At 28.0% G+C, this 288,358-nt stretch overlaps 25 protein-coding genes across 27 annotated transcripts; 8 read left to right on the top strand and 17 right to left on the bottom strand.

Annotated features, from left to right (window-relative positions):
* Window positions 1–62,339: 62,339 nt before the first annotated feature.
* On the bottom strand, window positions 62,340–67,674 carry LOC145749571 (uncharacterized). Its single transcript, XM_082565372.1, has 15 exons — window positions 67,199–67,674; window positions 67,066–67,126; window positions 66,834–66,880; window positions 66,663–66,708; window positions 66,419–66,489; window positions 66,174–66,222; window positions 66,040–66,116; window positions 65,838–65,883; window positions 65,530–65,690; window positions 65,317–65,448; window positions 65,043–65,155; window positions 64,309–64,455; window positions 63,835–64,103; window positions 63,617–63,685; window positions 62,340–63,466 (listed from the first exon to the last, which is right to left on the bottom strand). Exons 1-15 carry the CDS (start codon window positions 67,250–67,252, stop codon window positions 63,357–63,359), a joined length of 1,452 nt encoding a protein of 483 aa, XP_082421498.1. The 5' UTR covers window positions 67,253–67,674; the 3' UTR covers window positions 62,340–63,356.
* Window positions 67,647–69,041, bottom strand: LOC145749572 (uncharacterized). Its single transcript, XM_082565373.1, has 3 exons — window positions 68,376–69,041; window positions 68,100–68,178; window positions 67,647–67,909 (listed from the first exon to the last, which is right to left on the bottom strand). Exons 1-3 carry the CDS (start codon window positions 69,039–69,041, stop codon window positions 67,680–67,682), a joined length of 975 nt encoding a protein of 324 aa, XP_082421499.1. The 3' UTR covers window positions 67,647–67,679.
* Window positions 69,042–69,689: 648 nt separating this feature from the next.
* Window positions 69,690–72,192, bottom strand: LOC145749573 (uncharacterized). The gene is made up of 5 exons (XM_082565374.1): window positions 72,072–72,192; window positions 71,093–71,133; window positions 70,859–70,925; window positions 70,593–70,724; window positions 69,690–70,210 (listed from the first exon to the last, which is right to left on the bottom strand). The coding sequence occupies exons 1-5, from the start codon at window positions 72,136–72,138 to the stop codon at window positions 69,711–69,713; spliced, it is 807 nt and encodes a 268-aa protein (XP_082421500.1). The 5' UTR covers window positions 72,139–72,192; the 3' UTR covers window positions 69,690–69,710.
* A 542-nt stretch (window positions 72,193–72,734) lies between these two features.
* Window positions 72,735–79,800, bottom strand: LOC145749738 (complement receptor type 2-like). Its single transcript, XM_082565589.1, has 20 exons — window positions 79,568–79,800; window positions 79,238–79,388; window positions 78,952–79,134; window positions 78,530–78,724; window positions 78,234–78,434; window positions 77,933–78,148; window positions 77,682–77,855; window positions 77,203–77,421; window positions 77,048–77,113; window positions 76,823–76,919; window positions 76,434–76,606; window positions 76,179–76,354; window positions 75,806–75,968; window positions 75,334–75,456; window positions 75,065–75,256; window positions 74,550–74,729; window positions 74,256–74,359; window positions 73,876–74,041; window positions 73,438–73,548; window positions 72,735–73,108 (listed from the first exon to the last, which is right to left on the bottom strand). The coding sequence occupies exons 1-20, from the start codon at window positions 79,793–79,795 to the stop codon at window positions 72,933–72,935; spliced, it is 3,294 nt and encodes a 1,097-aa protein (XP_082421715.1). The 5' UTR covers window positions 79,796–79,800; the 3' UTR covers window positions 72,735–72,932.
* A 1,031-nt stretch (window positions 79,801–80,831) lies between these two features.
* LOC145751513 (laminin subunit gamma-1-like) lies at window positions 80,832–106,418 on the bottom strand. The gene is made up of 29 exons (XM_082567685.1): window positions 105,850–106,418; window positions 98,045–98,199; window positions 97,198–97,344; window positions 95,457–95,587; window positions 94,469–94,635; window positions 91,040–91,225; window positions 90,777–90,894; window positions 90,587–90,691; window positions 90,305–90,441; window positions 89,804–89,920; window positions 89,530–89,726; window positions 89,111–89,261; window positions 88,664–88,885; window positions 88,218–88,412; window positions 87,725–87,958; window positions 87,449–87,535; window positions 87,069–87,275; window positions 86,560–86,697; window positions 86,211–86,408; window positions 85,515–85,717; window positions 85,137–85,240; window positions 84,769–84,909; window positions 84,297–84,501; window positions 83,811–83,912; window positions 83,586–83,700; window positions 83,066–83,265; window positions 82,798–82,956; window positions 82,567–82,666; window positions 80,832–82,454 (listed from the first exon to the last, which is right to left on the bottom strand). Exons 1-29 carry the CDS (start codon window positions 106,253–106,255, stop codon window positions 82,198–82,200), a joined length of 4,884 nt encoding a protein of 1,627 aa, XP_082423811.1. The 5' UTR covers window positions 106,256–106,418; the 3' UTR covers window positions 80,832–82,197.
* A 2,371-nt stretch (window positions 106,419–108,789) lies between these two features.
* On the bottom strand, window positions 108,790–126,732 carry LOC145751243 (intraflagellar transport protein 172 homolog). Its single transcript, XM_082567347.1, has 44 exons — window positions 126,601–126,732; window positions 126,172–126,315; window positions 125,732–125,884; window positions 125,296–125,441; window positions 124,755–124,898; window positions 124,285–124,443; window positions 123,961–124,084; window positions 123,663–123,758; window positions 123,309–123,371; window positions 122,993–123,167; window positions 122,318–122,491; window positions 121,831–121,908; window positions 121,625–121,725; window positions 121,188–121,331; window positions 120,874–120,968; window positions 120,557–120,664; window positions 120,312–120,396; window positions 120,131–120,208; window positions 119,855–119,947; window positions 119,443–119,619; window positions 119,160–119,231; window positions 118,970–119,043; window positions 118,637–118,737; window positions 118,056–118,225; window positions 117,470–117,657; window positions 116,917–117,052; window positions 116,529–116,621; window positions 116,382–116,444; window positions 115,996–116,099; window positions 115,720–115,814; window positions 115,555–115,618; window positions 115,133–115,244; window positions 114,563–114,744; window positions 114,030–114,140; window positions 113,570–113,693; window positions 113,009–113,182; window positions 112,546–112,632; window positions 112,180–112,276; window positions 111,666–111,787; window positions 111,144–111,263; window positions 110,677–110,813; window positions 110,435–110,552; window positions 109,807–109,960; window positions 108,790–109,155 (listed from the first exon to the last, which is right to left on the bottom strand). The coding sequence occupies exons 1-44, from the start codon at window positions 126,637–126,639 to the stop codon at window positions 108,977–108,979; spliced, it is 5,253 nt and encodes a 1,750-aa protein (XP_082423473.1). The 5' UTR covers window positions 126,640–126,732; the 3' UTR covers window positions 108,790–108,976.
* A 1,216-nt stretch (window positions 126,733–127,948) lies between these two features.
* Window positions 127,949–134,918, bottom strand: LOC145749737 (uncharacterized). The gene is made up of 18 exons (XM_082565588.1): window positions 134,763–134,918; window positions 134,538–134,621; window positions 134,234–134,331; window positions 133,897–134,051; window positions 133,503–133,677; window positions 133,231–133,355; window positions 133,024–133,108; window positions 132,717–132,844; window positions 132,279–132,387; window positions 131,754–131,860; window positions 131,449–131,552; window positions 131,072–131,238; window positions 130,555–130,675; window positions 130,288–130,477; window positions 129,819–129,979; window positions 128,843–128,974; window positions 128,338–128,479; window positions 127,949–128,232 (listed from the first exon to the last, which is right to left on the bottom strand). Exons 1-18 carry the CDS (start codon window positions 134,916–134,918, stop codon window positions 127,949–127,951), a joined length of 2,523 nt encoding a protein of 840 aa, XP_082421714.1.
* A 2,408-nt stretch (window positions 134,919–137,326) lies between these two features.
* Window positions 137,327–146,588, top strand: LOC145749618 (CUB and sushi domain-containing protein 3-like). Its single transcript, XM_082565439.1, has 19 exons — window positions 137,327–137,584; window positions 138,542–138,661; window positions 138,884–139,066; window positions 139,301–139,492; window positions 139,794–139,973; window positions 140,254–140,436; window positions 140,692–140,871; window positions 141,195–141,374; window positions 141,802–141,981; window positions 142,363–142,542; window positions 142,792–142,971; window positions 143,211–143,390; window positions 143,601–143,780; window positions 143,976–144,155; window positions 144,363–144,539; window positions 144,737–144,916; window positions 145,325–145,513; window positions 145,688–145,946; window positions 146,435–146,588. Exons 1-18 carry the CDS (start codon window positions 137,353–137,355, stop codon window positions 145,942–145,944), a joined length of 3,333 nt encoding a protein of 1,110 aa, XP_082421565.1. The 5' UTR covers window positions 137,327–137,352; the 3' UTR covers window positions 145,945–145,946; window positions 146,435–146,588.
* On the bottom strand, window positions 146,507–155,862 carry LOC145749619 (uncharacterized). The gene is made up of 18 exons (XM_082565441.1): window positions 155,761–155,862; window positions 155,390–155,520; window positions 155,079–155,174; window positions 154,576–154,772; window positions 153,139–153,332; window positions 152,588–152,673; window positions 152,357–152,450; window positions 152,118–152,223; window positions 151,735–151,824; window positions 150,957–151,086; window positions 150,121–150,219; window positions 149,777–149,916; window positions 149,281–149,406; window positions 149,106–149,192; window positions 148,924–149,021; window positions 148,244–148,431; window positions 147,736–147,804; window positions 146,507–147,586 (listed from the first exon to the last, which is right to left on the bottom strand). Exons 2-18 carry the CDS (start codon window positions 155,487–155,489, stop codon window positions 147,132–147,134), a joined length of 2,355 nt encoding a protein of 784 aa, XP_082421567.1. The 5' UTR covers window positions 155,490–155,520; window positions 155,761–155,862; the 3' UTR covers window positions 146,507–147,131.
* A 2,648-nt stretch (window positions 155,863–158,510) lies between these two features.
* Window positions 158,511–171,826, top strand: LOC145750591 (ephrin type-A receptor 4-like). Its single transcript, XM_082566661.1, has 20 exons — window positions 158,511–158,953; window positions 159,133–159,194; window positions 160,565–160,722; window positions 160,877–160,997; window positions 161,325–161,438; window positions 161,624–161,798; window positions 162,329–162,433; window positions 166,567–166,722; window positions 167,468–167,576; window positions 167,651–167,795; window positions 167,918–167,999; window positions 168,124–168,329; window positions 168,411–168,732; window positions 169,066–169,191; window positions 169,274–169,512; window positions 169,681–169,899; window positions 170,001–170,150; window positions 170,335–170,522; window positions 170,951–171,103; window positions 171,256–171,826. The coding sequence occupies exons 1-20, from the start codon at window positions 158,878–158,880 to the stop codon at window positions 171,368–171,370; spliced, it is 3,021 nt and encodes a 1,006-aa protein (XP_082422787.1). The 5' UTR covers window positions 158,511–158,877; the 3' UTR covers window positions 171,371–171,826.
* A 2,332-nt stretch (window positions 171,827–174,158) lies between these two features.
* Window positions 174,159–201,838, top strand: LOC145750589 (ephrin type-A receptor 4-like). The gene is made up of 20 exons (XM_082566658.1): window positions 174,159–174,392; window positions 178,263–178,327; window positions 179,784–179,941; window positions 181,193–181,316; window positions 182,085–182,204; window positions 182,789–182,947; window positions 183,548–183,674; window positions 187,693–187,851; window positions 189,895–190,003; window positions 190,601–190,748; window positions 192,231–192,324; window positions 192,976–193,184; window positions 193,961–194,151; window positions 195,169–195,371; window positions 196,273–196,520; window positions 198,257–198,466; window positions 198,784–198,933; window positions 199,137–199,324; window positions 199,753–200,010; window positions 201,046–201,838. The coding sequence occupies exons 1-20, from the start codon at window positions 174,308–174,310 to the stop codon at window positions 201,188–201,190; spliced, it is 3,150 nt and encodes a 1,049-aa protein (XP_082422784.1). The 5' UTR covers window positions 174,159–174,307; the 3' UTR covers window positions 201,191–201,838.
* Window positions 201,839–202,911: 1,073 nt separating this feature from the next.
* Window positions 202,912–222,528, bottom strand: LOC145750590 (ephrin type-B receptor 3-like). Its single transcript, XM_082566659.1, has 20 exons — window positions 222,392–222,528; window positions 218,275–218,339; window positions 216,774–216,931; window positions 216,354–216,477; window positions 215,545–215,655; window positions 215,224–215,382; window positions 214,747–214,864; window positions 210,659–210,814; window positions 210,070–210,178; window positions 209,816–209,960; window positions 209,115–209,205; window positions 208,470–208,684; window positions 207,869–208,062; window positions 207,478–207,683; window positions 206,753–207,003; window positions 205,457–205,666; window positions 204,665–204,814; window positions 204,239–204,426; window positions 203,907–204,092; window positions 202,912–203,710 (listed from the first exon to the last, which is right to left on the bottom strand). Exons 1-20 carry the CDS (start codon window positions 222,453–222,455, stop codon window positions 203,566–203,568), a joined length of 3,045 nt encoding a protein of 1,014 aa, XP_082422785.1. The 5' UTR covers window positions 222,456–222,528; the 3' UTR covers window positions 202,912–203,565.
* Window positions 222,529–223,092: 564 nt separating this feature from the next.
* On the bottom strand, window positions 223,093–225,334 carry LOC145750614 (uncharacterized). The gene has a single exon (XM_082566685.1). The coding sequence runs from the start codon at window positions 225,322–225,324 to the stop codon at window positions 223,852–223,854; it is 1,473 nt and encodes a 490-aa protein (XP_082422811.1). The 5' UTR covers window positions 225,325–225,334; the 3' UTR covers window positions 223,093–223,851.
* Window positions 225,335–228,543: 3,209 nt separating this feature from the next.
* Window positions 228,544–238,451, bottom strand: LOC145751305 (uncharacterized). The gene is made up of 3 exons (XM_082567419.1): window positions 237,333–238,451; window positions 234,993–235,209; window positions 228,544–229,356 (listed from the first exon to the last, which is right to left on the bottom strand). The coding sequence occupies exons 1-3, from the start codon at window positions 238,339–238,341 to the stop codon at window positions 229,182–229,184; spliced, it is 1,401 nt and encodes a 466-aa protein (XP_082423545.1). The 5' UTR covers window positions 238,342–238,451; the 3' UTR covers window positions 228,544–229,181.
* Window positions 238,452–241,426: 2,975 nt separating this feature from the next.
* On the top strand, window positions 241,427–246,323 carry LOC145749731 (uncharacterized). The gene is made up of 7 exons (XM_082565575.1): window positions 241,427–241,479; window positions 242,365–242,574; window positions 242,645–242,812; window positions 242,883–242,999; window positions 243,059–243,249; window positions 243,445–243,564; window positions 246,259–246,323. The coding sequence occupies exons 1-7, from the start codon at window positions 241,427–241,429 to the stop codon at window positions 246,321–246,323; spliced, it is 924 nt and encodes a 307-aa protein (XP_082421701.1).
* Window positions 243,984–246,128, bottom strand: LOC145751306 (COMM domain-containing protein 4-like). The gene is made up of 7 exons (XM_082567420.1): window positions 246,038–246,128; window positions 245,585–245,722; window positions 245,458–245,497; window positions 245,262–245,381; window positions 245,033–245,193; window positions 244,592–244,670; window positions 243,984–244,344 (listed from the first exon to the last, which is right to left on the bottom strand). Exons 1-7 carry the CDS (start codon window positions 246,038–246,040, stop codon window positions 244,301–244,303), a joined length of 585 nt encoding a protein of 194 aa, XP_082423546.1. The 5' UTR covers window positions 246,041–246,128; the 3' UTR covers window positions 243,984–244,300.
* A 310-nt stretch (window positions 246,324–246,633) lies between the features above and the next one.
* Window positions 246,634–254,154, bottom strand: LOC145751304 (sodium/hydrogen exchanger 9-like). 2 transcript variants are annotated; one of them, XM_082567417.1, is made up of 14 exons: window positions 253,975–254,154; window positions 253,490–253,692; window positions 252,553–252,630; window positions 252,338–252,414; window positions 251,782–251,997; window positions 251,070–251,346; window positions 250,486–250,653; window positions 249,708–249,819; window positions 249,145–249,298; window positions 248,804–248,888; window positions 248,058–248,108; window positions 247,761–247,840; window positions 247,538–247,643; window positions 246,634–247,357 (listed from the first exon to the last, which is right to left on the bottom strand). In XM_082567417.1, exons 1-14 carry the CDS (start codon window positions 254,120–254,122, stop codon window positions 246,968–246,970), a joined length of 2,145 nt encoding a protein of 714 aa, XP_082423543.1. In that variant the 5' UTR covers window positions 254,123–254,154; the 3' UTR covers window positions 246,634–246,967. The 2 variants fall into 2 exon arrangements, with proteins under 2 accessions (XP_082423543.1, XP_082423544.1); XM_082567418.1 differs by lacking the exon at window positions 248,058–248,108.
* An 81-nt stretch (window positions 254,155–254,235) lies between these two features.
* LOC145750585 (uncharacterized) lies at window positions 254,236–255,513 on the bottom strand. Its single transcript, XM_082566656.1, has 2 exons — window positions 255,284–255,513; window positions 254,236–255,157 (listed from the first exon to the last, which is right to left on the bottom strand). Exons 1-2 carry the CDS (start codon window positions 255,364–255,366, stop codon window positions 254,506–254,508), a joined length of 735 nt encoding a protein of 244 aa, XP_082422782.1. The 5' UTR covers window positions 255,367–255,513; the 3' UTR covers window positions 254,236–254,505.
* A 1,439-nt stretch (window positions 255,514–256,952) lies between these two features.
* Window positions 256,953–259,108, top strand: LOC145749730 (beta-1,3-galactosyltransferase 5-like). Its single transcript, XM_082565574.1, has 4 exons — window positions 256,953–257,138; window positions 258,051–258,196; window positions 258,257–258,479; window positions 258,547–259,108. The coding sequence occupies exons 1-4, from the start codon at window positions 256,975–256,977 to the stop codon at window positions 259,106–259,108; spliced, it is 1,095 nt and encodes a 364-aa protein (XP_082421700.1). The 5' UTR covers window positions 256,953–256,974.
* A 1,393-nt stretch (window positions 259,109–260,501) lies between these two features.
* LOC145749729 (beta-1,3-galactosyltransferase 5-like) lies at window positions 260,502–262,138 on the top strand. Its single transcript, XM_082565573.1, has 5 exons — window positions 260,502–260,608; window positions 260,797–260,951; window positions 261,059–261,281; window positions 261,350–261,831; window positions 262,110–262,138. The coding sequence occupies exons 1-5, from the start codon at window positions 260,508–260,510 to the stop codon at window positions 262,136–262,138; spliced, it is 990 nt and encodes a 329-aa protein (XP_082421699.1). The 5' UTR covers window positions 260,502–260,507.
* Window positions 262,139–266,406: 4,268 nt separating this feature from the next.
* Window positions 266,407–269,002, bottom strand: LOC145750393 (beta-1,3-galactosyltransferase 5-like). Its single transcript, XM_082566421.1, has 4 exons — window positions 267,844–269,002; window positions 267,496–267,746; window positions 267,154–267,376; window positions 266,407–267,085 (listed from the first exon to the last, which is right to left on the bottom strand). The coding sequence occupies exons 1-4, from the start codon at window positions 267,939–267,941 to the stop codon at window positions 266,521–266,523; spliced, it is 1,137 nt and encodes a 378-aa protein (XP_082422547.1). The 5' UTR covers window positions 267,942–269,002; the 3' UTR covers window positions 266,407–266,520.
* A 181-nt stretch (window positions 269,003–269,183) lies between these two features.
* LOC145750606 (F-box only protein 42-like) lies at window positions 269,184–271,482 on the bottom strand. Its single transcript, XM_082566677.1, has one exon. It carries the CDS (start codon window positions 271,045–271,047, stop codon window positions 269,905–269,907), a length of 1,143 nt encoding a protein of 380 aa, XP_082422803.1. The 5' UTR covers window positions 271,048–271,482; the 3' UTR covers window positions 269,184–269,904.
* A 495-nt stretch (window positions 271,483–271,977) lies between these two features.
* Window positions 271,978–273,617, top strand: LOC145750593 (SH3 domain-binding protein 5-like). Its single transcript, XM_082566663.1, has one exon. The coding sequence runs from the start codon at window positions 272,078–272,080 to the stop codon at window positions 273,179–273,181; it is 1,104 nt and encodes a 367-aa protein (XP_082422789.1). The 5' UTR covers window positions 271,978–272,077; the 3' UTR covers window positions 273,182–273,617.
* On the top strand, window positions 273,571–278,089 carry LOC145750592 (protein fuzzy homolog). The gene is made up of 9 exons (XM_082566662.1): window positions 273,571–273,707; window positions 274,021–274,149; window positions 274,437–274,604; window positions 274,958–275,050; window positions 275,656–275,750; window positions 276,119–276,247; window positions 276,489–276,691; window positions 277,062–277,310; window positions 277,686–278,089. The coding sequence occupies exons 1-9, from the start codon at window positions 273,641–273,643 to the stop codon at window positions 277,954–277,956; spliced, it is 1,404 nt and encodes a 467-aa protein (XP_082422788.1). The 5' UTR covers window positions 273,571–273,640; the 3' UTR covers window positions 277,957–278,089.
* Window positions 278,090–278,277: 188 nt separating this feature from the next.
* Window positions 278,278–281,125, bottom strand: LOC145750560 (ciliary microtubule inner protein 2C-like). 2 transcript variants are annotated; one of them, XM_082566626.1, is made up of 5 exons: window positions 280,978–281,122; window positions 280,448–280,583; window positions 279,947–280,087; window positions 279,482–279,588; window positions 278,278–278,698 (listed from the first exon to the last, which is right to left on the bottom strand). In XM_082566626.1, exons 1-5 carry the CDS (start codon window positions 281,049–281,051, stop codon window positions 278,542–278,544), a joined length of 615 nt encoding a protein of 204 aa, XP_082422752.1. In that variant the 5' UTR covers window positions 281,052–281,122; the 3' UTR covers window positions 278,278–278,541. The 2 variants fall into 2 exon arrangements, with proteins under 2 accessions (XP_082422752.1, XP_082422753.1); XM_082566627.1 differs by lacking the exon at window positions 278,278–278,698 and adding an exon at window positions 279,045–279,312 and having other exon boundaries at window positions 280,978–281,125.
* Between the last annotated feature and the right edge of the window lie 7,233 nt (window positions 281,126–288,358).

Raw genomic sequence — 288,358 nt, 5'->3', positions numbered from 1 at the left:
ATATTTTATTAGATGCGCATTGACCTAACTAACATTCAAGATAAAACATTTCGCAAAAATTTTCTGTAAAACAAAAGTTACAGCAAATTTTTATTCTGGGTTTAATTAGGTCACGTGATATTTTTGGCCAATGCTATTGAATACAAATTTAAAAAAAAAAATTAAAAAATTTTAAATCAAAAATTAATTGTTCTGTTGGAACTGCACGGGTCCAATAAACGTGTTTACAAAATATTTTTTAAAAATTTTAATATTCATAAAAGTTATGACACTTTTTTTAAAAATTGTTGAAGTCTAAAACCTAAAATTTTATATTTTATTAGATGCGCATTGACCTAACTAACATTCAAGATAAAACATTTCGCAAAAATTTTCAGTAAAACAAAAGTTACAGCAAATTTTTATTCTGGGTTTAATTAGGTCACGTGATATTTTTGGCCAATGCTATTGAATATAAATTTTTTGAAAAAAATTAAAAAATTTTAAATCAAAAAATAAATGTTCTGTTGGAACTGCACGGTTCCAATAAACGTGTTTACAAAATATTTTTTGAAAATATTAATATTCATAAAAGTTATGACACTTTTATTAAAAATTGATGAAGTCTAAAACCTAAAATTTTATATTTTATTAGATGCGCATTGACCTAACTAACATTCAAGATAAAACATTTCGCAAAAATTTTCAGTAAAACAAAAGTTACAGCAAATTTTTATTCTGGGTTTAATTAGGTCACGTGATATTTTTGGCCAATGCTATTGAATACAAATTTAAAAAAAAAAATTAAAAAATTTTAAATCAAAAATTAATTGTTCTGTTGGAACTGCACGAGTCCAATAAACGTGTTTACAAAATACTTTTTAAAAATTTTAATATTCATAAAAGTTATGACACTTTTTTTAAAAATTGTTGAAGTCTAAAACCTAAAATTTGATATTTTATTAGATGCGCATTGACCTAACTAACATTCAAGATAAAACATTTCGCAAAAATTTTCAGTAAAACAAAAGTTACAGCAAATTTTTATTCTCAAAAGTTACAGCAAATTTTTATTCTAGGTTTAATTAGGTCACGTGATATTTTTGGCCAATGCTATTGAATACAAATTTTTTGAAAAAAATTAAAAAATTTTAAATCAAAAATTAATTGTTCTGTTGGAACTGCACGAGACCAATAAACGTGTTTACAAAATATTTTTTGAAAATATTAATATTCATAAAAGTATGACACTTTTATTAAAAATTGATGAAGTCTCAAAACCTAAAATTTTATATTTTATTAGATGCGCATTGACCTAACTAACATTAAAGATAAAACATTTCGCAAAAATTTTCAGTAAAACAAAAGTTACAGCAAATTTTTATTCTGGGTTTAATTAGGTCACGTGATATTTTTGGCCAATGCTATTGAATACAAATTTTAAAAAAAAAATTAAAAAATTTTAAATCAAAAATTAATTGTTCTGTTGGAACTGCACGGGTCCAATAAACGTGTTTACAAAATATTTTTTAAAAATTTTAATATTCATAAAAGTTATGACACTTTTATTAAAAATTGATGAAGTCTAAAACCTAAAATTTTATATTTTATTACATGCGCATTACCCTAACTAACATTAAAGATAAAACATTTCGCAAAAATTTTCTGTAAAACAAAAGTTACAGCAAATTTTTATTCTGGGTTTAATTAGGTCACGTGATATTTTTGGCCAATGCTATTGAATACAAATTTAAAAAAAAAAATTAAAAAATTTTAAATCAAAAATTAATTGTTCTGTTGGAACTGCACGGGTCCAATAAACGTGTTTACAAAATATTTTTTAAAAATTTTAATATTCATAAAAGTTATGACACTTTTTTTAAAAATTGATGAAGTCTAAAACCTAAAATTTTATATTTTATTAGATGCGCATTGACCTAACTAACATTCAAGATAAAACATTTCGCAAAAATTTTCAGTAAAACAAAAGTTACAGCAAATTTTTATTCTGGGTTTAATTAGGTCACGTGATATTTTTGGCCAATGCTATTGAATATAAATTTTTTGAAAAAAATTAAAAAATTTTAAATCAAAAAATAATTGTTCTGTTGGAACTGCACGGTTCCAATAAACGTGTTTACAAAATATTTTTTGAAAATATTAATATTCATAAAAGTTATGACACTTTTATTAAAAATTGATGAAGTCTAAAACCTAAAATTTTATATTTTATTAGATGCGCATTGACCTAATTAACATTCAAGATAAAACATTTCGCAAAAATTTTTAGTAAAACAAAAGTTACAGCAAATTTTTATTCTGGGTTTAATTAGGTCACGTGATATTTTTGGCCAATGCTAATTGAATACAAGTTTTTTTAAAAAAATTAAAAAATTTTAAATCAAAAAATAATTGTTCTGTTGGAACTGCACGGGTCCAATAAACGTGTTTACAAAATATTTTTTGAAAATATTAATATTCATAAAAGTTATGACACTTTTATTAAAAATTGATGAAGTCTCAAAACCTAAAATTTTATATTTTATTAGATGCGCATTGACCTAATTAACATTCAAGATAAAACATTTCGCAAAAATTTTTAGTAAAACAAAAGTTACAGCAAATTTTTATTCTGGGTTTAATTAGGTCACGTGATATTTTTGGCCAATGCTAATTGAATACAAGTTTTTTTAAAAAAATTAAAAAATTTTAAATCAAAAAATAATTGTTCTGTTGGAACTGCACGGGTCCAATAAACGTGTTTACAAAATATTTTTTGAAAATATTAATATTCATAAAAGTTATGACACTTTTTTTAAAAATTGTTGAAGTCTCAAAACCTAAAATTTTATATTTTATTAGATGCGCATTGACCTAACTAACATTCAAAATAAAACATTTCGCAAAAATTTTCAGTAAAACAAAAGTTACAGCAAATTTTTATTCTAGGTTTAATTAGGTCACGTGATATTTTTGGCCAATGCTATTGAATACAAATTTTTTGAAAAAAATTAAAAAATTTTAAATCGAAAATTAATTGTTCTGTTGGAACTGCACGAGACCAATAAACGTGTTTACAAAGTATTTTTTGAAAATATTAATATTCATAAAAGTATGACACTTTTATTAAAAATTGATGAAGTCTCAAAACCTAAAATTTTATATTTTATTAGATGCGCATTGACCTAACTAACATTAAAGATAAAACATTTCGCAAAAATTTTCAGTAAAACAAAAGTTACAGCAAATTTTTATTCTGGGTTTAATTAGGTCACGTGATATTTTTGGCCAATGCTATTGAATACAAATTTAAAAAAAAAAATTAAAAAATTTTAAATCAAAAATTAATTGTTCTGTTGGAACTGCACGGGTCCAATAAACGTGTTTACAAAATATTTTTTAAAAATTTTAATATTCATAAAAGTTATGACACTTTTTTTAAAAATTGTTGAAGTCTAAAACCTAAAATTTTATATTTTATTAGATGCGCATTGACCTAACTAACATTCAAGATAAAACATTTCGCAAAAATTTTCAGTAAAACAAAAGTTACAGCAAATTTTTATTCTGGGTTTAATTAGGTCACGTGATATTTTTGGCCAATGCTATTGAATATAAATTTTTTGAAAAAAATTAAAAAATTTTAAATCAAAAAATAATTGTTCTGTTGGAACTGCACGGGTCCAATAAACGTGTTTACAAAATATTTTTTGAAAATATTAATATTCATAAAAGTTATGACACTTTTATTAAAAATTGATGAAGACTCAAAACCTAAAATTTTATATTTTATTAGATGCGCATTGACCTAACTAACATTCAAGATAAAACATTTCGCAAAAATTTTCAGTAAAACAAAAAGTTACAGCAAATTTTTATTCTGGGTTTAATTAGGTCACGTGATATTTTTAGCCAATGCTATTGAATACAAATTTTTTGAAAAAAATTAAAAAATTTTAAATCAAAAAATAATTGTTCTGTTGGAACTGCACGGGTCCAATAAACGTGTTTACAAAATATTTTTTGAAAATATTAATATTCATAAAAGTTATGACACTTTTTTTAAAAATTGTTGAAGTCTAAAACCTAAAATTTTATATTTTATTAGATGCGCATTGACCTAACTAACATTCAAGATAAAACATTTTGCAAAAATTTTCAGTAAAACAAAAGTTACAGCAAATTTTTATTCTGGGTTTAATTAGGTCACGTGATATTTTTGGCCAATGCTATTGAATATAAATTTTTTGAAAAAAATTAAAAAATTTTAAATCAAAAAATAATTGTTTTGTTGGAACTGCACGAGTCCAATAAACGTGTTTACAAAATATTTTTTGAAAATATTAATATTCATAAAAGTTATGACACTTTTATTAAAAATTGATGAAGTCTCAAAACCTAAAATTTTATATTTTATTAGATGCGCATTGACCTAACTAACATTCAAGATAAAACATTTCGCAAAAATTTTTAGTAAAACAAAAGTTACAGCAAATTTTTATTCTGGGTTTAATTAGGCCACGTGATATTTTTGGCCAATGCTATTGAATACAAATTTTTTGAAAAAAATTAAAAAATTTTAAATCAAAAATTAATTGTTCTGTTGGAACTGCACGAGACCAATAAACGTGTTTACAAAATATTTTTTGAAAATATTAATATTCATAAAAGTATGACACTTTTATTAAAAATTGATGAAGTCTCAAAACCTAAAATTTTATATTTTATTAGATGCGCATTGACCTAACTAACATTCAAGATAAAACATTTCGCAAAAATTTTCAGTAAAACAAAAGTTACAGCAAATTTTTATTCTGGGTTTAATTAGGTCACGTGATATTTTTGGCCAATGCTATTGAATACAAATTTAAAAAAAAAAATTAAAAAATTTTAAATCAAAAATTAATTGTTCTGTTGGAACTGCACGGGTCCAATAAACGTGTTTACAAAATATTTTTTAAAAATTTTAATATTCATAAAAGTTATGACACTTTTTTTAAAAATTGTTGAAGTCTAAAACCTAAAATTTTATATTTTATTAGATGCGCATTGACCTAACTAACATTCAAGATAAAACATTTCGCAAAAATTTTCAGTAAAACAAAAGTTACAGCAAATTTTTATTCTGGGTTTAATTAGGTCACGTGATATTTTTGGCCAATGCTATTGAATATAAATTTTTTGAAAAAAATTAAAAAATTTTAAATCAAAAAATAATTGTTCTGTTGGAACTGCACGGGTCCAATAAACGTGTTTACAAAATATTTTTTGAAAATATTAATATTCATAAAAGTTATGACACTTTTATTAAAAATTGATGAAGACTCAAAACCTAAAATTTTATATTTTATTAGATGCGCATTGACCTAACTAACATTCAAGATAAAACATTTCGCAAAAATTTTCAGTAAAACAAAAAGTTACAGCAAATTTTTATTCTGGGTTTAATTAGGTCACGTGATATTTTTAGCCAATGCTATTGAATACAAATTTTTTGAAAAAAATTAAAAAATTTTAAATCAAAAAATAATTGTTCTGTTGGAACTGCACGGGTCCAATAAACGTGTTTACAAAATATTTTTTGAAAATATTAATATTCATAAAAGTTATGACACTTTTTTTAAAAATTGTTGAAGTCTAAAACCTAAAATTTTATATTTTATTAGATGCGCATTGACCTAACTAACATTCAAGATAAAACATTTTGCAAAAATTTTCAGTAAAACAAAAGTTACAGCAAATTTTTATTCTGGGTTTAATTAGGTCACGTGATATTTTTGGCCAATGCTATTGAATATAAATTTTTTGAAAAAAATTAAAAAATTTTAAATCAAAAAATAATTGTTCTGTTGGAACTGCACGAGTCCAATAAACGTGTTTACAAAATATTTTTTGAAAATATTAATATTCATAAAAGTTATGACACTTTTATTAAAAATTGATGAAGTCTCAAAACCTAAAATTTTATATTTTATTAGATGCGCATTGACCTAACTAACATTCAAGATAACACATTTCGCAAAAATTTTCAGTAAAACAAAAATTACAGCAAATTTTTATTCTGGGTTTAATTAAGTCACGTGATATTTTTGGCCAATGCTATTGAATACAAATTTTTTGAAAAAAATTAAAAAATTTTAAATCAAAAATTAATTGTTCTGTTGGAACTGCACGAGACCAATAAACGTGTTTACGAAATATTTTTTGAAAATATTAATATTCATAAAAGTTATGACACTTTTATTAAAAATTGATGAAGTCTAAAACCTAAAATTTTATATTTTATTAGATGCGCATTATTGACCTAACTAACATTCAAGATAAAACATTTCGCAAAAATTTTCAGTAAAACAAAAGTTACAGCAAATTTTTATTCTGGGTTTAATTAGGTCACGTGATATTTTTGGCCAATGCTATTGAATATAAATTTTTTGAAAAAAATTAAAAAATTTTAAATCAAAAAATAATTGTTCTGTTGGAACTGCACGGGTCCAATAAACGTGTTTACAAAATATTTTTTGAAAATATTAATATTCATAAAAGTTATGACACTTTTATTAAAAATTGATGAAGACTCAAAACCTAAAGTTTTATATTTTATTAGATGCGCATTGACCTAACTAACATTCAAGATAAAACATTTCGCAAAAATTTTCAGTAAAACAAAAAGTTACAGCAAATTTTTATTCTGGGTTTAATTAGGTCACGTGATATTTTTAGCCAATGCTATTGAATACAAATTTTTTGAAAAAAATTAAAAAATTTTAAATCAAAAAATAATTGTTCTGTTGGAACTGCACGGGTCCAATAAACGTGTTTACAAAATATTTTTTGAAAATATTAATATTCATAAAAGTTATGACACTTTTTTTAAAAATTGTTGAAGTCTAAAACCTAAAATTTTATATTTTATTAGATGCGCATTGACCTAACTAACATTCAAGATAAAACATTTTGCAAAAATTTTCAGTAAAACAAAAGTTACAGCAAATTTTTATTCTGGGTTTAATTAGGTCACGTGATATTTTTGGCCAATGCTATTGAATATAAATTTTTTGAAAAAAATTAAAAAATTTTAAATCAAAAAATAATTGTTCTGTTGGAACTGCACGAGTCCAATAAACGTGTTTACAAAATATTTTTTGAAAATATTAATATTCATAAAAGTTATGACACTTTTATTAAAAATTGATGAAGTCTCAAAACCTAAAATTTTATATTTTATTAGATGCGCATTGACCTAACTAACATTCAAGATAACACATTTCGCAAAAATTTTCAGTAAAACAAAAGTTACAGCAAATTTTTATTCTGGGTTTAATTAGGTCACGTGATATTTTTGGCCAATGCTATTGAATACAAATTTTTTGAAAAAAATTAAAAAATTTTAAATCAAAAATTAATTGTTCTGTTGGAACTGCACGAGACCAATAAACGTGTTTACGAAATATTTTTTGAAAATATTAATATTCATAAAAGTTATGACACTTTTATTAAAAATTGATGAAGTCTAAAACCTAAAATTTTATATTTTATTAGATGCGCATTATTGACCTAACTAACATTCAAGATAAAACATTTCGCAAAAATTTTCAGTAAAACAAAAGTTACAGCAAATTTTTATTCTGGGTTTAATTAGGTCACGTGATATTTTTGGCCAATGCTATTGAATATAAATTTTTTGAAAAAAATTAAAAAATTTTAAATCAAAAAATAATTGTTCTGTTGGAACTGCACGGGTCCAATAAACGTGTTTACAAAATATTTTTTGAAAATATTAATATTCATAAAAGTTATGACACTTTTATTAAAAATTGATGAAGTCTCAAAACCTAAAATTTTATATTTTATTAGATGCGCATTGACCTAACTAACATTCAAGATAAAACATTTCGCAAAAATTTTCAGTAAAACAAAAAGTTACAGCAAATTTTTATTCTGGGTTTAATTAGGTCACGTGTTATTTTTAGCCAATGCTATTGAATACAAATTTTTGGAAAAAAATTAAAAAATTTTAAATCGAAAAATAATTGTTCTGTTGGAACTGCACGAGACCAATAAACGTGTTTACAAAATATTTTTTGAAAATATTAATATTCATAAAAGTATGACACTTTTATTAAAAATTGATGAAGTCTCAAAACCTAAAATTTTATATTTTATTAGATGCGCATTGACCTAACTAACATTCAAGATAAAACATTTCGCAAAAATTTTCAGTAAAACAAAAGTTACAGCAAATTTTTATTCTGGGTTTAATTAGGTCACGTGATATTTTTGGCCAATGCTATTGAATACAAATTTAAAAAAAAAAATTAAAAAATTTTAAATCAAAAATTAATTGTTCTGTTGGAACTGCACGGGTCCAATAAACGTGTTTACAAAATATTTTTTAAAAATTTTAATATTCATAAAAGTTATGACACTTTTTTTAAAAATTGTTGAAGTCTAAAACCTAAAATTTTATATTTTATTAGATGCGCATTGACCTAACTAACATTCAAGATAAAACATTTCGCAAAAATTTTCAGTAAAACAAAAGTTACAGCAAATTTTTATTCTGGGTTTAATTAGGTCACGTGATATTTTTGGCCAATGCTATTGAATATAAATTTTTTGAAAAAAATTAAAAAATTTTAAATCAAAAAATAATTGTTCTGTTGGAACTGCACGGGTCCAATAAACGTGTTTACAAAATATTTTTTGAAAATATTAATATTCATAAAAGTTATGACACTTTTATTAAAAATTGATGAAGACTCAAAACCTAAAATTTTATATTTTATTAGATGCGCATTGACCTAACTAACATTCAAGATAAAACATTTCGCAAAAATTTTCAGTAAAACAAAAAGTTTTAGCAAATTTTTATTCTGGGTTTAATTAGGTCACGTGATATTTTTAGCCAATGCTATTGAATACAAATTTTTTGAAAAAAATTAAAAAATTTTAAATCAAAAAATAATTGTTCTGTTGGAACTGCACGGGTCCAATAAACGTGTTTACAAAATATTTTTTGAAAATATTAATATTCATAAAAGTTATGACACTTTTTTTAAAAATTGTTGAAGTCTAAAACCTAAAATTTTATATTTTATTAGATGCGCATTGACCTAACTAACATTCAAGATAAAACATTTTGCAAAAATTTTCAGTAAAACAAAAGTTACAGCAAATTTTTATTCTGGGTTTAATTAGGTCACGTGATATTTTTGGCCAATGCTATTGAATATAAATTTTTTGAAAAAAATTAAAAAATTTTAAATCAAAAAATAATTGTTCTGTTGGAACTGCACGGGTCCAATAAACGTGTTTACAAAATATTTTTTGAAAATATTAATATTCATAAAAGTTATGACACTTTTATTAAAAATTGATGAAGACTCAAAACCTAAAATTTTATATTTTATTAGATGCGCATTGACCTAACTAACATTCAAGATAAAACATTTCGCAAAAATTTTCAGTAAAACAAAAAGTTACAGCAAATTTTTATTCTGGGTTTAATTAGGTCACGTGATATTTTTAGCCAATGCTATTGAATACAAATTTTTTGAAAAAAATTAAAAAATTTTAAATCAAAAAATAATTGTTCTGTTGGAACTGCACGGGTCCAATAAACGTGTTTACAAAATATTTTTTGAAAATATTAATATTCATAAAAGTTATGACACTTTTTTTAAAAATTGTTGAAGTCTAAAACCTAAAATTTTATATTTTATTAGATGCGCATTGACCTAACTAACATTCAAGATAAAACATTTTGCAAAAATTTTCAGTAAAACAAAAGTTACAGCAAATTTTTATTCTGGGTTTAATTAGGTCACGTGATATTTTTGGCCAATGCTATTGAATATAAATTTTTTGAAAAAAATTAAAAAATTTTAAATCAAAAAATAATTGTTCTGTTGGAACTGCACGAGTCCAATAAACGTGTTTACAAAATATTTTTTGAAAATATTAATATTCATAAAAGTTATGACACTTTTATTAAAAATTGATGAAGTCTCAAAACCTAAAGTTTTATATTTTATTAGATGCGCATTGACCTAACTAACATTCAAGATAACACATTTCGCAAAAATTTTCAGTAAAACAAAAGTTACAGCAAATTTTTATTCTGGGTTTAATTAGGTCACGTGATATTTTTGGCCAATGCTATTGAATACAAATTTTTTGAAAAAAATTAAAAAATTTTAAATCAAAAATTAATTGTTCTGTTGGAACTGCACGAGACCAATAAACGTGTTTACGAAATATTTTTTGAAAATATTAATATTCATAAAAGTTATGACACTTTTATTAAAAATTGATGAAGTCTAAAACCTAAAATTTTATATTTTATTAGATGCGCATTATTGACCTAACTAACATTCAAGATAAAACATTTCGCAAAAATTTTCAGTAAAACAAAAGTTACAGCAAATTTTTATTCTGGGTTTAATTAGGTCACGTGATATTTTTGGCCAATGCTATTGAATATAAATTTTTTGAAAAAAATTAAAAAATTTTAAATCAAAAAATAATTGTTCTGTTGGAACTGCACGGGTCCAATAAACGTGTTTACAAAATATTTTTTGAAAATATTAATATTCATAAAAGTTATGACACTTTTATTAAAAATTGATGAAGTCTCAAAACCTAAAATTTTATATTTTATTAGATGCGCATTGACCTAACTAACATTCAAGATAAAACATTTCGCAAAAATTTTCAGTAAAACAAAAAGTTACAGCAAATTTTTATTCTGGGTTTAATTAGGTCACGTGATATTTTTAGCCAATGCTATTGAATACAAATTTTTTGAAAAAAATTAAAAAATTTTAAATCAAAAAATAATTGTTCTGTTGGAACTGCACGGGTCCAATAAACGTGTTTACGAAATATTTTTTGAAAATATTAATATTCATAAAAGTTATGACACTTTTATTAAAAATTGATGAAGTCTAAAACCTAAAATTTTATATTTTATTAGATGCGCATTATTGACCTAACTAACATTCAAGATAAAACATTTTGCAAAAATTTTTAGTAAAACAAAAGTTACAGCAAATTTTTATTCTGGGTTTAATTAGGTCACGTGATATTTTTGGCCAATGCTAATTGAATACAAGTTTTTTTAAAAAAATTAAAAAATTTTAAATCAAAAATTAATTGTTCTGTTGGAACTGCACGAGACCAATAAACGTGTTTACAAAATATTTTTTGAAAATATTAATATTCATAAAAGTATGACACTTTTATTAAAAATTGATGAAGTCTCAAAACCTAAAATTTTATATTTTATTAGATGCGCATTGACCTAACTAACATTCAAGATAAAACATTTCGCAAAAATTTTCAGTAAAACAAAAGTTACAGCAAATTTTTATTCTGGGTTTAATTAGGTCACGTGATATTTTTAGCCAATGCTATTGAATACAAATTTTTTGAAAAAAATTAAAAAATTTTAAATCGAAAAATAATTGTTCTGTTAGAACTGCACGGGTCCAATAAACGTGTTTACAAAATATTTTTTGAAAATATTAATATTCATAAAAGTTATGACACTTTTATTAAAAATTGATGAAGTCTAAAACCTAAAATTTTATAATTTATTAGATGCGCATTGACCTAACTAACATTCAAGATAAAACATTTTGCAAAAATTTTCAGTAAAACAAAAGTTACAGCAAATTTTTATTCTGGGTTTAATTAGGTCACGTGATATTTTTGGCCAATGCTATTGAATACAAATTTAAAAAAAAAAATTAAAAAATTTCAAATCGAAAAATAATTGTTCTGTTGGAACTGCACGGGTCCAATAAACGTGTTTACAAAATATTTTTTAAAAATTTTAATATTCATAAAAGTTATGACACTTTTTTTAAAAATTGTTGAAGTCTAAAACCTAAAATTTTATATTTTATTAGATGCGCATTGACCTAACTAACATTCAAGATAAAACATTTCGCAAAAATTTTCAGTAAAACAAAAGTTACAGCAAATTTTTATTCTGGGTTTAATTAGGTCACGTGATATTTTTGGCCAATGCTATTGAATATAAATTTTTTGAAAAAAATTAAAAAATTTTAAATCAAAAAATAATTGTTCTGTTGGAATTGCACGGGTCCAATAAACGTGTTTACAAAATATTTTTTGAAAATATTAATATTCATAAAAGTTATGACACTTTTATTAAAAATTGATGAAGTCTCAAAACCTAAAATTTTATATTTTATTAGATGCGCATTGACCTAACTAACATTCAAGATAAAACATTTCGCAAAAATTTTTAGTAAAACAAAAGTTACAGCAAATTTTTATTCTGGGTTTAATTAGGCCACGTGATATTTTTGGCCAATGCTATTGAATACAAATTTTTTGAAAAAAATTAAAAAATTTTAAATCAAAAATTAATTGTTCTGTTGGAACTGCACGAGACCAATAAACGTGTTTACAAAATATTTTTTGAAAATATTAATATTCATAAAAGTATGACACTTTTATTAAAAATTGATGAAGTCTCAAAACCTAAAATTTTATATTTTATTAGATGCGCATTGACCTAACTAACATTCAAGATAAAACATTTCGCAAAAATTTTCAGTAAAACAAAAGTTACAGCAAATTTTTATTCTGGGTTTAATTAGGTCACGTGATATTTTTGGCCAATGCTATTGAATACAAATTTAAAAAAAAAATTAAAAAATTTTAAATCAAAAATTAATTGTTCTGTTGGAACTGCACGGGTCCAATAAACGTGTTTACAAAATATTTTTTAAAAATTTTAATATTCATAAAAGTTATGACACTTTTTTTAAAAATTGATGAAGTCTCAAAACCTAAAATTTTATATTTTATTAGATGCGCATTGACCTAACTAACATTCAAGATAAAACATTTCGCAAAAATTTTCAGTAAAACAAAAAGTTACAGCAAATTTTTATTCTGGGTTTAATTAGGTCACGTGATATTTTTAGCCAATGCTATTGAATACAAATTTTTTGAAAAAAATTAAAAAATTTTAAATCGAAAAATAATTGTTCTGTTGGAACTGCACGGGTCCAATAAACGTGTTTACAAAATATTTTTTGAAAATATTAATATTCATAAAAGTTATGACACTTTTATTAAAAATTGATGAAGTCTAAAACCTAAAATTTTATATTTTATTAGATGCGCATTATTGACCTAACTAACATTCAAGATAAAACATTTTGCAAAAATTTTTAGTAAAACAAAAGTTACAGCAAATTTTTATTCTGGGTTTAATTAGGTCACGTGATATTTTTGGCCAATGCTAATTGAATACAAGTTTTTTTAAAAAAATTAAAAAATTTTAAATCAAAAATTAATTGTTCTGTTGGAACTGCACGAGACCAATAAACGTGTTTACAAAATATTTTTTGAAAATATTAATATTCATAAAAGTATGACACTTTTATTAAAAATTGATGAAGTCTCAAAACCTAAAATTTTATATTTTATTAGATGCGCATTGACCTAACTAACATTCAAGATAAAACATTTCGCAAAAATTTTCAGTAAAACAAAAGTTACAGCAAATTTTTATTCTGGGTTTAATTAGGTCACGTGATATTTTTAGCCAATGCTATTGAATACAAATTTTTTGAAAAAAATTAAAAAATTTTAAATCGAAAAATAATTGTTCTGTTAGAACTGCACGGGTCCAATAAACGTGTTTACAAAATATTTTTTGAAAATATTAATATTCATAAAAGTTATGACACTTTTATTAAAAATTGATGAAGTCTAAAACCTAAAATTTTATATTTTATTAGATGCGCATTGACCTAACTAACATTCAAGATAAAACATTTTGCAAAAATTTTCAGTAAAACAAAAGTTACAGCAAATTTTTATTCTGGGTTTAATTAGGTCACGTGATATTTTTGGCCAATGCTATTGAATACAAATTTAAAAAAAAAAATTAAAAAATTTCAAATCGAAAAATAATTGTTCTGTTGGAACTGCACGGGTCCAATAAACGTGTTTACAAAATATTTTTTAAAAATTTTAATATTCATAAAAGTTATGACACTTTTTTTAAAAATTGTTGAAGTCTAAAACCTAAAATTTTATATTTTATTAGATGCGCATTGACCTAACTAACATTCAAGATAAAACATTTCGCAAAAATTTTCAGTAAAACAAAAGTTACAGCAAATTTTTATTCTGGGTTTAATTAGGTCACGTGATATTTTTGGCCAATGCTATTGAATATAAATTTTTTGAAAAAAATTAAAAAATTTTAAATCAAAAAATAATTGTTCTGTTGGAATTGCACGGGTCCAATAAACGTGTTTACAAAATATTTTTTGAAAATATTAATATTCATAAAAGTTATGACACTTTTATTAAAAATTGATGAAGTCTCAAAACCTAAAATTTTATATTTTATTAGATGCGCATTGACCTAACTAACATTCAAGATAAAACATTTCGCAAAAATTTTTAGTAAAACAAAAGTTACAGCAAATTTTTATTCTGGGTTTAATTAGGCCACGTGATATTTTTGGCCAATGCTATTGAATACAAATTTTTTGAAAAAAATTAAAAAATTTTAAATCAAAAATTAATTGTTCTGTTGGAACTGCACGAGACCAATAAACGTGTTTACAAAATATTTTTTGAAAATATTAATATTCATAAAAGTATGACACTTTTATTAAAAATTGATGAAGTCTCAAAACCTAAAATTTTATATTTTATTAGATGCGCATTGACCTAACTAACATTCAAGATAAAACATTTCGCAAAAATTTTCAGTAAAACAAAAGTTACAGCAAATTTTTATTCTGGGTTTAATTAGGTCACGTAATATTTTTGGCCAATGCTATTGAATACAAATTTAAAAAAAAAATTAAAAAATTTTAAATCAAAAATTAATTGTTCTGTTGGAACTGCACGGGTCCAATAAACGTGTTTACAAAATATTTTTTAAAAATTTTAATATTCATAAAAGTTATGACACTTTTTTTAAAAATTGTTGAAGTCTAAAACCTAAAATTTTATATTTTATTAGATGCGCATTGACCTAACTAACATTCAAGATAAAACATTTCGCAAAAATTTTCAGTAAAACAAAAGTTACAGCAAATTTTTATTCTGGGTTTAATTAGGTCACGTGATATTTTTGGCCAATGCTATTGAATACAAATTTTTTGAAAAAAATTAAAAAATTTTAAATCAAAAAATAATTGTTCTGTTGAAACTGCACGGGTCCAATAAACGTGTTTACAAAATATTTTTTGAAAATATTAATATTCATAAAAGTTATGACACTTTTATTAAAAATTGATGAAGACTCAAAACCTAAAATTTTATATTTTATTAGATGCGCATTGACCTAACTAACATTCAAGATAAAACATTTCGCAAAAATTTTCAGTAAAACAAAAAGTTACAGCAAATTTTTATTCTGGGTTTAATTAGGTCACGTGATATTTTTAGCCAATGCTATTGAATACAAATTTTTTGAAAAAAATTAAAAAATTTTAAATCAAAAAATAATTGTTCTGTTGGAACTGCACGGGTCCAATAAACGTGTTTACAAAATATTTTTTGAAAATATTAATATTCATAAAAGTTATGACACTTTTTTTAAAAATTGTTGAAGTCTAAAACCTAAAATTTTATATTTTATTAGATGCGCATTGACCTAACTAACATTCAAGATAAAACATTTTGCAAAAATTTTCAGTAAAACAAAAGTTACAGCAAATTTTTATTCTGGGTTTAATTAGGTCACGTGATATTTTTGGCCAATGCTATTGAATATAAATTTTTTGAAAAAAATTAAAAAATTTTAAATCAAAAATTAATTGTTCTGTTGGAACTGCACGAGTCCAATAAACGTGTTTACAAAATATTTTTTGAAAATATTAATATTCATAAAAGTTATGACACTTTTATTAAAAATTGATGAAGTCTCAAAACCTAAAATTTTATATTTTATTAGATGCGCATTGACCTAACTAACATTCAAGATAACACATTTCGCAAAAATTTTCAGTAAAACAAAAGTTACAGCAAATTTTTATTCTGGGTTTAATTAGGTCACGTGATATTTTTGGCCAATGCTATTGAATACAAATTTTTTGAAAAAAATTAAAAAATTTTAAATCAAAAATTAATTGTTCTGTTGGAACTGCACGAGACCAATAAACGTGTTTACGAAATATTTTTTGAAAATATTAATATTCATAAAAGTTATGACACTTTTATTAAAAATTGATGAAGTCTAAAACCTAAAATTTTATATTTTATTAGATGCGCATTATTGACCTAACTAACATTCAAGATAAAACATTTCGCAAAAATTTTCAGTAAAACAAAAATTACAGCAAATTTTTATTCTGGGTTTAATTAGGTCACGTGATATTTTTGGCCAATGCTATTGAATATAAATTTTTTGAAAAAAATTAAAAAATTTTAAATCAAAAAATAATTGTTCTGTTGGAACTGCACGGGTCCAATAAACGTGTTTACAAAATATTTTTTGAAAATATTAATATTCATAAAAGTATGACACTTTTATTAAAAATTGATGAAGTCTCAAAACCTAAAATTTTATATTTTATTAGATGCGCATTGACCTAACTAACATTCAAGATAAAACATTTCGCAAAAATTTTCAGTAAAACAAAAGTTACAGCAAATTTTTATTCTGGGTTTAATTAGGTCACGTGATATTTTTGGCCAATGCTATTGAATACAAATTTAAAAAAAAAAATTAAAAAATTTTAAATCAAAAATTAATTGTTCTGTTGGAACTGCACGGGTCCAATAAACGTGTTTACAAAATATTTTTTAAAAATTTTAATATTCATAAAAGTTATGACACTTTTTTTAAAAATTGTTGAAGTCTAAAACCTAAAATTTTATATTTTATTAGATGCGCATTGACCTAACTAACATTCAAGATAAAACATTTCGCAAAAATTTTCAGTAAAACAAAAGTTACAGCAAATTTTTATTCTGGGTTTAATTAGGTCACGTGATATTTTTGGCCAATGCTATTGAATATAAATTTTTTGAAAAAAATTAAAAAATTTTAAATCAAAAAATAATTGTTCTGTTGGAACTGCACGGGTCCAATAAACGTGTTTACAAAATATTTTTTGAAAATATTAATATTCATAAAAGTTATGACACTTTTATTAAAAATTGATGAAGACTCAAAACCTAAAATTTTATATTTTATTAGATGCGCATTGACCTAACTAACATTCAAGATAAAACATTTCGCAAAAATTTTCAGTAAAACAAAAAGTTACAGCAAATTTTTATTCTGGGTTTAATTAGGTCACGTGATATTTTTAGCCAATGCTATTGAATACAAATTTTTTGAAAAAAATTAAAAAATTTTAAATCAAAAAATAATTGTTCTGTTGGAACTGCACGGGTCCAATAAACGTGTTTACAAAATATTTTTTGAAAATATTAATATTCATAAAAGTTATGACACTTTTTTTAAAAATTGTTGAAGTCTAAAACCTAAAATTTTATATTTTATTAGATGCGCATTGACCTAACTAACATTCAAGATAAAACATTTTGCAAAAATTTTCAGTAAAACAAAAGTTACAGCAAATTTTTATTCTGGGTTTAATTAGGTCACGTGATATTTTTGGCCAATGCTATTGAATATAAATTTTTTGAAAAAAATTAAAAAATTTTAAATCAAAAAATAATTGTTCTGTTGGAACTGCACGAGTCCAATAAACGTGTTTACAAAATATTTTTTGAAAATATTAATATTCATAAAAATTATGACACTTTTATTAAAAATTGATGAAGTCTCAAAACCTAAAATTTTATATTTTATTAGATGCGCATTGACCTAACTAACATTCAAGATAACACATTTCGCAAAAATTTTCAGTAAAACAAAAGTTACAGCAAATTTTTATTCTGGGTTTAATTAGGTCACGTGATATTTTTGGCCAATGCTATTGAATACAAATTTTTTGAAAAAAATTAAAAAATTTTAAATCAAAAATTAATTGTTCTGTTGGAACTGCACGAGACCAATAAACGTGTTTACGAAATATTTTTTGAAAATATTAATATTCATAAAAGTTATGACACTTTTATTAAAAATTGATGAAGTCTAAAACCTAAAATTTTATATTTTATTAGATGCGCATTATTGACCTAACTAACATTCAAGATAAAACATTTCGCAAAAATTTTCAGTAAAACAAAAGTTACAGCAAATTTTTATTCTGGGTTTAATTAGGTCACGTGATATTTTTGGCCAATGCTATTGAATATAAATTTTTTGAAAAAAATTAAAAAATTTTAAATCAAAAAATAATTGTTTTGTTGGAACTGCACGGGTCCAATAAACGTGTTTACAAAATATTTTTTGAAAATATTAATATTCATAAAAGTTATGACACTTTTATTAAAAATTGATGAAGTCTCAAAACCTAAAATTTTATATTTTATTAGATGCGCATTGACCTAACTAACATTCAAGATAAAACATTTCGCAAAAATTTTCAGTAAAACAAAAAGTTACAGCAAATTTTTATTCTGGGTTTAATTAGGTCACGTGATATTTTTAGCCAATGCTATTGAATACAAATTTTTTGAAAAAAATTAAAAAATTTTAAATCGAAAAATAATTGTTCTGTTGGAACTGCACGGGTCCAATAAACGTGTTTACGAAATATTTTTTGAAAATATTAATATTCATAAAAGTTATGACACTTTTATTAAAAATTGATGAAGTCTAAAACCTAAAATTTTATATTTTATTAGATGCGCATTATTGACCTAACTAACATTCAAGATAAAACATTTCGCAAAAATTTTTAGTAAAACAAAAGTTACAGCAAATTTTTATTCTGGGTTTAATTAGGTCACGTGATATTTTTGGCCAATGCTAATTGAATACAAGTTTTTTTAAAAAAATTAAAAAATTTTAAATCAAAAATTAATTGTTCTGTTGGAACTGCACGAGACCAATAAACGTGTTTACAAAATATTTTTTGAAAATATTAATATTCATAAAAGTATGACACTTTTATTAAAAATTGATGAAGTCTCAAAACCTAAAATTTTATATTTTATTAGATGCGCATTGACCTAACTAACATTCAAGATAAAACATTTCGCAAAAATTTTCAGTAAAACAAAAGTTACAGCAAATTTTTATTCTGGGTTTAATTAGGTCACGTGATATTTTTAGCCAATGCTATTGAATACAAATTTTTTGAAAAAAATTAAAAAATTTTAAATCGAAAAATAATTGTTCTGTTAGAACTGCACGGGTCCAATAAACGTGTTTACAAAATATTTTTTGAAAATATTAATATTCATAAAAGTTATGACACTTTTATTAAAAATTGATGAAGTCTAAAACCTAAAATTTTATATTTTATTAGATGCGCATTGACCTAACTAACATTCAAGATAAAACATTTTGCAAAAATTTTCAGTAAAACAAAAGTTACAGCAAATTTTTATTCTGGGTTTAATTAGGTCACGTGATATTTTTGGCCAATGCTATTGAATACAAATTTAAAAAAAAAAATTAAAAAATTTTAAATCGAAAAATAATTGTTCTGTTGGAACTGCACGGGTCCAATAAACGTGTTTACAAAATATTTTTTAAAAATTTTAATATTCATAAAAGTTATGACACTTTTTTTAAAAATTGTTGAAGTCTAAAACCTAAAATTTTATATTTTATTAGATGCGCATTGACCTAACTAACATTCAAGATAAAACATTTCGCAAAAATTTTCAGTAAAACAAAAGTTACAGCAAATTTTTATTCTGGGTTTAATTAGGTCACGTGATATTTTTGGCCAATGCTATTGAATATAAATTTTTTGAAAAAAATTAAAAAATTTTAAATCAAAAAATAATTGTTCTGTTGGAATTGCACGGGTCCAATAAACGTGTTTACAAAATATTTTTTGAAAATATTAATATTCATAAAAGTTATGACACTTTTATTAAAAATTGATGAAGTCTCAAAACCTAAAATTTTATATTTTATTAGATGCGCATTGACCTAACTAACATTCAAGATAAAACATTTCGCAAAAATTTTTAGTAAAACAAAAGTTACAGCAAATTTTTATTCTGGGTTTAATTAGGCCACGTGATATTTTTGGCCAATGCTATTGAATACAAATTTTTTGAAAAAAATTAAAAAATTTTAAATCAAAAATTAATTGTTCTGTTGGAACTGCACGAGACCAATAAACGTGTTTACAAAATATTTTTTGAAAATATTAATATTCATAAAAGTATGACACTTTTATTAAAAATTGATGAAGTCTCAAAACCTAAAATTTTATATTTTATTAGATGCGCATTGACCTAACTAACATTCAAGATAAAACATTTCGCAAAAATTTTCAGTAAAACAAAAGTTACAGCAAATTTTTATTCTGGGTTTAATTAGGTCACGTGATATTTTTAGCCAATGCTATTGAATACAAATTTTTTGAAAAAAATTAAAAAATTTTAAATCAAAAAATAATTGTTTTGTTGGAACTGCACGGGTCCAATAAACGTGTTTACAAAATATTTTTTGAAAATATTAATATTCATAAAAGTTATGACACTTTTTTTAAAAATTGTTGAAGTCTAAAACCTAAAATTTTATATTTTATTAGATGCGCATTGACCTAACTAACATTCAAGATAAAACATTTTGCAAAAATTTTCAGTAAAACAAAAGTTACAGCAAATTTTTATTCTGGGTTTAATTAGGTCACGTGATATTTTTGGCCAATGCTATTGAATATAAATTTTTTGAAAAAAATTAAAAAATTTTAAATCAAAAAATAATTGTTCTGTTGGAACTGCACGAGTCCAATAAACGTGTTTACAAAATATTTTTTGAAAATATTAATATTCATAAAAGTTATGACACTTTTATTAAAAATTGATGAAGTCTCAAAACCTAAAATTTTATATTTTATTAGATGCGCATTGACCTAACTAACATTCAAGATAACACATTTTGCAAAAATTTTCAGTAAAACAAAAGTTACAGCAAATTTTTATTCTGGGTTTAATTAGGTCACGTGATATTTTTGGCCAATGCTATTGAATACAAATTTTTTGAAAAAAATTAAAAAATTTTAAATCAAAAATTAATTGTTCTGTTGGAACTGCACGAGACCAATAAACGTGTTTACGAAATATTTTTTGAAAATATTAATATTCATAAAAGTTATGACACTTTTATTAAAAATTGATGAAGTCTAAAACCTAAAATTTTATATTTTATTAGATGCGCATTATTGACCTAACTAACATTCAAGATAAAACATTTCGCAAAAATTTTCAGTAAAACAAAAGTTACAGCAAATTTTTATTCTGGGTTTAATTAGGTCACGTGATATTTTTGGCCAATGCTATTGAATATAAATTTTTTGAAAAAAATTAAAAAATTTTAAATCAAAAAATAATTGTTCTGTTGGAACTGCACGGGTCCAATAAACGTGTTTACAAAATATTTTTTGAAAATATTAATATTCATAAAAGTTATGACACTTTTATTAAAAATTGATGAAGACTCAAAACCTAAAGTTTTATATTTTATTAGATGCGCATTGACCTAACTAACATTCAAGATAAAACATTTCGCAAAAATTTTCAGTAAAACAAAAAGTTACAGCAAATTTTTATTCTGGGTTTAATTAGGTCACGTGATATTTTTAGCCAATGCTATTGAATACAAATTTTTTGAAAAAAATTAAAAAATTTTAAATCAAAAAATAATTGTTCTGTTGGAACTGCACGGGTCCAATAAACGTGTTTACAAAATATTTTTTGAAAATATTAATATTCATAAAAGTTATGACACTTTTTTTAAAAATTGTTGAAGTCTAAAACCTAAAATTTTATATTTTATTAGATGCGCATTGACCTAACTAACATTCAAGATAAAACATTTTGCAAAAATTTTCAGTAAAACAAAAGTTACAGCAAATTTTTATTCTGGGTTTAATTAGGTCACGTGATATTTTTGGCCAATGCTATTGAATATAAATTTTTTGAAAAAAATTAAAAAATTTTAAATCAAAAAATAATTGTTCTGTTGGAACTGCACGAGTCCAATAAACGTGTTTACAAAATATTTTTTGAAAATATTAATATTCATAAAAGTTATGACACTTTTATTAAAAATTGATGAAGTCTCAAAACCTAAAATTTTATATTTTATTAGATGCGCATTGACCTAACTAACATTCAAGATAACACATTTCGCAAAAATTTTCAGTAAAACAAAAGTTACAGCAAATTTTTATTCTGGGTTTAATTAGGTCACGTGATATTTTTGGCCAATGCTATTGAATACAAATTTTTTGAAAAAAATTAAAAAATTTTAAATCAAAAATTAATTGTTCTGTTGGAACTGCACGAGACCAATAAACGTGTTTACGAAATATTTTTTGAAAATATTAATATTCATAAAAGTTATGACACTTTTATTAAAAATTGATGAAGTCTAAAACCTAAAATTTTATATTTTATTAGATGCGCATTATTGACCTAACTAACATTCAAGATAAAACATTTCGCAAAAATTTTCAGTAAAACAAAAGTTACAGCAAATTTTTATTCTGGGTTTAATTAGGTCACGTGATATTTTTGGCCAATGCTATTGAATATAAATTTTTTGAAAAAAAGTAAAAAATTTTAAATCAAAAAATAATTGTTCTGTTGGAACTGCACGGGTCCAATAAACGTGTTTACAAAATATTTTTTGAAAATATTAATATTCATAAAAGTTATGACACTTTTATTAAAAATTGATGAAGTCTCAAAACCTAAAATTTTATATTTTATTAGATGCGCATTGACCTAACTAACATTCAAGATAAAACATTTCGCAAAAATTTTCAGTAAAACAAAAAGTTACAGCAAATTTTTATTCTGGGTTTAATTAGGTCACGTGTTATTTTTAGCCAATGCTATTGAATACAAATTTTTTGAAAAAAATTAAAAAATTTTAAATCAAAAATTAATTGTTCTGTTGGAACTGCACGAGACCAATAAACGTGTTTACAAAATATTTTTTGAAAATATTAATATTCATAAAAGTATGACACTTTTATTAAAAATTGATGAAGTCTCAAAACCTAAAATTTTATATTTTATTAGATGCGCATTGACCTAACTAACATTCAAGATAAAACATTTCGCAAAAATTTTCAGTAAAACAAAAGTTACAGCAAAATTTTATTCTGGGTTTAATTAGGTCACGTGATATTTTTGGCCAATGCTATTGAATACAAATTTAAAAAAAAAAATTAAAAAATTTTAAATCAAAAATTAATTGTTCTGTTGGAACTGCACGGGTCCAATAAACGTGTTTACAAAATATTTTTTAAAAATTTTAATATTCATAAAAGTTATGACACTTTTTTTAAAAATTGTTGAAGTCTAAAACCTAAAATTTTATATTTTATTAGATGCGCATTGACCTAACTAACATTCAAGATAAAACATTTCGCAAAAATTTTCAGTAAAACAAAAGTTACAGCAAATTTTTATTCTGGGTTTAATTAGGTCACGTGATATTTTTGGCCAATGCTATTGAATATAAATTTTTTGAAAAAAATTAAAAAATTTTAAATCAAAAAATAATTGTTCTGTTGGAACTGCACGGGTCCAATAAACGTGTTTACAAAATATTTTTTGAAAATATTAATATTCATAAAAGTTATGACACTTTTATTAAAAATTGATGAAGACTCAAAACCTAAAATTTTATATTTTATTAGATGCGCATTGACCTAACTAACATTCAAGATAAAACATTTCGCAAAAATTTTCAGTAAAACAAAAAGTTACAGCAAATTTTTATTCTGGGTTTAATTAGGTCACGTGATATTTTTAGCCAATGCTATTGAATACAAATTTTTTGAAAAAAATTAAAAAATTTTAAATCAAAAAATAATTGTTCTGTTGGAACTGCACGGGTCCAATAAACGTGTTTACAAAATATTTTTTGAAAATATTAATATTCATAAAAGTTATGACACTTTTTTTAAAAATTGTTGAAGTCTAAAACCTAAAATTTTATATTTTATTAGATGCGCATTGACCTAACTAACATTCAAGATAAAACATTTCGCAAAAATTTTCAGTAAAACAAAAGTTACAGCAAATTTTTATTCTGGGTTTAATTAGGTCACGTGATATTTTTGGCCAATGCTATTGAATATAAATTTTTTGAAAAAAATTAAAAAATTTTAAATCAAAAAATAATTGTTCTGTTGGAACTGCACGAGTCCAATAAACGTGTTTACAAAATATTTTTTGAAAATATTAATATTCATAAAAGTTATGACACTTTTATTAAAAATTGATGAAGTCTCAAAACCTAAAATTTTATATTTTATTAGATGCGCATTGACCTAACTAACATTCAAGATAACACATTTCGCAAAAATTTTCAGTAAAACAAAAGTTACAGCAAATTTTTATTCTGGGTTTAATTAGGTCACGTGATATTTTTGGCCAATGCTATTGAATACAAATTTTTTGAAAAAAATTAAAAAATTTTAAATCAAAAATTAATTGTTCTGTTGGAACTGCACGAGACCAATAAACGTGTTTACGAAATATTTTTTGAAAATATTAATATTCATAAAAGTTATGACACTTTTATTAAAAATTGATGAAGTCTAAAACCTAAAATTTTATATTTTATTAGATGCGCATTATTGACCTAACTAACATTCAAGATAAAACATTTCGCAAAAATTTTCAGTAAAACAAAAGTTACAGCAAATTTTTATTCTGGGTTTAATTAGGTCACGTGATATTTTTGGCCAATGCTATTGAATATAAATTTTTTGAAAAAAATTAAAAAATTTTAAATCGAAAAATAATTGTTCTGTTGGAACTGCACGGGTCCAATAAACGTGTTTACGAAATATTTTTTGAAAATATTAATATTCATAAAAGTTATGACACTTTTATTAAAAATTGATGAAGTCTAAAACCTAAAATTTTATATTTTATTAGATGCGCATTATTGACCTAACTAACATTCAAGATAAAACATTTCGCAAAAATTTTTAGTAAAACAAAAGTTACAGCAAATTTTTATTCTGGGTTTAATTAGGTCACGTGATATTTTTGGCCAATGCTATTGAATACAAATTTTTTGAAAAAAATTAAAAAATTTTAAATCAAAAAATAATTGTTCTGTTGGAACTGCACGGGTCCAATAAACGTGTTTACAAAATATTTTTTGAAAATATTAATATTCATAAAAGTTATGACACTTTTATTAAAAATTGATGAAGTCTCAAAACCTAAAATTTTATATTTTATTAGATGCGCATTGACCTAACTAACATTCAAGATAAAACATTTCGCAAAAATTTTCAGTAAAACAAAAAGTTACAGCAAATTTTTATTCTGGGTTTAATTAGGTCACGTGATATTTTAAGCCAATGCTATTGAATACAAATTTTTTGAAAAAAATTAAAAAATTTTAAATCGAAAAATAATTGTTCTGTTGGAACTGCACGGGTCCAATAAACGTGTTTACGAAATATTTTTTGAAAATATTAATATTCATAAAAGTTATGACACTTTTATTAAAAATTGATGAAGTCTAAAACCTAAAATTTTATATTTTATTACATGCGCATTATTGACCTAACTAACATTCAAGATAAAACATTTCGCAAAAATTTTTAGTAAAACAAAAGTTACAGCAAATTTTTATTCTGGGTTTAATTAGGTCACGTGATATTTTTGGCCAATGCTATTGAATACAAATTTTTAAAAAAAAATTAAAAAATTTTAAATCAAAAAATAATTGTTCTGTTGGAACTGCACGGGTCCAATAAACGTGTTTACGAAATATTTTTTGAAAATATTAATATTCATAAAAGTTATGACACTTTTATTAAAAATTGATGAAGTTTCAAAACCTAAAATTTTATATTTTATTAGATGCGCATTCCCTAACTAACAGTCAAGATAAAACATTTCGCAAAAATTTTCAGTAAAACAAAAGTTACAGCAAATTTTTATTCTGGGTTTAATTAGGTCACGTGATATTTTTGGCCAATGCTATTGAATACAAATTTTTTAAAAAAAATTAAAAACATTTAAATTGAAAAATAATTGTTCTGTTGGAACTGCACGGGTTCAATAAACGTGATTACAAAATATTTTTTGAAAATATTAATATTCATAAAAGTTATGACACTTTTATTAAAAATTGATGAAGTCTAAAACCTAAAATTTTATATTTTATTAGATGCGCATTGACCTAACTAACATTCAAGATAAAACATTTCGCAAAAATTTTCAGTAAAACAAAAGTTACAGCAAAATTTTATTCTGGGTTTAATTAGGTCACGTGATATTTTTGGCCAATGCTATTGAATACAAATTTTTTGAAAAAAATTAAAAAATTTTAAATCGAAAAATAATTGTTCTGTTAGAACTGCACGGGTCCAATAAACGTGTTTACAAAATATTTTTTGAAAATATTAATATTCATAAAAGTTATGACACTTTTATTAAAAATTGATGAAGTCTAAAACCTAAAATTTTATATTTTATTAGATGCGCATTGACCTAACTAACATTCAAGATAAAACATTTCGCAAAAATTTTCTGTAAAACAAAAGTTACAGCAAATTTTTATTCTGGGTTTAATTAGGTCACGTGATATTTTTGGCCAATGCTATTGAATACAAATTTAAAAAAAAAAATTAAAAAATTTTAAATCAAAAATTAATTGTTCTGTTGGAACTGCACGGGTCCAATAAACGTGTTTACAAAATATTTTTTAAAAATTTTAATATTCATAAAAGTTATGACACTTTTTTTAAAAATTGTTGAAGTCTAAAACCTAAAATTTTATATTTTATTAGATGCGCATTGACCTAACTAACATTCAAGATAAAACACTTCGCAAAAATTTTTAGTAAAACAAAAGTTACAGCAAATTTTTATTCTGGGTTTAATTAGGTCACGTGATATTTTTGGCCAATGCTATTGAATATAAATTTTTTGAAAAAAATTAAAAAATTTTAAATCAAAAAATAATTGTTCTGTTGGAACTGCACGGGTCCAATAAACGTGTTTACAAAATATTTTTTGAAAATATTAATATTCATAAAAGTTATGACACTTTTATTAAAAATTGATGAAGTCTCAAAACCTAAAATTTTATATTTTATTAGATGCGCATTGACCTAACTAACATTCAAGATAAAACATTTCGCAAAAATTTTCAGTAAAACAAAAAGTTACAGCAAATTTTTATTCTGGGTTTAATTAGGTCACGTGATATTTTTAGCCAATGCTATTGAATACAAATTTTTTGAAAAAAATTAAAAAATTTTAATTCGAAAAATAATTGTTCTGTTGGAACTGCACGGGTCCAATAAACGTGTTTACGAAATATTTTTTGAAAATATTAATATTCATAAAAGTTATGACACTTTTATTAAAAATTGATGAAGTCTAAAACCTAAAATTTTATATTTTATTAGATGCGCATTATTGACCTAACTAACATTCAAGATAAAACATTTCGCAAAAATTTTTAGTAAAACAAAAGTTACAGCAAATTTTTATTCTGGGTTTAATTAGGTCACGTGATATTTTTGGCCAATGCTATTGAATACAAATTTTTTGAAAAAAATTAAAAAATTTTAAATCAAAAAATAATTGTTCTGTTGGAACTGCACGGGTCCAATAAACGTGTTTACAAAATATTTTTTGAAAATATTAATATTCATAAAAGTTATGACACTTTTATTAAAAATTGATGAAGTCTCAAAACCTAAAATTTTATATTTTATTAGATGCGCATTGACCTAACTAACATTCAAGATAAAACATTTCGCAAAAATTTTCAGTAAAACAAAAAGTTACAGCAAATTTTTATTCTGGGTTTAATTAGGTCACGTGATATTTTGAACCAATGCTATTGAATACAAATTTTTTGAAAAAAATTAAAAAATTTTAAATCGAAAAATAATTGTTCTGTTGGAACTGCACGGGTCCAATAAACGTGTTTACGAAATATTTTTTGAAAATATTAATATTCATAAAAGTTATGACACTTTTATTAAAAATTGATGAAGTCTAAAACCTAAAATTTTATATTTTATTACATGCGCATTATTGACCTAACTAACATTCAAGATAAAACATTTCGCAAAAATTTTTAGTAAAACAAAAGTTACAGCAAATTTTTATTCTGGGTTTAATTAGGTCACGTGATATTTTTGGCCAATGCTATTGAATACAAATTTTTTGAAAAAAATTAAAAAATTTTAAATCGAAAAATAATTGTTCTGTTGGAACTGCACGGGTCCAATAAACGTGTTTACGAAATATTTTTTGAAAATATTAATATTCATAAAAGTTATGACACTTTTATTAAAAATTGATGAAGTCTAAAACCTAAAATTTTATATTTTATTAGATGCGCATTATTGACCTAACTAACATTCAAGATAACACATTTCGCAAAAATTTTTAGTAAAACAAAAGTTACAGCAAATTTTTATTCTGGGTTTAATTAGGTCACGTAATATTTTTGGCCAATGCTATTGAATACAAATTTTTTGAAAAAAATTAAAAAATTTTAAATCAAAAAATAATTGTTCTGTTGGAACTGCACGGGTCCAATAAACGTGTTTACAAAATATTTTTTGAAAATATTAATATTCATAAAAGTTATGACACTTTTATTAAAAATTGATGAAGTCTCAAAACCTAAAATTTTATATTTTATTAGATGCGCATTGACCTAACTAACATTCAAGATAAAACATTTCGCAAAAATTTTCAGTAAAATAAAAAGTTACAGCAAATTTTTATTCTGGGTTTAATTAGGTCACGTGATATTTTGAGCCAATGCTATTGAATACAAATTTTTTGAAAAAAATTAAAAAATTTTAAATCGAAAAATAATTGTTCTGTTGGAACTGCACGGGTCCAATAAACGTGTTTACGAAATATTTTTTGAAAATATTAATATTCATAAAAGTTATGACACTTTTATTAAAAATTGATGAAGTCTAAAACCTAAAATTTTATATTTTATTACATGCGCATTATTGACCTAACTAACATTCAAGATAAAACATTTCGCAAAAATTTTTAGTAAAACAAAAGTTACAGCAAATTTTTATTCTGGGTTTAATTAGGTCACGTGATATTTTTGGCCAATGCTATTGAATACAAATTTTTTGAAAAAAATTAAAAAATTTTAAATCGAAAAATAATTGTTCTGTTGGAACTGCACGGGTCCAATAAACGTGTTTACGAAATATTTTTTGAAAATATTAATATTCATAAAAGTTATGACACTTTTATTAAAAATTGATGAAGTCTAAAACCTAAAATTTTATATTTTATTAGATGCGCATTATTGACCTAACTAACATTCAAGATAAAACATTTCGCAAAAATTTTTAGTAAAACAAAAGTTACAGCAAATTTTTATTCTGGGTTTAATTAGGTCACGTGATATTTTTGGCCAATGCTATTGAATACAAATTTTTAAAAAAAAATTAAAAAATTTTAAATCAAAAAATAATTGTTCTGTTGGAACTGCACGGGTCCAATAAACGTGTTTACAAAATATTTTTTGAAAATATTAATATTCATAAAAGTTATGACACTTTTATTAAAAATTGATGAAGTTTCAAAACCTAAAATTTTATATTTTATTAGATGCGCATTCCCTAACTAACAGTCAAGATAAAACATTTCGCAAAAATTTTCAGTAAAACAAAAGTTACAGCAAATTTTTATTCTGGGTTTAATTAGGTCACGTGATATTTTTGGCCAATGCTATTGAATACAAATTTTTTAAAAAAAATTAAAAACATTTAAATCGAAAAATAATTGTTCTGTTGGAACTGCACGGGTTCAATAAACGTGATTACAAAATATTTTTTGAAACTATTAATATTCATAAAAGTTATGACACTTTTATTAAAAATTGATGAAGTCTAAAACCTAAAATTTTATATTTTATTAGATGCGCATTGACCTAACTAACATTCAAGATAAAACATTTCGCAAAAATTTTCAGTAAAACAAAAGTTACAGCAAAATTTTATTCTGGGTTTAATTAGGTCACGTGATATTTTTGGCCAATGCTATTAAATACAAATTTTTTGAAAAAAATTAAAAAATTTTAAATCGAAAAATAACTGTTCTGTTAGAACTGCACGGGTCCAATAAACGTGTTTACAAAATATTTTTTGAAAATATTAATATTCATAAAAGTTATGACACTTTTATTAAAAATTGATGAAGTCTAAAACCTAAAATTTTATATTTTATTAGATGCGCATTGACCTAACTAACATTCAAGATAAAACATTTCGCAAAAATTTTCTGTAAAACAAAAGTTACAGCAAATTTTTATTCTGGGTTTAATTAGGTCACGTGATATTTTTGGCCAATGCTATTGAATACAAATTTAAAAAAAAAAATTAAAAAATTTTAAATCAAAAATTAATTGTTCTGTTGGAACTGCACGGGTCCAATAAACGTGTTTACAAAATATTTTTTGAAAATATTAATATTCATAAAAGTTATGACACTTTTATTAAAAATTGATGAAGTCTAAAACCTAAAATTTTATATTTTATTAGATGCGCATTGACCTAACTAACATTCAAGATAAAACATTTCGCAAAAATTTTCAGTAAAACAAAAGTTACAGCAAATTTTTATTCTGGGTTTAATTAGGTCACGTGATATTTTTGGCCAATGCTATTGAATACAAATTTTTTGAAAAAAATTAAAAAATTTTAAATCAAAAATTAATTGTTCTGTTGGAACTGCACGAGACCAATAAACGTGTTTACAAAATATTTTTTGAAAATATTAATATTCATAAAAGTTATGACACTTTTATTAAAAATTGATGAAGTCTCAAAACCTAAAATTTTATATTTTATTAGATGCGCATTGACCTAACTAACATTAAAGATAAAACATTTCGCAAAAATTTTCAGTAAAACAAAAGTTACAGCAAATTTTTATTCTGGGTTTAATTAGGTCACGTGATATTTTTGGCCAATGCTATTGAATACAAATTTTTTGAAAAAAATTAAAAAATTTTAAATCAAAAATTAATTGTTCTGTTGGAACTGCACGGGTCCAATAAACGTGTTTACAAAATATTTTTTAAAAATTTTAATATTCATAAAAGTTATGACACTTTTTTTAAAAATTGTTGAAGTCTAAAACCTAAAATTTTATATTTTATTAGATGCGCATTGACCTAACTAACATTCAAGATAAAACATTTCGCAAAAATTTTCAGTAAAACAAAAGTTACAGCAAATTTTTATTCTGGGTTTAATTAGGTCACGTGATATTTTTGGCCAATGCTATTGAATACAAATTTTTTGAAAAAAATTAAAAAATTTTAAATCAAAAAATAATTGTTCTGTTAGAACTGCACGGGTCTAATAAACGTGTTTACAAAATATTTTTTGAAAATATTAATATTCATAAATGTTATGACACTTTTATTAAAAATTGATGAAGTCTAAAACCTAAAATTTTATATTTTATTAGATGCGCATTGACCTAACTAACATTCAAGATAAAACATTTCGCAAAAATTTTCAGTAAAACAAAAGTTACAGCAAATTTTTATTCTGGGTTTAATTAGGTCACGTGATATTTTTGGCCAATGCTATTGAATACAAATTTTTTAAAAAAAATTAAAAACATTTAAATCGAAAAATAATTGTTCTGTTGGAACTGCACGGGTTCAATAAACGTGATTACAAAATATTTTTTGAAAATATTAATATTCATAAAAGTTATGACACTTTTATTAAAAATTGATGAAGTCTAAAACCTAAAATTTTATATTTTATTAGATGCGCATTGACCTAACTAACATTCAAGATAAAACATTTCGCAAAAATTTTCAGTAAAACAAAAGTTACAGCAAAATTTTATTCTGGGTTTAATTAGGTCACGTGATATTTTTGGCCAATGCTATTAAATACAAATTTTTTGAAAAAAATTAAAAAATTTTAAATCGAAAAATAATTGTTCTGTTAGAACTGCACGGGTCCAATAAACGTGTTTACAAAATATTTTTTGAAAATATTAATATTCATAAAAGTTATGACACTTTTATTAAAAATTGATGAAGTCTAAAACCTAAAATTTTATATTTTATTAGATGCGCATTGACCTAACTAACATTCAAGATAAAACATTTCGCAAAAATTTTCTGTAAAACAAAAGTTACAGCAAATTTTTATTCTGGGTTTAATTAGGTCACGTGATATTTTTGGCCAATGCTATTGAATACAAATTTAAAAAAAAAAATTAAAAAATTTTAAATCAAAAATTAATTGTTCTGTTGGAACTGCACGGGTCCAATAAACGTGTTTACAAAATATTTTTTAAAAATTTTAATATTCATAAAAGTTATGACACTTTTTTTAAAAATTGTTGAAGTCTAAAACCTAAAATTTTATATTTTATTAGATGCGCATTGACCTAACTAACATTCAAGATAAAACATTTCGCAAAAATTTTTAGTAAAACAAAAGTTACAGCAAATTTTTATTCTGGGTTTAATTAGGTCACGTGATATTTTTGGCCAATGCTATTGAATATAAATTTTTTGAAAAAAATTAAAAAATTTTAAATCGAAAAATAATTGTTCTGTTGGAACTGCACGGTTCCAATAAACGTGTTTACAAAATATTTTTTGAAAATATTAATATTCATAAAAGTTATGACACTTTTATTAAAAATTGATGAAGTCTAAAACCTAAAATTTTATATTTTATTAGATGCGCATTGACCTAACTAACATTCAAGATAAAACATTTCGCAAAAATTTTCAGTAAAACAAAAGTTACAGCAAATTTTTATTCTGGGTTTAATTAGGTCACGTGATATTTTTGGCCAATGCTATTGAATACAAATTTTTTGAAAAAAATTAAAAAATTTTAAATCGAAAAATAATTGTTCTGTTGGAACTGCACGGGTCCAATAAACGTGTTTACAAAATATTTTTTGAAAATATTAATATTCATAAATGTTATGACACTTTTATTAAAAATTGATGAAGTCTAAAACCTAAAATTTTATATTTTATTAGATGCGCATTGACCTAACTAACATTCAAGATAAAACATTTCGCAAAAATTTTCAGTAAAACAAAAGTTACAGCAAATTTTTATTCTGGGTTTAATTAGGTCACGTGATATTTTTGGCCAATGCTATTGAATACAAATTTTTTAAAAAAAATTAAAAACATTTAAATCAAAAAATAATTGTTCTGTTGGAACTGCACGGGTCCAATAAACGTGTTTACAAAATATTTTTTGAAAATATTAATATTCATAAAAGTTATGACACTTTTATTAAAAATTGATGAAGTCTAAAACCTAAAATTTTATATTTTATTAGATGCGCATTGACCTAACTAACATTCAAGATAAAACATTTCGCAAACATTTTCAGTAAAACAAAAGTTACAGCAAATTTTTATTCTGGGTTTAATTAGGTCACGTGATATTTTTGGCCAAGGCTATTAAATACAAATTTTTTGAAAAAAATTAAAAAATTTTAAATCAAAAAATAATTGTTCTGTTAGAACTGCACGGGTCCAATAAACGTGTTTACAAAATATTTTTTAAAAATATTAATATTCATAAAAGTTATGACACTTTTATTAAAAATTGATGAAGTCTAAAACCTAAAATTTTATATTTTATTAGATGCGCATTGACCTAACTAACATTCAAGATAAAACATTTCGCAAAAATTTTCAGTAAAACAAAAGTTACAGCAAATTTTTATTCTGGGTTTAATTAGGTCACGTGATATTTTTGGCCAAGGCTATTAAATACAAATTTTTTGAAAAAAATTAAAAAATTTTAAATCAAAAAATAATTGTTCTGTTAGAACTGCACGGATCCAATAAACGTGTTTACAAAATATTTTTTAAAAATATTAATATTCATAAAAGTTATGACACTTTTATTAAAAATTGATGAAGTCTAAAACCTAAAATTTTATATTTTATTAGATGCGCATTGACCTAACTAACATTCAAGATAAAACATTTCGCAAAAATTTTCAGTAAAACAAAAGTTACAGCAAATTTTTATTCTGGGTTTAATTAGGTCACGTGATATTTTTAGCCAATGCTATTGAATACAAATTTTTTGAAAAAAATTAAAAAATTTTAAATCGAAAAATAATTGTTCTGTTAGAACTGCACGGGTCCAATAAACGTGTTTACAAAATATTTTTTGAAAATATTAATATTCATAAAAGTTATGACACTTTTATTAAAAATTGATGAAGTCTAAAACCTAAAATTTTATATTTTATTAGATGCGCATTGACCTAACTAACATTCAAGATAAAACATTTCGCAAAAATTTTCAGTAAAACAAAAGTTACAGCAAATTTTTATTCTGGGTTTAATTAGGTCACGTGATATTTTTGGCCAATGCTATTGAATACAAATTTTTTGAAAAAAATTAAAAAATTTTAAATCGAAAAATAATTGTTCTGTTAGAACTGCACGGGTCCAATAAACGTGTTTACAAAATATTTTTTGAAAATATTAATATTCATAAAAGTTATGACACTTTTATTAAAAATTGATGAAGTCTAAAACCTAAAATTTTATATTTTATTAGATGCGCATTATTGACCTAACTAACATTCAAGATAAAACATTTCGCAAAAATTTTTAGTAAAACAAAAGTTACAGCAAATTTTTATTCTGGGTTTAATTAGGTCACGTGATATTTTTGGCCAATGCTATTGAATACAAATTTTTAAAAAAAAATTAAAAAATTTTAAATCAAAAAATAATTGTTCTGTTGGAACTGCACGGGTCCAATAAACGTGTTTACAAAATATTTTTTGAAAATATTAATATTCATAAAAGTTATGACACTTTTATTAAAAATTGATGAAGTTTCAAAACCTAAAATTTTATATTTTATTAGATGCGCATTCCCTAACTAACAGTCAAGATAAAACATTTCGCAAAAATTTTCAGTAAAACAAAAGTTACAGCAAATTTTTATTCTGGGTTTAATTAGGTCACGTGATATTTTTGGCCAATGCTATTGAATACAAATTTTTTAAAAAAAATTAAAAACATTTAAATCGAAAAATAATTGTTCTGTTGGAACTGCACGGGTTCAATAAACGTGATTACAAAATATTTTTTGAAAATATTAATATTCATAAAAGTTATGACACTTTTATTAAAAATTGATGAAGTCTAAAACCTAAAATTTTATATTTTATTAGATGCGCATTGACCTAACTAACATTCAAGATAAAACATTTCGCAAAAATTTTCAGTAAAACAAAAGTTACAGCAAAATTTTATTCTGGGTTTAATTAGGTCACGTGATATTTTTGGCCAATGCTATTAAATACAAATTTTTTGAAAAAAATTAAAAAATTTTAAATCGAAAAATAATTGTTCTGTTAGAACTGCACGGGTCCAATAAACGTGTTTACAAAATATTTTTTGAAAATATTAATATTCATAAAAGTTATGACACTTTTATTAAAAATTGATGAAGTCTAAAACCTAAAATTTTATATTTTATTAGATGCGCATTGACCTAACTAACATTCAAGATAAAACATTTCGCAAAAATTTTCTGTAAAACAAAAGTTACAGCAAATTTTTATTCTGGGTTTAATTAGGTCACGTGATATTTTTGGCCAATGCTATTGAATACAAATTTAAAAAAAAAAATTAAAAAATTTTAAATCAAAAATTAATTGTTCTGTTGGAACTGCACGGGTCCAATAAACGTGTTTACAAAATATTTTTTAAAATTTTTAATATTCATAAAAGTTATGACACTTTTTTTAAAAATTGTTGAAGTCTAAAACCTAAAATTTTATATTTTATTAGATGCGCATTGACCTAACTAACATTCAAGATAAAACACTTCGCAAAAATTTTTAGTAAAACAAAAGTTACAGCAAATTTTTATTCTGGGTTTAATTAGGTCACGTGATATTTTTGGCCAATGCTATTGAATATAAATTTTTTGAAAAAAATTAAAAAATTTTAAATCAAAAAATAATTGTTCTGTTGGAACTGCACGGTTCCAATAAACGTGTTTACAAAATATTTTTTGAAAATATTAATATTCATAAAAGTTATGACACTTTTATTAAAAATTGATGAAGTCTCAAAACCTAAAATTTTATATTTTATTAGATGCGCATTGACCTAACTAACATTCAAGATAAAACACTTCGCAAAAATTTTTAGTAAAACAAAAGTTACAGCAAATTTTTATTCTGGGTTTAATTAGGTCACGTGATATTTTTGGCCAATGCTATTGAATATAAATTTTTTGAAAAAAATTAAAAAATTTTAAATCAAAAAATAATTGTTCTGTTGGAACTGCACGGTTCCAATAAACGTGTTTACAAAATATTTTTTGAAAATATTAATATTCATAAAAGTTATGACACTTTTATTAAAAATTGATGAAGTCTAAAACCTAAAATTTTATATTTTATTAGATGCGCATTGACCTAACTAACATTCAAGATAAAACATTTCGCAAAAATTTTCAGTAAAACAAAAGTTACAGCAAATTTTTATTCTGGGTTTAATTAGGTCACGTGATATTTTTGGCCAATGCTATTGAATACAAATTTTTTGAAAAAAATTAAAAAATTTTAAATCAAAAATTAATTGTTCTGTTGGAACTGCACGAGACCAATAAACGTGTTTACAAAATATTTTTTGAAAATATTAATATTCATAAAAGTTATGACACTTTTATTAAAAATTGATGAAGTCTCAAAACCTAAAATTTTATATTTTATTAGATGCGCATTGACCTAACTAACATTAAAGATAAAACATTTCGCAAAAATTTTCAGTAAAACAAAAGTTACAGCAAATTTTTATTCTGGGTTTAATTAGGTCACGTGATATTTTTGGCCAATGCTATTGAATACAAATTTTTTGAAAAAAATTAAAAAATTTTAAATCAAAAATTAATTGTTCTGTTGGAACTGCACGGGTCCAATAAACGTGTTTACAAAATATTTTTTAAAAATTTTAATATTCATAAAAGTTATGACACTTTTTTTAAAAATTGTTGAAGTCTAAAACCTAAAATTTTATATTTTATTAGATGCGCATTGACCTAACTAACATTCAAGATAAAACATTTCGCAAAAATTTTCAGTAAAACAAAAGTTACAGCAAATTTTTATTCTGGGTTTAATTAGGTCACGTGATATTTTTGGCCAATGCTATTGAATACAAATTTTTTGAAAAAAATTAAAAAATTTTAAATCAAAAAATAATTGTTCTGTTAGAACTGCACGGGTCTAATAAACGTGTTTACAAAATATTTTTTGAAAATATTAATATTCATAAATGTTATGACACTTTTATTAAAAATTGATGAAGTCTAAAACCTAAAATTTTATATTTTATTAGATGCGCATTGACCTAACTAACATTCAAGATAAAACATTTCGCAAAAATTTTCAGTAAAACAAAAGTTACAGCAAATTTTTATTCTGGGTTTAATTAGGTCACGTGATATTTTTGGCCAATGCTATTGAATACAAATTTTTTAAAAAAAATTAAAAACATTTAAATCGAAAAATAATTGTTCTGTTGGAACTGCACGGGTTCAATAAACGTGATTACAAAATATTTTTTGAAAATATTAATATTCATAAAAGTTATGACACTTTTATTAAAAATTGATGAAGTCTAAAACCTAAAATTTTATATTTTATTAGATGCGCATTGACCTAACTAACATTCAAGATAAAACATTTCGCAAAAATTTTCAGTAAAACAAAAGTTACAGCAAAATTTTATTCTGGGTTTAATTAGGTCACGTGATATTTTTGGCCAATGCTATTAAATACAAATTTTTTGAAAAAAATTAAAAAATTTTAAATCGAAAAATAATTGTTCTGTTAGAACTGCACGGGTCCAATAAACGTGTTTACAAAATATTTTTTGAAAATATTAATATTCATAAAAGTTATGACACTTTTATTAAAAATTGATGAAGTCTAAAACCTAAAATTTTATATTTTATTAGATGCGCATTGACCTAACTAACATTCAAGATAAAACATTTCGCAAAAATTTTCTGTAAAACAAAAGTTACAGCAAATTTTTATTCTGGGTTTAATTAGGTCACGTGATATTTTTGGCCAATGCTATTGAATACAAATTTAAAAAAAAAAATTAAAAAATTTTAAATCAAAAATTAATTGTTCTGTTGGAACTGCACGGGTCCAATAAACGTGTTTACAAAATATTTTTTAAAAATTTTAATATTCATAAAAGTTATGACACTTTTTTTAAAAATTGTTGAAGTCTAAAACCTAAAATTTTATATTTTATTAGATGCGCATTGACCTAACTAACATTCAAGATAAAACACTTCGCAAAAATTTTTAGTAAAACAAAAGTTACAGCAAATTTTTATTCTGGGTTTAATTAGGTCACGTGATATTTTTGGCCAATGCTATTGAATATAAATTTTTTGAAAAAAATTAAAAAATTTTAAATCGAAAAATAATTGTTCTGTTGGAACTGCACGGTTCCAATAAACGTGTTTACAAAATATTTTTTGAAAATATTAATATTCATAAAAGTTATGACACTTTTATTAAAAATTGATGAAGTCTAAAACCTAAAATTTTATATTTTATTAGATGCGCATTGACCTAACTAACATTCAAGATAAAACATTTCGCAAAAATTTTCAGTAAAACAAAAGTTACAGCAAATTTTTATTCTGGGTTTAATTAGGTCACGTGATATTTTTGGCCAATGCTATTGAATACAAATTTTTTGAAAAAAATTAAAAAATTTTAAATCGAAAAATAATTGTTCTGTTGGAACTGCACGGGTCCAATAAACGTGTTTACAAAATATTTTTTGAAAATATTAATATTCATAAATGTTATGACGCTTTTATTAAAAATTGATGAAGTCTAAAACCTAAAATTTTATATTTTATTAGATGCGCATTGACCTAACTAACATTCAAGATAAAACATTTCGCAAAAATTTTCAGTAAAACAAAAGTTACAGCAAATTTTTATTCTGGGTTTAATTAGGTCACGTGATATTTTTGGCCAATGCTATTGAATACAAATTTTTTAAAAAAAATTAAAAACATTTAAATCGAAAAATAATTGTTCTGTTGGAACTGCACGGGTCCAATAAACGTGTTTACAAAATATTTTTTGAAAATATTAATATTCATAAAAGTTATGACACTTTTATTAAAAATTGATGAAGTCTAAAACCTAAAATTTTATAATTTATTAGATGCGCATTGACCTAACTAACATTCAAAATAAAACATTTCGCAAACATTTTCAGTAAAACAAAAGTTACAGCAAATTTTTATTCTGGGTTTAATTAGGTCACGTGATATTTTTGGCCAATGCTATTAAATACAAATTTTTTGAAAAAAATTAAAAAATTTTAAATCAAAAAATAATTGTTCTGTTAGAACTGCACGGGTCCAATAAACGTGTTTACAAAATATTTTTTGAAAATATTAATATTCATAAAAGTTATGACACTTTTATTAAAAATTGATGAAGTCTAAAACCTAAAATTTTATATTTTATTAGATGCGCATTGACCTAACTAACATTCAAGATAAAACATTTCGCAAAAATTTTCAGTAAAACAAAAGTTACAGCAAATTTTTATTCTGGGTTTAATTAGGTCACGTGATATTTTTAGCCAATGCTATTGAATACAAATTTTTTGAAAAAAATTAAAAAATTTTAAATCGAAAATTAATTGTTCTGTTAGAACTGCACGGGTCCAATAAACGTGTTTACAAAATATTTTTTGAAAATATTAATATTCATAAAAGTTATGACACTTTTATTAAAAATTGATGAAGTCTAAAACCTAAAATTTTATATTTTATTAGATGCGCATTGACCTAACTAACATTCAAGATAAAACATTTCGCAAAAATTTTCAGTAAAACAAAAGTTACAGCAAATTTTTATTCTGGGTTTAATTAGGTCACGTGATATTTTTAGCCAATGCTATTGAATACAAATTTTTTGAAAAAAATTAAAAAATTTTAAATCGAAAAATAATTGTTCTGTTAGAACTGCACGGGTCCAATAAACGTGTTTACAAAATATTTTTTGAAAATATTAATATTCATAAAAGTTATGACACTTCTATTAAAAATTGATGAAGTCTAAAACCTAAAATTTTATATTTTATTAGATGCGCATTGACCTAACTAACATTCAAGATAAAACATTTTGCAAAAATTTTCAGTAAAACAAAAGTTACAGCAAATTTTTATTCTGGGTTTAATTAGGTCACGTGATATTTTTGGCCAATGCTATTGAATACAAATTTAAAAAAAAAAATTAAAAAATTTTAAATCGAAAAATAATTGTTCTGTTGAAACTGCACGGGTCCAATAAACGTGTTTACAAAATATTTTTTAAAAATTTTAATATTCATAAAAGTTATGACACTTTTTTTAAAAATTGTTGAAGTCTAAAACCTAAAATTTTATATTTTATTAGATGCGCATTGACCTAACTAACATTAAAGATAAAACATTTCGCAAAAATTTTCAGTAAAACAAAAGTTACAGCAAATTTTTATTCTGGGTTTAATTAGGTCACGTGATATTTTTGGCCAATGCTATTGAATATAAATTTTTTGAAAAAAATTAAAAAATTTTAAATCAAAAAATAATTGTTCTGTTGGAACTGCACGGGTCCAATAAACGTGTTTACAAAATATTTTTTGAAAATATTAATATTCATAAAAGTTATGACACTTTTATTAAAAATTGATGAAGTCTAAAACCTAAAATTTTATATTTTATTAGATGCGCATTGACCTAACTAACATTCAAGATAAAACATTTCGCAAAAATTTTCAGTAAAACAAAAGTTACAGCAAATTTTTATTCTGGGTTTAATTAGGTCACGTGATATTTTTAGCCAATGCTATTGAATACAAATTTTTTGAAAAAAATTAAAAAATTTTAAATCGAAAAATAATTGTTCTGTTAGAACTGCACGGGTCCAATAAACGTGTTTACAAAATATTTTTTGAAAATATTAATATTCATAAAAGTTATGACACTTCTATTAAAAATTGATGAAGTCTAAAACCTAAAATTTTATATTTTATTAGATGCGCATTGACCTAACTAACATTCAAGATAAAACATTTTGCAAAAATTTTCAGTAAAACAAAAGTTACAGCAAATTTTTATTCTGGGTTTAATTAGGTCACGTGATATTTTTGGCCAATGCTATTGAATACAAATTTAAAAAAAAAAATTAAAAAATTTTAAATCAAAAAATAATTGTTCTGTTGAAACTGCACGGGTCCAATAAACGTGTTTACAAAATATTTTTTAAAAATTTTAATATTCATAAAAGTTATGACACTTTTTTTAAAAATTGTTGAAGTCTAAAACCTAAAATTTTATATTTTATTAGATGCGCATTGACCTAACTAACATTCAAGATAAAACATTTCGCAAAAATTTTCAGTAAAACAAAAGTTACAGCAAATTTTTATTCTGGGTTTAATTAGGTCACGTGATATTTTTGGCCAATGCTATTGAATATAAATTTTTTGAAAAAAATTAAAAAATTTTAAATCAAAAAATAATTGTTCTGTTGGAACTGCACGGGTCCAATAAACGTGTTTACAAAATATTTTTTGAAAATATTAATATTCATAAAAGTTATGACACTTTTATTAAAAATTGATGAAGTCTCAAAACCTAAAATTTTATATTTTATTAGATGCGCATTGACCTAACTAACATTCAAGATAAAACATTTCGCAAAAATTTTCAGTAAAACAAAAGTTACAGCAAATTTTTATTCTGGGTTTAATTAGGCCACGTGATATTTTTGGCCAATGCTATTGAATACAAATTTTTTGAAAAAAATTAAAAAATTTTAAATCAAAAATTAATTGTTCTGTTGGAACTGCACGAGACCAATAAACGTGTTTACAAAATATTTTTTGAAAATATTAATATTCATAAAAGTATGACACTTTTATTAAAAATTGATAAAGTCTCAAAACCTAAAATTTTATATTTTATTAGATGCGCTTTGACCTAACTAACATTAAAGATAAAACATTTCGCAAAAATTTTCAGTAAAACAAAAGTTACAGCAAATTTTTATTCTGGGTTTAATTAGGTCACGTGATATTTTTGGCCAATGCTATTGAATATAATTTTTTTGAAAAAAATTAAAAAATTTTAAATCAAAAAATAATTGTTCTGTTGGAACTGCACGGGTCCAATAAACGTGTTTACAAAATATTTTTTGAAAATATTAATATTCATAAAAGTTATGACACTTTTATTAAAAATTGATGAAGACTCAAAACCTAAAATTTTATATTTTATTAGATGCGCATTGACCTAACTAACATTCAAGATAAAACATTTCGCAAAAATTTTCAGTAAAACAAAAAGTTACAGCAAATTTTTATTCTGGGTTTAATTAGGTCACGTGATATTTTTAGCCAATGCTATTGAATACAAATTTTTTGAAAAAAATTAAAAAATTTTAAATCAAAAAATAATTGTTCTGTTGGAACTGCACGGGTCCAATAAACGTGTTTACAAAATATTTTTTGAAAATATTAATATTCATAAAAGTTATGACACTTTTTTTAAAAATTGTTGAAGTCTAAAACCTAAAATTTTATATTTTATTAGATGCGCATTGACCTAACTAACATTCAAGATAAAACATTTTGCAAAAATTTTCAGTAAAACAAAAGTTACAGCAAATTTTTATTCTGGGTTTAATTAGGTCACGTGATATTTTTGGCCAATGCTATTGAATATAAATTTTTTGAAAAAAATTAAAAAATTTTAAATCAAAAAATAATTGTTCTGTTGGAACTGCACGAGTCCAATAAACGTGTTTACAAAATATTTTTTGAAAATATTAATATTCATAAAAGTTATGACACTTTTATTAAAAATTGATGAAGTCTCAAAACCTAAAATTTTATATTTTATTAGATGCGCATTGACCTAACTAACATTCAAGATAACACATTTCGCAAAAATTTTCAGTAAAACAAAAGTTACAGCAAATTTTTATTCTGGGTTTAATTAGGTCACGTGATATTTTTGGCCAATGCTATTGAATACAAATTTTTTGAAAAAAATTAAAAAATTTTAAATCAAAAATTAATTGTTCTGTTGGAACTGCACGAGACCAATAAACGTGTTTACGAAATATTTTTTGAAAATATTAATATTCATAAAAGTTATGACACTTTTATTAAAAATTGATGAAGTCTAAAACCTAAAATTTTATATTTTATTAGATGCGCATTATTGACCTAACTAACATTCAAGATAAAACATTTCGCAAAAATTTTCAGTAAAACAAAAGTTACAGCAAATTTTTATTCTGGGTTTAATTAAGTCACGTGATATTTTTGGCCAATGCTATTGAATATAAATTTTTTGAAAAAAATTAAAAAATTTTAAATCAAAAAATAATTGTTCTGTTGGAACTGCACGGGTCCAATAAACGTGTTTACAAAATATTTTTTGAAAATATTAATATTCATAAAAGTTATGACACTTTTATTAAAAATTGATGAAGTCTCAAAACCTAAAATTTTATATTTTATTAGATGCGCATTGACCTAACTAACATTCAAGATAAAACATTTCGCAAAAATTTTCAGTAAAACAAAAAGTTACAGCAAATTTTTATTCTGGGTTTAATTAGGTCACGTGATATTTTTAGCCAATGCTATTGAATACAAATTTTTTGAAAAAAATTAAAAAATTTTAAATCGAAAAATAATTGTTCTGTTGGAACTGCACGGGTCCAATAAACGTGTTTACGAAATATTTTTTGAAAATATTAATATTCATAAAAGTTATGACACTTTTATTAAAAATTGATGAAGTCTAAAACCTAAAATTTTATATTTTATTAGATGCGCATTATTGACCTAACTAACATTCAAGATAAAACATTTCGCAAAAATTTTTAGTAAAACAAAAGTTACAGCAAATTTTTATTCTGGGTTTAATTAGGTCACGTGATATTTTTGGCCAATGCTATTGAATACAAATTTTTTGAAAAAAATTAAAAAATTTTAAATCAAAAAATAATTGTTCTGTTGGAACTGCACGGGTCCAATAAACGTGTTTACAAAATATTTTTTGAAAATATTAATATTCATAAAAGTTATGACACTTTTATTAAAAATTGATGAAGTCTCAAAACCTAAAATTTTATATTTTATTAGATGCGCATTGACCTAACTAACATTCAAGATAAAACATTTCGCAAAAATTTTCAGTAAAACAAAAAGTTACAGCAAATTTTTATTCTGGGTTTAATTAGGTCACGTGATATTTTGAGCCAATGCTATTGAATACAAATTTTTTGAAAAAAATTAAAAAATTTTAAATCGAAAAATAATTGTTCTGTTGGAACTGCACGGGTCCAATAAACGTGTTTACAAAATATTTTTTGAAAATATTAATATTCATAAAAGTTATGACACTTTTATTAAAAATTGATGAAGTCTAAAACCTAAAATTTTATATTTTATTACATGCGCATTATTGACCTAACTAACATTCAAGATAAAACATTTCGCAAAAATTTTTAGTAAAACAAAAGTTACAGCAAATTTTTATTCTGGGTTTAATTAGGTCACGTGATATTTTTGGCCAATGCTATTGAATACAAATTTTTTGAAAAAAATTAAAAAATTTTAAATCGAAAAATAATTGTTCTGTTGGAACTGCACGGGTCCAATAAACGTGTTTACAAAATATTTTTTGAAAATATTAATATTCATAAAAGTTATGACACTTTTATTAAAAATTGATGAAGTCTAAAACCTAAAATTTTATATTTTATTAGATGCGCATTATTGACCTAACTAACATTCAAGATAAAACATTTCGCAAAAATTTTTAGTAAAACAAAAGTTACAGCAAATTTTTATTCTGGGTTTAATTAGGTCACGTGATATTTTTGGCCAATGCTATTGAATACAAATTTTTAAAAAAAAATTAAAAAATTTTAAATCAAAAAATAATTGTTCTGTTGGAACTGCACGGGTCCAATAAACGTGTTTACAAAATATTTTTTGAAAATATTAATATTCATAAAAGTTATGACACTTTTATTAAAAATTGATGAAGTTTCAAAACCTAAAATTTTATATTTTATTAGATGCGCATTCCCTAACTAACAGTCAAGATAAAACATTTCGCAAAAATTTTCAGTAAAACAAAAGTTACAGCAAATTTTTATTCTGGGTTTAATTAGGTCACGTGATATTTTTGGCCAATGCTATTTAAATACAAATTTTTTTTAAAAAATTAAAAAATTTTAAATCAAAAAATAATTGTTCTGTTGGAACTGCACGGGTCCAATTAACGTGTTTACAAAATATTTTTTGAAAATATTAATATTCATAAAAGTTATGACACTTTTATTAAAAATTGTTGAAGTCTCAAAACCTAAAATTTTATATTTTATTAGATGCGCATTGACCTAACTAACATTCAAGATAAAACATTTCGCAAAAATTTTCAGTAAAACAAAAGTTACAGCAAATTTTTATTCTGGGTTTAATTAGGTCACGTAATATTTTTGGCCAATGCTATTGAATACAAATTTTTTTAAAAAAAATTAAAAAATTTTAAATCAAAAATTAATTGTTCTGTTGGAACTGCACGGGTCCAATAAACGTGTTTACAAAATATTTTTTGAAAATATTAATATTCATAAAAGTATGACACTTTTATTAAAAATTGATGAAGTCTCAAAACCTAAAATTTCATATTTTATTAGATGCGCATTGACCTAACTAACATTCAAGATAAAACATTTCGCAAAAATTTTCAGTAAAACAAAAGTTACAGCAAATTTTTATTCTGGGTTTAATTAGGTCACGTGATATTTTTGGCCAATGCTATTGAATACAAATTTAAAAAAAAAAATTAAAAAATTTTAAATCAAAAATTAATTGTTCTGTTGGAACTGCACGGGTCCAATAAACGTGTTTACAAAATATTTTTTTTAAATTTTAATATTCATAAAAGTTATGACACTTTTATTAAAAATTGATGAAGTTTCAAAACCTAAAATTTTATATTTTATTAGATGCGCATTGACCTAACTAACATTCAAGATAAAACATTTCGTAAAAATTTTCAGTAAAACAAAAGTTACAGCAAATTTTTATTCTGGGTTTAATTAGGTCACGTGATATTTTTGGCCAATGCTATTTAAATACAAATTTTTTTTAAAAAATTAAAAAATTTTAAATCAAAAAATAATTGTTCTGTTGGAACTGCACGGGTCCAATTAACGTGTTTACAAAATATTTTTTGAAAATATTAATATTCATAAAAGTTATGACACTTTTATTAAAAATTGTTGAAGTCTCAAAACCTAAAATTTTATATTTTATTAGATGCGCATTGACCTAACTAACATTCAAGATAAAACATTTCGCAAAAATTTTCAGTAAAACAAAAGTTACAGCAAATTTTTATTCTGGGTTTAATTAGGTCACGTAATATTTTTGGCCAATGCTATTGAATACAAATTTTTTTAAAAAAAATTAAAAAATTTTAAATCAAAAATTAATTGTTCTGTTGGAACTGCACGGGTCCAATAAACGTGTTTACAAAATATTTTTTGAAAATATTAATATTCATAAAAGTATGACACTTTTATTAAAAATTGATGAAGTCTCAAAACCTAAAATTTCATATTTTATTAGATGCGCATTGACCTAACTAACATTCAAGATAAAACATTTCGCAAAAATTTTCAGTAAAACAAAAGTTACAGCAAATTTTTATTCTGGGTTTAATTAGGTCACGTGATATTTTTGGCCAATGCTATTGAATACAAATTTAAAAAAAAAAATTAAAAAATTTTAAATCAAAAATTAATTGTTCTGTTGGAACTGCACGGGTCCAATAAACGTGTTTACAAAATTTTTTTTTTAAATTTTAATATTCATAAAAGTTATGACACTTTTTTTAAAAAGTGTTGAAGTCTAAAACCTAAAATTTGATATTTTATTAGATGCGCATTGACCTAACTAACATTCAAGATAAAACATTTCGCAAAAATTTTCAGTAAAACAAAAGTTACAGCAAATTTTTATTCTGGGTTTAATTAGGTCACGTGATATTTTTGGCCAATGCTATTGAATATAAATTTTTTGAAAAAAATTAAAAAATTTTAAATCAAAAAATAATTGTTCTGTTGGAACTGCACGGGTCCAATAAACGTGTTTACAAAATATTTTTTGAAAATATTAATATTCATAAAAGTTATGACACTTTTATTAAAAATTGATGAAGTCTCAAAACCTAAAATTTTATATTTTATTAGATGCGCATTGACCTAATTAACATTCAAGATAAAACATTTCGCAAAAATTTTCAGTAAAACAAAAAGTTACAGCAAATTTTTATTCTGGGTTTAATTAGGTCACGTGATATTTTTAGCCAATGCTATTGAATACAAATTTTTTGAAAAAAATTAAAAAATTTTAAATCGAAAAATAATTGTTCTGTTGGAACTGCACGGGTCCAATAAACGTGTTTACAAAATATTTTTTGAAAATATTAATATTCATAAAAGTATGACACTTTTATTAAAAATTGATGAAGTCTCAAAACCTAAAATTTCATATTTTATTAGATGCGCATTGACCTAACTAACATTCAAGATAAAACATTTCGCAAAAATTTTCAGTAAAACAAAAGTTACAGCAAATTTTTATTCTGGGTTTAATTAGGTCACGTGATATTTTTGGCCAATGCTATTGAATACAAATTTAAAAAAAAAAATTAAAAAATTTTAAATCAAAAATTAATTGTTCTGTTGGAACTGCACGGGTCCAATAAACGTGTTTACAAAATATTTTTTTTAAATTTTAATATTCATAAAAGTTATGACACTTTTTTTAAAAAGTGTTGAAGTCTAAAACCTAAAATTTGATATTTTATTAGATGCGCATTGACCTAACTAACATTCAAGATAAAACATTTCGCAAAAATTTTCAGTAAAACAAAAGTTACAGCAAATTTTTATTCTGGGTTTAATTAGGTCACGTGATATTTTTGGCCAATGCTATTGAATATAAATTTTTTGAAAAAAATTAAAAAATTTTAAATCAAAAAATAATTGTTCTGTTGGAACTGCACGGGTCCAATAAACGTGTTTACAAAATATTTTTTGAAAATATTAATATTCATAAAAGTTATGACACTTTTATTAAAAATTGATGAAGTCTCAAAACCTAAAATTTTATATTTTATTAGATGCGCATTGACCTAATTAACATTCAAGATAAAACATTTCGCAAAAATTTTCAGTAAAACAAAAAGTTACAGCAAATTTTTATTCTGGGTTTAATTAGGTCACGTGATATTTTTAGCCAATGCTATTGAATACAAATTTTTTGAAAAAAATTAAAAAATTTTAAATCGAAAAATAATTGTTCTGTTGGAACTGCACGGGTCCAATAAACGTGTTTACGAAATATTTTTTGAAAATATTAATATTCATAAAAGTTATGACACTTTTATTAAAAATTGATGAAGTCTAAAACCTAAAATTTTATATTTTATTAGATGCGCATTATTGACCTAACTAACATTCAAGATAAAACATTTCGCAAAAATTTTCAGTAAAACAAAAGTTACAGCAAATTTTTATTCTGGGTTTAATTAGGTCACGTGATATTTTTGGCCAATGCTATTGAATACAAATTTAAAAAAAAAAATTAAAAAATTTTAAATCAAAAATTAATTGTTCTGTTGGAACTGCACGGGTCCAATAAACGTGTTTACAAAATATTTTTTTTAAATTTTAATATTCATAAAAGTTATGACACTTTTATTAAAAATTGATGAAGTTTCAAAACCTAAAATTTTATATTTTATTAGATGCGCATTGACCTAACTAACATTCAAGATAAAACATTTCGTAAAAATTTTCAGTAAAACAAAAGTTACAGCAAATTTTTATTCTGGGTTTAATTAGGTCACGTGATATTTTTGGCCAATGCTATTTAAATACAAATTTTTTTTAAAAAATTAAAAAATTTTAAATCAAAAAATAATTGTTCTGTTGGAACTGCACGGGTCCAATTAACGTGTTTACAAAATATTTTTTGAAAATATTAATATTCATAAAAGTTATGACACTTTTATTAAAAATTGTTGAAGTCTCAAAACCTAAAATTTTATATTTTATTAGATGCGCATTGACCTAACTAACATTCAAGATAAAACATTTCGCAAAAATTTTCAGTAAAACAAAAGTTACAGCAAATTTTTATTCTGGGTTTAATTAGGTCACGTAATATTTTTGGCCAATGCTATTGAATACAAATTTTTTTAAAAAAAATTAAAAAATTTTAAATCAAAAATTAATTGTTCTGTTGGAACTGCACGGGTCCAATAAACGTGTTTACAAAATATTTTTTGAAAATATTAATATTCATAAAAGTATGACACTTTTATTAAAAATTGATGAAGTCTCAAAACCTAAAATTTCATATTTTATTAGATGCGCATTGACCTAACTAACATTCAAGATAAAACATTTCGCAAAAATTTTCAGTAAAACAAAAGTTACAGCAAATTTTTATTCTGGGTTTAATTAGGTCACGTGATATTTTTGGCCAATGCTATTGAATACAAATTTAAAAAAAAAAATTAAAAAATTTTAAATCAAAAATTAATTGTTCTGTTGGAACTGCACGGGTCCAATAAACGTGTTTACAAAATATTTTTTTTAAATTTTAATATTCATAAAAGTTATGACACTTTTTTTAAAAAGTGTTGAAGTCTAAAACCTAAAATTTGATATTTTATTAGATGCGCATTGACCTAACTAACATTCAAGATAAAACATTTCGCAAAAATTTTCAGTAAAACAAAAGTTACAGCAAATTTTTATTCTGGGTTTAATTAGGTCACGTGATATTTTTGGCCAATGCTATTGAATATAAATTTTTTGAAAAAAATTAAAAAATTTTAAATCAAAAAATAATTGTTCTGTTGGAACTGCACGGGTCCAATAAACGTGTTTACAAAATATTTTTTGAAAATATTAATATTCATAAAAGTTATGACACTTTTATTAAAAATTGATGAAGTCTCAAAACCTAAAATTTTATATTTTATTAGATGCGCATTGACCTAATTAACATTCAAGATAAAACATTTCGCAAAAATTTTCAGTAAAACAAAAAGTTACAGCAAATTTTTATTCTGGGTTTAATTAGGTCACGTGATATTTTTAGCCAATGCTATTGAATACAAATTTTTTGAAAAAAATTAAAAAATTTTAAATCGAAAAATAATTGTTCTGTTGGAACTGCACGGGTCCAATAAACGTGTTTACGAAATATTTTTTGAAAATATTAATATTCATAAAAGTTATGACACTTTTATTAAAAATTGATGAAGTCTAAAACCTAAAATTTTATATTTTATTAGATGCGCATTATTGACCTAACTAACATTCAAGATAAAACATTTCGCAAAAATTTTTAGTAAAACAAAAGTTACAGCAAATTTTTATTCTGGGTTTAATTAGGTCACGTGATATTTTTGGCCAATGCTATTGAATACAAATTTTAAAAAAAAATTAAAAAATTTTAAATCAAAAATTAATTGTTCTGTTGGAACTGCACGGGTCCAATAAACGTATTTACAAAATATTTTTTGAAAATATTAATATTCATAAAAGTTATGACACTTTTATTAAAAATTGATGAAGTCTAAAACCTAAAATTTTATATTTTATTAGATGCGCATTATTGACCTAACTAACATTCAAGATAAAACATTTCGCAAAAATTTTTAGTAAAACAAAAGTTACAGCAAATTTTTATTCTGGGTTTAATTAGGTCACGTGATATTTTTGGCCAATGCTATTGAATACAAATTTTTTGAAAAAAATTAAGAAATTTTAAATCAAAAAATAATTGTTCTGTTGGAACTGCACAGGTCCAATAAACGTGTTTACAAAATATTTTTTGAAAATATTAATATTTATAAAAGTTATGACACTTTTATTAAAAATTGATGAAGTCTCAAAACCTAAAATTTTATATTTTATTAGATGCGCATTGACCTAACTAACATTCAAGATAAAACATTTCGCAAAAATTTTCAGTAAAACAAAAAGTTACAGCAAATTTTTATTCTGGGTTTAATTAGGTCACGTGATATTTTTAGCCAATGCTATTGAATACAAATTTTTTGAAAAAAATTAAAAAATTTTAAATCGAAAAATAATTGTTCTGTTGGAACTGCACGGGTCCAATAAACGTGTTTACGAAATATTTTTTGAAAATATTAATATTCATAAAAGTTATGACACTTTTATTAAAAATTGTTGAAGTCTAAAACCTAAAATTTTATATTTTATTAGATGCGCATTGACCTAACTAACATTCAAGATAAAACATTTTGCAAAAATTTTCAGTAAAACAAAAGTTACAACAAATTTTTATTCTGGGTTTAATTAGGTCACGTGATATTTTTGGCCAATGCTATTGAATACAAATTTAAAAAAAAAAATTAAAAAATTTTAAATCAAAAAATAATTGTTCTGTTGGAACTGCACGGGTCCAATAAACGTGTTTACAAAATATTTTTTGAAAATATTAATATTCATAAAAGTTATGACACTTTTATTAAAAATTGATGAAATCTCAAAACCTAAAATTTTATATTTTATTAGATGCGCATTGACCTAACTAACATTCAAGATAAAACATTTCGCAAAAATTTTCAGTAAAACAAAAGTTACAGCAAATTTTTATTCTGGGTTTAATTAGGTCACGTGATATTTTTGGCCAATGCTATTTGAATACAAATTTTTTTAAAAAAATTAAAAAATTTTAAATCAAAAAATAATTGTTCTGTTGGAACTGCACTGGTCCAATAAACGTGTTTACAAAATATTTTTTGAAAATATTAATATTCATAAAAGTTATGACACTTTAATTAAAAATTAATGAAGTCTCAAAACCTAAAATTTTACATTTTATTAGACGCGCATTGGCCTAACTAACATTCAAGATAAAACATTTCGCAAAAATTTTCAGTAAAACAAAAGTTACAGCAAATTTTTATTCTGGGTTTAATTAGGTCACGTGATATTTTTGGCCAATGCTATTGAATACAAATTTTTTGAAAAAAATTAAAAAATTTTAAATCGAAAAGTAATTGTTCTGTTGGTACTGCACGAGTCCAATAAACGTGTTTACAAAATATTTTTTTGAAAATATTAATATTCATAAAAGTTATGACACTTTTAATAAAAATTGATGAAGTCTAAAACCTAAAATTTTATTAGATGCGCATTGACCTAACTAACATTCAAGATAAAACATTTTGCAAAAATTTTCAGTAAAACAAAAGTTACGGCAAATTTTTATTCTGGGTTTAATTTAAAAACAAAAAAGTTAGATCAAATTTTTAGTTATACTAATTCTGACGTCAGGTGAGTTTGTGACGTCATATACATATATAGTTTTAAATAAAAAAATAAAAAATTTTTTTAAATTTTAATTTAACTTTACCAAAATATCTGCAGGGGCCTAATAAACGTATTTTAAAAATATTATTTCAAAATATTAATATTCACAAAAATTATGAGCATATTTCATAAAAATCGCCAAATATCAAAATTCAAAATTTATGGTCTGATTATAAGCGCATTGGTTAAACTTAAATACGTATAAAAGAAATTTGCAAAAACATTCAAAAAAAAAAAGTTAGATCGAATTTTTTGTTTCACTAATTCTGACGTCAGGTGAGTCTGTGACGTCATATACATATATAATTTTAAATAAAAATAAAAAAAAAATTTTTTAAATTTTATTTTAACTTTACCAAAATGCCTGCAGGGGCCTAATAAATGTATTTTAAAAATATTATTTCAAAATATTAATATTTACAAAAGGTATGAGCATATTTCATAAAAATCGCCAAATATCAAAATTCAAAATTTATGGTCTGATTACAAGCGCATTGGTTAAACTTAAATACGTATAAAAGAAATTTGAAAAAACATTTAAAAACAAAAAAGTTAGATCGAATTTTTAGTTTTACTAATTCTGACGTCATGTGACCCTGTGACGTCATATACATATATAATTTTAAATAAAAATAAAAAATTTTTTTTTTTCAAAGTTTAATTTAAATTTACCAAAATACATGCAGCGGCCTAATAAACGTATTTTAAAAATATTATTTCAAAATATTAATATTCACAAAAGTTATGAGCATATTTCATAAAAATCTCCAAATCTCAAAATTCAAAATTTATGGTCTGATTACAAGCGCATTGGGGAAACTTAAATACGTATAAAAGAAATTTGCAAAAATATTCAAAAACGAAAAAGTTAGATCGAATTTTTAGTTTTACTAATTCTGACGTCATGTGACCCTGTGACGTCATATACATATATAGTTTTAAATAAAAATTTTTTTTTTTCAAATTTTAATTTAAATTTACTAAAATACCTGCAGCGGCCTAATAAACGTATTTTAAAAATATTATTTCAAAATAATAATATTCACAAAAGTTATGAGCATATTTCATAAAAATCGCCAAATCTCAAAATTCAAAATTCATGATCTGATTACAAGCGCATTGGTTAAACTTAAATACGTATAAAAGAAATTTGCAAAAATATTCAAAAACAAAAAAGTTAGATCGAATTTTTAGTTTCACTAATTCTGACGTCAGGTGAGTCTGTGACGTCATATACATATATAGTTTTGAATAAAAATAAAATTTTTTTTTTTCAAATTTTAATTTAACTTTACCAAAATACCTGCAGGGGCCTAATAAACGTATTTTAAAAATATTATTTCAAAATATTAATATCCATAAAAGTTATGAACATATTTCATAAAAATCGCCAAATCCTAAAAATCAAAATTAATGGTTTTGTTAAAAGCGCATTGGTTAAACTTAAATACGTATAAAAGAAATTTGCAAAAATATTCAAAAACAAAAAAGTTAGGTCGAATTTTTAGTTTCATCAATTCTGACGTCAGGTGAATCTGTGACGTCATATACATATATAGTTTTGAATAAAAATAAATTTTTTTTTTTTTAATTTTAATTTAACTTTACCAAAATACCTGCAGGGGCCTAATAAACGTATTTTAAAAATATTATTTCAAAATATTAATATCCATAAAAGTTATGAACATATTTCATAAAAATCGCCAAATCCTAAAAATCAAAATTAATGGCTTTGTTAAAAGCGTATTGGTTAAACTTAAATACGTATAAAAAAAATTTGCAAAAATATTCAAAAACAAAAAAGTTAGATCGAATTTTTAGTTTCATCAATTCTAACGTCAGGTGAGTCTGTGACGTCATATACAAATATAGTTTTGAATAAAAATAAATTTTTTTTTTTTTAATTTTAATTTAACTTTACCAAAATACCTGCAGGGGCCTAATAAACGTATTTTAAAAATATTATTTCAAAATATTAATATCCATAAAAGTTATGAGCATATTTTATAGAAATCGCCAAATCTCAAAATTCAAAATTTATGGTCTGATTACAAGCGCATTGGTTAAACTTAAATACGTATAAAAGAAATTTGCAAAAATATTCAAAAACAAAAAAGTTAGATCGAATTTTTAGTTTCACTAATTCTGACGTCATGTGACCCCGTGTCGTCATATACATATATAGTTTTAAATAAAAATAAAATTTTTTTTTTTTCAAATTTTAATTTAAATTTACCAAAATACCTGCAGCGGCCTAATAAACGTATTTTAAAAATATTATTTCAAAATATTAATATTCACAAAAGTTATGAGCATATTTCATAAAAATTGCCAAATCTTAAAATTTATGGTCTCATTACAAATGCATTGGTTAAACTTAAATACGTATAAAAAAAATTTGCAAAAATATTTAAAAACAAAAAAGTTAGATCGAATTTTTAGTTTCACTAATTCTGACGTCATGTGACCCTATGTCGTCATATACATATATAATTTTAAATAAAAATAAAAAATTTTTTTTTTCAAATTTTAATTTAAATTTACCAAAATACCTGCAGCGGCCTAATAAACGTATTTTAAAAATATTATTTCAAAATATTAATATTCACAAAAGTTATGAGCATATTTCATAAAAATCGCCAAATCTCAAAATTCGAAATTCATGATCTGATTACAAGCGTATTGGTTACACTTAAATACGTATAAACAAAATTTGCAAAAATATTCAAAAACAAAAAAGTTAGATCGAATTTTTAGTTTCACTAATTCTGACGTCAAGTGAGTCTGTGACGTCATATACATATATAGTTTTAAATAAATATAAAAATTTTTTTTTCAAATTTTAATTTAAATTTACCAAAATACCTGCAGCGGCTTAATAAACGTATTTTAAAAATATTATTTCAAAATATTAATATTCACAAAAGTTATGAGCATATTTCATAAAAATCGCCAAATCTCAAAATTCGAAATTCATGATCTGATTACAAGCGTATTGGTTACACTTAAATACGTATAAACAAAATTTGCAAAAATATTCAAAAACAAAAAAGTTAGATCGAATTTTTAGTTTCACTAATTCTGACGTCATGTGACCCTGTGTCGTCATATACATATATAGTTTTAAATAAAAATAAATTTTTTTTTTTTTAATTTTAATTTAAATTTACCAAAATACCTGCAGCGGCCTAATAAACGTATTTTAAAAATATTATTTCAAAATATTAATATTCACAAAAGTTATAAGCATATTTCATAAAAATCGCCAAATCTCAAAATTCGAAATTTATGGTCTGATTACAAGCGCATTGGGGAAACTTAAATACGTATAAAAGAAATTTGCAAAAATATTCAAAAACAAAAAAGTTAGATCGAATTTTTAGTTTCACTAATTCTGACGTCATGTGACCCTATGTCGTCATATACATATATAATTTTAAATAAAAATAAAAAATTTTTTTTTTTTAAATTTTAATTTAAATTTACCAAAATACCTGCAGCGGCCTAATAAACGTATTTTAAAAATATTATTTCAAAATATTAATATTCACAAAAGTTATGAGCATATTTCATAAAAATCTCTGAATCTCAAAATTCAAAATTTATGGTCTAATTACAAGCGCATTGGGGAAACTTAAATACGTATAAATGAAATTTGCAAAAAGATACAAAAACAAAAAAGTTAAATCGAATTTTTAGTTTTACTAATTCTGACGTCATGTGACCCTGTGTCGTCATATACATATATAGTTTTAAATAAAAATAAAAAAATTTTTTTTTCAAATTTTAATTTAAATTTACTAAAATACCTGCAGCGGCCTAATAAACGTATTTTAAAAATATTATTTCAAAATATTAATATTCACAAAAGTTATGAGCATATTTCATAAAAATCGCCAAATCTCAAAATTCGAAATTCATGATCTGATTACAAGCGTATTGGTTACACTTAAATACGTATAAAAGAAATTTGCAAAAATATTCAAAAACAAAAAAGTTGGATCGAATTTTTAGTTTCACTAATTCTGACGTCAAGTGAGTCTGTGACGTCATATACATATATAGTTTTAAATAAAAATAAATTTTTTTTTTTTTTCAAATTTTAATTTAAATTCACCAAAATACCTTCATCGGCCTAATAAACGTATTTTAAAAATATTATTTCAAAATATTAATATCCAAAAAAGTTATGAACATATTTCATAAAAATCGCCAAATCCTAAAAATCAAAATTAATGGCTTTGTTAAAAGCGCATTGGTTAAACTTAAATACGTATAAAAGAAATTTGCAAAAATATTCAAAAATAAAAAAGTTAGATCAAATTTTTAGTTTCACTAATTCTGACGTCAGGTGAGTCTGTGACGTCATATACATATATAGTTTTAAATAAAAATAAAAATTTTTTTTTTCAAATTTTAATTTAACTTTACCAAAATACCTGCAGGGGCCTAATAAACGTATTTTAAAAATATTATTTCAAAATATTAATATTCACAAAGGTTTTGGGCATATTTCATAAAAATCGCTAAATCTCAAAATTCAAAATTTATGGTCTGATTACAAGCGCATTGGTTAAACTTATAAATACGTATAAAAAAATTTGCAAAAATATTCAAAAACAAAAAAGTTAGATCGAATTTTTAGTTTCACTAATTCTGACGTCATGTGACCCTGTGTCGTCATATACATATATAGTTTTAAATAAAAATAAAATTTTTTTTTTTTTCAAATTTTAATTTAAATTCACCAAAATACCTGCAGCGGCCTAATAAACGTATTTTAAAAATATTATTTCAAAATATTAATATTCACAAAAGTTATAAGCATATTTCATAAAAATCGCCAAATCTCAAAATTCAAAATTTATGGTCTGATTACAAGCGCATTGGGGAAACTTAAATACGTATAAAAGAAATTTGCAAAAATATTCAAAAACAAAAAAGTTAGATCGAATTTTTAGTTTCACTAATTCTGACGTCATGTGACCCTATGTCGTCATATACATATATAATTTTAAATAAAAATAAAAAATTTTTTTTTTTTAAATTTTAATTTAAATTTACCAAAATACCTGCAGCGGCCTAATAAACGTATTTTAAAAATATTATTTCAAAATATTAATATTCACAAAAGTTATGAGCATATTTCATAAAAATCTCTGAATCTCAAAATTCAAAATTTATGGTCTGATTACAAGCGCATTGGGGAAACTTAAATACGTATAAATGAAATTTGCAAAAAGATACAAAAACAAAAAAGTTAGATCGAATTTTTAGTTTTACTAATTCTGACGTCATGTGACCCTGTGTCGTCATATACAAATATAGTTTTAAATAAAAATAAAAAAATTTTTTTTTCAAATTTTAATTTAAATTTACTAAAATACCTGCAGCGGCCTAATAAACGTATTTTAAAAATATTATTTCAAAATATTAATATTCACAAAAGTTATGAGCATATTTCATAAAAATCGCCAAATCTCAAAATTCGAAATTCATGATCTGATTACAAGCGTATTGGTTACACTTAAATACGTATAAAAGAAATTTGCAAAAATATTCAAAAACAAAAAAGTTGGATCGAATTTTTAGTTTCACTAATTCTGACGTCAAGTGAGTCTGTGACGTCATATACATATATAGTTTTAAATAAAAATAAATTTTTTTTTTTTTTCAAATTTTAATTTAAATTCACCAAAATACCTTCATCGGCCTAATAAACGTATTTTAAAAATATTATTTCAAAATATTAATATCCATAAAAGTTATGAACATATTTCATAAAAATCGCCAAATCCTAAAAATCAAAATTAATGGCTTTGTTAAAAGCGCATTGGTTAAACTTAAATACGTATAAAAGAAATTTGCAAAAATATTCAAAAATAAAAAAGTTAGATCAAATTTTTAGTTTCACTAATTCTGACGTCAGGTGAGTCTGTGACGTCATATACATATATAGTTTTAAATAAAAATAAAAATTTTTTTTTTCAAATTTTAATTTAACTTTACCAAAATACCTGCAGGGGCCTAATAAACGTATTTTAAAAATATTATTTCAAAATATTAATATTCACAAAGGTTTTGGGCATATTTCATAAAAATCGCCAAATCTCAAAATTCAAAATTTATGGTCTGATTACAAGCGCATTGGTTAAACTTATAAATACGTATAAAAAAATTTGCAAAAATATTCAAAAACAAAAAAGTTAGATCGAATTTTTAGTTTCACTAATTCTGACGTCATGTGACCCTGTGTCGTCATATACATATATAGTTTTAAATAAAAATAAAATTTTTTTTTTTCAAATTTTAATTTAAATTTACTAAAATACCTGCAGCGGCCTAATAAACGTATTTTAAAAATATTATTTCAAAATATTAATATTCACGAAAGTTATGAACATATTTCATAAAAATCGCCAAATCTCAAAATTCAAAATTTATGGTCTGATTACAAGCGCTTTGGTTAAACTTAAATACGTATAAAAGAAATTTGCAAAAATATTCAAAAACAAAAAAGTTAGATCGAATTTGTAGTTTCACTAATTCTGACGTCAGGTGAGTCTGTGACGTCATATACATATATAATTTTGAATAAAAATAAAAATTTTTTTTGTTCAAATTTTAATTTAACTTTACCAAAATACCTGCAGGGGCCTAATAAACGTATTTTAAAAATATTATTTCAAAATATTAATATCCATAAAAGTTATGAACATATTTCATAAAAATCGCCAAATCCTAAAAATCAAAATTAATGGCTTTGTTAAAAGCGCATTGGTTAAACTTAAATACGTATAAAAGAAATTTGCAAAAATATTCAAAAATAAAAAAGTTAGATCAAATTTTTAGTTTCACTAATTCTGACGTCAGGTGAGTCTGTGACGTCATATACATATATAGTTTTAAATAAAAATAAAAAATTTTTTTTTCAAATTTTAATTTAAATTTACCAAAATACCTGCAGGGGCCTAATAAACGTATTTTAAAAATATTATTTCAAAATATTAATATTCACAAAGGTTTTGGGCATATTTCATAAAAATCGCCAAATCTCAAAATTCAAAATTTATGGTCTGATTACAAGCGCATTGGTTAAACTTATAAATACGTATTAAAAAATTTGCAAAAATATTCAAAAACAAAAAAGTTAGATCGAATTTTTAGTTTTACTAATTCTGACGTCATGTGACCCTGTGTCGTCATATACATATATAGTTTTAAATAAAAATAAATTTTTTTTTTTTTAATTTTAATTTAAATTTACCAAAATACCTGCAGCGGCCTAATAAACGTATTTTAAAAATATTATTTCAAAATATTAATATTCACAAAAGTTATGAGCATATTTCATAAAAATCGCCAAATCTCAAAATTCGAAATTCATGATCTGATTACAAGCGCATTGGGGAAACTTAAATACGTATAAAAGAAATTTGCAAAAATATTCAAAAACAAAAAAGTTAGATCGAATTTTTAGTTATACTAATTCTGACGTTATGTGACCCTGTGACGTCATATACATATATAGTTTTAAATAAAAATAAAAATTTTTTTTTTCAAATTTTAACTTAAATTTACTAAAATACCTGCAGCGGCCTAATAAACGTATTTTAAAAATATTATTTCAAAATATTAATATTCACAAAAGTTATGAGCATATTTCATAAAAATCGCCAAATCTCAAAATTCAAAATTCATGATCTGATTACAAGCGCATTGGTTAAACTTAAATACGTATAAAAGAAATTTGCAAAAATATTCAAAAACAAAAAAGTTAGATCGAATTTTTAGTTTCACTAATTCTGACGTCAGGTGAGTCTGTGACGTCATATACATATATAGTTTTGAATAAAAATAAAATTTTTTTTTTTTCAACTTTTGATTTAAATTTACCAAAATACCTGCAGCGGCCTAATAAACGTATTTTAAAAATATTATTTCAAAATATTAATATTCACAAAAGTTATGAGCATATTTCATAAAAATCTCCAAATCTTAAAAATCAAAATACATGGTCTGATTAAAAGCGCATTGGTTAAACTTAAATACGTATAAAAGAAATTTGCAAAAATATTCAAAAACAAAAAAGTTAGATCGAATTTGTAGTTTCACTAATTCTGACGTCAGGTGAGTCTGTGACGTCATATACATATATAGTTTTAAATAAAAATAAAAAATTTTTTTTTCATATTTTAATTTAACTTTACCAAAATACCTGCAGGGGCCTAATAAACGTATTTTAAAAATATTATTTCAAAATGTTAATATTCACAAAGGTTTTGGGCATATTTCATAAAAATCGCCAAATCTCAAAATTCAAAATTTATGGTCTGATTACAAGCGCATTGGTTAATCTTATAAATACGTATAAAAAAATTTGCAAAAATATTCAAAAACAAAAAAGTTAGATCGAATTTTTAGTTTCACTAATTCTGACGTCATGTGACCCTGTGTCGTCATATACGTATATAGTTTTGAATAAAAATTAAAAAAAAAAATTTTCAAATTTTAATTGAACTTTACCAAAATACCTGCAAGGGCCTAATAAACGTATTTTAAAAATATTATTTCAAAATATTAATATCCATAAAAGTTATGAACATATTTCATAAAAATCGCCAAATCTTAAAAATCAAAATACATGGTCTGATTAAAAGCGCATTGGTATGAATTTAATACGTATTAAAGAAATTTGCAAAAATATTCAAAAACAAAAAAGTTAGATCGAATTTTTAGTTTCACTATTTCTGACGTCATGTGACCCTGTGTCGACATATACGTATATAGTTTTGAATAAAAATTAAAAAAAAAAATTTTCAAATTTTAATTGAACTTTACCAAAATACCTGCAGGGGCCTAATAAACGTATTTTAAAAATATTATTTTAAAATATTAATATTCATAAAAGTTATGAGCATATTTCATAAAAATCGCCAAATCTTAAAAATTAAAATTTATGGTCTGATTAAAAGCCCATTAAATTTGCAAAAATATGTAAAAACAAAAAAGTTAGATCGAATTTTTAGTTTCACTAATTCTAACGTCATGTGACCCTGTGTCGTCATATTGAAGTAAAGTTTTTATTTTAATGTAAGTCTTGAATGGGAATTGTTATAACATGGTGGAACATTTGTAGTAGTAAGTAAAGTTATTCAATTTCAATGTGCTATATTCAATGTTTTTATTTAAAGCAAAAAAAAAATTTTTTATCGTACTGTTTTTAAAAATAAAAAACTAGTTAAAAAATCTAAACCTTTCACTTTTGTTTTATCTTTAAGATTTGTTTTAATTTGGTATTACTGACAACAAATGTAGAAATAATCTATTATAAAAACAGAATAGAAAAATCAAATCTATAGAACTATCGCGCTTTTAGTAATTTAACTTCTTTTTAATTATGAAAAAAAAACGTTTTGGTTATTTTATATACTATTTTCCTATACCAACCTATAGGTCAATAAGTTACACTATACGCGAGATATAAAAATGCTGTAACTTTTGATCTATTACATTTTTTTGAAAAATGATTTATTTTGCATCTTCGTTATGACAATATGCATTAATACAAGATTTTAACTTCTTAAGCCTTTATATAATTTTATTCACCCAAACCCTTTTTCTATGTTTAAAATGAAGATTGATTGGCTATATCCAAATCTTTTTATTTCTATATAATTCATTATTGTTTCTAGAAATATAAGGATGTTATTTATCTTTATGAACCCAAAATTATAAAAGGTGTATGATTATGAATGGTGTACAAATGTAAAATTTAAACTACACAGAATTCTTAAAATAATAGATTTTGAAATATTTTAGCAAATTAACTAAAAAGTCCTTGCAATTTACACAAAACAAAATATAAAATTAACTTTTATAACTTTGATCGGTTATAGTTTATCATTTTTTAAATTATATATTAGAACAGTAAGAACTAAGAAACAACCAAATAAATGCATTGCCATTAATACAATGAGTCAAAACATTATATATTCAGCAGGGCCAATGATATTAAATTTAAAGAAACCAAAAATTTGGGCTTCACTTTTCGTTTTTATTTTTTTTATCAAATTTTTTTATTAGGCTTTCATGTTATACAAATGGGCTTGTTATAACAATTTTATGTTAGATAATTTACTTGCTCACCAAATTCATATATCAATATTGTCTTTATATAGGCCTAATTAACGATAAACCCCCCTCCCCCCCATCATATTATGTGAAAACGTGGCTTTTATAAACGGGCTCTTTCCTGTTTTACCTCCAAAAAAACTAAGCAGAATTTAATATTTATGTAACAAACAACAAATTAGAACAATACGAATTGATAACATTTGCTTCAGTTACTAAGAAGGCTTCACAAGCCAGTATAACAATATTTTTAAAGCCAAATATATTAGCTAATGATCAAAATTTAAAAATTTGTGATAAAAAAATTAGGATTAAGCATTTTTATATGTGGTCATTCAGAATATGTGTAGTTTTTAAGATTAACATTAAATGTTAAAACAGTGCATATTTAAGATAAGAAGCAAGATTACGAATGAAAACTTGAAGTTGCATAAAAATATTAAAAAAAAATAAAATGCATAAAAATTTGACAAGTGCAATAGAATAAAGCGTTTAAACTTCCTTCTTAAAGTTTTTTTAACATGAAAAAAATTGTTACAGTGATAAACATTAAAAGTTATATAAAAAAATTAAAGCTAACCTAATAATACAATAATTTACAGCATGTTTACCATATCTTTAACATCAGTGGACCCTTGTTGTCCATTAACTTCATTGATCTTTTTACCCAAAAATTTGGTATTTTTTAAATCACTGCCACTTATATCTATGAGAAAATATTTATTTAAATAAAAAAAAATTATTTTATTTTGGTACAGTTTAATTTAAAGAACTACCTTTAATAAATTTATTAAATAAAATATTTATAAACATTTAACTTCATATTATTTAGTACAAAAAAGATATAAAATGGTACCACATGATGTTGATTTAATCTTAGCATCACCTCCAACATGAACAGTCATAGAAGGTTGATTAGTTTTCTCTAAACAGTCATTAAGAGGTATTTATTGTAAAAAAATTATTTTTTCCAATATTATAATAGGTTTTTAAATATTATCAAATTTTTTTTAAATGTGTTTTTAGATGTTTTAAGTAAATGCATTAAAAATGTTTTTATCCTACCAAAATCACCTTTTATAGTTTTATGCATGGTTAATAAAGAAGGACCACTGGGAAGATGATATCTAAATTTTCCCTTTATTACCTTGCAAGTAAACAAGTTTTTAAACAAAAACTTAAAAAATTTTCCAGCAGGGGAAGTATTAACAACACCTTTTTTTGGTACTAGTTCAATTTCATTAGTTTTAATGCTTTGGTAGTCGTGGATTTCAGAATAAGTTTCAAAATCATCATGAGTGATTGTTAGTCTAACCATTTCTACAACTCCATGAATGTGTGAACTAAAATTAAAATTTTAAGTTAAAAAAATATTTAGTTTAATTAATTTACTAATATACATTTTCACAAATAAAAACGTTAAGTGTAACTTGTTTCTGTAAATGGAATATAGTTTAAAAATAAACTTTTAAAAAACAAATAATTGTATCTAAATTTTACATACCAACACATATCTCTATTAAAGTTTTTTTTAGGTAAAACGTTTACCTAAATGCTACAAGTAACGCTGATTCTTCCATATTATTTTCCCTGATCACTAACTTTAAATGTGATTCTTTCCTTTCCAAGTAATAATTTTGGGTTTTTTTAGCTTCTCCAGTTTTTAGATCCTTGGATTTCGATATAGCATGAAACCTACAAAAAAATTTAATTTTAACCAAAATTACCAAGTTTGATTGCGTTCTCAGGGAACGAAATAACGGGTCGCTATTCGCTAAACGCGAATCGTTTTTTTTAAATTAGCGAATCGTTTTTTACAAATATATTAGAATTAGCGAATCAACCAAAAAAGTTCAAGCCATAATAATACTTTCGTGTATATTTGTGTATTGTTACGATCTATTTTTAACCGGTTTAACACATTTATAATTACACCAATATAATCCTGCGTGAATGTAGTACTATAGGGCATTTAATAACAAAAACTTTTCATGTTTGGCAATGCGTAAATTTCACCTCCGGGTTCGTTTAGTTATTGCGCAATTTTTTAAATACATAACACAGCTTTAAAGTAATCAAAAATGTCTCGTTTTTTGTGCGAAAAATTATTAACGATTGTTTAACAAGACGTTACATTTTAAAACGCCACGCAACGCGTCAAGTGTTATCAAAAAACGAAGATTATGATTTGGACCTAATTATTGCTCTAAAAATTCAACCTCATTTTTAGCGAATCGTTTTTTAAACGTTAATTCGTACCCTGGTTCTGAAAGCCAACTTACCAATTCAATGTGTCAGTGGAAAACCGAATCCAGTTGGAACTACGATCGCCAACACAATCATTATAATCAGAATCTAATTCAACCCACTCTTGACCATCCTCACTACTTTCAATCTTCAAAACAATCATAGTTTTTAAAAAAACATGAATGCTGACTTTAATCAAAATAATAACATTAAAATATATAACATAATAAATATAATTTAATAAATTAAAATATTAACTTAGTAGTTGGATTAAATCCAGTAATTAAAACAACAATTAACTGTATTTACATAGAAGTAACATTCTCCAGTTTCAGTTGTTGAATAAAACGGGGTGTAAAGAGATATCTCCACTGGTTTTTTAAATTTCAATCCAACAGGCAAGCATTCAAATTGTTTAGTTATTAAAAATTTATCATCTCCCTAAAATGTATTTGACACTAAAATTTACATTTAACAATTAGGGTAAAAATAACAAACCATAGCCAAGTTTTATTTGCAAACCTTATTCTCATGAAATTCAACATTATCATTCCATAGAATAGAATTAACAGTGATATTAACATCCTTGTCAAGTGCACCTTCAGGAATATTTATAATAATACCCTTTGCTCTTTTTCCTAGTTGCCTGCCCTTTGGTCCCACCATTTTTTTACGACCTTCATCTAATTAACAAAAGTTTTTGTAATTTTTAAACTACTGACAACTCTAAAAAGCAAATACAACCACAAAAATTTAAAAAATGGTTGTTGCCAAATAATATTAGTAGCAACAAGAAATACAATTATTGAAAAAATATGTTAAATATAAACCTTTTTTAATTAATTGAATTTGGTTTTCTTGAATAGTTGTAGTGATCTATAAAATAAAAAACAGACACTTTAACCCAAAAATAAGAATAGGATTGCAAATAAAAATCAGATTAGTTTTAAATATCTGCCAATTCCAATCAAGTTGTAATAGTTATAGGAAATATGTTGTTTAACAAAATTAAATTTATTCTATTAAACCAACTTTTGCTCCATGTTCATGTTGTTTAGGAGAAGGTATATTAAGTGAAGGGTTCTGTAAAGGTTTTCCATTATTTGCATCTGCACAGTTTATTAACATTAATTTAACATATTTAATAAAGTGTAAACAAAGAATACCTTGTTCAGGATTAGTATTAGGCTCTTCAAGTGTCAACTGGGCATCAGCCTTTTTAAAAAATTAATAAATTTATAAAATTATTTCGTAATTATGAATATAAGTAAATAAGCCCCATTATTTTCCGTTTAATGTCATTTAATGTTTACTATTCAAAAGGAAAAAATGCATTTATATTACAATATAACATTAATGAGCATTCAGAAAATTAACTATTTTATTTTTGCAAAATTTAAAATAATTTTACCGTTGTTTCAAGTCTTTGTTGCTTAGGAAGAATTAAATTATCAGAACCGTCTTTATGATGTTTTCTTTTAACTATAAAATTTAATCTAACCATTATTCTGGTTGTACCGTTGCATATTAAATAAAAATAAAAAAGCTATGTTAAATATTAATAATAAATATAAAAATCAGCCTTAATTAAACAAAAAATAAAATTGTAAGAAGCACAAAATGTATAGTTTTAAATTTAAATTCATTTTCAAAACCTTGTTGATGCCTGCTTGCTTGTTTTTCTGGTATGGAAGGAATTTTCTAAACAAATAGAGCAAAACATATTTTAAATAAAAGTAAAAGTGAAAAATGACATAAAATATTGGTTACTTTTTCGGATATGATAGCATAACATTTACAAAAATACAAAATATATTAAAACTTACTATTGGTTCAGGTTCATATTCTTTAGTGGTTAAATTCTTTAAAGATCCTAAAAAAGTTGGCAAGTGTTATAATAACATAACAATACAAAGTTTATTTTATTACATCAAATTTTACATCAAACAAATAAATGTAAAAATGAATCTAGTCAAATATTTAAAAATGTTAGGCTAAAACCGTTAAATTTTCCACAAATTTTATTTTTAACTTATTTCCTAGAAAAACAAAAAATACCTTGTTCAGAGCAAGTAACATTCTTCTCAGTTATAAGACAAGCAGCATCAGATTCTATAAACTAGTTAATAGAAAATAAATTTAAAATCACAAGATATACATAATATTTAAAATTGAACTTAAAAAAATTTACATTCTCTGATGATTCATCAAATTTTTTAATATCTGATGATGCTGCTGGTGGCATATTATCTAATGGTCCAGCTGTTTCATTCGTATCTGCTGGTTTGACTGTTTTATATGTATCTGCTGGTCCGGGTGTTTTATTTGTATGTAGTGGTCCAGCTAGTTCTTTCTTTTCAGGTGATCCAGCTGGTTCATTTTTATTTGGTGGTTTGTCTGGTTCCTTCTTATCTGGTGGTCCAGCTGGTTCCTTCTTATCTGGTGGTCCAGCTGGTTCCTTTTTATCTGGTGGTTTAACTGTTTTATATGTATCCGCTAGTCCAGCTAGTTTTTTCTTATTTGGTGGTCCAGCTGGTTCCTTCCTATCTGGTGGTCCAGCTGGTTCCTTCTTATCTGGTGGTCCAGCTGGTTCCTTTTTATCTGGTGGTCCAGCTGGTTCCTTCTTATTTGGTGGTCCAGTTGGTTTTTTCTTATCTGCTTGTCCGGGTGTTTTATCCAGCCAGTTTATTTAGATCTGCTGGTCCAGCAGGTTTTTTTTTCTGTGGTTCACGAGCTTGTTTCTCCTTGCCTGATGGTCCAGCAGGTTCCTTCTTATCTGATGGTTCAGCTCTTTTATTTGTGTCTAATGGTTCAGCTTGTTCATTTGTATCTTGTGGTCCAGCTAGTGTTTTAGGATCTAATGACTCATTTAGGTTTTTTTGAGCTGATATTACAGGAAATACTAAAACAGTAAAATATTTTTGTAGTTTTTCGAGCAAAGTAAAATACCTAATAAAATTATTTAAAAAAGCCCTTTTTATAGGTGTTGAAAATAATGCAATTATATGTTTAAATAAGATTAATACATCTTTTTAATTACCAAAATATATTATAACAAAAATAATTTAAAAATAATATAAATACAACTTTACCAATATTTTGCCTTGCATTTAGTTGTGGAAACACATTTTCGTATATCTTTAAATGAGTTTGTAATACATCAATTTGTTTCTGTGAATAAAATAGAAATATAAGTTACAACAGTACATAATTATGTACAACATATTGGATATTTAGAATTAAGCATGAATTTAAAAATAATTAACACAGGAGCATAATAGCGGTTATAGTTCACATCTACTTTATTTTACTATTGTCATATAATTTAAATAGGGCTATAATTATGTATATATATCCAAATTTTATACCTTTGTCCTTAAAGAATTAATAAAGTCTGAAAGTGGCGAGTTGACATCTACTGCATTGTTAGAAATCCGTAGAGAAAGAGGCTTAGTCACTTGGTCGAAGAAGTAGCCAAGATGAATGTAGTCACTCGGCAACAAAGTCTCTTTAAACTCAAGATTTGCCTGGTCAGGTAGGAGTCTGATGACAGATTGGTTGAGGTTATCATTGCCAGATTCGTGCAAATAACTGCTGAGTTCAACCAGGGTTGCAGTATTTGTTGAAGAAGAAGAATTTACTTTCTGACATAAATCTCTAGCATATGTTTTTAACACCATTCGTTTTCCATCACAAACTGTTGTAGAACAAGATTGAAACATAGACAAATCCTTGGAACTGTAAAACCCAAACAGAAATTTTGTGACTACTTCCCATCGACTAGTGGAAAACTTTGGAACACATTTTTGAAATTCATCCAGACTTGCCCATAAAAATAAATACATGGCAGCAAACAGTTCCTGCCAGATGAGATGACTGAAGTTGCTTCGTTTGTCTCCTTCTAATATCTTGACTTTCATGTTTGAAGAATCATAAACAAAAGTGTCAAGAAAAGTTTTATGCATTTTTTCAGTAATTCCAGCCTTTTTAATGTCTTTTTGATCAAAAATAATTTTTTTTCTGCTCAAACCCATTCCAGGCAAGATAAGCTAGACATTTAATTTCGTTCTCAGGAACTTCTGTGTTGTCAGGAAAATGATCTGACCTCATATAATGCTTTAAAGAAGCAAGCATAACATTTGTCATAGTTTTTAGATTAACTTCAGAGCCAGACAAAATTGCTTGATTGATGCAGTGCATAGATAGAATACAGTTGACAGGAACATAATTGTAAGCATCAATATCTGGATGATCTTGTAAGAAGGTTAAGACTTTAGATGAATTTTCGCCACATATTTGCCTGCACATGTTTTCTTGTGCTTCCTTATTAAAACCAAGTAGTTTTAACACTAAGATAGGTCTGCAAGAAGGATGCCACTCATACATTTGCCTTGGTCGAGAAGTGATAAACTTATAAGCATTGGGAAAAAACTTTCCATTAAAAATGTTTTTTAGAAAATCTTCAGCAGAGCCATTTGTAGATACCAAGTTTCTGGGTGCTTTCCCTAAAGTAGTACTATCAGCTTCATCCAGTCCATCAAAGATAAGGATAGTATCAGAACTGTTTTTAATGCAATTAAATGATTCTATATCAGTAGATTCTGGCTTATCCCAATCAATGGATGAATTTGTAACAAGAAACCTGGAAATCGACATTTTTTCATGAAAATTAACTGATCGTAAAATAATGCAGAATATAAATTTTATATTCTGAAGAAAGAAAGTTGGTTGCTATTTTTAGAAAAAATTTCTTGAATCAGAATTTTAATAAAAGTTGATTTGCCAGTCCCTGTGTGCCCAACAAGAGCCACAACTTTAGAATGTATTTTAATGAAGTCTCTTTTATTCTTGTCTAATTGAAGTCGTTTAGCCTCATTTTTAGTCGTTTTATTGAATTTCCGTTCAGCTGCTGCTTCAGCATTTCTTTTTGCTAATTCAAATACTTCATTTACCTTAATTTTTGTACCAGGGTGATAGCCAGGTTGAGTTAACTTGGACATTCTTTCAAATTGTTCTTTTCTGGTATGAAAGTGATCAACTGAATCTAAATCTTTAATATCAGTGGAAGAATATTTAGCAAGTTCTAACTCAACAAATTCTAATTGTTTGTCTAACTGGATAGGAGAGCAGAATTCATCGGCAAAATGTCTAGCTTGCTCAAAACATTTTTCAGAAAGTTGTTCACATAAGGAATCACCTAAAACTAAAATATAGTGCACAATAAGGCGTTTATTTTTTAGGTTTAATTTAATTGACTATTCTTTAAGTCATGATGAAAAAAACTCTAATGAGACACAGCTAAAACCGAAAATAAATTTTGTTAACTGTCAATTTTTGACTAACTAATAAGTGAGTTAATAATTTAACAATTTTTATAAAGTTTGGTCAAATACAATAATATTTATAAATTACTGAAAAAGTTCACCAATGTTTTAAAACTTTTTGCTAGTTTAAGTTGTTGAAAAATAAAAATAATATAAATAGTTTTTGCTAACCAAAGCCTTACCACATTTTTTATAGCAACTAAAAAAAAATCAAAAATATACTGAATCTATTTTATTTTTTATTAAAATTATTTTTTTTACCGGGGGCAATTTCTTTTTCATATTTGTCACCCAGATGTTGAATAGTGGAATCAGTGATGTTGTGTACATTTTGTACCTCAGTAATTTGTTCGACATTGGTGTGATGTAAATTAACTTGAAATGAAACAGGCACTACAAAAACATAAAAAAAATATTTAGACAAAGATACAAATATTATTACTTAATAAACCGTAAATTTTTTAACCATAATTAACCAAAATAGATTAAAAGACAAATTTATAAAAACATAAAACATTTATAACTACCTTGAGCACCAGCTACAAGTTCCCTCAAAGCTACAAATTGTGGAGAATTTTCATCAGCTATTCTTTCCTTAATTTGATTTAGATTTAGTAATAGTTATAACTTTAAAAAATAAAATATAAAGTGGTTTTTACCAGTATATTTAATCCTTGGTTTAAAAATCAAATTAAAATTAAAACAACAATCATTATTTTTTAAAAATAAATATTTTTTTTAATTTTTAAAGAAAAACTCACATTTTTATTAGAGTCCTGGTTTTTCTCTTTATAAGACAAATCTAAAAGCACAAGTAAAAATTAAACAGTTTTCATAAAAAAAATTGGAATTAATTATACATTGAAATTTAGAAAACACTTTCTCTTTAAATATTTAAAGATTACATAATTAATTATTACAATTTTTTTTGTAACCTAATAAAAGTTAAAAAAAAGTAAGTTTAAAAGCAAGCGAAACAAAAGCAAATAGGAATGATATAACATGGTTTGTGGAATTCCAAAAAATCTTTAAAAATCTGTCTATGAATATGCAAAAAAAAATTTCAGTGATAATTAAAATGTGACTTGCCACAGTTTAAAATAAAAAGTTACTAATTATTATTATTGGTAACCAGACACTTCGGCCAAAATTTTTTTTTCAAAACAGCAGGGATTTTGCCTTTTAATTACCGCGAGAAATTTTATTTTCGCGTAGTTATATACAGTTTTTAGACAGTATTTGAAACAAAATAAGCAGTAAATTAATAATTTTTTTAATAATAATGTGCAAGAACATGTTATCTTTATTTTGGCGTGTCAATTTTCTTTTCCTCAGTGTAAAAAATGATTAATTAATGATATATTTTCTTCAAATATCGTTTACAAAAACGGCCCTCATTTCGCAAAATCTGTGATATCATAACGCATTGTCTTGTGTCACCTTAAAGCGCGCGCTTTCAAAATTAGTTTTTTATAGGTTTTAGTTTGTAAAATTAAAAAATTGACACGGGAAAAGAAAGATAACATGTTCTTGCACATTATTATTTAAAAAAAATATTAATTTACTGCTTATTTTGTTTTAAATACTGTCTAAAAAACTGTATATAACTACGCAAAAATAAAATTTCTCGCGGTAATTAAAATGCAAAATCTCCGCTGTTTTGAAAAAAAAATTTTGGCAGAAGTGTCCGGGGGCCGAAGTGTCTGGGGGCTGAAGTGTCTGGCATTCATTATTATTTACCTGGCGAATCAGTATCACTTGTGCCTGACATCTCTGAGTCACTTTTGGATTCATTTTCTTCTTCCATTATCAAATTTAGAAAATAAAATTAAGATTAGTAAGACAACATGTAAAGTCTTCTAAAAAACAAATTAACCTTGCTTTTAAATACTAAACACCCAATAGAAAAACACTTAATCTAGTAATACTGGAAATTTTAATGAAAAGCTTATAAATATTGTTACCATTTTCAATGTATAAAAGGTAAATGTTACGTTTGAATAACTAAAAACAATCATTCAGTTACATAGTTCCTCTTTATGACGTTGTTAAAATTTCTTTTTTTGGCATTGGGAATATAACTTATAACCGATTTGTGACACAAGTCAAAATCTCTTTTTTTAACTAAAAACATTTTTTTAACAATTAAAAACAATTTTTTAATAATTAATAAGCTTTTTTTGCAATTTCTTTAACCTAGCCTCTGAGTAATATTGATTTGCACTTAACAAAACCATGAGAAAATTTATATTTTTCTATTATTTAAAACAAAAATATAATTTTATGAATTTTAATTGTAAAACTAAAAAAATGACAAAACACCATTTAAACACACAAAAAGCACAAAATATATACTTTTAACAACAGAAGAACACAAAAATAAAATTTAGAGATATCCAATTGTAATTAAACCGGTAAAAATTGACTAAAATAGTGTTTTACAAGTTAAGTCCTTATTAAAGTAGTTAAAAAAGTTTTGTATAGTGTTTTTAATTAAAGATACACTTATTGTTAACAGCAAGAAGAGTTAGTATAGCTAATTGTCATAGATAACAATGTAGTGATTGTTACACAACCCATTGTTACGTTCAATGCCGATTGTTAGCATTGAATATTACAAACACGTTCTCCGATCGTGGGCAAAACTTCTGTTGTATCAAGCAAACTAAAAACATTGTCCTCAGCAGGTTTCGATGCTAAGACCTCGAGATCACGAACCATTGAACCTGTTATTCCAACTACAATAACGTGGACCCCTTCTTTGCGAAGTTTTGAGGCTGAAAGTTAAAAACAAAGATTTAAAAACAATTTAATTTTATCATCAGAAATTAAATAATAAACAAATAGAGGCATACATTTAAATTCCATTTACGTAGACACTTATTTAAACTCCTTACATTTCAAGCCCTTTTTATTTAACCCTTTATCTGAATTCCTTACATTTGAATACAGTCACATTTCAACCCTTTACACTTGACCCCTTCATCTAAACCCCCTTACATTTAAACCCCATAAAAATTATGCGTTAACCATTTTGACTGGCAAACCAGAAACCTTAATAAATTTAAAGAAAGACATTCTAAATAGATTACATTCTAATACTTACACTCAAGTTTTGCGTTGTCCTTCGCATTTCCATCAGTAAGAATAATCACGACAGTGGTCGCACCGTGGCGCTGTCCTAATAGGTTTTCACGAACGTATTTCATCGCCAAACCTTGAAAATTAACATAATTAAGATTTTAGAAATCAACTCAAGTTAAAACAATAAAAAAAAATTATTATAACATATGTTATATCTACATATTATAATGCCATGAAGAAAATGCAACGTCAATTTTAAAAAAATGTCCCAGATAATACTAATTTATATGTAGCTAGTATCTTAAATTAATAACATTGTAACCGGTGCTCAAGACTTAAAAACAAATTGCTGATTTTTTAAATACTATTTGTCTTTTAAATAGACTGTGTGGTCAAATTTCTTTACATCGATATATATCAGAAAATATTTTATGCGAAATTTCTAACTTGTAGCTCTTACCTGCTCTTGTACCAGTACCAGCAAACTGTACAGCCTCGATAGCTTCGTTAAGTTGTTGTTTAGACGAGAACCACGTGTTATTAAGATGAGGAGTGTCTATTGCTGAGTGAAACGAAATAAAACTAACTCGTGTGTAAGTGGATGAAATATATAAACCATCGTGAATCTGAAAAAAAATGCAAGATTTTAATAACTTGATAAGGTTTTCATTGAGCTTAAGTGTATATCAACCACCTATGACATCACTTGGTAAATTTAAGTGTTCATTTTTAGTGAGATTAGAGTATATATAGATCCCGTTTTTTAGCATCTTAACATTAAGTTTACCATTAAAAATTTACATACAGGTTTAAAAAATTAAAATCTTTGACACAACTTACCCCTTCAACGAAACTCTTCATTTTTTCGAAGTTTTTATGTCCAATACTGCTCGAGCTATCAAGAACATAAATCAGATCCATGTGAGCTTTTGGTGGACATTCGTCTAATAAAAAATAACAAGTTTAAATACAGTATGGTAAAGCACGATATATAAAAAGCAGATAACAATATCACCAATCTTACTTGGGTTAAAAAAGGAAGTCAACTTAAGCAAGCAATTATACCACAAAAAGTGCAAAAGTTTATGGTAAAAGTATGTCCCTGAAAAAATATAAATAAATTTTAACACTTACCAATACAACAAGATTTTCTGTCGCTCCACTTCATATTTTCCATACAAGTGACGTCACTTTCCCCATTCATGACGTAACCGTCTTTACATTCGAACGTGCACTTAGAACCTACTCTGTTGTGGTCCGAACACGTGACTGAACCACCATTAGGGGCGCTAAAGGCAGCGGCGCAAACAGATTCTGTAATTAAAATAAAAAATTTTAAAAAATTAGTGCGATTGAGTTAAAAAAAAAGATTTATTCTCGATGTAGGGGGTCGATTTCACGAACTAAATATAGAGTAACATCAGTTACTCCGACCCAGTCTTGAGTTTTCTTTGTCAGTTTGATACATTACAGATTATATTGACCCAATAAATACAGAATAAGGGCAATGGGGATTAGCCCAGGATCTCATACAGTGAAGTCAATAGTTCTTACCACTACACTACGCTGCCACTGCATTTTAAGTAGATATATAACATAAGTTACTGAGTACACAGAGATAAATAAATAAAAGGGAAGTGGAAACTTGCCTGCACAGATAGGAATAATATTATCCCAACCCAACAATGGTTGTCGACAAACTAAAGTATCAGTGGAACCAACTAGGTGGAACCCAGGATCGCACGAGAAAACGCAACTCGAGTCTTTATTCCATCCATCTGAACACGTGACTTGTCCGTTAGGGATGACTGACAATGGCGGGTGACACAATGTTAATTGTTCTAAAACAATAGAAAGATATTAAACAATGAAAAATTTAAAAACAGCGTAAATTTCGGTAAAATGACGAAATACAAACCATAAGTCTTTTCGGTGTTGCAGACGTATCGTGCAAATTCGTTACAGCGATATTGGACCCATTTAAAATCCCGGGTTCCAAATATAAGAGAATCCGAGACCAAGTGGACGCACCGGGCAGCTCCTGGAGTAAAAAAATATTTTAAAAATTTAAAATACAAGAAAAAATATTAAGTAAATAAGAACGTGATAGTGTTAAGAATTGCACCACACGTTATTCTAGATAAAAAATTTATTTGTCTTATTCTAAAAAATTTATTAAAATTTATTCTAAAAAATTTATTAAAATTTATTCTAAAAAATTTATTAAAATTTATTTAAAATTTATTTGTATATTCTAGAAAAAAATTTTTTTTGTCTGTTAATGATATTTAAAATTAATTCATGATTTAGTTTTTAACTTCAAATCATATGCTTATAAATGAACAATGCTTCGCATGCTTTATTTCGTACAACTTTAACGCATATTTTACCTGGAATAAGTCGCTCAACTTGCTCGGGCCAAACTTGAAAGTTGTCCTCAGTTAAAGAGGCACCATCTCTCCATCTGTACACTCCAGGTTGGTTCCGGTCACTAAGTCCAATGTAGGGACCCAAAATTGTGGTGGTGACGTCACCGGTTGGGATTAACTCGCTCTGTGGCAAATATAAACACAAGTGTTATTATATATAAATAAAGTAGTTTAAAAAAAAATTTAAAGTTTAAAATCAAGTAATGGATACCGAAGACTTGGTTGTTAATAAAGGTTTTGAAAGTATCAATACAAACTTCAGTAATTAACTAAGCAAACGAAATTTACTTTATTTACAATCGGTATTACCGACATAAAGCAATAAACAACGTACCAGTAGTTTAGCATTCAGAATTTCGTAAGCCTTCCTTGTTCTTATTATAGCAGGATGTCCAGCATTGATATTCATACATGCGTCCGAAGCCGTAAAGCTCACGTGATCAGGGTTCACCAGAGTGTAACAATATTTCCCGCCATCTAGCTCGTTACCCTGACAACCACCTTCATTTTCTGCAAAAAAATATTTAAAAAAAATAATTTTGAATGATTATATCTGATAATGACGTCATAATTAGAAACAATGATTTACTTGTGCACGTGATCCCATCGCCCTGATATTCTGCCGCGCATGTGCAGTAAAAACTTCCAGGTTCGTTGACGCAGATTCCATTGTTGACGTCACAATTATGAGTTCCGACAAGACACTCGTCGATGTCGATGCAGGACATCCCATCACCAGTGTAACCAGAGATACAATCACATCTATACAAGGTAATTTGAATATTTAAAAAAACAAAAAATTTTAATTAAGTAAAAAAACGTTTTAAAAGCTTAACTTGAAGATTTTTAAAAGCAACAGCATCTGATACGCTACTAATCTTTTTTTACCCGCTTTGTGAACAGATTACGTCATAAACTCCCTTTTTTAATAGCCTTAACGTTGCAATTGTAAAATTGTGAATTTAGAATAATTCTTACCTATAAGATCCATCTGTGTTTGTGCAAGTTGCTTTCTTATGACATTCGTTCATTGATGAACATTCATTTATTTCAGAGCAAGTTGTATAACCATCACCTATGTAAAGTAGAATTTAATTATCACTATTATAATCAAGGGATTATTGTTTAAAATTTTTTTTTACGAATTTATAGGGCATGAAATAAAAATAATTTGACATTGTTTTATAACTTAGTGTTTCCCACCTTTAAATCCTCTTCTACATTCACATTTACTTCCATCAATAGAAGGTACGGCGAGTTCGTGGCAAGCTAAAATAATTTGGAAACACTGGGTTAGTGACTAGTTTTTAGACAACAAATAAAAAGATATTTTTAGATAAAAAAAATTAATTAAATACCTCTTTGACAAACTGGGATTCTGACGTCACTCCAAACCCCACTCATGACGTCACAATGAACTTCATCAGCCCCATATAAGGCAAACCCAAGGTTACAACTAAACGAACACGTGGAACCCAATCGAGTCCCATTAGTGCAGTCAACGACCCCGTTTTCGATTGGTTCTGCGGTCCCAAGATAACAATAACCTGCGGGGCAGTTTGGGTCGTTTATAGGGTCTAAAAAATAACAAAAAAATTAAAGTTTAAATGATATTAAAATGTTAAATTTAGTGTTAAATTTGTATTATTTGCATTTATGTTTGTTAATATTTGCCTAATTTGACAAGCTTAATAGCATTTATTTTTTAAATTGTTAATTTTTGCCAAGCTTAAGATTGTTAATTTTTTTTTTCAAACTATATATTATGACTATGTTTAGATATAATTGTTGAATATTTAATCTGAATATATTCTCATATTAAAAACAACCAACTCACCATATTCACAAGTTGCTTCACTACCCGACCAAGTTCCATAACAAGATCTAAACTTTGATCCAACTAGAGTGAAACATACGTCACAATCGAATGTACACTCAGTTCGCTGTATCATCTCTTCAGTGTCACATTTCTGCGTCCCGTTAGAGGGCGTTGGTAAGTCGTCGCATACAACTAAACAAAACAAGTTGAATATTAGTTATATTTATGACATCATAACTACATTTTTTTGTTATGACGTCGTAACTTACTGTATTTACAGAACGGCTTCTTTTTATCCCATTCTCCAGTTTCCGGATCACATTTGATATTCATCCGCCCTTTTCTAGTATATCCGTCATCGCAGAAGAAAGAGCAAGTAGATCCCCATCGAGCACCGTCCGTACATTCTACCAATCCATTGTTTGGTGCATCTAACATTGTGACGTCACAGAACGAATCGGGACACAATGGGTCGGAAATTGGGTCTGTAAATTAATGAAAAAAAATAAAATTTAATTTTGCAAAAAATTGACTAAAACAAATATTGAGGATAAACTATCATCAACCAACCGTAAACACATTGTGCTGGCGTTCCACTCCACTGCGCGTTTGATTGACAGGTTCTAACATGTGACCCATTAACCTTGTAACAAGGATCACATTCATAAATACAAACTGAGCCTTCTGATTGGTCGTCCGGTAAACAGCTCGCGACTCCTTGTTCGATGACGGAGACTACGTCACAATTGACGATCGGAGCATCAAAAGATTCTGTAAAGAATAAAAATTGTAATTCGATTAATCTTTTTTTTTCTTTGATTAATTTGTGTAAATAGTTAAATTTTAAACCGATTTGGGACTCATACCCTCGCATCTTGGTTTAGGTTGATCCCATTGTTTGTTTAACCCTTGACACGTGACGTCACTTGACCCCAGGAGGTCAAAATCTTCGTCACAAAAGAAGGAACATTTTGAGCCAACTTGGCGACCGTTAGTGCAAACCACACCACCGTCAGTGGGCGCTATTGTCATCTCTTCGCTGCATCTATCACACCGATTGTCTAAAAACAAATAAGGATTAAAATATTCGAAAGTTTAAGTTAACAAAAACAATTTAATATGTGCCGTTGTGAAGTGATTTTAAGCTATTCGTAAACGCCAGGCTTAAGTGCAAATAGTGTGGCATTAGTAAGGCTCGAACCCGAAACCTTTAGGCTCGCAAACCGACGCCACGGCCGGCATATTAGAATATTGGATTCATGCAAATATTGAAAACTTGTAAACTTACCGTAAGTACAAACAGCGTCCTCTCCCGACCAAACATTATCTTCCATGCACATCCTCTGACTCGATCCTCCGTTGCTATGACAATCGTTACACTTGAACGAGCACACCTCCGACATCGTGTCGTTGTTGAACGAGCAACTCATCTCGCCGTTAGTGGGCGCTTGTAGGGGGGTACATGATCGTTCTGGGGAGAAACAAAATTTAAAAAGTTAATAATATTCTTAAATTCGTACAAAAAGTATTAAACACAGCTGATGACGTAACACTAGATGACGTCACAATCTTACCTTGCATTTCCCCGTTACACCTAGGAGTGTTACAACAGAATCGACAAACAGAAAGTGGGGAGTCGGGGAGGTTATTGCATTGTGTCACCGGCCATGCCACCTTGTCGTTCTGGTTCATATTGTTGGTACAAGCCAGACTCTGTTTGCATCGCTGGAAAAATATTTAAATATTTATGACGTCATTATTAGGTTTAAATTTAAACTTTTAAATTTGAAAAAAAATTAGTATTATGACGTCAATTTCAGCGTTGCAGTAACTTTAATTGTGACGAAGGCAACCACAAACTGTAAAAATTTTTTATCGATTTTCTTATGATGTCATAAACTTACTTTATCAATTCTGATCGAGAATTCAGTCTTGGTGTTGAAAACTCGAATCTCGGTTTGACAAGAACCTTGTGAGGCTTCACACGTGACCACATTTCTGTTACATTCCTCGTTTGATTTCGCGTTCACACAAGAAAAACAAGTTTGCCTACTCTCTGTCGCAACCCTTTGGGGAACCAACGTTTTGCTGGCCACTAGGAGTGGTAGAGAGAACGCAAGAGCAAGCAGCATATAGCCTATAAAAAATAAAAATATTTAAGAAGTCTTATTTTTAATTAATAGAAATTATTTATTGAAATAAGTGACAATACCTTTTATTTGCTGAATTATTGACGTCTCCTAAAACGAGCAGTCAAAGCGCAAACAGTAAGATTTTAACAAACGCTTCATTCGTATTTCCTAATAAAATATAATGCGACATTGAATTACGATTTATAACCAACTTATATCGAAAGCTTTAAATCATTATTCACTGCTTAGCTAAACCAAGTTAAACTTAGAATGCAAACAACTGAATGATGATTTGTAGCTGGACACAGAAGCTTATATACTAAAACATTGCCCGTAAAATACATAAGAATCACATAATTTGTTTTAGAAATACCAGTAGCTTAATTTCTAATCAATTTATATTAGTGATTTCACAATAATAGCTTAATCGAGTCGAGGTCGTAAGCCTAGTGTAAGTAAGTTAGTTTTTATAAGAGTTAAGTGCTAATAAAATTGTAAGTACTGCATAGAAATCTTATTGCAAGTTTAACGACGCTATAATTTTATGTATAGAGTATTTATATCTTATATACAGTGTTGTTTTTATGTTAAATTTTATGATATAGAGAACTGACATACTTGACAATATTAAAGTTTATTATTTACGAGTTAAAATTAGGGTTATAAATCTTTAAAAATCGTTTTAGATGTTCGTTATTTTTTATATCAAGTATATAGAATAATTAGCACTTTTGAATTTGTTGTCTTGTCTAGAGAAAATTAAGGACAAATTATAAAATAGTTTATATACAAAACTATTTAAAATTTTTTTGTCTATTTAAAATTATATTAAAATTAATAAAGTATCGAACATTTCTACCTTAAAATACTCTTCAAGTAAAAATTCAATTTCATTTCATTCTTGTATGACTTGCTCAGTAAAAGAACTCATAATTGAATATTTAATAAACATTCTTTTTAATCACAGTTCTTATTTAAAGTTAAACTATTTAAATTTTTTGTATTTAAAAAAAAAATAAAAACTCCAAATTTTATTTCGTTTCGTGGATTATATTTTTCGTAAGATATGACGTTTACAGCACATCAGTAAAATCTTTAAAAAGTGACGTCACAGAAGAAATATCACGTGACAAATGACGTAGGTGAGAATAAAATCAAAGACTAGAGCTGATAAAAGTTTTTTTCTTGGTTAAAAAAATTGAGGATAAAAAATATTTTGCAACAATAAAAAGCGACACGGTTGGGTGGTTTTCAAGGCACGTGCTTGCGCGATCATGCGTAAAATATAATAGTGCAAGAAAAAAAAACAAGAAAAAATGAAAATAAAATTTCTGCTTCATATTTGGTTAGCATTCTACAAATAAGCAACTACTACAACCCTTTAACAAATCAAAGTCATTTTAAAGCATCCAAAAACATGCCCCAAATAACATCAAATTTGTTAAAGGGTTTAAGAAAATGTTAGTTTAAGAAAAGCTAACGATTGTCAAAAAAATATGAGATTTGATTAAAAATTTGACACACACGCGCGCAATACTAGCTAATAGATTATGACGTCACAAAAAGAACACTATAAGAAGAGTGAGTAGCGAGAAAGGCATCTACAATTAAGTTGCCGAAGCTCGTATGCTGTATAGAAGGCATTTAAGGCAAAAACTTTGCCAGCGACAAACAAAAAAACTAAAAATAATAAAAACGCAATAGTCGAATAACAGAATGTAAAAATGGGTGTGTGACGTCATAACGAAGCCAATGACACCACTGCGGTGACGTCATCATAATGGCGATGACGTCATAGCCAAAGCACTCGCGAAGCGGATGAATATTTACAAAATAAGTTACAGAAAAGCGTGAGTGAGCTACACAATACCCGATTGTATGACAGCTGTGCGATCAAGCGTGATAATCCTGCTTTGTTACGTCACCATAGGCGCATTGTTACGTCATAAGGCCGGATAGTTTAATGAGGTAGCTAGTGGGCGCAATATACGGCGGCAAAAAAGCACCCACATGTGAGTAATTCTTGTGGTCTCGATTTAAATATTCTTGGCAGCCCTGTGTGAGTTTTGTTAGAATTGGCGACTTTTGTGTAAGTGAAAAAAAAGAAAAATTAATAACAAGAGTAATATGCTGCAATGCGATAGAATACAAGATAAAAAAATTCGACTAAAAAAAAGAAAAACGCACGAGAGAGAGAAACCACCTTTTTCCCGCGCTATCTTACGTCACGTGACGTCATAAATGGGTTTAACAATAGAATGAGGTGACGTGAGATGAAATTGTTACGTCATCATGCAAAGTGGTTAAAATCAAGTCTCGATTTAAATAGGATAAAAATGACCTCTGTACTGTCATCTCGCGGTCAAAAATAATCAAGTTTTTTTTATCATTTTCCCCCAACTTTAAGGTTGTTCAACTGGCTTATTTGTAGAACACTCGGCCGGGATTGCTTCATATATTTCCTGCAGATTATCAACCGCTTCAGTTAATTTTGTAATCTCTTCATCATACCTCTTTAAAGTCTCAGCATTCGTTGAAACATCATTCCCCAGCGAAGTAATGGTTTGCTGAATGTTGGAAGCATCAACTTGAGCTTTTAACCTCGCGTATTCTGCCTCCATTGCTGCTATTTCACTATCATCAACATCAACCATTGAATCTGTGCAACAAATAACAATTAAAGTTAAATTATTTAACGTCTTTTACTAAAGAGAAGTTTTAATTAAAGATTTTTAACAAAAAAAAACAGATTTGTTTAAATTTTAACTTACTCAGTCGATCGAGTAAATCTTGGAGCTGCTCCAGAACCGAATCCACTCTTTGTTTCGCTTCATCGGCTTTCGTTTTCGCTCTTGACGCGTCGATGGTAGCCTACGTCACAATTAAAAAGGTTATTAGATGATTACATCACACAGTCATACATTATGACGTATCAAAATAAAAGTTAACACAAGGAATATATAACTGAATTTAATTTTAATTGTTTGTGACGTCATACTCACATTGCCGACGGCAAGTCTGTTTGATTCAGCTTTGGCTTCTGCGGCTTGAAGATCCGACTCAATTCCATCCAAATCTCCGTTTATTTTGTCGACGTCTCCACCGATCTCAGCTGCTCGGTCGTAAGAGTTTCCAGCATCGGTTTTAATCTGCTGAGCACTCTGTAAAAATATTGATCGGTTAGTTAGGGGTTCGAATCTCAGTCAAAGCAGTCTCCATTGTAAATTTTATTTTTCACCAATTTACATTTTTAACAAAACAATGAATTACCGATTGAATATTTCCAGCAATATTAAGAGCTTGTTGAGCTTTATCACTGGCAAGTTTTGCAGTTTCACGAGCGGTTCCGAGCGCTTCTCTTGCCATGTTTGTTTTAGTGTTTGCAAGATCAATCGTGTTTCGAATGTCGTCAGCTCCTGCCAACGCGTTTTCCGCGTTCTCTCTGTTCATATTGATCTCTTCATCGAAACCTGGAGGTAAGAGGGGTTAGTGTTAGGTTGAAGGTTCGAATCCCAATGACAACACTTTTTATATAAATATTTAAATAAATATCGTTAATTGAGATTATTGTATCAAAAGGGTTTATAAGTTTAAGCAGAAGAGTTGTGTTCGAATCCCACTAAGCTCATTTTTTATTACAATATTTTTAATTAAAATTTTTATTAAAGTTGTTTTACTTATTGGTAATTTAACTTTAAAAAGTAATTCAGAATAAAAATGTTAAATGTTAGTAAATAATTAAGATTTAATGAAATATCCTCTTAGTCAAAATATGAGCAACTAAACGTACTTTCAAGTGATTTTTTGGTTGCGATAACTTTCTGGTAAGTTTCATTCCCGAGCCGAATTGCTTCCATACTTTCTGAGTAAGCTCCGTGGGTTTGTGCAAGAAGTTGATCAGCATTCTAAAGTTAAATTATAGTAGGTTAATATTTTGATTAATTAAAAAAAAAACATATTTCACTTAACATTTTAAAATTTTTAAAAATTTAAGTAATTATGACGTCACACTTACATCTTGGGAGGCTTTCGACAAATTAAGAAGACTTGCTGCTTTCTGCATATCAGCTTCCAATTCTACGATGTTGTTGTCAAACTCTGTCTCTAATGCTTCAATCTATGACATCATAATAAAAGTTTATTGTTACGTTAAGCTAATGATTAGTTTTTTTTTACATTTATTTTTCCTCGATGTGGGAAAGTCGATTGCGCGACCTTAACATAGAGTAACATCAGTTACCCTGACCGAGTCTCAAGTTGCCTGTGGCAGTTTGGGATATTATAGATTATAATTGCCTGATAATTTTGCTGCTGATTAAGTGCTGGCTCAGCAGGAGTTTATATCGTTTATAGCACCCTATTTAATTATTAGCACTATAGCATTACAGCAGTGGAGATCGAACCAAAGACCTCATGTAGTAAGGTCAAGTGTGATCACTACACCACGCTGCCGGTTAATATTTAAGCTATATTAAATATATTTCAAATTTTTTTAACCAACCTGTGGCATAAGTTTCTCGGCTTCATCTTGCAACATCTGAGCAGTCCGATCCATCTTATCCGTGTCAACATCCGGAACAACCAACTTCCCTGCATCCGTGAACAAATCCGTGGATTCATTCTTGGCTGTTTCTGCTTTGTTTTTAACAATAGCTGATTGTTCGAGAAGATCGTTTCGAAGTTTTTGGGCAGCAGGGATCTTATTTCTGTTAAAATAGTTTAAAAGTATGAAAAATAAAAAATTCTAAGTACATACACATACATAGTTAGAGGCAAATTTGTTTGTTACTGTTTTTTAACCAGAATTTAATATTTATTAGCTAACGAAACAAAAACTAATATTCTTCAAACAAGTAATTATGTAGTTTAAGAGTTCCCAACAAAAAGTTTAAAATTCCTAACAAAAAAGCTAAAACACTTAACATTTCTACAAATGTAGTAAAAACTAATTTCTAATTAATATCAGCACTTACTCATTTTCAATCATATTATCCAGGGTTGTCAACAAATTCTCCAAAACATCGATCGCATCTTGAATTGAAGATTGAGCCAACCTTGAGGTATCCAAAGCATTTTGTGCCGTGTCAGTGATTTGATCCGCCGCTAGCTGGTGTCTGAGAGTGACAGAGAAGGTTTTATTCGGTGCAAAAAGAAGCATTTGTTAAGAAATTTAAATAGATTTTAACGAATTACAAATATTCTAAACATAATTTATACGCAAAACTCAATATGGTAATTTTATTTTTTTTATTTAGTTTTAAAATATAGAAATGAATATATCATAAATGCAAAGAAAAAGTCATTTCTGTTATTGTTTAAATACAAATTCTAATGAACTTACTTGTTAGCAAGAGCTTCAGCCTCTTGAGCAATCCTACTCATGTTATCTTCTTTGCTCAAACTATCTTCCGCTATCATTTTAGAAGCTGCCAAATCGTCCATAGCCTGCAAGATAAATTCAATTAAAAAATATTTCAAATAAAAATGTTGAATATTTTATTGAATTTCAAAAATAATATTTCATTGTAAAATGCCAAAAAAAAGATTTACATTCTAACTAATTTTACATCAATTAAATAGAATAATAGAATAATAGAATATATAACTGCTTTATTGTATAAAAAATGTGTCACAAATCAACTTCTCTTTGAAAAACAATAACAAAATTATGCATTTCTTTGCTAGTTAATTTTATAAAATCTTCAGAGCAAAAATTCACCTGTTTCAGCTTCATTTTTGCTACATCCAATGCGCTCTGGATCTGATCTCTCTCCTTTCCCGACTCCATGTTGACATCACTCGCTTCCTGCATCCTTGCTTCACAACTCTGAAGTTGAAGATCAACCTCCGCCATCTTCAAGTTAAGATCAGCAAGTTGATCGCCAACCTGCTCAATTTGGTCGGATAATATTTCACTTCGTTCTGTTGAGATTTGTAGAAAAGTTAATATTAAGTCAAAGAATTAAAGAAAATATTTGTTTATTTGGTACAAATAAAAGGTGATGATAAAACGTTAAAAAATTAAAAGTAAAGTCGTTCAATTACATCAAATTAAGTCACCTTAAATAAACCAAATTGAAATAAAAAATAAATTAAACCAAGTTAAATAAAACCAGATTAAACCATTGTAATTAAAGCAAATTAAAACAACATTAGACCACTTTATTTAAACCAAATTAAAACAACATTAAACCACTTTATTTAAACCAAATTGTTACCAAATTAAACCACTTTAATTAAACCAATTTGTTACCAAATTAAACCACTTTAATTAAACCAAATTAAAATTGAAACCAAGTAAATTAAACCAAATTAAACCATTTTAATTAAACCAAATTGTAACCAAATTAACTTTGATTAAACCAAATTAACAAATTAAATAATTAACAAATGCACACTAAATATTGATATATACCTGCTTCATTCTTTGCAATCTCTTGTAGTTGTCTCAAAGTATCGTTCAAAGCTTTTAATCCTTTCTCAAATTCGTCATTTCCTTGTAAATCACTTCCAGGCTGGGTTCCTATTTGATCGATCATGTTTTCTAAAGTCCCTAGCTCACCTCGGTGATCATTTACAGCATCTTGTACCAATCCATAACATGCTGGACATTCTGGAGGAGAATTGATAAATCAAATATTTGAAAAACTAAATTTTACAGGCTACAGGAGAATTAACATATTTTAAGTTCATACATATAAATTTACATGGGTTATTATCATTTAAGCTTGCAAAATTTTGAAATTTAGTTGACATTGACTTACCAATACAACCAGATGCGATATCATAATAATTTTCTTGACACTGATCACATTTCACTCCAAGCACTCCCTCCTTACAAACACATCTTCCATCATCACCACATTGTAGGTGGGCACTACCATCAGGGTTACAATTACAAGCTGGAAGAAGGAAAATTAGATAAAAAAAATAGATATTTGGTAGTAGGTGTATTTAATTTTAGAACAAATTTAAAAGCTAAAGAAAAAAGATTTATAGAACATTTAGAAACTGCTTTTATAATGAAAGAATTAAGAGGACTTGGCATTATTGTATATTTAATATTTGTTACTTATAAAACTATAATTTGAGAATGATATTGTAGATTTAACTGTATCAAAACTAATACTTTTGTTAAATTTAAATAAATGTAACAACAATATATAAACATATCTATAATCAAAAAGTAAAAATCAATTTGTAAACACTAAAAATATCTCTTATACAGCGATTATAAAATAATAAAACAAGCTTTTTATTTCAGTTTTTTTACCTTTGCATCCAGTTCCGGAAAGTCCATAAAAGTTGGGTAAACATTGATCACATCTCTGCCCCCCAACCCCAGGTAAACAAGCACAAATCCCAGTATCAACATCACATTCACCCGTCGTTGATCCAACCTGGTTGCAGTTACATGCCTCACAACCTGACCCACTGTGGATGTTCCAATATCCTGATCTACATTGATCACAAGCTCGACCTAGTGGTGGGAAAATTGGGAATAAACTATTTATGAAAACTAACACAAAATTAAAAAAAAAAACTTTATTGTGACAACTCTCACAGAAAATTCTTGTAATGTATTTGTTTGTAGTAGAATTTTTAAACTGAATCATTAAAAACCATTTAAACTTTATGCAACTTTAAACTTACCTTCAACATTAGGCAAACAAGTACATTGCCCAGTAACCTCATTACAGGTAGTAGTGTGTACACTTCCTAGATGGTTGCAGTTACATACTGGAAACATAAAGAAAAGTGATTAGTTAAAACAAGCCTACTTTTTAATATTAAATTTTAAATATTAAACTTCAAATTTTAGTAGAAACCTGTTTATAAACTTGATTATATTTGTGTGTATAGTTGCATAAAAAAAAATTACTAAAACTTCTTACAGTAAGAATCAAACCCACAACCCCTTGTACTTACACATGCATCTTTCTTCAGGTACGTTAGTGACAGGTTTGCCAAAATATCCAGGCAAACACTGGTTGCAGTAAAACCCAGTTGTGTTGTGAATACATTTCAAACATTCTCCGGTCGTTCCATTACAATTCATGATCGCGTTTTCATCAATATTTCCGTTACACAAACATTTCTGACATTGACCCAAACCTCTTGGATCACCAAACCAACCATCCAAACATAATTCACATTGTTTACCTTTGAAAAAAATTGTCAAGGTGAAAAGAAATAAGTAAAATAATTTAAATCATTTACTTTTCACAAATTTAGATAATTTGCATCTAAAATAATTAAAATCATTTTCAAAAAGGTTAGAGCAATATTTAACTAAATAAAAAAACTTTACAACAATAAACTCAACATCAAGAAAATTTAACAAATTGAAAAATATAATATTATTTTTTTAATCAATTGTTTCAATTACACATTTTAGGTAAATAAAAAATATCTAACTTACCAGCATGCCCTGGTGGACAACTTGTACATACAACCTCTCCGTCATGCATGACTGCACATGCTGAGTTCTCAGGACAGGGGCAAGGTTGACATTCCTGGGGAGTTCCCTTTCTAAGTGGGTCACCAGAGAAATAAAACCCATCATCGCAAAGCTCACAGTGGTCACCCATTGTGTTGTGGTCACAATCGCAAACACCTAGTAGAAAGTAAGTAAGATTACAATTAAAAAAATTTTAACAAAAATGAAAAATGAAAATTTTAAACAAATTAAAAATAGGTGTATATCCAAACTATGTAAAAACTACTAGTTCAAAAGCATTTAAAGTAAAAAAATAAATTTAGATTAACTCAATAAAATTAAAACCTTAAAATTAAGTAAAATAACCGGTGAGTTACTCCTACAGTTAAAGTAGAATAACATTAAAAATATTGGCTTTAAAACCTCACCTGTTTCAGAATCACAAGTATCGGAATGTCCGTTACAATTACACTTTACACAGATTGCGTATTCTCCACCATTAGGTGGATCCCTGGTGTACCCATGTGCACACAAGTTAGCGAATGTTCCATTGTAACCAAGCACGTCACAACTTTCAACCCAATCTGCTGGAGGTCCATTTCCTTCCCTCTCTGCAGTGGCGAGTTGGACATTGTCCAAATATCCAATCACTAAAAATCAAGATTTTGTTGCTATTTATAAACAGAAATTATCAAAAAACTTATTTATATTTAATATTAAATTTTCATCAATTTTTTACAGTTATTTTACTTTATGTAGCCTATACATTTACACTACAGTTTCTTACAATTACAAAACTAACTAAAAGCTTTAACTTAAACTTGAAATACCTACAAAAATCTTTTTAATAAAATTAAAAAAAAACTTTATCTTACATCCTTCTCCATAAGTTGATCGGATGTTGATCTTCTTGAGAGTGTTGAGCATCTTCTGAAAGTTTTGGGGAGAGATTTCAGGTCGGAATCCGGAGAATCCATGGAGGCGGAATCGGTACAACTGACGTTCTGTGGTTGGAAGTGGATTGTCCTGAAAGTAAAAAACAAAATTGGAAATTATTTTTTACTAAAAAATTAAAGTAAATTCAGCTTTAAAAAAAAGTTGTTTTTAATTTACTTAAGTATTTACTACAGGTTAAATTATTTATAGTAAAAAAATGACATCTTAATACTTGTATTTCTTTAAAAAAATCCTTTAAAAACTTTTACAATAATACCAAAAAAAACAAAACATATTTGAGTAAATTTGACTAAAAAAAAAGGTGCAAAAAAAATTAAAACAAAATTTTTTTTCCTACCTGATCAGTGATGCTAAGAGCAACTCTAAATCCTTCTCCTTCCAGGATCAAATCCTCAGAGCTTGGATGTACAGGGGCAGAAGGGTTTGGTTCGTTACCTGACCCCACATCAAATCTTGAGTTAGGGGAATCACCTACCCATAACTCAAACTGAAGAAACTGGTTGTAGCTCAAATGTTGCTCACCCAAAAATTTGTCTAAAATTAAAACAATGTTTTTGTGTGTTGTACAGAATATTATTTAACAAAAGTTGTAACTAATTAAAGACACTTACCAGGTGCCACAAAGTATGACATGTAGTAACCATCAGGTGTCATACTTATGTCACCACCATTAAAGGTAACTTGTGCTGGTGCATCATAGTAATTTCGACCTGTCCAACCATCAGAGCCTAAAATCAAAAATTTTAATTTAAAAATAAAAATTTTAGTTTTTAAGCAATTTATATCAAATTTGTGTTGTTTTTGTTTACTGATAATTTACTAAAATACAGAAGGGGTGTGGTGTGAGACTACAACCATTCAAGGGTAACTGTAATGTCATAATAGGTCATGTGCAACAAACAGTAAAACCATTGTTGATACAACAAACAAATTGTAGAACACAAAATTTTTAAAAACTATGAAACCAACAGAATTAGTAGAGCATAAAATACCCTGAAATATTTTTTAAAAAACAAATACAAAAAATTTTCAACCAATTTTGAGGAACAAATTCAACTAACTATGACCACGCCATTTAATGACCAATAAACACCATCAACCAACCAACTAACCAGTATTAAACTCGCTGATAATATAAGCCATGGTGTAATCTTGAGAAACATGACAAACCGAGGAGTGACCATAACAGAAACATGTCGTGCACCCGTATGGGTTACTTTCTTGGAGGTTCATCGTTCCAAGCTTGCATCTTTTATAAAGAATGTTTTATTTTATACATTTTAAAGTGAATTAAGAATTGCAATACTTAAAGTTAACCAAAAGTTAACAGAAAATTGATGAACTTTTAATGTTTTAAATTACAAAAAATAAAGATAAACAGTTTAAGAACTCACTGTTCACAGTTCATTCCTTCCACATTTATTTTGCAGACACAAGCCCCACTCTGTGGATCACAAACACTTCCCTCAATACTGCCCTCTGGTGAGCACTGACATAATCTAGAAAATGAAATTAATTTTGTTAAAAAAAAACTAAAAATTTATATTCGTTTAATCTTTATGGAAGTTTTAAATTTTAACTTACGAGCATCCTGCACTGGAAAGTCCGTAATACCCGGGTAAACATTGATCACATCTTGCCCCACCTACCCCAGGTTTACATCTACACTGACCCCGCTCATCACACTGCTGATTGTTTGCTCCTATGAGGTCATAATAATTTTAAATAAGTATTTTAATAATTGTCACAAAATTTAAAATCATTAAGACAGGCAAATATACTTGAATTATTAATAGGCAGTGACTCAACTTTTAAAATGACAAAAAATACACAATTTTTGAACTTACCAATTCCACTACATTCACAAGACATGCATCGATTATGTTCATCTCTGTAGTGGTAAGGTTTACACATTTCACAGTGAGGTCCATCAGTGTTGTCCCTGCATTCAGTGCAGTGTCCTCCATGACCAGTTTGTCGGTACAACTCAGGGTCAAAATAACATTTGTTTGACATTCCATTACAATCACATTCTGTAAAAAATCGAGATTTTTATACTTTTGAAATAATAATTGAACAGTAAAAAGGCTATTTTTTTAGTTTATATTTAAAAAAAACTTATTATTTAAGTTACATATTATTCCAATTATATTATTGTTTACTATAAACATAAAAAATAATTGTTTTATCCAAGTTTAATTTATAAATATCAGACTTTGCAAAAGTAGATTTTCAGAATTGTTTAATTTAAACTCCCAGCTGTTTAATGGAAATATTTATCGAGTTTTTTTATTGCTTAAACGAACGATTTAATTTATTGAAGAAAGTCAAGTTTTTACTCCTTTTAAATATTTTAATAAAAATGTTTCGGAAATTTAGGGCTACAGCTAATCGAATTCAATTATTACGTCACCTATAATCGATTATGACGTAACATTTCCATAATTTTTTTATGAAAATCTAATTTATTTTATTGTTACGTTACTCTTGGTAATGTTACGATCCTGTCAAAGTGACATCATAAAACGAATGTTAAAAGTAACATTATGACGTAATAGATATAATAGCGTCTACAACGTAGGAAGAGCGGTTGAGGGATAATTTAAAGGGCGGGTCCTTACTTCAAACAAAATGATTTCAACAATTTATTTTAATCATTTTTATGTTTGAAATTTTGTGAATTGTAAAGCTTGGTTAGAAGGTTGTTTAGCACAAATTAATATCAATAAAAAACTTTACTTTAAATCCATTTTTTAAGTAATATAAAAGTTACAAATTAGTTCATATTTTAGACCCTTAAAAGTGGCAGGAAATAACGTGGTTTAAACCTGATAATATCTTTATATTAACCCCAATAATAGGATATAATAACAAGATCATAGATTAACCGACTACTACAAAGAATTACGTTTCCTATCCAGAAATCCTTTAACAATATAACACCTGTGTGACGTCATAAACCGACAACACCTGTCGGCGACCCGGGTGGCGATTGTTTCTTAATTTTATGACCAATTCGTTAAAAAAGTATTTTTAATTAATAATTAATAATTTTTGTAATTAATTAGAAACACTTACTCGCCCATTTTTCACCATTCCACATCAAATAACAATTAATCGGGGTAATTAGGGGAATAACCCACAGTGAGATTAAACATAATCGAACTCCTAACATCTTAAATTATGTCCAAAACTCAGTTTATTATTTGGTTGTTTTAAACATTTTTTTTACTAAAACTACTGCAAAAAAATGTAATTTAAACTGCTTTTGTACCTTATATTATGCTGTTTAAATAACAATTTGTAAAAATCTCTTTCTAACTTTTTTAAATAACTCAAAATTGTTTTTTTTCTGTTAATTCAAAAATAGGAAAAACTGGTTTAAATTTAACTTAAAAACTTTATATTTCTGTGGCTTTTGGTAATCATTTTGAACCCTACATTTAGTCTTAATGTTTACCAAATGATGAAACGTAAACGTCCTAATCTACCACCTAATTATAATGGAAAAAGGAAATACAAAAACCCGCTGGGAAAACTCTTAAAATCTTCGCCATTTTAAATATAAACCTATTAACCGTATTAGCGTCAAATTCAAAACAATATCTTATATTCACCCCGGTTCATGTTGTTTAGGTTTAATTTTTAAATTGGTTAAGTTTGAATCGTTGTCGATTTAATTTAATGATATTTTTGTTGAGGTTTTGAAGGAAAACTGTTTTTTAAACGATCAAAGACCAGAAAACGATTTGAATTATGATGTAATAATAACGACTTTGTTATGTCATAATCTTCCCTAGCGACAATAATTTTGATTTCCTGAAGTTTAAGTAAAAAAGGAAATTTAACAAATTTTAACTTGAGATCAGAATTTGAAAAATTGAATTTTTAAATTTTCCATTTTAATAAAATTAATTGAAGTTAATTGCAGGCGAACTAAGGTGTCATTAAACATGTTTTGATTTGTCAAATTATTAGTTTAATGTAATTATTATCACCACTAAGTCGAGTTAATTACTGCGTGTCCACATTGCGGGCGGCGTGGTTAAAATAAGGGCGAAGTTTGCCAATAACAACTTTAAATATTAGTTGTAAATTTAGGATAATTATTAACGTTAAATTTAGAATATTTTTTCTACATTTAAAAATAAAAATAAGGTTATTTTTTATCTGAATTTTTAATTTTAATATAATTTTTAGTGTATATAATAATTAAAATATGTATTTAGCTTTTTTTAACAAGCATAAGTCAATAAAATCTATGTTTTTAATATGTAACCAGTTTTTTTAAGTTGTCCAAAATATAAACAAACTGCTCCGATGCGCCATCTCGCTGTCAGACAAAGTTTAATTAAACGAGGTTAAATTACAAAACGATCTATTTCTAACTAAGTATCACTTGTTCGATAAGATTGCATTCCACTCTAACTTGAAAGTGGTCACGTGATTCGGGTCAACTTTTTAACCACACTGAGATAACGCAGACGACAAATTTAGATTATATGATGTTTATGGTTGCAATAAGAGTATTGTGACGTAACATAAGACAATTTTAAATTAAAAATGTCGCAAAAAAGCGGTCGCAAGAATAGACTTAGATTTAGGTAATTAAAAACACCATTTTACATTAAATTTAAACTATATTTTAACTGGTTTTGGTGTCTATAGGTTTCTTAATATATAAATATTCTAAACCAATGATAAAATATTATTTTTACAACACATTTCTTGAGTGCAAGCGCAGACTGAAAACTTGTAAAATTGTTTGTGTATGAAATGCATTCACGCTTGATATATAAAGGTACATTGACCACTTATTTTAACAAGGTTTGTAAGTTACCATGTTATGACGTTTAGGGGTAAAAATTACAAGTTTTATTGGGCTTTTATAACATTGTTTTACTTTTAAGATAAATCAAAATTTTTATGTATTTTTCTGTTGTCTTAACTTTTTAGCCCTAAATTAGCTTAAAAAATGTCCCTAAAAAAACACCCCCACCCCAACCCAAAACTGATCCTAGTATTTTTAATTAGCGCCCTTGAAAAAGGTGTTATATATAGACAGTATAAACTCCTGCTAAGCCAAGATTTAATCAGCAGCTTAATTATCGGGCAATTATAATCTATAATATCCCAAACTGCCAAAGTTAACTTAAAGCTGGGTCAGGGTAACCAAGGTTACCTTGAGTTAAAGTCGTGAAGTGGACCTTTCCACATCAAGGATAACTTAATATAAAAAATAACAATTATTGGTTCGAGTAGAAGTTGTGACTTACCTTGGCATACTGCCGGGTCATCTCTAGTGGCGCGTGACCATGGCCTGTCATTAAACATGTCAGCACACCTCTCACAGTCTGGTCCCGCGGTGTTATGTTGACAATTACAAACCAATGCATCTTTATGTGTGACGTAACACTCCGCCGCGTGTCCGTTACAGGCGCATCTGTGAATGACAATTACATATTTTATTTAAAAAATGTAAATGTAGGTAGATTTAGGTTGATTTTTTGGTAAAAACTCTAATTTTTTACGACCAATTTATGAATTAATAAAGATTGTGACATAGTAACACAGGTGATCGCATACGTCACAATTAGCCACGTTGCGGTCGAATGAGTAAGTTTTAATATGGGTCAACATTAGTTGACGGAAAAATTGGGTAAATCGAGACGTTACGTCATTTCTGGTCGTGGGTACTTGAAAAAAGTGTATTCAACTAAAACGTTGTTTGTAGGTGGCAATTTTGAAATTAAAATTAAACCAAAAAACAAATTATCTTGTTGAGAATAAACTTAAAATAACTTGAGTTTAAATCTTCTAAATTTGATACAAAATTAACTTTAAATAAATTGAGATATTAACTTAAGTATTCTCTAAGGCCGATTTAAAGATTTAATTTCTTTAGAAATTGACTCATAAACTAAAAACTTAAGAACCAGACAGTCTAATTTTTGTCTTGAAAATAAATACGAATGGGATGTTGTAACTTGAGAATAAATAATATCTGCTTGATCACCAGCGTAATATTGATCAAAATATTATTAATTTTAATGTTCATGATAATTTAACCTAGCCTAGTTAGGCTATGCTTTTTTTGTATGCTTTATTAAATTTAATGTTTATAAAATAATAAAAAAGGCAGTTTCAAAAAGACGAAAAAGGGTAAAAAAAGGCGACTAAAACTTATTTTCTAAATGCAATAATAGAAAAATAATTAGCCTTGAAAAAATAAAAAATATATTTTGAAATTAATTTATATCTTACCTAGCTCCTACAGAAAGATCAGAGATGGCATAATAATAAGACTTTAGTACTTTAGGATCCCGAAATACTTCATCACCGAATGTGTTTATTCTGTTTAACGAAATTCGAATTGCAACTGCTTTAACCCAATCCTGGTAACAAAAATATTTCGTTAAAATAAAACGATATTTAAAGAACAAAAATGCAAAATACTAATTTTTATACAAACATTGTGCTTTTACAAGTTAAAAATTAGATATAAATAAGTGTAAAAGTCATAGAAAATATTAGTTTTGAGTTAAAAAAATCTAAAATAATGCAATATAAATTGTGTCAAAATACAGAAACAAAATTACAATTTTTCTTATCACAATTTAGTTCAAGTTTAAGCCTCGTACCCCGAGGCGGTCAACCTAGTTCGAAAATTCGTTCATTTAGGCTCCGTGTTATGAGTTAAACAGACGACAAAGACTTGAATATAAACAATAAGCAAGCATCCGGAAGTCGGATTTTAAACAAAAACGAACAAAAATTCCTTAAGTTCAGAGATCAAGTTTAAATTGATTTAACTTGTACGAGATATTACGAAGTTAAAATTACATAATATTTAACTTTTTAACCTTGAAAATTGTTACAAAATTTAAATCGAAATTATTATGACATTTCACTTTTAAAATCGTTAAAAATCAAATCAAATATAACTCAATTTTTTCCCAATATATACAAGAAAACATGTAATGACTTATAAAAGATTTATATTATTAGTTCATAAATAACACAAATTGCAATACGAAAAAACGAAATTTTTTGCCCAAAAATCGACAAATTTTTCTTGATCAAGGTGCGCGAAATCACGTGACAAAATTAGGTTTCCTATTTTAAGAGATCACGTGACCACGAGAGAAAGTATTCAAAATACTCTCAAATTTTGTTCGAGGGTTAATTTAAAAAAATGCTCTGAATTAATTAACAAAAAATTGTTTAATTAAGTTTAAAAAGTGCTATCGTTTCAACAATTTATTAAATGTTAAGATTAAAAGTAAATATTTTTTTTTCATTCATGGATTTCTGAGCACCACACACGCAAAGGTGTTGTGTTTATGACATTAAAGAGAGTAATTATGACATCACTAAGGCGTGTTGACCTTTTAATCCATTTCCTATTTCTATTAATAAAAACCAGACGAGCGAAAAAATAAAATAAAAATTTATTAATCCGAAAAATTAATTCGTAAAAATTAAAGAAAAATCGTTTAAAACAAGCCCGGAAGTTGGGGAGCAATTAAAAGAATATCCACCTACCGGTTGACCTATATTCGATATAAATAAACGCGATCGTTAAACTTAACTATGACGTCACAGTCGCCAACAATGGCTAGCGCGAAGGGCAGCTGCAGTGGCGAGTTACAGAGTGGACAAAAAAATGTTTTTGCAAATAAATCAATTTTGCAGAAAATTTTTATTTTTTAATTTTATTAAATATTTTAAAATAATTTTTTTAATTTTTTAATAATTTGACCAATATTTATATCTCAGTGGTTAAAGGTTTATTGTTAAACAAACAATATATTAAAACGTCCTAATATTTACCCATAGATTTCCCCAACTATTTGGTTCAAAAAGATGAAAAAAAATTAAAAAAAACTCTAATTTTTTACTTATTTATAGCAACTACCTTTTTTTGCAAATTTAAATTTACTTAAATTTAGCAGCTTTACTTTAAAAATCCAACAAATATTCTCCCAAAACACACAAGTTTTACCTGCAAAACTGGACTTTTATCAAAGTTGTAAGCACTCGGTCGACTCTCCAGAGTACTGAAGGCCACGTTACCGCCCGTCAGTGGTGAGATGTCGCTGTAATCATCAGTGCATAACGCCTTCTGTTCATCTTCAACAGTGACTATACCCTGATCATAAAATAAAAATGTTAAGAATTAAAAAAGGGCCAAAAACAAAACTTATTTCTTAAGCACAAATCTAAAAAAAAGGGAAAAAGAGCCCCTTAAAATAAGGTAACAAGTTACTTTATATGAGTAATTGTTTTACATTACATACAATGTCACAAAACTTATTATAAATCCTTGTTTATATTTCCTTCAATAATGACTTCTTAGTTAAAAGATTTAAAGTTGAATTCTTGGAATAGTTTAACAAATTACCACCGAAGAATTTTAATCCAAGATTAAAGGTTTAAAGCTTGCCATCCTACCAACATTTCCCTATTCTACTTGGCTTATAGTTAAACTAAATCGCTATCGTTTAAAACTTCAAAGCGAAATGTTTTGGAAATAGATAACACAAATAATGTGCCACCAATTAGATAAATAAATGAGTTTTTAGGTCAATGTAAGTCTCATGGGAGATATTATTAATAAGCTTGGGTTATATGTTATAATAACAAATAAATAAGGCAATGAAACTAGTGTAAAAATTGAAATAGAAAAGTCATGAAAAAAAACGAAAACTAACAAGTTTGCATTTTAAATCTATTGGATGTTTAAAAATATAAGTTTTTTACTTTATAAATTTCATTACTATTGTTGCCACAAAAATAAATTAACTAACTTTTTAAAGTCAGGTTAACTATGTTTCACTTAATCTTCTTACCCCGTTATCGATGCCATAAGTTGAGAAACAAGATCCTGAATAATATTGGAAAGGTTGCCAGTCACAACTCTCACATTTCTTTTTATAAATCGCAAAACTTTCAGGTCTTGAAGTATGGAACTTAAGTCGAACGTAGGTGATGTCGAACGCCTTATCTGTAAAAAATGATAAGTTTTGGTTAATTTGGGTTCGATTGTAATTAACATTTATTGTCTATGTTTTAGCGGTTATCTTTATTTTTAAAATTATACTAAAAAGAACTCTTAAAAAGGGAAGAAAAAATGCTAAATTAAAAATTTATATTAATTAATGCAAAATTAATTATATCTTTTAAATAATGGAACAAAAATACTTTAATATTTTTAAAATATCGTATTTTTTACACTTAAATTATGCAGAATTGTTTAATTTAAAAAAAATTTGTGAAAAACTGAACTTTAACCTTGGAACACTTTAAAACGAGAGCCTCATATTTTGAATTTGTTTAACTGAACACACGCTTTCACAGCCATAATATAACTAAAGTGTCACTTCTATTCCAAACTCCTCTCTAAAGCCAGTTATTTAAAAGCGGAAATCAAATTTCAACACTGCACAGCTAGGTGGTCGTTAGACAAGAAAAATTAAATCCAAAAAAAACGAAGAAAAATCAAGAAAGTTAAAAAAAATCGCAGTTTTACCAAATTGAGGCAATTATAAACATTTTTACAATACCCATTGTTAGCCATTATTAAAACAATGCCCATTATAAAAACCATTTTATTATTAAACCATTGTTTTTGACACAATATTAATAGACAATTGGATTTTGTTATAACAATTAATAAACAAACATTTATAAACACTTTAAAAATAGCAATATAACCATGAAAATTGCAGACCAATTTTAAGGGATCAAAATATTATAAAAGCGTGCCCTGTGGTGTAATAAAAAGGTAAAATAAATAATATTTATTTACTTTATTTCATAATTATATATCTGCCAAATCCTAAAAGATGAAAGCCCCACAATTTGAAACCACTAAAAAAACAGGTGAAAGAATTTAAATTATTATCAATTTTTTCAAGGTTTTGCAACTAAGTTAATGTACGTCATGCAGAACAGTAAACTTTTAGAATACATAAAAGAGGTTTTGAAATTAGTGTTTTTGTAAAGATAGGTGTTCTCGCCTTATACAAAGCTACGGCGTACCTTTCCTTGTAAAGAAGTTAAAAAAACGAATTTTCTCTTTTTTCTCTTTAACTTACGGCAAGTAGACGCGCAGACAGGAAGTTAACAGTCTAGAAATCACAACGGGGTTCACGTCAAATCAGCGGAAATTTCGACGCCAAGACCCCGTGGAACGAACAAAAATATCCCGATGTCGTAATTAAAACATCAGCGCGTTGTTAAATTGTAAAACAAGATTTTCTTTTGTCAATTTCGTTTACTTTACATGTTTGTTAAACCTTTGGTAATAAACCTTTTATTTAAAAGTCACTTAACATATGATATATGCTCAAGAATTTGCTTGGATTCAGTTTGTTATGATTGCCAATAGAAGCGTAGAAATATCAGGAATTGAGTGAACCATGTCATTAATAAACAACATGCTCTAAAGAGCCCCATGTACACCTTGAACACTTTAATTACCAAAAAATGATTTTAAAAGTAAAATTTCCAATTTTTTAAAACAAGATTTTAGACTTATTTAAAAAAGTAAAAAAACTTAAAATTTGATTTTATTTAACACGATATAAGGGTGATATATATACTTGAGATGTCATTAAACCTTTTTAAAGTTTATATTTGTTTGCTTAGCTACTTTACAAACCAATAAAACGTTCTTTATTACAAGATTTAATGCTTTACATTTGTTTTGCAACATTTATTAAAATTAAGTCAATTTTTAACTTCTTCTTAAATTTATAAAATAAAAATTTAAATGCTATTCTAGCACTAAATATTGCAATAATTATAATGCAAATTTTATACAATTACAAAGATAAGAAAATGTGAAGTTATAACCCAAATTGTTAACATTATTACTACATTTATAAGGCCGTAAAATTTTGATTAAAAACCTCCCAAAATACCGAAATTTTATCACTTTCACGAAGGGGTGAATTACTCTAAATCATATTCATTATTATGCCGGACATAGTAAGAAAAAATTACTAAAATTCACGACCAATTTGCAAGGAAACCAAGCAAGTATTTAATTCAAGGTCTTGTCGCTTGAAATTAGCCTGACCAGATCCTAATTAAACACAGGACCTTGAATTAAGTTAATCACGAATTCATGTTAATTAAAATCTCTCAAACTCTGTATTCGGATTGAGTGCAAATATTAACTTTGTATAAAAATAATTGTATTTGACCATCGTATGTCTAGACAGTATCCTATAATTAGAAATTCAAGAGCTAATTTATATTATTTATGATCAACATTACAACATCGAATTCCTTGCTAAGGTGGAACCCAAAAGTGTTAAAACAACAAAAAAAAACGAATTGGTTAACCATGAATAAACTACTTACAACTACTCCAATACAAAACATATCTATTGGTTGTTGAAAAAATGTCAACTTTAAATAATCTAGTTGGCAAATAAACCTGCTTTAAAGCATTAAGGATATATATGTTCACAGTATATTTAAATCCTACAAATCCAAAGTCACATTTAACTTATTCCCAGTTGTTTAAAAGGTAAGGTTTTGACATTTTAGTTCCTTGACATCATACATTACTAATTAACACGTTAAACGTCTAAGAGAAGGGTATATGGGTAACATACTCAAAATTTTACCCTGTTACCAACCAAAAATTAAACTTTTAAAACTATGTTTATAAATAAATTTAAATTTAAAATTTTTTTGCAAGTTATTAAATATCAACTTATCAGTAGCCGTTCTGTGATATGATTGACGTTTTAACCGCTCTGTTACGTACAGTGACGTCACAATCTTATATAGTAATACGCTTATTTAGTAAGACATTTAACATTTACATTATGACGTAATAGAAGGTAGATGTAGGTTCGAACGAACAAAGAATTGAAATCGCGAAGATAAATTGTAACTTAATCTGGGTCTGGGTTTGAGTTAAATCAACAATTTATCAAGATTTAAGTTAAAGGAACCCAATTAATTAAAACAAAAAAGTAAATAAAACTTAAAACCCTGTACGCCAGAATTTGGACAAAAGCAAAACCTTGTCGAAAGCAATAAAATCTACAAACAGCTGCAACCAATATAAGTGCAGCATTTAAACCTGTTCTCAACTTCCCAATACACAAAACCACAACAACTAAAATGCCAAAACAATATCTAAAAAAAAATTAACAAAACTCACAATCTTGCCAAAGAAATTTACGTTAATTTTAAAGTTTTAGGAAAAATTATTAATTTATGTTAAATTTAAAAGACTATGTTACAATATATATAATTATAATGAGAACATTTGTGTAATTAATCAAATTATTCAAGTGCAAATGAAATATTGAGTTAAACTAACCAAAAAAACACAAATTAACATCTTTAGAATTTTGTAATTAAAATAAATTGCAAATATGCAAAACAACTTCATTATCTCACTTGTTTTTTTGAGCAGAATTTTTAAATTAAAGCAACAACGCCTGTTTACCCAACTAACAAGTTTTATATGACGTGTCAATGTAAAGATTTCAAATGATTTAAGTTAAATGGTTAAACCAATAAAATACTAGACGTCTACTTATTCTATGTAATAAGAAACGAAATATTTGACAAACCCAAAATTTTAACGTCTAAAATTAAGATAAAACTAGACAATTAGGTAATAAGAAACAATTTTTTAAGTGTGTTTTTATGACCAAATATGAAAACGGTAATACTTAAAGAGAAATAGAAACACAAAAACCAACGAAAACAGTTCTCAAAAATTAAACGTAATATGACGTAATAATCATATTTGTGAAATAACAAGTAAAACTGGATTTTCAATAAACAACAACTTTAAAATATAAATTCCAAATCGAGTGACGTCAATAATAACAATATCACGTGACCTGATGTGCAGTCAGGTGTTGCAAATTATGGTGTTTTGTTTCTATAGGAATTCGGTGTCAGATTTATCTTAAAATTTGTTATTTTAAAAGGCAAGGCCAAAATTTTATAAAGGTTGATTTAAAATCCATTTTTTTAAATCTTTTTTATATCACTAACTTATACGAATAGTTGAACGACAAAACCAAATTCAAAGCCATTTTAAATAAACAGTTGAAATAGAAATTCAAGTCAATTAGAGCATGCACCGAATATATAGAATTCAATTAATCTTTGTAATTAACTTGAAAAACATCAAAGAGAAAAACAGAGCAATAAAAATCTTTTGTTGAAAACTTAAAAGTAAAATAAAAAAACAAAATGTTAATAAAACGATTAAAATCAGGGCAGTCGCGCAATCTGTTTTATTGTCTGTCTATTGTGACGTAATGATGGGGTTGTGACGTCATAATAGAAACAAGCAAGACGCGGATGCAGGGTCAAGATTTTAGAAGAAAAGAAATTTAATTGACAGCTTGATTTATTTTATTTTAACACCTTGTTTTTAAGCAGAAAAAAATGCGATTAAAAATTAAAAAAAAATGTTTTTATCCAAATTAAAAATCAATTAATATTAAAATTTAAATTAGTTTACCATATATCAAAATAAAAAATTATTAATTGATTTAAATAAACAAACTGAGAAGCTTTAAAAGTAATTCCAAAAAACAAAAAAAAATCAAAGTAAAAAAAATTTTAACCATATTTCATAATACAACTTCTAAACTTGTAATCTTTTTTAAAATATAAAACAAAAGAAAATAAATATTTGGAAACCACATTTTTATTTAACTTAAATTCCATTGAAACCACAAACCAACCGTTTAAGCCCAAAGGCAAAATACATAACTGATATTAAATTTGATTTTGTTATAAATAAGTTAAAATATCTTGGGAAATATACATTATACGGAATGTCAAAAATTTGTAAATTTAGAACTCTAAATTCCACTGCAAACTGCAAAAAAAACACTAAAATTAAACTAAATATAAAGACCATTTAACGCAATTATTTTTTTTTAATTAACATTGTCAAAATTATTTTTAAATTTGTTTTAAAATTAACCTGATTCTTAAGTTTTTAGCAGTCAATTAACAACGATCTTAATTCAAATTTTGTTTGATGTTGACCCTACCACAACTTTAACACCATCGCCAGAGTCATAAATTAATTAGGCCACCAGGTCACTTTAACACCACGACGTGAAAATAAACAACTTTTAGGTCTTCACACAATCATGAAAAATTACAGAAAATTTCAATCGTATTAATTTCAAAAAAGGAAAAAAAATTATGTAAACAAAAATTAAGTTCATTTTCTTGTTAACCAATTAGATTAATTATCTGTTAAAATTTGCCTTTGAAATATGACCTACAAAGTGCAGTCATGCATTAAACACGTGATTTAATTCCGACAAACGAATTTTTTGGGCTTCAAATAAAACAAAAATCTTTAAATAAAATTTAACCCTAATTTTAGACAGAGTTCTTTAAAGAAAAATTTTTTGTTATTTTTAGTAAAAAAAACATAAAAATTAACTTATTTAAATAAAATTCATTGATGTTTCAATAACTAATAAAAAATATTAAAAAAACTACTGAAATGGTAAACTCATGCGTAAGGTTAACAACAGACTAAACCAGAATATTTAGATCTAAAAAATACGGAAAAGAAAAACCGAAAATGGTTTCCTTTAACTTGGATGATAGATTATTATGATAATGATTAGATTTTTAGACATTTTTAATTACCTTAAGACGATGTTTTTTATAGATTCGGGATTTAAAATTTTATAAACTTAATTTTTAAACTTTTATTCATAAAAAAGGTTGAGTAAAAAAAAAGTTTTTTTAGAGTCAAATAGACGCCTTAAATTTTGCGAATTTTAATTTAAATATCTTACATTTATTTAATGGCATTACAATTTAATTTTGCAAGTTTAAATAATAAGTAATTTATTCAAAATTCAAAAAAAACGACAAACTTCGACTTTTTGTCGATAATTTTCAGGTTTCCTGATCTACAGAAGCAAGTCTTCAAACTAATCACATGTTAATATCAAGGTTTTAAACACCACATCTTCAGGAAATATCAAAAATAAAACCGTCAATTATACAAAAAAAGACGCTCAAACGTCAAATTTAATTTCTGTCGCACGAAAAGGTGTTAAACGCGGTCTGCGGGATGTTGGAACAATAAGTTGTTTGTGACGTCATAGTTATCATATTAATTAATCGCGACGTTTGACGTCGAAGATCAATTGTGATCGAATAAAGAGGTTAAAATGAAAACAACGCAGATCTGGAATCTAAGTGACGTGTTAAAGTTGGAAATTCGAACCAAATTTGTGCTTGTTTTTTGTATTTTGATTTTTCGATAAATCTGATGTTAAAGTTTACAAATAAGATAAATTTTAATCACCGCGACGAAGTCTGAGGTTGTACAAGTTACAATTTCAATGGATTTTGCGTAAAATTCACTTTAAAGTTATGTTTCTTATTAAATTCGATAAAAATCGCTTTATATTTATTCCCCGAAAAATTCACCTTCCAAAGAACTTTTGCAACTCGATTTCGCGAAACTACCAACTCGTTTATGACGTCAGAATAGCGAATAAGGAAGTATTCGAACGTGGTGGAGACGAAAAGCGGAAATATTGAAACGAATTTCAACGATACAGACATCATTAACTTTTAAACTTTTAAAGTAAACACATTTTCTTTTACAAATTCGCTACAACTTTGCTAGTTTAAAACTCTTTTAAATCCGACTTTAACTAATATGTGTTATAATATATAACTTGGGTGAATATTAAACCATTACAAACCCTTTTCTACAAGTTACAAAATTCTTATTCTACGAGCAATCAGGTTAAAATTTAAAAGGTTTTAAACCACATTTCGGTTACAACTTTGATTATTCTTAACTTGGTTAAACAAATACAAATAAAACTAAAGAACTTAGTCGCATTTTTAACAGCGGAGTGATACACAATTTAACTTATTTTGGCAAAATTTGGCGGATGAATTTTTTGAGGAAGATTTGGGTCGACAACATGGCACTGTTAAGAGTTTTAGAACGAAACAGACAATCGAGTCCTTTGTGACGTAATGAGGTCGTAGTAGGATAAACCAATACTACAAAGACCACTTTTCAGTGTGACGTCATATTTGTGACGCCATAAACAATTTACAATACACATCACGTGACCACACACAGAGTACAACGTCACATGCTGTTACGTCATCACTTACGTAATTTCCGTTAAAATGCTACAAAAATTTTTTAACTTTAAACCCTTAACCAATAAAAAATCTAAATTTAGAGATTTAAAAACCGGGGTAAATAGTTGAACAAATCTGACGCATTCTTCCCAATATTGACCTAACCTTAAGTGTTTAAACATTAACGTAGAGGTTCTTACGTTATAAAGTTTAAAAATTTCGACAATTTAAATCAAAAGGTTGCAAATCATATCCTAATATAATTATATATGTATGCAAAATATAAAGGTTTAATATACTTTGCAAATGGTGGTAAATGCCTTTATAAAAACACATGTAAAAAGCTTAAAATATTTGTAAATTACTAGTTAGACTTACTTCTATTTGCATAGCTTAGTTTTTTGAACATTTTAAGTCAACTATTGCTAACGTTTTTAACGTTATTAAACACTTATTTTTGGTGGAAAATAAATACAAAAAATTACGTATTTTAAGTTTAAGTAAATGTACTTACGTAAGTTTAAAGTAAGATTGACCATGTTTGGATATTGGACCTCATGCAACATCGTCTGAGATTGCCACCAACTTAGTTTTCCTTCGTCGTTTAAATCCGTTAAATAGGCCGCGCTGTGGCTAAGTCGCTCAACGTTTGCATCGCAGGTATGACACGATTTTGTCACCCCTGTTACCCCGGTTTGGAGGCAATAACTTCCGGGCGGGGTCCCACAAGTGTTGTCTGCGATGACAGTTCGACCAAACGCCGCGTTCTCGAATGGGGGAAGGCACCGTTCGGCGCTACCGTCCGGCAACGCGCATTCGTCCATTCTAGCATTTGTCGTTGAAATTAAAGCGGCTAAAACTAGAAGAACGCCATTGCGTAACTTATGACAGCTTGCTGCTGTCGTTCTGCTTAATTTCATCACTAATTTAAGCTCAATCCAGCAAAGCTTAAACCTGGAAACTCGTACAAATAAAGACTTGCTTGGCCCGTATCCTACAGTCCCAAAAAACGCTTTTATCTTAAAAATTAGGTCAAATTCTATGAGGCACGGGCACCTTAGCTGTTCCTACAATATAAAATTAACATAGATTTAAGCTTATTTAATATAATAGGTGAACTCTTATATGTTTTGTCCCGTAGTACACCTAGTAACATTCCTGTTATACGAAAACGTTCCAAGCTCTAGCAGGCTGGGAGTGTCTACGACCCGGTTTAATTTTCGCTCGATTCGCTTCAGCGCCTTTTTCTTTTTCTCTTCAACGCGTCACACCCTTCTTCCACGATCTCTCTTTCACCCCTAAGTGCACCTGAGCCACTAGTTTCTTTAACTAAGGCTAATTTAGGCCTAAAGGCGGCAAAAACGCTGTGAAAACCAAAAATTGGCTGCGTTTTTGACAACTTTTAACCACCGCGAAGATCACGAACTACATAAGTCAGGCGGCAAACCACGAATTATTAAAGCGCAGAGAATACGACTTAGTTTACGTTCGGTTAAGAGCAAGGAAACCAACAAGAGAGAAAACGACGAAACAAAAACAGGGGAAACGAAGCAGACATATTTCCCTGCTAAATACACCGACAAAGTCGCCGAAATTTTGAGTTATTACAACGGCAAAATTTCAAGTTGTATGCCGACAAAAAAATCGCAGTTTTTTTATATTTTCTAAACACTAATTTAGTTATACCCAAAACAAGAAAAGAAAACTTAAAAGTGAACTTATTTTCAAGTGAAAACACCTTAAAGTTATTTTAAAATTATAATATTATTGCATAAAACAAACCATTTCTTAGCGCTTTAAACTCATAAATATTAACTTCTAGATTTAGATATATTATTATAACTAACATACAGACATAAACATTATTATAATTAAGTGTTTATTAACTTTTAAACTTATTAAATTACGACTGAACGTGATATTTATAATATCCATTTAAATTCGTCAATTTTGAAGACTGTTACCTTTCTAACTGTCAACTATAATTAAATCAAATTGTAAATAAAACTTTAATTTAAATTCTAAATAAGCGCAAAGTCTTGCAGACCGAAGTAAAAAGCATCTATTGTCTAAAATCGAAAACTCGTTTATGGCATTGTCGCAGGACAATACAACAAGCAGGCATTGTTGTCCATTGTCTTAGTGAATAGCCCTTCTGTCCAAAATAAAGTCTAACTGTTTTCACAAATACAGACCCCTGCGTGTTAATTCGAAGCTGGATATTTCCACACCGGTTCAAACGTTGTTTGATATTTATTCAAAGCCAAATGTTGCAATTTGGTGCAAAAACTCGCAGCTTTAAAGACGCGAAGATTCGATCCCCAGCCGATGTGAAAATCCCATATTTTCGACGCAACAATTAATTCTATGACGTCACAAATAGCGGGATACTATAAACTGTTACAAAACTTTACTTAACATTTTTTTAAATGTTTTTTTAATTTATTAAAATGACAAAATTTTCTAAAAATTTCGCTTATGACGTCACAAATATTTGAGATGACAATTACGTTTAATTTTGGGCTTGAAAGGGCGGTAATTACTTGAGCGATGTAACAAAGTGTTTTAGGTTTTAAGCGTTTACGTTTGATGTCAAGTTGGGTTTAGTTTAAATATTTAAAGAAATTTATTTAATTTGCGACGGGCAGAAACTGAAGTGTTTTATAAATTAATATAGAATAAAGTGGTTTTTATACATTCATGTAAACTGAAATAAAAAATAACTGCTTTTAAATTAATGTAGAATAAACCTATTTAAAAATTACATATATATATATAAGTAGGCATGTAGTGTTTAAAAGAAACGTATTTGTTTTTATGTAAATAAATTACAAAAAATCAGTTAATAATATATATAAATCAGTATTTATCTAACAAGAAATGTAACTGGTGATTCACCTTAGTAGTTACTTTATTAAACTTAGAATTATATCCAATATAATTAAATATTCTATTAAAATCTGACTAGCATATTAAAAGGCTTTTTTAAGTTATTTTTTTTCCGATTTACCTTTTTTTGTAAGTTTTAAGAAAAAAAATTGTTTTATTTTTTCCCATCATTTAAGAAACCGCAACATATTTGCGGTCTGCAAGTTCTTTGTGATTGTTCTGCGAAAACTACGACACAATTACAAGTCTATGACGTCGTTTTGTGTAAAAAGTTTTTTTAACAAGTTAAACTATCCTTAAAATTTATTTATTAATTATAGAAGTAATTAAAAGTTGTATTTTAAGGAAATACACTTTTCAGATATACAGCTGCATAGCGCCAACTGACGGATGTATATATTTGAAAACATCAAAATAATTCCACTTTTCAATTAGCGACAATCATTTTGAAAATTCGATAGTTTTTTTGCAATTAAACATTTTTGGTGGCGTTTTTTTTTATTAACAATAAAATTCACCCGATGCGAGACGGTTTTGCATGGCTTTAACAAGAATCAAACCCCAGACCTTTAACTCTAAATACCAAAACGCTTAACCCTTACAGTGGTTAAGGGTAAACGTTATTTTAATAATAAATTTTATTTATTACAAAAAAAACTACAACACAAATTAAAAGCCATTTAAATCAATTATATAATCTACAACAGTGTTAAACTTTCCTATATACAAAACACTAAGCAAAAATCCAATAACTAAGACCTAAAAGCTGACGCTGTTGCTTGCCCAGCAAACTCGGATATAAACTTCAAAACATCTTGTAAGGCAAATGATGACGTCATTTTAGTTACCAAGGCAATCTTCTTCCAGTCGTCACGATTGGCTGCACGCTCGGGCACTTTAAAATCGACCATGTTACGTAACACAGGATAGCCTATGACGTAATAAATAATGATTACATATTTAGCCAATGCAAAATCGGAAACTTGATTGTTCGGTGCCTGCAGTGTTGTACAAAGATAAACGGCTTTACCACATAAAGTACAAGGTACGATTCCCACTGCTTCCATGTACCAGCGCTCTTAAGTAAGGTGTTAATGGAAATATTTTCTAGTAAGCCCAATTTATAGGTTAATATATAGATCATCAGGATTTGACAACGTAATATTACTCCATAAGTTGGCTGGCAAGTTGGCCTTTTTTTGTTATATATATAACATATATATCACAGAAGAATATATAATAAAAAAAAGGGTCAAAAACAAAATTTTATCCCCATTGTTTCTAAAATTTTTAAAGCTATTAATGATAAATCTTTTTGATATTGTTATTACTCATGTGGAGCCACAGCCTCCTTATTTTAAGTTCATCTACTTTGTATGTATGACAAAACAGTATATAAAACAGAAGTGGTAAAAAATCAAAAAAGAGTTAAGTAATAACTGAACAAAATATTCCAATCCTGATAATCTACTCACCATTATTCAAAGAGTGTCAGCCTTTAAGTGAAATCAGTCGTTATATACTAAGTCTAGAAGCTATACAAGAAAATACGAAAAAAAACGTTACAGAAAGGGCTACTTACCAGTAATCAAACAAGGAAGACTCCTGATCCCAGTCTGGTGAGCAGTTAAATTTCCTTCAAAAGTGTCTCGTTCATCTAATGGCAACACTTGCTCCACCTTGTGGTCCACCGACACTGCTAACACCCAATTTCTCACTTCTTCTCGACCTTGCTCCTGGAGGTCAAAATTTTATTTTGTTATTTTTTTGGGAAAAAATAAAATTGGTTAAAATTAAAATGCTAAATTTCTAAAATTTAAATTTTCCAGTTTTTTTTATATAATAACACCTTTAAGTTTCAAATTAAAAAATAAATTTTATTAATATTTAGAGGTAACATATGCCAAAGCTTTTTTGTATATATCTTTATCCTAGATGTGGGAAGGTTGACTTAACAGCCTAGACATAGAGCAACATTAGTTACCCTGACCTAATCTTAAGTTGCCTTTGACAGTTTGAAGTATTTTTAATTATAGTTCCCCGATAATTAATCTGCTAATTAAGTTTTGGCTCAGCAGGAGTTAAAATGTTTATAGTGCCTTAGTCAATGTTTGTTTATAATTAAATTTAAAATTTAAAATCACCCAAGTCCTTTATTATCTATGTTAAAGTTTACAATGTGTAGGAGTAAAACACTTGAATATACTCACATGCAGATATTGTTTCTCAGGGAGTGGAACTTCAAATGGAATGTCTGTATCTTGGAAATCAGAGTTGTCAATCATATCCAGTGATCCTTCCTCTATTGCTTCACTAAGGTCCAAGTACCTAAATTATTTGGAAACACTTCATAAAATGAGTTTAAAAAGTTGCATTTCATAAAAATAAAATTTAAAAAAAAAATAAAAAAAGTGCACTAGGCAAGAATCAAACCCTGGACCTCTGAACTTACCGATTCCAGAGCACAAAAGCAGCGTTTAATTTATCGGCAGCCCTGGAGTAAAATCCGGCTTCGTAGAAAGCTTTATCGGGTGGAACTAGTGAAGTGTAACGTAACAATGAGGTTGAAATTTTCGACATTATTTCACCCTGAACAAAAAATGATTCATTTAAAAAATATTTTATTTTATTCTTAATAAGAGAAGACCAACTTTACAACCTTAGCAAATAATCCACTATATTGATCAAGTATTAAATTGTAAAAGTTTAAATTTGTTTTAACATATGTTATTTAAATGGCCAGCCAATAAACTTTCGATTCAGTGTAGCTTTAAAAAACCTTAAAAAATCAAAATATACACTAAAAACAATGGCAAACATATACATTTAACTTAAAAACTATTCAATAGTATATATGTAAATGTACTATTACTAGAAATATATATAAATTTAAGATTTATACAACAAAGTATTTGTTACCATTCCAGATTGTTCAGCACATGCAGATCTTACAGCATAATAATGAGCCACCAACATCAATGTTTCAAAATCTCCATAATCCTCACTTTCCGTTCCTCCTTCTCTCTGTAGATTCTTTACCTGAAATGTAAAAGTTATTACAATTTAGTAAATTTGAGTTGGAAAAGTTAAAAATCTGTTTTAATAGCAGCAGAATAGACTGCAAAAATTTCCCCAAAATATTATTAAAATTTAAGAAACGTTTGAACTAATATATACTAGTTGGTAGCCTGCCCTACGAACAAGATTTTAATTGTTGTAATATGATTCCTACTCCCAATAATATTTGCCTGTGATAATTCACCTGTGCACCATAAACTGCAGTTTTATTTATTTTGTAGTCCTATAATTTGAACACACATATATATAGCTCACCAAGTTTCTTAATATATACTCTAGTTGTGGTATGCATTTTAACTCTCATAGGAACAGTTAATCAGTGTATGACATTTAACTTGCAACCAATATTTTCCCATTACTTACCAAACTGAACAACATATCCCTCAACCCTGCCCATGTTTTATAATTATCCCAATCTGGTGAATTTAAAATCTCACTCGCTATTCTCTTGTAGATGTTAAAGTTTTGGACATTTGCTGGTGCTCCTGTGGTGTAAAAATTAATTTATATAGCCATGTAAAAACATCAAAGCAATACAAACTTTAAAAAACATGTTTTTAACATATCAGAACACTAGCAGCCAGAACGTTTGGCCTCACTACATGAGGTTGTGGGTTCGATCCCCACTGCTTTTACGCTGTAGCACTCTTGAGAAAGGTGTTATGAACAACACAAAACTTTTTCTGAGCTAATACCTAATCAGCAGCTCAATGAACTAGCAATTATTGTCAATAATATTTCAAACCATCAAAGATAAATTAAGACTGGGCCAGGGTAACAGTTGTTACTCTATGTTCAAGTCGTGAAGTCGACTTCCGATATCAAGATTAAGGCTATATACAAAAAATATATACAAGTATTTAATGGCAATATTTACCATGTTGAACATATAAATCAAGAGCCTCCAAAACATTATCTTCCTTGAGTAAGTTGGCAGCATATAGAGCTACATACTTGTGCAGGATTTGGGAGTTCTATAAACACAAAAATAATAAACAATTTATATATAATGGAGTTTAGTGGGCTACAAATGTATATGTATGACCAGTTTATAGGACTACAAAATAAATAAAACTGGCGTTTGTGGTGTTGGTAAATTCATTCAGGTAAAAATTAGTTTTAAGTTGTGACCATATTAGGACAACAAATTAAAAATTCTGATGCCATCCATAGTGCAAGCTTTTGAAAAGTAAACATAATATAACTTGTAACATTATTGGGTATACTTAGTGTTAAGTAATACCTGTTGTTCAGCAGTCTGAATACATTTCTCCCACTGTCCTCTCTCAATATACATATCCAATGCAGCTATTACATCAACTGAGGCCATCTGAAACATAAAAATATTGAAGTCTAAAATATGAATTAAAAGTGTTTTCTCATTGTTATCTAAGTCTATACCACATTTTTGTGGTTACAATTGCAAAACAAGACTAAAAATGACCTAAACTAATTAATTTTTATCATATTTATTATTTTAGTGGTCTTTTAACAACAGAAAACATAAATAATTACCGATGTTACCATAATAAAGAATTTTTAACTTTTTATAAACAGTTAAACACTATAGACTGTAAACAGCATGGCCTACACACTATCTCAGTTCAACAACTTTACTTAAACAACTATAGGTGCCAACTAAATGATACAATGTTGTTTTAAACCAAGCATTCCTAGTATAACAACTGTACTTAAACATTACTTACAGCTTTAGTATCTCCATGATGTTTCAGATGATCTTTATATTTCTGATCCACATAAGCTTCCAGTTCAGGAGCATATTCGTGACAAACACTTTTTGCTTTCTGGAACTCTCCTCCCTGCATGAAAGCATCCGCAGCTTCTTGAATCATGTCCACTTGGAGATAGATCTCAGCTGCCTAAATTAAAAAAAATAAAAGTGATAACAATTATTTTTATTTTTTTTACATTTATTCTTGATGTAAGGTCGCCTTCATGACCTAAACATAGAGTAGCATTTGTTTCCCCGACCCAGTCTCGAGTTGCCCGTGGCAGTTTGGTATATTATAGTATATAATTGCTCGATAATTATGCAGCTAATTAAGTGTTGGCTCAGCAGGAGTTAATACTGTTTATAGCGCCTTACTCCAGGGTGAAACAGCATGAAAGCCGTCAGGATTAAACTCCTAAACTCATGTAGTGAAGCCAAGTACTTTTCAAAAAGCCAGAACTTTTAGCCTTAAAAAATTACAAAGTTTAGGGCCTTTACCATTGGTATATTATTATTTAAATTAAACAAATCTTACTTCTGTAAATTTTTGAATCCTGATAAACTTGGGACCCAATAATTCCACAACTGCACTTGCTTTCTCCATAGTTAGAAACTTGAGAGCTAATTCTGCTGCTTTGGACCAACTTTTCTCTAAAACTCTGCAACGGATTAACAATAATTTTTAGAAATTAAAATACAATTACTTTGGCAAAATCAAAAATCACCAGTTTTATTAATAGACTATAAAACATGGTTGGGTACCATAATATATTATATAATCTTTATGTAAACATTATTATTCATGGCATGTTTTAAATCATTAAATTGATTTTGTCATTTTTTCCCGTCACATCGATGTAATATTTATTATGAATATTTTTATTACTTTTATTGATGCTAAAAACATTAATAACAAAAAGAAAGTTACTGGTATAATAACATTTATGGACCTTTCCATATTAAGAATTATTTAAATACAGCAATAAGTTGATTACCTTATATCAGAAGTCATATCAGGGGAGACCTGACAATAGAAAGAGATGGCTTGGTTGTAATCACCTTGTTGCTCCCATTCCCTTCCTTGTTTTATTAATCCTTCAGCTCCACTGTAAGTATGTAAAAAACATTAGTGAATGTGTGCATATGAAATCACTTGAAAATTTCTGATATTTGCTATAGTGCACTATTGTTAAGCACAAGTTTTAGCATATTACATTAACATAAGTTCAGGAATCCATAAAATCTAAGTTAGGCTGGTGGCCAAGCATTTAATATACTAAATGCACTATTAATTAATATATATTAGCAGCTTTGTAGCATTTGTAACTAAACAATAAGTAAATCTAAGGTCTTGAGTGTAAAGTATTATTTCCAATTTTGCTTTATCTGTAAAGTGCCAACTACACATACTTTTATTAAGCCCAAAAAACAATTGCCAGTATATAAAGCCAGCAATTAAATATCATTTGTATTATACATAAAAAGTTGTAACAAAAATATTACAAGTACAACTATAAACGATTCTCACCTTGGTCCTTTCTGTGCCATCAAGTTTTGATATTCTTGTTGTAGAGCATTATATTTGTTACTTGGTTGGTATTCACGAGATATCCTTAATGCTTCAGACCACATATTTGCCTCCTTGTAATACTTGATGGTTAGGTCGGGTCGCTGGGCTCTTAATAAGTAAGCTTCTGCTTGTTGGAAGTCCTGGGTAAATGTATAATATAGTTTAATATAAAATAAACACAAATCTTTATGTAAAGGAGCTTAGTGGGCAATATGTGCTCTGCAAAAAAATAAAACCGCCGTTTGTGGCGAGTAGCTAAATATAAATAGTTTAATATAGCAAAACAAAAAAGAAACTACAATAAATAAATTAAAGGATTAAGGGAATTATTTAGTAGATAAGTTTGCCTGCAAATCATATGAAGACAGTTTTAACTGAGGCAGGCAAAATAAAACAATATTAATCGATAAGTTTACTTCCAAATCAATTACTCCAAATTTCCATAATTTTTGAAAATTTGTGCCAATTTTATACATATATACCTACAATAATTTGAAAAAAAAGCAGTTATATATTAGGCAAACCCACCTTTTGATCAAATGCCACCCTAGCCTTCCCTATTAGAACATCATTCACTGAATCTGGGTCGTGGTTTTGAGCAACTCTTTGAGCTCCTTCCCAGTCCTGGTTGTGAACATACCTAAAGTATATTATATTAGTTAATAGTTATATTGGTAAAAAATAGAGGTATCTTTTTGTGAAAAGAAAAAGATTGCAATAGTGGCACCTTAAGTGATTTAAATGGGTAAAAATAATAATATTTTAAATGAAAATAACATTGTTTGTAGGTATTTTTTTAAATCCTAAAGCAAATGGTAACAACAGAAATGAATAATAATTAACTTAAAGCACATAACATAAGTGCCTTAAACTTAATAACGTTACATATTTTTTTTTAATACAATATTCCATTAAAAAAGGAGTTATCACTATATTTGATAACAACTTACATAAGAACAGCTTCTTTAGGTTTGTCAGCTTTAATAAATTCCATTTCAGCTTCATGAAATTTACCTGAACATTTAACAACATTATATTGCAATTAAACATTATATATTTTAACCTCATAAAGAAATTGTGAAATAATATACTGGGCCTAATTATAATCTTATTACCTTCATCTTCAAGAAACATGGCGTATTTAAGATGAATATCTCCCATCTTATCTGTCATTCCTGTTTTCGCCAAATCAAACGCAAAATCAAATGCTCTGCAACATATTGAATAAATAAGTTAAGTCCAACTATTTTTTACAAAATGATAATATTAGTGACAGTCTACTCTTAACTTTATATCAGTAAATAATACCAATTTATAAAGTTATCACAGTAGAATAAATATTATACAATGATATCTCCTGCAACTATTGGGTTTATAATACTCATGCTTACCCATTATCAGCAGCATAATCAATAGCAGCTTCCAGTAAACCAAATTTAGATAAAAGTTTTACAGCAGAATCCCCTCCTAATGACCTCGCCCATAAGTAAGCCACCTGTAATAATAATAAATATTTAATTTATAGTTTGTTTTTAATACTTTTTATATATTTATTTGCTTTTGAAGCAATTAGGCTGCACACAGACTAAATAAAAGTAAACTTTTTTTACCTTAATTTAGTCTTAAGATAAATTTGCTAGTTTTAGATATAAGTAAATTGATGTAATTTACTAATTTGATTTTCAAATTTACCACTTAACTTAAGAATTCTTCACAGCATAGGTTTTATACACAAACCTGAAGCTAAAAAATATTGATTTAATAATAGTTTTCTTACTTGTTTGTGAGCTGTTGCAGTTCCATTTGATTTTGCCACTCTATATGCATCTTCCCACATGTCCTATACAAAGATTCATGTTAATTAAAACAACATATTATATCTATTATGCTGTCAATACTTGGGATTTTACCTACAGGTACTTACCCTTTGTCGATACATGTTAACAGCTGATTTCCAGTCCTGAGCTGCAACAAAATGTTGCTCAGCAGGTTGTAAGTAATCCTCCCCTTCTAATTCCTATGAATATTACAATATAATTAAACTAGTGTTACAGTTTACACGTATATTTAACCTAGCTGTTTTTTAATGCATTTTAGACAAATACATCTTTACATAATGAAGCGGATGATATTTATATTAATGTATTTCCAATTTATAAGCCTACAAAAAAATAAAACTGCTGTTTGTGGTGCTCAGGTGGATTATTGTAAGTAAATATTACTGACGAGTTGCAACCATATTACAACAAATAAAATCCCGACCAAAGAGCAAGCTATCAACTATTTATAGTAAACTTAGTTATCAAATTTACTTTTGCTAAATGGAGATGGGTGTCTTGTAACAAATCTGGATGGTAGTCTGTAACCAGTCGTATCATGTCGTCATAGCGACGTAGTTTCTTGTGCATGGTGATAGCTAGGTCTTGTTCATCAACAGTTAAGTATAATCTAATTAAATAATATAAAAAATATTATTTTAAATGAAATTCAAAGACTAATGTTTAAGTAACTACAGATTATAATATTACAATACAAGAAAAACAAACTAACTCATGTTTTAAAGTATGCTAAGCCTACAAAAGTTGAAGCTGCACAACTCTAAACCTAATTTTTATAGAAAAATTAAACAATTTATTAAATCTGTTAGCACTATATGGATGTAGTTTAACTAGATAAATAACCCAGTTTCAATATTTAAATTTAAGTGGTCACAAAGTGGTCAGAACACTTGTCTTTACTACATGAGATCCTCGGTTCGATCCTCATTGCTCTTATGCACCAATGAGGGCGTTATAAACTGTAAAATTCCGAGTCAACCATTCCACATCAAGAATAAAAAATAAAAAAATTACACATTTCCATCACCTTTCTGCTTCCTTGTATTTGCCCTTAGCTTCCTGTTGTTGAGCAGTGTTAATATAAAGAGTTACAACCTCCTCAGGTTCCATGCATGTTTGGGCCAAGTTGTAAGCCTCCTGCCACTTTTCAGAGGCAAGTAGAAGTTGAACTGCATCATGGCGTGATCCTGCTTTCATGAATAATGTGGCTGCAGTCTGGAATGTTTTAAATTGTTGAGATTTTACAATTTGGCAATGTGTGTTTAAAACCTTAACAACTTTGCAATATTTGCTTTTATCTTAACACAGATTTATCGGCATCGTCATTTGTATTGTTCAAATACTTGGATTCACTACCTGAAGTACTGAGTTTGATCCCCACTGCTCTCATGCTGTGGCACCCTTAAATAAGGCACTTTAGCGGTATTAATTCCTGGTAAGCCAGCATTTAATCAGCAGCATAATTATCAAGCAATTATATTCTATAATCTACTAAACTGCCAAAATAATTTCGAGACTGGGTCAAGGTAACAAATGTTACTTTATGTTTAGGTTTTAAAGTCGACCTTTTCACATTAAGAATAATTAAAAACTTTAAAAAATTAAGATTTTACCTCATGATCATTAATTTGTGAGTAATGAAGTCCAATCTGATGATAATATTTGCTACTCATCTCAGGTTCTTGGCCCTCTAATATAAGAATTGCTTTCTTAAACTGTCTTGATCCTATAGCTGACTCTACAGCCTTCTCTGTAGCACCTGCTTCTATGTAGTGGTTGATAGCTGGAAAAAAAAAACATAAGAAAATTTAAATTTTAAGTAAGGGCAACAAAAGACTGGCAGGATGATGTAGTGGGAAAAACACTTGGCTTTACTACATGAGGTCCTGGGTTCAACCCCCACTGCTCTTTTGCTGTAGTGCCCTTGAGCAAGGCGCTATAAACATAGGAATTCCTGCTGAGCCATCACTTAATCAGCAGTTTACTTATCAGGCAATTATAATCTATAATATCCTAAACTGCCACAGACAACTCAAGACTATGTTGGGGTAACAGTCGTTACTCTATGTTTAGGTCGTGCAGTCAACCTTTTTACATATATTAATTATTTTAATTTTAATATACCAATTATGCAATTAAAAAATTGAGTTAACAACTCTTTTTTTGAACTTTTAAACATGTTAACTTTTCTCACCAGCATCAAGTTGTTTCTGTGAGTAAAGATGATCAGCCCATTCCATCTCCAATCTAACCACTTGAGCTGGGAACGAGCTCCTTGCAAGTTCTACTGCTCTCCTGCATTATATAAAACAGTTTAGGCTTTTGTTAAAAGATATTTAAACCTTGAACTAGGTGTTTTGTATTTAAAATTAATTAAGGGTAAAATATGTAAAGCATGATTTTTAAGTTTATACAAGTAGTGTATTGTTAAGTATGTTCATTTGAAGTAAACTTAAAAAGCTGATATTTTATTTAATGTAACAAAAATAAAATCATAACTTATCAAAGTAAGTTAACATAGAGTTACCTGTATGCTTTATCTCTTCTATAGCAATCCAATGCATTTTGAAAGTTACCAGTTTTCTCAAACAATTCACCAGCCTGTAATATAAAAAGAGTTTAATAAATACTTCAATTTAACATTTAACTTGTATTGGTAACATGCTATAATAAATAATGTATTTGTGCGTATAAAAAATATCCAAATCTATGTTTACCTGTTCATTGAGATCATATTTAAGCAATCCTGAAGCAATTTGTTCCATGATATTTCGATTTGACATCAGATCCTACAAAATAGTTGTAAATATTAACAAAAAATAACTAGAACCAGGTGAAACAGGTTTATAACCCTTCACAGTTCAAAAAAATTACCATGGAACCTAATTGGCAAAATGTTGTACTACAAAACTAAAAAATTAATATAATTTTAATATATTGGAAATTAAAACACCAAAAATCTTAAATGTTTCTAATATAAAAATCACAAACGCAACTTACAGATCTAGACAGAGCAAGTTTAGCGGCTCTAGCAGGCAATCCAGCCTTCATATAAAGTGCAATAGCCCCGTGGTAGTCCTCCTGTTTCTCCTTCAACAAACCAGCACTTTCATCTTGGTTTGTGTCAATTAACCACTGGTAATACTGGGATCTTAGAGTGTCAACTTGGGCATGGTTCTGTTGAGGAAAATGAATTTAAAGACAGTTTATTTTATAGTCTAGCTTCTAAAAAAGCCCTTTTTGCATTTAAAGAAAGCTTATTTTATAGTCTAGCATGTGGAAATGCCTTACTTCACATTCCAACTATGGGTAAGCCTTAGTCGATATTAAGATTTAAATTTTTGCATTTGAAAAAGGCTTTTTTTATAGTCCAACTGTAGGTGAGCCTTAGTTGTTATAAATATACATTTACCTTTGATTCAGCCACTGCAATGGCCTCATTCCACATATGTAAGTTAACATAAAACTCAATACATTCATCAACTGCTCCATTTTCAAGATAGATCTGTTTAAAAACAAAAATCTTAAGTTTAGGTTCAGAAAAATGATTTAAAATAAGTTATAAATAAAATCTGAATTGACTTAGATTTACAAAATATTCTCATAGATTTTAACAAACTAAATTCATTATTTAATAGTTACACATATAATATTCGAACTACTGTTTTTTATCAAAATTTTTGTATACCTGTTCAGCTTTCTTGAACTCTTTATCCAGAATGGCAAGTCTAGCTTGTACTTTGTAGTAAGTATGTCCATCTAAACCCTGTATAAATTAACAATTAAAATTAGTGAGTAATATAAAATATGGTACAAGGTTTTGTTGCAGGTTTTAGATTAGAAAATTTAAAGCGAATTACTCCACTTACAGTTTCTCTGTTGTAATCTTCAGCCATTTTGTTGACCAATCTTAAAAATCTTGCTTTTGAAACATCACCCAATGCAGCAAAACATCTTTAAACAATAAACACCATCTTTAGTTACTACCATTTGTAAAACATATTTTCTCAACATTAATTTAATGTATAAGCTACTAGTAACTGATTGAGGTTATTAATATCATATAATTTAATGTGTCTTTGGTTTAAAAACATCTTTTATATGCAAAACCCACCTTTCAGCAATGAAAAGTTGTTGATTATCGAGCGATATTTTACTCAATGTCTTCCACATAGCTTCAGTTTCAGGAGACATTTCAAGAGTTTCAAGAAAGCTTACAGCTCTTAATTCAATTATTACAAAAAATAATAATTGTTTCTTAAGTTATTTTTTATATAAACGAATATTTTAAAATTTAAGTATATAGTTATACAAAATTTTAAATTTAGAATATATTCTAATAAATGCTATAAATCGTTATATAATAGTCAATAGCCTCCAAACAGTCGAAATTTAAATTGTTGTAATATGGTCGCAAAAGTTTGGATTTACCTTGAAAAATTTCCATCATCAATAGCAGTTCCAAACTCAATTAAACCTTCATCCAATGTGTAAGTTATTGTGTTAACCCCTTCTTGAACTAATACCTGGAATATAAACAAAAAACAAGTTAAAAGATTGAAAAAAATACCAATTTTTAAATACTAAAAGTTGAACTGTAAGCCTAATTCAACAAAGTTATCACTAAAACAAGATTTAAAAATATGAAAAAAAAATTATAAAAATCCAAATAACTAACATTAAAATACCACATAAATTAAAACAAAATCACAAAAAAATATTAAAATAAGTTATTATAATCTGACCTCAGTTTTTCCATCAGATCGTTCCAGTTCAACGATCTCCCCCTTGATAGGAAACATGGTGACACGCTCAGGTGCATCGATGTTGTACCACACACACAAACTATCTCGATTCTGTGCAACTAATACATCACTCTGTGGCACCCACTAGTGGAAAGAAAAAGAATTGGTTTTAAACAAAAGATAAACAAATTTATAACAAACTAAAATATTTACATCTAATTAATAGACTTTCAAAAAAAAATAAAAAATAATGTTTGTGAAAACAGGTTAGTTATTACCAGTAAGTGATAGTTTAGGCATATTATAACAAATAAAATACATAGAGTGGACAATCTTATTTGGTTCTGTAATACACAGATTGCAAGTAACATTTCTTATAATACTAAAAGCAAGCACTTTTATAGGTTTGATACTTAAAGTTTTTAATGATGTTTTACCTGAACAAACGAACAGTAATTGAGCAAAGTAGTTTGAGTCTCAGTTGAAACATCGTAAAGATGGAGTCGTAATCTTTTGTCTCGGTATAACAACTTCATTGCTGGAATTAAAGAATATTATTGTTTTAAACCTACACGAAGGATTTCACAATTTTACAACCATATTAGTAGTTGATAAAAGCAACGGTATTTGTGTTAATAATTACCAGTCTCATTAAGTTCAAGCCAATCTAGTTTGGAATTATGTTGAATTGTTGCCACTGTGTAACTTTCATTCAGATCAACTAAACAATAAAAAGATATATTATAAAATTGGAAAGATAGACTTTACAACCTAGAAATACAGGAACATCCACTACCTCAACCCAGTCTTAAGTTAACTTTGCCAGTTTGAGATATTATTTATTTTAATTTCCCGATAATAAAGCTGCTGATTAGGTATTGGTTTAGCAGGAGTTTGTATTGTTTTTAGCGCCAATTTAAAGGCGTTACAGCATGAAAGCAGTAAGAATCAAAACAAGAATCTCATGTAGTGAAGCCAAGTGTTCTGACCACTAAACCATGCTGCCAGTTTAATACCTTAAAAAATCTTGAAAGGTAAATCAATTTTAATTTATAATTTTCAAAATTATATGAGAACCTTAACAGTCAAAACCTAGCATAGTTTTGCATAAGAACAAATAGAGTACTTACTAATAGAAATAGTTTTAGGATCAAGTAGGTAAGCCATCTTCTTATTAGCATCTTGTTGTTTATGAGCATGTTGTCTCTCATTTAACCTTACACTAATTAAATGTGGGTTCATCATCTCAGTTCGAACTGATCCTAATACCTCATTACTACCATATTCAACCAATGATAACTCACCTGTATATATTATTAGGTGGTTTATAGTATATTTTAAAAGTACATTTAAATGGGTCTGGTATAGTATTGCACTATTTGTCACCTTTATTGTGACTTTGGTACCAGCGGTTTGATTTTTTTTTACGAGTACGTCAGTGACTTTTTGAGTACAAATAAAGATATAAATTTTCATCAACTTCAGGCATATTTGGATGTACTGAAGTAAAATTAAAGCATGAGGTCTTAAGTTTGATACCCAATGACTACACATTTAATGCTGTAAGTTTGATTTTTATTATAAGCAGTTTATTGATTTCTTAGGCAAAAACCTGACCTAAAAGTTTAAATTCACTTCTTGCATGGTGTAATTTATTAAAGTATATTTAAAACCTGAGACCATGAGTTTGATTCCCATTGACTACATGCTGTTATATTGGCAAAACAGAAAATATGCAGTTACATTATACCATTAATAGTTGCTCTAATTTAAAATAGATAATTTTAAGGTTGTAAAGATCTTACCAGCGTTAAATATCATGCAAACATTTTCATTCTCAAAAAAAAATTTTTCATTCCCTCCACTTCCCTGCCAAGCCACTTCTGAAAGCCGATTGGTTAAGAGATCACCCAATAGAAGAGTATCAGAAGTGTGGCCAACTAAGAAGCGATCTCCACCCAACATTTTAACCTCTTCAATCTAAGACAAAATCAAAAACACAAAAATGTGCGTGTTGATTTAAAATGTTAATAGTTAACACTGGCTTTATAGGAAATATCCAGATTAGACTATTTTTCAAACTATTTCTTCAAACTATTTCTTCAAACTATTTCTTTTTACCTCATATCCATAATGTGACTTTAACACCACTCTGGTTCCAGTGCTCAGGTTTTTAACTATCACCTAAAACAAAAAAGGTTAAAAAATAAAAATTTAATAAACAGAATAGTGTTAAACCTTCAGCTGTACATAATGAAGCTAAGTGGGCGCTATAAATATTTATTTTTTATATATATATATGTATGTACAATTTATAGGCCTGGAAAATAAATAAAATTGTCGTTTTTGGTGCACAAGTTTACCTTTACAAGCAAATATTAGTTAAAAATTGCCTTTACATTACTCCAAATAAAATGGCCACCATAGGGCAGCTATTGTCTAGTATAATATAAAATATTAAAGTTTGAGTTTTACCTGTGATAAACCAACATATGTCATCTCAAACTTGTTCTTGTAAATCGATCGTTTCAAACAACAATCAAACAATTCAACCCCTCCACATAGTGTTCCCTGTTATTAAAGAAAAATAATTTAAATTAGTGTCAAAATTCACATAAAATATAATTGCTTTACAAAGCTAAACCTAAGCTCGCATAAAATTAAACTTTGAAATTATTTCTTTTTGTATATATATATATTAATCTTGGTTAACAAAGTCACATTAACAGTACTAAAACATGCTTAATTGTATCTTAAAACAAAGTAAACTTACAGCCACGAGTCTTGATCCATCTTTCTTCCAAGCCAGAGCTGTTATGGTGTAAAGATTTTTAATTTCTTTTGCTTTTCCTTCATCCCAAGCTCCTCTACGTGGACTGTAGTTAAACAACCGCAACCTGAAGACAATGACAAAAATGTCAAAAAAATTTAACATAATTTAATTACTTTTATTTTGTTTTTTAATGATAAAAGGGCCCAAAAATAACATATATCAATTTTATTTTTATTAAGTTACACCATTTATTTAAAAACTTAACTTTTCCACCTTCAGTACTTAATATACATACAACATGTTTATATATTTGACCACACAAACCTGTCATAACTTCCAATAACAACACTCTGTCCACTAGAGTTCGTCACAGCAACCGTGAATTCCTTTTCTGTTTCATCTCTAGAGTAATCAAAATTTTGAATAGACCTCCCCTCCTTGTTGTACACCACTACTCTTCTATCACAACCTGCTGCTATTATACTGTAGAAAAATATATATTATTGTAAAATTAAAAAAAAAAATTTCTGATTAGACACAAAAATCAAAGGCAGATAATACCAGAGTTACAATTTAGAAAATTAACTTAATGCCAAATTGGCAATCTACAGATTAAAAATCAACTTGAGACTGGGTCGAATAACAAATCGTAGTTTAGGCTACAAATTCAACCTTTCAAAATTAAGAACAAAAAATACGCTGGGGAAACAAATGGGACTTTATCTTTAGGCCATAAAGCCAACCTTGCCACATTAAGAATAACTCAATAAAATAAATGTATTTAGAACAAATACCTTGATGAGCCCCAAGCCAGGGCATAAGGAGGACATGAATGGGTTATAATCTTTCCTTGACTCTCCCCACTTCCTTCATCATCGAAGAAATATCGGACAATCGTTCCATCAGCATGGCCTGATAACACTCCCTTGCCACTTAAACTAAAATGTAAAAGAATTTGTGGCTTTTACTAAAAGTTAATTTGGTAACAAAACTTCTTTTTATGCTGTGGTATAAAATGCAGTTTTATGAAAGCGTGGTGTAGTGGTCAGAACACTTCTTGACTTTACTACAGAGGTCCTGGGTTAGATCCTTATTGCTCTCATGCTGTACACCTCTTAGTAAGGTGCTATAAAGGGTAACTCATGCTGGTCCAACATTTAATCAGCAGCTTATATTTATTAAGCAATTATAATCTATAATATCCCAAACTACCAGAGGCAGTACAAGACTGGGTCTGGTAAGTTAAAAATATATATTAACTTACATTCAAGATCAATTTGCTTTAAATACACATAATATCATACTTAACAATATAATTCTAATCACACAACGTACTTGTTAGTGATGGCAACCACGTAGGAAGTTGTTCCATAAATAGTAGAAGATTTATTACTTCTTGTATTTGCCAACCTTACTTTACCCTCAGATAAACCAAAAACTATCATGTTTTCAAGTGGCCATGTTAGACAAGTTATCGCACTCTGGAATAATATAAAACTTAAATTTAAAAGCTTTGTAATCATGCTGGTACAAATTATTTAAAGGTTTCTAGCTTAAATACACAAAAAAACTAAATCTTAACATGCTAGAAAGAGCATTTACGCAGTATACTCCAAAATATACTACTAAATCGATAATAACCTACACTAGTAAAAACATAAGATAGATATGAACCAAAAAAATCTTAAAAATAAATCTACTAAATACCGGCTAATTCACATATCAAAACATAAGATCATTTTAAAATCCTTATACCATTAAATCCACTTACAGTTTGAATAAACTTGTTGCAAATAACCTTCTTATCACCCCATTCATCTCCCAGCTTGTAAACATAAATAATGTTGTCAGTTTGACCGAGTGCTAACTTAGATGAGCATGGAGAGAAGGCAATCGCTTTAATCATGTAACTTTTCTTCCCATACTGTAAAAAATTAAAGGAATCTTTTAATTGTTGAATTTTTTTAAGGTCATTAAACACATCATCAATGCTAACCTTCTAAAACTTTAGGCTATAAATAAAATAATATATTTGCAATTTTAAAAACATTACAAAATTAAAAAAAAAAACAATAAGAAATTGTTATGAAATGAAACTTTAGATACAAATATATCTAGTTATAATTAATTTAAAAGCCTACGTCAAAAAACTAGTTAAAAAATTCAACCGTTAAAACCTTAAAAAAAGTTACAAAAAACCCACAATCCTACCTTAGAGTCAATAGGTTTGGATGAAAACTTGTCCCTTCGTTCTCCAGTTTCATCATAAAGCAAAACAACTCGGTCTGACGTACAAACTGCCAACTTATTGTTGTTAGGAGACCAACATAAACAACAAATCTTTGATGCTCCAAGCTAGAAGATAATATGGATTTTATTAGTGTTGTTTGCCGGTTAAAACAAATAGTACTAAAATAAATGCGGAAAGGGCGGAATGTACAAGAGAAGATTAGGGTAAGGTTATAAAAATCCGCCATTTTCGCATTTTATAAACTTGCTGGACGACGTTAAAAGAGAGCTCCAATAGTATTTTTAATTGTTGATCTTGTAAATAAGCTACATACCAATTATGTGTTTAAAAGAGGTTATGATATATTTGGCGAATAAATTTAACTTTGATAATTTCAAAAATAAAATTACCTGCGGTTCCAAAATCGGTCTAATATGTTTTAACTGCATTTTTCCTTGCTATTCAACCATAAATATAACTTTTAAATATAAATCTACACAATATAGGGTATAAGTACTTAATTTAACTCTGTTTAAATTTATTTTAAAACCTTTTTAATTCGGAAATTCTAAAATTATTCGAGAATATAACTTGTCATCAGAAATTCATGAGTACAAGGTTGCTAGATTTTAATTCAAGCTGTTTTAAATAAAAACCATTTTATTCGTTTATCCTCAAAACGTTTATATTTATCCTCAGTAAAAAATAATATTTTAAATGTGGACTGCTTTGCTTTATGTTTAACGCTTACTTAAACTATAAAAGCTATATTCTAAACAAAACAAATACAAAATAATAAGATTTATTAAAAAGAAACCTCTATGAAAAACTATGAAAATAAAATGTAGAAAAAATGAAAATATTATGAAAAAACAGTGGTTGTAAAAAAAACAAAGAAAATCAGGCAATTTCATTAAATAAGAATGCAATTAAATAATATCATTGGATAATAAAGAAAAAAGAACAGAAGTACAAAAATAAAGAATATATTTATATTATAAAACAGGCTAAACATAATTTTTTAACTTTTTCAACAAACATAAGAATATTTTTCTCTATTTTAAATTAATAACAAATTTCAACTTAATACTTTTACATACTGCCATCAGTACGCACGTTTTCACAAGAACCAAAATAAACTCTAAACGTTAAAACAATTAGTACAAAAATAATATACCAAATAAAACCACATAAAACTATTCATTAAAACATAACCATAAAAGTTTTAAACCAATATTATCACCCACCCATTAAATAGTAACCCATTCACCAAAAAACACCATATAAATATCAACCATTTACCAAAAAACACCATAAAAATAGTAACCCCTTTACCAAAAAACACCAATACACAAAATTAATTTGGGATACAAAATGTTAGAATACCACTACGGCAGTACTTAATTTGACACAATATCATATATAGAGAATATTTAATAAATATGATTAAAATTTAAGGCACTTAATATCGGTTATACAATCAAACATACAATATACAATTAGTTATTTCACAAAATGTATAATTTTGCCCCCAATTTATTAAATTATTCATTTTAAAATAAAAAAAATAACCCAAATATGCATCAGTAACTAAGTTTATTTTACAGTAGTTTTATTCTTACAATAAATACCTAGTTAACGATATTATTAATAATAGCCACCCAAACAAAAAATCCCTAACCAAAAGATAAAGCCCTGAAATAAAAAAAATAAAAACCAAATTTACCCAGGGTTTCCAAAAGCAAACACCTCACCAAATTACGCACGGAATCTCTGTTGTTGTTGGTTTTGTTGGGGCAACACTTGTGAACAATTCTGCATGCGATGTCCATCAAATCTCTGTTGATAAACATTAGAAGGATAATGTGGGATCCTTGGAACATATTGGGCTCTGTTGTACCCATTATGGTAACCCCTTGGGGTTGGATATAAGGATGAAGTAGGGACCTCGGGTTGTAGCATGTAAATATGAGAGGGTGGGGTCACGTTGGTGTTGTTAGTTGCCATGTTAACAGAAGGGGCTTCAGGGGAATTTTCCTCAACTAATATTTGACAAAATAATTAAAATAACAAAAAAAACTTACAAAAAAAAAAAAATTTACAAAAAAAGCACAAAAACAATTTAACAAAGATGAAATAAAATTTGCCTTGTGGAGAAGTATATTGAGGTTGTTGAAATTGTTGGACTAAAGGGGTGTTAGGTTGGATTTGAACCAGTAACCTTGGGTTGTTGAATTGATTGGCTTGTGGTATGGTATGAGGGTGAAAATGGGGTACACATTGGTTAGGCTACATAAAAAAATACATTTTAATTTTTTACTTAAACTTAAATTAAAAAATGTTATTGATAATTTTGTCACCATAAACAAGTTTAAAATATTATTGACTTCATAATATTACCCCAACCCAGACTCAAGTTGTACAAATTTAAAATATCATTGACCTCACAATATTACCTCAACCAAGTCTCAAGTCAAGTTGTACAAGTTCAAGATATTATTAACTATATAATATAACCGTAACCTAGTCTCAATTTGTACAAGTTTAGGGTATTAATAATCTTATAATATTGCCCTAAACCAGTTTTAAATTACAAGACATCATTTTTTTATGAATATTTATCCAGCATTAGTGAAAAAGACAAACACTAACTTGTTGTGTATTAATGTAAGGTTGATTGTTAGGAATAAAGCTCATTGTGTTATTATTAGGTTGAACATACTGAGGGGAAGCACCATTTATGAGAACAGGACGCTGACCACTTGCACTAAGTTGACGATAGTACTATGATAACAAAACACAAAGTTAATACATATACAGCCTTTTTTGATAGCATATGCAATATTAAGTTAATAAAAAGCGCATTGTGTGTGATACTGCATGTTATACAGGCAATTAACAATAAATATATTAGTGCGATAAACATTCAGATATAAAAATTTGAAATAATTTCGAAATAGTTTATACTAAAATTATTATGAAAGTTAGTTCGATGGGTCTAAGAATGGCTTGTTAATTGTAATAATATGCTTTTTTTGTATATATCTTTATCCTCGATGTGAGAAAGTCGTATGTGTGACCTAAACATAGAGTAACATGAGTTACTCCGACCCAGTCTTGGGTTGCCTGTGGCAGTTTGGAATATTATAAATTATAATTGCCCGATAATTAAACTGCTGATTGAGTGATGGCTCAGCAGGAGTTTATACCGTTTATAGCATCTTACTCAAGGGTGCTTCAGCATGAGATCTAAGGGGATTGAACCAATCACTTCATGTGTGGTGTAGCAAGTGTTCTTACCACTACACAACGCTGCTGATTTAAAACTTACAACCAATTAGAACTTACAACCAATATTCACCTGTAATAATTCACCAGCACACCACAAAAGATCATTTTTTAAAGGCTTTTAATTGGATATACAAACTTATATATCACCCACTAAGCTCCATTATATATAAACGGCAAAATTATAAATAAAATTATTTGGATAATAGAAAAATATTCAAGTTTTGTGTACATTTATTATATTATAAAAAAACATGGAAAACCATCTACTATATTAAAGCTACACATACAAAGTTTAAAAAATAAAAAATTACAATAATTTAAAAACAAACAAAAATACCTCCACCCCTAAATTGTAGAAATAATGGAACGGGGATTTTTCATCAGCGATTAAAACTTCTTTACCTTCGTTATCGATCATCGTGTAGGGTAAATAACTGGGTAAACTTTGCTGAGGGTAATATTGAGGGGGTTGTGGGTTAGGGGGGTAAGATGATGGACCTTGTGTGGTAATAATGAAGGTTATGATGTCATAATGGTATAGTGTAGTTAGTGGTTTTTATTTGTATACAACAAAATATTAACGCAAAAAAATTGATAATTGTTTTAGCAATTTTATTATAAATTTGCTGCAAAATATAAGCAAAATGTAATAAATGATTATGCATTAACTGATTTCAAGATGTTACAATCCTTTTAGTAGTATGATGAAATAATAAATTGCAAATATAACAAAAAAATAATTTTTTTTTACAAAAAACGAATCTTGATTTTTTTCTAATATTTTTAACAAAAATGTCAAAACTTACCATATTGAGATATTGGTTGACCATATGCATCGTAACCAATATTTTGCTGGTAATTATTAGGTTCTGGTTGTATATTTATTGGTGGTGTGGATGATACGTCATGGTTGTTATTCTCATCTTCTGGTTGTTTATTTGGGTTGGTGTTTTGGTAGTTAATGGTTTTGTTACTACCAATGCTATCTTGAGAGTTCTGGCGAATAAAAATTAAAAAAAAATTCTTAATTTCTGCTCCAATTAGTTTAATTAATTAATTAAAATTGTAATTGCCTGTGAAATATAATTAGTTGTTGTACTGACTCCATTTAATGAACTAACATCACTGTGAATATTTTGACCATTTTGTTGACTGTCTGGACTAACTTGATTCTCCGAACCTCCACTGTCAAGTCTGGAAAAAATAAAATCCTTAAATTTGAACATTATATATAAAACTAAAATTTAGATAATTAAAAAAAGTGTCAATTAAGTATTGCACTTTTCAATTTTGAACTAAAATAGCATTTTTATGATATCAATCATCTATACATAACAAAGCCTAGTGGATATACATATATATTAAATATATTGGCCCACAAAATATATTAAAATGCCAGTCGTGGTGCATGGGTAAATTATTGCCAGCAAATCATAGATGCAAATTGCAGCCATATTATGACAATTAAAATACAGACCCTAGATCAAGCAACTAGTTTCAAACAAAGAATTCAATATTTGTTACAATATTTAAATTGAATTAAGTGATTTAAAAATTTGTTAAAATAAAAAAATCAAGTTTTAAACTTACGTAGGTTGTTCCACCGAGTTAATATTAAGATTCCATATTTGAGTGGCTAATCCCTCCTCATTCCTTATTCGACACATTTGATTGGTCTCGTTCGGGGGACCATATTCATCGTGGTAACCCGGCTCCCAATCCTTGTTGTCATAGTTACCGGGGTGATCTATGGCATTCTATAGAAATCAAATAAAACTTTTTAAAAGCATAATTTTGTCGGAATTATAAAATTAGTAATTTAAAAGCAAATTTACAATTTGAAACACTTTTTAATTAGTACAAGTTATAAAACTTTAAGATAATAATAAATGTTATAACAAATATATATTTAAAGACAATTTGGATTTTATAAAATACAATCAAACCAATTTTTTGATATCACTAACCTTGCCCAGTGTGGGACTAATAGACTCTAAACTTGATTTCTTCCGTGAGTTTTTTCCTTTGTTTTTATAATTCGATGAATTTCCGTTTCTACCATTACCATTACCTTAAATATTTAAAACCAATTATTAAAATGTTACTTTCAACTAGTCATTATCAACAACAACAAAAAATAAATGTAAAAAACACCAAAAAACAATGTTTAAGAAAAACATTTATTTAAAAAAAGTACAACCCAATAATTATTAAGACAATAAATAATATTATAATTTATACAAAATGATAGTTCAATAAAAAAATTTCATACCAGACATAGCAGGAACTGATCCCCGTAATTTCTTCTGCTGGGAAGCAACAAACTCCAAATATCTTGGATTGAAACCAAATTCACCCATGTGGTAAGATGCCATTCCACTGAAAAATAAAAATATAAATTATTAAAAAAATAAACAATTCAATATTTCAATAAATTATAACATAAAAATTAAAACTAACCCAAATTATTTATACTAGTTTATAGGCTAGCCTACAATCAAGATTTTAAATGGATAATATGGTTACAAACCGTGATCACCTACGCATTACAAACAGCATATTTTATTTATTTTGTAGGCCAATAACCTAAGACATATATATATTATCCACAAAGCTTTATTAAGTACAAAATTTAAAACATATATAACTGATTTCTAAGAGTCTTTACGATAATACATATTGGTTTATAAATAAATATATTTTAATTAACAGATTTTAAGAGGATCCCTCTTTATATTTAAATTAAATATATAAAGTTAAAAATGTGCAAAACAGTAAATAAAACTGTTTTTTCTACCAGTGTTTGTTTCTGTAGCTGTATCTTTTCCCCTTTCCATTATTTCCCCATCCACTCCCATCTTGGAAAGGTTTGCGACGATATTTTCCCATTTCCAATCTACATCCATCTACAACATTACCATGAGTCTTGTGAAAAGTTAAGTTAAAGTATTAGGCTTTGAAAAATACACTTAAAATTGATGTTGTTTAATTTTAAAAAGTGACAAGTTTTTGAATTTAAAAAAGTTAACATAAAAAAAAAAACTTTTTTATATGACAAAATATGTATTACAGGTAAAAAATTCAATCCTTTTAAATAACTTTAATAATGTTCTTTTATATTTTTAACAAATCAACTTAATCAACCCATTTTAATAAAAAAAAATCAATGAATTTAAAAAAGTTAAGCCATTCATATGGCGTATAATATTACACTGATATTGTCAACAAGCCTTACTGTTATAGTTGCACATTGGTTTTGCATTCTTTACAGCAACTGTATGTTTTCCACCTAGGTCCTCTATAAACACTGTGATTGGTCCAAAATCTGGCGACACCTCCTGGACATGACCAACCAGAGGCTTGCTAAAAATCAAGTAAAAAAGAAGGTTAAAATATTAATTTTTATAACTTCTTAAACTTGACCGTTTAAAGATTTGTGAATGTAACAAATTTAAATAAATAGTATATTGATAACAGAACTTATAAACTGAGTGTTAATTTAGTTATTGAGTTATTTAGAACTTGTTATTGAATTATTTTACCTGTAAATGCTTAAAGTGACCATGCATCTATCTCCTATTAAATAAGGCATCGTTTCAGCTACAGCAAAGTCTATGTATTGTTGGGCTAAAAAATTAAGTTATTTTTTCATTCAAATAAAATATTTTAACGTCAAATATTAAAGACAACCTATATTAACTTTATACATTTACAATACACTTATTTACAGTCAATTTTAAACACCACACCTCTCTTAATTGTTATCCAAAAATCATAATCAATATTCCTGTAAATATGGGGATCCATTCCTCGAATAAAATCAATTGAAATTGGAAATTTATAAGCAAGTCCTAGCTGGCATTCCGGAGGTACTCTGTATATAAGAAAAACTTCTTTATTTTAGGCACAAACAACTTTTAGATATAACATAACATAATTCATAAATTAAAAAGGTTTCATTAACAATTTAAAATTAAACAATTTTTATAAAAATTAAAAGTTTTTAAAACTTTTTGACAACCCTGGAGTTAAAATTCCAATCGAAGGTTCATATAAAAAATCTGAGGGAAACACTGTTTCTTCGTCTTCATCATCACTAGAGGGGGTAGAGAGCATTCTAAAGGTCGTGATGGACCTTTGACTTTCAAGGTTATCGAAGCCAAGTATTTTCTCAAACAACAGAGAGTAAATAATTGCTGAAAATATTAATAATTTTTGATTAATTTTAAATTTAAAATACATTGTTATTATAGAAATGTTTAATTAAATTTTAAAATATGTAAATTGAAAAATTAGGTTGCTATTTTGGAGGTCGCATTGGAAAACAAATAGTTGGCCACTTAAGAAATTAATTAATTAATATTTTTATTAGGTGAAATATGTTTACAATAATACAATTTTAAACATAAACTTACATTGACAAATTCCAAAATTAGTAAAATATTTAACAGGGTAAACATTATCGTAATGTTTCTGCCCAGAGTGACATAAATAAACTTTCTTGTTGAAGTCATTTTCTGTCACATTCTTTGCTCTTTGGCCCGGTTGTTCGTATATACAAAAATCACATCTAAAAATAATTTGAAGATTATGTAAGATACTAGGCATAATACCTCTAAAAAAGAAATAAAACAAAGCATTTAGTAAGAAATGTAAAATGTTTATTACCCAATTTTAATTGGCCTTTAAAAACAATTTAGAAAGTTATATTTTTTAAATTTGATATAAGAAACATATAATAATTAAACTTACAAATACATCTTGGATAATGCACTAATTTCAAGTTGATCTCCCCATTCCTTTGGGTTAATCATCTTCGTTAAATATTCATCAAATGAACCGTCTATAAACTGTACAAAAAATATTTATATAAAACACTTAAAAACTCCAACTCATCTTGAATTTTAAATTACTATTTTTGTGTTTATTGAAAAAGCTAAAAAACATAGTAAATACATAGTAATCTTACATAAAAAACAATTATAAACACTTTATTCAGAATCGGTTTAAAAGTTTTTTAATTAGCATATTCTTAATCAATTTTGTAACAATTTACATTCTCAAAAGTAGATTGATTTTTCTTCATATAACGACAACAAGATTCTCTCACCACTAGGTGGTGGGCTTGAGTAGAAAAAAGCTGTAAATTATTTAAAAAATAACAATCTTCAACTCGGTAATTTTTAAATTGCAATATTATTAAGCAGATTCATAAAAACACTATTTAAAGTTAAAAACAAAACTGAGTTTAAATTATTTTAATTTATAAGTTTTCTTAAACCTGTTCAGATAAAGCTCTAAACAAACAAGAACCATCTTTTGGAATTGGTTTTCGATGGTAGCCGATACTAGCAAGATATTCATCCATAATATCCATTCTATGGCGCTTCGTGTGGCCAAAATGAGGCACACTCGAGTGCTCATCATAAGTTGTCATTTTTAGATTGTTTTAAGCTTTTTTTGTAAAATTATTTTGTACATTAAAAATAGTGTTTAAAAACTATAAAAAAGATGTTTAAATTAATTTAAATGTATTAGAATCAACATTTTTTAGAAGTAACTTTTGCTACGTACCTACACTTACATTTTTTTTTGTATATATCTTTATCCTCAATGTGGGAAAGTCAAATGCGCAACTTAAACATAGAGTAACATCAATTACTCCGACCCAGCCTTGAGTTGCCTTTTTGGCAGTTTGGGATATTATAGATTATAATTGCCCGATAGTTATACTGCTGATTAATTGCTGGCTTAGCAAAAGTTCATACCATTTATAGCGTCTTACTCAAGGGCGCTACAGCATGAGATCAGTGAGGATTGAACCCACGACTCCATGTGTGGTGTGGCAAGTATTCTTACCACTACACCAGGCTGCCGGTCATTGTAAAAATTACATTTTAGTATGAAATAGTCCAAAACTATCTATAGACTGGGCTTTGGTAGTTCTAATTCACATGTAAGTTGTAAGTTATGACCAATTTAAGTTAATTAATTTGGTAAACATAAAAAAAATTATTGGGGTTAAAAGAGTTAAACTAACACTAAATACCCAAAAAATATCAACCCCAACAAACTTCTTAAATGGCTTAAATATGCTTTGTTTTCTCTATCAACGTATAGCATTATTATATTTATGGTGATTATCCAATAACATTTCTTTTTTAAATAACATTAAATATATATATATTTTTATGTAAACTTGATTTTAAAACGACGACATTCCCACCGCTGAATAAAGGTTGTGACTATTTGTGACGTTTTAACACATGTTTACAAATGTTTAAATTTTTTTATAAAGAAACTAAGGGCAAACAAGTTTCTTAAAAAAATTGTGTTTTAAATGTTGAGTAAATAGTGTGCAAAAATTTGGATAAAAAATATACAAAAAATCTTAGCCTTTGCTCTATCGTAGATTAAAATGTGTGGTGTTATTATCGCATGTTCAAATCTTCTTTTCGATGTTGAATATGTACAAAACATGTGTAGGCTTTGTATATTCTATAAGACGTGATGACTAAATAGGGATTTGGGTTTAGTGGTTAGGCGATATCGCAGGTTAGAATCGCCTTTTAAGATCTATTTCTGAATTATAATCCGATATAAGTCAAAAACAGAACTGAGAAGTGGAAACCGCAGCATTAAATGTTGCAAGAACATTCTTTGGGTTTGTTTTTACTACACCATTCTGGTGCAATAATAGCCTTGGCATTTGCAATCTGGAATTTTTTGCCGTTAATTTAAATACAGGTTTTTTACGTCTTATTAATTATTTTTATATTTTTGTAGTATTTTGATACTTGCTGTTGGCTATATTTTGGTCAACACCTTTCCAATATGGAATTTTTCTTAAAAATACTTTAAAAACATTCTAAGTTTAAAGCATATTTTGGTTCTTGTTTTTAATCTCTTGTGGTTTTTAAATTAAATTTAAATTTAAGTTTTTTTTAATTAAAAAAAACACATTTTTAAAATGACACTTAACTGCGCTTTTTTATTCTTTAAAATGTCTTTATTTTTTATGTTATGTAATGTTTGTAATTACATAACAATATTATATAACAAGGTTTAGGATTTAAGGGTTTAAAATGACCTCAAAAAAGTTTGTTTTCAGATTGCAGATAGTTGGATTCGACGTTAAAAAAACAATTTGCATAAAATTGAAATTAATAAAACGACGAGATTGAAATGACATGGTAATTTCCAGAACGAATTAACCTATTAGTCACCAATAAAACTGTCCTATTAATATTTTTTTATCAATATTAATTAATAAAAAGCCGATTTAATATCGTACGAAGAATATGTTAAGTACCGACGTAAGAAAATTACCGTAGTTCGTTATTTAAAGTAAAAGTGGTTTTTATAAGTTTACTACGAAAATTGTTTCAAAAAATAAATAAACATATCACGTTTAGGATAAGTAGATTAACAATAAACATTATAAATGCACATTATAATCACCACTTTATTACATTTATTTGCCAATAATTTTATATATTTAACCTTTTCAAAAATTCTTAATCATTAAATTGCAAAATTTAAGTTGTTTTTAATTTGGCAAAGTCGAATTTATTTTAAGACAGTTTCGTTCCAAATGGCAGGTTGTCACTCAACGTAATTTCCCCTCTATAATAAATCATGTACGAAAATCAAAAGTCATGTTAAAAACCATTAATCCGAAGCTAATCAACTTGCACTAATAAATACGAGAAATTTATCATAGAAAATTCCAGGTCTATTTTTATCGGGCGCAATTAAAATTGCCGATGGCCAAAAATTTTCCAGCAAAAAAGTATAAAAGACGCTGCAAAGATGCAAGCAAACTATTATCTTGATTTTCTTAAATCAAGTTGTTCGAAAAAATCGCAAAAATGACGTTTATTTCTAATCTCGTGGCCGTGGCGTGTATTTTCGTGGCAGGGATCGCAGCGACGTGCCCGCCCCCATTGTGGCATGTTTTCAGCTCCTACGAACCGAAGAAATATGGGTACAGAGAAGGTGAAAAGATCACGTATACCTGCAACTCTAATCACGTGCTCCAGGGCTCAGCGCAGTCGATTTGTTTGGGCGGTTTATGGAACTCCGGTCCACCAAGATGCTTCCGTAAGTTTTAAGTTTTTTTTTTTATATATCTTTATCCTCGATGTGGGAAAGTCGAATGCGCGACTTAAACATAGAGTAACAACTGTAACTCCGACCCAGTCTCGAGTTGCCTGTGCCAGTTTGGGACATTATAAATTATAATTGCCCAATAATTGCACTACTGCTGATTAAGTGCTGGCTCAGCAGGAGTTCAACCCGTTTATAGCACCTTACTCAAGGGTGCTACAGCATGATATCAGTGGGGATTGAACCCACGACCTCATGTGTGGCGTAGCAAGTGTTCTTATCACTACACCACGCTGCCGGTCCGTTAAAAACCAAACTGCAATTTCCATTTTTTTTATTCTGGCATTCTTGGGGAAGAAGCTAAAAAATATAGGATTTTTGGGTAAAGGGTTATATGAAATGTAAACTTTTGTCGAGCTAAAAACCAACTAAATATTATCTCATAAATATAATCAATAATTTTTAAACTGGCAAAATTACTTTGAGACTGGGTCGGAGTAACTAATGTTACTCTATGTTTAGGTCGTTAAATCGGCCTTTCTACATTAAGGATAAATAAATATGAAAATAATTATAAAGAATTAGGTAGATTTTTCAGTATAAAAAAAAATATTTAAAATGTTTCGATTTTGTGTTTCGTAAATTTTAATTTTAAAAATTGTTTTTTTTAACGATTGTTTATTGCGTTTAAAAATAGCCCCTTTAAATACGTTTTTTATCCTTTTTAAAATAAATCAACGGCGTTTAGTACACCCCAAGGTGTTTTACGCGGGCCAGGTTGTGCTTGAGACGGGTTTGGGCTACACGTTTTTTGGTTTTTAAAATTAAATCCACGATGTTCCATACACCCCCAAGGTGTCTTATGTGGCCCACAGAATTAAGATTTTTAATACACATTCCTGATTAAAACCAAACTTTTCTATAATTAAAAATTCTAAATTTATATTTCAGGCCCGTGTCGGGTACCACAAGTCTATGGTCGATCCTACGCCGCGCCAAGACTTCCCTTCCAGTTTCACTTCAACTTTCAGCGTTTCCCTGTCAATGTTTTTCCTTGTAACGAACCTCAAGGTAAAAAATTGTTTGGAAACACTAATTTTTTTTTAAATCACCGTTTTATAAAAAATTTTTACCGAAAAGATTTTAAAAGTCAAACCCATATGAGAGATTTGCCTAAAAAAATCAATTTTTTACCAAATACCGGACAAAAATATTGCATAAAATTATGTTTTATCCGATAAAATATACTTTCAAAAAAGCAAAGTAAATTTTAATCAAAAATTTTACAAAAAGGTCGATGTCCCTCTCGCATTCCTCCCCAGCACGGTAGCGACAACAACTTCCTACGTTCAGAGGCTTGGTACCCTGGCCAAACTATCAGATATGGTTGCAATTCTGGGTTCAATTTAGCTGGACACGATACATCAATATGTCAGTTGGATGGCTCGTGGGATCATTACGTGCCAAAGTGTATAAGTAAGTAGACTATTTTTAACGACTTTATTTTGGTAAAAGTTCGTGTAACTTATTCGCAAAGTTAGAGTTTTTTAGCCTTTTAATCGCTACAAATACGTCTAACAAAATCCAATAAAATACTATTAAAAAGAGGCGCTATTTAAAAGCAAAATTAGCTTTTAAAAAAATAGAATGTGTTTTTACAAGCTAAATTGTATGTAACACGTTTACTGTAACATCCTTATTTGACCACAGGTAGTGTTCAATGTCGTCACCGTGATGCGCCAACTAACGGTAGGTATTCTCCACACGGTCAGAGTAGTTGGATCCCAGGTTCTCAAGTCACGTATTCGTGTAATGATAATTACGAAATGGTTGGAACCCCGGTGTCGATTTGTAACAGTCACGGAGGTTGGAACCACGATGTCCCGCAGTGCCATCGAATACGTAAGCGGGCTTTATTATCAATTTTACATAGAAGTTCAAATATCAAAACATAACTCTTGTTTTACTGATTTTTTTAGCTTCATATAAACGTAACCCCTTACCTTTCCCTCAAAGGAATACAATTAATATTTTTATTAAGTAAGACCGTGCTTTTGAAACCTTTATTAGGCTGTCCGTAAACGCCGAGCTTAAAGGCGAACAGTGTGGCATTAGTGCGACTCGAACCTGAAAACCTTCGGCGTAAACCCTTCTTAAAAAAAAAACGAAAACCTTTTTATTAAAAATCGTATTTTTGTTGTAGGACATCCATGCCAACATAGAAGCGCTCCACAATACGGTTCCTACACTCCAACTAACAAGAACAACTGGTACGATGGTGATCAACAAACCTTTAGTTGTCGTAGCGGTTATTTTTTACACGGTGACAAGACCGCTAGATGTCACAATGGAGCTTGGAATAACAAAGCCCCAGCTTGTAAACGTAAATTAAGTTTGAATTTGCTGTTGAAGACTTGGGAGTAATAGATGAGACATAACTGGCCTTTAAACATATATACTGTACTAATATTTACTAGTATTATAAATTGCAAGAATGTATTTTCGTTAAAAAATCATTAAACCAACAAATTAAAAAAAAACTCTGATTTAAATCTATACAATTTTCCCCAATTTCTTTAATTTTTTTTTACATTTAATATTTCAAACAACATTTAATATTTTTTTTTTTTACATTTAATATTTTTTTTTTGTTTTTTACATAGGAAAGTGCCAACATCGATCTGCGCCTACATATGGAACATACAGTCCCACTAACACCAACCAACAATGGTATGCTGGACAACACGTGACTTATTCATGTGAAAACCATTTTCAAATTTACGGACAAGGACAAAGTACTTGCCAGGATAATGGTCTGTGGAATAACGATGTCCCACGTTGTAGACGTAAGTTAAAACCTTTAACAATTACTACAACTTCATTAAAGTATCTGAACTTAATAATATGTAAATAGACTGACTGTTTATTAATTATAAATCTATTGTAAATAGTTCGATTTTATTTAATACCTAATAAACTATGCAACCCGTTGTCAAATAGCCTAAACATTATGTAGTATTATAAACAATATTCCACAAAAAAAGCATCCATTCGGGTTAATTAAATTATTGTTACGAAACTTAACCCAAGTTTACCTATAGGTCATTGTGACCATCGAAATGGCCCTCAATATGGATCATACCGACCCCAAAACAAGAGGAGCTGGTATAATGGAGACGATGTGACGTACTCATGTAATGACGGATATTTTATGTATGGGGATGCTACATCGCATTGTGGACTTGATGGTCGATGGAACAACGCTGTCCCAACTTGCAAAAGTAAGTGAATAGTGTAATATTTAAGTAGTGTGGTATACCATTTATGGCCCCGGACTGCAGGCCGAAAGGTTTTAGGCTCGAGTCGCCTTAATGCAACACTATTTGTCCCTGAACTAGGCGTTCATGGATTCATGGAGTTTAAGACACATTACAACAGCATATCCTTTTTCAATAAAATATAAACATAACATCTTAAATTGATATGAAAAGAGCATGAGATTTAGGTTCAAAATAGTGTACGTGAATCTTTAAGCTCAAGCATATGATGTCATAAAACTTAAAGTAACTTGTTGTTTACACTTAATTTACATCTAAATTTTAAGAGTTCTGCAAACATCGTGACCCGCCCAAGTATGGATCGTATACCCCTGCTGATAACACCCAGTGGTATGCTGGACAACATGTGACCTATTTATGCAGTGGCGCTTATCAACTATACGGGAATGGTCAGAGCACTTGCCAGGACAATGGACAGTGGAATAATGATGTTCCTGTTTGTAGAAGTAAGTTGAATTAGCTAGTAATGTGGTATCTTTGTCATGGCATTGGGTTACTAACCGAAAGGTGTCGGGTTCAAACTTTAAAGTCATGCTATTTTTTCTTGGGCCCGATCTTTAAAGACTGCTTAACAGCACAACCTTTTTCAAAGAAAATTTAAAACTTTTACACGGAAAAACAAGGCTGACACGATGAACGCAACTAATTGTACCAATACTCAACAAAAAGGTTTATTTGGGACTGATATAAACACACTAAATTCAGATCAGGCCCTATTTCTTTAGAAACATTTAGGGAACAACTTCTTTTATCATTGTTTTTATAGAATTTAGCAACACATAACCTTTAAACCAGATTGAATTTGGTGTGTATTTTACATGTCACCTTGTATGTAAAAAAAAACAAAGATTAAACTATTTTTTAAATTTGCAGGACATTGTAACCACCGAGAAGGTCCTCAATATGGATCATACCTTCCTAAAAACAAGAAGAACTGGTACAATGGAGACACGGCAACTTACTCATGTAATGATGGATATTTCATGTATGGGGATGCGTCAGCAACTTGTATGCCCACTGGGCGATGGAACAATGCTGTCCCAACTTGCAAACGTAAGTCATGATTAGGGCGTTGTTATAACTTGGTTTCAAAACGTTTAGGCCCAGATTAGGTTAATAGATTTGTATATAAGACAACATGAAGCAAAGAACTTACAATTAAGTTGTGCTTACAAAACTAGAATTGCCTTAACAAGCTTGTTAGATTCAATTCTTGATTTTTTTGATAAAAGTTGAACGTCAAAAATTTTGATTTAAAACAAGCAATACAGGTTAGACTTTAACCTGTACCAACAAGCTACATACCCATTCTTGTTTGTTGCTTGCACTAATTTTAGACCCTTAAGGCTGAGATCGGAAGTATACCCTTCAGCTGAATGCATATAACTTGCATTGATATTTGATGTTTGTATTAAATTTTAAATATTTGTACAGGATATTGCCGACATAGAAATGCACCCAAATATGGAACCTACAGCCCACCAGATAAAACTCAATGGTACGATGGACAACATGTGACGTATTCATGTAATGCCCCTTGGATTCTGTATGGGCAAGGCCAGAGCACTTGTGGAAAGAACGGGCAATGGAATAATGCTGTTCCAACGTGTAGACGTAAGTGAAGATCTTTTTAAAGTCACTTTTATATAAAGAACCTTTCAAAATGTTAAACTCAAAAGCCAAAGGCTTCTAAGCTTAGTTTCAAATAAACAAGCTTAAGCTAAGAACCAAATTAGCAAGCATTTTATGATGGTTTTAAAAACCAAAATGACAGTTTACGACCCTTCGTTTGGAATTATCAGACAGTATACAGGCCTTAACAAAACTATAAAATATTCTAAACTAACAATAATTGTCTTACAGGTCACTGCGGCCACCGAGATGGCCCCCAATATGGAACTTATCTCCCTAAAAACAAAAGAGAGTGGTACAATGGAGACACGGCAACTTACTCATGTAATGATGGATATTTTATGTATGGGGATGCGAGGTCGACTTGTGGAATCAACGGACGATGGAACAACGATGTCCCGACTTGCAAAAGTAAATCTTTATCTTATTGTTTAAAGTCCATGTTTATCAAATAAAACGCAAACTTCTGTAAGCTACAAATGAAGTTTTAGCCTTGCTACGTTTAATTTCTCTCCAAAAAAAAACAAAGAAAATTCGCTTTACAAATGGCAAGAGCGCATTAAGTTCTAAGTCAAGTTGGTGACTTAAAATTTATAAACAAAAACACAATTTTTTAGGTATATTTACAATGCTTTAATTACCTTTCACAGAATTTTGCCCCCACCGAAATGCACCCAAATACGGAAAATACAGTCCTCCAGATAAAACTCAATGGTACGATGGACAACACGTGACATATTCTTGCAATCTACCATGGATTCTTTACGGACAAGGCCAAAGCACTTGTGGAAAGAACGGGCAATGGAATAATGCTGTTCCAACATGTAGACGTAAGTGAAGACCTTTTTAAAGAGGTTTAAGTCACTTTTATATAAAAAACCTTTCAAAGTGTGAAAGCTAAGAACCAAGTAAGCAGGCATTTAATTGGCTTCAAACGGGACTACAAATGTGATAGTTTACGACATTTCTTTTGTATTATTAAACAATACAGGCCTAGAAATATATGTGTTTTTCTGAATTAACAAGACCTTACTTTACAGGTCACTGTAACCACCGAGATGGCCCCCAATATGGAACATACCTCCCCAAAAACAAAAGAGAGTGGTACAATGGAGACACGGCAACTTACTCATGTAATGATGGATATTTTATGTACGGGGATGCGAGGTCGACTTGTGGGATCAACGGACGATGGAACAACGATGTCCCGACTTGCAAAAGTAAAACACTTCACTTTGTATATAAATTTATATAAATGGTAGCTTGTTATATGGGTTGTAACAGGGGTTTTCTCGTTAAGAAACCTTGACAAAATTGCATAGAGAATTTGCCAACAAATGACTTATATCTTAGAAAATTAACAATACTATTGAAAGTACAATGTTTTAATCATAAATACTTTTACAATCTAACAGAATTTTGCCGACATAGAAATGCTCCCCAATACGGTAAATACAGCCCAGCAGGTAAAAACCAGTGGTACGCTGGACAGCATGTCACATATTCGTGTAATGACCCTTGGCAACTGTACGGGGACGGTCGAAGCACTTGTCAGGACGATGGAAGATGGAATAACAATGTTCCTACTTGTAGAAGTAAGTGAGATGCCAACAAAAGACTTAAAGAGTCGCGTCTAAGGGGTTTTGATAAAGTCTATTTACCATTTTACGACGTGGTTTTGGGAATAGAAACCAGTGCTAACCGTTCAGTCTAAAACATGGAGAACAATCCAAACCAAACACTTGCTATAATTACCCCTAAATTCACCGCCCAAATTTTTCATGTAACATTTCTTGTTTTAGGGCATTGTAACACAAGAGATGCACCACAACATGGAGGATACGTGGGAACGAAAACAACTTACTACAACGATGACACTGCAACTTTTAAATGTAATAAAAACTACAAGTTAGTTGGACATGCTTCTTCTCTGTGCCAAGCTAATGGAAGATGGGGAACAAGTGTGCCAACTTGTGTTGGTTAGTGAAAACCAATTTACATAACCAAAGTTTATATCAATTAAAAATAATTTTTCGAAAGTAAAACAAAAAATATTCCATAACGCATTTACGATTTCTAATATTTTCAACTAAATCACATAATAATTATTTAAATAGCAAAAGTATTGTAATATAGTTAAAGAAATGCAATTTATTTCTACTTTTTCTACTTACAGCTTTGAGATGCACTCATAGAGCCTCCCCACAGTACGGAGCATTCAGTCCCTCCTGGAAGTTTGTGTGGGACCACAACGATGAGGTTCAATACAGTTGTAATGATGGTTACTATATGGTGGGAAAACCAATTTCGACTTGTAAGCATGGAAACTGGGATAACAGTGTGCCTACATGTAAAAGTAAGTACATTGGTTATAAAGTTAATTTTAAGTAAATGTGAATGGTTTGTTATAAGGCACTTTTTAAACAATAGCTAATATCCCAACCTTTGGTCAGGATTTTAATTGTAATAAAGTCATAACTTTTTACTAATATTTGCTAGTGACAATTTACTAAAGCATCATAAACAGGGTTTTATGTATTTTGAAAGCCTTTAAATTAGACATGCATATATATGTGCACTACCGTCCATTATATAAATTAACTAAAAAAATTTACAACAACTTATCATTTAGTAATAATATAACAAAAAAACATATAACCCTAGCCATTTCTATTGCTGCAACATTTTTAAATTCCTTCCAAAAAAAAAAACAATTTTAAAATATTTATATAAATAAAGTAAAATACCTCTTATAATGTTTCAGAAAACAAAAAATGCCCACACCCGACAGCGCCTCGCTATGGAGGATATATCCCAACTTGGAAATTTCAATGGAACACAGATGACACGGTCAGTTATTACTGTACTACTGGGTATACATTAAGTGGTCAAACTGTTGCTCAATGTCAGTCTAGTGGAAAATGGGATAACCCTTCCACTCCAACCTGTCACCGTAAGTATATCTTGTTTAGAGTTACCTCTTATAAATTTTTAAGTAGGTGAATTTTGTATGTAACGTAGTATAACAATTTTTTTAGTGTGTCAATTTAAAAAGAGATTTAATTTCTTGTTTTGTTATTAATAAATTATGTTAAAACCTTATAAATATTATATTGTTACTTAACAGCAAAAACAACTACGACTCGATATGTCGCCCCAACGACCCGATACGTTGCCCCAACTACACGTTATACTCCCCCTCCCACTCGCTATACCCCATTTACTACCAAATATTTTTCCACAACTAAAAAAAGTACATTTAATCAACCTTCTAGCTTGAGTTGTGCAGGAAGATGTGGTAATGCTGGAGGTCATTGCGGTTGCTCACTAATTTGTAACTTTTTCAACAACTGCTGTGTTGATTACAACCGAGTGTGCTATTAAGTGTAAGTTGAAGGCCTGGCATTTTATACAAAAAAGTAATTTTAAATATTATCTCTTTATTTTTATTAATTATTGATGTAAAACAGTCAATTTTTCAACCATATAGAGTAACATCAGTTTCCTTGACCCTGTCTAGAGTTGGCTTTGGCAGTTTGGGATATTATACTTTTGAAATTGTCTGATAATTAAGCTGCTGATTAAGCATTGAATCAGCAGATGATCATATCATTTATAGCACCTTACTTAGGAGCATTACAGCATGATGACAGTGTAAATCGAACCCAGAACATCATGTAGTAAAGCCAAGTGTTTTGACCACTACATCATGCTGCTAGACATATTTGTAAAAAGTAAATTATACTTTGAGTGTGACACTAGTTTATATTAAGAAAAGATATATGTTTTAAGTATATATAAATAGTCGTCCAATTAATATTTTTACTGTAGTTTTTTTATATTTATGTTAATTAATTCTATTTTATCTCTTTAGGGTTAAATGAACAAACAGATATATGAGCAATGCATGAAGAACATGCAGACTTTGTAAAAAAAAAAGTTTATCATTATATATTGCATCTTTCTTTTAAAGTGTATTTTTCTTAAAGTTCTATAAACATGCTTATAACAGAAATAAAGACAAAGCAATGTAACTATTTGTGTGTTGATATTTAAAAAATATGTCGAGTTTTAACTTCATAAAGTAGTAATACTACATAATAAAACATCAAGAGTAACACTAACATATCTTACCTTCTCGCGGATTATAAATCTGAATATTTTCATATTCCATGTAAATTATATCAAATTTGTTCTAGTTAGACAGTATTTTAAAGACCTGAATAACAAATTGTTAAAGCAAACATACAGTGCGCGCTCCGACCCACGTGGTTTAAAATCAAAACAAATTTTTGGCGCCCCTAGCAACCAATTTATTAAGTTTATCCTCAATAGTTTAGAAATTTATAAAATTTTAGCCTTGGTAACTTAATAAATCCTTATTTTTTACTTTCTTCAATAATACAAACCTTCATTAGAACGCTAAGACAGAGTTATAATCATTCATGCTAACAGCGTTTTGTTGTACAAATAATATAACACATATTTTTAAACTTTTAGTTTAATAATTAAGTGATCAATGTACAAAAACCACGAAATGTTTTATCATGTTGAATTAATGACGTCACATGTTATGACGTGATCTTTCTTTTTTTGTATTTTTTCTTCATCATTTGTCTTCGTTTCAATCTTTTCTCTTCTTTTGTCAATGCTGGAGAGTCCTTTTTTTCTGGAGTAGAATTCTTGACTTTTGATGTCTCTGAAGCAGGAGTTTTAACCTCAACTTTTTCTAAAGCAGTACTTTTAACAACTTTTTTCTCCGAAACAGGAGTTTTAACCTTCTTAGGTTTAACAACAGTCTTTTGATTTTTTATTTTATTCCCAAGATGTTTTCCAGATTTTTGTCCCTTTTTCGTGACATTTTTTTCTTCCTTTGGTTGATTTTTGCCAGACTTTTTGCTCACAAATTTTGAAATCTCCCTTTTTTTATCCAAGATACCGGGAATGGGCCGAACTAATGCTCCAGGCTTGTTTTTGTTCCGTTGATATCTTTTCAGTTGTTGCATGGTTGGTTTAGCTGGTCGAACTTAAAAATAAAAAATGTTTTTAATTTCAGAGAAAAACAAAATGATGCTATTAGTTATAAACCAACAAATTTAACAGATTTTTTGCTACAAATCACATAAAAACTTTATTTAAAAGATACATTAAACAATAAAATATAAGGTTTGTTACTGTTTGGGTTAAAGTTTTTCTTAAACTTTGATTTTTCCTCTTTCACTTCTTCATTCTCTTCATTCAAGTCTAATGAATTATGGGATAATATTAAAAATGATTTTACAAAATAAGGGTTTCACTGAAATATGTCTTAGAACACCATTTTACCAAACGTGGGACATTTTATTTTAGCGCCCTTCTACCCTTATGCTACCCTGAAAATGTCCCAAATTTCCAGATTGATGACATTTCAGTATATTTAATATTATTCTAAACCGCCAAAGACAACCTTAGACTGGGTCGAGGTAACAAATGGGACTCTTTGTTTAGGTTGAAAAGATGTTCTTAACAACAATAAAGATAGAGATATCTAAAATAGGGACACTTTAAATTAACCCCCTATTACCCTTATACCTCTTAGATAATGTTTTTAAATTTACAAAAAAAATTTGACCAAAATTTCGATAAAATTTTACTTTTTGTAATTTTGGTTTTTAAAAATGTTTTTTTTAGAAAAAAAATTTACCTTCATCATTACTCTCACTTTCACTGTCTTCTACTTTTTGATCAACTTTAAACTTTGTGACATCATCAGCCGGTATATTGTTCGAAAACTTCTTGAATTTCGCAACAAAGAACCCATCCATGTTGTGGGTGTGAGGGTAAAATCGTCGGGTCAGTTTAAGGGAGGGGTGGAAGCGATATTTGCGAAATCTGAAGTTTTCAATAAATTTAAATTATTGAAAAATAGTTTAAATTTGCAATATAAAAAACTAGTCGATGGCCTGCCCTGCGATCAGAATGTAATATGGTTGCACCTTTCAACTAATATTTGCCGACAGTAATTTACCAATGAATCCTAAATGACTGTTTTTATTTATTTTGTAGCCCTATAAATTTGACTACATTTATATACATATATATATCCTCCATTTAGCTCCATGATATAAAAATTGTTTTAATTTTGGCAAACACAACTAAAGACAAATCTGAACCCATAATTTAGGACTAAAAATAAATATTTATTTTTTTTCATTAATTTATATTTATTTTGATAAGAGGTTTGCTGTTGTGATCTATTAAGTATGAGCTTAAAACCTAATAGGGTGGCATTGGTATGGCTCAAATCCCAGCCCTTTTGACTCAAAAACCCTGATTTAATGATATATCACACTTAGATTTACATATAAAAACTTAAATAGGAACCTGCTGAACCCTTCTGTTCCAAACTGAAGTCCAGTTTCAACAAGTTTCACATTTCTCTTGTTCAGTGCATAATTCACCACCTCCTCATTCTCTTCAACCTGGAACAATGGGATAACAATTGGGCATTGTTGTTTACATTGTTACATTTAATCAGATGTTTTTATGTTTAAAAATTAACTTACCATAACAGAGCACGTACAGTATACAATATATCCACCAGATGGAGAAGTTGCATTGCAAGAATCAATTGCAGATAAAATTAACTCTTTCTGTGAAACAAAAATTCAACAAAAAATAACTTTAAAATCGAAGAAAATTAAATTTATATTAACATATGATGCTTGATATAATAATTACTTGTAAATGAGAACATTTTTTGATGTCGTTTTCATCCTTGCTTATTTTAACAGCAGGGTCCTTAGATATTACCCCTGTACCGCTACATGGAGCATCTAACAAAACTCGGGAGAAGTTACCCATAATCTGTTAAATGAAAAAGGTTGTTGTACAAGTTAGTTTAAATGCAGTGGTTTAAACACTTGGTTATTTATTCCCCACTGTATTTATTTTGTAAAGCTCTAAGCAAGGTGCTATGAAGTATAAACTACTGGTGAGCTTAAAACCAAGCAAAGTTAATAATCTGACAATATGTTAAATACAATTTTAAGCTTCCAAAATTAATTCGAGACTTGGTCAATAAAATAAATGTTACTCTAAATTTAGGCCATAGAGTCAATCTTCCTAGATTGTAGATAGATGTACAAGTTAAAAAACTAAACACAAAAAGCCTCGAACTACAACTGGTTTTGCAATTTTTATTACAGAGTAGGTAAAATACAATCTTAATACTTACGGTAGGAAAAGATCTTCCATCATAGTTAGACACCACTGTATTACTTATTCCCATTCTATGCAAGTTCCCAACCACTGCTTTCAATCTCTGCTTGTTGACATCATTTACAAATATAAACCCACTGTTCTTCATTAGTTGAGCTGCAATAACATATCAATAGAACAAAGCTAATACTTAATGTTAGCAAATTTGTGTAGAACTTTTACAAATAAAACTATAAATAATTCGAAGTAGCCAGTTACATTTTATTTTAAAACCTAACTCTTCATTTAAACTTATAGAAATGTTAACACCTAAATATAAAGTGCCATTCAGTAGCAAAATCAAGTAAAGTTTTTATTTACCAATATAAGTTGTCTTTCCCCCAGGAGCTGAACACATATCCAAGATCTTCTCACCAGGTTGAGGAGCTAACGCCATTACAGGAAGAAAACTGGAAGCTCCTTTAAACAATAAAAAAATCATTACAAAACGTTAAAGTATATGAGCTAGGGATGGGCTAAAATCCAAATTACTGAGATTCGACGAGTCCGAGTATTTTGTCGCGATACTCGGCCGAGTCCGAGTACTCGGTTATGACGTCATTTAAACATATATAATTGTTCACGAGAATCTTTTCTGCATAATTTTAAAACTGAAAAATTTGCCAAAAAACACGTATTTATGAATTATAAAGTGTTTATTTAACGTTGGCAAAACTTTTTGCCGCTGATAGCAATATCATTTTAAGTCCAAACGAAAATGTAAAAGTTTCAAATTTATTATGCGTTAAATTTTACAATGTAAAAGTGTATTTGTTGCGCAATCGTTGCTTAAATAACGTGATATAATTAAGAGTAGATTTTAATTTATTAGAAAAAGGCAAATTTCGTGTTTTTCTATGTGAAGTAATTCGTATACGATCTTAAATAACAAATTATTACTCGGCGTCCGAGTACTAAAAAATGCTTGACGAGCACGAGTATTAAAATTTTTCTAATACTCGGGCCGAGTACTCGGACTCGGATTCGATTGGCCCATCTCTAATATGAGCTATCTTTATTTTAACTGTATAATCAAAGTATTAATTAATTAATTCAAGAATTTTTTAATTAAATTACAGATCAGAATTTGGGCGCTTATATTTAAACAGTTTTTTTCAAATCACTCTTAAACTGTATCAATTGAAAAAACAACTAACCTTGGATCATATAATGCCCAGCTAAATACTCCGGTGTTGCCCCAATTGGAACGGGAGAATCAAAAACAACCAAACCAACTTTTGTCCATTTTGCTAGAGGGTCCAAGTTTACTCCTCTCGATATAAGAGCCTGAAATATATTAAAATACAATATAGTTAAGGTTTGTTGTATAATGTTTTTTTTTCTCATGGACTTTTTTAAGCTCTTTGTAAAGGCTGGTTACAGTTTAAACGTTGAATCTCTTGCTATTTTATCCAAGGCCATAGTCATTATTCTACACCACTATTGTAGAATTCTTACCAAAACATTTTTTTATATAATTATCCTCGATGTGGGAAGGTCGAATGCACAACTTAAACATAAAGTAACATCAGTTACTCCAACCCAGTCTCGAGTTGCCTTTTTAGCAGTTTGAAATATTATATAGATTATAATTTAAATGTCTAGAGCTCGATTCCTGTTATTAACATGTTATAGATAACTTCTAAGACTTACAGCCCCAATGGTAAATTCTATAAGTCCATTTAAATACCAACTTAATGTAAAAGGACCCTCAGAATCTCACCCAGATGTCATCATAATCAAATAAGACAAAGTGGAATTGTTTCATCATTGAGACATTTGACAATCACAATAATCTCACAAACAAGACCACTTTGTCAATAAAATATTCCCATTTGTGGTGATTAATAAAATTATTTAATTATTTAATAAAAAAAAAAATATCAAAAACATATTTTGTAGAACTACATATATTGAACAAAAATTATTTTTTACCTGTGCCAAATCCCTTCGTTTAGTCTTTAAAGTATTAGTTCTTATGGTTATAGGTCTACTGGTTTCATTTGCTTCAAGAAATGCAATTAACTAAAACAAAATTAAATTATTTATTAACAAAACATTAAGTTTACTAAATAATTTTAGCTTATGTTTGTGTTTTTATTTATCTCTAATGTGAGAAAATCGACTTTACGACATAAACATAGAGTAACAATAGTTATCCCGACCCAGTCTCAAGTTACATATGACAGTTTCAAATAATTTTAAATATAATTGTGCCTTACCTAATAGTGCACAACATTGAAGCAGTAGGAAATAAACCCAAGACCCCTAATATTAAAACCAAAAGATTGAAATAGGTATAAAATTTTTAAGCTTACCTCACTTAATGGAAACATATCGACAAATTTATCAATTAAAAAATAGTTGTAACTGTAATATGTACACAGATCCTTTCGCAATACTGACATATACTCTTTTCGTTTTCTAAAAATAAAAAATAAATAATAGTTTTACAAAATTTAACAGACATTAACATTTGTTACACTAAATTATTCTATTTCATGAATTTATTTTTTAATCAAAATTATATAACTTGTTTTTTTTGTAATCTGGTTACCTTCCTTCTTCTGACTTGTTAGCAAAATCACCCAAAACTGAAACAATATTTTTGATTCGTTGATGAACAACGTCTAAACCTGGACTCTGGACCAGTAAAACAAGGTTAAGGAAAAATTTAATTTGCTAGCGTTATATTTTGATCTGCTAATTATATTTTGTAAAACCTTAAACCTTTTAAAAAATTTAATCTACAAACACCCAATTTTAAAAGTTCAATTTAAAAGGATATTTTCAGCGTCGATTTCCTGACCACTAGGTAGCACAAAAGGTTCATTTTCAGCAATATTTGTTTCTAGTTTTCCTTCAGGTATTTCTCTAAAATTAAAAGTTTTTTTAAAGTTTTATATTAAAAAACTTAAATCTTTAATTGATAAAAAAAAAATTTAAAACTCAATTTTTTTTACTTTATTATGTTATATTATATAAAATTGCTTTATTATTTTTACTGGTGTAGTGGTTAAAACACATGGCTTCACTAAATGAGGTCCTGGGTTCAATTTTCACTGCTCTCAAGCTGTAGTGCCCTTGAGCAAAGAATTATAAATGTTATAAACTTCTGCTAAGCGAACACTAAATTATCATGACCTTAATTATCAAAAAATTATATTTAATTACATTTCAAATTGGCAAATTTAACTCAAGACTGGGTCAAGTAACTGATGTTATGTTTTGGTCAAGCGGGTTAACCTTCCTGCATCGAGGTTCAATTGACCTTTCCACATCGAGGTTTGTTTTAAACAAACAAAAAAATGTTTTAAAAAAAAAAAAATTCTAACTTACTTGTTGATTTGTTTTTGTTTCTTTTTTGTCAATTTTGATTTTTTCTCAATGGGAAGTTGTTCGTCTGTGACATCATCATCTTCACTTATGACATCATCATCATCACTTATGACATCATCAATGTTCATCTCATCCAAGATTCTCTCCTTGGTGGCGATGTTGTTCATTTCATCTCCATCAAAATTATCATCCATCTAAAAAAAAAATTTTTTAATTTAAAAATATTTTATAGAAAATTGATCTTTTTAAATAAATTAATAATCTTAAATGTTAGATTTTACTAAAAGTTTTTTTGTTAATAAATTTTGTATAAAAATGCTTTAGCCATGACAGTTATTGTTTAGATTTAGACTCAAGATGTTTAAAGTAATAAAAATACTTGATTTTTATAAAAATAAGTAATAAAAAAAAGTTATGAATTTTTTTTGTAATTCCAATTTAGTCATAACTGTTAAAGTAAGAATAAAACCCTTTCACAAATTCAAACCTAATTTTTAGTTGTTTTTTAATGAAAATATTTGTTTCTAAATCAATAAGTAATAAAAATATATACTTCTAAGCACTGGCGTCGATCCTGGGGGTGCAGGGGGTGCATGCACCCCCACTTTTAATTTTATCAAATGCTGAATATATGTGGCACCCCTAGAATATTTGCAAAATTTTGCATTTGGTGTAAAAACGGATAGTTATATACGCGATCTAAAAAATTTCACGATAATAAATACTTGGAATGTCGCCAAGTACTTAACAAATGTTAATCAAAATGGCATTTTCTGCGTGCCACGTTGTAGATTGTGTAAAACTGGAATTATTGCGAAACAAATAACGATTGTCTGTCCTCTATTTTAAGTAATAATTGTACTTCCGTTTGTTAAAAACCAACGTGGTCTGCTATCGTTGCGAACATCAAGATTAAGACTATTTAGAGTCTATTTTAGAAAAGCTAAACCAACTATGAGCACTTTAAAACGTTTTTTTTTAGAAAATACGTTACTTTTTTTGGCACCCCTAACATTAGTAAAAAAATTTTTTGGATCGACGCCCATGCTTCTAAGTTAAACAAATAAATATTAATGAACTGGCAGCGTGGTGTAGTGATAAGAACACTTACACTCCACAGAAGGTAGTGGGTTCAATCCCCACTGATCTCATGCTGTAGTGCCCTTAAGTAAGGCGCTATAAACGGTATAAACTCCTGCTGAGCCAGCATTTAATCAGCAGCAGAATTATCGGGCAATTATAATCTATTATATCCCAAACTGCCTAAAGCAACTCGAGACTGGGTTGGAGTTACTGATGTTACTCTATGTTGAGGTCACGCATTTGACTTTTCTATATCGAGGATAAAGATATATACAAAAAAAAAACTTATAATTTAAAATTTAAGTAAATAAAAATGCAAAATTAATTTTTTTAATTAAAAATGTTTTTAATTACCAAACCATCTTCATCTGAATCAGACTCCAGCAGTTTTAAACCATGGTTTTCATTGTCCTCATTGTTGCCCATTGTTTCCTCATTGTTGTCTGACAATGACTCCTCATTTCCATCTGATAGTAACCCACCATTGTTGTTTTTATTGTCACTAAACAATGGGCCCTCATTTTCAGAATCATTTTCTTTGAGTTTCTTTTCTAAAATATGTTTAAAATATTTTGTAATCTATAAGGCTAGTGGACGATATTTATAAGTATGTCAAATTTATGGGCCCTTAAATTTCAAAAAAACTGCCATTTGTGGAAGGCCATTAAATTGACACAGATAAATATTAGTTAAGAGTGGTGGGTTCAATCCCCACTGCTGTAATGCTGGAGCGCTAATAATTAGGAAGGCTGCTATAAACAATAAAAACTCTTGCTAAGCCAATACTTAATCAGCAGCATAATTATCAAAAACACAAATTTCGGAAATAAATTTGAGATCATGTTTTAACAACGAACCCGGTGTGTCTGCCTTCAATAATATTTTCTTTAATAATCTTCTTTTTTCCCTTTGTTTAGCTCGACTTGAGGCTTTTTTAGTTGGATTTATTTCATCTAAATATATTTAAAATATTGTTAATAGACCTATACTAAGTAGGTCATAGTAATATTAATAATTAAAAACAAAAAAATTCATAAGCAAAAAACTGTAAAATTGAATTAATATATTCGAATTAAACTCATTATCAAATGCAATAATCATTAAAGAATCTGACTTTAAATAAAATATAATTTATATAGGCCTATACAATAAAGTATCAACAAATAACCTTTCCATTTCTTAGGCATAGCCAAATCTTGCTGTCGGCGGGATTTAGGTCCAGGACCTCGGATGTTGCGTTTTTCGGGATCAAGATGTCTTCGACCCATCTTGGCTCTTCACTAATTCCTCGTCTTTTTTCTAAAACAATAAAATGTTGATAATAGCTAAAAAATAATTCAATATTCGAACTTATATATTAATATCAGAGTTCACTTCTGCCCAAGTGTCCTAAAAAGAGTCTCACTACTGCTCAGGTGTCCTTTTTTACCCCACAACTATTTATATAAACAGAAATTAAACAGAAATTTAAAGCATTTATTAACTAATATTTATGCTCTTTAAAGTAATATGAGTTTAAAGAATTAAGTTTCATTCTACCTGATAAGATTTCTTGAGTTTTTCGTACAAACTTTCTTGCTCAGCAAATAAATTAAATTTTTTTGATTCAGCCACGTTATTAACTAGATCAGAATTAAACCTACAAAATTAAGAAGTGTTAAGCTCAGTTATATACCAAGTTTTTTTTAAACCAGGCAATAGTCATTAATTGTTACATAAATACATAGATATAGAAAATAATACCCGAACAATTTATACATATACTCAATTTTGTGTTGTATATATTAACTTAATACTTTTTAAGATAAAGCTATTATATTTAGTTATAGGCAATTTATGAAATTGCAATAAACCGATAAACTCACCTTAATTCAATTAAAACACCGAAACCAAGCACCAAACAAACTCCCAACGTTGTAAAAATTTGATAATTGGAAAGTCTTGTACGTTCGTGAAGTTCAGAAGGACCTTGTGATCTTCTTATTAAAACTTTTGCACTGAAGTCACTATTTCGTAACTTTCTCGCATTCACAATTGATTTGGTTTCTCGTGCAACTTTTGATGTTGCTTGTCCCATTACCAAAAAAGCAGTTTTTTATAATTTTTAATTTAAAGCCCACTGCCCTTAGCTATAAACAAAACATAAAATTGGTTTTAATTTTAGACACATTTATATTTTTTTTGTATATATCTTTATTCCGATGTTAAAAGGTCAACTGCACAACCTAAACATAGACAGATAGAGTAAGATTACTTACCCCAACCCAGTCTCAAGTTGCCTTTGACAGTTTGAGATATTATAAACAGATAAAGATTATAATTTCCTGATAATTTTGCTGGTGATAAAGTTGTGGCTCAACGGAAATTTATACGGATTATGGCACTTTACTTTTACTCTAAGAGCGCTACAGCATGAGGGAAGTGGAAATTGAACCTACGACCTCATGTAGTGAAGCTTAGTGTTCTTACCACCTCACCACGCTGCCGGTTTTATTTTCAGATTTTCTGTGATCTTTAATCGAATATTTAAACTATAAAAAGCAAAACAATAAACTTATACCAATGAAAAATTAATTGGGTTTATACTCTAATTAAGTATATAACAACTTATTAATAAGTCTTAACATATAACTAAATAAATATAATCTAAAATCATTAAATTTATAAATACAACGTGTTAAAAAATCAAGCATGGTTTTACGCACTACGTTCCAGTACACAGGCCATAAACTGACGTCACATTTAATATTTTACGTTATCCTCAGTTGAAAAATACGAATTTAAATCAATTTAATTAAAAACGACATTTTGTGTATTTCAAATCATAAATTATTAATAAAACTTCTCAAACTTGGCTAGACAATTATAATATTTTACGCCAAAGTATATGGATGTAGATTACTTTAATAAACAAAAATAATCGATATAATATGTTTATTGCAGGTAATTAAAAACCTAAAACATAATAATAAATATTCTTAATTTAATAAACAGTAAACATTTTAAAAATTATTAGATCTAGAAATGTAATTTTAAAGGTAGTTTAGATAAAATTTAAGATATTAAAACTTATTTAAAAAAGATTAATTAAGTTTAGATAATTAATTAAGATTTAGGAAAGATTTAAATTAATTTCCTTAATTAGCAAACCCTGGCTGTCTAGCTACCGGTGCCCTTTTATCTGCATTTGACTCGGTTAAGTAAACAAGGTTCGTTGTGACGTAACAATCAAGTTTGTTTATTCCTTTATGAGGTCATGTAAACTGCATTGTCTTTAAGGTGTTATGTGTGGAATACTGGAATTCTGATGCAGACGACTTTAATTAAATTTAAACAAATTGAGCCTCTGCAAAAAGAATTATTTTCAATGAAATTATTATATTTAATTATTAAGTTTTTTTTGCGCTACAATGAATTTAAATAAAAAAAATATATAAAAAATATTACAATAATACAACAGAAAAAATGACATAATGGAATTTATGATTTAAAACATGCCATAAATATTAATGTTTACATAAAAATTTTATAGTTTATTATAACATTTTGATGACCATGTGATAATATGCTATAAAATCTTGATGTAAACATTATTCTTTTTGGCATGTTTTAAATCATTAAATTGATTTTGTCATTTTTTCCCGTCGCATTGTTGTAATATTAATTGTATATCGTATTTATTATTTACTTTTATCAATGTAAGAAAAACCAAAATTAAAAAGAAACATGGTCACTAAACTTAGATAATAAATGCAGATTCTCCTAATTTTTGTTAAAAAATATATAAAAATAATCGATTTGTTACCTAAACTTGATTTGCGTAAACAGTAAAAATTGTCTAAACTTTGTCATTAAATTTTAAACATGTTTTATCAACATTTTAAATATCAAAATTTAATTTTGTTAAACCAAACATTGCAGATGAAAATGCTTGTAATCGAATAAAATAAGTAACCACCCCGTTCTAGAATTAAAGACTTCTATCCGTTCTAGAAAGGTCAAAGTTGATACCCAATATCTCGGTGTTTAATAGATTAATATTTTCGACACTTGGAAAGGAAACGGCGTCGAATTTTCTGTTTTATTTCCTTTTAAAACGGAGTTCAAACCCTACCGCTTGGTAACACTATACCCCGACTATCAACAAATAAGAAGAGAGAGAAAAAGGCGATGTGAGAGAACCGCAGGAAAAAAGAGGGAGATACAAATCCCTAAAATTTTTAAAAAATTTTAGAACTCTGATATTAAGCAGATCAAGACACAGTTCATTCGAGTTGTATTGCTAGTATTGTCACAAACTTGTTTATTACATCACAAGATAATGTTTATTGCCAGGGAGTCGTAAAGTTTAGATTTAATTGTTTCCTATTATGACGTAACAGTGGAAGTTTGTTTAAATTAACGAGACAGTTAGAAGACCATTTTGATTGATTTTATAAAATTAAATTAATTTCAATTATTAATCATGGAATCAAAAAATAAAAATATCAGGCAGAATTAACTTAAAAACTAAATAAGATAACTATTTTAATTTTAGCGATATTGAAATACTAGAATTAATTGTCTATACCCGAAAAACGCAAGTATTATATTTGTCATTGTGACGTCATATTTTTGTTTTATTGATCAAATAGTGACGTCATAACACAACAAAGAATGGAAAAGGATTATATTTTGATCCTGGTTTTAACCTCGATTGGATTATTTCATCATTTCTGCGACGCCGAAGAACGTAAGTTGTGACGTCATTAATACAAATGTGACGTCACTTAAAAAAACATGTGTTGCCTAGTAACATTAATAATAAATTCGATTTTAATATTTAATTTTGTGTCTCTTGTCATTTTGAGATTTCCACGACTACGTCGCTACCATGCTAATTATGACGTCATAATGTATTAATTGTTACAGAGGTGATCCTGGATACACGTAACGCCACGTCAGACCTGGGATGGCCAACCTCTGGTCCTGGGGTAAGTGAATCGCGACTTTAATTATGACGTCACTTTCATTAAGGATTGTGACGCCATAATTTTTTAATAAGTATCAGCGTTTTGGAGCGGAACGGTCAAAGTCGCAAGATGTAACTTAATCCGAAGATAATTATATTTGTGACGTCATATTCCTTCTAAAGCGCGGTGGTAATGGTGCTACGTATCACACTGAGCATTGATCGCGTCCATTAAAGCGGTGTTCGCACCCACATCAAAGATGTCGCGACACCAGTGTGACGTCATAGTGAGAAACAATCGAGTGATTTCAAAAACAGCGAAAGTTATTTTAAAACTCTTTTTTTAAATGATCAGCTGTTAAAAGTCAAAATACACAAAACTTTGCAAAAATAACATTTTTTAATTAATTTTTTTTTTAATTTGTAATGGAATCTGTTTAGGTAATTTTTTCAATTTAGATCAAAGAATTTTGAATGAAAGTTGAAAATATTTAATTTCAAACAAATTATCGCTTGGTTTAACTTGAAAAGATGACTAACAGTTTGGTTTTAAAGAAAATATCTCGCTTTCAATTCAAAATCAAAATAATTTAATTTATTTAAATGTTTAATTAACAATTTTTATACATATAACTTCATACGACAATAAATTAATAAAACTGAGTAAGCGTTTTCGTTCAAAACAAAAATTTATCCTAAAAAGTGAAATTTTGCCCCCCTTGGTGTCCGAAAAACATTTGATGAACAAATAAGTTTAAAACAACAAATTGAACAAGGCAAACACGCGTGTTTTGTGATTCTAAACCGTTTTATCATGTCTTTTTGTGTAAAATTTAAGAAAATATGAATAAGGTAAAACTAATGCAAACATCAGACCGATAAAACTGTTTTTAAAACTTAAATTTATGATCTCAAAATCAACTTAATTTTTATAAACCTTAATTTAAAATCAAAAAACTTTTAAAACTTCGTGTCAAAACATAATTGGCTTAGAAAAACTTTAAAAAAAATCTAAATTCAAAAAGGAAATATATTTAAACAAAACAAATCACTAATAATAAAGAAATTAACTCTTTTCTAATTAACAATTAATACTAATAAGTGTTATTCTAAGCACACGTCTGCAATAATTGCAGGTTATTATGACGTAATATGTTTCTTATTATGACGTCATATATGCGCGTGTCTGTGCTTATCGGGTTTCCGAGTTGCTAAGAAAACCTTCTAAATCGTTCAAGTAACGTTGGAGGATATTGTTTTAGATTGTGACGTCATAATTTCCGTATGGCGTCACATTTAACCAAAAACTTTATAGACTACAAAAGGACTTTAACGCAAAATTCTAAACCATTTTGATTATGACATCATAACTAAATATTTATGACGTCACAGTGGACAGAGTTAACGAGTAGCGACGAGAACGAAGCGGACCTGAGAACTTTCCAAGTTTGTAAGATTCGATCCCGGAACCAAAATAATTGGCTCCGGACCCCGTTCCAACCCCGACAAGGAGCTGAAAGGATCTACGTCGAGATCAAGTTCGCGATTAGGTTTGTGACGTCATGAATGTGTCATTGTTTTAAAACAGAATCAAGACCCAATTATATGTTTTTGCAAGTTTTTTTTTTTAAATTCATTTTTTTAGGTTTTCTTGCCGTTTAATAAACTTACATTCGTATTTAATTAAACTTGCTTTAAATTTAGATCATGCGAAGGTTTGAGTGGTATCGTCTCGTGCAAGGAAACTTTTAATCTTTATTACTTGCCCTCAAATATGGAACACGACCCGAGGTCAACTCACATGGATGTTAAAACTTACACCAAGGTTGGTTTAATGTGGTTATTGGGAGGTGTAGAGTGATTTAATGTGGATTTTAAAGCAATGTTTTGATCTTAAATTAACTTTAGTTGGCTTGGATTTAGTTAGAATATGCTTAATAAAATTTATATGTGACGTTATGGGGTATATTTTTAATTTATATCTCAACTTAAATTACAAGATATACATTTTAAAACCCTTTTAAAATCTTCTTATTTTAAATTAAAACCTTTTACAAAATACCTTTTAGTAAGACCTTAAAAATGCATACCAATCCCCTAGTTTAAGCCAAAATAGCCCTTACCTTAAACTATTAATTTCAATCCCCAATAGGTTGATAATATAGCAGCAGATGAGAGATTTAAACCCGACCGAACGAGGGTAAATACTGAGACTCGAATAATAACTCCACCAGTAAATAAAAAGGGATTTTATCTCGCTTTTCAGGTAACAAACTAACTACTAGACCAGTTTAATGCTAATTAATAATTTAATCTGACATCCATTCGAAAAATACACAAGTTAATGCCTTAAAAGTATAAAAATTTATTTAATCGCTACAAAAAGGTGGAAATCAACGATTGATTTCAAACCAAACCCTTAATTAAACCCTTTTTTTCCATCTTAAATAGGATACTGGAGCATGTATGACCATCTTATACGTTCGTATATATTACAAGAGATGTCCTCAAGCATACAACAACCTTGCTTCATTCCCTGTCACCATAACTGGACCTCAGATGACGTCATTAGTCGACGTCACCGGTGTGTGCGTGGACAACGCGATCCTACCCAAAAACGGACCAGGTAAGTCACTCATAATTATGACGTCATAAATTGAATTTTTAAGAATCCTCTTGTGAGTGAAAATTTAGGCTAATTATTTTTCGAATTGTTTTTGATTTGATCCGACAACACTAATTACCGGTGGGAATTCCCCTCCTGTGGGAATAGGACTTTTAACCAACTGTCAAAACAATCGACTTTTAAAGCAGTTGTTTATGTCTGGGCATGATATACATAGATTAAGTGATGTTACGTTATTGTGGAGGTTTTAAAGGCAAAAACTTTGAAAATCGATTTGTGAAAAATCCCAATAAAAATATTTTTTGTTCTGTTATTAACAAGACAAAAAATGTCCAAAATTTTTGAATAAATTTATTTTCACATGTTCCACAGCCTATTTTGTTAATATAAATGACTAAGCTCTTTACAGGGGGCCAACATATAAGAAATATCTTAAAGAACCTTTTCGTAAAGTCTTATTTAAAAAATGTGCAAATACAGCCCGCTTATAAATCAACTCATCTAAACATTCCATCTATTTTTCCAACTAGCTCCAAGCCTACATTGCAACGGAGAGGGAAGATGGTCAGTTCCATCTGGAAGTTGTTTGTGCGAGCCGGGATTCGAACCCAACAGCGATCTCACCAAATGCACAGGTAAGTTTAAAACTCATTTTAAACAAGTGCAGCACTGTTAGTTGAATTATGATCACTTTGTAAATATTTTAGCGTTAGGAATTTAAAGTAAGATCTGTATCTTATTCGTATTTATACCCCTGCAGTTTTTATATAAGTTAATCGATTTTAAAGTAAGGTATATAATAAGTGTTTACACCCCTTTAGTTTTTAAATTAGGGTAAAATTAAGTATTTTAAATGACATTTTAAAATTTCCGAAAAACGACAATCAAAATCCTAGTAAAGTGAATTTCAATCGATTTTTTAAGATAAGTCTTATAAGGCAGATGACTTATCGGCTGTAGCTTATAAGGATTTAGCAGATGCATCCTCGAGTTAACCTAATTCCATCAAATACATTTTTATCTAATTAAAAACACCTGCCATTAACATTAGGTTCGTAATGATAAAACATAACAATATGAGGTATTTGGTAATAAGATGCCTGGTTTGTTACGTCATATAGGCTTTTGTAAATCCTATTTTAACAATTGTTATTTGTTATTATTGAAACGAATGCAGCAATGTTGTTAAATTCGCGCCAATTTTTTGCAAGTTTTAACAAAACTAAATAATCTTGTAAACCGGAAATGACGTCACGAATCGACCTTGTTACCCTAGATCGCAACGACCGCGTTTTTATTGTCCGAAATATTCGAAATCTGTCGCGAGGAAATGAATAAATTTATCGCAATTTCCATCGACAAGTTAGTATTGTGACGTCACAGTTGGATATAATCGTGTCATAATGGTTGTTTTGATATCGAACATTATTAGATCATAACGCACGCACAATGGACGACCGTATTATCGACTTAATGTTATTACAAACCTCCAATAAATTTTATTGATTCAATATCTGAAAAATGTGAGGTTAATTTGAGTCATATTTGTTGGTTATTGAATATTATTAACCCCGACTTCAGTGTTTATTATTTTTAATTCAATTTTGCGCGATTTTTAACTTAATACTCAAGGGACAAAATAGCATACAGTTTTCAATTTAACTTAGGCCGTTGTTATGCGAAAATACGGGTTACTAGGGGGATTATATAAGTTCAAGTTCAAACAAAAATGCGACAAAAATAAGTAAAAATGCAAATATTGGGAACAGATTTAAAACTAGGCCCTTTTGACGAGATTTCGATGTTTCTGTTAAATTTCAACTCAATTATGACGTCATTTTATTACATTATGGTTATTCGAGAATGAATTTGAGTTAAAACAAAGCGTTTATTTCTCGAATAAGGATTAATTTCAAATCCCTTGGTGGTTTATAATGGATAAATAATTGAATTACGAAACTTGAAAGACGGTTCCTTTAAACCACTTTCTCAGAGTAAAGTTTATTGCGAAAAGTGAAGTAAATTTGAGCAAATTCTTAATGTTAAACTGACAATTCACAGTTAAATATTTTCTATTTGTCTGGAATATTATTTTAAAGGGCTCTTATGGTGAACACGTGACCGTTCAATCTTATATTAGTTTGTAAGTTTTCTTAAGTAAAGTGCGAGTTTTGAAAACTGTTTTAAGATTTGAAACTCGTGAAAATTTCGTCTGATGTTTATAAAAACATTAGCTTACTTCTCCGTATTAAGTGCTTCTTATACTTTGATATTAGAAGGCTTTAAATTCGTTCTAATAAACATTTTAAACGGTTGCGTTTTTAATTCGGATTTGAAAACTGTTTGATTTAAAATTTAATTTGATTTTAATATGCTAATTGTAATCAACCAATTGATAAGCTTATTAGTTTAAGCTAGGGCAATGTTATTGAGATATAAAAGTTTTAAAACTTTATAAACAACAATTTTTACACGCTTGTTAAATAGAACTGTTTGATTGGTTTACAATTGTCCCAAATTGTTGTTTTCAATTTCCGTTAATTTTGTATCCCAACCCAAAGAATTTTTCCCATGTTTTTTTGAATAATGGTTGTATTCTAGAACATGTAAACTCCTGTAATATTAAACCAATGTGGGAAGAAACATTAGCAACACTACACTCCTTTGTAAGCTAGATTGTCTCTGTTACGTCACAACCAGCTTTGTGTTGACACAATTAGCCCAAACACATTCGCATGTTTTAGAGTATTTTGTAAAGAAATCAAATTGTTTTTTCGCTTTTCAGTCAAAATGTTGACAATTAAAACGGTATTAAATAACATTATAAGTGAAATCAGATGATGTTACAACGATCCCGCCCTTTATTTGAGTCTACTTTCTCCAATTAAGGGCCGTTAAGTCACTGATATGTGTACATGGGTCTGATTATTTCAAACGAAATGTAATTGATATTTACTTAAAATCGATTTTAACTCGGCGATCTTTTACTAATTGCTCGCTTGTTAGTTAAGCTCTTCGAGAAATAAATCGAATCTTTTAATTATCTTTCATTGTTCGTTCATCAAACCATCGAACCCAATAATAAACGTGCATTGTTACGTCACAATGTATTGACAATGTAGTGTGATTTGATTATGCCACGTGGGTGTTAAATTAAACCGAAAATATTTTAATGTTGGTATAATAACACAGATTTAGAGTAACTTGATACTTTAACCTGATCCGTAGAGGCGGGGTTATGATAACCAGATAGCCGTGAAATTTTTATTTAAGTCATAATCCTTGTTTTTGTTTGAAAAAAATTAAATCTTTTGTCGGAAAGTAAACCACTGCTAAAAAGACGCTCCATGTTACTTATGACGTCACAAAAGGGTTTATTATTTGCGCATAATACGAGTGCTTGTCGGCGCCTGGAATTTGCCCCAATTTTCTTGTTTTTCAAGTTAGAAAAATGTTGGTTAAAATAAAAAATGGCCGAAGTTACAACGCCAAAATTTCAAACATTTTCTTTATTACAATTATTATTGAAATCATCACAAATCCATCGCCACATTTTCATCACAAATATTTCTCCTATCCTTATAACAGGAGTAATATAACCCTTTCACTGTGTTTGTCCCTTTCCTGCGCCCAAATATCTTAATATTCTGTTTGTTTTGTTAAAACGGGATGTGTAATGTAATTCCGATGATTGATGTCCATTTTCATTGTGTGACGTCATATACAGGGTATTGTTAGCGAACAGGAAAGGAAACCAGAGATTTTGTGGATTATTGGGATATGTTATTAGGTGGCTCATACTATGTTAAATTATTTTACGTCATAATAATCTTGGATTATGACGTAAACAATTACCCAGTGACACGTGACCTTCAAACGAACGAATCGCACTTACTCACCCTCTTTTAAACCCCAGAAGTAAGGAATTCGCACGGTTGTGACGTCATAATTAAACAGGGTCGACGATGGAAGTGTCTAACAATCAAATACGCGTGGGCGTCGATTTGTGGAGTAATTTTAACAATGACATCACCGGCCTAAAATAATTTAAGAAATAGAAAAATATGACGTCACTTGATGATGTCACGACATGCGTCGCCGTAGCAACGAGCTACTCGAGAATTAATAACCAGCATAGATCGAAATTAATGGAGATTTTTAATTTCCTGTCGAGATAATGTGGCGATTAAGACAATGGGGATTATCTCCTGCAATAGTGACGTCACAAAAGAGTATTGTTAAAATCGGTTTCGATATTTTAATGACATCTTTTGATATCGCGCGGTCTCCGTCCCATATTTACCCAGACGCAATCTGACGTCACATTCAGCTGCCCACTTTAGCGTCGAGCTATTGTGACGTCATAAACAAGATGTTATAAGGGGGTCAATAACTTTGAAGATTTCTTTAAAACTTGTTGAAAAGTTGTCAAGATTTTATGAAAAAATTTTTATGAGAAAATTTTGACATTTTTGTAAACACGTCACGTGGTCTGACGTTAAACCAGGCGTGACGAAGTGATTTATCCTCATAAACATGTTTGATCAATATTTGAACATTTTTCATCTGAATAAATATCTTAAACGGGGAATTTATCATTTTAAGTGTTTCAAATATTTTAAAAACAAATAATTCCGAGCGATCAATCAGTTTTAGGTATTTAAAAAGGTTTTTACATTCTTTTAAACCTGAATAACACGAAAATATTTTGCAAAAGGAAAATTTGAAATATTTGTCTTTGAAAATAAAATTTTTACCTTTTTTGTAGAATGTGAAATGGGAAAATTCAAGAGTGAAGCTGGTAACAAAATGTGTCAAGTTTGTCCTCAGAACAGTTTCACCATCAGTTACAAATCCACCTCCTGTGTTTGCAGTTCCGGGTTCTTTCGGGCGCCTGAAGATCGACCCGGAGTTCCCTGTACAAGTAAGTTAAAAAATTCATTAAAAAATAACATTAAATTTTTTTTATATTCCTTTAAGGAGATAGGTTTCTAATATTTTAACGGGTAAGGGTGTGATATTATAAGAACGTGTTTAACCTATCCGTAAATGCCGGGCCTAAGGGCGAATAGTGTGGAATTGGTTTGGGTTGAACTTAAAACCTTTCGGCTCGTAGTCCGACGCATTGACCGGTATACCATACTACCGGACTTTTAAAATTTTTAGCCATATTTTATAAATAAAAAATCTTATTAGACAATATAACTATGTATAGGCCTGCAAAATTAAAAAACTAACATTTTTGGTGCACCGGTCATATTATGACAATTAAAATCCCCACAGTAGGACATGCTTTTAACTAATTACGTCAAATTGTAAAAGCAAGATTTAAATCATTTTACTTTTATATTTTAGGTGTTTTTCTTTTTGTTATATTTAATCATTGTACGCATACTATTAGCGCTCTAAAAGTTCATAATTTAAAGTATTTTTAACCACAAATATGGCGACAAATGCCAATAAAAGTCGATTAAAAGCTTTGAAATGGCAACTTTATCGATTTTAACCTTAAGATTTTGACATGATTTATTTTAATCGATCCAAGAAAATATTTTCACATAAAGTAACCGAATAACAAGGTCATATGAAAACAAAAAATCCAAAATTAATTTATTAAAAAAACCAAAATTAATTTTTAAAATAATTTCAAAAATCGTTTATTTTTCAAGGACCCCCAACCAAACCGGTTACCCCCGAGTGCGCTGTAAACAAAACATCTGTGACGATCACGTGGTCTGAACCACGTGACCAAGGTGGAAGGAGCGATACAACATACAGGTAGGTTCAAAATATCCAAAACTTTTATTTTTCTCTTGAAATATTCAAACAATTTAAAAAACTTAAATTTTTAGTGTTTTGTGCGAAAGATGTGACCCCGCTTATTCAATGTGTTCACCCTGTAGTGATGGGGTGGATTTTTACCCCAAAAAGACGGGGATTACCCGAACTAAGCTCGTCGTTAGAGACCTTACCCCAAGAACTCATTATAGGTTCAAGGTACGTCATAACTTATTACGTCATCACTCTAAGTTTATATAGCAACGTCATCACTCTTTTTAATTATTTTAAACTAATGTTTAATTTTTATTTTATGTTAAAACATAATTAAATTATTTTAGATATATTCTTACAACGGGGTAACAAAAGTAAGCGGCATCAAACCCCAAAATTCTGAGGTTCGAATCCGAACCAATCAAGCTGGTAAGTTGATTACTTAACTGTTAATTAATTAATAACCATTGTTACGTAACATCAACATAAAAGTTAAAATGCTCAACATTCTTAATTTTTACGTAACATTAACATAACTTTGACGTCATTATAGCTCCATCCGCTGTCGCCCCAATTCGCGTCATCTCTGTGAGCACTCGTGACGTCATCCTTCAATGGGGAATTCCCTCACAAAGTAAATCACCAATCCTCGACTACCAAGTACAATACAGCAGCATTCACGGTATCCAAGACAACGTGACGTCATCGACCACGTTTAGACTCGACAACCTTACTCCTTCGACGTCATACATCGTGCAGGTTTGTGACGTCACAGTACTTTTACAAACATATTAATTAAGTCTTAATTAAAAAGGCAATAATGACGTCATAATGATTTAGGTTCGAGCAAGAAGTAAAGCTGGGTACGGGCTCTACAGTCGAGCGACCGCGTTTCGAACCAAACCAGATCACGTGACCGCGTCACCAAACCATCACCTAAGCGCGGATTCAAATAATGACGTCATCGTAGAAGGACCACTAGACGGAGCTACAGAGCGATCACCTCCCGACCACGAGAACTTGATAATCGCTATAGCGGGAATCTTCGGTATTGTGATGATAACGCTTGGATTAATGGTGATATTATGCCGTCATAGAAACCAATATAAGAAAGCAGCGAACACGGATTTAGAAAAATATCCAGGATATATTAACAGCTCAGGTACATATAAATTTTGTTGTTAAGTAAATGGAAAAAATTGTAAAAAAAATCATAGAAAGGTGACTTTTAAATATAAGTTTGAATGAAAATATAGAGAATTGTGACTTTATAAAAACTAGCTGAGAGTCCGTTATACGGTCAGGATTTAATTGTTGTAATATGGTCGCAACTCTCAATTAATATTTGCCTGTGATAATTTACCCATAACAAACAGCATCATTAACTGTTTTGTGGGCATATAAATTGGACATATATATATCACTCCCTAACCTCCATTATATATATGTCTTTAACATTTATCATTTTTTAATGTTAAATTATTTCTTCCCACAGTTGATCTCTTGAGCACTAAGACATATGTCGATCCTAGTACATATGAAGATCCTTATATTGCTGTGCAGGAATTCGCCAAAGAAATCGATTTTAAAATGGTCAATATTGAACAAGTTATAGGCAGGGGTAAGGAAACGTTTCGGATCATTTTTTTCAAAATATGTCAATTTTTTTGACGTTAATTTTAAATTTATTTAATTTTTTTCAGGTGAGTTTGGTGAAGTTTGCAAGGGCTCTTTGGTTCCATCTCGCGGACGTGTTGCGATTAAAACTTTAAAAGTCGGATACAGCAATCAAGAAAAACTTGATTTTCTTAGCGAAGCTTCGATCATGGGTCAATTTGATCACCCCAACGTTATCAGATTGGAAGGGGTGGTCACTAGGAGTCGCCCTCTCATGATTATAACTGAGTTTATGGAGAATGGATCACTTGATGATTACTTGAGAGTAAGTTTAAGTTAAAATTTACACTCTTCTTCCAAAATATACTATAACATTCAGTGCAGTAACATATTAGAATTATAATTTTTAAAGCATATTTTTGACAACAAAAGCGCTAAAACCATGTCAAATGGGTTCAGTGTGCCACTATTTACATTTTACATTCACTTTTAGGCAAATGAAGGCAAGCTAACGTCCAACCAACTGACTTTAATCCTCCAAAACATTGCAACCGGGATGCGATACTTGTCCAACATGGGATATGTACACCGCGATCTAGCGGCAAGAAATATATTGGTCAACAACCAACTTATTTGCAAAGTCTCAGATTTTGGCCTAAGCCGAGTGTTGGAAAATGTTAGCGAAGAAGAAGTGGCCATGTATACAACAAGGGTAAGTTCAAAGTTTTTGAAGTTGGGAGAAATAGTTAAAAAATGCAAAAGTTACAATTTTTAAACCTAAAAAAACTTAAAATTTTTGATTTCAATTCTTAGGGGGGAATGATTCCGATCCGCTGGACGGCGCCAGAAGCAATAACGAAACGAACTTTTACGTCATCGAGTGACGTATGGAGCTTTGGTATTGTGACGTGGGAGGTTCTCTCATTCGGGGAAAGACCTTATTGGGAGATGTCAAACCAAGACGTAAGTACACATTATGACGTAACAAAGTGACGTTAAAATATGATGTCCTCACGGTGACGTCAAACACACCTCATTATAACGTCACATATCCTAACGTAATAAAGTAACCAAGGTCCAATACTGTAACAACAATTACTTTCGCCCTGTTTATGACATCACAAGTAATGACCTTATCCATCTACAGGTCGTCCACTTTGTCGAATGTGGGTACAAACTCCCACCCCCTTGCTACTGCCCCCAATCCCTTCATGCTCTGATGTTGGAGTGTTGGAACAGCGAGCGAACTTGTCGACCGAGTTTTGAGCAAATTTCAATTTTGTTGCAACAGTTTCTGGAGGATGACGACTTCCTTAAAGACACCCTTAATAACAGGTAAGCATGGTTAGGCTTATAAAAAGGGAAGCTAATAAGGATGAACATGGAAAACTTGTGAAATAAGATATGAAACTACTTAGTTTGTCTGGTGCCAAGGAAATAGTTTGACTTTAACTTATTTGACAATAGGTTGTTTTTAGCCTTCGTAAAATAACACAACTAGGTATCGTAACTATAAATAGTAGTTTGCCATATAAGTTATTCCAGGCGTTTTTCTTATGCCAAACCTTAACAAAATTGCAATTAAATCATATAACCTAACATATGATTTGGAATAATATGGAGTTGTTTTTAGCCATTGTTAGATCTTAACAATCAGATATATTTAAAACTAAAATCTTTAGTTTCTTTAAAACAAAATCTTCAAGACCATAATAAGAAACAATTTTAAAATTGATTTTTAACTAATTTTTTTATTTTCTTAGACCGTTCAGAGATCAGGAAGATTGTATTCCAGAAATCCTTGACCTCTCCTCTCTTGGACAATGGTTAGAACAGATGCATTTATTACATCATAAGGGAGCAATGTTGAGGCATGGTTGCGTCACAGCTGAACAAATAATGAGATTAACCCCAAGGTAAAACTTTACTTTCAGTGTTTCCAAAATATTTTGCACAGTGTTTCCCAAATATTCCTTTCAGTGTTACGCAAATGTTTTATCCAGTGTTTACAAAATATTTAAATTTAGTTCAGAGTTTCCAATTTTTAAAATTAAATTTTATTATTTAGTGAATGCGAACGAATGGGAATTACTGACCATAATGACGTCACAACGATTATTCGCGAAGCTCAAATTTTAAGAAGAAAGATTGAAGAAGTCAACATTGTTGGCATCGCGGTGTGATCACCTACGTCATAGAGGGAAAACCCCCAAATGTAAAAATGAATGACGTCACAGAGACCAAGAGAGTTAATGAAAACCCGAGGTTAAGAACCTTATTGTTAAATAACAATAAACATTGTCTTCCATGACAATACTTTAAGTTCCTTTTTATTTTGTAACCATAACATTTATGACGTCACAATTTACAAAACTGTTTGTGGATTCTAGAAAGTGCCCAAAAATGTCACTTTGTAAATATTTTGTTTCAATTAAATGACAATCGCCACTTTTACGTCACAATTATTTATTTTTTCATCACCATGACGTCATAATTTATTGTCCATCACGTCACCAACGCTCTGCTGGCAGACCACACGCTAAATACGTCACACATCATGTCACGTGACTTATGTCCGACGAAGCGTACTATTTTATTTTTCTCACTTTTTTTTCTTTTTTTTTTTTGTTGTTTTTTGTTACCACCGCTTTCTTCACTTAAAAGTAGAAATTTGTTTTTAAATTGAAATGTCGCGTTCGACAATAAACTAAAATAAAAAAAAAAACTTGTGTGTGTTTAAACAGGCAGCGTGGTGTAGTGAAAAGAACACTTGCTACACCACACATGGGGTCGTGGATTTAATCCCCACTGCTCCCATACTGTAGTGCCCTTGAGTAAGGCGCCATAAACGGTATGAACTCCTGCTGAGCCAGCACTTAATCAGCAGTATATTTATCGGGCAATTATAATTTATAATATCCCAAACTGCCACAGGCAACTCGAGACTGGGTCGGAGTAACTGATGTTACTCTATGTTTAAGTCGCGCATTTGACTTTCCCACATCGAGGATAAAGATATATACAAAAAAAAACAATTTAAAACTTATCTTAAAAATCTTAAATATTTCAAATCTAAAAACTTATTGTAAAAGTAATAACTACCCCATCGAATTCAATAGAGTGAATTAAAAATCATGTTTAAATATATTTACAAACAATTCCCTCATGTTATAAATTTTAAACTAAATAGCATTACTTAAAATTTTAAGTTTAGGCTAACCTAAGCAAATTTAAACGAAAAATTTTTAAAAATGTAAATAAATTTAACACTGTCCTGATATGTTAATAATCAATGTTAAAAAAAATGTCAAAAATTAAAAATTATATATCAATATTACATAGACAAAACATAAAAATTAGTTAAAAATTAAGAAAAATCAAAATTCAATTTTTTTCAAAGAATATCAATGAATTCTCGCTGTTTTATTTTTTAATGTTATTTAATAAATAAACCCACCAAATAATATAAAGAAAATTCAATGCTAAATTTTTAAACAAAAAATATTAAATATCTTAAATTCACACCGTTTCAAACCTGATCTGACAACTACTTAAGTCTTGTTAACACAAATTAAACTTAAATTTTTGTCTTAATCCGTTAATCTTTGCACATTAAACAAGAATTAACTTGGCTCGTGGCATTCTTTGCCTTCATTAACATAAAGGTTCGATTATTTAACATTAAAAACAATTCAAAAACTTTTAATAAAAAATAAGTTTCATAAAATATTTAAATTTTATAAAAATTATTTTTATTTTGTAAAAAAATGCGAATATAAAATATTTATTTGATCTTTGTGTTTTTTTTATAACTTAATTAAATTAAAAATCAAATTTTACGACAATTTTAATTAAATAAATAAAAATAACTGATTTATATCAACGCCCATAAACACAATGGTTTAAAACGTATCACAATCTACCGATTGTTCCCAAGTGTGACGTCATAGGCAATTTTATTGCGTCACAAAAACAAATTTATGATCAAACAACAACAAATTATTGTAATCGCTTCCTTATAATAAGTATTTAAACTAAAATATTTAAATTTTTTCAAATAGAATAAAATAAATTTATTTAAGATTTAGATTTAATCTTTTTTTTGGAAGCAGAGTAAATTTATATTAAAATAATGGACGAAAAATTAATTATAAAAGCATTAAGTTAAAATGTTAAATATTTAGTATATTCTGTATTTATTTATTATATAAAGTAAAAGGAGAAAATAAATCTAAAGTTAATAAGTTTACTAAATACAATTTTACATCAAAAATTTAAGGTTCTTTTTCTAAATATTTCAACAAAAATTTCAAACCCGATCATGAATTACTAAAATGTTTAAAGATTAAAACTAAGAGGAAGGAAATAAGAATTAGGACAATTAAACAATAAAGTGAAAAATTTAACACCTGAGTTAATAAACCTGATTGTTTAGTTAACAATGAGGTAAACAATTGACATTGTCTGATAATAACAATAAAAAAACAATCATTTATAGTTTTAAAAAATATTTTGTTATTTTAATTTATTTGCTATATTTAATATTAATAATAAAATGCGTATAAAGTTGGGTTAAAAAACTGAATTTGCGCAATTTATTTAAATTATTATAGCCGTTAGTTGGCGCTTTGGAGCAGTATACCTCAATGAAAATAAAAGACAAAAAAAGGCAAACAAGGAGTAATTGTGATGAAAGAATTCGCGTGAGTTTGTTCTACTGTGACGACACAAACTAGATTTGTTTGAGTCTGGGTCGAGAAACTAATTAGATGGAACGAAAATGCAGAAACAGGAATAATTTGTTTAAATTATAAGAGAAATACGAACTAAAAACGATTTTTTAAACTTTTGTATTAAGTGGTTTCAGAAAAGCAATTTAGCGTGAACAAAAGTTAGAAAATTTCCGTCAAAAAAGTAATTAATTTCGATTAAAAATTTCGACTGAAAATGTAACGCCATTTTTAGATTTAAAGTAAGAAGTGTATTAAACTTAACCTGTTTTAACTTGAGATAAATAAAAGAGGATATTAAAGGATTTAAACCCAGCTGGATCGGATTAAAATAAAAGACAACATAATAGGAAAACAGTGTTCCCAGTTTTTTGGGTAAATTTGGACAAAATGGGTTTATGGAACCGAACGAGAATTTATTTATTGACAACCCTGCTTATTTGGATAAAGATAAACTCGGCCAAAGCAAATGAAGGTGAGAAATTAAAACAAATAAAAAATATTTAATCTTAACAGCTTGAGACTGGGTTAAAATTTAACTTAATTATCAAAATTTTCATTGTTTAATATCCAATTGTTACGTCACAATGTAATTAACAAAAGGACTTGAACTTCCCATTTAAATAAACAAACCAATTTCTGATTTAATACTAGAATAAATACATTTTAAACTTCAAAAGATTTCTTTAAATAAATTGTGACAATATCGAGTTCATTGTTAAATATTGTGACGTAACAATAGACGATTTATCAATTTCAAATCTACTCGAAACTACAAATCAATTTTATAGTCACAATATTAATATTATGACGTCACAATGTTAGGAGAGCGAAGACAAACACAGACAATGGATAAATAATATAAAACGTGCGCGGCCTTTAAGTTAATAAAGAAACGAGTCTCGCGTTAATTTAATATAAGAATTGTTATTTGATGATATTTCGAGATAATAATCGCGTCAAATCGCGACGATCGCGACGCTAACTACTACTTACAAGCCCGGGGTCACTCCAATTATTTTCCTTACATCGAAGGCGCGACGTTCTCGCGTTTTTATGACATTTTATTACGACCACTTCCTGTATATTTGCACGAATGGAATTGTAGGATTCTAAAGTGTCTTTAAAGTGAACTTATTTGTTTTTTTTGTGAGTTTTTATTAAAATAATATCAATTTTCTAACCCGTAAAGTTTTTAATGTGGCAAAATGGGTTCAAAATTCGCTTTGTTTGTTTTTATAAAATCTTTAAATCATAAACTGCGCGCAAAACCAGACAGAATTGTGATTCATAATTTCGTCCGCAAATAAATTTAATGACCAAGTCTATTGAAGGTAAATATATCAGCTGGTTAATTCTTATAATCAAATTCAAATGGACATTATTTATTGTTACATCTTCTATATATAAGTATAAAATCATAAATTATTAATGTTAATAAAGTTTAAACAGGTACAACTTTGTATTGGTTTAAGATGTATCACTTTTAAAAGTTTAAAATTACATTCATACATTTAGTATAAGCTAAAATAACATTTTTTAAGTAGTTTTGCAATTAACATACAATACTATGTAGCAAATTTACAAAATTTTTATAGTTCTACATCTTAATTCGGGTAAAAAAATTGTCTAAAATACGTCAAAAAAGTTGTCACCAAAATTTATTTTGTTAACCCAAAAAAAAGTTGCCCAAAACAGGAATTTAAATCTAGAAAATATAAGTTCAAGTAAGTAGAACCGCTCAACCCAACACAACCACCATAACGTGGTATTTATTTGAGATGTTTTGTCTGAGTTTTACCATAACAATAACATTGGAAATCGAGGTTTCTTTAAATTAACACCAGGAATTTAAATTCTGTAAGACCCAACATTTTAAGTCGTTTAAAAAAATGTGGAAAAAAACAAGTTTAAAATTGTGCAAAAATAAAAATAATTGTCTGGAAATATTCATGTCTTTAACTTTGTTTTGATGACTAATAATGGCGGTCAAAAATCTTGCTAAAAAATAACCAAAAAAATAAACAAAATTTTTAGTATGAGCAATCAGAGCCCGTGCATATTATGAATCATTAGACCCCGAAAAATGTTAAACGCTTCCTTTTTGTTTAAGTTTCTAACTGTTTCGGGGTGAAAAAGTGGGTGAATCACCCATAATCTCGTGGAACCCAGCGTTAAAAATGTTATGAGAAATTTGTTTTGACTTAAGATTTATACACGCACCGTTTCATGCAGTCGTGCATTAGAGCGTGGGACTGAACGCGTTGAATCAATGTGAGAATAAGATCAAATTTCGCCCGAATATTTCAGGTCGTAAAATTAAACGAATTTTTTTCTCCCTTGAAATTAAATCTGTTTCTAATTTCCGTGTCGAGATTTCGAAGATATTTCGTCCACAATCATTTTATGACATGACAATCCGGGTTTACGACCTCACATTTTTTATATATGACGTCATAATAATGTTAAAAAAATTATATTTAAATGAATTTTAATTTAAGTCAATACCTTTCAAAAAGATTACTAAAGTAGTTGTTGTGACGTAACAAGGATTTTAAGATATTGAATGTGACGTCATAAGTGGCACAACAAGTTTAAAATTCTTTTCTAAATTTACGACAAACGTTCGAACAAGCGAGTTATTAAATCTTAAGTTATTCTCGAATAAAATCTAATTATAGGATTCAAAGTTAAATTGTCCGTCTAAGAAATTTCAATTTAAGGCTTGTAAGGTATTTAAACGGAAGTGGATGGCAATATAGAATTAAATCTTTTAAAAAAAACACTGTTTGTTAATTTAAAACATTTAAATTTAAAAAAATTATCGATTTTTATTTTAAAATGGTTTAAGATTTTCTCTTTGGTGATAAATTAACTAATTCCAAGATAATGAATTATGACGTCACAAAGACGATTATTCACACAACAAACAAAGTTAAAAAGAAAGTGTTCTAGCATCGTAGGACGTCGAAATATCGCAAATTGTTTAAGACCACTTATATCTTACTTGAAAGCCTAATTCCCGAGTTTATAATAAAGAAACAGAAGTACTTAAACTAATTCAAATTCTTTCTTATTTTGAGCGCTTTATTTTTAAGCCAATTAACAAACAAAATTAAAATATTTTTGATTTTAAATATTTATAAAATTTCGATACAGTTTCAACTGAAATCTTTTTTTAAATTAAACTGCGGGGGAATTTGATCATTTTAAATCTTTGGGTTGCTGAATAATTTAAAACTAGAACGGATTAAATTTAAAATTTTTTATTCACTAAAAATTAACAAAATTATTTTTTTAATTTTTGTGACCACGATTTTGTAACAAAAGAAAATTGAGGTGTTAAATTGAAATTGTGACCTCATAAATATCGGGTGTGACGTCATAAATGCTGCAGGGGATTATTTTATCATTTATTTAAATAATTGTGTTTTTAATTTATTTTAAAAGCAATTTTTTTTACTTTTTTTAAATAATCTTAAAAACTGACTATAAAAAAACTTTTAAACTCATAGTTTATTAAAGTTATTGAATAAAATAAACTTTTAAAAATTTCGGTCCTTAGAAAACTAAATATTTTGTTTGCCCATCAAATATTGACCCACAAACTTCAAAGCTTATTTTAACACAACCAACATTTTTCTCTAATGGACTGGGTTGAAATATTTGATTAATCACTTTATTTTAACACCAAGGCTTGTCATAAACCCAAAGTGTGATGTAATAATGCATTAGTTAAATAAACAATGGTGGGGTAAAATATACACAAGTTTGGAAAATCTATTTTTATTTCATATTTTCCTAAAATACTCAATTTTAGAACAATTTTTAGGTTTTTAAAGGCGGAATTTTGTAGATTTTTTAAGATGCTACAGAAATACAAAAAGATATTATAAAATGACCGCATAAAATAACTAAGCTTTAACTTTTTAGCCTTAAAAACGACCTAACATTTTATTGCCCACCTAGGACTAAAATTCTTTGAATTTTGACAACTTCTAAAAATAACTTGAAACACGAACCTTTAAAACACCTGAATTCGAGTTTTCACTTCCGATCTACTTACCGTGTCATTCACCGTCGCGGATGAATACCGAATAAATAAATTCTTACGCGAAATTTAAATATTGACAAAAATCAAGGTTTTCATTTTTTTATAATTTTCTGCCAAAAAATTTAAAAAAATTCGCGTTGTCTCGATAGTGTTTTGATTTAAAACCGATAACAGACAAAACATTTATTCTTAAGCCTCTATGACGTCACTATAACAATACACAAAGTTTAACCTATCAGATATATATCCTAAAAGTAGAAAAATTTAATTAATCGTTTTTATATTTTTTAGAGATATTATTGGACACGAGGACAGCTTTATCAGACCTAGGATGGACAATGTCTCAAGATTCAGAGGTAAATATATGATTATTATGCAAATATATGATTTCTATGTAAATATATGATTTCTATGTGACCTTATCTCATGTCGTACAAACTAAATATTAATTGGATGAATGTTAAACAGTGCATTTTTACACATTTATGCTCTGAATTTAAATCTAGTTTTATTTAATAAAAAGAAACTTAAAAAAAGGTAAAATCATTTAAAAACACATTTATACAAAAACTAAATACACTTTACCATACAAATTTAGACAAAATTTAGACAAAGTGCAATCAATAAAAATTTAAAGTTACTTGAACAAAGTTAGAAAAACATCCAAAAAACTAAGCTAATGTGCAATTCAAATAAAAACCAACGAAACCCAATTTCCAATAAATCTTGCAAGCCAATGTAGCAAACCAGATAATAAGAGTTTAATAAATCCCAACAAATTGTTGTTTACCCTTCACCCCAGCTTCAAGGTCAAATACAACCCCCCATTTTAGTCTTAATAAAAACCTGGCTTAAACTCGGTCACGCTTCGTTGCAAACACGGTTTCCTACCTTAGTGAACAAACAACTTTTCCGTGTTACGCGTTCATGCGCGACCATGCATTTATGACGTCACAATAACTCAGTATCTTAAGTGCGCGTGAAAAAGTTTTAGGTTCGATTTCACACTTGCTAATCGACGACGAAATATTTTCCGACTTCAAACAATTTAAGTGTGACGTCACAGTACGATTAATTGTGACGATGTACAGACCACGTGATAAGAAGAAGATAAATTGTGGGTGGGAATTAAAACCGAACAAATTGAACCAAACCGAAACGATAAAACATTTAAGTGGGTGACGAACCGTAACGAAATGACTTAAATTAATACGCCCCGCCCCTTAAATAATCCAGTTTATCAAGCTCTCTGTGACGTCACAGTCGTTTGGGCATTATGACGTTGCTTTGATGTGACAGAATTCAGTAAAAACATCGCGCGGTTTCTCGCTTGAAATCGAACACGGTGAACTTGATTGTTACGATAAAATAACCCATTATTAGGTAACAATGACAGCGAGGAAGTCTCCATTGTTACGAAACAAGGAAAATGTGTTTTGGGAAAGCTTAAAATACGAAAATATTTGCACAAAAACTTAACTTTTTACACAATCTAGAAAACATTGTGATATTCTAACTGAACAAATGTCAACCATTGTTAGACAAAAATCAAGTTTAACATCAATACCCATTATTAAAATAACAATCACTTTATTAAAATATCATTTTTTGTATTTAAAATATAAAATTTTTATTAAATTCATCTTTTTTTGTCGAAAAAGTCCTAAAATAACCACAAAAAACATTAGGCATAAATTGCAATATTAAAACGACATTTTAAAATATAAATATTGTCATTTTTTAGAAAAAATTTACCGTTTTTTTAGACTATTACGCAAAGTTTTAATTTTAAGGAATTTTTGTTATTTACAGTGGCAGGAGATGACCGGAAGTGACAAGAACGGAAACGATTTAAGAATGCACATGGTGTGCCAGATCACAAAACCCCACCAAAACAATTGGTTAAGGACCCCTTATATCCCGGTAAATGGGGCTAAAAGGGTGTACGTAGAGGTCGAATTTACAATCAGGTAAAAAATGATTTTTTTAATTTTTTTTTATATAAAAATGTGACTTTAAAATTTTTTTTTTAATTTTTTTTTTATATAAAAATGTGACTTTAAAATTTTTTTTTAGTTTTTTAAACGGTTCTGACATTTTGTACTTTTATGTAGATTGTATTAAACGACATTTTTGTTTTCTTGAACTTATTTACATTCCTTTATTCAAAGTATATATATGTAAATTCATATAAATTTTTCCGTTTTTTGTTTTATTAAAAAACATTAGTTTAAGACTAATGTACTTTCAAAAATCGCAACAAAATAAGATTTGAAAAATTTATATTAATACAAATTATGTAAATTTAAAACTTTTAAAAATAAAAACTTATAAAAAAAAACAGTTTTTAAAGATTCTGGTAGTTTGCACCTGCAGAATTTTTTGTTCCAAATTTTTTTTTATTAGTTTTTATTTAAAATTATTTCTTCTAGTGATAGATTTCAAATTGATAACATCTAGATATTACTATTCATATTTGTATAGCGTTTATGGTAAACTTAACCTTAATAAAACAATTTCCTGAATTCATAATAACCCAAGGAAAAAAATTAATTTATTCAAAAGTTTTCAAAACAATTTTGTAAGGAAACGCAATGTCATTGCGAATAGGATATAATTATGTTGAAACCTACAATTAAGTTTAAAATTGTGTATTTGAGAAAATACGTTGTTAGATCGTGGAGTGATAGAATCAAATAACAAATCGATATTTGACATTTTTAAGAATTGAAATTGCAAAACGTATGTGTTTTTAGAAAGGGCACATTTAAATAAAAAAACATTATCAAAAAAACCTGTTTGTAGTATAGCTTTCCCTTTCTCTAAATATCATGTTATCTAGGCTATTTAATAAAAAAAAAAAAACACTTAAAAAAACTTATATTTTACTACAAATTAAAATTAAGTTATATGTATATGTTTTGTTTTAAATATTTAAGAATTATACTCTGCAAATGCAATTATGTTATGCGTTTTAAAAGAGCAAGCGTTTTTTTAACATTAAAAAATGTATTTAAGTATCTCTAAATATATTCCAGCCTATTTATTTTTTCATTTTTTTATTTATGCATTATTGTTATTTGCTGCAAATCCATTAATGTTACAATTATATTAACATTGTTAATATTAAACGTTTTTGAGTAATTTTAAATGTATTACAATAATTTTTTTACTTTTTTTTCAATTTATTTTCGATTTTTTAAATTTTTTTTTATTTTAAGGTCGTGTGAAGATGTTCCCAATGTTGCAACTTGCAAGGAAACTTTCAATTTATTTTATTACGAAACTGATCGAGACGAAGCGACCACAACTTTTCCGCCGTGGAGGGATTCAGCTTATCAAAAGGTGGGACTATTTACAATTGGCGAATGAACACATTATTTCTTGATTTTTTAATTGTTTTTAATTTCATTTTTGATTTACTGTTTGGAAACAAACGCTCTATTTGCGCGGATGAATACCAATGTTTTACCAAAAATATGCGGATTAATACACTTTTTTTGACTTTTTACGCGGATAAATACTAATATTTGCCAAAAATTGGCGGATTAATACACTTTTTTTTAAATGTCCGATTTATTAATTTACAAAAATTGAAAATATTATTCTGCGGAGGAATACTTTCTATTACAAACGCGGTAGAATACACGACTTTATAATTGTATCAAATAACACAACAGGCGCCAAGTTGAATGTTAGACAAGCTTAATAAGACCAAATACGTCCATACTTAATCCTAATTTAAATTTAACAACCCAACTCTAAACCACTAACAAGATTAACTAACTACACAGTCTTCCAATTTACTTTAAATCTTGTATTATAGGAGGATAATAAGTGTAAACATGATTATAAATTTAGACAACAATATTTAACACGTTCTATTACTCATTTCTATAACTTAAATTTAATGCAATTAATTTAATAATATGCAAAACTATTTTTTACACAAATTGACTTAATAACTTTAAAAACGAGCTTTATTTTTAAATGCTGCTTTTAAATTTACCTTAACTCTAATACTGCCTTATTAAAACGTAATTTTAGGTATTTTAAAATAAAAATACATTTTACCTTGTCGGGGATTCGAACTTGCAACCTCTTGTATTGTAGGTTGATACGATAGCAGCCGATCAAAGATTTCAACCTGGGACTTCAACCTGGGAGAACACAAACTTTGAAACTCGGGATATTGGACCAATCAAGAAGAATGGAATTTATCTTGCAATACAGGTACGTTCTATGGAAGAAAAGGGGTTTAAATAAAAAAAAACAAAAAATAGATGAATTAGAAAAAGTTGAAGTTTTTAGAAATAATTTGAAGCTTTTTGGGGGGTTATTTTAGATGATTACGTTTAATGTTTTGGTCAAATTATTTTATTTGAAGCATATATTTTTTGCTTAAATACGCTTGGCTATATAGTAAAACTTATACTTGTTACAACACTATTCCTAACACCTAAATTTTATTATAATTATTTGTTTTTTACTTTTATTAATCTTTGATGTAAAAGGGCCGATTTCATTACCTTAAAATGAAGTAACATCAGTTACCACGACCCAGTCTCGAGTTCCCTTTGGCAGTTTGGGATATTATTGATTATGATTGCCCGATAAATAAGCTGTTAATTAAGTGTTGTCTCAGCAGGAGTTTATACCGTTTATAGCGCCTTACATAAAGGCGCTACAGCATGAGATCAATGGAAATTTAACCCACGACCTCATGTGGTGTAGCAAGTGTTCTAACCAATACACCAGGCTGTCAATTGCACGATTATTAACCTGCTGAATATTTAATTAGATTTTGTTTATTCAAGGACACTGGAGCCTGCGTAGCTTTAATGCACGTTCGAGTTTACTATAAATACTGCTCCGAGGCTACCCAAAATCTAGCGGTTTTCTCACGCACGACAGCTGGCCCGGAAATGACGTCATTAGTGGAAGCGACGGGCCATTGTGTTCGAAACGCGATCGCGGTAAGTTTCAACTTGACACTTGTGGTTAGGAGAATTTGATTGATTGGAATTTAAAACTTTTTAGGGGGCGTTGAAAAATTTGGTGAATTTTGAACCAATAATCATTTTATTAAGAATTACTGACATGTGAAGAAATTAAATGCAACTAATATTAAATTTATTGAACTTTGCAAACTAATAAGTTGATAACGCTGCTTTATAAACCAAGTTTAATCGAATTACTACATAAAATAGAACTAACATTTAACATCATTTTTTAAATCTGGATTTAAGGAATGCGAGAAACGAGTATATGAGTTTTAAACAAGAGAACATAATCCATATTCCACAAAATATCCAAATGTATTAACAGATTTTCTAAAGTACATTTTGGCATCAAACAGTATTATTTTTTGTTCCTTAAAAAACAAATTTGTCTAATCAAACACAAGCTCAACATTTAATATCATCTCTTAAAGCTGGACTTGAGGAATGAAGGAAATTTATATAAAAGTTTTAAACAAAAACAAGTTAATGCAAAAAAGTCTTAAAAAACAGTATCATATGTTTTCTATTCGACAAGATTTTTGTATTAAATCCCATGTTTTTAACTTGTTCCAGCCAAACAAAGGCAAATTTCCAAGTTTATATTGCAACGCCGAAGGAGAGTGGACAGTTCCTTCAAGACAATGTGTTTGCTCTGCAGGTTATCAACCTAGCTCTACATCGAACCTTCAATCTTGTGAGGGTAAGTACTTAAAAGTGTTCATATTAAAAGCATAATTTGCTGTTTGATTGTAATCTGTGTTTTTTAGTCTTAATGGTAAAGAAATTTAGTGTTAGATATGTAACATAGCCATACTAAGTTTGACTTTAGGAAATAAGTTAAAAAATTGCTTCAAAAGTTTTTTAAATGTACGCTTTTTTGTAAGTTTTAACAAAGATACAACATTTGAAAAGGTTATAAGTTACAATGTTATGATGTAGATTTAATAATAAGAGATATTCCATTGCGTTGTTATCACCTTAGGGTATTTGTAACTTTCAAGATTAATCCACGATCTCAAGTTTAAACATTGCAGTACAATAAGCATACAGGCTTATAATATATAGGACAAACTTTATCTGTTTTTTAACCTATAATGTATATTACAATGCGATATCACTAACTGGTACAACTTAAGACTGGGTTGGATTAATTAAAAACGCGAATTTTAAAGCTGCAAATCTGGGATTTTAACACTTTATGAACTGGATTATAAAAATACTTTTAAATAACAATATTGGGCGTAAAAAACGTGAATTTTGTAAGCGAAAAAAGACTAAAAATTAAGCTTTTGACTTTCTCACGACGAGAATGAATAGTTGAAGACAAAATATCAAATATCAAGTTCTTTATTAAACCTTGAAAACTAATTTAACGCAACGCTGCGTAGATGTTATCCTATCTTCATTAATCTCCCAAATCTATACAAGGGAGACAGGGACTCATTAAGACGGGCAAATTCCTTACATTTCACGGGGTTACTTCGGGCCTCGGGGTAACATGGGTTAAGATAAATTAATCGAGGGTCGATCGTTTAGAGATAAGAGATTTTAAGACGACGTCTGGCGAACAATTGTGATGTAATAAACCAATAATGGAAAACTTTTTTAGGCAAACGAAAACTTCACGGAATGACTAAAAATTATGCAAATTAGCTTTCAGTTGTTTTAATAAAGGTTTTAATTAAACAGTAATTAATAAAAATTTAATTACAAAAAAACTATTCCCGCGCAATTAGGAAATTAATTAAAAGAAAATTTTTCTATCTGTCAAAACTTAAAAATTTTAATTTAAACAAAATTGAAACAAAGTAACTTGATTAATTACCACGCGATTTTAAATCTATTTACACTTGTGGATTAACTGCGAATGAATACAAACAGTGTATATTTGTTACGTCATAAACCGTTCAAACCAAAACGTTTATTTGCCGCGGTTTTAAAATTTTGCTAAAGTTGCAAAAAAAACATATTGGAAATTTAAAATATATTTAATATTTATCCGCCTAATTGTTTAAGTATCAATCCGCACAAAAATAATTAAAAAATAGTAATTTTTACTATTTTTGTTTATTGTTGGATATTTAATATAAATCCGCATAATATCAAATATTATTCCGCGAAGTTACATAAACTATTATGAGTCAATCCTTAAAAATGTCAACTTTTCTAATTTTGAGGATTTTTAATCCATTTTGGACACGATTTTTGGGTTAAAACCGGGAAGTAAAAGTTTATGTTTTGTGAGATTACACTTTGAAATTTATAACTAACAAGACTTTATTCACTGAAAACAAACCGAGTATAAGGATATGGTTTCTTTACACATCTTATATTATATAAAAACATGAAAGATAAACTTCTTTTAATTAATTTATAAAAAGGGCAATTTTTTTAACAACTTATCATTAAATGTGTCAGTAATTACTTGAAAAATATTTAAAATTTTTACAAATTTAAAAAAAAAATTTTTACAAATATTTAAAATTTTTACAAATTTTAATTAATAATGTCACTAATTACTTAACAAGTTTAAAAAAAAAGGTTTTGATTTTCAACTTAAGATCTGTAAAAAAAAATTTATAAAAAAGTGATTTGAAGAATATAAATCTAAAACATTATTTAAAAATAAATAATTTGTTGATACAAAAGTTTATAGAACAAATATTTTTAAACATTAGGATCTGTATGTCCAACTCAAGACTTTATAACACTGATTAATAAACCAAATGAGGTTTAATCTGAAGTTTATAAATAGAGAACATCATTTAAAACTTAAATATTTCGCTGATACAAAGGTTTAAAGAACAAATACACAATTGTGTTTCAATCGGAAAAAAGAATCGAATTAAAAAAGAAAACACGAAGAAATGAAACAAATCCGATCAACGTTTTCATTTGGTTTTAAATCTTTGTCAAACATTCTCGAATTATCACGTTTTCTAATTATCTCGATATTTTTACGCGGATCCATTGTTTGCAAACAATCGCTTGTCAATCACATAATCGATCACTCATATTCTTCCGCCATTATTTTGCATTGTTTACGTCACAATGACAACCGTGTCTTCTAAACACGTGAATGTTGACAATTAAAATATTCTGTGATCTGTGACGTCATAAACCAATTTTCTATGACCTCAAATTATAAACTTTTCACCCACGGTAGCAAAGCATTGTTTTTTTCGTCTGTGACGTCACAGAAAAGGATTGTTTTTTAGAGATGAACTTAAAATGAACTTCTAATACTTTATAATACTAAAAGTCCTAGACATAATTTTTTTTTAAATATTTTAAATCAATTTTTTTTCACAAATTTAAATTCACAAATTTATTTTTTTTTTAACAAACCAAATTTTCGTTAAATTGAAACGGAATCTGAAGACGACGAAGATTAAGTAATTTTAATAAAAGATTAAATTTCGATGAAATTAAATTCAAGCGAAAACAAAACGCGCTCAAGCGTAACATTCCTGGGTGTCTGGTTGCTACGACAACGGGGGTTCGACCCAAATATGGGGCGGGGTTAAGTCTTGTTTACGTAACAAGTAATATTGTGACGTATTAGTTCAAATAAGTTCGTAATAATTGAAATAAGCGAGTTATCAAAATAATTTGAAATTAGTTATTATATAATGGAAAAAAAACGATAAAAAAAATATAATTTAAATGGAAATTAATATAATTATTTTATGTCACAGTGTTTAATAAATGATATTATCTTATAGAATGTAGATAACATGGAGTAACTTAGAGTGGGGTTGATTTTAAAACAAAATTTCGAATTTTTAAAAAACAAAAATTTTCGTAAGTTTTGACAGGATTTAGTTCCGCGATTTTAACACAAATGGATCACGTGACCCAGTTTCAGGTAATCGCTGTCGTTCCACGTGACTGGGTTACTGTCATCACGTGATTAAGTCATGACGTTTCACTGGGGAAAAATATCTTGTTATTTTAACGACCGGTAGAAAAATCTGCGACGCGTGAAATATTGCGACACCTGCAATGATTAAGTTACAACCGTCGCACTTTTTAACGGTCCCAAATTAACCCAATTTTGCCCCAAAAGTCAAAATAAACAGCGGAATTCAGTCAATTGAATTCTTAGACAAGATCTGGTCACGTTTTGATCGTCTGTCATTACAAATTGTGGATTTGTTATGTTAGATATTTGTGTGTGGTAGTTTTACTGTTTTCCACTTTTTGCTGTTCGTCGAATTTTTGTCACGTTATTAAACTTGCTTATGATTTATTACTAATTCATCATTATTTAAAACAACCGTTTTTTAATACAGAAAATAGATTTTGTCAAGAGGAATGACATATTATAATGCATTGATATAATACGCCTTTAATATAGAAATTTATTTATTGGCAAACTTTTCTTAAAACTTTTAAAGACTTTTTCATTTGTATCTTTACAGCGTTTATTTTTAAACTTAATTTATTGCGAACTATTATTTAATTTTAATGTTAAATACTTTTTAAGGGTGTTAAAAATGTGGACGCTTTTCACCGGGTCAAAGTGGGGTAATTAAAGGGGGTATTTTTAAAAATCAAAAACTAATTCTATATCGTATTCTAAAGGACGGATAGATATTATTCGCAGTTTACAGATGCGCAAATTAATGCATTTTCTTTTGTTTATAATAAAGCTGATGTTGAAATGCTTTTAATTTGAATGCCTTGCTTATAATAATATTTAAACAATTTTTCAGCCTGCCAACCAAACTCTTACAAATCAACCGCCACCAACCAACAATGCACAACCTGCCCTAACAACAGCATGTCTCGATCAAGGGGATCCACCGTATGCGATTGCATGTATGGGTATTATAGAGTCCACTCAACTAACTCGGCCGATCAGCCATGCTCAAGTAAATGACTTAAGACTTTATGAGAAATTTACTCAAAATAAGTTTGTAATATCTTACAAACAAACGTTTTCTTATATTTGGCTAATTTTTAGCGCTTGTAAGACCGTATAATAGCGGTTTTAGCAAAGTAAAAATTACGTTAATAAGATTTGTAAGTGACAAGTAAGTAACAAACCCTTAAAAAAAATTTTTGGATTTACAATATTTAATATCAAACGTCTTTTTACGTAAGATAACGCTAGATTAAAAAGTGGTAAAAACGTAAATCAACTTAAATTGTTTTTTTATTCGACGTAAAAATTACGCAAAAATATTATATAAAACAGGTTGAGGCATCAGCCTTAATGTTTATCATATATTGAATTAAATTAGCATTTTAAAAGAATTTGTTAAACTTAAATGTTAAAAGTATTTGGCTAAGTGTTTGTTATCTTTTAATGTTTCAAATAAACGAATTACGATAAAATTATCTTTTATGGCGACCCACATAAAACAGATAAATTTTCATTAAATTCCTGTTATCAAAACACTTGGTAGGAATCAAACTCCAGACCTCTGGTATAATTAATTGCGATCTGTTTTATGTTAAAATAACTTCAAATTATTGGGTTAATGGACAGTTGCTAAATGCGCGTGTTTAAAAATTTAGAACTCGCTTGAATTTTGTAGTTTATTTAAATAGGGTTGGTATGGTTAATAAATTCTTTTATATTGGTAATATAAGTTCGACTTATTTAGCAAAAAATAATTAAAATTACAGATTTTTTTGCCATTAACAACTTAAGTAAAATAAAAAGTGTTTAAAAATTAAAAATCAAGGATCGAAAATTAATATTTCCTAAAAAAATTTTAAGCACAATTTTAAAACTGGTTGGTTAATACACTTTTTTATACTGGTATCATATAAAACGCTTTTAGCAAAAAAATAATAAAAATTACAGATTTTTTTGCCATTAACAATTCAAATAAAACAAAGAATTAAAAAAAATAAAAAATAAAATTTCTAAAAAAAAACGATTTTTAACACAATTTTAAAAACCCAATATTTCAACAATTTTTAACAAATTGAGACAAATATTTCAACCACCTGCGTATATTTCACCTGTTATTTATCCTCTAAACAAAAGGTCAAGGTCACATGACCTGTAATCTAATCCGTGATTGGTTGTGAAGATCAACCAATCATAATATGACAACTTTAATCTCACATAAAAAAAATAAAACCAATTTTTTTTAATTTTGGTATTTTTACTACAAAAAAAACAAAATTGAAATATTTAAATATTTAATAAAATTGTTACAAACCAAAATTGTAATTTTAAAAACTATTTTAACAAATATTTGAAATAAATAATTTTTTTTTATATAGCATAATTTTTATAAAAATTGTTTTTGCAGCAAAAAAGACAAATTAAGTATTTATTTGATTACAACTGAATATAATACACATAATAAACATTTAAAACTCAAACAACTAAACACTTAGACATTTACAACCCCTAAAACTTTTTTTTAAATTAACCAAAAACCTCATCTCAAGAGTTTAATTAAAAATTGAAATTTTATCGCAACCTACTTGAACAAATCTCTTCAACAATTTAAATTGTGTGAAATAATTGCATTTGTTTACCTCACAACCTAACCATTGTTTAACAATAAACACCATTGTGTCCACTTACAAAAGGTCAAAAAGGTCACACCAAAAGGTCATCAAATTGTGACCCCTGTTTAAATAAGTTAACCAATATATTTCTATATGTAGTAATTTTACAGGAAAAAATAAGTTTGTAGTATTTTATATAAAACAAAAATTAAATATTATTTCTAAAATTTTCTACAAGACCAACAACAATTTAATAATTTCCATTACTTTAGCCATTAATAAATTTCTTAAAAGGCCTAATATATTAGATATATAATATTACTTAGACTATATTCAACTAAGAATCAGTTTTATATATTTGATACACAAGAATGAAAAATCACTTTACCAATTTACAAATACCATAACAACCAATTTAAAACCTTATTTTTTGTTACCAGAACCTCCAGGCAAACCAATCAATCTTTATTCAACAGTCAACCAAACCTCGGTGTATCTTAGTTGGGGAATTCCCGTACATTATGGAGGCATCAGTGACATCACATACAGGTTTGTTTGTTAACATTTAAAGATTAAAAGTTATGTTACAAAGTAAAGAAAAAATATAAATGTAAAATTTTGTCCAAAAATACTCGAAAAAAAAAAAGTTTTTTAATTAGCAAACAACAATTATTTTTTCTGGGTTCAGTAACCTAGGAAAATAAAGTTTATTTTTACTTAAAAAGACTCAAAATAATATTTTTTTATTTAACCAAACATCACAAACCAACTGTTATTTTATCTTTTACAATAAATCTTTTATTTACAATTGGTAGCAGGTGGTAGAGAAATTTATAAACAAGTTTTTGTTGTCTACAAGCCTCAATCCATAAGCTAAACCTTTTAATCTTATTAATTCTTGCAGTTTTCAGCATTTTTTTAATTTAAAGGCTTCATATACTACACTATACAATATTGTTTACTTTATATTTAAAATATAAATATCTAGTTAAACAATTTTTCAATATTTTACATTAAAATTGTGTTAAATTTTTGCTATCAACTATCTAAAAAGAAATTTGTAAAACAGTAATTTTACTTTTGTGATATTACTTTGATATTAATGCAAATGCCATGTTAAGTTAAACTTAAATTGTTTTGTTTCAGTATAAAGTGTTACAAATGTCAGTCTCCTCATTTTATAAACTGTGGCCCTTGTTCAAATAAAGTGAAATATCTTCCTGAACAAAATAAAATTCAACAACTTTCCGTCAACATTAAAGACCTCAGTTCCTTTGCTTTCTACAAGTTTGAGGTAAGAGTTGTAATATTCTATATGCAACAAAACTAAGTGGACAACATTTATATACATGAATAGATGTATGTCCAACTTATATACTTAAAATAAATAAAACTGCTGGTTGTGGTGCGCAGGTAAATTATTACTGGCAAACATTAATTGAGAGTTGCGATCATATAACGACAAATAAAATGCTGACAATAAGGCAGGCTATCAACTATACATGATAATAATATTTTATGCTAAGGGACATTTTTTAAATTTTATTTAAACCAAAAAAATGGCACAAATATGCCTATTCAATTTTGATATTAAAATTTTTAAAAAATCTAAAAAATTCCTTTAAAATAACCAACATGACATCACAAGAAGTAAATTATCCATTTCCCTATGACATCACAGACAATTTAATTCAATTGCCGGCAGGTTAAATCCTTGAGTAAATCCATTTCTTGAATTTCAAATCATTTAACACTTAAATTGTAGGATCTAGTTTAAGTTACCCCATTATAATAAACCCCATGCGTATAAATATTGAAAATATTCAATTCTCAAAACTCAATAAGAGTCAAAATATTATGTTAACTGAAGGTTGAGTATTAAGTTATTGGATATAATTGTAATGTATATTGTAAAAGGAATTTTTGCTTCCAAAATTGGTTTTGTAATTTTGGTTATTATGTCATTATTTTGTTTATATCAAATATTAAATTGTTACGACAACTGTTGCGAAAAAGAACCCCAAAAACAATTTAAAATTCCACAAAATTTTTTATTTATATATTCAAAAATCACAAATAACTTCAATTTTGTTAATTAAATCAAGTTTTTACACACCAATGCTAGTAACAATCTCACCAATTTAATAACACTTTAACAGCTTAATGTATATACATTATAAAATCAATTTCATGGTTTAAAACATGCCAAAGATATTAAATAATTGCACATAGTTTACCGGTATATCATATCATGCTAAAACCCCACACAGGTAATATTATTAAAGGGTTAAAATATTAAAATAATTGAAACAGGATAGGAAGTGGGGTTTGCTAAGGTTCAACGCACTTGTTAGACACCACAAACAAATAATTTCAACAGAAATGTCAAAAGTTTGGAATTAAAAGTTTTTAAACTTTTTGGTTTGTTACACTTGACAGAATGTCACAAATTTATCTTGACAATTATTATATTGTTATCACATTACCTTATTGTTATGATATAAACACACTTTGTTTGATATATTTTAAATTATCCAGCAAGAAAATATTATTTTAGTATTACATCATTGTAGTTTTAAACTATAGTAAAATCGTCGCAGATATTTTTAAACCATAGGCCCACTAAAAAATCATTAATAACACTTATAAAATTTTTTTTATTATTTATTTTTTTATTTATACATCTTTTAAATGTGTTTTTTAAAAAGCAAATACAATCTAAAGTTCTAACTTAGATTACTGTTTTAACGATATATTCAACTTATATATATTCCAGGTTTATGCTGAAACAGAGGTCACAAAAGTAGCGCTATCTAGTGGTCATCAACTTAACAATTATGAAGTTGCAACTATTGAAACGAACCAAGCAGGTAACCTTAACTATTTTTCAAACAAAAAAAAAATATTTTATTTGTAAATGCTTTTGTTTGTATCATAAACTTTCACACAGCCTATAGTTACCCAAGCTTATAAATATTTTTTCTGATTTTTTTTTTAAATGAGAAAAGAGTCCTAGACACATTTTATGAAAATTTTGAGTCATAAATATTTAGATAAATACCATAACATTGAACTCTAGTTAAAATTGTAACTAGTCTGGTAACTAACTTAATTTGTTTAGATTACTCATTTATATTAAATCATCTAAATTTAATTTAACCATGAACTAAAAATAATATTGCTAAAATAACACCCATTACAATTTCACTATTCTATTTAAAAGCTATCTCTATATAATGGAGCTTAGTGTCGGATATAAGTTTATGTATGTACAATTTATTGGCTACAAAAAAATAAAACTGCCGTTTGTGGTGCAGGGGTAAATTATTGTTGGCAAATATTAATTGAGAGTTGCAACCATATTACAACAATTAAAATGCCAACTTTAGGTCAGACTTTCAACTTGTTAAAATCAAAATAATATAAAACAAATAATTTCTTAAATTACCCAAAGCCATATTATAAAACATTAAATAACTAACTTATAACCTAATAACCACATTGTTTATGACATCACACAGCCCCATCACAAGTAATTGGAGTAAGAGTAAGTGAGGTGGAATCTGACTCGTTTCTAATCACATGGGACCAACCAACTTCAAGTAATGGACAAATACAGAATTATGACATCACAATCATTGGTGAAGATCAATCACAGTTTTCAAACAAGTCAAAAATTAGAAGTTTAAAAGTGGAAGGATTGAAATCATTTGTACAATACACAATAAAGGTAAAATTTTTTAAGTACAACTATCCATAATGTGGGAAAGTCGAATTCATTACCTAAATATAGAGTTATATCAGTTACCCAGTCCTAAGTTGGCTTATAAAACAATTTTACTGCTTTTTATTTAAAGTAAAGATAACTTGAATACTTTAACTTGATGTAACTTTTAAACTACATTAATACCAAAAGTCAACTTAACAAAAGTTAAAACTCTATTTTCTGGATAATTTTACAAAAAAAACAATTGTGATTGTCAACAACATAATGACCAAATAATAGGGTTTTGTTTCCTGTTAGAATTACCAGAACCCAATTTCTAATTTACAAACTTAAGGAAACCAAACCCAAAAACGCCCCCAACTAACAAGTCAATCACAGTACGCAAACCTAAAAAAATCCATAAATATAGGATCAAACTCTCATGTTTTGGGTAATAAGACTTAACACAGGGCTAATACACAGGGTTAAACCGGGTTCATATCCTTGTTTGGTTTAATTTATTAAAATAAGGGATAAAGCTTTAAATGAGGGGGGCTGTTGTGGTGTGTTAAGTGAAATTAAAGGTTAAAAGTCTATGCTGGAAATAATTTTTGTACTTAAAGAAAAAACTTGAAAAATAATGAAAAAAAGATAAACTAAATTAATTATTTAACTTTTGTTTGTAATTATAAATTTTTATTATTTTTTTGTAATTTTCTAACAACTTTTTAAATATTGTAAATTTGGATTTTTTTATCTACTTTTGTGACATCATTAACTAACTTATGACATCACAACAGGTTCGAGCTCGGACTTTGGCAGGTTATGGACCCTACAGTACAGAGGTCAAAGTTCAAACACTTGATGGTTCAACGATCACAGCGATGAACAATAGTGGTGACAACAATGGGGTCATGACCCTTGTTGCTGCTATCGGAGGAGGGCTTTTAATTGTTTTTATTGTCATCGGAGTTTTATTGTTTTGTAGAAGGTGAGATTTTTATAGAATTTATAAAAAAATAAAAAATTTTAAAACTTTTTTTTAACCATTTTTTATATTTAAGAATTGATCCAAAGACATTATTTATAAATTAATATAAAACTTTGTTTTTTTTTGGATGACAGTTATAGTATTTGTGTAACAACTAATAATTTATTAATTTTAAAAACTTACAAAAACACACTAACCAGGATTGCTTTTACAAAACGAATAATTTTGCCAAACCACACAAGTGTTTAAACTACAAAATCTTAAATGCCAAAAAACCTGGTAAAATATTTTAATTCAAAGCACACTAAGTTTGCAATCAATCTTTCTTTATTTTGACACTACAGCAAACACATAGAATCTATTTATAACCAACTTTAAAGCTGGGGATTATGCTTTTTATAAAAACTTTTATCGAAATTTGGTTTAAAATATTTTTGGGTGATTAATTACACTTGAAATGATTTCTATAGTTTAAGTGTTAAGGAACCCAATTAAATATTTATCTGTATTTTAAGAAATTTAATATGGTAATTATTGCACAATTTAACTCAATTAAAACATAAATCATTTTATTTATAATTTATTCCAAGTTTGACAATTGTTGTTTATTAACAAGGTAACGTTTTACTGATTAGCTGTTGCTTAATTATTCAATTAATTAACATATTTTAAAGTCTCCAACTGAAAACTAAATACTACAAAAATAGATTAAAATCTTAAAATTCTGGCAAACCAACTTCCTAACAAAATATAAACAAAATTAAAAATAAAAAACCAAAAGTCATTTTTTCAAAAAACTGATGAAAATTCATGCTAAAAAATTGCTAAAATTTACAAAAACTTTACTAAAATCTACTAAAAACATAGAAAATTTTACTAAATTTAAAAAAAAAATTTAAAAAACTTCACTAAAATTTACCAAGAAACTAACCTTTCTTACAAAAAACAAACTTTATCCCATTTATTTTACAAAATATAAAACACCAAAAACAACAAAAATTTATTTATTTTCAACAGGAGATCACGTAACATGAAATCCAAACTAGACCCAGAGAAAATCCCAATGTACAGCAACAACGGGAGTTTTACAAGTCACTACAGTTCACCTCATAAGACTTATATTGATCCAACAACTTATGAGGACCCCAATAAGGCAGTTCGAGAGTTCACCAAAGAAATTGATGGAAGTTTTGTCAAGATTGAGGAGGTGATAGGTGGAGGTAAGTGTGATGTCATAATTGGGTTTTGTGGTTCAAATAATAAAGAATTTTTGCATTATTCAAATATTATTCCTGAGACAATATTTGTAGATGTAGAATTATAAATTTTAAGCTAAAATTAGCATAAATTAAACATCAAAACTTGTAAGACTTATTTTTTTAGTTTTTTCTTTGCATTTATAAATACTTGTAGAGAAAGGAATTTTAGGCTAATTTTACAACGCTAAACATAAAAGTTATAAAAAACGCATAAGTACATGCACTAAAAAAGTCTCTTTAAAACAGCAAAACTTGTAAAATATATATTTTTACAGATCTTTTTACATTTAAGAATGCTTCTTAGCTCTATAAAACCAATACCTCTTACCCATAAAAGACCATAACATGAGAAAAACAATGAACCGATATACGTGTGCTTGATGTTCATTTAATTTAAATTTAATGTTAAACGCCATGTTTAAAATTTAATCAATTAGATCAAGAGTTTATGTTTAAAATTAGTTTGGTGATTTGTATAAAGATAAAATCTAGGAATTGTTGCACTTCAAAATATTTAGTAAAATTGAGGAACAAATATTGAAAGCGTAACAAATTGTCTGTCAACATGATGACACAGTAGACACCTTTATGAGGTCATAAACTGAATAAAAAACAGGAAACTAAACTTCAGACATGAACATTATTTGAATTTTAGGGATTTTTTTTATAAACGGGAAATTGAAAATAAAAAATAAAAATTAGTTCAAAATTTTAACCAAATATGGCAACAAAACAGAACTTTTATTCATTACCAAAGAAATAGTGTGTGTAGGTGTTAAATCAAGTTTTTAAAAGTAGAACATAATAAAATCTGGTTACAAAATCATAGAAAAATACATCAAAATTTTTAAATTCTTTTTAGGTGAATTTGGTGAAGTATGTCGAGGGACATTACAACCCCCCAACAAGAAGGAACAAGACATTGCAATCAAAACCCTTAAAACGGGGTACAGTACCCAACAGAAACTTGATTTTCTGGGTGAGGCTTCGATCATGGGTCAATTTGATCACCCCAACGTCATCAGATTAGAGGGGGTGGTCACTAAGAGTCGCCCTCTCATGATTATAACTGAGTTTATGGAGAATGGATCACTTGATGCTTTTCTAAGGGTGAGTTGGACAAATTTAATATAAAATAAGAAGTAAATGAACAAGAATAGGAGAAAACAGGTAGTGTAAAAGTAAAATAAAGTTTAAAAGAACTCTTTAAAGATTTTAAAGGACTTTTTCAAGAGTTTGGTCTTGTTAAACAATGTATACACGTTTTTTGGTAAAAAATATTTGTTTACTAGTTATCTGTAATTAATCTATAATAAAACATGACAGTTTAAATCTACCTTTTAACACTTACCAAGACACTGGTCAGCAATTTTAAAATGACCTGAAATTCAATCTTTAAATCACTGCATAAAAACTACAACAAAACAGTTAATCCTATACGAGAAAAGACAAAATAATCACCGCACCCCAGTTTAAAAACGAGCCAGTTTACAAGTACGGTGTACATAGGTTGCCTGTGTAAACAAATGGACAACATTTTTAAGTGACATTACTACCCACTGACCACTAACATCTCCATTATAAATTAACTCAAGCATGCTATAGAGGCCAACAGTCAATTTAGATTCTTTGCAAGATTATTTTTGAAAAACAAAATAAAAATAGAAGTTCTTACATTGTATTTTAACAGTTTTTAAGCCTATAATACCATGAAGAATGTACACGCTTATATATTTAAAACTCAATTAATTAAATTTAAAAAATTATTGATCTAACGCCAATTAGATCAACAGTTATATTAAATTTGACAATTATTTAAGCAGTTGATTCCATTAAACAAAAATTTTTAAATTATACAAAACACTGTATGAATTATTCTGTTAAAATACAACCCAACTTTAATTGCAAAGTAAGATCAACAAAACCAATTTAGGATTATTAAAAAAGTAACAAATATTTTAATTAGTATAATTACTCGTGCGTAAAATGTTAAAGAGGAAGGTTAACCGCATTCTCATGAAGGGTTGCTTTAAAGATTGTTATCCAAGATCAACAGATTGTTATCATAAATTTTAAACACTGGAACAGATTTAAAATTATTATGAGTTAACCACTGGTTGTTAGTATAAGAGCTTAAAGCGCGAATGTAAATGTAAAGACAATGACCCTGACACTTAGGGTTAATGACCCTGTGTTACAAAGGTCACAAGAGGTTGCGACCCGTATTTAAGGACACATTTTTGGTAACAACACTGACATTTAGTTACATAACAAATATAACAAAATCGCTTTAAAAGATCGATTTTTTTGCATTTCTTGACCAATTTAAAAAAATATAAAAAAAAATTTAATCAAAAAAGGTAAAATGCAAATCATTGTTTATAACCTTCAACAAAAGTTATTTGTCTAAACGTGATTCCACAAAAATTATCAAGTTTTAAAATCTTGTGTTTTACGATATTTGATATAGAGATAACCATGTTTAATGCAGGTGCTGGTATTAGTGAGGCTTAAATGGAGCATTCTGGTGTTAATTTAATAAAAAAAACAGGGTGTGAACGACGTGTACGACATTTAAGACTTTATCCTTGTTGTACTTATAATCTCAAAATTAAAAAAGATCACCTAAACATGCTTTATCGTATACCATAAATTGTAATTACAAATTGATCATGCTATATTAATCTATAAATAAAAATGTGTTTTTTATATTTACAACAGCAAGAAACATTGTATATTACAGAAAACAAAACTCTATTAAACTTTATTAAACTCCAACAATAAAAGAAAAAGAAATCGTTCTACGTATTTCAAAAACTTTAATTTCTATTATTACTTTTTTATAGAACCATGACAATGAATTTAATGTGATCCAGTTGGTTGGAATGTTACGAAACATCGCAGCAGGAATGAAATATTTATCAGACATGGGATATGTACATCGCGATCTAGCGGCAAGAAATATATTGGTCAACGCTCAACTTATTTGTAAAGTCTCAGATTTTGGAATGAGTCGAGTTCTTGAGGAGGACTCAGAGGCAGCTTACACAACAAGGGTAAGACAAAAATCGAATTCTTTTAAATTGGTTTAACTTGCCCTATGGTAAATCAAAATTATGGTGGTAATGTAAAATGATTGGTTTTTGGTTTATAAAAAAATTGGATGAGGTTTAAAAAAGATTGGTTTTTGCTTTACTTCTGCTTGAGTTTGCTTTAATATAGGTTTTACTATTCAAAACTGTGTCAAGCAAAATAGAATTATTTAATATAAGTTTAAGCCAAAATAAGTTATGCAAGATTGGTAAATCCAATGATGTGAGAAAAATATCAATTTCTTTACAATAATAATAAAGGATATTTTATATTTCTCTAGGGAGGTAAGATTCCAATCAGATGGACCGCTCCTGAGGCTTTCACATTCCGTAAGTTTACATCAGCGAGTGATGTTTGGAGTTATGGGATTGTGATGTGGGAGGTGATGTCATATGGAGAGAGACCATACTGGGGAATGTCAAACAGAGATGTACGTTTCATTTATTCTAAATTCTTGCATTTAACTAACATTAAAGTTGTTTTAAAATCCCTATTTACAAAGAAATTTTAGCCTATATACAAAAAGCATTTCAATGTAATCAACCTTGTTATAAATCATAAAAACAAATCTGTATACAAAAGCATTTAAGAATAATTAACCCTGTATTAAACCTCCACTGTTACATCACACAGGTAATGAATGCTGTTGAGAGTGGATACAGACTACCAGCACCGATGGATTGTCCACAAGTGCAACACAAGTTGATGTTAGAGTCATGGAAGAAAGACCGCAACCAAAGACCTAAGTTTGGACAAATTGTCGCCTCTTTAGATAAAATGTTAAGGGATCCGAGCCAGCTTAAACTTAAGGCAGGACCAGAGTAAGTTTAAATTAACATTTATCTGTTATAAATCTATTATAACATTAAGCAAACACTGGGTATTTACTAAACATACCAATACCATCAAGGTACTAATTTCTTAAACCACAGAAATGTACGAAAACATTAACAAATTTACAGAATTTTAAAAAAAATGAAAATTAATCCAAATTACAAAATTATAAAGACACTGTAATGTTTCATAGAAAACCAAGTTTTTGTACCAAAAGAAATAAATCACCCCTAAATGTAAATATCTACAACACAAAAATATGCAAAAACATGTAAAATCTACAGACAATTCCTTTAACAACAAGACAACCTTGTGCAAATATTTAAGTTGAGATATTAAATCAAACGTCAAAGTTAAACCACAAAGTTTACAAATATTCAAAAGTTTTAGAAAATAAATTCCGACAATTTTTCAGGCGAAGTCGAAACGGAAGGTTGCCTGGCAACCAGACTAACAACCAATCGGGCGTGACCAGCGAACTAATCCCCAAAACCAATCATCAAACTTCTTCGAGCGACTCCGGACTGGACGAGGACTCTCCGATGATGACATCACAAACAGATACATCATCACTTGGAGCTTGGTTAGAGGGAATGGGGATGGGAAAATATAAAGAAGATTTTAACAAAAATGGATGCAACTCAGTTGAACAAATTAAACAACTTGACGTCAGGTAAATAATTTAAAAAATAATATAAAATAACTATAAAAGTTGTTTTGCAAAATAATGCATTTTAATGCTCAAGAGTTAAGTGACTATGTTACCAAGTACATTGAAGGAGCATTAAGGCATAAAAAAACAAAAACTATTAATTTATTTATAGAATCAATTTATAATATCAAAGTCACAATTTTCAAATAATTAAAAAGTATTTAAATATTTATTAGATCTCTATGGCTACATTCTAAATATATTGGATATTGTCACCAAAAAGTGCAAAACAATTTACACAACAACTTATAAATAACACATTTCTGTTAAAAACACTGCTTTGATACCTTTGTTTTATTTCGGTTGAATGCATTTTAAATGTTCACCTAAATACCTATCTGTACCTATACACGCTTGATCGCATTTGTGCAAAGCACGCAGCGTAAAAATTATCAGCTAAGAGGTCAAGTTTTTACCACTAAGGTCAACTCTAATTACTCTTAAGCTTTTCTTTTTACCGACGCAAAGATTATCTAGGTTAACAAATGGTCTTTTTCTATTTGCTTTAAGGATAACTGCGTATTCTCAATTTACAAAGCTTTATTTGGTAAAAGAATGCAATCCTCTAAATTTTATTTCTTATTTCTCCTATACAGAGTGATGTTAATTGAGTTAAATTAACTTCTGTCTTAGTTTAAACCTTATATCTTTACCCTCCACAATCTTGTTAAACGTAAAAAACCCAGCACACCCAAAAGTCGAAATATTTAGGTCATAAAGTGGTTAATTATATCTATGTTGTGGTAAACTTGTCTTTTTGTGGGTACACGTTTTTAGGTTAAAAAATTCACCCAATTATTGAACAATAGTTATGTAGAAAATAAACCCATAAAATTCACTATTGTAATACATTCGTTTTTTTTAATTAACTGGTTATGAAAGAAAGTCAACTGCTATTTAAAATATTTTTAATTGGTGGAATTAAAAATTTCTCTATTGTGGTTAATTTTTTACTTTTTAAATAATTTTAAATTAACTCATTTTTTTACATTTCAGTGAACTTGAACGAATAGGAATTACAAACAAATCTGACCAAGAGCTTATTCTCACTCATGTTCAAGAATTAAATAAAACTAAAAGAAAACAATCAGGTCTCCCAACCTATGCTGAAAGCAACTTAATTGTTGGAATTTCGGTCTAAGTGAACTTTATGCAAAAAGTAGAAGAGTCAAAGACTCAAAAACTATAACCATGATAAAAACCAAACCAAGTGGGAAAAGGGTTGGTGTTTTGCTATAACAACCAAACAACCATTAGTGATTTTAAGCCAGAGGTTGGTTTGTAGTGAGTTAGGAGTTAACCAACCATAAAAATGGTTAAGAACAATAAACCATTTTGTTACACTATGGTTTAAAATCAAGTGTATGATACTATTTGGTTAAACTCTATGCTAATTAACTGCATTAGCGCTTAAACTATTGCAATTTATAATATTAGATCGCGATCATATAAAAATTTATATTACTTGCTTTATATATACTCTATTCATATTTGTTTAAAATAAAATTGCATAAATTACATAAAAAAATTTAAAGCAATTTGGGCTGGTTCTCATTTGTGCAATTATAACTTTACAAACAGTATTTTAAATCTTAAACTGCTATATAGTAAAAAATTAAATGACATAAATATATTAAGTGGCTTACTTGTTGCGCTCGTTCTCGACAAAAATCTTCAATTTGATGGATTTTATTTCGTTGCTGCAAGTTATCTTTTGTTCCTGGCTTTGCTTTTTGTTGCCTTTCCAGTTGTATGTACTATCTATGTTTGTTCTTTAAATAAAAATATCTACAAAAAAAGGAATTTGTATTATTAAAATTTAAAAATGATTTCAAAAAAAATGGTTTAAAATATGAAAAAAAACAGCTGAATAAAAGTAAAAAAGGATCAAGTTTAATAAGAATAAACTTTTAATTAAAATCCTAATTTAAAAATGATCTAATGTTGATAATTCACACATTAAGGTCTTAAAATAGATCCCAAAACAATCAGCACAAAGTCTAGCTGTCAAATTGTTTATAAATATATGGGTAATCTACAGCACCATTACATTAAGATTAGCGCATATCGGGAGCTACATCCAACAATAAAGACATAGTTTATTAAGGTTTAATGTAATTTGCATCAGATTTTGGTATAATCGTGCTTTACAATTTTCATAAACGTGACGATAATATTCATTACTATTTTGGTACTGTAATGAGAAATGTTTAACTTAGATAATAATCTTTTGTTTATAGTTTAGTGTATACAAATCATATTGCAGCCCTACCAGTTTACCTTAATTACCTTAAACATATCTTCATTTATGTTTTTCCTAAAATTAAAAAAAAAATTAAATAAAAATAATTTTTTAGGCCCATTTTATAATGTTTCTACATTAAAAGAATGTTATTTTTTATCTTTTGTTTAATTAATAGGTTATTAAAACACACTATTTGTTATGTTAGTATATTGTTCTTAACACAAAACCTTAATTCAATTACGCCCCCATCTACCCAAAAGTAAAATGTTTACCAGCAGACTTCGCTGGATTAAAATCTTAAAATATTTCCTTAGAATTTAGAATATCGGATGTTGGTATTATGAAATATAAACACAAGTTTAACTTAAAAACTATTTTAAACGCGCTTAAACTTGACTAAAAACTTTTATTATGCATCCTGTTATGTAAAACAGCAAATGAACTACGATTTTTGCATTCAAATATTCAAAAATTAATAATTTTTAAATTCTAGCGCATTTTTTTGTATTTTAAAACCACGTGTAGCACTGTGATGTCATAACAGACTTTAGGGAATTTCCCTTTAGAAATAAATAATAGAAACAATATAAATATTTATTTGTAATTTTTTTATTTATAGTTTTTTAATAACACAGTGGACAAAAAATAAACCCAAAAATTATTAGTAGTAACTGTATAGATAAAAAAAACCTGGATAAAAAGCATTACCCCTAGCGTAAAATTGCACTAATTATAAGATAAATTATCATTTAAAAACTTCATAATTATTTGGTTTTTTAACAATATTATAAAAATGATTGGTAATATCAATCCATAAAGATTATAAAAACTGCTTCCAAAAAAATCGACATAAAAACAATAAATTAAAATTCTGTGTAAAAACAAAAAGGCAAGCGAAACAATCGACTACAAGTGACGTCACAATTTGGAATGGTTTGCTTTTGTGACGTATTAGTTAGCAATAAATTCAGAAAGCATAAAAATTCAACAATAATTTACAACAATATTTGGGAAAAAAAAATAGTATGCTGTTAAATAAATAAAAATACAGCAAAAATCAACCAATAGTTTAATAAATATTCCACTACATGTAAAGGCCCAAAAGCCTTTTCTTAGTTTTTGTCTTTTAAAAGACATATAGCAACAAAAATACAAAAAAAAAACATTTTATAGTTTTTTTTTCAAACTTTTTGCATCTTTGAATTTCCAACTACTCCAACACACGACATGAACTTTAATGTGCGGACCCTTCTCGGTCACAATACGGTCTCCTAAACAGGGATCCCGGTAAGACCCTCTTCAATATATTGTGGAGGGTTTTTGGTGTAATAACTAGGACTTGGTTTAATTGATTCAATGCTATCAAGTAATCGTTCTTGGTGTTCGGCCTCAGTTACCCCAATACGGGATAATTCGCTAAAAATTATTTAAAATGTTAAAATATGCAAACAGTTTTAAATTATACTGACATAGCACAACCTTAGTCTTATCTATATTATACATATACACATATAAGCTGTTTAAAAAAAGGTCACGATTTCAGGATTGCAGATAAGAAAATTTTCCAAACAAGTAAAATGTTGCTCGTTAGCATCATCTAGCGGCCACCAACCTGGCGTTAAGTTGAATGATTTGTTCCAGAGAAGTGCATCCATTTTTAGTAAAGTTTTCCTTGTATCCACCCAACCCAATACTCTCCAACCAACCTCCCAACGACTCCGAGGAAGTTACGTCACGAAGTGGTGACGTCATTGGCTCACCAACGTTATTCTGTGATGTCATAGTGCAAGTTTTTTTCCTACAAAGTAAAAAAAAACGTTAAAATATATACAAAAAATATAAAATTTTAAGTAAGTGCTCAAATATAAAAAAAAGTTTTAAAATATCAATTTTATTTAAAAGTTGTTATTTTAAAAGCATATTACAACGTCACAATACACTTACTGGTCACCAGCGATAGCTTTGAGTTGTGAAGGGTCTCTCAACATTCGATCCAAACTTGAGACAATTTGTGGAAACTTGGGTCTCTCGTTTCTCCCTTTCTTCCAACATTCTAACATGAGAGAATGTTGAACTTGGGGGCAGTCCATAGGGGCGGGAAGGCGGTATCCAGTACCCACTGCTTGGATAACCTACGAAGGTTAAAAACAATTTTAAAAAATCGATTTTTATAACATTTTTTTGTTGATGTGCCTTAAACTTACAAAATATGTTGGCATTTCGAAAAATGTTTTTTAAAGCGTTATTTATTACTTTGAAATAATTTTTTTAAAGCTATGACGTAACAATGTACTTTGTAATACGCACCATTACTCATATTTTTAAAATCTTAAATTGCTTAAAACTCGAAAAAAATGGTTAATAACTTACATCTTGGTTTGACATTCCCCAGTATGGTCGTTCTCCATACGACATCACTTCCCACATCACAATCCCATAACTCCAAACATCACTCGCTGATGTAAACTTACGGTAAGTGATCGCTTCGGGCGCCGTCCAGCGGATCGGAATTTTACCACCCTACAAAAAAATTAAATTAATAAATCCAACAACATAGCTTAAATTAAAAGCATTATATATTTTTTATAAATAGATAAAAATACTACTTTAAGCATTTTTTTTTAAATGACATGTTTTGTTTTTATTGGATAGACTAGTATTTAGCTCACCCTACAGTCGGCATTTTAACTGTTATAATATGGTTGCAACTGATAACTAATATTCGCTAGTGGTAATTTACCTGTGCACTACAAGCGGCAGTTTTATTTATTTTGTAAGCCTATAAATTGGACATAAATATATGTATCGTCCACTAAGGTCAGTTATATATATATATATATATTTTTTATATCTTTATCCTCGATGTGGGAAAGTCAAATGCGCGAGTTAAACATAGAGTAACATCAGTTACTCCGACCCAGTCTCGAGTTGCCTGTGGCAGTTTGGGATATTATAGATTATAATTGCCAAATAATTATACTGCTGATTAAGTGCTGGCTCAGCAGGAATTCGTACAGTTTATAGCACCTTACTCAAGGGCGCTACAGCATGAGATCAGTGGGGATTAAACCCACGACCCCATGTGTGGTGTAGCAAGTGTTCTCACCACTACACCACGCTGCTGGTAATATGTATGTTAATGCAATTTAAATATTAACTTACCCTTGTTGTATAAGTAGCATCTGAATCTTCCTCTAAAACTCGACTAAGTCCGAAATCTGAGACTTTACAAATAAGTTGGGCGTTGACCAATATATTTCTGGCCGCTAGATCGCGGTGTACATATCCCATATCTGATAAATATTTCATTCCTGCTGCAATGTTTCGTAACATTCCGACCAACTGGATCACATTAAATTCACCATCATGAGCCTAAAGAAAAAAAATTATAAGTTTCAAAAAGTAAAAAAAACAAACTAAGTAATGTTTAAGAGTTAAAAAAGTTAAATAAGCAAAAAGTGCAGAATTTGTAAAAAAAAAATTCAAATATATTTTACTTTTTTAAATGTTTAAAATCTAAAAAAATTGTGAAATATTTAATTATTTAATTGACAATTAGGCTGTAATTTGATTCTGTAATTATAAAAGTAAATTGTAATATTTTTATTTTGTGAAAAGTCTAGCCATTTTGACATGTAAAATTAATGTTACAAAATATGTAAAAACAAAGTTTAAAGAATGCTCCGGTTTGTTTACAAAATCGTGTTCATTAAAACTTAAACTTGCCTAACCAAATACGTGTAAGTATATAAACATTACATAGATAACAGTCTTGTTTAAAATATTTTCATTTTTCCGTGTTCTAGGTTTAAAATCCAATTTCACGGCTTTATCTTTATTTAAATCAAACTTGGTTTCAAATTTACACAAAACTTAAAAATATTTTCGTGAAATTTTCTAAGTCCAACACCTGTAACATTCACATAACTCTTTCACGACGAAATATTATTCTCACAGTTCATTTTAAACGCGTTTTGACAACTTATATTTTTAAAGAGTTTGTTGGTTAAAGTAATTAGTCGGAATAACCAAATTGTTTATTACGTAACACTAAGACATCCTTGTTGAAATGACGTCATTGATCAAATATTCCGATAAAATTAACCTCAAAATATTTGAGAATATTTTCACAGGTGTTTAATATCGTGTGAAATTAAAAAAAAAATTTTTGACTTAATTTAAAAAAATCAAAAATAAAATTAATTAGTTTTTAATTACTCTAATTGATAATAAATTAATTGAAGAGTTTGTTCAATTATAAATAACAGAAAAATTTGGTTACTCCTAATTTTCTAAAATAAAAAAAATTTCTCAACTTTGACTTGATTTAAAAAAATAAAAAATAAAGTTAATTAGTTTTTCTAATTACTTCTAATAAAAATTAGTTTTTTTTAAGATTATGTTAAATTTTTGATGACAAAAATTTTTTTATTTTAATAAAATAAAATATTTTCTTACCCTTAGAAAAGCATCAAGTGATCCATTCTCCATAAACTCAGTTATAATCATGAGAGGGCGACTCTTAGTGACCACCCCCTCTAATCTAATGACGTTGGGGTGATCAAATTGACCCATGATCGAAGCCTCACCCAGGAAATCAAGTTTCTGTTGGGTGCTGTACCCCGTTTTAAGGGTTTTAATCGCGACATCTTTTTCACCCTTATTCATCGCCATCTGCATCTTACCCCGACATACTTCCCCGAACTCGCCTGAAACAAATAACATTATGACGTCACATATATGTTTATGAGGTCACAGGCGAGTTTATGATAACAACAACTTAGAATATTGTTGTAGTTGAGTTAATCCCGAGATTTAAATAAAAACCGCGCCTTCGCAGCGACACACATTCCTATTTGTGAGGTCGTAACTGTCATCGTAATTCTCGAATTTGTGTCAAAATCGTTTTTAATTCGTTTAAGCCTTCCGAAAAAATCAATTCCGCCTAAAAGTCGGCGAAGAAAAGATTTTATTTATTTACCCACAATAGACTATTTATGACGTCACAGTGGAGATAATGTAATTGACACGTGGTAGGCGAGAAAAGATCAAAAACGTTAAAATTATCCTAAAATATTTTTAATTGAAATATGTGAAAAAATAGGTCAGAAAAAATTTAGATATAAATTAAAAATTCAATTAAAAAAATAAGAAAAATAAATACAAAAAATGACGTCACATACCTCCGCCTATGACCTCATCAATTGTGACGTAACCGAGGTCAATTTCTTTGGTGAAGTCGACGACAGCTCGATGTGGGTCCTCATATGTTGTGGGGTCGATATAAGTTTTATGGGAAACTGGGTAATCACTCGATAAAGTCCCGGATTTGAACATCGGAAACTTCTCCGGATCCAGTTTCGAGGATTTGTAGTTTTTGTGCGATTTTCTGTTAAAATAAAAAATTTTACGTCATTAAAGGTGACGTCATTTAAGTTAAATTCAAATTTTTATTAAATTTACTAAAATTTTAGGAATATAACTTTAATGACAAAACGTTTAAACTTTTATGATTATGACGTCAATATATAATAATATAACGTCATTTTTATAACATTATGACGTCAGACTTACTTTCGACAGAAGAAGACAATGATAACTATAGTAAGAACGATGATGGAACCACCAACAATGGCAACGATAAGTTGAAGCGAAGTGAAATTATCCCCAGTACTCTGACCGCTAGCGGGCGTGGTTTGTAGGGTCCGGGTTCGAGTTTTTACGGGGACACTGGCGGGACCGAATCCAATTGCAGTGCTGGCGCGAACCTAAAAAATTAAATTTAAAAATTTGTCAAAATTAAATATATTTGTTCAGTAGTGTAATGAGCTGAAAGGTTTTGAGTTTAAGTCTCATTAATGCCACACAATTTGCAGTTAAGCCTGCGTTCACGGATAGTTTAAACACACTAAAAGGTTATAGGTTCGAGCCGTCCCAATGCTAAACTACTTGCCTTTGAGCCTGGCGTTTACGGATAGGTCAAGCACACCAAAAGGTTTCGGGTTTAAGCCACACTATTCACCCTTATGCCCTGCGCTTACAAATAGGTCTAAACACGTCACAATAGCACACTCTTACCCAAATAAAATATAAAACCCACAACCCTAAGATGGTACGAAAAAAATTTAGATTTTTAAATTAAAAAAAATATAAAAATTCGATTTTTAATATTTACCTCCACTATATAATCAGTGTTGGGAAATAACCCTTTGACCCTCATAAACTCTGACGTAGTGTAGTTTACCATCGGAGTTGTGACGTCATCGGCTATCGTGACGACCACTTCGTATCGTTGAATCCGACCGTTCGATTTCTCCGGAGCGTGCCACGTGACCAAGAATGAATCGTCTATTACGTCACTAATGCCAACGTTTAAAACGACAGAGGGCGCTAAAAATTATTATTTCAAGATTTAAAAAAATAAAAAAATTTAAAATAAACAAGAGTTGTATTAAAATTTAATTAAAAATAAAATAATTAATGTCTAAATTATTTTTAAAATTATTGTAAACAAAATTCCTAGCATTTCGACCCAGCTTAAACTTTTCTTCACCCCCTAAGCCCCTACCACCCACCTGTCAATCAAACTTTAAAATAGACGACTTCTATTTATAGCGCCAAAAGTGGGTCAGGTCGCGGGGTTAGCAAAATAATAACAAAGACAAAAAATTAAACGCTTTTTGGTTTTGAATTAAAATCAATATTTGATCACGAATTTTCACTCAATATAAAATCATTCAAGCGTTGAGAGTTTAAACAAGGGTCACGTGATCATTCACACGCTATCATAAGTAAAAGTTGTGAAGAAAATGTGACTTACTTGATTGGCTTGTCTCGACGGTGGACGTGGCACAATTGTTACTACTCTCACTCGCTGAAGCTACAACACTTACTCCGTTTAAAGCACAGATCTAAAAAAATGTAAAAAAATAAAAATTTTAAATTGTAAAAACTTAATTAAGAAATAATTAATTAAATTTAATTAAACAATTAAAAAAGGGGATATAACTAAGTATTTCTAGCTTATACAATATTTAGTATTATAGTGTTCCTATTCTTTACAGTATCTTAATATTAGTATTTAAGTATCTATAGTCTATTAAGACCTTAAACAGAACAAGCATCTTAATAAATGTAATTTAATAAACCTTCATTTAACTTAATCAAGATAACCGTTAACCATATGTCATAAACGTTATTACATTCAAGAAGTTGTTTGTTTTTAGTGGATTTATTTAAAGAAGGGAGAAAATAAAAACGTGGTGCTCGAATTTTCCTAATTATAATTTGTTTACATGTAAGGTAGGTATAATGTTATAGTGTGGTCTCTATAATGTGTTTATGCTTGTTATACTAACATGAGATTTTAAAGTTTTCAAGGATTAAATCTGTTAATATACTAGGTGTTCTGGTTTTAAGAAAATTTTGTTTATTTTAGGTCTTAATGTCAGTTTAAATTTAAATTAAATATTTTAATAAAAAATTAGCAGACATTTATTTTCTTTATTTTTATGATCTTACCTTAAATTTGTAATATGCAAATGAACTGAGGTCTTGAACTTTGACCCTGGGTTTAACGAGGTCAGATTTGGAGGGAACATAATCGACGCCTTCGTCACAAGAAGCACATACGTCATATCCGCTCTGACATCTTTGGCATTCAACCCTAAGAAATTTAAAATTAAAATAAAATATAATTTTTTAAATAATTAACAATTAAAATGTGATTAAATATTAAAAAATAATTAATTAAATAAAATTCGTTCACAACTTACTTATATGTAATATCATCTCTCCCACCATCGTTTAAGGGAAATCCCCACTCTAGAGAAACCCAGGTTTGATTGACAGTTGCTCTTAAGCTCACGGGTCGGCTCGGAGGTTCTAAATATTATGTCATAAGTGTTAAAAGTGACGTCACAGACAATAAGGTTAAATTTGAAAAAAAGGTTTATATTTTTTTAAATTTTGAATTTCAATAATCGCGCGTTGGTTGTGACGTAACAATGCATGGCGTCGGTAAGTAGTACTCAAGTGATGAGTCGAGTTTGTTTACTCAGATTTTAAATTAAACTTAAGTGTGTCACGTGACAATAACTATCAAAATGCAAAAAAAAATTGTTTTAAAAAAACTTAAACTTTATAAACTTTGGATCACGTGACTTTGTTTAAAATCCGATAATTCATGTTTATATAGAAAATCAACCATGCGAAAAGTGTCTAACTACGACAAACATGGTTCACAATGAAGTTCATTGTTACATCACAATGAGCGTGTCATAACAATAAGAACCAAAAAGTAAACAAACTTTTAAGACTTGGAATTATTTACAAAAACTGTCAAAATCTCGAATTTTAACTCACTTGTGCAAGCGACTGAAGCGTCGTCAGACTTTGCTCGATAATATCCGAAAGAACATCCGCACGAGGTCGCACCATAGTCACGTGTGTGGCTGTAAGCGGGACATCTTCGACACGGTTCGTTGCCCACGGTTGATTTGTAATGATTCCTACCACAAGCTGAAAAAAAATTTTATTCAATTTTTGAAAATTTAAAGCATTCTATAATTCAGATTCAAAAATTAAATTTTTCTTAAAAATATTTCAAACTGTTGTTACAATAAAATAAAATATTAAAATAAGGAAATTTTAATTTAAAAATACAATAAAATATTTAAAATAAACGCGTTTTTTAAATTGCAGACATAAAATAATTTCACTTCAAAACCATCATCTAAATTTAAGTAAAAAATGCTTTTTCAAATTGGTTAAAAATATATTCTATTAACTCTTGTGAACCTATCATAAATTTAAGGCCAAATTCTCAGCTGTAACTGATATAAAGCGGGGTCAAATAAAACGGAAATTTATATTTAACTTAAAGGTTAACCTTATATGTAACCACACGGTTCAATAAAAGTTACACTTGGACAAATACAGCTGATATAATGGGTCAAGTTATATTGGTGGGTTAAAAATAAAGGGTGACGTAATAGGGTGTGAAATATATGGATTTTAAAGTCGACATTATAGAAGGTAAATTAGTGCTTTTAAAATTAGTTTTTAAGCGTTAAAATTAAATATAATACTGTTTATATTTTGAATTTTAGTATCTTTATAACTTAATTAATTTTGTTAAATATTTTTATCAAACTTCTGCTTTTAAATAATTTATAACAAACCCGTTAAGAATAAACTAAATTTAAATTCACATAACTGACAAAAAATTTGGGTTCAAAAAATCCAAAATTCAGCTAAAAACATTGTTTTTAATTTACAAGAGGAAGTCCCACTTAAAAATGTCGAAAAAACACAATTTTGAGCAAATCAGGAATTTGTAACTTCAACCCAGTCTACTCTTAAACTTAGTCAAGCAGAAGGTCACGTGACCGACAAAATTGCACAAAAATATCGGGTTCGAAAGCAGCCGAGCGTGAAATTGTGTGAATTTCCTTGAAAAGTCGAATTACAAACGACTTTAATTTAAACCTTGTGATTGTGATTCATAAAAGCTGAGAATTATCTGAGATTTAAAATTTGCGTTTGATTTAAATCAGTGTTTCCAGCAAATTTTAACTTCTTTTGTTTCAGGGTTTCCAAAATTATTTTTTATATTTAAGAAAATTAATAAATGGCTTTTAGGAATATTAATTAACAAATTAACATTTTTTTAAAATTAAAACTACTTTAATTAACCACAGATGCTTATATATAAATTAAAATCAATCAGTAATTAACCAACAATCAATTTTACCCCATCAACTATGACGTCACAATCACCCACATCGTAGAAACAAACACAAGGATCAAAATACTAGAATTCTTTAACCCCAGTACGCTCGAGTGATCGCGAAATATTTGCGTAAAATCGAAAAATTCTTGTTTAAAAGTTTTGAAATCGAACAACTTGAACAATTGCAAAAAAATGTTAAAATTTGCAAAAAATATGAGAAAACTTTCTTAAAAACGTGATCTGTCGAAGTAAAAGTGGGTTAAATCGAATTTAAATCGAAGTTAAATCCTTTAAATCGGGTTCGAACGTGTTAATAAGTTTGTTTCGTAACTAAGATCAACTTTAAAACCAAATAAAAGATTAAAATCGATTAAAATTCTTCACTAAGTGTTAACACATCGGCGTATATGTCACGTAACAATCATAACAGTGTATTTTACTATGACGTCATAATAGGAATTAAATAATAAACGAGATAAAGTGTTAAACAAGGATCATAACTTTTTTTTAAAATTTGAAATTTTGTTTAAATTTCCCAGATTGTGATCGAATTTGGTTGACAATTGATTTGTTTTTATAAGCCCGCCCCCTCGGATCATATTCTCAACTTTATTTAATCGTCAATTCTGCCCTGAATACAATTCTAACCGCCCTCACTTTAATAAATTGGTTTTACCCCGACCCAGTCTTGAATTAAATGTTTTTCTAACACTTTGCCACGATTTTTATTTAACGCAATTCCTAATTTAATTGATATTTCTAATATGGGCGGGGCCTAGACGCTTGTAGGGTTTTCATTGGACAATTAGGTTCCCAGATTGGAAAACAAAAGCTTTTGATTGGTTGATGTTTTGGGAAAATAAAAACACGTGGCGCCGGTTTTATTTGAAATGTTTACAAAACAATTATTCAAACAATAAGTCTGTGTGACGTCATTATAGGAGATTATTTAGTAATATTTGATCTTTACATTCACATTGATTGAGACAATAAATTTAATTTTTAAAATATAGGTTACCTTAACCAATGTGATTATTACTTAACACAGATGTTTAAGATTTGCTTAAAATCGTTGGGCCGCGAGGTTTTATTGTGACGTCACATATAATTTATTATGACTTATACAATAATGATAAACCTGGTTCATCTAAAAAGAGAATAATTTATAAAAAAAATTCAAATAATTGAACAATTGTTTGATGTAAAACAGGTTATTATGACGTGTCAATAACCCATCGTTAACCCGGGGTTTAAGGGTTATTAGCTACCCCACATCGTTACAAGCTTTTTTAACCGCGATTACAATTCCTTATTTGGTTGTGACGTCATAGCTGAGTGATTATGACGTAGTAAGGTTGGATTAGCGAGGTTTAAGCGAGCGGTAAATTGTTGCACGAATTTCGTCACAATCGTGATTTTATTTCACGAATTTTGGCGCCGGATTTATTTTAAAACAAGAGATTATTCCGCGTTTTTGCGTCAAGTGTAAATAAACAGGATCCTGTATTCATCCGCACTTAAGTACGACCTATTTAGTGTTCTTCCGCGGTTTAATTATGTTAGCACGGAACAAAATTACGCCAGCTCATTAATATTCAGGCCGCAAAATTGGAATTTAAAAGTTTTAGATATTATAGCGCGCGGAGTGACATTTTTCGCGGTTAAAGCGATCGATAGAAGGGGTTTAGGCAATATTGGCAGGTATTATGAAGTTTTATGAATAATATATAACCTTGGTTACATCATTAAAAACAATATTTAACAAGAAAGAAAATATTAAACATTTTGTAAAAACTTTAAAAATATAAAAAAATTAACTTTTAGGAAATTTTTGAATAAATTTCAAATTTTTACAAAAAACAAATTATAACACAAAAAAATTTAAAAAATAACCAAAATACAACTTTTTCAAGAAATTATTTTAGTAAATGAATCAAAACCCGAATTTTTTTTGCCAAACATTTCCAAAACATTAAATAAAAACTTAAGTTTTTTTACAAATATTGCCAAAACATTAACAAAATCTCTATACAAATAAAATTAACGTCTTGCAATGATTTATTCTGAAATTTAAAACCCAAAAAATACAATCTATCTTAATACAAATATTTTCTATCGATCGGCGAAAACAAAAGCATCGGTTTAGTTCAAAACAAAACCTTATCTTTAACTGTTACGGAAAAGCAAATTGAAAGGCAAAAAAGTCGATATAAAACACATTTATTTTCTTATCTATCCCGAACCCATGGTTTAATATTTGAACTACTGTATTGCTTCTGTTCGCACCACGCTTAAAATGCGAGGAATTTGAAGTTAAATATTTACTGATAATTAATCAACTTGACAACCAGGATTTTTATGAACCGAAACCATGCCTGATATTTACAAGAATATCTTAATATAATAAAGAGTTTTGGTAAGGTATAACAACTTGCAAAAATTCTAAACACCAATTTTCATTTTTTAAAGACTTTAAATTTACCATAAAAAATAAATAAAATATTTTATACATTTATCTAACTTAAGATATTTACAACAAAAATTATCATTTTTAGATAATTCTAAGAATATATTATAACTTCTATCTTAATTATTTTAACTTCAGAATAATATTTACATTTAATAAAAACTTTAATTACAAAAATCAAAAAATCATCAAATTTTGAATCTTGAACTATAACAGTTTTATCCTAATCATTTAAATGTTAGTAATAAATACCTTGACACTTGGTCTTCTTTGAGTTGGGATTAAACCCGGGATCGCAGACACAACTTCCCTTTGATACGATCCACTGACCTTGACTATTACAATGTAAACTTGGATCATCTCCTATGCTCTGTTTAAATATAAATAAAAGTTGTTAATATTTTGTGTGCATAAAGTTTGGTGGCAATTAAAATTCAGGCTCAAGAATTAAAATACATTGTTTTTCGATCTTATGTGTTTTGTTATAGAAAGAGAGTTGGTTAAAACTTTAAGTTATCATGATATTTAGAGTTTAAAATCAGAAGTAAATTATCAAGTTTTCTTTAAATTAAATATGATTGAAAAATAAAAATAAACTAATATTTAATGTGTTTTTAGTTTCGCAAACTTTTTTATTCCATTTTAATAAAAGCTCACATAGTATTTTAAATTTTTAAATAAAAAAAAGAAACATATTTTTTTTCAATTTTTTTTCAATTTTTTTTTTACCGGAAGTGAGTTTGCGACACAAGTTCCCTCAGATTCGACCAATGACGACATTTCCGGTCCAGATATCGTCCGTGGGAAAGTTGACAACATTCTGGTCGTTGGAGGGCAGTATTTATAGTAGACTCGGACGTGCATTAAAGCCATACAAGCACCAGTGTCCTACAAAAAAAAATATTGATTAAAAATAATTTTGTTTAATTAAAAAAAAAATAAAAATAATTGGCAAAAAAAATAGTATTGACTTATTTATTAAAAAAACACATTTTTTTAATTATTAAAGTTGTTTTTTTTTATTTTTAATATTATATTCCAATACTTTACCTGTAGAGCCAAATAAATTCCGTTTTTAGTCAAAGGTCCAATATCCCTGGTTTCGAAATTGGTTTCATGGGATCCCGGTCTGAACCTTTTATCAGCTGCGATCGTATCAACCTTAAATATAAGAGGTTGCAGGTTCGAATCCCAGTGAAGGTAAAATTTAAACTTTAAAATATTTGCAAAAAATGCTAAATTCAGCTTAATCGTAAATCATTTTTATTAATAACTTTACAATCTTGATTTTATTAAACAAAAATTAAAAATTCTTTAAATTAAAAACTAACAAGACAATTCATTTTTATTAAAAATAATTTGTTGCGTAATATTAAATGTTTAATTAATATAAAAATAAAGCTAAATCTTAAACTATATAAAGTTTAAAAATTCCCCAAATAAACAATTTACTAAACAAAATCCACTTCCAATAAAAATAAATAATCCATTCTAATTTGGGAAGTTATTGTTTTAAAAATAACAATGTTTAAAGATCTTAAACTAAAACCAAATGTTTAAGGAAAACTGGTTTCAAATTTCAATTTAAACGAGGAAATAAAAATATTTTGATCAATCATGTGAAAAAGTTAACCCGGGAATTATTTGATGACAGTGATTCGGAAATCCATTGTAATTGAACGTTATGCGTCACATAGAACACGTTGTTACGTAATAATAGGGGGCGTAGTTATAAATATTATTATTTTACTTTATTTAAATGTTACGTTCATTTTCAAAGGTGAATTTTTCACGTTTTATTTATTATATTTCTATTTAGGTTTTACGTCTTTAGTATAAAATATTGTGACGTCACAAACCTTGATATAAACGCCTTCCCTCCAAGGTGGAAATGTGCTTGTTGCTTCATCCCGGTCAGTTTCGTAATAAAATAAATTAAAAGTTTCCTTGCAAGTTGCAACATTCTCTACATCTTCGCAAGCTCTGTAAAACAATATTTAAAATTCAATAAACGACAAGTTAAGAGCTCGAATCCAAGCATGACCTCAAAAAAGGCTAACCAACTTATTTAAAATTTACTTAACTAAAGACACGGGGTTTGAATCCAGCTAAGCCCCACTTTTTTACCCAAACAACTATAAAAGGCACCGCGTTTAAATTCCGCTAAACCCCAAACTTTACCCAACAACTAAACCAAAATAATAGCCCAGAACTAAACTAAATTTTAACCAAAAGGCACCTGGTTTAACTCCCAGTAAAACTAAATAACAAGGACCAACCTTATTGTAAATTCAAACTCTACGTGCACCCTTTGAGCCCCATGTATGGGGATATAAGGGGTTCTGACCCAGTTATTTTGGTGGGGTTGCTGGATCTGACAAACCATCAACATCCTTCGTTCGCTCCCGTCTGGATGAGGACTGTTCGCCTCCTGCCACTAAAAAGAGGTAAAGAGTAAAATGTCAAAGTAAGTACTGACTTTCCAAATAGTTAAAAGACTTGCAAAGCAAAAATTATGATGCGAAGCGTCTTAGGTTCAAATTGCAGTTAAAAAACAAAAACTATAGGCTATATTTAGCAAAACTATATTTAGCAGCTTTTTAACATACTAATTTTTTGTCTTTAGGTGGTTATAGTTTATATTAGAATTCCATATTAAAATTTTTATTTAAATAAGTTTTAATGTTTTGTGTTTAAATTAAGTGGAAAATAAACAAAACTTTTAAAAATATTTAAATTTCAACAATTAAAAATAGTTTTTTACAATTAAAAATAGTTTATATTACGACATAATTTTCCACTTAAAATTGTTCATAATAACTTTATATAAAAGTCAATCCAACTAAACAGAAGCCCTATTGTTACGTAGTCACGTTATTACGGGTTATTAATTAACTTCGTTGATTGCACAGGTGACTTATATTGTGTAAATAAACCCGCGGAGTGCTATTTGTATTATTGCGCCAGATTTTTAAAGAAAACTAAAATATTTGGTTAAAATCATAAGTTTACACAAGCCTCGTGTTCTCATACAATCCGAGTCTGCTTCTTATAATAACAATTCACTTAATTGTCTACCTTGTCTGTGTGATTGTTATTTCTTTGTGACGTCACAAGGTCTATTGAACGTGGATTAATATAAATTGTCGCGTCATAATCAACTTGAATTCCACAAAATTTATTTTTATATTGTAATCAATCAAGCGTTAATTTTAAAGAAAAATTATGTTTATGACATCACAGGATGCAGTAAAATCGTTTATTATCATTTTAAAAGATAAACAAGGTTGTTGTGATGTCATAATTAGCAAACAAAGGAACTACAATGCATCATAAACATCTTATTTTGTTGCAACAAAAATGACCGCTTGACCTTATTAGAACGACCGAGTTACAATCGCCATCGGCGATATTTAATTATTACACAACAAAACATAAATTGTGACGTCATAAGCCAAGTAATTGTAATTATTTTTAAAAAATTGCAAATTTTTGTTTTTTTTATTTTTTGTTTTTTAGTCACGTGACCAGGCATATGTGTTAATGTATTATTAATAATCGAATAAACATTATTGTCATATTCTAGAATACTCAGTTTATTAATGATTTATGAGTTCTTTATTTAAAGTCAATTTTACGCTAAATATGCTTTTAAAATTATTTTAATATTTCGTCTTATTTATATATTTATCTTATGGAAAACAATAAATAACTGAAATTTAAACAAAAGCTATTTTGAGTTTAAGAAAATTAGTGAAAATTTTAAAATTAAAATTTTACCTCGGATCCCTTCGACATTGTCCATCCTACGTCAGAGGTCGCTGTCCTAGTGTCCAATAAAATCGCTGAAAAAATAAAATTTATTATTTATAAGTTAAACTGTTATAAAAAAATTTAAAATTGTTTAAAATAAAATTCAAAATAAAATTATTTCGCATGAAATCGTAACCATAACAACCACGCTGAGGTAGAGCGAGTAAAACGTTCCGCGTTCCTGATATTACTCCGCGCTTAGTTAAATATTAGTACTAGCAAAAAAACAAACTGTTCAAGTTTTTAAACCAATATTTAAACCACTGTGTATTCATCCGCACAGGTGCAAGAATAGTGACGTCATAATTAAGTCGCGCTCATGCTAACCTACGTCAAAAGTTGAAACCACATTTTGCAAAACTTTTAAATTAGCGAAATTGTTTTAATAAACATGAGATTCAACTCCCCGCAAAAATGAAAATAAGTTTAAGATAATAAGAATTTGTAAAACAACATCAGAGGAAGAATATGATTTAATAAATTTGAATTTATTTAAGAGAATAAATCAGTTTTTGTTTACGGCCCTTGTACGAACTCTTTAACTTTACGGTTCTTATACTTCTTATTACTTAAACAGTTCTTAAAAATAAGTATTTATTTATATACTTAAAAATTTAACTCCATAAATCTTATATATGTTTATCTAACGTGATAAAATATAAAACAAAAATTTAACTAAATATTATTCCAACCCTAATTAATGTTTAATTTTTCGAATATTTTTTTCTAAATAACATAAGTTTACATTATACAGCAAATCAGGCGTATCTTTTATATCAATATAACATCACAAATGATTAAAAGATTAAAAATGGATTAAGAATATTTATCAAATCTTAAATCTAAAATTAAATGAATATAGTTTCTGTTTAAATTTATCTATTTTTGCACACTCTTGGAAATTTATAATTAATATTGTATAAATAATACGTAACACTATATTATTATTGTTATTACTTAACAATACCCAAACAAATGTGGTATATGATATCAAAAGTAAAACAAAACCGTTAAATTTTTGGCACCATTTTTATATATTTAATTTAATTTACAAAGTCGTAATGGTTAAAGTGTATTGGAATTATATTAAGGTTATATATTGCTATTTAACTTAAAAAAACTGTCTATAATGTTAACTATACTTCAGTTTATATTAAAGTTAATTAAATAGTTTTAAAGGTTTGAAATTTTTAATTAACTTAGACAAAAACTTGTTAAATTTATCAAATTATTTTTTTGATTTAATTTCAAGCATTTTTTGTAAGTAAAACTGACATTGTACAAACATTATAATGAAATCATTAGGTTTAAAAATGCTTAAGGATTTCGACATGTGACACAAACGTCAACGAAACGACAGGTGAACAACTAATTTATTTGCTTTTAACTCGAACCAAATCGAAACGCAAACGTCTGGGTTTCAACTTTTTTCCAAGCAGGAAACGGGCGATGTCTGGACAAAATCTTAACTTAACACCATTTTAAATTGAAATAATTTAGGCTAAATATATCAAAACTTTAAACACATTTAAAATGAATAAAAAACAAAGAGAAAAATGGCAGAATTAACAAAAGTGTAACGCTTATATATTAAATTTATCTAGTAATTTTATTGCTAGTTTATACAATAATAACCTATTTAATCTAACCACACAAAAGTTAATCAAAATAATTCTCAAAATAAATAAAGTAAAAACGAAGAATAAATATTTGTGGCCCAATTAAAAGATAGTACGTATAAAATGAGGTCTTATGAACAAACAATGGGTATTGACTTTACCATAAAACAACCAGCATCAAAAAATTAATCAAACTGTGAAAAAAATCCATAAAATAAATTAATAAAAATACAATTTTAGAAGCAATTTATTAAATTTTAAAGCGGTAAAAATGGGTTTTAATTTTTGAAATGTTAAACCTCACTAAATTATCTTTTTATAAGTTGTGATTTTTTTAAATTTTGGTATTTTTAAGAACGTAAAAAACGTTTCGAAATTTTCTAAATATTTTGTAGTCGTTAAAAAAGACTGGTCCTTTACATAAAGTATTTTATCAAAGAAACGAGTACTCTTCAGTATATCAACCGTTGTTGCCAACCTACAACTCTTTCAATGCCAAGTAGGGGCAGTTTACATGTAATTTTGGCACCCTAAAGTTAGTAAAGGGTGAAATACTTTAAATAAAAGCATTTGAAATGATCAAATGTAGAATATATGATGTTATCATACAAATATTTAGTGTTGTATAATTTACAAGTGATTTATGTACAAAATAAGGCTCTACTGTTAAAATTACAGCATTTTAAACCACGAAATTGATGAAAAAACGTCGTAGATCGATATAAGAATATGAATCGTGTTTTTGAAGGATTAAGATTTGGTAATCTGAGCGTATGAATCTGCAGATATGTCAATGAAGTGACTTAATCCTTTAGCATTAACTAAATGGCAAGGGAGTTGCTAAAATATAGAAACGGAACAAATAAAAATCCACTGAATATTTAATGAACTGAACGAAAAAACGCAAAATTTTTATTTTTTTTAGTGATATCTACTTTTAAAAACTGGCCCATTACACACAATTACAAAAACCACTTAAAACGAAAAATTAAAGGACGAATTTTAATGGACAAAATGTTTAAATTTAATTGGAAAAACGAATTCAAAAAGGCCGTAATTTCGTGACCAAATGCCCGCCGGCGAGCAGTACTTACTCTCCGACGTTGTAACTTTACAATTACACGCTTTATTATAACTCAGTAATTAACTAAAAAACTTAAAATTGACATTCTAAAGCCGCAAAATAATACATCTGTAATAACAACCTCACATATCCGGCCTGAAAAATGCGAGTTTAATTAACCTAATAACCAAATACCTTGGTCTAATTAACTCATTTTGAAGCCATATGTGAAAGAGGTTAACGATAAATTGATCTATTCAGAGTCATGTAAGCGAAGTAATATAATCACTTTTTGAAAGAATTAGAAATAAAAGATATCTAAGGAATACTGTTTATCTTTGGCGACACTTTAATTAAATAATGTTTCATCTTATAAAATTATACAATCATCAAATATTTTAAGAAATTGTAAAAATATTTCAAAATCAAATTTAACAAAATAACAACCTAAATATTAACATTACTAACAACTAAAAAATGACATTTTATTGGAATATTTAACAACTACAATGAATACCCAGTGATTCAATAAACTGATATGTTAATGACATCGTAAAATTAATTGTTACAAGCCATTTTGAAATCTTAGAATCATAAAAATGCTATGTATCGTAAAACTTTATAGATCTGGTCGTAGACTTGAAAATATCGGTGTCAAATTAAATTTAAATAATGGAAAGGGTGGATTAAATCTAATCCTTAAACTTTAACATTTTCAGTCGTCTCAGTTTAAAAGAACTTAAATAAACCAACTTTATTGGACTTCTTAATAATTCAAAGAAATAAACAAAAGGATTTAGAGCCCAAGTTTGTGGTAATGGCTTTAATTAAAAACTTAAATCATTTATTATCGACCTTTTATTTTATATAAACAATGTAAAATTTTTGGCACAATAAAAACAGCAAAATTTTTGACACATTTTGTATATTAATAAACCTTTAAATATATGGACTTATATGTAAATCTATTTTCTTTTAACATACCGACAAAACGCAAACAAAGAAACCAAAAATAAGTCAAACAAATTTAATATTTGAACATGACGAATATTAAACCTACGCCTTATATTCGACAACTGATATAGGGTGGGCGGTTACTTAATAAGGTTTGGCCAAAATCTCCGTGTCAAGTTTTATTTACTACATTTTAAAAACATAATTTTCCACTAATTTACAGTACTTGAGGTTAAGTAACGTTGCGAAGATTAATTTACATACTTAATTAAAGTTAGTTTTAAAAAAAAACAGCACAAGCCAAATATGCTTTGGTTATATTAAAATGGCCTTAAAAAACACTTACACCTATATTTAACATATAAAACGTTAAAATAACCCATTTTACATAATTTTTTCAAACTTTTTAATATAACAATGTATTTTTAAATATTTATTTAACACATACCTTCATCAGATAATGCTTTTTTGGTGATAAAAACGAACAAAAATATCCATATTAGATTCCACATTTTTAAAACTTTATTTACTTCATATATTATTCTCAAACTGTTACTCACTTTACCTTTAACTGTCGTCTTTACGTTTAAATTTTGTCGCAATTATTTTCCCGTGCCAGCAAAAATTTGTCGTCTCTCTTTTTTTCCCTTTTTCTCATTGTGTAAACAAGAGAGAGAATCTCCTAACTGCTCACTAGCTCTACCTCGCGGTAAGGAAGTTTTAAGTAAAAGTCGCTAAATTTAAATAAAAACTGCAAAAAAACACATAAAATTGCTAATTAACTAGGCCCTTTCTCAATATAATTAAAAAAAACATAAAAGGTATATTTAAATAATTGTCTAACTATTAAACAATATATTTATCTATCTCTGTTACAATATAAAAACTTAACCAAAATTTAAAAAGTTTTTTTATAGGTAAAAACATTTAATAAATCTGATAACAAAAATATTAATTTATTAATTTACAAAATGACATAACAAATATAGCAGTTTGATGCAACAATTTATGTCCAGTATAAAGCCTAACAACTAAAGTACTTATATTCAATAAAAAAGGCATAATTTTAAACAAAAAACAACACAAGAAATACAAACAAAAACACAAATAAAAGGTTTTAAAATTAATAAACAAAATAACACACTTTTTTTAATAAGTTGGCAGCTCTTTAATATGAAATAAAAAAAACTATGTCATGTTGTTTACCTTAAAATAGGTTTTGTCATTTTCCAATATGTACTACTATAATATTTATTGTCATGCACCTCTAAGTAAAAGTACAAAACTACAGAAAAAATATACAAAATGAATAGGAAACTAACAAAATCGCCTTTAGTATGAAGAAAGTAAAACAAGTACTACATTAGTATAAAAAATATCAAACTGTGTTTTAAAAATAAAATGATAACAAATAACAAAAAAACTTACAAAAATAAACTACAACAAAAAAAGTACAACAAAAATGATATCAATAAAATATATATAGCAGCGCCGGCAGCATGGTGTAGTGGTCAGAACACTTTTCTTTAATACATGACGTCCTGGTTTCGATCCCCACTGCTTTTTGGTGTAGCTCTATTAAGTAAGGGTATAAACTTCTGGTGAGCCAACATTTAATAGGCAGTTATAGTTAACGAGCAAATATAATTGTTAATATCTAACAATTATATAACGAGCAAATATAATTGTTAATATCTCCAAAATGCCAAAGGCAACTCAAACTGGGTTGGGGTAACAGTTGTTACTCTATTTTTGGGTCGTGGAGTCAACCTTCCCACACAAATAAAAAAGGAATAGCATTGAACGAACAAAATGTGTGAATCAAATAATCTTAAAATGGGGCAAAGTAAGGGTTTAATTCATTTGATTAATTTAGTATTCTTGTAAAATGTAAAGCTAATCAATTATTTAAAGACAACTGTAATATTGAAATGCAGAGACACATTGTTTTGATGGTATTCTTTCTAGTACAACAGAACATTCTTTAAGCCTAATATTATAAGGTAAATTAAATTTTAAAAGTTGTATTGATTTTTCACTTTTTTCATTCTGAGGTTTTGTTGAATTTGAATTCTTTTTATTTAAAAAACCTTTAAGATCACTTTTTTTATGCCACTCATAATGATTTTGTAATTTGTTTTGATATGCAAATCTTTTCATGCAGATAACACAACTTAACTTCTTTTTATTATGCAACCATTCATGCTTGGTTAAATCTGCTTTATATTTAAACCATTGATGACATTTTTTACACTTGTAGGGTCTAGCTGCGATTTTTTTCCTAATAATTTCGGCCACATCAGGTACCACTACAGGTTTTGATTTATTGTGATTTGCTGCTTCGTGCTTTTCTTTTAAAGGTTTTGTTATAAATTTTTGAGGGCAGAATTCGCACTGAAATTTTTTTCCAATGTCATGTTGGTTTACAAAATGTTCTTGTAGTTTGTTCATATGTAAAAAGCCTTCATCACAGATATAACAGTTATAGAGTTGAGCGTTCGTATGAGTTTTCATATGAGTATCAAAATTTTTTCTATATTTGTAAATTTTATGACAAATTTTACATTCCTGATTATAATAATTCAATCTTTCGTGAATTTTCATATGTCGACGTTGGTTTGACATCGACGAAAATTTTTTATCACAAATTGGACAGTTAACGTAGTTAATTTTTACTGGGTCATGTTTTTGTATATGTAGTGCTAATGCTCTGCTAGTAGCAAGTAAAGCTTGGCATATATTGCACCTAATACCTGGTGAATGCGAATACCTATGTCTGCATAAATTCGCTGTCGAATGAAATCTTTTTTCGCAATGTTCACATTTAAAAGGTTTTTCTCCGGTGTGTAGTCGTTCGTGTTTTATTAATAAATGCTTTGACCAAAATCGTTTATCGCATTCTTGACACTTGAAACATCGATTTCGATGGCGTAATATATGACTATCCAATCTTTCTTGAGTTATAAATATTCTTGGGCACAGTTTACATTTATATTTCCACTGTGATAAATGTGTATAAGAATGAACTGTTAGAGCAGTTGAAGTTGTGAAAGATCGAGTACATATCTTACAAAGATAGGAGCGAACTCCCCTATGCATATTTTCATGATCTTTCAAGATATCTTCATTACGAAAAGATTTCATACAGAATTTACATTTTACCATGTTTTTGTAGTGCTCTTTTTCGTGTTCATCTTTAATTGAATGGTCTTGAAAAATTTCAAGACAATATTTACAATGCGCTACTTCTGGTTTATAATGTGTTAAATTATGTTTTCTTAAGTCTCTTTTGGTTGGAAAACTTTTCTCACAATGTTGGCAGCCATGGATGAATTTATCAACTTTTGTCTCAAGTTTAACTTCCGTCATTTTTTTTAACATTTATATTAGAAACCATACAGTTAGATATTTTTTAATCTAAAAAATTAACTTGTGTTAAAAAAATTAAAAGCTTGGACCTTTTTATGTAAAAAAACAAAATATTTCATTAATTAAACCTTTTTTTCATTTATTTATCCTTGGTTTGAAAAGATCAACTTAAAGACCTGAACATAGAGTAACATCAGTTAACCTGACCCAGTCTCGAGTTGACTTTGGCAGTTTGGAATATTAAAAACTATATTTGCTTGATTGATGATGATTAAATGTTGAGTGTTGGCTCAGCCGGAGTTCACACCGTTTTTATAACTTTATATCTAAACCCAATATCTGAGATAAAACAATTTTTAAACCTAAATTTTTAAGCCTAAACAGCATGCAACATTATAAACATTAAAACCTAACATTTAATATTAAACTTCCCTTATTTAAACAAACTTTTTCGTAGTAATGTTGAAATAAATTCTTGCGCAAGACATGTGGTTTGTTTGTTATGTATTACAATTGTCGTGTTGTCAATTTATTTTTAATTAAAGATATATACAACTCAATTAAAACTAGCTTTAATTACAATATAAGACAATAAACATACATATATGATAAATCATAAAATTTAAAATTTTCAAACACTTAAATTCAGGAATTAACTGGTAGCGTTGTGATTTAGTCAGAACACTTGGCTTCACTACATGAGGTCCTAGGTTCGATGTCCACTGCCACCATGTTCTAGTTTTCTTAAGTAAATTGCTTTAAACGGTAATTATCTTTGCTAAGTCGAAAAATCAATAAGCAGTTCAATTATCGAGTAGTTTTTATCAAAAATATCTAAAACTGCCAAAGGCAACTCGAAACTGGGTGGGAGGAACTAATTTTACTATGTTTAAGTCGTAAAAGCAACCTTCTAACATCAAGATCAAATAAATAAATAAAAAAAAACATTTTAACGCAAAAACTTTAAAATTAAAAATAATATTTATCCGCTAGAGAGTAATAACGAGTTAATTTTTGTAATAATTTCGTTTCGTCATACTGTCACATTTAAACAACCAATTACAGGCTTAGCTTGTACAATTAAAGATAAATATATTATAACTATAACAATAATAAGTACTCTAAATAATTACGATTCAGGGATCATATTTTTACTAATTATAAAAAAAAACTTTGATAAACTTAATATATTTACTATCTTATTGCTAAGTTTAATTAAAAACAAATCTAACCCAAAAGACAACGAAAAAAACAACGATTTGGGTGGTATCTTTAAAAGAATTAATTTCTGGGTATTACAAATAAGGGAATTAATATTAACATTTAAATCTCCGTTCTAATTTGTCGTGCATAAACGCTAGAAATGTAACATTAATTAATCAAAATTTAAGCCCGAAAAAGGCGACATTTTTGCCCAAGAACCTAGACTTTTGGCTCCTTGTGTGTTAAGTTTTGTTTACAGGCAACTTTTAATCCTACATCATGTAAAAAACTGACTTTGATCTCGGCGAGTTGTTTATGAAAAAAACTCTTGAAAAGTAAGGCTTATGACATGGGATTAATACAGTAGTGAGATTATTGTTCAGTTTTCTTCAAAGTCGAAATATCATTTTAAAGCGGGTTTTTGTTTTGGAAATAAACAATTTTTGATTTAGTAATCGGGTTTTTATTAATTCTTCTTTTAACTGTTCAAAATTTAACTTAATTTTTCGTTTGATGATATTTACCTTAAATCGTATTTAGTTTTAAAAGCTAAAAAATTTAATTTGCCGATTATATTACGAGGTGTTATATGTAGAGTAACGTTAAAATTTTTAAGCAAAAACAATATACCTTCAATGCCTTATATAGACTTTAAAAAAGTCTAATTTTTAATTTATTGTACCTGGTTTAAAAAACTAATATTCTTGATTTAAAAGTTCATTCTTATTAATTTGAAATTTATTATTATTTATAATTATAACTAGTTTACTAAAAATAAAAATTTTTCTTTTTTTAGTCATTTTTAGAGCGAGCGAAACCAAGTTTAGCATCAAATTTTATCAGTTTTATTTTATTAGCAGGTCGCCAACATTGTCTAGCTTGTAAAGTTAAGATAAAGATAAAAGTAAAACAACTTTGATGTCAATCAGAGCAAATTTTGGCCACCAAAAGAATAAAAACTTTACTTAAACATTTAAAAAGAACAAAAATCTTTAATAAATTTAATATTTTAAAACTAAACAAACTTTAATTCACTAAAATTCCAACAATCAAAACCAAAAATTAACTTAAACAATTTAATAGAAACAAAATAAAAATTTAAAAGATATAAACCTAAAAAAAGTATTTTTATATGTCTAAAAATTTGGCAAAGTTAAAAAAAAAACATTTTTTATAGTTTGAGTCACTTTTTAAATGATTTAAGTTAAAACTCTTCGATTTAGAATTTACTAAATCTTAAAATTATTTATTTACATTCTCATGATCCGTTTAAAATCCATTCTCATTTTGTTCCCACAGACTTAAAGGCTCCTCTCTGATTTAAACCCAAGTGGTCACGTGACTGATTTGAGGTCACGTGATTAGTTTTAAGCCACGTGGTTTAAATCTTTTTGTTTCAGTTGAATTAAGAAACAGGATTTAGTTTAAATTTTGAAAGAAAACAACTAATTGTTTGTTAACAATGTGAAGTGTTTTGGATTTAAAGAATATTGTTACGTCATAGATGAGTGATTATTTGGGATATTCCAGAAAATTAGAAAACAAATTTTGAAATTTAAAAATGTTTTTAGTCAATTTTTTTTACTACGCGTCTGATTCGCTTCATCATTTTAATTGTGACGTATGTTTACATTATACGTCATCAGTTGAGCTGTCAATCAAACGAGTGATTTATCAAGCCGCGAAGTTATGGAAATTCTCAAACTAATACCTCCGATTTAAGACAATAGGCAGATAGTGACGTGATAATTACAATGACAATACTTCACCCTTTAACCACAATGTAACAATTATTCAACTTTGTTTTAAATGTAATTTAATGTAATTGAAGAGCAAAGAGTTTTTGTGACTTTTTGCTTACAAAATCTTGTCATTAACGGAAATAAATTAAAGATAAAAAATTAGATTTTTTACAGATGTTAAAATTTTGATAAATTCCTAAAATTAAAAAAAATTCTTATTTTCTAATAAAACATTTATTTAAAATTTACTTAAAATAAACACAAAAAAGACTAACACGGACAATAATGACGTCACAATTAAAGTGTGACAAAACAATAAAGAAAGAACTAAAGAGAAACGAACTTTAAATTTCGAGAAAAAACAAATTTCTTGATGGAAACGAATTAATCTTTTTTAACAGGTGCTGAAGTTTAGCATGAACGCCGTGAAATTGGGACGACACTTCAGCGTGACTCTAGGGTGTCTAATATCGACTTTTTGACCGACTATTTTGGTTTATTTTAAGGGGAAACTGTAGCAAGATCGAGATAAGATAAAAGCAAATGATTGGATTGTTTATTGTTAGGAAATCGGGCAAGGTGGGCCTACTAGATAAATATCTTTAAATTGCTCGATTTAAATCTTGAAATTTGTAATAAAAATCTCAAATAAACCTAATACTAAATTCAACATATTTAGAAAATAAAAAATTTAAAAAAAATTTTCTATAAAAAATGAAGTTTTTACGAAATTGCGGAACAATACTAAAAACAATCGCCCATGAATACCACTCAATCGAGAATATTAAAAACAACAAATTTTCTTTTCTTTAATTTCCACACTTTGCTACTAACAACCCCCTTAGTGTGTATTAACAACGACACAAAACCCATTGTGACGTCACACGCATCGTGTCGCGCTCGTCACGGTCACGTGACACAACCCTAAACGTTCTGTAGTCGAGCTTGTAGATTGTGAAGGGCGAATAAAGAAGCGTTTCTTAAACAAAGAGCATCGGGGGCTGGGATAGGGGTATGAGCTAAGGCTTCTTGTTGAAGTTGGTTGATGAGACGTTGTGCTGCCTGCCTCTCCGCTTCTCGTTCTTCCGTTGTTTGTCTTCTGTTAAAATTAAAGTTTTAGATGAAATAAATTCAAGGTCTAAACTTTAATTTTGAAAAAATTCAAAACTTTAAAGAAATTTTTAAATAATGTTTTAAATAAAATAAAAATTTTTTTTTAAGTAATGTTTTAGATAAAATAAACTAATACTCTTAAAAATATTGATATTAATAACTTAAACTAAGGTTAGCATTAAACTGTATACATATACAAAATACTTTTAGCCTTTTGCGAGTTTAAATTTAATTTTAACTACTTGTTTTATTGTGCAAACTACAAAATATTGTATAGCTTTACAATTACTATTTAAAAAAAAATATTTTTTACCATTACGTTTTTAAACTATTTTATTCCTAATTAAAACGCATTTTTTGGGTTTAGCAAAAACATGTTTTATTAAACAAAGATGACCTTACTACTGTTATATTATTAAACAATGAAATATTGTACAGCTTCTAAAATATATTCTTTAAAAACGTAATTTTTAAAAAGTTCTTGATTTTTAAAACAACTTTATTAGGTTTTAGTAAAAATATGTTTTAATGGTCTGGTGCAGTTGAACTCTAAATTAAGGACAACTATTTTTACTACGGTATTATGAACTTAAATGTAAAAAAATATTCTCCAAAAATAATAAATTTAAGTTAAACAACATTTCAAAGTAATGTTATTTTTTTCTAAGTTACAATTTTTAGAGTTCAGTTTGTATTATTAGAAAACAAACAAAATAATAAACAAGTATAAATATTTAACAAAACATTATTGTTACGCTTAAGTCAATATTTAAACAAAAACACAAAATATTTGAAGAAAAAATAAAAGCTACTGTTTAGCGTAAACAAGATTAGGCGAAGTTAAACCGAGAATTACAACTCTAATTTCTTGTATACAAACAAATTATTACACACTGTGACTCACAATCGCCATTTTTCTTGTCATAAAACTAAGCCAAAAATCCGTGAAATTCAAATTTAAAGCGAGTAAAAAATGATAAGAAAGGCAGGTGAATCAATATTAAATATGTTTAAACCATGGTTTGCTTGTTAAGATAGTAAGATCCAATATAAAAGTGTGCAAATGGAATTATACTGACAGCTGTATATGAAATAGTAGGGCTACCCTAAGGGCTTTGCTGTGGTATTTCGATAAAAAATAAAAATTTAATTTTAAAAATGTAATTTAGAAATATTGGTTTAAAACTTTATTATTTAAATTTTTTATTATTTTTTTAATATGAAAGTTATTAAAATTATTATAAATTTTTTTAAATTATTTTTTTTGCAAACATATTTATTTTAAAAACTAAAAATTGAAAAAAAAAATTCAATTTATCTGAATATTTTATTTTTTATTACTTTATATTACATAAAGGTCATAATTTATTGAATTAACGAAGTTTATTTCAACATTTTTAATAAAATAACCTTTTTAAATTCACAAGTTATTAAACATTTATTGAATTTTTATTATATTATATCGAAATTTAAGATTTCTATGTTGCAAAATTATTAAGTTTTTTAACAAATAAGACCCCATAACAATTTAAAATCAATAAAAATACCACAAAACGGGTTAAATATTTCCCTTTTCAGCAGGAATGCAATTACAAGAACTTAACCTTGTATTAAGACTGGCAAGTTAACTAAATTTTGTTATTTTTGCTCTGTTTTCAGCCTTTAATTATAAGATTATTTGCAGTTTAATTAATTGTTGATATATACACACCAACCCATACCTCCCACAATATATTGTTCAATTATAATCACTTTTATGACATCACAGACACAATTGGATAAGTAATTATTAGCGCATAAAAGTGTGATTGTCGATTATGAAACTCGAATACACTTTTAAATGTTAAAAATCGTTTAAAAAATGCTTTTTATAATAAAAAGAAGATCACAAAAACTTGAAAAGATGTCTGGTGGTGATAAGACTTCTGCACGGTTCGTTAGTTGAAGCTCATTAGCAGGCTAGCAAGCAAAATTCGACAAATCTTTTGAACTTTATGTTTTTATAACAAGAAACCCAATTAAGCCGAAATTAAAATTTTTACTGATTAACTTTTTGTACAAAATACGTTTTCTTCCAAAATTCAATTAAAACTAATCGTTTTTTTACGACCGTGTTCAAAACAAGAGTCGTAACTACTTTAAATTTGTGGTCTAAACAAAAGTTGTAACCGCACGCGCCCGAATTACCGAAATCAATTTAGCGCAAAACTCGTTAATTTCAACTCCAACTAACCCTTATTATGACGTCACACATAGGTTGATTGTTATACCAACATCACGTCATCACGAGCTTAGAATCGATTCATTTTGAGCTTGGGTTTAAAACAACAAACCCCAGGCCCCAGCTGCATATTTTACCCATCTTACCCCATATCAGTTATCACCTCAACTAGCCCCACGTCTATTGTGACGTCACTTATAAGGAACAAGACCACCTTGTTCGATAAAAATAAGCGAATCAACAAATTTTAAACACATTATGACGTAACAATAAGCGAAGCGGATGAATATAAAATAAACTTTATTTTAGAGATAGTAAAAAAAATTCTAGAAAATGAATCTAGAATATTTCCAATTTAAAATAATTTACTTTTTACTTATTACATAACAATTGTGTGGTTTATGACGTAACAATAACAGGCCGATGCAAAAAAATAGACAATTTTTAAAAAAAAATTTAAACAAGAATATTAAAACCTTCTAACGTAGTTTCTTAGTTTAAATTTTAAATAAATTAGAAATATTATTTAATTTTGTTGAATTTTGTTTAACTAAAATTTTTAGTTTTAGTAAAAAATATTTTGCAAAAAAACAAAATGGCCGAAGTTAACACTTGTCGCAAAAATAAAAATAAAATTTTCAGATAAAAAATGTTGGTTTTTAAATTTAAATCGATTTCAGGGTTTTGAAAATAAAAATCGTAAAATTTCGAATAAAATAAATTTAAAAAAATTAAATTATAAAAAAGCGAATAATTTTATTTTCAAATTTGATCAAATTTTCCGCCAAATTGTAAATGACTTTAAACGTTGTTTAATTATTAATTTATTTTTAAACAAAATAGTTTAAATAAAATCAAAAATATTATTTTAATAAAAGTTAAAAATTTATCGAAAATAGTTTGTCTGTTTTTAAATATAATTACCCATTTTATAATTAAATTATAAAAACCACAATTTTTCACTTTAACAAAATATCTTTCAAACACTATTTTAAATATTTTAAAAGGAAAATGAGTATCATTAATCTATGTAATTACTATTCTGTTTTGTTGGTTTAAACGTAATTGTTAACAGATAATAATCCTATTGTTGCATTGTTGTAAGACAATACAATATTATTAACAATTGAGCAAATAACAGTTAACATATTGGTAATGTTAGATAGTTAATTAAAAGAAAATTAGGCTTTTGAAAAAAATACAAATTAAAAAATAACAAAATGAACAAGTTTGTGATTAAGTTATCACTATCAAAAATCAGATTATAATCTAGTGCAGCTAAGTGTACGATATATATACATATTCGTATCCAAATTGCAGGCCTATACAAAATAAATAAAACGTTTTTTTGTGTGGTGCGTGGGTTAAATTATCGCGAGCAAATATTAGTTGCCTGTTGCAACCAAATTAGGACAATTAAAATGCCGACTCTAGTGTGGGCTATCAACTAATAAAACACTAATTAACATACAAATATATATATATCCATGTATAACATGTAAGGTAATGCAAATTTAACAATATAAACAAATTAAAATTTTAACCCCACTTAAACAATCAACTCAACAATGAAGTTTAACAAAAACCTAATTTGTTTAAATTAACGACTCGGCTTTTCAAGTCACGTGATCATATTACTTCTGCGCACCACGTGATTAGTTGACATGACAACAACGTTACCATGGTTACCGACCTAATGGATGTTTTACGAACCAATTAGAGGCCACACATGTTAAACTATATTATGACGTCTCAATTATCTACAAAAGTCTATTTAATAAATGTCTAACAAGATATCACTATAAAAAATTAAATAGAGAATTTTTGATAAAAATGACGTCATAACAGCGGTATTATGACGTCATTTGATGGAGAGGCGAGATTGTTATGGCAGCTGTTTCTTAATAGCGGAAACAAATTTTACATTTTAATAAAAATTGAAACAAAATTTTCAAAATTCTACAAAACCCTTTCAAAACATACCTCAACTAAGCCTGTAAAAGTTATATTTCACCGTCAATTTAAGTGGATATTTTAAGTTAAAGAGTGTAAAAGAATTCGTGGTTGTATTAGGAGTCCAATTATTCTATGTTTAGATATAACTATCGTTAAACTTGATTAAAAATATAACTTAAAAAACATTTTGACAATAACCAGAAAAAAACATAAAATATTACTAAGTCATTTTAGTCGTTAAAAATTCTGGTAAAATGAAATTAAATCACGTCATAGAATATCATATATGACATCATAGTAAAAATAAAACTGAATTAAAATAGTTTAATATGTTGGTTTGGATAGTTTAACATACAGTGTTATATAGTGTTATCTAAACAAATTAAAAATAACGCCCGCATATGACCTTAACATAACCTTCAATATATTAAATAGACATCTGCAGAATATAAATAAATATATTTATGTCATGAGGCAGATATTATATTGTTTATAAATATTAAATCAAAATATATAAACATTTACTGTCAAATATATTTAAACTTTGGAATTTTGGATATTATTATTTTTAAATATTGAAATTTTAAGACTTAAAATTAAAATTTGTAAAATATTAAACCCAAAACTAGAGTTTTAACAAATTATTTTGAATATAATCTACCAAAAATATCTTTACCATAATTTTTATATTTACCATCACTTTAAATTAAAACTAAACTTATATTTAAAATCCATTTGCTATATATTAGGAAAACAGCGCGCATTAAATAAATATAAATAATAAGCCGCTTACGTCTAGTTTATATGTAGGTTTAAAATCAACTACAAATTATAAAAATATAAATTTAAATCTTAAATATTTGCAAAAACCTTTGATCCTAAATCAATTAAACGTTTTATTAACAAAAATTTTTATGAGCCAAATATTTTATTTTTGCCTAAATTTTATTTTAAATTGTAATGTAACTGAATATTTATTTGTAATGTTTATATTTTAATGATATTTACATTTAAAAATAAAATTTATGATTTCAAGGAAAGCGTTTCGAAAACAAGTTGAAAAAGGTTAAAATTTAAATAGTTTCTTTTAAGATAATTTCGGCCAATTTTAAAACCATAAATATGGGTAACTACCCATAAACAAAAAAGTGTAATTTAGAGTCTGTGTAATGTAAACGTTAACTAAACTATTTTAAGCAGAGGCCGAATTTTTATAAGTATTATTGTGTAAATCAAGTCAAAAATCAAATAAATGTGTTATCTGACAACACGTTAAAAACAATTTTAAAATCCTTAAGCATACTTTTTACTTAAAAGCAACAAAAGTTGTTTCAAAGTAATAAAAATCAAACCAAAATGGAAATAGTTTGAATTTTATCGATAGTGCAAGTAAAGCCTGTAAACTTATATATGTAAAACCGAATAATAATCTAAATTGTATTTACCTCCATTTGGTTCTTCGATTCTGAAACCAGGTTTTGACCTGAGCATCGGTCATTGTTAAAGTTTTTGCCAACGAAGTTCGCTCTGAGCTTGCCAGATATTTTTGCCGATGAAATCTTTTCTCAAGTTCGCAAATTTGAAGTCGGCTAAAAGAGGTTCTGGGTTTCTTTTTCTTGGGCGGGGTTCGGTTTTGGTAAGGGTGACCGATACGACGTGTTACTATAGAAAAATATTGAGCATTTTATATAGTAAAAATGGAATTTGTAATAAACGGAAATTTTTTTTAGTTTGGTCAATTCTACAATAAAGGATTTTTAGTAGATAAGTTTTAAGGGAAACGCGTACTGACTATGCTTTTTTCTTGTTTAAATAAACTTATAATTGGTTCTATAACGTTAGTGTCTGTTTAATGGCGATTACCACACAAATTTAGGTTTGTTTTTTGTGGGTAAAACTTTTCTTAAGCTTATATGCAAAACACTGAATAAAAAATGATTAATTTGAGTGTGGTTTTTATAAAAATAAATCTAAAAAATAGTTTGGAAAATTTTTAATTTAAACAGATATAATAAATTTTCCATGTTCAAATTTTTTTCCCAAACATTAAATCAATTAACCCTTGCATTATGGTATAACATTATTTTATTTTACCAAAAATATAAAAATGGTTTAAAAATGGTTTTGTTTATCTGTTGGTTTAAGTTTTTTTTTATTTTAATTTTAGCGCCAAGAACCATTTATATATTTTTTTATAAAAAAACGCAAGTATTATAATAATGTTTTTAGTAACCGTAAGTTTTTATCCGTTAAGTAATAACAAAATTCTGGCAGCATATTATTACAGGTTTAACTTAATAACTTGTTAATCACTTAATCTCCGACATAAATATGATGAACGATATTCAACAGATCAAACCTAACAAGATTCCTAATAAGTTGTAACAATGTTTAACAATTTTAATTTAAAAAAAATGAAAACAATTTATATGATTTATGTGTTTTTTTAAATTGCTTAAGATCACCAAATACTTATTTTTTTGTAAACCTTGTAATATTTAAACATACTGTTAGTTTAATAGTTTCCTAATTAGATTGTTGTGTAAGTTAGTGATAAGCTAAAATGTTAATTTTCGGTAAATTGAACAACTTGAAACCGATTCGCATTTCAAGTTGCAAAAGTCATTTGTTAAAACGCGTAAAAATGGCAAGCAACAACAATATCTTAAGAAGTACAACTAAACCTGTCAAAATATAACTTAAGAATAATTTAAACAAAGTATTTAGTTTCAAAATGCTTTGAATTTTCTTATCTCGGACAAAAATAACAAAAGTTGTTCATCAAAGGTAGAAACCTGGGTTAATCTGTCTTGTTCATGAGATAACAATCTGAGACAAGTAAAGTGACCGCTTCAGATCACCTGTGACTGGCCATTACGATTGTGCCACGCGTCACACGTGTGGCCTGACATGACATAATCAATCACGACCCTTGTTTTGTTATGTTTAAACTTGTTTGATTTTTATAACAAATTATTTGTTTATTTTACCCCAAAATAAGATTATTTAAATTTTTGAGTAATGAGTAATTTTTTTAGAAGATAATTACCGCTTTAATCGTTGTTTAATTATGTTAAAAACTGGCGAAACAAGTTAAAAAGAAATACTTAACAGCTTAATTTAACCACATTTAAACAACCTTTAGATTAATTTCTAAAAATGTCGCAGAATTTCAAACTTTTCACGTTTTCTGCTTTGAAGAAAAATGAAATCGGATTTAGGTTAAGGTTTTTAAACGCAAGTTTCATATACTCTGTAATCTCAATATTTAGATAATAAACAATCGTTTGATGTTAGTTAGTATTACATTGAGGTGTTAATTTAATCAAATATGAAAACAAATCTTAAAAGTAAAATGGCGGGTGCTTTTAAAACCGCAAATAATATTAAAAGTATCATTTTTTGGCGGGTTTAACAATTGTTTTTTTTTAAATTTGTGAAAGAAACAACTACGTTATATTCAAATTTAGAATGGTTTGTTTTTGCGGACTTTTTTGACCCGAATTTTATTTTTAAAGAAACATGTGCAACCAATGTTTCCTGTTTAGTAAAAAAGTAAAAATATATGTGTATGTTCGGGTAGCAAAAAATTAACATTTACGACGCAAAGAAGTAGAGATGTAATATAGTGTGCATTTAAATGTATACTGGGCCCACTTTAAAGTATTTTGTTACAGTTGATTTTTAAGGCATTGACAATACCAGAATATCTATAACTACATCAATTTAATTAAGAATATAGTCTTTAAATTAAAAATCTTTACAATAAAAATTCAAATACTTACAAGCAATTCTTTCCCTTCTGCTTTCCATCCAAGGAAAAGTGCTTGAAAGTAGTGAAGATCGATGTAAAGGTCGATGTGGAACTCTCAAAAGATTACCACTAGAGGCTGCTGCAACAGCTGAATCCACGACTGCCATTGCAGCAGCTTGTTGACTTAAATTTGAATGAGAAGGGGCAATCGCATGACTTATTGCGGGGATTGATAGTGATCCGACCCCGGCAGATTGAGACTGCATTCCGCCGGATAATAATGCCGCTGCTGCCGCGTAGCCAGAGCAACAATTGCCGTAACACTTAGCGGCCGAAAAAGCGCCCGAATAAGTGTGATTATTAGTTTTGTTGTGTAAATCATGATTTGGGGTGTTGTTAAGAAGGTTAGAACGTTCATTGTTTGTTGTTTTATCCTCACTTACCCCTGAAACTGCTCCCTCACGTTCACGAAAACGACAGTTGCTGAAATTTGAAAAATGGCGGGAATTATTTGATCCGAATATCGATGAATTAGCCTCACTTGACGAAATCGAATCAGACGAATTTATAGATGAAAAACCGTACGAATTCCCAACATTATCTAAACCATTTTGGTAGTTTTGCTTGTCTGTAATACCATTAGTTAAATCAAAACTGTTTGTGGTGTTTTCCTTTGCTCTGGCGCACGAATTGTTAAAGTTCGAATAATCATGACCGTAAAAACTTGAATTTCTTCCACTATATCCATGATAATAAAACGAAGAATCAGGAATTCTGTTATAATGTCCGTTATACAGATCCCCACCCCAGTAATTACTAATTTGAGGATAAAAATATCCGTTGTTAGTATTTGATTTTTCATTCCCATTGCAATTCTTCGCGTCATAATGGTTTATAGAATAGTTGTTGTATGACTCACGAACTATATTGTCATCGTCCATATTAGAACCTTCAGATTCTGGACTTAGAATTTGGTTGATACTGAATGAGATATTTTCTTGTGATTGAAGGTGTGCTGGTACTGGTCTAATTTGGTGCATTGCAAATTTTAATTCAACCAAATATTGCCAGCAAGTAGTTTAGGTTTAGATTAAAAGTAAGTGTTAAAAACTCGAGGATTACAACTAAGTTAAAAAGCTGAATATCTTACTATAGCTTATCTCTAAGAAGTAAACAAAAGTTTAGACAATAATCCCAAAGAATTAAACTAATTTAACTTAAATTACCAAGGTCTAATAAGTTTTTAATTACATATAACATGTACTCTTAATTCAACTTCTAATATTTACAAAGTTTATTATTTAAATCTTAAGCATGTACTATTAGCTGTATCCGATTTCAATAGTCAAGTACTTGCCGAAAACACTCAATTTAAACTGGTTTTAAACTGCGTACTGACAGCTCATAGACTTAAAAACACTGCTTAAGCCTCCACAAGCTAAGTAGCTGCATTTTTTTTTTTTGATTTTTTCAGTGAATGTTGTACGCTATAGCATAGATAGGAACTTGTGAACATTGGTCTAAATGAGAATAAATCAATCTGTTCAAACCCAAATTGACTGACACTTTCTAAATACTACAATATGCTTGATTTTCGGCCATTTTTTCTTATCAACAACCGCAGTTTAGCTTGAACTAAAGCATCAACAAATTATAAACTAGCTTACAAGCGCCCACTAACGGATAGAATATTTTTCTAAAACTAAGTCTAAAAAATTAATTTCTAACATAAACAAAATAACCTAAATTCAACTCAAAAACAATAAGTTGTAAAAACATAACTTTTAAAAAATGTTAAATGACCAGTCAAGAAATAAAACATTAGAAATATTAAAAAAAGTTTGTGAGCATTTTAATTTAAATCTTTTTTGAGAAGATAAGAAATCTAAGCGATCTTAATCTCAGTTCTCCTTTCATCACACACTCTAATGAAGCGAAGCTCTTAAATACTTTGTTTTGATTGGAAGACCTCGTAGTCTATTCGATTTTAAAGGATAACTAGATATCCTAAACCGTGCGGGCAACAAATAAATGAAATAATTCCAGATATTTGAGCTCATTTGAAACCTTATATGTTGATTAGCACCACAGCGACTGCCAAGTCTTTATTTTGAGTAAAATCTCGTTTACATTCTTGTTGTTTTAGTAGAAATGAGGCGTGAAAAGAAGTAGTAAATATGTCAAATTATGTTATTTGAAGAGAACGAATTAAAGTTAATTATAATTTTAAGAGGGCCGGAAGCTTTTAAAATATTATCCCTCATAGTTGAAACAAGTTCACAAGACTGTGTTTTTCTTTAAACTTTCATTTTTAAACCGAAATCTTTTTATATTCAAATACCGTTTAAAAAAACAAAAAAATTAATTAAAATAACACCCAAAAATTATTAAAAAATATCCCAAATTTAATTTTAAAATAATATATTCTTATTTTTTATGCTAAAGGCGTTTTAACAATGGAGTTTTTATATATTGATTTTTACATAACTTAGGTTACTTAATAACCTTGTATTGAGTATTAAAAGTAACATAAAATATACAATTAATGTAAACAAATATTTAGTTTTTAAAGAAATCCGACGAAAAATGTGAATCCTCATCTTCCCCCCCAAACCCCCGAAATCGATTAAATTTTTCGGCGTAAACAAGCTTGTAATTCCAGCTTATCAACACATCAAAACAACTAGCATCTGGGGCTCATTTATCACCATGGAAACGCGGAGTGGCCACCCACGTGGGTTAGAACCCCGCTCAAAACGTCACCCCGTCACTTCCAGTCGTAAAGTTTTGTTGTTTTAGGTTTAGAGTTGATCAAAAGAGTCAGCCACGTGGTTGCTCGTCTTGTAAATGGTGCGTGGCGTTTTACTTGTACGGCATAACCTTATGATAACATTCGTTTAATTCCTACTTGGAAGCAATGATGATATTATTTTAACGCAGCAATTTTTGTCCTGGTGGAATTTTGGAATTTTTGTCGTATTACAAGCTATTTGAAAAGACAAAACTAAGGATTGTAAAATCTTAATATTTTGTTTAAAAGACTACTTCATTTAAATATTTAAATACCTATTTTATTATATTAACAACACCCATAAAAATTAAATTCGTTTAAAAATAAAAACAAAATTTAAAGTTTAATACTGTGACGTCATAAGTTTCTAATTACAGCTACGTCATCCCACTTTAAAGTAAGAAAAATCAATAATTAATTAAATAAACAAATTTCTATAATTAAATAATCAATGGAACTTCAAATTTGTGTAAAATATTATCACTTCAAGAAAATATTTAAAGGAGTTAGATTCAATTGAATTTGTAATATTTAAAAATGCCGAAATTTAAGATTTTAAAGGAACTGAAGGACCGCAAAAGTGTGGATGACTTTATGTAAGTAATATTTAAGTTTATACACACATTATATTTAGAAGTTTAGAATAATTAAACTCTTTAAAATATATGTTTTTATTTATTAAATATTATTTACAGCATATTATGTTAGTTTATAGTCAATTCGAAATTAATAAAATTATTTATAAATTTTATTTAATTAAGTTGGTTTTTATTAATTAAGTTGAATTTATTTTAAAACAATTTATTCACATTTTCACGCAACATTAACAAACTAAAAACCTTCCAAAAGCTAAAATAAATGTTTATATAACCTCTACAAAATCGATTTTACTTCATTAAAAAGGTTTGCAAAAAATAGATTTTAAAACAAACGAAAAGATCTTTTAAATTTTGAGTTTTAGTAGAAAAAAATGCTTTGATAAAATTCTAATTAATATTCTGACAAAACAAATTCTTGTTTGTCGATTATTCTGACAGATTAATTAAAACATCAGAACTGACTGTGATGCAACGTTTAAATAATTAAAACCTGTCGAAAATAATAAGATAAGACAGCATAGAGAAAAGAGAGTTAATAAAAGGTAAAAACTTAGTTAAAAAAAAGTTAAAGAAAATTAACAAAATCCAAAATTGCCTTACTTTTAACAGATATAAAGATATTGGATATTTATAAGAAGGCATTTAATTGCTGCAATTATCAAATCTAAACAAAGAGTTAAAAGCTTTTAAATGCACATTAGTCCTAACGTTAGCAGATTAAATTTAATTAAGATAATGTCTCGATCAAGGAATATTCGTCTCTTGGACTATATGGACTGGTTTGTTGGGTAAGTTAAAATGAGTTTTGTTACTCAAGTTTGTGTCAAAACTTATTCTAAGTGAGTGATTTTAAAGAAAATAAATATAGAAGTAAGAAAAAGAAGATTAAAAAAAGGTAAAGGTAGATTAATCTTTGCATCTTTGGAATAAACAAATTGATGTTTTTCCAAAAAAAGTTTTAAACTGAATTAAAATTTAATGAATTTAGGCTAGAATATTAAGCTATATAATTACAAACAAAAACAGTTCTAACAGCTGCAAGAAATTAACTAAACAAACAAAATTATAAACTTTTAATAAATAAAAAAACTAACTTAAAAAATTAAAGTTAGAGTAAACGACTGTCGTATATTTAAGCTGACAAAATTACCCATAATTCAACAGGCCATGTAAGTGATAATTAATTGATAAATAATTCATAAAGAAGTCCATACACCTCACAATGTCGTCTTACTTTAATTGTTGTGTAACAATAGGCTTTATACGCAATAGACCGAAGTAATTTAACCTCAAATTTGTAAGTTGAGTTAGTTAAAATGAAGTAAAGGTAGTTTTAATAAATTTCGAAACCTGTTAAAAATAAAATAAAATTTATGACAGATATTTGTCTTTTAGTTGAAAAGCGCGAAAGGTAAAAAAAGTTGAAAACCATTTTTGCAAATTAATTAATTTTAACTAGACATTATAGAAAGTATTTTTTGATTTAATAAAATTTATTTATTTAAAAAAAATATTACTAATGGAAGGCTTAATATAAAAACTTAAAACAAAACAAAAAATATTCCCAAAATTTGTCTTTTAATAAAAAAACGCGGGTAAAAATGTTAGTTATAAAAAAAGCTTTAAAAATGAATGACTTAACAAAATACTAACTTCATATTATTATGACGTAGGGATATGCCACGCACGCAGAGAGCACGAAATGTTTTCGGCGAGGGAGGGCGCCAGAGCTCGAGTAAGGCGACCACTAACGGCCGTCGTAGATTGCAGGAACTTTACGACTCAAAAAGTCGAACCTCGAAGTTTGAACCACACGAATTGGACGAATTTCGACAAATATTCGAGTTCTATGACGTAGACAATACAAAGACAATGGATCTCGAGTAAGTAGTTGTGACTTAACAAAAATGTTAACAAATGCTTAATTAAAAATAACTTGTGACGTCATAATAGAGATCTTATAATGGCACTACGAGCACTAGGGTACAACCCGACAGAAAAGGACGCAAATGACGTCATCAGACTAATGGAAGTTGATGACGACACAACACTGGACTTTAGCGAGTTCTGCATGGTCATCGAGTTTCTGAATCACGTGACTGGCGAAGCTGGGGAGCTCAGGTTCGAATCCCAGCTCGGATAATTTTCGAAATTTTAATTTTAGATTATTTTTTATTATTTTATTGACCAGAAATGCGTTTCGGTTGGTCGCTCAAGATGAAGGTCACGTGAAATCAAATGACGTCATCCAAATGATGACGACACACAGCGAGGATATGTCACTCAAACAAATCAACGAAATGGTAAAGTAAGTAGCCAAAAAATAAATAAAAAAATGTTTTTTTATAATTTTTGACTTTATGGCAGGTTTGCTGACAAGGACAGATCGGGTGTAATCAACTATGACCAACTTGTTGATGACATCATTGAGGATAAAGCAAAAATTAAACGACAGGATAATAGCGAAGACAACCTAATGGAGCCAGTTTATTATAAAAACGATAAATCAAAGTTTAAAAATAAATGTCAGACTGCGTCAACAAAGAAAAAGAACAAAGGTAATTGTGACGTTTTGCATAAGAGCTCAAAAGGTGTTTTACTTTAGGACACAATTACCACTACATGGACAACTAATTTTTTAAACATTTATAAAATAGGGGTAGTCACCGTTTTTTAGCCTTGAATTTTAACACCTAGTAAGGTTACGATCTTGTCCTTAATATTTTTCTATAATTACAACATTTAATCTTCAGCTGAAACCCGAAATGTTGAAGCCATCGATAGTTTAGTGAAAGCACTCGGAGGTCCAATATTAATGGTTAGCGCGGTGATTATAACTTGCAATAAACAACCCGAGAACAAATGGATCAAAGCCAAAAATCTCATTAAAAAGTAAGTCGTAGTTACGTCACAATAAACCTTATTTGTCTGCTATTTATGTCTGTTATTTACAATAGTTTAAAAATGCATGATTTTTGACATTTCTTTGCAGGTTAAAACCACAACTCGCTGTAACGAAACCAAAAGATTGTCCATCAACAAGCACGTGACCAAAGAACTAACACGTGACTATTCAAAACCTTATTAGACTATGACGAATATTGTAATATATTGTGACGTTACGAGCATCACGATATAGTTTGATTAAGATAAATAATGACGTCGATAATATTCAGTGACGTCACGAGCACCACTAACGTAAAATATCATGACGAAGCTTATCAAATAAAGCTTGAATGACGTAATCAATCATCGTTACGTCATCAGCTACCGCGAATTTTCATCAACCAAGGGTTGTTAAAAAAATAATTTATTGCACAAAATTTTTTGCAATTAGTAAGAATTGAAATGACTTAAATATTGTTGCCCTTAGGATAACAACTTTTTAAATTATTATTTAAAGACGAAAACATAAGTTATAAACCCAATTTGTAAAAGCTGGTGAAATAATCTTGAATTTCTTTACACTGCCATAAATGTGTCATCTTCTTTGCTTATAAACGATTCAATTTTGACCAATCAGAAGAGTCCCACTTAAAATCACTTAAGCCCCGTTTTTAACTTGATTAATTATTTATTTAATTAGTGCTCTTTTATGCCACATAGTGGTCATATTTCAAGTTGTTGGATTTGAGATTGTACTTGTTTCATTTCTAAAATCAAGATTTTAGTTTAATTTAAAATATTTATTAACAAGGTTGCTATTAAAACTGTGTACAATATATTTATTAATATTACTTTAATACTGTAAATAAATTTTTTTGTTTTATTTTGAATATAACAAGACATTTAAATTAGAAGAAAAAAAACAATTAACAAAATTTATCCAAAATTATTTTTTTAATTTTTTTTTTTTGTTATAAAAGTCTGATATTAAAAAAACAATAAAATTTTTCTTACCATGTAACAAAACGCGAAATTTTGATTCTGATAAATTTAATTCTAAAACTTCATTTTTATTATTTCTTGAATTTTTCAACTAAAAAAATATTTGTTTGATTAAAAAAATTATATTTAGTTTAAAATTTATTTTATTATATTTATTTACCTCGATGTAGGATGGCCGACTTCATTACATTAACATAGAGTAACATCTGTTACCCTGACCCAGTCTCAGTTAACTTTGCCAGTTTGGGATATTATATAGATTATATTTTCTTGATAATCATGCTGCAGATTAGTTAATTTTTTTTTTTATTTTGTGACCCTTGCATTTTGTAGACACTAAAGAAATCGAACCCAGGACCTCATGTTGTAGTGCCCAATGGCTTTAACTACAGTCTAGCCCTTACAATGCACTAAGGTAACTTTATATAACCAGTAACCTAACAACGAACTTACCATCAATCTAATATCCACAGTTTTTTCCCCACTTAAACCTGGGTTAATTTTCCAATCCACATTTTCCAAACAACTTGACTTTCTGAAGCTTCTGCGTAGAAACTCAGCATGTAATTCACTTGTTTTTGTTTCGTATGATTTACATAAAGCTGCTGAATGCTCTGTAGAAGGATAAAATTAAGAATTATTAAAAAAAGGTTATTTATAAATTTAACCCAAAATTTTAAACCTTTTGGCAACCCTAATTGTTGGAGTTCATTGGACAGTGTTTCCCCATCAACTTCATGCTTGGCTGCACTTGAAATTATAAATTCTAAGCCGGCAACACTGGCTTTTATATCTCCAATATCTAAATCAAAAAATAAGTAAAAAAAGTTTCAAAAAATGTCATTTTAATAAAAATTACAGAAACAAAAAAAACTTACCATATTTTGCATCAGAAGTTAATTTTTCTATTTTCAAAAACTAAAAATAATAAATAAGTAAAAAAGGAAAATAAAAAATACAAAATTGAAAGTTTTACAAACAAACAAATTTTAGTTAAGTCCTTACGTCCATTTCTCCATTGAGCAAACCCTTTATAACTTGAACCACAATTAACTTCATTTTAACCGAAGTCAATCGAGCTAAAATGTTGATTTCAGCTAAAACCCAATCAGGACAATCCAAGTCCCCACAAAAACGAAATCTCTAAAAATAAAAATTTATTTTTATTATTAAACCTGCATATTTATTTAATAAAAAAATTGGATTGAAATGTATATCAATATTTAAAAGGACAAAATGATGTATTTTTCTTGATTTTAAAATTTTATTTAACCATAAAAATGATATTTTAACAGTTTGTTTGGCCTGATTGTCAATGCGTTTTCATTAAAATAAATGTGATACAGTATAGTCAAAATATCAAAAAAATACTCCATTAAGAATTTTAACAAAACTATAGCATTTATTTTTAAAAAACTCAAATAATAATTTAAAAGTAATAAATATAACATTACTAACCATTCTGCTTGCTTCTCAAAATTTTGCTTCTCGAAGACCTCAATTTATTAAATCACAAATTTATTTAATATTTTAACCCTATTTACCTAAATGAAATAATAAAGAGTTAATACGACAATGAAATATATCAAATACAGAAACATGGACAAAATTATACGCAACTAAAACAACAATCAAACTTTAATTACTTTAACACTTTTAAACAACAAAGTCCCAATATTTACAAAAAATAAATTCAATTTTTAAAGCAAAAAAAAATAAATTTTCAAGTTCAAAACTGAGTTAAAAATTATTTAAATTTAATACTATAAATATATATCTTTATGAGTTGATTCTTATAATAAAATATTTCAGTAAAGTTTGATAGTTTGTTGGTAGTGCATAGGTAAAATAACTACATTCTGCTAAAAAGGCAAAACCCAAAAAGTTTAAATTTCCAAATTTTTGTGTAAATTTAAATAAATTATTCAACCCAAAATGGCTTATAAAACATCATTAGTACACGACAAATATTAAATTTAAACAATTTACAAATAGGCAATGCAATATATACAAATGAAATATATTATTACTATAATAACATAAATACAGTGTGTTAAATAATGTCATTTATAGCAAACAAGAAAATATTTATTATCGTTATATTGTTGTGTATAAGTTTAATATGGAATAAATGTGAAAATATTTGTAAAAATTCCTCTACAAACATTGAATATTTAGTTCAGTATAGAAATATATGATTACAATTACAGGTAAAACTTGGAATAAATATTTTTTAATATAACATAAAATAAAAAAAACATAATTAATAAATTTTTAACATTATAATTGCAAAATGGAATAAAGTTATTGCGTTATTTTAAATAATGGTTTCTAGTTAAAGAATGGTTAATATTTTGCAGAAAACACCATTAAAATAAAAAAATATTTTCATGTATTTACTTCACTGGTTGGACCATTTACATTAGGAACCATATCATTACCATAATTCTGATGTATGGTTGCAAAAGTTATTGGTTGTTGTGAATTGGTCTCTATGGTTGCAGGACCATTATTATCTGGTGCTAGAGAACCATTATTTGATGCACTGGTGTTTTCAGAAACACCATTTTCTGGCACTTTTAAAACCACATTATTTGGTGTCTGAGAATCACCAGAAGGTGGTTTATTTTCTAAACCAGATTGAAAAGAACCAGTTGAAAGGTTGGTTACATGGTGAACTCCCTCCAGGTTGTCGATGGTAACGGGAGGTGGAGTTGTAACTGTCATGTGACTATCATCGAGGATAAAGTCAGTGTCACTCTCTTCGTCTATTTCTTGCTAAAATTTAAAATTAAATTAAAATTAAATTGCAAAAAAATTGTAGCAAAAAATAACCATTAATTTTAAAACCATTTTTTATACTTTATGATCCTTAAAAAAATTATATTTTAATATGATTAAGGTTAAAATCTATAAATAAATTTTAAAGTATTTTTTATAAAAATTTTTCAAACTTACAGCATAAGCTCTGGGACTGGTTAAGCAACTGGCAATTGGATGGCAGCAATTTGGTAAAGTGGTGGTCAATGGTGGACCAGCATGAGTTAAAATTGGTTTCAGGTAACTTGAATGGTTAGGATGGGTTAAGGATAAATATTTCATTTAAATTTAAAACAGTATCAGTAATAATTTTAATATTCTTTTATATTCCTATAATTAAGAAAAAGGTTTAAAAGGATACTATTGGTCAAACTTGTACCAATATTTAAACATAGCAGCACTGTCAGCATATTTTCCTCCTCTCTGATTGGTCTGTTCAGTCTATGATGTCATAACCGGATTTATTATAATGATTTTATAAATTAAAATGTTAAATAATATGTTAGTAAAATAAGTTTGCAAACTTTTGAAGTTTAGTAAAAAGATTTTACGGTAGTGTTTTAATTCACATGCTCATGCAAATTTTTAAAAAAATGACAAAACCAGTAAAAACGTAAAAAAAACACAAACGAACAAGCGTGCAAACATACGAACTTACTTGGTTATTATATGAAGGTGTTAAGAACGTATATTGAAAATCATAATCAGCCTTTTAATAAAATTGTTTTTTATTTTACTTCAATATTTTAAAAAGTTTATAAATTATATTTTTTCTCTGTATAAAACTACTAATTTTAAATTTTTTTTTTCAAAAGACAACAAATAGAGATATATATTTTATACAAATATATAAATTTTTAGTAGAAAAAAAATAACTGAAAACATAAAAAATAAATACCCGAAACATTTCACGCAACACAGATGTTAATAGATTTAATAAACATATTTTTTTCACCAAAATACTTGAATATTTTAACTACATTCAATCATGGCAAATAAAAAATTAATATTAATTGTGACCACACCACAAACACTACAACAGTGTTGCTTACAGGTAAAAACAACAAATAAGTTAACAACATGATTATAATGCAACAATTTTGAAGTTTAAAAAACATTTTTTTGAATAAAATCTTATAGATTGAAAAATCTAGTTGATAACCCACCCTACAGTAGGGATATTTATTGTTGTAATATGGTTGCAACTCTCAAATAATATTTGCTTGTGATAATTTACCCAGCACACCACAAATGGCAGTTTTATTTATTTTGTATTTATATTAATTCGACATGCATATATTTAAAGTCCACTAAGCTTTTTCATATATAAATAGACTTTGAATATAAAATCCTTGAAAATTGCATTAAAATCATGTTGTTACCATGATAACCAAAGTAACTCACCTGCCCTCCAGTGGTAGTGGTTGCCGAGTTTGATTGATTTTCGTTCACTTCTGTTGGTTGGGCAGCATCAGGATCAACTCCAACTCTGTGATGTCATAATAAAGTTACTTTGATGTAATAATTAGGATTACATTATTGACAAACTTGATAAAAAGTAACAAAGTTGACTTAGCATAAAAAATATCCACATTACAGGAATTTAAAAAATGCAAAAAATCAGCTTGTTAAAAAGTAAATTTATTGCGATAAACAACAGTATAAAGCATTAAAACTTGCGAGATTTCCTTGCAATATAGATTTCACAAAAATTAAAAAAAAATTGAATACTGACAAAAACTTACTTAATATTGAGCCAGGTTAGCATCTGAGTGGTTCCCCCACCTAACACCCATACAGTAACAAACACAATCAACAAAGTTGTGCTAAATATCATCTGCTGACCCTGAGTGCAAGTCTCACGGATGGCTAATGTGAAAGCTATAGCTCCGCGCAAACCTGTAATAATAAAATGTTTCTCTATAAAAATATAAAATTTTTTGGTGACCTATGGGTTTAAAAATTTGTGCAAAGATTCAAAAAAAACTAAATTTTTTATTTTTTATTCTATAATTAATTATATATAACGTATGTTTTTATTTTTAATTTTACCTTTAGTAAACAATAAGTTACATCTTAATAAGATGAGCCAAACTTAGTTTTTACTAGTCCCGCCCTACAACTAGCATTTTAATTGTCATAATATGGTAGCAACTCCCATCTAATATTTACCTGTGGCAGTTCACCCATGCACCACAAATGGGAGTTTTATTTGTAGGCCTATGATTTGAATTTACATATTTATATATTTATCATCCAAATTTAACTACGTTATCTATAGATTATATGACAAGTAATATTAAGTTACCTGCAAACATCATCATGTGTTGCATGCTATAAGGAATCTTCCTTTTTCGACCCAAGTTTAACAGAAAGGAAAGTGGGTAGACGTTACATGCTCGTGATATTATTACTGCTAGCTAAAAATATGGAAAATTTTGGCAAAGTGAAAATGTAGAATTTACAAAAATTTTGACCTATTAATCTAACACATTTGTTTAAATGTTAATCAAAAATGGTTTTAATTATTCAATTTTTGATATTTAATAGCAGTAAAATAAACTAAAAACATATTTGTTTAAATTTAATTTTAAATGTTTTCATCCTTCTAATTTTAAGATTTTATAAAAAAAAACAGGTAACAATACCCATAATATATTTTGCAAAAATTGCCTTTAAAAACAGAGTAATGGCATTTGCAAAAAGGTTTTATGTTACACATTTTATATTATATTCACCGGCTGCGTAGTGTAGTGGTAAGAACACTTGCTACACCACCATGAGGTCGTGGGTTCAATTCCCACTGATCTCATGCTGTAGCGCCCTTGATTAAGGCGCTATAAACGGTATGAACTCCTGCTGAGCCAGCACTTAATCAGCAGCATAATTATCAGGCAATTATAAACAATAATATCCCAAACTGCCACAGGCAACTCAAGACTGGGTCAGAGTAACTAATGTTACTCTATGTTTTAAGTCGTGCATTAGACTTTCCCACATCGAGGATAAAGATATATACAAAAAATATATATATTATTCGTTTATCCATGTTAAAAATACTAAAAACAACCCAAAAAGTCACTTACAAAAGCTCCAGCAATGAAGATAGGTTGAAACTGATGATGATCAAATGTAAACATGGAGACTCCCATGTAACTGAATATAAAGTTCTCTGCCAGGAAGTTTAAGAGTTCAAATAGTTCTTTGGTTCGAGTTTTCGATTCATTCGACAAATTGTTGTAAGTGTAGTGGGCCTGTATTCAAATAAACAAGGTTAATATATTAAAAAGTTTTGTTAATTAAGTTGAGTTAATACTAAAATAAAGGTTAATTTACAACTAAATGTTACTAAAAATGTGAAAATTGATTTGGCTTTGGGTATTTTTTGTTGGGTATTTTATTTCTATGATAAAGTAAAAGTTTACTTAATTTTATGAATATATTTTTGTTAAGAAGAATATTTAGAAAAACATAAAAAAATATAGTTTAAAGTAATTGTAAGTCTTTTAAATAAATTTTGTAAACATACATTATTTAAAAAATTTAAAAAAAAATATAATAAACAAAATACAAAAATATCTGAAGTATGTTTTTAAACACACAAAAACACCAGTAATCTAAAGTGTACAAAATAATAATAAATATCAAGCAATAATAAACAAATATTCACCTGCGTAATTCCACAAAACAAAACCGCTACAATTCCAGTCAAACCGATCGCTTCAGCTAAAAGAAACGATGCCCAGCTCATAAGGAAAAATATTGAGGTTTCAAGTACAGGAAATTGTCCAATTTTGGTGAATTTAAACATCAATGCAGTGGCTACACTCACAAGACCTCCTATTACAAATGAGCCCAAGAATACGCCAATAAATGAACCCAGTGCACTGAAAAATGCACCAGAATCAAACTCACTCGCGCTAGCCTGTTGATATTTCTTAATGGATCTAAAAAATTAAAATCAATATTTAGTAAAAATATTATATGAATATGCCCATTACTAATGTTAAGTTTTGTTTCTTATAAAATGATTTTATGAAACATTTTTTTATAATTGTTTAACAAAAGCTTTATAAAAAGTTTATACAAAGGGTAGCTGACCAAACTTGATTGTATAAATTGGTATTGATTTTAAAGAAATTGATTTTATATAAAACTAAAAAAACAATTTTTAGATTTTAGTCCCTATAGACTATTTTGTTTACATGTTATTTTTTCAGAACTTAACAGTTTACCAATTTAATTTAACTATTATTATACAGCTCTAGGAATTAAACTTAAAAATATTTATACGTTTTCACAACATATACGTTTCACAACACAATTTTTCAATATTTCAAAGAAATTTAAAAATTAAAAAAATATTTATTAAACAAACTTACGATACAAGCACAATGGCCACTGCATCATTTAAAACACTTTCCCCAAAAAGCAAAGCATCCAAATTGACATCAACTTTAAGGTCCTTAAACACGGCAAGAACTGTGACCGGGTCGGTGGCTGATATTATCGCCCCAAACAACAAACAGTCAACGAAACCAAACTGTAATCCAGGAACATAGGAGAGCATAATTAAGACAAATCCGTACGTTATTCCGCTGTAAAGATAAGTTTAAGGAATATTAGAATTAATCATAATCACAGTATTGTTATACAAAAATATAATGCGTAAATATTTAAATCACATATAAACAAATTGAACAAGAAAAATGAGCCTATATAGAAGGCAGTTTTAATCAATAATATTCAGAACTGCCGAAGTCAACTTAAAACTGGATTAAAGTAACAATTATTGCTCTATTTTTAAGCTGTGAAGTCGACCTTCTGACATCAGGAATAAACATAAACACGAAAATATATTTAAAAAAACTACTGCTTAAAATTTAAATACTATTATACTAAAATATTAAAATTAGTAAAGTTAGATATATAACTTACCCGATAACAAAAGCTGAAACAAAAGTTCCCATAAAAGCAAAAGTTAAAATCGATCCAATATTTCGAAAAAAATGTCTCTAAAAAAAAAAGTTGTTAACAGAAATACTAAGATTAAGAGTCTAACACCACCTTTAACTTAAAAATGGTATTTAATATTAATTATGTTGATTATTTTAAGCCATATTTTGAAGTAGAAAATTAATGTAAGATCTTACTTTTTTTAGACTGTAGCCTGCATAAAATATAATTGGGGGCAAAAGAATGTTGAAAAATAATTCAGGATCAAAAGTAACCTAAAAAAATAATTTTAATCAATAGAAGGTCAAATAAAAGTAGCACAATTTTTTGAATTATGATTTAAAGATATAGCCTATATACATAGCATATTTAAATAAACTAAAAAGAAATCGAAAGTAAATTAACACTTTCATATTAGCAGAGTGTAAAATTATAAAAACTTAGATTTATGTTAAAGCAAAAATGCTAAAGTAAAATAGGTTGTTCTATTAAATAAAAATCTTTAACACAGTTCCATTGGCTTTGTACAAATGCAGAACATATGAATGCATTGCACATACTTTCAGTCTTAATTTTGTATTTTATTAATAGTTGATGACTAACATTAGGCTATGAATATGACAAAAGGAAATCCTTATGAAATGACTAACTACAAAGTACATTGGATTCAAATTATTAAAATATAATGGTAATAGTTTTGTGTTGTGATGTCATAAGTAAAAACAGTTACACCTTTTATAAATTATTAATAACATAGGAAAAATATTTAAACACATTTTTACGACTAAGAGTTCTATATTTTATAACATGTAAATAAACTATAAAAAGGAGCTTTTATTAAACTTTAAACATGCCTTTATTAAATCTTAACTTAGATATATTTAGTCATAAAATTGTGTCAAAATATATTCCTTATGTTATTAATAAAAATGTTTTTGTTCGCTGACAAAACAGTTTATTTACATTTATCTTAACTTAAATATTGCCAATACAATATTGTTTGAAACCAAGTATTATTTTCACTCCAATAATATACAGTATAACCTTTGTAATTTACAGTATATCTAATGTATTAAAGTAAAAGAAATTGTCGAAAAAATAAGCTGAAAAAACTTGCAAAGTTCATGTATTTACCTTTTGTAATTCTTTATTAGTGAAAGTAACGTTTGGACAATTTGTAAACTGAAGAGTATGAGCATATGTTTGATTTGTTCCATTAATGTTGATCTCTAATATTGCAGGGGTAGTTCGTTGAGTGTTATTGCATGGTAGGTAAGCTGATTCTACAGTGCCTTGCTCTTTGCTGGTATATCGAATCAAAACTCCAATAATTAATCCTGGAAAACAATCAAAAACTTATAAATTAAAACTGAAAAAATAATGTAGAAATATTATAATGAATAAAATAATTGACAAGATACAATTTGGTTTATATTATTGTAAAATTAACCAACTTAATTTCACTTCAGTAAAAGATGTAGTACTAAGTTACACCATTCACATTTTAATTAATAAAACATTTTGCAACTTCAAATTAACAAGAAATATGGAAAATATTATTAAGACAAACTTTTGTACTTATTCCAAAACTATATTTAAAACAATATTTTTTAACTTACCATACAGAATAGCCAACCCAGTCTCATGTACAAAACGAATCCTTTTATGTTTAAAAATCCAAATTGTGAATATTGTTAGCATCAAAAGTGCAACAAATAATAATAAATTTGCACTATCAGTGCGATGTTTCTCTTCAGCAGTTTCCATGCTTTGATTTTGTTAAATTTTATAAATTTAAATTAACATCTGTTAAAATTAAAAAAAATTATTAAAATAATATATAGAATAATAAAGAGGATACAAAATTGCATAAGGTCTGGAAAAAATAATTGCAACATATAAATAATTGTCATAACAATAGGTTTAAATGCATTAAATTAATTGCATATATAAGCTACATAAACACTGCTTAAATTTGTAAAAAAATCACAAGAATTATTTAAATGTTTACATAAACATTAAACATAAAAATATTTTTTAATAAATAAATAGAAACAAAATCCAACATATATATTTAAAATAAACTAATCAATAAATTATTTATCTATATTCGGAAATTAAACATTTTTATTTTTAAACAAAAATATGATTTAATTTTTGGACTGAAAAATAAGTTTTAAATATGCCACATGTTTATCCTCGACCATCATAATAAAATTAAAATTTAACGGCAGCCCTTCCCACACGATGGCGCTCATAATTTGACCTTCCTTCGTCTCCTTCGCAACTTCAAAAGCAAAGCTGTCAATTAACATTTCATTTAGATTCTTCGGAACAGAAGTTATAACTCCTTCATGTATTGCATGAGCTAGACAATCAAATGGTAAAAGAAAGTAAACTGAGTTGTTAGTGTGGCCATTATGGTCTGTATCAAAGTGTGTAAGTTTGCGGGACCATTGGTACACCCTTGCATCTTCTGGTACGGTTTTTATCACTTTTAAAACCTCCATCGTATCAAAAATTGGGTTCGAAACTTGATGGTTTTCGACAAAACTTCGAAATTGGTTTGAAAATGGCGCTGGTCTTCTGTTTTCATTAACCCTAACAACTATGCTGTTACCATAAGCAAGCGTTTTACCGTTACCATTTTCTTTCACCTCAACATGATATATTCCTGATGAATTTCTTATCTTTGCAGTAGTGTGAATAAATTTCAATAAAGCCTCATCTTTTTTTGTTGCAGAATATTCTGACAGATTCTCCAAGAATGATTTTAGGTGTTCAGTGAAATGTATTTGCTGCCTGATAATAAAAATTCGTTGGTTTTTGTTAAAATGTTGGTTCTTATCTTGCCCAGCAATATAGATTTGTGCTGAAATCGTTTGCCGTAATAACTCAAAATGTTTAACGAAAAATAACGGACTTAACCATCCTTTTGCTTGGTCTGGATAAAATTCCATGTGTGAAACATCAATATAACCGCTTACTCCACTTTCATATTTGATTTTCATGATTTTAAATTAAAATAAAAAATCTCCAAAATTTAAAACTTGAAAACTAAAAGCGTTTATAGTTTTCTAATAGCAGAATAGTATAACGATTTACTTAAAACAAAATATAATTTATTTATTCAAGTAAGAAACAGTTAACATTTAAAGCTAATTTATTATTAACAAATTAATAACACAATAGATAAAAATAGAAAATAAATCGCTACAAAAAATAAACTAAACAGTAACGAAAAAAAAACAGTAATGCAGAATTCTAGAATCCCGATTGTTGTAGTGTTTCCAAATCATTTTATATTGACACACATTTAAAAACAGGCATTTTTTCCTTATATTGGCGAAATAACGCACCAATTTTAAAAATCGTTTTTTTAACTTTTTCATGTTATACAAATTAATGTTTTAAAGACTAACTAATAGTTTTTAAAGAATTCGTCTTTTTGTATAAAAAGTCAAGTTTTAATTTTGGAAACACAACTCCATTCACGTGATGTTGTTTACATTTTTACGTAAAACCCTAAGGTCACGTGGGCACACCTGTTAAATACAAGAAGTACTAACAAATTTTTTGGCAAATATTTTAATACTTTATTTTTTTTAAAGCTTTTAAGAACTTTTTAATACTTATAATAATGTAACATTATAAAGTGTTTTACATTTATTCTTGTATTTTTGTATTTTAATACTATGTTAATTTAGGATAATTTAAATAAATAAAATTACAAAATTCACCGATTTTTTATTTAACTATAATTGCAAGCAGGAGATGGTTTGAGTGCACTGACTAAGCAAAAATGTCGTCACAAACACCACATTGTTTTCACATAAAAATTCCATTTAGATATTATTTACTATGACTAAACAACATCTCCAATTAAACTTAATACTAAATTTTAATATTCAAATTTTACAGTTTTTAGAAGGTAATTTTAAAACAAATTGATAACAAACAACACCACATAAATTACTAAGTTAAAATTTATAAAGGAAATAGAAGGTGCCCACGTAAAATTTCACTTTTAAATCAACAATTTCATTTATCCAATATTAAAAACAAGTTTTTTTTATAGAAAAAAATGGGTTTAAATAAAAAAATTTGAAGCAAAATAAAGATTTACTAAAAATTTCCAAACGATTTTGCTTAAGATTGTTGTTTGTTTATTAAATTTTTGTCGCTTTCTCAGTTCCTTACTTAAACGTGAGATTACGATATCCTGCACTCTGTGACGTCACAATTAAAAAAACTTACTCTTCGAAAATAGAAAGGCGGCTTAATTAAAACTTAAATTGCAAAATAAGGATAGACCAGACATAAAGAAATATGTGTTTGTAAAAGTTTATGTTTGTTTATTATAAAACTTTATCAAATTTTTATGTTAGTTGATATAAGAATAATGTTAATTGAAGTAATGTAAATAACTAAGATGTATATTATCATGTTTGCATAAAAAATAATGTTTTTTTAACACAGCCTACGCCCAATTTAGATAAAGAAATATTTTTATTAGGTTTCGTTTTAAAAATAGCAACAAATATAAACAAGGTGTTATTTAACAACACTTTAAAAACTGTTTTCTATTACAGTTGTATTTAAAAATACAGTGCTTTAAAATGAAGACTACTAGATTAGTAACCATTTTGTTTATCTTGTTTTTGGTCGGTTTTCTTATGGGCCAACTATTTCAAATTTATATAACGAGTTATGAGCTGAATAGAAAAACAGTGGAACGGGAAAAACAAAGATATTTACCCAAGAAATGTCGCACTGAAAAAACGTAAGTATATGTGGTATAAAGGTGTTTAATAAGTCATCAAAATAAGATAAGTTAGATAAGGTTCAGATATAATTAAGTTGGTATTTTGTTAATGTTTTATTAAAGCCTTAGTTTTTATTAATTAAAGTTATAGCATAAATATAAATACTCCCACTCAACCTTAAGTTGTAACAATTTAATTACAGCACACGGCTGTTGTCGAGTTATATTAGTTGCCAAAATGTCATTAAATAAACATAAAATATATCTTTTTCTAATATTACTATAATTTGTAAGCAGTAGAAATATAAACCTAAACCCCATGTTGTTTGGTTAACCTAAATAAAAGCACAAAATTTGTAATTTTATAAAGTTTTGTTATCGTCGTCGAAATACTAATAACGCCCGTTTTGGTCGTAAATTAAAGTTTTTTGTTAGTAAAATCATAACCTACTTTACATTCATTTAAAGTTAAATTTGTATTTTAAAAACCTCAGTTGACTCATTCTTTAAAAATTTTTTTTTTGTCCAAAAAAAATTTTTCCCAACTTAATTGACATTATACATGAATTATTGTTATTCATTATTGCGCAATTAACATAATGTATTTTCATTGTCGTGTGAAAATTTTTTATTTTTAAGTTTTTGTATCTTCAGTTAAAATTATAATTACTTTCTAATTGCGAAGTTTTAAAGCGTATATACTATTGTGAAATAACAACGTATTTAGAATTGTTAAAAAGTAGAATTCCTCATTTAAATTCGTTAAAAAAACAGAGAAATGTTTAACATAAATATTAACATGTTTACGTACCAATTTTACAAGTAATTTGTTTGTTCAAAATTGTAATAATATGTCGTTTGTTTACGGTTTGAATGACGTCATCAACTTTGAGTAGAAATCTTTAAAAATATAAATTTTGTTTTTATAAGAACGCAAGCAACGACCACGCGACAGCCAAATCATGACGAAATAATGATACCACGTGATGATTATGACCTCATCAGACCATTGTTTCGATTTTTAAAAGAGCCTGAATTGAATTTAAACTACACAGACAATTGTCTTGAGAACAAAGGTATGACACGATAATACTATGACGTCATAGAGTAATAATTAAAGTCTTTATGTATTACAGATGTATCTTGGCAGATGGTTTTCTTTATTAAATCCGCTGCCAAAAATTACGTCAGACGAGAATTGCTGCGCCGCACGTGGGCGTCCGTGAGTTACTTAAATGGCGCAAAATTTTACACAATTTTCGTTGTTGGCAATCCGCCAGATGGTAACAAAGAGCTGTTAAACGAAGAGAGCGAAAGATACAAAGATATTTTACAATTTGATGGACCTGACGATTATAAGTAAATCTCAAATAAAATTAAGACAAAATTTTTCGTTTTTTTTAATCGTTTTTCCTTATTTTTCAAGGAACGTGGTCCTGAAAACGTTGGCGGGAATGCAGTGGTCAAGTTCCCGCCTTCCTTCCTCGATCTTTTACTCATCTGGAGACGACGACTTTCTTGTTGATATTTCGCTTCTTAAACAACTTGTCGATAAAAATATAAAAGGTTTAAATTATCACGAATGGCCGGAATTTCCAATTATTTGCTCATATAAGAAACTTAAATATGAAAAACCAAATCGAGTTAAAAAAACAAAAAACTGGATCTCAAAAACCGACTACAAATGGACAACTTTTCCAAAGTCATGCTTGGGTGGTTTATATACTAGTGACGTCAGAGTTATTGGTCAATTGTTTAACGTTTCAAAGACTTCTATCTCGATTGACCTTGATGACGTATGGGTTACGGGGTTGTTACGTCAGAAGCTTGGAATGCCGGACGAAATGGTTGTGACACATGAATTGAATATTGCGACTCATTATAATGGTTACAAGGGGAAAAAATTTGAATCCTCGCGGGAATTTATGAGCGAAGATTGGCGGAAAATTTATAAACAATTTGGGGATAATATTTGTCATTACAAGTAAAATAATTATCCGATTTTGTCAACAAAATAAAAAAAATTAAAAAAATTAAACCGTAGTTTTATGTTAAGTAAAGCGACATAAACATTTTAAACTACTGCTAAGCCAATACCAATTAGTAGCTTAAATATCAGGCAATTATAACTAATTTACTGGCAGCGTGGTGTAGTGGTAATAACACTTGCTACACCACACATGAGGTTGTGGGTTTAATCCCCACTGCTCTCATGCTGTAGCACCCTTGAGTAAGGCGCTATAAACAGTATAAACTTCTGCTGAGTCAGCACTTAATCAGCAGCATAATTATTGGGCAATTATAATCTATAATATCCCAAACTGCCACAGGCAACTCGACACTGGGTCTGGGTAACAAATGTTACTTTATGTTTAAGTCCCGCATTTGACTTTCCCACATCGAGGATAAAGATATATTTAAAAAAGGGTTTTGTAAATTTTTAACGAAGACAGCTTTAACCGTTGTCAAAATTAATCATTTTTAATATTTAACTAAAACCAGACAAAACAAACATAGCAAGACCGTGTGTCATAGGGAGTAATCATCGAATAAGCTTGATATCATAATTTAGAGCTTAATGGTAAATCGAGCTAGCTTTAGACAAGGCATAACCAAGTATAAGCTTTCAACTTTTATGACCAATTTTTAACATTAAACCGAATAGAGAAAATTTGTAATGTCGTATTGTAGGATGTAAATAACATCATTAAATGACTGATTATATGTTCTATATTGTAAGAGGAAGTTAATGTTATAAGCAGGTAAATTTAAGTTGTTAAAAACTTGAGTAATAAATAAACATAAATTAAATTGTATACTGTACTCAAAAATAATGTTGAGTTGTGCTAAATATAGAGAACCATTACCGCTGGTTAAATAATAAAAATTTATGAAGTTCTTTTTTATTGGAAAATACCTCATAAAAATAATTTAATTTGAAACTAAACAGACCTCAGCGGTTACAGAAAAGTTGTGGTTTTAGCCTAGAGCATCAGTTTCTTTAAGAAGTATCTTTTAATATTAAAAGAGTGTATATTATAGTTTTAACTTTAACTAAAGCGCAAAATAGTTATTTATTTTTTTATTTTGGTTTTTCGCACATTGATAAAAGTGAATAATGAATACAATATACAATTAATATTACAACAATGCAACGGGAAAAAATGTCAAAATCAAATTAATGATTTAAAACATGCCAAAAGTATTAATGTTTACATAAAGATTTTAAGTATATTATGGCATGGTCACCAAACCCAAAGTTAGATTAAAGTTAAGTATTGAAGCAAAACTAAATATATATTGCCTTTTTTAACATTTACGAGTAAAAATACTCGCTACGAATAACATATTTAACTTCCTATTACGTTTTAGAATAAAATATTTAAAATGTTTAAAATAAAAGCATATTTGTTGGTGTTTATTTATTTATTGGCAACAGCAATTTTTACGTTGCAGTCCTTGCTTATAAACCAACTCAGAAAACGGGGGTAATAATATAGTTCAGTATTTAGACTAGCATGTGAAACCATAAAATTCAATATGAAAAGTAAATTCCAATATTAGTTAATGGTTAACCGCTATCTAATTAAATTTTTTAATCTATAAAAATTGTTAAAATTTTACAATTAATTCTTAATTTGTTAGGCCTTACATGTTTTAAACAATCCCTTTTTAGAAATGTCAAACCTGTTGTAGACTCTCCTACTATTGATGACGTCATAACCAAGTTCAATTTAAGTGACGTCAACGATTACGTCATGCCTAAAATTGTTTACCTAATAGAACCTGAATTAACTTTAAACAACACTCGGAATTGTGTCCATTCTAAAGGTATAAAAATAATATTAATTTTTGTAATTCTATAAAACATCTAAACATTAAAAAAAATTTAATAAAAAACTTGAAAAATGAAAAATTATTTTTAATAATTTTTGTAGAAACTTCTTGGCAGATGGTTTTCTTTATAAAGTCGGCAGCCAAAAATAATATCAATCGAGAATTACTTCGCCGCACGTGGGCGTCCGTGAGCTACTTAAATAGCGTAAAATTTCACACAATTTTTGTTGTTGGTAATCCGCCAAATAGTAAACAAAGTCTACTCAAAGAAGAAAGCGAAAGATATAAAGATATTTTACAATTTGATGGACCTGACGATTATAAGTAAATCTTAAATAAAATTAAGACAAAATTATTTTATTTATTTTTTAATCATTTTTTTATTTTTCAAGGAACGTGGTCCTGAAAACGTTGGCGGGAATGCAATGGTCAAGTTCCCGCCTTCCTTCCTCGATCTTTTACTCATCTGGAGACGACGACTTTCTTGTTAATATTTCGCTTCTTAAACAACTTGTCGATCAAAATATAAACTCCACAATAGAGAACAAATGGCCAGAGTTTCCTATTATTTGCACGTACAAAAAACTCGATGGTATATACCCTTTAAGAGGATTGGGAACCAAAAGTACAATGACAGAAAAAGATTTTAAGTGGCCAACATTTCCTAAAACATGTCTAGGTGGTTTATATACAACCAGTGTTAGTATTATTGAACAATTATTCCAAATCGCTAGAACGACTAAACCACTTGCGCTTGATGACGTATGGGTGACCGGAGTGTTACGTCATAAGATTGGAATGCCAGATGAAATGGTCGTAGAGCATAAGTTAAATATAGCAACTCATTATAATAATAAGAAGGGGCATGCGTTAAGTACAAAAGTTGAAAAAGGATGGAGTCCTATTTATAATTCATTAAATTTAACTGATGTTTGTTTTCATTAAAATCTTTTTCTAATCTGATTAAAGAAAAAATGATTTAGGTCTGTTGTGTTCGTTTTATTAGCTTAATGTTTAATGATATATTACAATAAGGTTGCAAATACAATTTTTTAAAAAAATAAAAAATATTAAAATAGCGAAAAAACCTTGAAATAATAAAAGTCCAGTTCATAATTTCTATAACAATAATTTCTATATGTATATATCAAGGCTGGGCTGGGGTTATGTCAAAGAGTTAATAATATCTTAAACTTGTACAACTTGAGACTGGGTTAGGGTTATATCATAAGGTTAATATTATCTTAAACTTGTACAACTTGAGACTGGGTAAAGGTAATATCCTGAGGTTAATAATATCTTAAACTTGTACAACTTGAGACTGGGTTGGGGTTATATCATAAGGTCAATATTATCTTAAACTTGTACAACTTGAGACTGGGTAAAGGTAATATCCTGAGGTTAATAATATCTTAAACATGTACAACTTGAGACTGGGTTGGGGTGATATCATGAGGTTAATAATATCTTAAACTTGTACAACTTGAGACTGGGTAAAGGTAATATCCTGAGGTTAATAATATCTTAAACTTGTACAACTTGAGACTGGGTTGGGGTTATATCATAAGGTCAATATTATCTTAAACTTGTACAACTTGAGACTGGGTAAAGGTAATATCCTGAGGTTAATAATATCTTAAACTTGTACAACTTGAGACTGGGTTGGGGTGATATCATGAGGTTAATAATATCTTAAACTTGTACAACTTGAGACTGGGTTGAGGTGATATCATGAGGTTAATAATATCTTAAACTTGTACAACTTGAGACTGGGTTGGGGTAATATCCTAAAGTCAATATTATCTTAAAATTGTACAACTTGAGACTGGGTTGGGGTAATATCCTAAAGTCAATATTATCTTAAAATTGTACAACTTGAGACTGGGTTGGGGTAATATTATAAGATCAATGATATCTTAAACTTGTACATCTTGAGACTGGGTTGGGTGATATCATGAGGTTAATAATATCTTAAACTTGTACAACTTGAGACTGGGTTGGGGTAATATTATAAGATCAATGATATCTTAAACTTGTACAACTTGAGACTGGGTTGGGGTAATATCATAAGGTCAATAATGTCTTAAACTTGTACAACTTAAGACTGGGTTGGGGTTATATCATAAGGTTAATATTATCTTAAACTTGTACAACTTGAGACTGGGTTTAAGTAATATCATAAGGTCAATAATATCTTAAACTTGTACAACTTGAGACTGGGTTGGGGTAATATTATAAGATCAATGATATCTTAAACTTGTACATCTTGAGACTGGGTTGGGTAATATCATAAGGTCAATAATGTCTTAAACTTGTACAACTTAAGACTGGGTTGGGGTTATATCATAAGGTCAATAATATCTTAAACTTGTACAACTTGAGACTGGGTTAGGGTTATATTATAAGGTCAATAATATCTTAAACTTGTACAACTTGAGACTGGGTTGGGGTTATATCATAAGGTCAACAATATCTTAAACTTGTACAACTTGAGACTGGGTTGGGGTAATATTATAAGGTCAATAATAACTTAAACTTGTACAACTTGAGATTGGGTTGGGGTGATATCATGAGGTCAATAATATCTTAAACTTGTACAACTTGAGACTGGGTTGGGGTTATATCATAAGGTCAACAATATCTTAAACTTGTACAACTTGAGACTGGGTTGGGGTAATATTATAAGGTCAATAATAACTTGAACTTGTACAACTTGAGATTGGGTTGGGGTGATATCATGAGGTCAATAATATCTTAAACTTGTACAACTTGAGACTGGGTTGGGGTAATATCATAAGGTCAATAATGTCTTAAACTTGTACAACTTAAGACTGGGTTGGGGTTATATCATAAGGTCAATAATATCTTAAACTTGTACAACTTGAGACTGGGTTGGGGTAATATTATAAAGTCAATGATATCTTAAACTTGTACATCTTGAGACTGGGTTGGGTAATATTATAAAGTCAATAAAGTCTTAAACTTGTACAACTTGAGACTGGGTTGGGGTAATATTATAAGATCAATGATATCTTAAACTTGTACAACTTGAGACTGGGTTGGGGTAATATCATGAGGTTAATAATGTCTTAAACTTGTACAACTTGAGTCTGGGTTGGGGTAATATCATGAGGTCAATAATATCTTAAACTTGTACAACTTAAGACTGGGTTGGGGTAATATCATCAGGTCAATAATGTCTTAAACTTGTACAACTTAAGACTGGGTTGGGGTTATATCATAAGGTCAATAATATCTTAAACTTGTACAACTTGAGACTGGGTTAGGGTAATATTATAAGGTCAATAATATCTTAAACTTGTACAACTTGAGACTGGGTTGGGGTAATATCATAAGGTCAATAATGTCTTAAACTTGTACAACTTAAGACTGGGTTAGGGTTATATCATAAGGTCAATAATATCTTAAACTTGTACAACTTGAGACTGGGTTAGGGTTATATTATAAGGTCAATAATATCTTAAACTTGTACAACTTGAGACTGGGTTGGGGTTATATCATAAGGTCAACAATATCTTAAACTTGTACAACTTGAGACTGGGTTGGGGTTATATCATAAGGTCAACAATATCTTAAACTTGTACAACTTGAGACTGGGTTTAAGTAATATCATAAGGTCAATAATATCTTAAACTTGTACAACTTGAGACTGGGTTGGGTAATATTATAAAGTCAATAAAGTCTTAAACTTGTACAACTTGAGACTGGGTTGGGGTAATATTATAAGATCAATGATATCTTAAACTTGTACAACTTGAGACTGGGTTGGGGTAATATCATGAGGTTAATAATGTCTTAAACTTGTACAACTTGAGTCTGGGTTGGGGTAATATCATGAGGTCAATAATATCTTAAACTTGTACAACTTAAGACTGGGTTGGGGTAATATCATCAGGTCAATAATGTCTTAAACTTGTACAACTTGAGACTGGGTTAGGGTAATATTATAAGGTCAATAATATCTTAAACTTGTACAACTTGAGACTGGGTTGGGGTAATATCATAAGGTCAATAATGTCTTAAACTTGTACAACTTAAGACTGGGTTAGGGTTATATCATAAGGTCAATAATATCTTAAACTTGTACAACTTGAGACTGGGTTAGGGTTATATTATAAGGTCAATAATATCTTAAACTTGTACAACTTGAGACTGGGTTGGGGTTATATCATAAGGTCAACAATATCTTAAACTTGTACAACTTGAGACTGGGTTGGGGTAATATTATAAGGTCAATAATAACTTGAACTTGTACAACTTGAGATTGGGTTGAAGTGATATCATGAGGTCAATAATATCTTAAACTTGTACAACTTGAGACTGGGTTGGGGTAATATCATAAGATCAATAATGTCTTAAACTTGTACAACTTAAGACTGGGTTGGGGTTATATCATAAGGTCAATAATATCTTAAACTTGTACAACTTGAGACTGGGTTTAAGTAATATCATAAGGTCAATAATATCTTAAACTTGTACAACTTGAGACTGGGTTGGGTAATATTATAAAGTCAATAAAGTCTTAAACTTGTACAACTTGAGACTGGGTTAGGGTAATATTATAAGATCAATGATATCTTAAACTTGTACATCTTGAGACTGGGTTGGGTGATATCATGAGGTTAATAATATCTTAAACTTGTACAACTTGAGACTGGGTTGGGGTAATATTATAAGATCAATGATATCTTAAACTTGTACATCTTGAGACTGGGTTGGGTAATATTATAAAGTCAATAAAGTCTTAAACTTGTACAACTTGAGACTGGGTTGGGGTAATATTATAAGATCAATGATATCTTAAACTTGTACAACTTGAGACTGGGTTGGGGTAATATCATAAGGTCAATAATGTCTTAAACTTGTACAACTTAAGACTGGGTTGGGGTTATATCATAAGGTCAATAATATCTTAAACTTGTACAACTTGAGACTGGGTTGGGGTTATATCATAAGATCAATAATATCTTAAACTTGTACAACTTGAGACTGGGTTGGGGTAATATTATAAGGTCAATAATATCTTAAACTTGTACAACTTGAGACTGGGTTGGGGTAATATTATAAGGTCAATAATAACTTGAACTTGTACAACTTGAGATTGGGTTGGGGTGATATCATGAGGTCAATAATATCTTAAACTTGTACAACTTGAGACTGGGTTGAAGTAATATCATGAAGTTAATAATATCTTAAACTTGTACAACTTGAGAATGGGTTGGGGTTATATCATGAGGTCAATATTATTTTAAACTTGGGACTGGGGTTGGGGTAATGTCATAAAGTCAATAATATCCTAAAATTGTACAACTTTACACTGCAAAACACACACAAGTCTATAAAAACGCTAAGGTTAATAGTATTAAAATACAAATAAATATTTCAATTAGTTTAGAGCTAAAGAGAATATAAAAAAGACAAGTTTTGCCCCGAAGTAAAACGTTTATTGTGCAAAACTAAAAAAAGTATAAGTAATTGAATTCAATGATTACCAAAAATATTAAATTAAAACAATAAAATAAAAAGAATTATCATTTATTTGTTAAAACTTTAAACAAAGTGATTTGCTACGAAAAGAATCAAAAATAGGTTCCCATTCTTTCGTCATAAACCCTCGATGTAAATCACTTTCTTTTTCAGCGAAACCTTTATAATGAGTTGCTATATTTAACTTATGCTCTACTACCATTTCATCTGGCATTCCAATCTTATGACGTAATATCCCGGTCACCCATACGTCATCAACCGCAAGTGGTTTAGTCGTTCTAGCGATTTGGAACAATTGTTTAATAATACTAACACTGGTTGTATATAAACCACCTAAACAAGTTTTAGGATATTTTGGCCACTTGTAAATATCTTTAGAAATTGTAGACTTGTAACCTTTAGCTCTTACTGGGAATTCCCCAGTTAATTTTTTATAAGTGCAAATAATAGGAAACTCCGGCCAGTCATTTTTCTTTGTCATGCTTATATTTTGATCGACAAGTTGTTTAAGAAGCGAAATATTAACAAGAAAGTCGTCGTCTCCAGATGAGTAAAAAATCGAGGAAGGAAGGCGGGAACTTGACCACTGCATTCCCGCCAACGTTTTCAGGACCACGTTCCTTTAAAAGTAAAAAAAAATGTTTAAAAAAAAACAAAAAATGTTGTCTTAATTTTATTTAAGATTTACTTATAATCGTCAGGTCCATCAAATTGTAAAATATCTTTGTATCTTTCGCTCTCTTCGTTAAGCAGCCCTTTATTGCCACCAGGCGGATTACCAACAACGAAAATTGTATAAAATTTGGCGCCTTCCAAGTAACTCAAGGACGCCCACGTGCGGCGAAGTAATTCCCTTCTCATGTAGTTTCCAGCAGCAGATTTTATGAAGAAAACCATCTGCCAAGAAACACCTAAAAAAACTCTTTTTAAAAACTATGACGTCATATAGGCAGTTACGTCATATAGTCAGTTACGTCATAAAAGCAGTTATGTCATATAGGCAGTTACGTCATCTTTTTAGTTTTCTTACTTTTAGATTTAAGACAATCGTTCGAAGCGACTTCAAAATCCAAATCTGGTTCTTTTAAATAAACAATCCTAGGCATGACGTAATCGTTGACGTCACCCATGGTAGACGTGACGTCACTTACTTTGAGCATGACGTCCCCGTGATTTTTAGTTGACTTGATGTTCTTAGTTCCTTGCATCAGGTTTTTAGATATGTCGTCTTTAGTATTTGGCGTGACGTAAGCAATGATGTCATCATTTGGCTTAAATTCTCTTAAAAATTTAATAAATACTTTTTAGTTTTTAAATTAAAACACAAAATAATTTGCCAAAAAATTAAATATTTATACAAAATAAGTTTCACAAATACCTTTTAACTTTAAGTTGCTTTGTTAGGTGAAGTTGAATTGTTAAAATAAGTAAAAACAAACCACTTATAACTCCCAATAAAACTGCTTTTCGATTCATTTTAACTAACAAAATATTGTTTTCTAATTTTAAGCTTAACAGAAAGGCGACTTACAATTACAAAGTAACCACAAATACCACCTCATTCTTTTTTAATATTTAAAATCAACTGTTTTCAATTCAACATTGTTTTCTGCAACTTATAACTCAGTGTATTTACTTTTAAGCTCGTGATATATTAAGCACATACATATGTCATGCATTCCAATATGTTATTGTGTTTACTATCTAATTAGTAACCTAAAAAAATGTTAACTTGTTTATTAATAAGTGACTTATAAAAAATTAATGACTTCGAATAATTTTAAATGATTTCTATTGAATATAAACGAACTGTATCTTCACAAAATATTATTCTACAAATTGCCTGTTGGTATCCCTGTATGTAATGTTATATAACGTTGAATGATAATATAACAAGTAGCGTCGTTGTGTTTCACTATGACGTAATATTGGTTTATTTTTATAAACGAGTAGATTAAGAATGACAAAGTTATAATACACAGAATTAATTGTATACTTGATACCACGCAATTTTGTGCCTTCTATTGTTTAGAAATAGCTACAAATAATATTTTTAAATCCTGTCTATTCCAGTAAAAACTGAGTAACTGGAAAACTGTTTTCGCTTAACTATAAAATCTTTACAATTTTTTTTTATAAGCCTATAGCCAAAGTGAATTGGTATAATTTTGCGTATGTAACGCATGGATAAGCATAATGGTATTAAAATTGATTAGGGGTTACGTTTATAGAAGCTTTGTCAACAAATATTTAATGGAGGCGTTTTCGAGCTACATTAACATTTAATGTATTAGAAAATAAAATTTAAACCCAAATTTGGCATCGTATCAGGTGAAAAAATATGAAATAAAACTAACATAAAAAATTACAAACCGCCATATTGTTATTTTTCCAATTTAATAAGCTAACTCATTTTCAAATATATTTTATATAAACAAAATATAAGCATTGACTACTAGATTAGCAAGTTTTACTTCTAATTACCCTGTATATAAAGAAAGGCAACTTAAGCTAAGAAATTGTTGCTAAACTTTCTAAACAAGCAATTCGTATTTAAATATTATTGATTTCAGAATTTTCTAGTTTTTTTCAATTTAAGCTATAAACTCAATTCAAGCTAAAAACTATCAAGTGATTTAAAAAAGAAAGGATTAAATTTCACAATTGTCCCGGGATGTAATTAACGCCGGAATTCCCGGAACTCGCTTTCACGAGCGTTTGATCTCGACTGCTAGTAAAAATGTGACTACTAGTAGAACTAATAAAAATGTTAAGTTTTATTATTTAATATCCAATATCCAGTATTTCACAGTTTTTTAATTATTATTTTGCGGTCAATTTTATTATCTTTATGTATTTTTACGTAAACATTAATACTTTTGGCATGTTTTAAATCATTAAATTGATTTTGTCATTTTTTCCCGTCGCATTGTTGTAATATTAATTGTATATCGTATTTATTATTTACTTCTATCAATGCGCGAAAAACCAAAAAAAAAAATTATTATACGGTTTGTTGATTTGTATTTTGCGTGAATAGGTGTTAAAAAAAGTTTTTTAATTTTCAATGGCGTAATATTGTTTTAATATTTAGTTTTTAATAAAAATATCAAATGTTTTTAAATTGCCGATCTAATGACTTCGCATATTTTCATATAATTTACTTCACCTTTGAAAGTTCAAAGGGGCAATAATTACGTCATAAAAACAAAACGTCATCAAGTAACAACACATCTTTAATCAATTTAATTTATAGCAAAACATTTTGAGCAACTGATAATAATTAAAACAAAATTTTTTACAGTAAAAAATTACAGCATATAAAATTTAATTTTTTGGGGATTCAAAATTATAAATATGACAAAAAAAATATGCTATACATTACAATGCTGATAAAAAAGGCAAGTATATTTGACAAATTTGAGTATAAAAAAGACACCTATTTTATAAAATACATCGGCATATTACTTTCAGACCCAAGCAAAATAATTTCATTTCTACCCAGCACAACTTTAAGTCTTTTTGGCACATTTTTAACCAAGAAATTAGACATCAACGTATTATTAGTTGGATCCATTTGGTTCACCCATTTTAGTTCCCCATTTCTTTCAATATTACTTAAATCTAACATATACATATAAAGTGGCGATGAGTTTGTGTTGTTTAATGTTAAATTTTTTGATTTTTTGCACATTTTTGGGCTTGAATTTATAAGTTTTTTATTATCTTTATGTGCATATAAGGTCTGTATTGGTGCAGCATTGTCTAAAGGTGGCATATGCATAGCATCATAACATAAACTAAATAAAACCAAAGTGTTGCCAATTAGAATGTAAGGCACGTCGTTAAATGTAAACATAGACTGAAAATAACGATCAAAATTATCTAGTTTATTTGCAAACGTTAACAACTGCCAAGTCCATTCAGAATACCCTGTTTTAAGTAACAACCAACCTTTGTTTATTTTAGGAGTTTGACTTAATACAAATATAGCGGATGTATATACACTATGCTCAAATTTAACCATAATTCTTTTAGCAGTTCCGTTAAAAGTAAGCGGTGATGGATCGCCGACCAAAACCTGTTTTTCCCACGTAAATGTATACAAATTTAAGCACCAAAGATCTTTACTATTAACATTTTTTGACCCTAGCTTTTTCCTGCCCCCATACAACACCATTATATCGTTTTTTGGGTCCAAGTCGTCCTGCATAACACAAGTAGTTGGCATGTACAATTCAGGTGGACAGTCTTGTTGTAAGAAACACTTATGATTTAATAGCCCAGTAGTTGTGTTGTAGATGTGTAAATCATTGTTAAATTCAGCTCTGCCTCGGCCTAAAGTGTTGGTAGGTGGCAGAGAAGAGCCCCCAAATATCAACAAGTAATTTTTATAACTCTGAAAGGCACAGCCAAATTTGGGGACCATAAAATTACCTTTAATTAATGGTCTGTGCCATTTTAACGTGTCCATATCAAGTCTTACAAGGTCATTGAATCCAGTGTGTGCATTATTTAAAGAACGACCTCCAAATATATAAATAGAACGACTGTGGTCATTATAACACATTGATTCACCCATTCTTGAGGTAACATTTGTAACTTGGGTCCCAAAATCAACTTGGTACCATTCAATATTACCCTGTTTGCAATTGTGCTTAAATTTTGCTGAATTTTTTTGACTTAAATAGGTTATGATATTATTCCAACGCTTGCAAACAGCTGCTGCATTTTTGTACTGCTTATATGGGGATAAATTGCTTATATGGGAATAAATAATAAAACTAGTAACTTTAAATTATAACACAATGAAATCTAGAATGTCAAGCTATCAATGGCACCAATTTTAAATGCAGTTTTCATTCTTGCAAATTTTAAAACTTGTTTGAGGATAAATAAATAAGCTGGCTAACTAACTGGGAACACTGGTTAGCGTTCGTCACAACGTAAATATTTATTTTGTTTACATTGAAGATCATAAAACTTCAGAGTTTAGATTTCTTACCTAAATTTTCGTGTTAACTCTATGCTATAATTAAGACGAATAACTTAATATTATTGTCTTTTACTTATAAGTAGGCACGCTTGAATTTTTTTTCCTTTTTTATGACGTAGTTAGCGCTTGTGTGACGTAATGTTTTAAATAAAAAGCGAAGTTATACGTCAACGATTTTTGAGTAAAAAAACAATACGTACTTGGTATAGGATTGAAAGTATATTACGTAGTTTTTAATTATCTTACATGTTATTATTTTTTAAGGAAATTATAACTAATGATATTGTTAGGCATTGACCTTCTCATTACGAACGAACAATTATTAATTAAAGCAGACAAGTAGACTGATAGATTATGAGTAAATGACCGAATGAATTAAAAATAATTAAATGTTAATTTTTGATTATGAGAGTTCCTGTTAGTTAACCAAAAAAGGCTAACATCTTTTAAATATTATTTTAGATTTGTTTGGCATTAAGTTATAGTTTACTGTTTAAATTCTGTTACCCTTTAACATACCATTTTGTTTTATATTAGGGTGAAATATATACATTCTAGTTGACAAAATGAATTAAAGTTGCAATGTTTAAATGGTGAATATTTTATACCCGTCAAAATGAATCAAAATTCTAACGTGGGGCCTGTTAGCCCAGTACCTGTTTGTGGAATAATTGACCCAAGAATTAAAGATGAATTGGAATGTCTAAATTCAACGAGTAATTTAATAAACCAACTTGAGAACCAAATAAGGGAAAAGCACGATCTTTATAGAACAGCGCTGGCTGAATCAACTCAGCAACTTAACCATTTTTCTAAAACTTTAGGTGATTGTGTAACGAAAGCTAGACCCTATCATGAAGCAAAGCGTAAAGCAAAAGAAGCATTATATGATACACAATGTGCAGCAGCTAATTTTGAAAGAGCAGTAAGTATGCATACTGCAGCACGAGAAATGGTCAACGTTGCCGAACAAGGCATGTTAATGGACAGTAATCATCTAGAATCCGCTTGGCCTGAAATGCTTAACCAAGCAACTTTAAAAGTAAATGAAGCAGAAGTGTCAAAAAACAACAGTGAGATCGAGCACCTAAAATGCGCTGAAATATTCAAGAATTGCGAAAAAGAAGTTACAAAATTGGAGCGCAAATATAAATCCAGTATTAACAAATCTCGGCCTTATTTCAATGTTAAAGAGCAAAGCCAAAAAAGACTTCAAGACCTGAGTGAAAGTGTCCGTAAACTTGATGTTGAGTTAAGTAAAACTAAACTTGAGTATGCACAAGCACTTCGGAGTTTGGAAGATATAAGTAACTCAATTCATGAAGCAAGGAAAATTAAAGAACTGGGGGTTAGAGGGGCAGGAGTTGGTGCAGAAAACGAGGCTAAACAAACTGAATTAAGTCACGAAGAACAGAATAAAGAAGATCCTAAACCGATGACAGTACAACAAAATAAAAACCAAGATAATAATAAAACTGAAGAAGAAATCGCTGTTAAACAAACTGAATTAAGTCATGAACAACAAAATAAAGAAGACTCTAAACCGATGACAGTACAACAAAATGAAAACCAAGATAAACATAAAATTGAAAAAGAGAATGATGTTAACCAAACTGAATTAACTCACAAAGGACAAAATATCGAAGATCCCAAAACATTGACTCGACAACAAAATGAAAACAAAGAAGAAAATTCCAAGCCTCTAGTGATAACTCATTAGTTAAATAAAATCTTTAGTACAACAGTGTTATTAGTTTAAATTTTTAGATATATTTTAGGTTGTACTGCCTAATAGTAACTGAACTGTGTGTTTTATATGTATATACTGATATTATAGTAAATAATAATGCCAATGTGGCATTGGAATACTATGTTTATAATTTACTGCAGAACTTAGGTACACAGTGTTACTTATATTTATGTTAATTTGCTGAATATATATTATGTTGCCCCCATTATAAAGGCTGGTGTTTTTAAACCTAAACTATTGCTATTTTACCTTTTGAACTATTTTGCTATCGATTTATTTTATTAATTAAACCTAAAAAACCTAGTTCAAAATATTTTTATTTTTGTAAAAAATTTAACTTTGTTAATAAAGTGGAAGCTATATACTTTGCCCAAAGAAATTATTTTTTATGTTGATTTTCTTTTAGGTTTGTTGTAAATAGGTTTAAGAATGGCTGAGCATATTTTGTGTGTTACAGCAAACGGAGGAATTCCACTTTTAACTAGAACTAAAACTGGTGAGATGCTTCTAATTTAAAATCATAATTAAATAAAAAATTTGTTTTTAAAATTCAAAAAATCTAACTGTTGGCTTGTTGAAATGATGGTGAAAAATCTATGTATAAATATATAATAAAACCTAATGGATAATAAATATATATACATATAGATGTATGTAGAATTTATAGGCCTTCAAAATAAATAGAATTGTTGTTTTATGGGCTATCAACTGCTATAAATAAAATCACATTATTTGCCTTATAAATTTATAAAAAATTGCTTTTAACTATATAAGGTATAAAAATAAAGTTGTTATTTTCTAATATTAAGGTTGCAACCCTCTTCCCTTCCCAGTCATTGGATCTTTATATGGCGTTCACATGTTTGGTTTAAACAGGGATGTTTCACTGATGTCAACATTTACTGAGGATTACTGGGTTGTGTGGAAACTTTATCAAGGTAACATATTTTAAATCTACTTTTCATATTTATTCATGCTTAATTTTTGAGGGCCAACTTCACTACCTTAACATTGAGTAACATCAGTTACCCCGACCAAGTCTTGAGTTGACTTTGGCAGTTGGGATATCATAGATTATAATTGCTTGAAAATTATGCTGGTTAACAAGTATTGGCTCAGCAGGAGTTTATAGCACCTTACTTAAGGGTGCAACAATATAAAAAAATAATTTCACTACAGTATAACTAACGCATGTTGAACCTTTTACATTATTTATGATTTTCAGACAGCATAGTCCTTATAGCAATAGCTCCAACCCCAGATCGTGAAAAGAACAAAGAAAATAAAATAACTGAATCAGAACAACCAAGTAGAAATATAACTTCAACTGTCAGTGACTTACATTTACTTAGATTGCTGGATAATGTGTTTCACAGTCTGGTGTTGCTGACAGGTGAATAAAAAACATAAAATAACAATAAAGTTTTAATATCCCCATAAAATAGAGATAGGCTACTAAACAAAATAGATATGTATGTATATCTAATTTATTGGCCTTTAAAATAAATAAAACTGCTGTTTGTGATGCCTGGGTGAGTTATTATGGGCAAATATTAGTTAAGAGTTGCAACCATATCACAACAATTAAAATGCATTGACTGGTATTACTAATTAAGTATAAATAGTGTATGCCTATATTCAAATGGCATTTTAAAATGTTTAAATCATTTTTCTAAACCCATGAATTTGACATTTATGACTATACCTATAAATACTTTAATTTTAAATGTCATGTTATAATTGCAGGTTTAGATGAAGTTACAAAAGCACAGAACACAAATAGATTAAAACGTGACTTAAGATCTTGTTACAAATTAATTGATAGCTTTCTTGACACAGGTAATTTAAGTTAAGTTACTCTTTTTAAAAAGCATAAACCATGTGTTTTTTCAATGTTTTCAATTAAGTGTAAAATGATTAACAAACATGTTTAAATTTGTATGAAACTATATACTTGTTTAAAAATAATTATAAAGAATATTTTGAACTTTTTTATGTCAATTAAGTTCTATTTGAAATGCCGTATTTAGTGAAGCTTTTAAAAATTGATGATTCAACGTAGGCATTTGATTTATTTTTCATGACTTTATTAACCTTTAAACTTTGTTCTAAAGTCAATCATGTTATATAAATTAATATTCAGGCAATGTATGCGTCATTTTTAAACGCTTAGGTGTTTTAATTAGGGCTTTACATGCAATATAGCTGTTCATTATGTTAATGGCATGTAATTAACATTTCTAACTTGTCCCACCTTAGTATACAACAATTAATCATATCATTTATGATGTCATATAAAAATATTTTTAATTGGCAGAATATAGATATAAAACCTTATGTATTGTTATTATAATTTGTCATATCATAACTATATGTCAATACCAAAAGCAATGTTTGTTTGTGTAATAACTAAATGTACGTTAACATGTTTGTTTATATTAAAGCTCAAGTTAGTAAATCGGTCGATTTATTCTCAAATTTTGGCGATATAACTCATTGTGCTGATTTTCTTGTCAATTCTGAATCTAAACTACTGCTGGTAACTATTTTATTTTGTTTATTTTATAAAGTTTTTATAAATAATAACTTAATGCTGCACTTTCTATGCTTGACTTATTTCTTCTATATTTTCTTTACTCAGATCTAACATTTCGAAGTTGTCTCTAAAAAATATGAAATTTTTAAACAAATTAGTCGAATTAGGATTTTAGAAATCTTTAGAAACAATTGCTCTTTTAAGAAAAATTTAGTTTAAGGACATAACACATGTGATTAAGTTGAAAACCACCTAATTTATAAAGCACAGGACGTTACTGCCCCGTTTAAAAAAACACTCTTTTTTTAAGCTGTGTAAGGTTTCCATTTTTTTTATATTCCCAAGAAAGTAACAGCAACCGTTTATTACAGGCCCACTTGGATGCATTTGTTGAAGCAGCAGACAGCACTTATGGGTGTTTATGTTTAGATGGAAAGATAGTTTGTGCAACGGAGAAATGGTGGATGCTAACTGGCCAGGAGATGGCACTGATTGGAAGGGTAAGTTTCTGATTTACAGAATTAAATAAGAAAAGTTCGGCAGTGTGGTGAACTGGTCATAGCAGCAGACTACAGGCCGAAAGGTTTCAGGTGCGAGCCACACCAAGCCACACTATTAGTCCTTGAGCCCAAGGTTTACAAAGACACGTCCCAAACCGCACACCCTCACCCGATAAAAAATATCAAAAACCTATCACCTTAAGGTGATATAAAAAAATAAAAAATAACTTTTTTTTTTCAGTTAATCAACATTCTTCCGAGCTCTATAACATCGAGTGATATTCCCATTTATTTACCCCATAGTAGCCCCAATATACCCCACCGGTTGCTAGTATTCACCCTTCTATCTAACACTGGGGGTAAACTGGGCGGTGGGTTAAGGGTTTGTGTTTTATGTGGCCCCGAACCCTCTCTTACCCATGTACAGGATAAGTTAATCCAAAGGTGAGAAGGAAATATTTAAATTTTTGCCTTTCTGGATAAAATTTAACACAGCCCTAGCATTTACCTCCATATTTACTACGCTAACTTAAAACTTTCTACGTCACACAAAAAAATATGGTAACCTGATTTTTGGTATCGACAATTTTCCAATATTTTTTGAAAATTAAACTGTAAGTACCACAGACACTTTTTAAAGGTTTTAAAGGCATTTTATGATTCAGTGTCAACCATACTAACATGCTATAAACATCACTTACATAATTGCAAAACTCTTTAATATAGCACTTTAATGTTTGCCATATAAGAACGAATAGGCTGATTTTTTAAGTTGAGACTGTTATTCAATTTCTTACAAACATATTATTTTTAGTTTTTGGGGCTCAGGTATTACAACCCTTCAAAAATGTCATCAGAGTGATAACCTACCCGAAGAAATAAAACATTCATTACCAAGTGGATTGTTAGGTTTACTACTGGTAGATACAGATAACAGTAAATGTTTATCTCATTTATGTCCAACTTCTAGTAATGATGATACACTGGGTAGAAGGAAACAAAAGAAGAGTGGGGTGAAGTATAATAAGGCTTGGATACATGAAAAACTGGTGCAGTTTTATAAGTGAGTTTTTGAATGTTTTAGGTTTATATTTTATGGCTACGTGTAATGTAATTTGACCGAATTTCCAAAACTAAATGATAAAACATAGTTTAAATCTGTATATAATAAAGCTTGGTAGGCAATGTATATATGTATGTCTGATTAATTGGCCTACATAATAAATAAAACTGTCATTATCGGTGCGCAGGTAAATTATTGCTGGCAAATATGGGTTGAAAGTTGCAACCATATTACAACAATTAAAATGTATTTTTAGGGCGGGCTATCAATCAGTGGTATTAAAATTTTAAACACACAACAAAAACTGAACAAGTAACCCCCTTTTAATACAATGGGTAAAAAAATAATAAAAATAACTTTTAATTTTTTTTACAGAATGACTGTAGGTACTTCTATATCTCTACCAAAAGACCCAGACAACCCTTTAACAGAATCAGACAACCCTATACCAGACAGCATCCACTCTGATATACCCGGAACAACTTGTTTATCTCATTACAGATGTTTAGAGAGTTACAAATGTTTTGCTCTTGTGAGGTCACAATATCAAATGTTTGTCATTTATTCTAATAATGTGCCAACTTTTTCAATGGAAAATTTAACTGAAAGAACTTTTAATGCAATTTTAAAAGATGGGCTCATGTAATCTATTGTCATTTAACTTTTGCTATTTCATATATTTTTCTAAATAATTTAATTTTTGATACTTTTGATGCTATATATGTATTTTTGTATTAGTTCATATATTATGTTAATGTTTAATATTCAAAATAGTTAGCAACACGTTTGTATGTTTTGTAGTTTATATTAATAAAATCTATTTTTATAAGACCTTTTTTTTGTGTTCTTATACTTAAATAGTAAGATTAATACTGAATTAATACTGAAAATAAAATATAAATAAAAAAAGATTTTAACCGCTCCTTAACTAAATACCAAAATTTCTTAAATAAATATAAAAAATGGAATATAAGTGAAAAAATATATTTAGACAAGAATTTCAATATTAAGCCCCTAATCCTTAACTAAATGCGATAAAATCCCTATTTTTACAAAAAAAAAATACATTTAAGTGCAGTTGTATTTTGGGCAATGAAATTGGAAAATTTAGACTAGATTTTAAATATTTAGGTGTTTATTCCTTAACTTATATACAATAAAATTACAACTTCTTAGCGATGAAATTTATCTAATAACAACTTTATACAAAAAACTCATCAAAAAGTTTTTTTTATCGAGTTTCGAAATGAACATCTCTCATCGCTCTATCCCTAACACAAGAGTTTCCGTCGAACCTCTGACGCATGAAAGTTAATCGCGTTTGGGGGTCTGTGACGTCACTAACGTCTACGTCAGCAGAGCGGGCAAGTCGTGATGGTTCTAACGTTCTAAAATACGTAAAAATTACGACATCGATAACTTATTATGACGTCATAATTTGACTGTTTTATACTTTACTATACGGTTCAAAAAACACAAAATTTTTTGTTAATAACTTACTAAAAACTGGTAAATTTAAACTGTTTTATTTAAACAAATTAACGCAAAACTCAAAACTTTAAACCCATTTACCTCAAAAACTCACAAAAAATTAAGACTCAAAATTCAAACCAACTCACAGAAAACTTGGTATTAAAAACGTTTTGGCTGTAAATGCTCAAGCAAGCATTCAAGGACTCAGAAATCAGACCAAAAAAAAACTCAAAAAATCCAAAAACCCATTTTGATGCCAAGTTTATTATAAAAACAGAAAATAAAAATCTACTGAGAATAAAAGCAATTTATAAAACGCAATAAAAATATAATCTGGTTAGTATACTACTATTCAAAAGTTACAAAAATCTACATATCAATTGGTTATAAAGATATCTACTCCTAATAAGTCAAAGGGTGGGTCCCCTCCCTATAAAACATACAAACATGTTTTTGATTTCGGACGCGAGGTGGCGCACGAGGGTCCACCATTTTCCATGGTTGGTCGGGTCGCGGTTTTGCCGAGTGCCTATTATGACGTCACAGCAAAACAAATAAAATTCAAAAATAAAAAGAAAGTTAAACAAAAAATCAAATAAAAATAACTTTAAATGAAAAAAAAACACAAAAATAATAAAATAAAATCCAAATTATAGCACGTAAAAATGTTAGAAAAAATAAAAATCACTAAAACTTACATAGCAGGTAGAAACCTTTCCTCAGCTTTGACAGGAATAACGAAATGATCTTGACGTTTCACCATACCAGTCTTATCTCTGTACGAGTCTCGGTGGGCTTGGGAGATCTGTAGAAAATAAATATTATGTTATTTTAAATGTTCGGGTTTAAAATTTTGATTTATTCTTGAAAAAGGCTGACGTCCCGGGTTCGATCCCCACTGATCTCATGCTGTAGCGCCTTTGAGTAAGGCGCTATAAACGGTATGAACTTCTGCTGAGCTAGCGCTTAATCAGCAGCTTTAATATCTGGCGATTATAATCTATAATATTCAAAACTGCCACTAACAACTCGAGACTGGGTCGGGTAATAGATGTTACTATATCTTTAGATAGTGAAGTCGATCTTCCCACAATAATTATACATAACTTTGAAAAAAAATTATTTAACCCATATTAATATTAAAATAACAATTATGCAAAAACCTTGTCCAAGTTTTCAAGTTCCTTAGACCGATCGTAATCCAAATTAAAACGAGTCCAGGTTGGAGTGGTTCGATATTTCTCTCTGGTTCGAGTTCGGTTTCCTAATACTAGTGATGGGTTGTAGGTGTAGATGGTTGGAAACTATAAATATAAAAAGAATTAAAATTACCACACTCTGTAATAGTTAAAAAGGTCAACTATATAAAAACTTATGAAAAGAAACTTAAAGCTACGAAGGAAAGCGTTACTCTAGGTTTAGGCTGTAAAGTTAGTTGGATTTTTAAAATAAGATAAACTATATAATGCTCTATTTTAAGCAATGTAGTCAAATGTTGTTACACTATGTTTAGGCTGTAAAGTCAAATGTTATTAAAATGCGATTTTTAAACAATTTAAGACTAGGTCCAAAGTTATTCTATGTTTAAGGCATGCATTCGACCTTCCCACATCAAGAATAAAACTATAAACACACATTAATATAATAAATAAAAGTAATTTTACCTCCCCACCCTTCTTAGCATAAGTAGATCGACTTGTATTAAGAGTTGCTGACCTGAAATCTTGGAAATATTTCAACGTGGCGTTACCGTAACTATCCCCGTATTTGTACATTAGGTTGGGGACGTAACCGCGGTAGCTGTTAAAGTAAAATTTTATAAATATTACTCAATAACACGAAAACTGGTTATTTATAGAACCTAACTTAGGTAGTTAAAGTTATTATATATTTTGTTGTGACATGCATTTTTGAAATATTAGGAAAAAAATAATAAGGATTATGAGCCAAACGGTTTTGGGTTCGATCTGCAGCAAAGCCACACTATTCACCTTTAAGTCTGGTGTTTACAGGTAGCTTAAACACGTCACAACAGCACACCATCAATAAAATATAAAAACAATAAAAAATGCAATTTGTGTTCGTTTTTCGTAATATTGTAAGGCCAATAATATGTTAAACCTTAAAATCTAATTAGTCTAAAAACATCATATTTCCACTTTAAAATAGAACTAAGAAAATTGCCTTTACTTACCCAGGCATTATAGATGGGGGAACATAAGTTGCATTATGAGTGGTAATTAACGTTCCAGCGCTTCGGGAAGCCATATTTACACTTTAACTTAATACTAGGATTGATTCTGTAAGGGAAATAAATACTTTAACTTAACCTGTTTATTTATTGGGTTTGCCAACAAAGCAGTAAGAAGACGTTAATTGTACAGCCATATGTACCATTCAACTTTTAAATATAGACTTATTTCTGTACAAATAAATATGTTTCAAACTTAGTATGTAAGTTTATTGTACAACAGTATATTAAGGTCTACCTACAAAGTAGTAATACAAACCCTTAATAATGTGTTTAAAATTTGAATATTTTTGGACTAAAATGCACGCACTTACTTAATAATAACAAAAAAACAAATTTATAACACTTTTATGATAACTTTAAACCAACATAAATGCCAATAACACAACCTTAAACCCTTCAATTTCTTTAAAATATTATAATTCAAAGACCAACTTAAACTTTAGCATATATAACACATCATTCTCTTGCTATAATGTTATAAAACCCCACTATTGGCTTACAATGAATGTACTTATAAGCAGAGGAATTTAGCTTAAATTATTTGTTTTAAACTAAAGCAAAAATGTCACGAAACTCTCAATATTTCATATTGTTAGCAAGTTTATATCCTAACTACCAGAACCTTAAACCAATATTTATTTAACAATAAATCTATTCACTATATACTTAATGTGTTAAATTCCATTAAAAATTAACTTTAAATTTAACAAATTTGTTGCAAAATATTAAAAAATGAAAATTTAATTCGTCCTACATACAATAGCGGTCAAATATCATACCCTGGCACATTCTTATTATGATGTCATAATAAATACAAGCTACGTCACAATAGAACCTCAACAATCGAAGAGAACAATACGCTGGAGTGGTCACGTGACCAAATAAAGAGGGTTCTTCAATATACCGAGTATTTAAACAATTATTTAATTATTTGGCAATAAAAAATTAACTACATTTTAAATTCCTATTTTTTAAAATTTATAAACAGTTAATTTTATATTATAAGTAATTGATAAAAAAATAATCACGTAATAAGTTAAAACTTAAAATAATTAAACAAAACAATTAATTTTGCTATTTCGTCTGCAATTTAAGCGACTTTACACGTTTAAAAACCTAAAAAAATATTATTTTAAATTTATTTGGCGTTTGGTGGCGATCGTAAGCTAACCTTAATATAATTTCTTTATATATATTTTATAACTACGCTACTGCAAAAAAATCCGCAAAATTACCTTGTTTTGTTATTTGCTGTCTTGTAATCTTCTTAATTTAAAACTTTTTTGTGGTTATTTAATTTAACAACACTGCTTATTTACTCAATTGTATTATTACGTCATAGAACACCTGGGCAGTTCATAATTTAAAGGGAATTTTTGACAAATTATGAAAAATTTACACTTGAATTAATTAATAAAATTACAGAAATTCACTAATTTTGTTAGTATTAACGGTATGTAAACACATTACTTATAAAAGGGTGTCATATACTATATACTTAACGATTTTGAATGGCAGTATATACGTAAAGATGGTAAGATTAAACTATTTTGCAAGAAAATAACCACTTAAATATATTATGATAATATGATAAGAAATATGCGACTATATTTGGATGTAAAGTTAAAGAAATGCGCAGTTATATTTCCCCCTAACCTGTTATTACTAGGAAAACATGATATTTCATTAGATTTTGTTAAAATGCACCTGTAATATATGAACCTACATATAAGATATATAAACTGCAAATTTTTTAAATATCATTAAAATTGCGATTTAGGTTCTTTAAAATTTTGAGATTTATTTTAAACTTTTTGTTTTTATTTTTTAAAAATAGAAATTACAAAATAAATTAAATATATTTTTATTTGCAACAAAACCCTTATTTTTACATTTTTAGTTTAATTTTTTTCCGAAGTTTATGATTTTCGTGCAAAATTGCACGTTTAATATATTAGGACTAGAATATTCCAGAATTAAAAATGATATTTATAGAATGAAAAAATTCTAAAAAAAAATTTACAGATTATTTTTTGCTAATTTTAAATATTAAATCGCAATTTATTTGTTTTCATACAAACTTATTAGCAAAAAATCATTTTTTTTAAAGTTTTTCACAAAAATTTACGGAATTTTTAGATTAAATTTAGTAATGATAAAAGAATGACAAAGTTTTCAATATTTCAACAGATTAAATACCAAACGAACTCTTTATTTTGATGCAAAATACTAAATTTTTTACATGTTAATGTGCCTTAAGGGCCTGATTTAAATTCGAGCTACAAATGTCACCTGCTGAACGAACCACAGATCTTTAAATTTTAACAAAATCCAATAATCTTCACATACAACAATATTGACATTGTCGGACGAAAATTTACATTTTATTTTAAAGGTCACTTTGTTCCTAAGGGGGCCTTTAAATAAATAGAAATAAATAAAATACCAAAACGCTTATGCAACCAACCATATTATATAATGATATTATTCAACAAACCAATGACATATTTAAAAAGCTTAATTTTAGAATGTTATAAGTTCAAATTTTACGTAGACGAATTGGTTTTCAGATAAATATTAAACTCCAATTTTATATGTTAATATTTGTATACAAAACACACGTTCCCAGATTCAAAATAATTTAAACAACCATCCCTTAAAATTCTTTTAAATGTCACAAAGTTACAGAATTTATCGGAAAACACAAAAATTCTGGTTAACTGTAACCACGTGTTTGGTTGACCTCACAATAGTGATTTATTGGGTAAGAATGCAGACTCATTATGACGTAATATATTAATAAGATGCTGGATTTTTTATAGTCATTCAAAAACCAATAAAAATTACAAAAATTTGTAATTCGTTATGTAATTAAAAAAATTTTAAATGGTTTTTACGTAAAAAGTTAAATTTATATAAATATAGACCAAAATTTCTTCCAGACTTTTGTAGATTTGCATAAAATCTCAATTACACAAAAATGACAAAATTTCTATTTTTAAACATTTTAAATAAAATACAAAATTCCTGCCATAAAATTCGAATTAAAATTTAAAAAATACTAAAAAAGCAGTTGCAATCGACCCAAACACGAAAATCAGAGTTCTAACCGCAAACTGACTTCAACTAACATTTAATTGTCATGTTTTTGACTTTAATTCGACACCACATATCCCACTTTAAACAACTTTGTGACTTCACAAACACCGCTTCTGTGACGTCATACAACAAAATATGTGTTTGATTGAAGTGTACGTGGATCAGTTTCAAAAAAAATTTAAAAAAAATATTAATATTTAAAATTTGAAACAATTTTTTTCATGTATTTTAAAAGGGAAAAATAACTATTCATAAATTGCCCTTTTTACCATATTTTTGTGCAATTTTAATTCATTTTGCATAAGTAAAAACAGTAGTTTTTAAGCTTAAGGGCATAGGAGTTATTACAGATTTTAATGACAATAAAAACATGATTTTTTACAATTAATTTCGCACTTTTTATGTTCCTTTTTGTGACTAACCGAACCGCGATCTTAATTTCTGCGGGGGCTACCTAATAACCATGCAATAAAACCTAATTATGACGTCATAAAACGCGTGGGTTATGTCGTAAAATTTTGAGACAATCAAAGAAAATAAAAAAATTAAAAATTTCTTTTTGTCTGATTAATTGACCTTGATTCAAGTGGCGAAAGATAACGCGTTAATAGCGCTTCATTAAAAGTCTGAAAATAGTTTTAATTAATTTAATTCTCGTAATATCGGATGTAAACGACAATGCTTAATTGTTAAGCCCATTGTCTCAAACAATAAGGAATGTTGTCGCGACGCGAGCACCACTTAATAATCGAAAGGTGGTTGTCAGAAATTGACCTAACTTGAAACATGTAAATTTCGGAAATTCCCGTTAAATTATGATTTTAATTCAACCCTGTATACACTTGTATAGGTGATGTTTTATTTACCTATTATTATAATCAACTGAACCACTAATTCAGGTTCAATTTACACAAAAAAAATCCACTTAAAATGTTTTAATTCCTTTTTTGGGCAACTTATGATCATGATTAATTCGTTTTTAAGGTTGTAGACATAAAGTTTAACCATTCATAAATAAATATACGAGTTGGTTCGGCAAAATATTTAAAAACCAATGGTGCCATGCAATAACACCTTGAGTAATAACCATAATTAGTAATAACTCGGGGAATTCTATTATTTTTGATTTAATCAACATTTTGACGCATTCTAAACAGCTTTCAAATTACAAGTCAAAATCTTATTTTACGAACAGTTTAAAAATGTTAAATTAAAGTTCAAATCATTAAAAAAATCGTAAATTTTAAGATCTAATCATTTACCCAAACATGAAAAATGTTTCGCAATAAAATCTCCCAAACTGCAAAACATAATTAACAATCAGAGGTTTATGATCAAACAATCGGTCAGGTGAGTCACGTGACATTATCACGAGATAGTTCGTATTTGATTCATAAAACTAGAATCTTACGAACGCTGATGAACTGATAATAAACAAACATGGTGTAACTTTGCGTTTGCACGTTTATGGTCCAAGCGGCAATAACAAAATTCTATTAAAATTAGATTTACTATAAAAACTACGCAAATAGAAGACGGACAAATATAAGAAAAATGTGAAAATTCTGGTATTTTTCTATGTCATGTATTGGCAGGCTAGAATTTAGGTGAATTTCTGAAAACTTTCTTTAATCTTATTCCAAGTTGGTTCTTTCCCGAGATAACAGGCTTCTTAAATGACAAAAATTAGAAAACTACCAAGTTCTGATAGCGTTACGGTTATATAAAAACAAACAGGGCCGTTGATAGCATCACATGATTAGCTAATTAGCAATATTTTCATAAATTTTCTGTCTATCACGAATAAACTTTAATTTTTACAAGCAAAATGTTTTTATGTTATCAATATAACAATTGGGTTTGGTGACCATGCCATAATATACTTAAAATCTTTATGTAAACATTAATACTTTTGGCATGTTTTAAATCATTAATTTGATTTTGTCATTTTTTCCCGTCGCATTGTTGTAATATTAATTGTATATCGTATTTAGTATTTACTTTTATCAATGTGCGAAAACCCCCTTTTGTTTTAAATAAAAATGTTGATCCTAAATTACCTTATTTTACATCAAAATTTAATATTTAGTTTTTCAATGACTCTTTTTTGTCTTTATTTAAAATATAAAGTTGGTATTTTTCTAACAATTAATTGTTAAAAATATAAAGAAATGTAGACAAGCAAAAACTACATCAACTGTTAATCTTCCAACGGCATAATGACAATGCATTTATACAAAATTTAACTTAATTTACATAACAGACAATAAACAAATTATGGTTTAAATAAAAATTCCAAATTAGGAACGAAGAAATTTGGGCTGAATTGGAAACAACCTTAATTAAATGATATCTCAACAATGCGGTTCAAACTCAAGTTATTTTATCGGAGAAAGTAACCGAATATTGGGCAGGGAATCCGATTCTAAATAGGGTGGAGTTATAATGAGGCAAACTCATAATATTTTCACGATATTTATTTTTAAAATTTAGTCTTTTATTCATTTCTCAAACCCAAGCCTTAATTTTTCATAGTAAAGTTGATATTTACCGCATATTAAGCTCTATTATAATAAGGATAATACCTATTTGGTTTGAATATGTAAAAACACAAGGATTAAGCTTGTAGTAATGGATTATATAAAGTATTAGAACTTTACTGTGTAGGTAAGTAAGCTTCGGAAAGTTTAAGTGTGAATTAGGTTTAAGATTTAACTCTTGGTTATAAAACCCGGGTTTAGGCAACAAATTCTTACAAATCATGACTCGTTTTTTCACACCAATACACAACTACTATCCGAAACTTGTTTTTAAATACAATTTCAACAGGTTTATTCGGTTTAAATTCGTCATTGTTGTTTAGTATAAATACAATGCAGTCAACAAGTAAATTTAAATGGACAATAAGTTGCATTGTTTACGTTATTTTTAACAATCAACTCACAATAAGTCATTGTCGGATGTTATTTACTACTGCAAATTGTCAATTGTAAAATATTGATTTGTCATAACCACAATACTTCATTGTCAGATTACAATTGAAAGTAAAAATAGAAATTTCTCACCCAAATGTGGGTAAACAAGAAATTTTACGGCAATTTAAAAACCGCGGAACAATATTTTTTACCTTCCTCGAACATTGAAAACGCAAACAAACACGACAGTGACGTCACAATTATTTTCACTCACGTACGCACGTGTTCCGTGATGACGTAGGTGCCGATGTCGAACGAAAGCGAACTGGCACGAAAATTTAAAAATGTGCTCAAGGTTCGTGACAGAAAAAAGGGTTGTCACTCAATTAAGTTATCGAAAAACATTAATTGCTAAAACAACATGTCATAAAACATACATTAATGACGTCATACTATCCATATATTACGTCATAAAAGTGGTATCTGAAAACAACCAAAATACTAAATGAAAAATGTCCAAAATACTTAGAATTTTTAAGACTTCCTCTAATTTAGACAATTTTAAGAGATAAAGATCCAAATTTTCCACGTTTAAACCTAAAAAAACTATTTTCAGAAACTAAAAACTTTAAATTCACCGCTTTCCAATCCCTTACTGCGTAAAGGAGTGTTAATATCAAAATAAAATGGGCGTAAAAGTGTCCAACCTTCGATTTAGATCAGTTTTAAAGTCGGTAAATACCACGCAGAGGCGTTGTAACAGTTTTATGACATCAATCAAGTTAAAACTCAAGTTTAAAACATCTAATTTAACCGCTACCTACTTTGTTCAGTTCTATTTTTGCCTCGTAATCCTAGGTGTTAATTATAACTTAGATTTTTGTACAAGTTTTCTGAAAGTGAAATTAAAAAGGTGAGTCCAACTGCATTTTAGTTGAACACGTGTTATTTACAAAGTAGAAAACTAATTGCATCTTTGCAAGAAGTTGTGTAATAATATAGTGCAAAAATGCTGCAAAAAATCCATTATTTATTGCTAAAAATAACGTAATATTTATAACAAAAATCTTTAAAAATATCGAATTCTTAATTTTAGTGCATTTGTTAAGTTAAATCTACTATTATAATAAGACTTGGCCTAGTAAATATTTCCTAATATCTGTTTAAAACACCATAATTAGACCAATACACAACTTTAAATAAAGAAAAAACAAAATTTTTTTTGATATAAACGATAATCGACCGATCTAAATATATTCTGCCAAAATTTTATTTTTGATATTCATTTACCCACAATTAATAAACAA

The sequence above is a fragment of the Corella eumyota genome, chromosome 4 (genome assembly GCF_963082875.1).
Source record: "Corella eumyota chromosome 4, kaCorEumy4.1, whole genome shotgun sequence".
NCBI classification, from domain to species: domain Eukaryota; kingdom Metazoa; phylum Chordata; class Ascidiacea; order Phlebobranchia; family Corellidae; genus Corella; species Corella eumyota.
This window is presented reverse-complemented; position numbering and strand designations above follow the sequence as displayed.

Excerpts from the sequence above, each read along its gene's own strand:
- LOC145749619 (XM_082565441.1), bottom strand. The coding sequence starts at position 155,489 with ATGGGTCGAAGACATCTTGATCCCGAAAAACGCAACATCCGAGGTCCT. Across the intron at positions 151,087-151,734 it reads AACGAAGGGATTTGGCACAG|GCTCTTATATCGAGAGGAGT; the intron begins GTAAAAAATAAT and ends AATATATTTCAG. Across the intron at positions 149,407-149,776 it reads ATGGAAGATCTTTTCCTACC|ATTATGGGTAACTTCTCCCG; the intron begins GTAAGTATTAAG and ends TTCATTTAACAG.
- LOC145750592 (XM_082566662.1), top strand. The coding sequence starts at position 273,641 with ATGGCTGAGCATATTTTGTGTGTTACAGCAAACGGAGGAATTCCACTT. Across the intron at positions 275,751-276,118 it reads CTGAATCTAAACTACTGCTG|GCCCACTTGGATGCATTTGT; the intron begins GTAACTATTTTA and ends CGTTTATTACAG. Across the intron at positions 276,692-277,061 it reads CAGGATAAGTTAATCCAAAG|TTTTTGGGGCTCAGGTATTA; the intron begins GTGAGAAGGAAA and ends TATTATTTTTAG.
- LOC145751305 (XM_082567419.1), bottom strand. The coding sequence starts at position 238,341 with ATGCACCAAATTAGACCAGTACCAGCACACCTTCAATCACAAGAAAAT. Across the intron at positions 235,210-237,332 it reads CAGAAGGGAAAGAATTGCTT|TAACACGTCGTATCGGTCAC; the intron begins GTAAGTATTTGA and ends ATTTTTCTATAG. Across the intron at positions 229,357-234,992 it reads AATCGAAGAACCAAATGGAG|AAGACAAACAACGGAAGAAC; the intron begins GTAAATACAATT and ends TAATTTTAACAG.
- LOC145750606 (XM_082566677.1), bottom strand. The coding sequence starts at position 271,047 with ATGGGTGAATCAATGTGTTATAATGACCACAGTCGTTCTATTTATATA.
- LOC145750593 (XM_082566663.1), top strand. The coding sequence starts at position 272,078 with ATGAATCAAAATTCTAACGTGGGGCCTGTTAGCCCAGTACCTGTTTGT.
- LOC145749618 (XM_082565439.1), top strand. The coding sequence starts at position 137,353 with ATGACGTTTATTTCTAATCTCGTGGCCGTGGCGTGTATTTTCGTGGCA. Across the intron at positions 139,974-140,253 it reads CAAAGCCCCAGCTTGTAAAC|GAAAGTGCCAACATCGATCT; the intron begins GTAAATTAAGTT and ends TTTTTTACATAG. Across the intron at positions 144,540-144,736 it reads AAGTGTGCCAACTTGTGTTG|CTTTGAGATGCACTCATAGA; the intron begins GTTAGTGAAAAC and ends TTCTACTTACAG.
- LOC145751513 (XM_082567685.1), bottom strand. The coding sequence starts at position 106,255 with ATGAAATTAAGCAGAACGACAGCAGCAAGCTGTCATAAGTTACGCAAT. Across the intron at positions 90,692-90,776 it reads CTTTCCAGTGCAGGATGCTC|ATTATGTCAGTGCTCACCAG; the intron begins GTAAGTTAAAAT and ends TTCATTTTCTAG. Across the intron at positions 90,442-90,586 it reads GAAGGAATGAACTGTGAACA|ATGCAAGCTTGGAACGATGA; the intron begins GTGAGTTCTTAA and ends TCTTTATAAAAG.
- LOC145750589 (XM_082566658.1), top strand. The coding sequence starts at position 174,308 with ATGGGTTTATGGAACCGAACGAGAATTTATTTATTGACAACCCTGCTT. Across the intron at positions 179,942-181,192 it reads GAGGTCGAATTTACAATCAG|GTCGTGTGAAGATGTTCCCA; the intron begins GTAAAAAATGAT and ends TTTTATTTTAAG. Across the intron at positions 182,205-182,788 it reads GAATTTATCTTGCAATACAG|GACACTGGAGCCTGCGTAGC; the intron begins GTACGTTCTATG and ends TGTTTATTCAAG.
- LOC145750560 (XM_082566626.1), bottom strand. The coding sequence starts at position 281,051 with ATGGCTTCCCGAAGCGCTGGAACGTTAATTACCACTCATAATGCAACT. Across the intron at positions 280,584-280,977 it reads CCCCCATCTATAATGCCTGG|CTACCGCGGTTACGTCCCCA; the intron begins GTAAGTAAAGGC and ends TTACTTTAACAG. Across the intron at positions 280,088-280,447 it reads ATGCTAAGAAGGGTGGGGAG|TTTCCAACCATCTACACCTA; the intron begins GTAAAATTACTT and ends TTATATTTATAG.
- LOC145749731 (XM_082565575.1), top strand. The coding sequence starts at position 241,427 with ATGTCTCGATCAAGGAATATTCGTCTCTTGGACTATATGGACTGGTTT. Across the intron at positions 242,575-242,644 it reads ACAAAGACAATGGATCTCGA|AGATCTTATAATGGCACTAC; the intron begins GTAAGTAGTTGT and ends ACGTCATAATAG. Across the intron at positions 243,250-243,444 it reads AACAAAGAAAAAGAACAAAG|CTGAAACCCGAAATGTTGAA; the intron begins GTAATTGTGACG and ends TTTAATCTTCAG.
- LOC145751306 (XM_082567420.1), bottom strand. Across the intron at positions 245,382-245,457 it reads AACTTCTGATGCAAAATATG|ATATTGGAGATATAAAAGCC; the intron begins GTAAGTTTTTTT and ends TTTTTGATTTAG. Across the intron at positions 244,671-245,032 it reads CTGTGGATATTAGATTGATG|TTGAAAAATTCAAGAAATAA; the intron begins GTAAGTTCGTTG and ends ATATTTTTTTAG.
- LOC145751243 (XM_082567347.1), bottom strand. The coding sequence starts at position 126,639 with ATGCAGTTAAAACATATTAGACCGATTTTGGAACCGCAG. Across the intron at positions 119,948-120,130 it reads AGTTCAAGAAAGCTGAACAG|ATCTATCTTGAAAATGGAGC; the intron begins GTATACAAAAAT and ends GTTTTTAAACAG. Across the intron at positions 115,815-115,995 it reads GATTATGCTGCTGATAATGG|AGCATTTGATTTTGCGTTTG; the intron begins GTAAGCATGAGT and ends AATATGTTGCAG.
- LOC145749573 (XM_082565374.1), bottom strand. The coding sequence starts at position 72,138 with ATGGAAGAAGAAAATGAATCCAAAAGTGACTCAGAGATGTCAGGCACA. Across the intron at positions 70,725-70,858 it reads ACTTGTAGCTGGTGCTCAAG|TGCCTGTTTCATTTCAAGTT; the intron begins GTAGTTATAAAT and ends ATGTTTTTGTAG. Across the intron at positions 70,211-70,592 it reads TGAAAAAGAAATTGCCCCCG|TTTTAGGTGATTCCTTATGT; the intron begins GTAAAAAAAATA and ends ACTATATTTTAG.
- LOC145749571 (XM_082565372.1), bottom strand. The coding sequence starts at position 67,252 with ATGCCACCAGCAGCATCATCAGATATTAAAAAATTTGATGAATCATCA. Across the intron at positions 66,881-67,065 it reads TGTTACTTGCTCTGAACAAG|GATCTTTAAAGAATTTAACC; the intron begins GTATTTTTTGTT and ends CAACTTTTTTAG. Across the intron at positions 66,223-66,418 it reads AACAAAGACTTGAAACAACG|GCTGATGCCCAGTTGACACT; the intron begins GTAAAATTATTT and ends TTTTTTAAAAAG.
- LOC145750591 (XM_082566661.1), top strand. The coding sequence starts at position 158,878 with ATGGAAAAGGATTATATTTTGATCCTGGTTTTAACCTCGATTGGATTA. Across the intron at positions 160,723-160,876 it reads GAGATCAAGTTCGCGATTAG|ATCATGCGAAGGTTTGAGTG; the intron begins GTTTGTGACGTC and ends CTTTAAATTTAG. Across the intron at positions 161,799-162,328 it reads CCTACCCAAAAACGGACCAG|CTCCAAGCCTACATTGCAAC; the intron begins GTAAGTCACTCA and ends TTTTCCAACTAG.
- LOC145751304 (XM_082567417.1), bottom strand. The coding sequence starts at position 254,122 with ATGGAAACTGCTGAAGAGAAACATCGCACTGATAGTGCAAATTTATTA. Across the intron at positions 251,998-252,337 it reads GTTTCAGCTTTTGTTATCGG|CGGAATAACGTACGGATTTG; the intron begins GTAAGTTATATA and ends TTATCTTTACAG. Across the intron at positions 248,889-249,144 it reads CTAACCTGGCTCAATATTAA|AGTTGGAGTTGATCCTGATG; the intron begins GTAAGTTTTTGT and ends ATGACATCACAG.
- LOC145750614 (XM_082566685.1), bottom strand. The coding sequence starts at position 225,324 with ATGTTAAAAAAAATGACGGAAGTTAAACTTGAGACAAAAGTTGATAAA.
- LOC145750585 (XM_082566656.1), bottom strand. The coding sequence starts at position 255,366 with ATGAAAATCAAATATGAAAGTGGAGTAAGCGGTTATATTGATGTTTCA. Across the intron at positions 255,158-255,283 it reads CCAGACCAAGCAAAAGGATG|GCAGCAAATACATTTCACTG; the intron begins GTTAAGTCCGTT and ends TTTTATTATCAG.
- LOC145749730 (XM_082565574.1), top strand. The coding sequence starts at position 256,975 with ATGAAGACTACTAGATTAGTAACCATTTTGTTTATCTTGTTTTTGGTC. Across the intron at positions 258,197-258,256 it reads CAATTGTCTTGAGAACAAAG|ATGTATCTTGGCAGATGGTT; the intron begins GTATGACACGAT and ends TATGTATTACAG. Across the intron at positions 258,480-258,546 it reads GATGGACCTGACGATTATAA|GAACGTGGTCCTGAAAACGT; the intron begins GTAAATCTCAAA and ends TTATTTTTCAAG.
- LOC145749729 (XM_082565573.1), top strand. The coding sequence starts at position 260,508 with ATGTTTAAAATAAAAGCATATTTGTTGGTGTTTATTTATTTATTGGCA. Across the intron at positions 260,609-260,796 it reads AACCAACTCAGAAAACGGGG|AAATGTCAAACCTGTTGTAG; the intron begins GTAATAATATAG and ends ATCCCTTTTTAG. Across the intron at positions 261,282-261,349 it reads GATGGACCTGACGATTATAA|GAACGTGGTCCTGAAAACGT; the intron begins GTAAATCTTAAA and ends TTATTTTTCAAG.
- LOC145750393 (XM_082566421.1), bottom strand. The coding sequence starts at position 267,941 with ATGAATCGAAAAGCAGTTTTATTGGGAGTTATAAGTGGTTTGTTTTTA. Across the intron at positions 267,747-267,843 it reads AAGCAACTTAAAGTTAAAAG|AGAATTTAAGCCAAATGATG; the intron begins GTATTTGTGAAA and ends TAAATTTTTAAG. Across the intron at positions 267,086-267,153 it reads GATGGACCTGACGATTATAA|GAACGTGGTCCTGAAAACGT; the intron begins GTAAATCTTAAA and ends TTACTTTTAAAG.
- LOC145750590 (XM_082566659.1), bottom strand. The coding sequence starts at position 222,455 with ATGTGGAATCTAATATGGATATTTTTGTTCGTTTTTATCACCAAAAAA. Across the intron at positions 215,656-216,353 it reads GGGAAGGCGTTTATATCAAG|GTTGATACGATCGCAGCTGA; the intron begins GTTTGTGACGTC and ends CTTATATTTAAG. Across the intron at positions 210,179-210,658 it reads CGCTTCAGTCGCTTGCACAA|AACCTCCGAGCCGACCCGTG; the intron begins GTGAGTTAAAAT and ends CATAATATTTAG.
- LOC145749737 (XM_082565588.1), bottom strand. The coding sequence starts at position 134,918 with ATGACAACTTATGATGAGCACTCGAGTGTGCCTCATTTTGGCCACACG. Across the intron at positions 134,332-134,537 it reads ATCAATCTACTTTTGAGAAT|TTTATAGACGGTTCATTTGA; the intron begins GTAAATTGTTAC and ends TTTTTTGTACAG. Across the intron at positions 131,239-131,448 it reads TTAGTCCCACACTGGGCAAG|AATGCCATAGATCACCCCGG; the intron begins GTTAGTGATATC and ends TGATTTCTATAG.
- LOC145749738 (XM_082565589.1), bottom strand. The coding sequence starts at position 79,795 with ATGCTGCTTGCTCTTGCGTTCTCTCTACCACTCCTAGTGGCCAGCAAA. Across the intron at positions 78,725-78,951 it reads GGACGCTGTTTGTACTTACG|ACAATCGGTGTGATAGATGC; the intron begins GTAAGTTTACAA and ends ATTTGTTTTTAG. Across the intron at positions 75,457-75,805 it reads AGTTGAGCGACTTATTCCAG|GAGCTGCCCGGTGCGTCCAC; the intron begins GTAAAATATGCG and ends TTTTTACTCCAG.
- LOC145749572 (XM_082565373.1), bottom strand. The coding sequence starts at position 69,041 with ATGGGTTTGAGCAGAAAAAAAATTATTTTTGATCAAAAAGACATTAAA. Across the intron at positions 68,179-68,375 it reads TTAATTCTTTAAGGACAAAG|AAACAAATTGATGTATTACA; the intron begins GTATAAAATTTG and ends TTTTATTCACAG. Across the intron at positions 67,910-68,099 it reads AAATGCAAGGCAAAATATTG|TATTTCCTGTAATATCAGCT; the intron begins GTAAAGTTGTAT and ends TTACTGTTTTAG.